Source organism: Antechinus flavipes, chromosome 5 (assembly GCF_016432865.1).
Source record: "Antechinus flavipes isolate AdamAnt ecotype Samford, QLD, Australia chromosome 5, AdamAnt_v2, whole genome shotgun sequence".
Taxonomy (NCBI): Eukaryota; Metazoa; Chordata; class Mammalia; order Dasyuromorphia; family Dasyuridae; genus Antechinus; species Antechinus flavipes.
In genome coordinates, this window is record NC_067402.1 from 2,566,569 (window position 1) to 2,854,926 (window position 288,358).

The 288,358-nt window shown below is 38.0% G+C and overlaps 1 long non-coding RNA gene across 1 annotated transcript; it reads left to right on the plus strand.

Moving 5' to 3' along the window:
• Nucleotides 1–7,881: 7,881 nt before the first annotated feature.
• On the plus strand, nucleotides 7,882–219,117 carry LOC127537873 (uncharacterized). Its single transcript, XR_007947630.1, has 4 exons — nucleotides 7,882–8,067; nucleotides 8,181–8,266; nucleotides 186,769–186,821; nucleotides 218,175–219,117. It is a non-coding gene; the product is annotated as an uncharacterized LOC127537873 (long non-coding RNA).
• The last annotated feature ends 69,241 nt before the right edge of the window (nucleotides 219,118–288,358 follow it).

Consider the following 288,358-nt stretch of genomic DNA (forward strand, 5'->3'; position numbering starts at 1 on the left):
CTCGACCTCAGTTTTCTCATCTGTAAATGGAGGGACTTGGATTACCTGTTCTCTGCAGTCCCTTCTTATTCTAGACCAATGATCCATTTAGTCGTGACTGCAAGTGGGCCCTAAACTTCCCATGGCCAATTATGGTCTTGGCTAATCTTCAAGAAGACTAGGAAATGATTCCCAAATTAGTCATATTAAATGTGTCCCCTCTTCCTCCTTCCTCCCATCCAGTTGCCAACCAGATGACATTTTCGTTGGGCACTATATTTATGTCCCTTTTTGATTTTAAGTTTTTTGCTATATAGTATTTTAAGTTTAATCAAAAGTCAACTTAGAAAGGCCATTCTGCCTAAGGGATATTTTTCCATTAAGTATTATGACATATTGGTGGCCTTGAGGGATTATTGGTTTTTGAAGAAATATTAACAGCTGGAAATTTGCATTTTAATACAGTTCTCCTCAGCTACTCAAGCAATTTTATTTTTAAGACCTGTGACAGGCTTCAAAGCTTTGGTTCTGAAGCAATCTCACCAAGTAGTCACTAACATAATTTTATTACAAATGACTAAGTTTCCTAATAGTTTTCTTTTTCCTGAAAAATCTAGTTGAGGATGCTGCTGAAATCAACACTCAAACTTTGTACTTCCTTCTAAAACTAGGTTTCTAAAATGGGGCAAACAAAAAGAAGCCATTTAAAACCCTGTTAACAAAAAATACATAATAGTATTAAGGAAGGAGAAAGATAATACCACATCTAATTTGGTTCTCTGATTATGTTTGAAAGTGAAGTGGATGCAAAACAACCCTTGAGACATCTGTATGAGTCCAACTCAGTGCTTCTCACTGGAACAATGATTCCAGTAGCAGCAGGAAAATGCACTGGGAAATTAGAAGAGACTCTCTCCCCTTGATCCTGCTGTCAAATGCATCCTCACAGCTCCTATTGAAATTAACTGGGGATTAACTGAGTCCAATATCCAGTGCCTTCTCTCTCAAAGGAAATGGTGACAGAACAATAGCTAGGACATCAGGCAAGGATGCTTTGGAGTCTAGAAATGCAGCAGGGGAATCAAGAAGATGTTAGGAAGAAAACCAGCTGCCTTGCTTAAGGTTTCATTGATAGCCAAGAGCTAACTCTAGGCATGGCAGAAAACCAAAACGAAGAGACAGTGGCTGTACACGTTTGGGACATGTATGTACCCTTGCATTTGTGGTTTGACATGTGGCAGGTGTGGGGGTTCCATAATGCCCTTCAGATTTACAATAACCTTCTAAGAGAAATACTAGAAGCATTATAATCATCTCCCATTTCACAGATGTGGAAACTGATTCTCAAAGAACTGGGATCACACAGTTAAGGAGTATCAAGGCTGAAATACAAAGCAAAGTCTAAGGTTGGGTCTGGAACTCTGTCCTCTCCTTCACAAAGCATCAGTTTTAGTTTCTACTCCTGGGCTTTTGACCAGGAGAATCTCCTATTATTCAAGATGACAAGGCCACATAAGACTTTTTCAAAAAGCCCAAGTAACAACCAACCAGAGAGATCCCATATTGGGGCTGTTTGAAGCAGGAACCTTTGCCAAGAATGTTGAGGCATCCAGCATTCAGGTGTTCTTCAGGTGGGAAGATGGGCAGAAACAGGACCAAGTTCACTCTGGAGGTAACCAACCAGGAGCTATAGAGCCCCTCCTGGCTTAGGTGGGAGAAGGTTTGAGCAGCACGCTAGCCTTGGTGCTGACCCACTTATCTGTGGGACATGAGCCTTCTCCAGGCCTCTGTTCCCAGATCTGCAATATGAGAAGTTGGACAAGAAGGCTGCTCTGGTTCCTTACAGCTTAAACTCTATGTGTCTCTATAAATTGCCTGCAGGTGATCAGATCTGCAGGTGAGCAGGACTTACAGAGAAGGGCAGGTCCTGCTGCTCTGGCTGGGCCTATCTTTTGAGGCCCCATATTCTTCCTGCTCCCTGTAGCTGGGGGCTCTAGCATCTTCTCTTGGGTGCTTACAGAGGGGACTTGAGCCTCAGGAGAGGGAAGGATGTGACCACTATCTCCACTGTTCTCTGCAAATATCCTGGCCACCTGTCCAGAAGCTTTCCAGCTGAATTTCTGGGTCTGACTTTCTATCCTTCCCCAGGTCCAGCACTGATGTCCCATGGGCCAGGAACGAGTTAATGCCTCATTACAGTCAGTTCCCCGATCCCAAGAGCTGCGTTGGCTGCCTTTGAATGCCGCGTCTGAACATTCTGCTTCAGCAGGTCCAGAATTCTTCTTTCCTCCAGCTCCCCCGCTATTGTGACGCTGCTGTTTCTGAATCATCGCTTAACTCGCATTGTCCTGAGCTATTGTGCACATGAGCCATTCACTTTCACCAAGCTGTCTGCCATTTAAAATAACTGCGGCTTCCGAGATCAGGTATCAATGTTTTCCTTTCTGCATTCACAAAAGTGCTATTACTTTGATGCCATTAAAAAACAGCAGAATAGGGAAGAAAAGGAAAGTATATGACAAAGAAGCTACCCCCTTGATCTTCCAGCTAACTGAACTTGCATCTCCTCCCCACTGAGAGAATCTTATCATGGAAAACAAGTTGTTCAGGAAAGTCGCTTAAAAGCAGGAACACAAAAACACAAAGCCCAGAGAGCAACACCTTCACTGTGGCCTATTTTGTAGTTATTATCGGAGCTTTCAGTGCTTGGTAAATATTTCTCTCTGTCCTGGAAACTTGGTGACTCAGGGCTTCCTGTGGACTCATGTGAAGTGATAAGGCCTAAGGCACAAACCGAACTCATGTGAGTAAAACTGGAACAGGGCCCTGTCTTAATGAATCCTCACTTAAGGGTCAATCACTCGACATGGTGGCCACCACGATGGCCGTACCACCTTATGGACACTCAGGGAGAGAGTTGGATAGACCAGCCTGCCCTTTGTGCTTCTCGGAGCCGCTTTCTGGTCCAAACTGTATCTGGCCCACTGACATTTGGCAGTTTGGCCTGTAGCCTGCTTAATGCCATCGGGTCTGTGGACTAAACGTGTGACTGTTCCTTCCAATGGTAAATGGCCCAAACTACTCCATCTGTATAACCCTTGTTTCTTTTGGAATAGGAGTTCACCAAGTGGATTTCTCCAACATTATAGAGACCTCCCTGTCTCCTCTCTCCCACATTCACATTTTGGTTGCCCCCTTGACATTCCTCATCTTTTCTAAATGACTATAACCCATCTTAATTTCCTAGAAAATAGTTCCCAGGAATTAGCCCAGGGCCTGACACATAGTGGGTGTTTATTAAATATTGATTTACCTTAATAAATGTCGATAAATTAAATAAATAATACTTTTGATATTGTTCTTTTTCAAGTTTTCTTATTAGTCGTACTATAGCTCCTACACTCATAACTTTTTAAGGTACTTAAAAAAACCTTTGTTTCAAATTCAGGGTTTTTAAAAGAATCGTCCAGCTCTCAAAGAGCATCTAGTCATCAATTCTAGGAGCAGCTTTTTGTTCATTCTCAATTTCCAAGATATCTGTATTGATGGACCAGCTCTATCGGTTGTTCATGCAACCTGTGATTATTCCTAGATCATGTTTTAATACCTTTCCCCCCATTTTCCTCTAGGCCTAATATCGACATTGAAGTTGTTGAGTATCACATTATTTTCTGAATTGATTTGGAGACTCATTACATTCTTCAGAGAATTTCTCACCTCCTGAAACTGAAGCTGGCTCATAAGTTTTCATTATGTACATGGTTGTCATATTGCAAATGGCGATAGTGAGCATCGCCTTACAGGGTGACTGAACTTCTCTGTACAGGAGGAAGCTAATGTGGCCAGGTCTTATATTTGCCTCCAAGTGGGGGACTTCTTAATATCTTTCCACTGTGCTCCAGTTCCCTTTTATCTCCTGCTTTTATTGATAGTGAGACTATCATGATGGACATTTAAAATTTTTTTTTATTTTCAAAACATATGCATAGAGAGTTTTGAAGACATCATATTCTTCTTAGGTCTCAGTTCACATGTCACTGGGTAAACTTTCATTTAAAATGACAACTCTTTAATATTTATAAACAGTCTAAAAACAGTGTGATTCTTAGCCTTCTCTTCAATGCTTTTGTCATCTGTCACTGCCCTTGAAAAAGCAAAAGGCTTTCAGGATCCTCTTAGACAACCATTAGAAATGAGATGGGATGCTTTCTAAATGATATCACCCGCCATCTTACAGTGATGCCATGATAAAGAGACATCATTGCAGATACTGTCACCCCAATGGTATCTTTGAGGTTTCCAGAGTTTCATTTAGGGCTAGTTGCTCCAATGTTAAATGGTTGTGATTTTTGTAGTTTCTGTATAGAATTTTTAATTTTTAAAAAATTATCCCTCACTGCTATCAGTATATTTGCCTTTAGTTTCAATTCTCTCCCATCTCCATCCACATCATGTATATGTATATATACTGCATATAACATAAATGTTTTTATTTATGATATATAAATGTGTTTATATAATATGGACAATTAAATAAAAACATTTATGTAAAAATACATGTGCACACATATATACATATGTATGTGTATATAAACATACTTTACAAAATGTGCATACAAAAACATATTTAAATATTCACATGCAAATAAACACATAAACATATATATATTTGATTTATATATATGAATACTAAATTAAAATCAATTGCACACTTATTTAGCCAACTCTAGGGATGAAACACACAGGCTGACTTTGAATTGATATATATATAAATTTTGATTTATGAAGTAATGTTGCCATTTGTCTAACAAAGCAGGACCAGGCCTCCTCAGCTTAGGTTTGGACCTAGGGATTGAGACAGATTTATATACATACATTAAAAACAATCAAATAAGGTTGGTTACTTTAAGGGGAATAACTAACCAGGACATAAAATTAGGCAATCTGATTTCTAAGTGGAGGAAAGTTTAGGGACTTGCCAAACTAGAAGGAGATATGAATAATTTTGAGTCCCTGCATTCAGAAAAAGACATCCCCCTTCCCTGCAGTTGTCTGTGGATAATCAAAGGAACAGTTGATCATATCTTAGTATGGAGCCAGTTTTCAGATAAGATATGTGATTTGCTTGAGATATACAAGTGTGGAAAAACTCATGGACTCCTCAGTCTTTGGGCATGACAGGGTTTCAGCATAGAGTCCTTAGTTAAACCTCTCTAACTGGCAAGTAGAAGTGAACCAGTTTCCCAGCCACACTGGGCTAGATTGAAACAACGTAATAAAGTTTGCTCCCAATTCCCACAATTGAATAAACTTTTCCCACAGGATAGGATTTGTACTAGAACCATAACTGAGTAGAAAGAGAATTGACCTGGCTCCAGAATTGAGTCACAAGATGAAGTCATTGTGATTCCTTCAATTCCCATAATTCAATATGTAAAATAAGTGTAATTAGACTCCTAGTGAGAATTTGAGAGAATCTCTTACTGATTTCTAAGGACTTTATAAATTCTTAATTCTTATTGCTCTGGGTAGCTCCTTCCCATTAACATTGTGAATCAGAGGGAGGAAGCATAGCTGTGTTTATCTTAGAGATGATGAGACTGAGGTTCCCAGAGGCTGACTGATCTCATGATCTCATGATATCAAAACAAGTGGGAATCAAACACAACGCTCATGGCTCTAGTGCCCCATTCATCATTGTTTCATTTAGCTCCCCAAATCCCCATTCCTCTCCTTCCATCAGGGTGCTGAAGACAGACCAATGTGTGTGAACTCATTTCCTGAATCGTGAGGCTTGTTGGGACTTCATTAATTTATTCAAATTGAGAGCATGGGACATAGAAGAGATTTTGCTTATTTCTCTGTGTAAGTGAGGCTTCTGTGGGGAAGTTTTGTAGGGTCACTTGGATAGCTCTCACTTTTTTCTTCCTCTTTTTCTTTCATCCTTTCTTCCTTCCCCTCTTTACATCTTTCCTTTTTTAGTCCTCTCCTTTTGATCTCCCTTTCCTTCCCTCCCTCTTTCTTCCTTTCCCCCTTCTCTCTTTCCCATCCCATAATTCTTAAAGGGCTCATCCATCCTCAGTCTCGTTGATATTCCAGAAGACCAGCAGCCCTTGCAATAACTCTCAGGGAAAGTTTCAGCTTAGCTCATGCATCCTCCCTTTAAACAACTCTTATTCCCTGGCAGTCATAATGCACCATGAATATTAAATTAAAATCAATTGCACACTTATTTAGCCAACTCTAGGGATGAAATACACAGGCTAACTTAGAATTGACATATATTTTCTTTTTAAAAAAAACAGCACTTACTTCCAAAGCATAGCGAGCTTTCTAGAACAGTTTGGCATTTTGCATTCTCACAATTTGTCTCTGAGGACAGGGAATCATGAGCTGTACAGATATGGAAAGCAAGGAACTCCATTCTGAACCGAGTTGAGCACGAATCTAGAGCTGGAAGGACCCTCATTCGGCCATCTCCTGTGACCTCCCTATCTTTGCAAATGAAATGCCGATCTCAGAAAGAAGCATCTTCTAGTTGAATATTCTGGCACCAGTGATAGGCTCTGTAAGCTCTAGCATCCTTATGGACACAGCCAATAACCTGCTGCTCCTACCAATGGTTAATTTTATGGAGGGAGCATTTTAGATTTCTGCCAAAAGACCTCATTTTTAAGTGATCTTTCCTTTGTATCCATGGCTCTCTTTGACTGCCCTCTTTAGCCAGTCCCTTGCTTAAGTTCCATTTCTTTCCATTAAAAGTCTCTACTACTTGGGATGTAGTCCTGCATAAGTTGGATCCATGATACCCTCTCTTTCTCTTTAAGAAATTCTAAAACATATATACCATGGCCAGTAGCCTTCCTTTTCCCTCCTTCTCTCCCCATTTCCTTGAGAAGAGGGCTGACCTTAGAAACACAATAAAAATCCTTCTTATGTCATAGATATGAATACCTACCAAAGCATTCTACTTAGATGATCTCCTATGATTCTCACAACAAACCTGGGAGGTAGGTTTTATTATTTTACAAATGAGGCAGACAGAGGTTACCTGACTTTTCCAGGATCACAGGTTAGTGTGTGGATAAGGCAGGATGCAGGTACATCACTCGATCCATTGCATCACCCCTCAGCTGTTTCACATCCTGGGGCTGCCCTGTGTCTCTTGGCAGTAATTTTACAGCAAATCCATGCTCGTAAGAAAGCCCCTGGCCTGAGCAGCATGGGCTCAGGAGATACACATGGAGGCCAATGGTTAGTCTTCCTTTAGATCCTAAAACAAAATGCTAGAAACAGCATTTGCTAGGATACAGGAGAAACCAAGTAAGGTAATGCCCAGGAGAAATAGCAATTAAAAATGAAGATGAAATGGATTTATAAAGATTCATCCGTGGGACTTTGGGCAAGACACTTCTCTTCCTCTGGGCTTTGGCTTCCTTGCGCGTGAAATGGAGGAAATAATTTCAGTTGGGAGGCTGGAGGTGCCACATCAAGGTGACTTTTGGTGCCACATAAACCTGACCTTGGGCTCTTCCCCTTCACTTGCTCTTGATCTTGTGACTTTATCCCTGGGGACAAAAAGCCATTTTTTCCACTTTCTACCTGTGGGACTTTGAGTCACTTCTTTCTCCTTACTGGCCCTGTTTTCTCCACTCTAAAATAAAGGTGTTAGAACATGTGGCCTTTCTTGTCCTGAAATCTGTGCTCTGTGATCAATATCTGAAGCTCAAGTTGCTAAACTGACAAGGTCAGGTGATTGATGAGCTTTCCCTGGTATCCAGCATCACCTAATGCTTGACTTGTAGTCATTATGATGCACAAGTTGCCATGGATTCCTCCAGAGACATTCCTGTTTCTGGGTCCAGCATTCTGTCCATTCTAGAACTCTTGAGCTGTCTCCCATCAGGGATCACTTCATTGCCTCATTATAAAGTGGGGCCCACAGCAGTTTCTCAGTTTCCATCATGCACTTTCCATCATGACTAAAGTCACTGCTGATAAATGAAATCAAATGACTAGAAGAACCAACTCTGGCTAAAGAAAACCTATAATAGTGGGCTGCCATTTTTCACAGTGTGCCTCAAGCCAGTGAGTATGAATGATTCATGGCACTCTTGAGTGTAGGACAGTTTCATTATGAAAAGTTGATTCAATTATCAATATCTTGCCTTCCTCTATTAAGAAAATCATATTTTACATAGATGACTTGGAGGAATGGTGTTATCCATGTTATTCTGCCAGTATGCTTGGAAACCTACACGTCCGCTCCATGGAGCTGATGGACTTTGTGAGTGACCTCTTCGAGGCAATAGCTTTTCTAAAGACTCATCCATGGATTGATTTACTGAAATCTAGACTGGGAGGGAAGGGGTTTTTAATAAAAGCCTGACTTTTGGGTATCTCCTTTAGGCACTGGAAGGTCGATCGATCTCATATCAGGGCTTCCTCTAGATGGTTTTTAAGATGAATGGATGTGGTTCTTGCTTCATTGCAAAGGCACTCCAAGAAGCATAATGACTACATGTAAATTATTTGCACCGGACACGTGGATGAACAACATCCATGATATGCCGTTAATGCTGGTTGTTTCCAATTTGTCTAAGTACATTAAAAATACATTATGTCATTATGCAAACATACAAATTAACATATTTTAATACATTCACCTAGTTTTTGTTTCTCATTTCAGAATCAAATTGATTACCAAGACCAATGCTTTATATAACCTTTATTCTTGAAATTGAATTTTGTATTGGGAGAAGTAGGAAATATTTAAATGAGAAAATTAGAATTCTTCCAAACAGGAAAGGATTGTTTGTTTTCCTAGTTAAGTGTGTTGTCATGCTTAAATGGCATTTTTCTGCTTTGTTGTTACCTCCAATTGTTTCTGAATTGGAAAATACCTGCCATGTCATTGACTTATTAAAAGTAATGGAACAAAATGAAACCATATTGCTCTTGCTTGTCTCAGCCCATTTCATTGTCAGAAAGACTTTCTGTTCTCTTTCCCTCTGTATCCATTGCTTTCCCCAGCCACTTTTTTTTTTCCTGCCATAGCATTCCCTAGACACAGAGCCCTCCTGCTCCTTCTCAGACTTCACTTCCAAGCTGGATTTCAGGTTTAACCCAAAGTCATGTAGTCTAATTACACCCTCTCACCTGCTGTGACATAAGTTCTATTTCCATACCTTTCCAAAGGGGATTGCAGGCAGTGTGTCTCTGGATGGATTTGACAGAATGAAAATCAGATAGTGAGCGTAGGCTCGAAATATGAGCTGCTGCTTCAGTGTGCTTTTCACAAAGAGCTACACAGTGCCTGGAGGGTTTGCCAGCCACATATCTGTTACTCTTTAACAGGATGGCAATATGAAGTGAGTCAGTGATTTAGGAAGATTTCCTGCTACATAAAAAGGTGCCTGCCCTGAACCTTTCACACACAATGGGGTCTGTTCTTTTGCTCTTATGTTTATATGCGTACCTTTAAAAAAATTAACTTGATCAGGGACAAGGTCAGGATCAGGGATATGGTGTTATCATATCTTAATCGTCCTATATAAGCAATGTCATCACTAAGCACACTCACTAGTGGTTAAGTGGTTGCCTCGACAGGTCCTTCTCTTTGTACTGGACATGACTATGAGCCCCAGATCCTGTCCTCAAGGAACTCACATTTTAATGGAAGAGACGACTGAGAGAAAGAGGGGGAATGAACATGTTGTCCAACCAATGACCTCATAAGGAAATGATCATTCATGTAGCCACTTGCCCAGGGTCTTTGAAGATAGAGATCTCTAATTTATCCACTACTGCTTCTCCATATGAAGAAAGTTGTTTGGATTTGACATGAATCTACAAACGTTAATTGAGTAAAAATGCCCATACTTATTCAGCAGTGACATAGAACCATGGTTTTCAGAAAGAGCCAGTTGGAACATTATTATTACATTAAGTTGACAAATTCATATTTCTCACCAGGGGAGTTTGGAGAAACAAAATAGGAGTTTGCTAACCTGAATTTGCATATGAAAATGAGTTAGAAGGTCTCCACTAAGGGCTTACTAGAAAACAGAAATCAGAAGAGGGAGGAGGGAATCAGTGAAAATTCAAGTGTAGGACAAGATGGCAAGAGCATAAAATATAGAGGCAGAGACCTGGGCTCCCAGTCTGGCCCTTCTACTCACTAGCTGGGGGTGTGATCAGGCCAAGGCATGAACTATCAAAGAAGCTCAGTTTTTTCATGTAAAAATGGAATGAATTGCACTTGTTCATTCTTTGTTTTTGATGAGAACCAATGCCATGGGCTAATGTCTTGACTTGGGCATGGATTGGATTTCAGTGAGCAGAGGTGCATAAAGTCATCAGTCTCACTTTCTCTTCCTGAATCATCAAAGTCTAGTGGCAGGACGAAAAGTCAAGATGACTAAAGATGGCCTGAGATGCGATGGATGACCTCAGCATCTTTGATACCTACCTAGGCTCTAAGCACTCCACATGCCTGCCTGCTTCAGCTGCCTTCATGGCTATTGGGACATGTTGTTCTCATCTACAAGGTCCTTTCCAGATTTCTAGATCTGAGCTCCTAATAAAGGTCAAGCTTTGGTGAATGAGAGAAAGATCATAAGTTCATAGGATCAGGGACAGCATAAGGAGAGGTCTAATATAGACCAATGAGGCATTTCATACATAAAGAAATGGGTTAGAAAGCTTAAGTGACTTGCTCAGAGTCTCATCTATTATCTAAGATTTAGATTCTGTTTTTTTAAATTTCAAGTCCAATGTTCTCTCTACTATATCACATTATTTTCTATGGGAGAAGGATGATCACAAATGTGGGATAATTAAGATGCTAGCTTGATTGGAAAAGAGATTCTAACTTATGTTGGGAAGAAATAACACTTATAGTATGTATACAAAGTAGATGGTTTTGAAACCAAAATTAAAAGTTTAAAATTAAGAGCTAAAAATTAAAAATATTGAAAGACAACCTTTGTCACTTAAAAGTTTGATCCCTCACACAACTTGGATGAACAATGGATAGAGAAAACAACCACCTGTGGTCTTAGATCCAGTCTCTGGTTTGACATCACTCCAAATCCTGCCATTTATCAACTTCAAAGTTTTTCCTTGTTTCACATAAATAATCAAATGAAGTGTGAAGTACTGATGTCCCTGCTTTTAAGGTCCTTTATGATTCTTGTCCAACCTACCTTATAAAATTAAATCCAATGTATTTTTCAATTAACAAGGATTTAGTCCTCTCTCCCTACACTGAGAAAAAAAAAAGAAAACAAAAACAAAACAACAAACAAGTTTGATCAAATAAAATAGTTTCTTATATTGATTATATCCCAAAATGTTAGTATTAATTTTTGTCAAAGATGTCAAATATTTATCCCCAGGCTATTTTCTAGCTCATAGCACTCTTGAGAGTGATCTGAACCAAATTAAACTGTAATTGGGAAATATTTAACACAATAGACAAAAATGCAAAAGAGTACAGATAATGTTAATATGTAGTTTTTCAAGTCAATATTGACCAATACTGACCTTCTTTATTAATCTTTATTTCTATTTAGATTTGACATCACTGGGTCTTCATGATGACTCTTTCATTTCTTTGTCCAGAGATAGGGGATATTCTTTATTATGAGTTCTCTGTAATCATGGGCAATCATCATGTTGATCTGAATTTTTAATTCTTTCAAAGTTATTTTTTTCCCTTCTACTCTTATCTCATACTGGTCCCTTTGTGTATGTAAGGCTTTAGTCAAAAAGTGCTTCTGTCTGTCCTGTTTTCTTCCAGTTCTCTTTCCTTACTACTTAACCTTCACTGAGTGGAACTCCTTTCTCTTCAAAAGTATTCTAAAGCTTGACAATGCTCTCCTTTGGACATATGTCAATCTCTCTTGTGTCATCATTATTTGTGTACACTATCTTTCTCTATACCACCATATCATCATGTAATAAGTTTGGGAGCAGAATCTGAGTCATTCCTATCTGCATATCCCTACCTGCATAGTGCCTAGGACATAGTAGGGATCTAACAAATGTCCATTGAATTAAATGGATTCTTCCACATACATTACGTGGCTGACTTAGATATAGCAGTTCTTTGATTTCAGTGGCAATAGCATCTTGGAACAATCCGAGGTGTGATTAAATCAAGAGAAGAAATTCACACTAATTCTTATGTCCATCTTTTAAAGTTCTACTCTCATTCTCTGTTTTTACCTCGTTACATTTTACATGAAAATGCTTTTTCTTACTCATGAAATGCTAACATTTTCCCTTATAAATGAGTGACTTCCAGAATTCAAACAACTAAGACCCAAACAGAAGCAAACTACTGTTCTGCATTCCAAAGCCAAGAATAAAAACCAGTGAATTTACTTTATTCCCCTTTACTTGTCTAAGAAAACCCCCAGACAGGATTGAACACAGTGCAGGTTACCATACTTCTTATAGTGAGTGATTCCATATCCCATCTGAACTAAATCTTAGCTTTGCTAGAAAAATACCAGATTATACACTTTCTAGGAAAGAACTGTGTACTTAAGTATATTTGAAGAAGGGCCTGCTGATTCAGGTGAGCGTGCAGGGTTAACCAAATGTTTTGCTTCAATACACTTATCTATATTAATCCTCCAATTATTTGAGAGCTGTTTTTTGGATTAATGTCATTGCTTCTATTTGATGGCTCTGCCTCCAGGTTCTAACTGTTTTGTGAAACATAATGCAGTTTAAGCTTGTTAGATCGATCAATTCCCACATCAGATAGTCATTAAAATTTACAAATAACGGTTCCTCTAGAGGAACACCATAAAGTGCTAGACAGGCATAACTCATGTTAATCTGTCATTTGGGTTTCTGAAAGTGTTAATTTTTGTAAAGATATTTGAAACAGAAAAATGATGCTGAAGAATATAGAAAAAGGTCACATGGTGAAAATTTGAGATAATTAATGAATTCTAGGTAATGACTTTCATGATGACTGAGGTAGGCATTGGAAAGTATCTAGTGACAAGTCTCTTGAGTATATCATTGAGTCCGTTTTTGGTTTCATATAGAACTCTCAATTCATGTGACAAATTTCTTGTGCAGAAATTAACCTCACGGATACATTTCTTTAATCTTGCTGAGTCGCCTAGGTGATTTGCCCAGGGTCACATAGCAACATGCTTATACCATGCCTGGAACATGAGGCATTTATTAAGTATTTATTGACTTATTGGCATGGATAGCATGATTAGAAGCAAGATCTCTCTGTCTCTTTATCTCTCTGCTATAATATAGTGTACATGCATTAAAATGCAATGGAGACTCATTAAACAATGTGAACACTATGCTAAAATCTAGCTTTTTTGATTTTTAGAATATTTTATTTTGTTTTTCTCAATTATACATACAAACATTTACAACATTGTTATAATTTTGAGTTCAAAATTCATTTTTTCCACCTCTTCTCCTTCCTTGAGAAAGCAAACTCTGATGTAAGTTATACATGTTCAGTCATGCAAAACTTATTTTCATATTAGCCACATTGCAAGAGACAATACAAACAAAATAAAATAATATAAACAAAGTAAAAGACAATCCCTTTGATCTGCATTCAGACTCTATCATTTCTTTCCCTGGAAGTACATAGCATTTTTTATCAAAAATTCTTTGAAGTTGTGTTGAATCATTGTAATGATCAGAATAACTAAATAACTCACAGCTAATTACCACACAAAATTACTGTTACTATGTACAATCATCTTCTATTTCTGCTTACTTCACTTTGCATCAATTCTTAACCATCTTCCCAGGTTTTTCTAATACCATTCTGGTTGTCATTGCTTATAGCAGAATAGTATTCTATTATAATCATACACTACCACTTATTTGGCCATTGCCCAGTTGATGGGTAACTCTTCAATTTCCAATTCTTTGCCCATAAAAAGAACTGCTATAAATAATTTTGACATATAGGATCTTTTCTCTTTTTGTTAATAACTTTGGTGTTCAGATCTAGAAGTGATATTGCTGGGTCAAAGATTATAACCTTTTATATTATATTATTATATGATTATATATAATCAAAGATTATGAAATTTTATAACCTTTTGGGTATAGTTCCAAATTGTTCTCCAAAATGGTTGGATCAGTGTGTTATCATTTCAATCTTCCCATATTCCCTTCAACATTTATCATTTTCCTTTTCTGTCATATTAGCCAATCTGATAGTGAGGTGGTACTTAGAGTTATGTTAATTTGCATGTCTCTAATCAATAGTGATTTAGAGTGATTTTATATGACTATAAATATCTTTGATTTTTCTGAAAATGCCTGTTCATGTCCTTTGATCATTTATGAATTGGGTAATGACTTATATTCTTATAAATTTGACTTTTTGAATTGGGTCTTTACAAATCAGCATAAGTACCTAGTAATAATTATACCCTTAGGCTGATGCCCAGAGTAAGTGAGTAGTCTTCTTCACTGTGTGCTGTTCCCACTACAACCTGTTGATCCAACAGAACTGACTGCAAATAGACAAAGTGTCACCACAATTCACAGCAGATCCTAAGGGATGAAGCCAAGACTTTCTGTCATTCCCAAAAGAAAGCTGAGACAATTCTAAATAGAATTCTTGGAAGCAGAACTACAGGAAGAGAAAAGACCGATGCTTAGGGATGGCACCGATTCTTAGCCCACTTGACCATGTAAAGTATAATGTAGAAAATCATCATCTGATGACCCTGAAGCAGCAGCAGATGCACCATGAAATTATTCAGTTTCATCAAAACTGAGATGAAAACCTCAGTTTTCATCCTAATTCCCAGTGGTCTGTTAGGGAGCAATCATTGAAAGGAAAGGAGAGCCCTGCACTGGCCTTAGGCAATAATGGTCCAGATCAATCAGAACTCCCAGACAATTGACCAAAACGTGTCAGGTGATGCTCTGCAAAGGAAGATCTTTGTTTAAATTGTTTAAGAAGGGCTGAAAATTCATTCCAAATTCTGAAACTGAATTCACCAGGTTTTACAGCTCCTTAATGAGAGGATGTAAAAAACAACAGTATGACTCAGAAATATGGCTCTCAGTGACTTTTCTAGGCACATTTTCCTATTATGGCAGCACAGAGATAGACCTGAGTAACAAACTACATGCATGTATGTGAATGGGTGAGTGGTGTGACAACTAACTATGTACAAATTATTACCCTCTTTACACTTAACTGTGCATCTACAAATACATAGATCATAATACAGGTAGATGTGACATAGGAGATAACCAAGTCCACTCACCTCATTTTATATTGGAGCAAACCAGCACCCACCGATGGAAAGTGATTAATTCTAGGGCTGTGGTACCCACCTGCTGTGGCTGCTAGTGATGGTGAGGGCTCTCAGGTAGCACTTGAAAGGCTTTCCAGAAGGTTTCCTATTTGTTCCTCTTAACAAACCTGAGAAGTAGATGCTCTTAATGCTCTTGTTTTTACAGATGAGAAGGTTAAGTCAGAGTTCAAGGAAGTGACCCAGCATCACAGCACTGTTGAGTCTGTGGAGGTGTTTCAACTCAGGTCTTCCTTACTCCCTGTCTGATGCTCTCCCCATTAAGTTGTTTCAAATCATTTAATACATGATTACTGATTGGTTGACTGATATAGGTAGCAAGTGGGCAGAGCCAGGATGCTTGTATTATCTGCTATTCTATGAAGTGTTTTTTTTCATGACTTTTCACCTTTGTTTGTCTAGATGACTGGGTGAAAAGGCACACACACACACACACACACACACACAGCACAACCAAATGCTGACTAACATGCTCAGGAGCAGAGCACAATTCACTAATCCACTGCTGGACTTTTGTGGATCTTTCTTAGCTTCAAACCATTTCTTGCCTTCAGTAGAAAACAAAAACAAAACTCCATCCTGTCAATGAATGCCCTTCAAGAGAAATACTTTTACATTTCATATCAAGGGTTGTGTTTGTTCCACGCTGTGGTACTGTGGCAGGTTAAGAAGTGACCTAGTATTAACCCTTCTGGCCCTCTCTGTCATTGGCAGCTGTTCAGCCCAAAGACTGAGTGTGAGGAAATGGCACAGTTCTAAATAACCAGTGTGGGATTGTGCTGCGTGTTCAATTTTCTCTACTGGGGAGTGCCAGGATGCTTTCATGATAAACTCTCAGTCTTCATTGGAAAACCATCAAAATAGGGGTTAGGACAGAAGATTGGAAAGACCCTGTAGGTTATTTCTCACAAAATGACCAATATGAGTAGCAATCCTCAGTCACCTTTTTAAAAAGCTTCCTTTTCTATGTAGTCTTCTTCAATCAGAAAGTAAGCTCCTTGAGGGCAAGGGCAGTCTTTCTATCTGCTTCTATTTGGGCTAGATTGTTTTTCCTTCCCTACTTATTTAAATTAAATTTAAAAAGATATCCATCCCCCCCCCAAAAAAAAAAAAAACTGGAACAATTAACTCTTTTGTCCCAAGTAGTTTTCATTTGTGATTTCTTGAAAGATGACACTGAAAAAAAAAAAAAACATTTTAATCAAGCTTATTAGGATTCAAAAGGAGATACTAGCCTTTGCCTTTAAAGTCAAATCACCCTGATTATTGGCCAGAGATAAATCCTAGCCTATTCCACACCTGGGCGTTGTTTGGGCGCTGATCACTCAGAATGTGTGTGGGTAGCAATTGTTTAGGTTCTGGCCCGGAACCCAGAAGGTCCTTCCCGGCCCAGTGAAGGTGGCCTTTATTCTTCCCCAGAGTTTAATTATTGAATGGGTGTCCCCTCAGACAAAATGAAATTTAAGATCTAGCTTAAAAAGGCCAAGGTTTCCCACTGTATCCTACTGTATTCCCCACTGATCCCTGGCAAGTCGCGATCTCTGCGCTGTCCTTGGTCCTCTTGGAGAAGGAGGGACAATCAGCAAGCACCAGTGCCCAGCACAGAACCTGCCCCGGAGTGAGTACTTAAGAAATGACTTGAATTAAAATTGGAGCTGTCCGAATCTTGACTGTTTGGGGCAACTGGTTATTTCGCAGAAAGTAAAGTGAAGATAGAATTGAAGGGAAATCTTACTTAGGCAGTGACAGGAAGTGGGGAGCCAAGAAACTGTCATGGGAAAGTAGGTCTCTTACTTCTACCCTCTACATAGGCCAGATACTATTTAACCCAGCCCCGTCCAAGAATCCTCCTCCCTCCTTCCTATCCCCTTAGTAGCTTATTTCTTTCTGAATTTAGAACACACACACACACACACACACACACACACACACACACACAATTTTCCTTTTTAAACCCATTCCACCACCTTCCTAGAATTCTGTCTACCAGTTGTTTTTTAAATGCTTGGTAAATTCATTTCTAAGTCCACCATGTCCATCTTTTTTTTCCTCCCCCCCTCTGGGAATTAATTTATGGCTTTCAGAATTTGGGTTAAGTCTTCTCTGTCTTATTCTATCAATCTGGAGTATTTTGTGTTTTTGTAAATATCCATTTTATTTAAATTGTGAGTTTTATTGACATATAATTGGGTAAAATTAATCTTAATGTATTTCTTCTTTGTTATGAATTACATTTTCATTTTTTGATGAAAATAATTTGATAATGATTTCCTTTTTAAAATCAAGTTACCTAATGGTTACCTATTTTACATTTTTATATGAATAACCTCCTACTTTAATCTATTAATCTAACTTTTTGCTTTCAGTTTCCTATATTTTCTTTGACTTTAAACATTTTTATTTTGGTGCTTAATTAGGGATATTTAATTTATTAATATTCTAGTTTTTAGTTGCATATCCACTTTGTTGATATATTCTTTCTTTTATGAAAATATAAATTTTCTCCTAATGTATTAGCTACATCTCCTAAAATCTAGTAAGATGTTTTCTTGTTGTCATTATCTTAAATCGGTGATTTCTATGATTTGCTCTTTGATACAATCATTATTTATTTTCCAATTAATCTAAGTCATTTTTTAAAATCCCATTTTCATTGCATTTTTATCTAAAAACATATATTAATATTTTTCCATGCCATTAGCTGTAAGGTGGGTTTTTTGTCCTAATATATAATCAGGAGTGATATCAATACACAATTGAGAAATATTCACACTACTTTTTATTTCCATTCAATAATTTCAAGAGATATATAATGTCTAAATTTTCCAAAATTCTAAACCAATTGTTCATTTCAGTTCTTTTTGCTTTTTGTTTAGATTAATGTAGGTATGAGAGGAGTAAACTGAGGTTTCTGACTATCATAGTTTTGCTTCCTATTCCTCCCTGTAACTCATTTTACTTTTCATTTAAAAATTAGATGCTATACCATTTGGTATGTACATGTTAAGTATTCACATTTTTCATTGTCTATATTACCTTTCACCAAAATGTATTTTCTCTGCTTATCTCTTTTTTAAAGAGTCTCTTTTTGATATTGCTTTGTTCAAGATCCTCATTGCTAATACTATATTTTTCTCCAGCCACTTATTTTAACTCCTGTATTTTTCTTGTTCAGTTTTTTTTTTTTTTTTGGAGGCAAAAGTTGGAAATAGATGGCCTCTGCTATTCCTTTTGGGACAGACATTCTGGGATTTGTCCAAGTTCGTGTCAACTGGTGGCAGAGTTAATATTTAAATTCAGTTTTCTGGACTTTTGCCCCCTTGCTGAAAGTAAGCTCAGCCTAGGCTTGAGAGGCCTTTAGCCCCTGGCATTCTCTTCCCTTGGTGACTTGGCATCTGTTCTTCCTATATCTTGTTTATTTTTCTCTACTGGCCTCAAGAGCTGCTCTCCCTACCTGGGTCACCTTCCTCAATATTTGTTGATATGACATTGTTTCTCAGGCAATCAAAGGGTCAGAGGCATTTTGGCCCTGAAGTCGGTGATCCTGTGTAGGTCACTTAATGCTTATCACCATCACTCTCCTCAACTGTAAAATAGAAATAATAATAGCACCTCCCTCTTAGGATCATTGTGAGGAAGATCAAATGGGAGAATAATTGTAAAGTGCTGGGCACAATATCTGCTGTATAAATGGAAATTTCTTCCCTTCCTTTCCCTTCTTTCCTTCCTCCTTTTTCTCTTTCCCTTCCTTCTTTCCCCTTTTCCCTTCCTTCTTTCCCCTTTTCCCTTCCTTTCCTCCTTTCCCTTTATCCTTTTCCCCTTTCTCTTTTTCCTTTCCCCTCCTTTCTCCTTTCCCTTCCCCTTTTTCCTCTTCTTTCCTCCTGTTCAATTCCTTGCCGAGGTGAAAGCCAGATCACTCCCTCTCTTGTATTCATTACCTATGTTGCCTAATTATCCCTGCTTCTCCACTTTCTCTCCTATAGCTTACACTCCTAGTGAGAGCTTCTTTTTGGGCAACCCACTTCTTCCAGGTGTCTCAAAAGCCCTTTCTGATTTCCCCAGGAAACTCCCTAATGCATCCTCATGGTGTGGTACTTCCCGAGACTTTGCTCTTTTCAGGACCTTCAGCCAACACACTCTGGATCAAGACTGCTCTCGAGAAGCCTCCTGACAAGGAGACCTTCAGCTCGAAGGCTTCCAGGGAAGGAATTCTCACACTGTCTAGAAATAGCCTGTTCTACTTTGGAACAATCTCTGAGGAATTCCGGCCCCCTTTTAAAAATCAAGTGTACCTATGCTTCTTGATGATTTCCACATGTGGAAGTTCCTGGTTCAATTCTCTGAAACCAGGCAGAATAAACCTAATCCTTCCACACATGACAACCTTCCAACATACATGGGACAGGGCTTCAGATGCGGTGAAGTCCCCTTTCCACATGTAGTATGGGAGGGCCATTTTGTAGTTGGGAAGTAGAATGGATATCTCTAGATTCTTCTACCCCTTTCCTTCATCAGGGGAAACTTTAATCCCTGCCAGGAAAGGAATAGGAAGCTGAGGCCAAAGACTGCTTTGTTCTCTCAGAAAATGGGGGTACCAGCATAGAATTTTTTTACACACACACACACACACACACACACACACACACACACACACACATTAAACTAAAACATGAGTTTTCAGGTCCAATCTAGTTTCTGATTGCTATTCATTATTAGGGAAAAGGGAGACTCAAGCTTTACCAGTATCACAATGGATACATGGAAAACTTAGCAAAGAAATCAATTTATTTTTAATTTTTTAACATATGAACTTAAGAAATAAAATAAAAATTTCCATGAGAAAGTAAAATTTATAAAAGGGAATTGCATCTGAAACCATAGATCTGAAACCCTCTCTCCAGACCAGAAATGAGACATTCACAGGACAATATCTACCAGACAATATAAATCAAAGGAATTCTCCCATTGGGAGTGAGGTAACTCAGTTCAAGAGATGGGATTCTGGATCTCACTCGAGTTCTACAAAGTCTCAGATGTCGTTAGCTAGGGAAGGGACACGATGGAGACTGCCAGTTGCTCTCCTGACAGAATCCTTTCCTTTAGAAATCTGAAGTAGGATTGGTCTCTTCCATCTTCCCTCTCAAAGCTGGAAGCCAGAAGCACTTGAAATAACTCAAAGCTTTGAAGATGACTGAAGTTCTTTCTCACAATCCTCTCACACAGGTAGGGGACATTTACCAATGGGCTTTAGGGCCATACTCACAGAGGAATAAGGCTTTCTGTCATTCAGCTCTGCCATTACGTGTCTGTGGGACTCTTTGAGCCTCAGTTTCCCTGTAGGTTACATAAGATAATATATTACACAAATTATGATGCAGGTTACTTCCATTCTTTTCCCCCTTGCTCAGTTGGCTCTTTTTAAAAAGTGTTTTATTTTTCCAAATACATGCAAAGATAATTTTCAACATTCATCTTTACAAAACCTCATGTTCCCAATTTTTCTCCCTTTCTTCCTCCCTCCCCAAGACAACAAGCAACCCGTTATAGATTAAATGTGTGAAATTCTTCTAAACTAATTTCTATATTTGCCATGCTGCAAACCCACAAAGCAATCAGATCCAAAGGGAAAAACAACAAAGAAAGGAAAGCAAACAATAAAAACAACAACAAAGAGGTGTAAATACTACAGTTTGATCCACATTCATTCTCCATCCATCTCTCTCTGGGTCCAGAGGACTCCACCCCAAGTCCAATGGAATTTCCTTGTACCATCTCATTGTTGAAAAGAACCAAATTCATCAGAATTGATAATTGTATAGTCTTCTTGTTACCGTGTATAATGATCTCCTGGTTCTTCTCAATTTCCTCATTATTAGTTCCTGCAAGTCTCTCCAGGTCTCTCTGAAATCATCCTGTTGGTTATTCTAAGAAATAACCTGATGCCTGAATAAAAAAATGCCTGAATAAGTTATGGTATATAATATTCATATATTACCATAACTTATTCAGGCTTTCCCCAACTGATGAGGATTGACTCAGTTTCCAGTTTTTTGCACTACAAAAAGAGCTGCCATGAACATTTTTGCACGTGGGTTCCTTTCCCTCCTTTAAGATCTCTTTGGGATATAGGTCCAGCAGAGACATTGCTGGATCAAAGGGGATGCGCAGTTTGATAGCCCTTTAGGCACAGTTTCTGTGTTCTTTTTTTGACCAGCTCAAAGTATTCCTAGTTCTAGCTCTGTTCTGGCTTCTTTCCTCTTTCTTCATAGTTGCAGAAATCACTGGAGGTGATGCTAGAATTCAGTGCAAATGTGAGCTCTCACCTTGGTGCCATGATGGTTTCAAAGAGCAGTGTGAAGTGACCTGATGGTGTTATGTTAAGAAAAGCCCATTTTGATTCTCTCCCTTCCCTGGCAACATCTTTAAAGCTTTTCTTTGCACCAAATGCCAAGCTCCTCTCCCCAGGGTGAAGGATTACACCATCAGCAACAGGCCATGAACATGATGCAGAGATGTATCTCCCCTTCCCCCCCTCACACAAGTGTGCATACAAATTCACACAAACACACATGGGTACCACCCACACACCCATACACACACAGACACTCCACTCTCCCCCCTCCACGTAAATACCTCTGGCTGTTTTTGCAGCTTTTCTTTATGGTTCCACGCAGCTTTACAATATGAAAGGAAAAGCAACATACTGTTTAAAATGTATTTTGGGGCTTCTGAAGGTCATAACTGAAGTGAGAATTTATTTTAGTTGGTTTGAGTTTCAATTCTGAATGCTTTCACTTGGCTGTGTAAAATCTTTCTCTCTTGCTGTTTTTAAAATTGCACCTGTACAGGGAAAGGTCTCATTTAATACAATATTACTTTATTTTTATATATAGTCTTTCTTTAAAACTGAATCCCATAAGACTTAGTGAGTTAAATAGTACTGCTCCACAGTGAAAATAAAAAAGGAAAGTAGAAGTGGGAGAAAAGAAAAGCAGTGACAGGCAGAGGGAAAGGGTCCATCCAAATGCAGTGACAGCAAGGCCGAGGGGCTTCCAATGGGTCATTCATGGGGCCACAGCTGAGAGAGAGGGTTTTCATCATTAGTTCAATTAGCATTTTAACTTCTGCCCAGGGGGTTTGGGAGGTCATTCCATGAAAATAGAGAATCCTCCTAAAAAAGTGGTAATTATTTTTTTTTTGGGGGGGGAGTAGGGCTAAGAATTCCTGAGGAATCTCTTTTGGGGAATCTTGATTTAAATGTTTGTCACTGACACCAAGGTCATCTAGAAAAGGAACAAATAAAGGAATTGGAGAGAAAGTAAAAAGGGAAAAGTTTTAGGTTCTTGAGGATACAAACTCCGCATCAGCTTTGGGCATTGTCTATATTCTACTAAAAAGTGAGCTTCTAGACATCGGGGATTGCCATTATATTTTCTGTCCTCGGTTCTGAGCACAATGCTTTGGATATAGTAAACATTTAATAAATCATTCATTGATTTTTTCATTCATTATTTATTGTATGTACCATGTGCAGTGGCCATACCCTGGAAAAGCACCTTGACAGACAGGCTAACCCAGGGTGAGGGTGACTGACTAGCTTCAGACCTGTTGGTGAGGTAGGGGGGATGTTTACTTCAAGTATGTGAGACTTGCCCTGGCAGAATGAGAGAACAGCAGCTTGTTCCATGGAGATGTCTGAAGCAGGTGCAATGGAGTGCTTACAGCTTGGTCAAACAGCATAGATGTCAAGGTTATCCACTGTATCCCAGACCATCCCAGGAATCTTGATTTGTGTCCTGCCACCTTATTTTCATTATTTAGGAAGAGACCATAAAGCTGACAACTTTTGGCAACTGTGCCTTATTTAAATCCAATTTATGCTCAAGTTAAGACATTCATCCCTTTATGTCATTGGTCTTTTTTTAAAATGTAGGATCAACTACAATAGCATTCATTTTATTGACACAGGATGCCCAACCACTTTGCATAATTCCCATTGGGTTGCAACCCATGAGAAAGGCAGAGTGAGAAACATTTACCTGGGTGAATTTATCTTTGTTGTTATCCAAGTTTCCCAAGTGATACTGCTGTTTTCTATTCTTGCTTTAGCAATCTGAAACCTAAGCCTCTTACCTGCATGTCCACCATTCTTGGGATCATTGAGCATCACTTTATACTTCTTGCCAAACAATGGACAAGTAAGAACAACAATCTAACAGATGGGATAAATGTTTTCCTAAAGTTTTTTTTTTTTGACCATCATAAGTATTCCTAAAAACTAATTAAATCATTTTAAATTAGTTAAAAAGTAAATACAATGTTATTTCTTAGCTGTAAGAGGGAAAAACCAAATTCCTCTACAGCAACCCAATCTGTGGTCATTAACACTTTTCTTAAAGACTTTTGGAGAGAAGAAACCTACCATTAAGAGGCCAAAACCTTGAAAGATTGATGGATTTTCCCAGGGAATACAGCAAATGGAAGTGTAATTAAGTCTTCTGATTCAAGTCCAGTGATTTTCAAGGAAAAAAAAAGTTACTCATAATCTAAAGGGTAAAGGGTCCTATGGAAATCTCAGGAAATTAGAATTAGAAACTTCAATATAAATACCCAATTTTGTTTGTCTTAATACTCATGGTCTACTTCCCACTGTGAATTAGCTGTGTATGGCCAACAGGAGTAACTTTTGTAATTAAAAACAGGCCACAGACCATGGCATGATGGGTGCAGACTAAGTTATTGGCTCAGTACGAACCATCATGCTGAGTCCTACTGCAGTGGATAGCTCCTGTGATTGTTCTCCTTCCATGATCAGACTATATCACTTGCGAAACACCCAATAGAATATTAGGTCTTTGAGAAGGAGCCTGGTTTCATTTTTATTTTCATATTCCCAGTACTTTGCACATAATAGAAATCTAATAAGTGCTTGTTAGATTGAACTAAATCTTTGTGTCTTTCCCACAACTTTGCCTTCATTAGATTGATTTCTTAAGACATCCTCTGAAAGCTGTGCCATTTCTGCTTGTTTTGGCCCCAAATCAGGAAATACTTTAATGCTCTATATTCATGATTTAACTTCTAGTATGGTTTGAGTCTATATTATTATTTAGGTATACTTTAAATTTTTTGTTTTGATATTATTCGTTTTTCTATTGTTTTCATTTTAAAACACATTTCCTCTTCCTGCACTTCATAAGCAATCCCCAATAATTCTTTGGAATTATAAGAAGATTGTGACTAAAATGTTCATACCCTTTTATCCAGAATTTTCAGTAGCAGTTTGATGTAAAAAAAAGTCAATGTTAGAAAAATCCTATAAAGATTTGAATACTTATAGCAGCATCTTCTTCTCCTTCTCCTTCTCCTTCTCCTTCTCCTTCTCCTTCTCCTCCTTCTCTTCCTCTTTCCTCATTCTCCTCCTCCTCCTCCTCCTCCTCCTCCTTCCCCTCCCCCCATCTCTCTCTCTTTTTTGGCAATAAGAATTGAAAACAACGTAAATGCATATCAGCCCATTGGAGGATGGTTAAACAAATCATGGTACTCAAATGCAATGGAATATTATTGTGTTATGATAAATGATAATATGAATTCAGAGCATTATGGGAAACTTGCAGAACCTGATCAAAAGTGAAGTGAGCAGAACCAGCAAAAAGAATATAGTCAATGATACCAAAAATGGAAATGGAAAGGGTACTAGTAACAAAGCAATCAAAATGATATCTTAAAAGTACACTGATCAATCTTGACTCATATAGAAAATTGAAGAACATTCCTCTGCTTCTCTTCAGAAAGGGAGATGAGTAGTGTAAGACTGTCTTTTGCAAGAGTCTAACTTTGTAGATCTTTTTTTTTTCCTACCTTCAAATTTTATTATATGATATGGATTATAAGAAAGAGCCCAGGGAAAGAGCATAGTAGGAAATGTCATGTGAAAAACAAATGTATTAATAAAATTTATCTGAAAGTAATTCAGAAATACCAATCAACATGTCAGCTGAATTTGACAAGATTCCCTACCCATAATCCACTTGTTCAATGCTCTCTCGTTCCCCTATACTATTTCCACCAGCTCCCATGGATTTAATTCTCTTTCCTGATGATTCTCATATATACCTGTCCTTCCCTGACGTCTCTGCTGATATCCTGTCTTATACCTCCAATTGCTATTTAGACATCTAGAACTAAATGTTGAGTTTATATCTACCTCAAACTCTGCAAGTCCAAAGCTGCACTCATACCCCTCTTCCCACCCCCCCCAAAAAAAAACCCTTCCCTACCCTACCTTCTTTCTTACCATTAAAGACAAAATTATCCTTCTAATATTTCCAGTTTGCCCAACCTTAGGTGTCATCCTCAGTTCCTGACACTCTCACACCACCTCTGGCTCTTCACCAGTATGGCCCCTTCTCTGATACTGACACTGTCCTGATATAGGCTCTAATCTCCTCATGCTTAGGATATCGCAATATTCTGCTGATGCATCTGCCTGCCTCATCCCTCCCTTCTCCAAACCATCCTCAATTGAACCATTGATAAGTCCAACAATATCACCACCACCTTCCCCATCTTCCGTAAACTCCGGGATCAAATACGAAATCTCGTGTTTGGTATTCAAAGTTCTTTATAATATTGCTCCTCTCCCTTTCCAGTCTTGTTATGCTTAATTCCTCACAACACACCCTTTAATCCAGTTGTACTTATCTCTGGGATGTTCCATGCCCATCTCTTGGGGCTGGGCTTTTTCTTTGACTATCCCACACATTTAGAATACTCTCCCTTTTCATCCCCGCCTGCTGACTTCCCTGGCTTTCTTAAATTTCAACTAAAATCCCACCTTTTAATGGAAGCTTTTCCCAATCCCTTTTAATTCTAGTGGCTTCCTGTCTATACCTAGTTTCATATGTTTGCATCTCATCTCTCCTATTAGATTGTGAAGTCCTTGAAGCTGGGATCCTAAATTTTGCCTCTTGTTGTATCCCTAGCACTTTACACAATGGCCTTGCTTATATTTGGCACTAATAAAAATTTCTAGACTGACTTCCTGATAAAAGGCTTTTAAAATATAGTATCATCTCTTCTCTATGGACAAGCATCATCATCATATGTAATCGGTGTTAGAATTACTTTTTATGCTCCAAACTATGAATTTTACTGGCTGGTATATTTTAAAAATCAGGGTATTAACTCAGGCTTCACTAAGAAAGTCCTTTGCAGTCTCACCCTGAGACTGGATGCTAAAGGAAACAAATCCAAAGCTTAAGAGATGCAATTAGGGCAATGGCAAGCTGGAGAAGTGGGAATAGGATGAGAGCATGTCATCAACATTCATATTTGTATCTAGGATATTGGAATCTCTGGGGTTGTTCAACGGTTCCCTCAGAGCTTGAGAATAATAGGATTAATAAAGCTGCAGACAGTGCTGGGTCAGCTGGCAATAGATCAATCCCTAAAGCAGAGCATATTAAAAGGATTATAGATTAACAATTAGATGGCTTTTTTATAAGCAAGAAGAGTTCCTCCAGCATGGCCGAAGGTTAACAGAGATGGGATGTCAATTTTTTTTTCTTCCAGTTTATAATCCACTCAGTGTCAAAGGTGACACTGGTAAAGGGATTCTGGGTATGATAAGGATTGACATTTTCCCGCAAAGCTAGGTTTTTAGAATCAGTTACTAAATTTTCCCAGGCAAGCTTTCATTTTGGTAGATGAAGAGCAGAAGTGAGATATGTTAATGAAGAGTAATAGCAATCTCTCAAAGCACAAAAGAAGATTTTTGTGTCAAAGCTCCAGGAAAGATGTCACAGGTAGCTTTTCAGATCTCCCACTCTGCTTCTCGCCTCCAAGCACTTGCCAGGTCAACCTAAATGAATTCTCTATTTCTGAGGATGAAAATCAATGCTCTGCATTACTAGCACCATGTACTATCGGAATTCCAGCTTGACACACACTTTCAGTTTATCAATAATATATTGCTGTCTGAGTGTCTGTCAGCTTTATTGTTTCCCACTGAAACATTGCCAAGTGGTTTTGTCAGACTGCTTTCGATTGCACCACATACAAAGGAAATGGACTGTGAGAAAAGAGCTCACATTTATGTGTGTGTGTGTGTGTGTGTGTGTGTGTGTGTGTGTGTATGAGAGAGAGAAGAATTTTGAAACCATTTTGCATTTTTCTTTTTGACAATTTTTTTTAAGTTCTAAGTTGTCTCCCTCTAGCCCTTACCCCCTCCTTGAGAAGGCAAGCACTTTGATTTCATTTTTACACGTAAAACCATGGAAAACATATTTTCCCATTAGCCATTTTGTGAAAAACAACAACAACAAAACTCCCCAGAATAACACATACAAACTAAAATTATAAAAAAGGAAAACAAAAAAAGCATATGCTTCAATCTTCACTCAGAGTTAATTAGGTATCTTTTTGGAAGTAGATAGCATTTTTCATCCTAAGTCCTTTAGAATTGTCATGAGTCATTTTCTTGATCAGAATAGCTGTCTTTCATAATTGATCATCCTTACAGTATTATTATTATTGTGTGGTGTTTTCCTGGATCTGCTCATATTGGATCAGTTAATGAAAATTTCCCCAGGTTTCCTGAAACCGTCTTGCTCATCAATTCTTATAGCACAATAATATTCCATCACAAAAATATACCACAACATCTTTAGCCATTCACAATTGATGGATATCCCCTCTATTTCCCATTTCTTGTTACCACTAAAAGAGCTGCTATAAATATTTTTGTACATATAGATCCTTTCCCTTTTCATTGATCTCTTTGGGATACAGACCTAGTAGTGGTCTTGTATGCACAATTTTATAGCCTTTTGGGTATAGTTTCCAATTGCTCTTCAGAATGGTTGAATCAGCTTACAACTCCACTATAGAGTACATTAGAATCCCAATTTTTCTATATTCCCTTCAACATGTCTTTTTTTTTTCTGTAATATTAGCCAGTCTTATAGTTATGAGATGTTATCTTAGAATTATTTTAATTTGCAATTATTTTAAATCGAAATTCTTTTTCTATTTCTTCCTGCTGGGTTTTGTAGCTAGTATAGGAATGCTGGTGATTCACATGTGTTTATTTTGCATTCTGAAACTTTGCTGAAGTTGTTAATTGTTTCAACTAGTTTTCTGGTTCATTCTCTAATGTTCTCTATGTACACCATCACACTGTCTGTGAAGAGGAATAGTTTTGTTTTCTCATTGCCTGTGCTTATTTCTCCAATTTCTTGTCTTATTATGGATGCCATTTCTAGGCAGTTTTGAATAATTGTGATGATAATATTCATCCTTTTTTTACTTCTAATCTTATTGGGAAGATAATGCTTGTTTAGATAGTTACTACTTACCATTTTAAGGAACACTCCATTTATTCTTATGCTTTCTTAATAGGAGTGAGTGTAATATTTTGTCAAAGACTTTTTCTGCATCTGTTGATATGGATATAACCAATTTTGCTGATAATTTTTCTTACTATTTCCTACTATTGCATAAACCCTGTACCTTTCTAGTACAAATCCTGCCCAGTCGTGGTGCTGATGACCTTGGAGTAGCCATCCGTAAGGCTGCCAAAACTAAGCTTTGTCTGAAAATTGAACATGGGCAGGACTGATGAGGGATACAGCCGGTGCTGTACCTACTAATCCTTGGTATGTATAGGGTATCCTTGCCCATTCCAAATATGAAGCCCAGGGAACATTTCCTTGACCTCTGTTGGGGGTGATTTAGGGTAATTTAATGAGATAGTGAATGAAAACCTTTTCGTAACTTACAAAGAGCTGCTGAAATCAAGTTTTTATTATGGGGAGAAACATTTAGATTGTGAGGGTAACTTTCTCTTAGAGATTTCCCCATATGCCTTCAGCATGCAATGTTTGCATGGCCCACTGAGCTCCACTCAATACACCTTAAGTGTAATTAAACGCCATGCACTAGTTTCTATGCACAATCGACCAATGTGTGAGGTACATTTCTCTTGTGTGCTTGATTGATTGCATCTGATTTTGGAAACCACATGGTCCAGGAAACAGAGGAGGCTCATGGTTCTAGATTCTCTATTTGCTTTTTCTCCTGATTACTAAAGATTTCATGATCTGACCTACTTTTACAATTCTACCATAGTAGGAAACATCTTGAGACCATCAATTGCAATGAGTTACTGAGTTTAATTAATGAGTTAATGTTTCAGAGCTGAAGGGAAGCACAGGGGAAAGAAGAGCTCTCTCTGACTACATCCCTGATAAATGTCCATCTTGGATATGTTTGAAGACCTTCAAGGAGGGGGATCTCCTTCCTTCTATTGAGCTGAAATCCCCTTTGTAGCAATCAAATGTATATTATATTTAATTTATATTAATGTGCATTATATTTAACATGTTAATATGCAATACAGATTCCATAAATATAATACTATATTAAATTATTATATTAATATTAAACCACACAACAAATACATTTACACATGCATGCATGTAACTAATATATACATATAGTACATATATGATATACATATAAGTGGAATAAGTACTAAGATTTTAAATAAATTTTTCAAAATTTTCATGCCTTACTTGTGGACAAAATGGTAATGAGAGGTTGACATTAGTGCTATCAAAACTAGTTAAATTGTTGGACTCAAGGAAGAGTTATAAATGATTCTATATTAACTAAGAAAAAAGGTACTTTTTCATGTGTCATACTATTGCATCTATTAATACTATGTAGATAAAAGTTTAGATCAAATGATCACAGTCCCTAAGGGTGGTGGTGGAGGAAAAACTCGTATGATACACGGCAGAGTCAGCATCTAAGGTCATCTAGAAAGATGAGGCTAGAACCATGTCCTAAATTTAATTAGATGAAGTTTGTCAGCAATAAACGTCATTACACACTTGAAAGAAAACAAATCAAGTTCACAAACAGCCTGGAAGACTGGGGAGGAATGCCTGGACAAGAAATTATTTGACAAATATCTGGAAGGGGCGTATTGGATTGCAAGCTCAATTTGAGGCAGGATGATGATGCAGCCAGTAAAGTGAATGAGATCAGAGTCTGTCAGGATCAATCAAGCAACCAAATGATCAAGCACTTATTATAGCCAGCTCACTATGCCAGATGCTGGCAAAACAAAAAGAGATAAAATACAGTCCTGCCCTCAAGGTGCTTAAAATTTAATGGGGGAACCAACATATTAACAAATATTTATCTAACAAGCTTTATAAGGATAACTAAGAAAAAATTAAGAGGGAAGAAATTGGGATTAGAGGTATGGGAAAGACTTCTTGTAAAAGATGAGGTTTGAATTGGCCCTTAAAGGAAGCCAGGGAAGTCAACAGGTAAAGTTGTGGAAAGGGAGGATTCCAGGTATGGGGGACAATCATAGAAAATGTCCATCGAGACATGGGACAGACTTGTCTGTCTTACAACCAGAAGGCTGGCTCCATTGGATTGAAGGTGACATGATAGGGAGGAAGATGTAAAAAGGCTGGAAAAATAGAGAATACAGTAATCCAACCAAAGGCCAGAGTGAACCACTGAAGTATACCGAGTAGGGGAATAATGACTCTGTCTCAGGAAAATCACTTTGGTGATGCAGTGGAGGATGGGTTGAAGTTGGGAGAGACTTGAGGCAAGCAGGCTCATTTGCAGATTATTGCAATGGTCCGGGTGTGAGGTCATGAGGATCTTCAATAGAGTGAGGGCAGTGACAGAGAAGAGAGGAGAGGATATATTTTAGACAGATTACAGAGGAATTGACAGATCTTGGCAATGCTTGGGATCTGGCAGGTGAGAGAAAGGCGTCCAGGATGATTATTAGCCTAGGAATCTCAGGGATGGGGAGAATGGGGGAGTCCTATACAGGACTGAGGGAGTTGGGAGGTGAGGAGGGTGTAGGGAAAAAGATACTGATTTCATTTTCTTTAACTTTAAATATCTACAATCCATTTCATTTGAAAGGCAATTAGAGATATAATATTGAAGGTCAACTGAGAGGCTGCTGCAGGATAGGTAGATTTTAGAATAATCAGCATAGAGATGGGCATTAAATCCGTAGGAATTGTTGAGATCCTCAAGTGAATTAGTCTACGAGGAGAAGAGTACCCAGAAGAGAATCCCCTGAGGAATCCCCTGCATTGTTTTCTGGATGAAGATCCAAAGGAGCATCTGGCAACATGAAGGTCTGAAACTCACTGTACTTCAGCCTAGTCCAAACTTCATTGGAGTATTGCATTGAATTTTTTGCTCCTCATTTTAAGATCAATCATCAGCTTTTGAGCATTCAGAAGGCAGCAACTAAGTGAATGAAGGTTCTTGAGATTGAACCCTATCCATACAGATGAGAACTGAGCATGCTTAGTCTGAAGGAAAGAAGATTGGCCTGGATTTGGGGGGTTCAATGTTCCACTCTGCAGGTGTTTGAAGATCTATCACATAGATTGTTCTGATTAGCCCCAGAGAACTGGAGTGAGTTGGTAGGAGCCTCAAAGGAGCAGATTGTGTCTCACTAGAAGTAAACATTTTCCTTAGAATTCTACTTTTCCCCAATGGAATGGCCCTCCTGGAGAGATGAGGAGATCAGCCATTTTGGAGATCTCCAAGCATGCCCTGGACAGTCACTTGTTAGATAATATGTCATCAAGGGGATCTCTTCTGTCCTCATCTCCTTCAGAAACACTGAGTGATCTCTCACTAACACATTACAGCTGATGGTCTTCAGATCATATCTAATATTTAGATTTTAAATATTAAAATCTAGGTCAGCTTCTTAAAGTCTTCAGTTAGAGGTTAGATTGATGACAAGGTTATATAACATACCTACAAGAAGAGATCACAGAATCTGTTAGAGATAAGGCATCTCTAATGCACCAGATCACGTCAGAAATTCTCCCCTGTATAATGGCCTAAGGAAAGAGACATTTGGGCAGCTTCAATATTCCTGATCTGTGTTTCCCAAACATTTGACAGATTGATCCTAGTCTATAATAAAATATTCCTGATCCACAAGTCAAAGTTCCTCAAATCCTTTATGGCAGCTACCAAACTCCTTTGTTCGACATTTACATGTTTCAATTTGACAATATTACTCTGCTTCCTTTCTGCCTCCTTCCTCCCTTTATGTTAGCTTCTTCCTTCCCCTGTGCTCCTAATCCAGGATAGAGAAAAAATGGAAGCCATAGTGGTCTGTAGGAAGTTGGGCTTGGAAACATTGTCCTGGGGAAATAAAAGACCGACGTATATAGATTTCCTTTTCATTTTCAGAGAATCTCAGTGAAATGTAGTGATTGCGCTCCACAAGCAAATAGCACTGACCAGAGTGAGTTTGTGTTAGAGCACTTCAGAAGGTCCTCGGTGCTTTTCAGAGCCTAAAGGTCATCACTATGGATACAGTGATGGTCCTGCCGGGTGTTGAAATGATATGATCAAAGTTTCTTGTTGCTGGAATGCCGGAGAGTAGGGCCTTCCTGGCATCCATTTTAAACTAGATTTTACTTGTAGTCATTTGCCAGACTGCTTAAAATCTCCTTAAAAATATGGGATAGAAGGAAAAGCAGTGACTGGGGAGCTAGCGGACCCAAGCTCAAGACCTGCCTTTGCAGCGTGCTCCTGTGGGATCTTGAAGAAATCACTTAAACTCAGTTTCCACATTTGCTCTAAGAGAGAGTAGGGCTTAAGGGGATTCAGTCTAGCAAAAAGGCTCTGGTCTCATTCTTGCATGAGCCTAGACTTTCCTGGTAGAGATAAGATGATAAGATTTGGCTTTTATGTGAGCGAGAATGTGGATAAGAATCACATGTGAGAAGAAATTTAGGGACGTCCCACAGAGGCACAAGGAAGCTTTTTAGTCCTTTGTAGGTATAAGATTCTGTTAAGGTAAGATATAAAACCCACTGGGAGTCATTAATTCAGCTCCCACTTTCTGGAATGGAAACTTACATCTCCTGTCATCAGAGTCAATGGGTGATACCCAAGTTGAAGACAGCAGCAAAGTGATGGGGCCCAAGTTCTATCTACAAAAAAAAAGAGTCTGTATCCATGTTGGGGCCCAAATTCTAGCCTCCTTTAGTGTATCCTACAGGAAGTACTTTGTAGCCAAGTGTGGAAGTGCACCCTTAAGAGAAAGAATAGAAGAGTGCTGGCCATTACCTGTTAGCCTCTTGAGCCGGAATTTTAGTATTGTTCTATCTCCCCTACCCTTAGCAGGTCCAGGAACCCAGTCCAGAAAAAACAAGACAAAACAAAACAAAAAACAAAGGATTACAAAGAGAAATTCTGAATTAGATACCAAAAGGAGGCTCAGGCTTTGGGGAGAAGTCACTTTTAACTATGGGGGGATGGAACTGAAATCATCCCATTATGGCCCTGATGTCTTTACTAAATGAGAACACTTTTAGTAGAATCAAACAATTAGAACTTAGGGTAACCAGGGCCCACATCATCTCTGAAGAGTTCAAAGGCAATAGTGTTAGAGACTTGGCCAAACCCTAAAGAATTTTTAGAAAAGCAAAAAGTTATCCTAGCACTCTGTGTCTGAATTAAAGTGACTGGAATCTCCAACAGAGTATTTCCAACACATCCTTGAAGAGGAAATATAGGACTCAATTGCAGCAGAGAAGGGAGATATTGAGAAGCATCAGTAGCTCTACATAGATTGTGGAAGTGGAGGAAAAAGGATGAAGGAAGACCCACAAGAAGGGGGGCAGGCTCTCCCACAATGTCCCTTCATGATACCTGTCTATCCAGAGAGACAATCAAATAATCTGTCGTTTTGATATCCTTGGGTCTGAATGAGATTGGGTTAATTAGTGTTAGATGTAATTGTAAAGTCAGGTAGAGCCCAACTTTTGCGGAGGAATTATACTGTGAAGAGAAGCTGCTTTTGAGGAGGTATGTGTTAGACATGAGAAACCAGCAGAATGCCTGATTTTGGCAATTGTGGGAGTTTCTGCTCTGATTTGGCCAATAGAATGGTACAAGACATCAGTTTTAATAGCTCCCACCTGAAATTTAGATTCTTCTTTCTGACTGAGTGCAAGAGGAGATTCTTTGCCTTAATCATTACCTAGCCATAATTGAATAGATGTGTTCACTCAAACTGATTCCTGTTGAAAATCTTAGCATAAAGAGGCCAAGGTCTCCCATTGCATCCAGGGCCATCTCCAGTCACCCTGATCTCTCTGTAGCCACCAGACTCTGGTGACTCTAGAGGGGAAGGTGACACAGGTGACTTTGCACAGTCTCCCTCACTTAAATCCAATTCACTTGCATGTCACGGCATCACCTCCTGATGTCATGATCCCCTTCAAGAATGAAGGACAAACAAGTCCAGATTGCATTGACAGGTGTCTCAGTTTCCTTGTTCATGCCCTTCATTTCTACTTCCCTGCCAGTCTCTCTAGTGAGAAGTCTTTAGCCTACTCAGCGAGCACCAAGGACTTCCATAGCTTCCACAGCCAGTAAATACTGTTGGTTTGCGTTCTGAGAAATTTACTCAAAAGATTCCAGATTTTTCTTGCTTTTGACCTCTGTCCACATACTCTTATATTCCATGGTTTGCTTCTAAGGTTTACTGCGTTCTATGGTTTCCTTGCTATTTTCCAAACATCTCTCGTTTCCATGTCTTTTATATGAGCTGTCCTCCATGATGGCAACATTCATCACTTTTGTATCTGCTCCTTAGTTTTCCTGACTTCCATCAACACTCAGCTAAAAATTCGCCTCCTATTAGAGGCTTTTTCTGCTTTAGCTGCTAATGGCTTCTTCTATCAGACTGTCTTCTATGTACCGTAAATATCTTGTATTTTCTAGTTGGTTATACATTGAATATACCTCAGTAGACTGTCAGCTCCTGGAGGGTAGGGACTATTTTCATTTTTATTTCCCCCAGCATTTATCTCAGTGCTTAAAACATAGTAAGAACTTAATAAATGCTTATTGACAATCGGATCACATCATTGTAGTCTTAAATGAGTTCCATGTCCGTGGAAGAGTACTTTTTTAGATCAGTTTAATTCTGTCTAAAAAAAACCCAAAATAATTTAGAATGAAGAATTAGATTGTTTACTGTCAATATGTATTATGTAACAGGAACAACATCATAGAATGTTGTTCTACCTCATAGAATGCTTCAGAGCAATTTCTATTTCCCTCTTTACTTACAAAAGTCAGTGTTTTTGAAGGATTGCTCCAATATATCCTTCACATTTTAACTTTAGTGATTGAAAAGTTTTGTATTTAGGTTTACAACATTTTGTTTGTAGAAGTCATGGTAGTTTTGTTGGGACCATATAATTTAGAAATTAGGTAACGCAACATACATTACATGGTAATATCCCTACAGGTTAGCTCAAAGGGGAGATAGCAACATCATGTATGTATTTATTCAGTTTAAACCTTAGTACTCAAACTAGGTCCATATGGATATTGGGAGAGGGCATTGAGGAAAAGCCTGGGAAAGTCAGAAGCAGATCTTGGAAAGCATTCAAGACTTGACTGGCCTACACTTTCTTTTAAAAACAGAGGTTCTACTGTTCGGTTCTGCAAACATATATTGTATCTAGGAAATACTGTTACCTATTCAACATGTAAAAGACTGCTTGCCATCTGGGGGAGGGGGTGAAGAGAGGGAGGGGAAAAATCGGAACAGAAGTGAGTGCAATGGATAATGCTGTAAAAAATTACCCTGGTATGGGTTCTGTCAATAAAAAAGTCATTTAAAAATAAATAAATAAATAAATAGAAAAGCAGAGGTTCTAGGAGGAAGTTGCCAATTAAAGGGAGAGGTCCTAGAGGCTGAGAATACTTTTGAGGTACCAGTCATGAGTAGAGGGATTGCAGACTGTTTTTTTTTTTTTTTTACCTTTCTTTTCCTCCTCTCCCTTTTTTCTTCCCCCCTTTCCTGTTTCCCCTTTTCCCATTTCCTCCCTTCTTCTTTTACCTCCCCTCCTTTAGAACTGTGATTTGCCATTGTGTCAGAATTATGAGTCTTTCAAAGTTTGTCATTTTAAAGAAATATTGTTGTTACTGTGCAAATCATTCTCCTAGTTCTGATAATCTCTCCTCTTCACTGTATTCCCTTCCTTTCCTCTCTTCTGAAATTGTTGATTGCTTCTTTGATTTGTTCTTTGATCTTTTCATTTTGGGGGAATAAGTAATTCAGGTTTAAATTATATTTTAATTTATGCATCAAAAACCCTTCATAGAATATAAATTTTATTGTGTTATGATCAGAAACAATGTATTTAACATTTCTGCTTTTCTGCATTTTGGTGTGAGATTTTTATCCCCTGATACCTGATCAATTTTTGTGACTATGCCATGCATAGGTCAGAATAGTATACATCTTTCTATTACCATTCAGTAATCATCAGATGTCTATTATATTTTACATTTACTAAAATTCTATTCATTTTCTTCTTTTTTTTAATTTTATGATAAGATTTATAATAGGTTTAAGAAAGTTGAATTGTGTTCCTATACTAGTATAGTTTAAATCTGTATTTTATCCCAGAACTTTGACTTTTCCTTTAAGAAGTAGGATGCTATGTCATTTGGTATATCTATGTTTAGTATTGATATCAATTCATTGTCTAGAGTATGATTTAACAAAATGTAGCTTCTATATTGATTTCTTTTAATTAGGTCTATTTTGTTTGCCTCATTTGAGCTCATGATTATAATCTCTGCTATATTAAAAAAAAGCAAAAACAAAAACTTCAGCTTAAACATAATAAATTTGGTTCCAGCTATTTATTTTAAATCTATGTGTATCTTTGTTTTCAGGTTCTTCTTGTAAGCAAATGATTATTACATTCTGGTTTCTAATAATCTCATTTACATGTGATTACCAATTGTATATATTACTCCATCCTATTCTCTTAGTTATCCTTTTCTTTTTTCACCCTATCCCCTTCTTATTTTGCTTCTAATCACAGCCTCCCTTAATATTTCTCACTCCCCCTTTTCCTCTTCTTTTATCTTCTTCGCCTCCAATTTTTTTGGCTGAATTCAATTTATATACTTAAGAATAATGAATTTATATCCTCAAGAACACAGTGAAGAATTTCTATATTCACTTTCCTCCTTGAACTAGTTCAGGTGACAGGTTCAAGTATTTCTTATTCTCTTTTATTGCCCCCTCCGTTTTATAAATTTTTCCTTGTGTGCCCATTTATAAAATAATTTAATCTCCTTTTCTCTTTCTTCCGTCTCTCTCATTACATTCTTCTTCCCTAGTTTTCCATTCTTGGTTTACAATTATCCAGACACACGAGAATCATACCCAGGCCCTCTGTTAATTAAATTCCAAAAGCCATAGTGATGATGAAGGTCTAAGAGAATTACATGCATGTTCTCCCAATAGAGAATATAAACAATTTAACCTTTTTTTAGTTTTTTATGATTTCCCCCTCATATTTGTCTTTTTATATTTTTTTTTCCTGACTCCTATGTTTAAATGCCAATTATTCCATTAAGCTCTGTTTCCCCCCCATCAAGAATGCTTAATAGTTGCATTAAAAATTGATTAAATATCCATTTTTCCCTCCTGTAGAAATATGCTCAGTTTCTCTGGAGAGGCTATTTTTAGCTATAATTTTAGTTCCTTTGCATTCAGGAATTTAATCTTCTAATCTTTGTTCCTTTATTATTGTGGCTGCTAAATCTCAGATGATCTTGATTGTAATGCCTCAGCATTTGATTTTCTTTCTGTATGATTATAGTATTTTTTTCCCTCACTTTGGAGCTCTGCATTTTGGGTATGACATTCCCGGCAATTTTAATTTCCATTCCCCTCCCCCCTTCAACTGATCAGTGTATTAATTTGTTCATTTTCTAATTTGCCCTTTAGTTCTGATGAAGTCCCGGATGAGGTGGGTGTTAGCAAAGAGAGCCTGAATCATTGTAAACAACCTGGAAGCCTCGCTATTCCTGAGGCAAGCAGAGAGGAGCACTGAGAGGATCTTCTCAGCCTTAAGTGAGCCTTTTGTTTTTAAGTAGCTTTTTTGTACAAATAGATTTTTGATTACAGCCCCACCTCAGGTGGAGGTCTCTGGTAACTGTATCCAATTAGAAAGCCTAGTTATGATGTCAAACCCCAAGGTTCTATTTTTAGATCCTCCTAACTCCTTTTTGGCATTAATTTACTTGCCTAAGGATCACAATAGCCAACTTCTCTGTGAATGGAGCCTACCAGTCAATAGTGTACTCCTTGTTATAGCTAACTCCTTTTGAGGGTGTCTGCTAGCTTCTCTTGGAATTTTAACCTTTAGCAATCTTTGCCCCTAGATTTTGAAGGTCTATGCCTATAAATTCTTTTGACACAACATTATCTGCCTGTAATCCCAATTTACTTTTGGGGTATCACCTCATTCCCATTTGGTGGTTCACCCCATTATTTTGGTAACTTGGTATGGGAAGAATCTGACTGCACTCTAAGATATCTTGAAGGCAGTTTTCCTGTATAATTTCCTCAAATGTGATATGTTTTTAGATAGTCCATTTTTTTTCTTAAATTGTCTCTTCTCTCTCTCTCTCTATATATATATCCCATGCCAGTTATTTTTCCTATGAGATATTTCACATTTTAAAAATTTTCTCCCCCAGCATTTGATTTATCATTTTTTGATATATTTTGGAATCAGTAAGTTCTGCTTGGTCAGTTCTATTTTTTAAGATAGTTATTTTCTTTAGTAATGTCTTATATCTCTTTTTCAAAACTGTTAATTCTCTTTTCATAACTTTCTTATATATCTCTCATTTATTTTTCCCTATTTTTCTTTACTACTCTTGTTTATGTATGTATTTTAAATCTTCTGAGTATTTGTGTTAATTATATGTCCAATTTGCTTTTTTTCTTTGAGGTTTTGTTTGTAGATGTTTTTAAATCATTGACTTCTTATGAGTTTGTGCCTTGAGTTTCCCAGTCACCATTATTAGCTTTTTATAATAGGATTCTTTTTTGGGGATGGATGGTGGTTCCTCAAACAAACGTGTTTGTTTTCTCATCCTTTCAGCTTGCTTAATTACTTTGAACTTTATATTAGAGGTAGGTTCTGCTTACTTCTTGAGAGTGACAGGGTTAGGATCAAAATGATGAGATAATATTCCAAAAGAATATTGATGTTATGGGCTGGTGTCATGGATTGTCTCAAAAAGAATGTGTGGCTTAGACCTTCTCCAAATTAAGGGACATTAAGGGTCAGTTTTCTAACAGGGAGCTAAATCCCTAACGGTTTTTAGCAAGGAAAAAGGGTTTTAGTAATTAGCTAGGGACCTAAGACATCATTAAGGAAGAAAAGGCCTTTAAAGCATGGCAAGTTCCTAATAAACGCTTGACTCCATAAAATGGCTAACCCTAAAAAAATAGGCTTTGCCTATTGTGGTGCTTAGCAAGCCTACTAACTCCAAAAAAAGAGTTACAAGGAAAGATGCCATGGAGGGGGATTACATTGATGACTGGCAGGCTAAATTCCAAGAAAAGTTAGTGGGCTTTTATAGGGAAAATAGAATCTTGAAGTTTACATAACTGCACTTTCTGATTGGATATAGTGATTGTGGAGTTATGTTGATTTTGTCAAAGCGAGATATTAGACTAGGAACAAAAGGCTCACTTAAGGCCTGGGATGATCCTATCAGTGCTCCTCCTTATTTGTTTCAGGAATAGCTAGGCTACCAGATCTAGGCCATTTAGGCTTTCTGTCAAGGCCCATCAGCTACCTAGGACTTCATCAGGAGTTGTCCAGCCTCAACTTCTCTTTTTATGATCTTTATGTTGTTTTCATAGCTCAGTCAGGTGTCTTAAACATTGGTGCTTCCAAGATGGTTTTATATGAGTAGTTTTTTTTTTCCCCACTATTACTTTGGTATGATGCAGGTTTGAGTCTATTGGATTGGTTATAGTTGAGTTTCAGCGAACTACTGCGGGACTTAGTTACTATTTGCCCATTGGGAAGTTTTGCAGATAAAGAAGGATCAATTCCTTGACTCCACTTTGGTGGTGTTTTCCTGCCCTAGATATTCCATTGAAGACTATGTGCAAAGTTCAAGGTTCAAACTGAGTCTCTCTTCTGCTCTTGCTCTCAGAAATACAGAACGAAGTTTTTAGAATTTGTTTCTTGCTTAATACATAGGAAAGGCTTCTTACAGCTATTCCTCTCTGCTGGAACTATGACCCGTGAGTGTCAGTTCATATCTCTTCCTGTTCCCAGGGCTTCTTTGGGGTCCTCTGGAATCTCCTTCTACCCTTGCACTTCCAGCCCTGATGGATCTTTCTGATGGAGCCTCCTTTCTTTCCCTACGTGCTGGAATGCTTCTCATTGTTGCCTCATCTGAAAATGGTGCAGACTGCTGTCTCTGTTCTGTGTTCCTGGCTAGCCCCTATCCATAGACGTCCCTGCATATCTTCCTAAGCTACTCTAGACTGGAAGAATGATTCTTTTTCTTGATTTTTCTGGTCAGAATTCAGTATAATATAATTTTTGGGTTGTATTGGAGGAAGTATATAGGTGACCACAAAGTACTCACTTTTATTTGCCATCTTGACACTGCCTTCCTGGAAATGATTTTCTGAACTATTCAACTCAAGGTCAATCTTTGTGGTATCTCCTAACTCACAATAGAAAGGCTAGTTATATGTACCCCCTGCTCTCTTTTCCTTCCTTCTTTCCTCCCTCTTTTTCTCTCTCCCTCTCTCTTCCTCTTTCTCTCTTTTCTTCCCTTCTTCTCTCCCTCCTTTCTTCCCCCTCTCTTTCTCTTTTCCCTTCTTCCCTTCCTCTTTCCCTCCCTTTCTTTCTTTTTCTCCCTCCTTACCTTCTCCCCTCTCTTCTCTCTTCTCTCTCTCTCTTTCCCCTCTTTCTCTCTTCCCCTCATCTTTCTCCTTATTTCCCTTTCCCTCTCTCCCTTCCTTCAGCTCACTTTCCCTCCCTCCCTCTCTCTTCTCTCCTTCCTTCTCTCCTTCCCTCCTTCCTTCCTTCTCTCTCTCTTCCTAGCTCTGTCTGTCTGTCTCTCTTTCTGTTCCTCTCCCTCTAATTTTTTTGCATTCTTTCCCCAGCTCAACTTGGCCTTTGTGTGCTTAATGCATGACTTGAAACCCCAATTTTGTTCAAAACTTACTTCAAATTATACTTTTTTACATACCTAGCCCCTCTATCTCTGTTTCTACCTACTTACCCCCTACCAAATCTTGTATGCACACAGTTGTTTTCATGTTATCCCCCCATTAAAATATGAGCCTTTTGAAGGTGCTGACCATATTTGACCTTTATTTACATCCCCAGTTCTCAGCAAAGGGCCTGATGTTTAGTAAATGCTTGATATATTTTTCTGATGCCTGGCATTTCTGATATGTTCTACAGAAGGGTCTCAAGGGTCAAAGAGATTTGGAGTAGAACAGCCTCACTAGGAGTCAGGACTTTCCCTCTTCTGACAGTCATTCCATCATAGGGGTATGAAAACTGGCTTCAAATGTTGGCAGAGTTATCATACAGAAGAGATATTACTTGGTTTGCTTAGTCCGTGGGAGAAAAGAGGAAGCAGTGGGTGTAGGGTCTAAAGAATCAAATTTAAACTCAAAGAAAAAGATGAATAATTAAAGCTATTCAAAAAGTAAATGAACTTAAAATAACATTTATTGAAGTTTCAAAAAAAAGTATTAGCTGTTTCAGAGTTGAATGAGTTTTCTTAGTTGAGATAGATTGCCTTTGTTGAAGTCTTAGGACTCCATCATCAATTGCCAAGTATACTGTGGAGGATACTGTTGTCCAATGAATCATATCTCCACTCTTTTCCATTTGATATTGTGTGATTATGTGTCTCCTGTCCTTCAACTCTCTCATGCCCTCCTATGATCTAAGAGAACCAAAACTAGCCTATCATAATGGTCAACCACCAGAGCTCAACCATTTTTGAGCAAACTTCTTTTCTTTACTTTCTCTTCAATACAGAAGACACCCACTCAACATCTTCTTCACAATGAACCTTTTTTTTTTTTTTTTTTTAAAACAACCCAATTATTCCTTCCCCCATATGAAGAGAGGATGATTGCATTCTGAAGCTGGCCTGGCATTTTGTGGTGGCTTCAAGGAAATCAGAAAGTGCCTCTAGAAGACTATAATATACCTCTTTCTAGTTCTGGTTTGTGTAACTTTCATGAAAATAAAAGATTGTAAACATTTGGTAGCCATAGGAGGAGAAAACTGTGGCTAGAAAAAAGGAGAGAGTTTAGTGTGGTCCCCATATTCAATTGAGAGAGATTTTTTAAATCTACCTGCCATATTAACATTTTATAAATCTTCTGACAAGGATTCATTCCATCCTTGATATTCCAGAACATATTGTCTGTCCTTCTCTTATCCAGGGTCTTCACTTTCTTCTCTTTCCCTTAGTCTTTTGCTCTTTGCATTTCCCTTAGGAGTGGTATGGAACTCTGCCTTCATGACCTGTGCATATGGCCTCCTAGAAGAAATCCCATCCAGCTGAGAGTGGAAGATAATAACTCAAGGTTCACTTGGCCATGTTGTGTTCACCTCCAAGAGTTGGGTAACCTATAGTCAGTTAGAGATTAGGAATTTCTCTGGCTTACCAATGGTGACAGTTGGAAAGTCCTCTCTTGCTACTCCCATCCCAAATGTGAAACAACAAAAGAAAGTAGGATTGTGCTCATGTTAGCTTACTTCCTGTCCCCAGGATGATGCTTCACTCATTTGTCTTCATTAGCCTGAAAGTTCTTTGATTCTGGGCCTGTTGGGAAGCTGGCTAGCCTAGGGGCTCTGCGGTAAGGAGTTACTGCCTTTCTCTATTTCTGAATGTGAGAATTAGGTTCTGGACTCCAGGATCCAGTTTCAATTAAATTACTGATTGTGTAACAGACCAGTTTTCTTAACTTGTCTGAGATTGTGGCTCTATCTGAAATTCATAAGAGTAAAAATAATGCTTGTAAAAACTGTATACTTTTAAAAATTCAGAACTGGGAAGATGCGAAATTGTATCATCAAATAGCAAACTGGTCCTGTTAGCCATATGATTGTCTGCTTCTTTTGGGAAGCAAATAGTACTAAGAGAGAGAATAATCTCCAGTAATTTCACAATGAATATGGTTGGGCTTGATTTTGGAGTGTAGTGCTTCCTAAGCATCCAAAAAATCAACATAGTCCAGGCAAGATTTGTATTGGGAAGCTGAGCAGTTCCCTCTTCATTTGCAGTAAGGCTTTGAAGGAAAGACTGGTAATGAAGTTTGAAGATAAAGGTGAAAGCAGAACATCCACATTCTCCTTGAAGCCCCAGAAACATTAGTCACTCCCCAATTCTCTCTCCCACCTCTCTTCCTGTGATATATAACTCAAAAACCCTTCATGAGACTGGAGATTTAAGTAAATGCAAATTTCCTTATTTGATTCATTGAATCTGCTAATTATTTCTTTTTCTGATCAGAAGAGGACCTTTGCAATTTTTACAAATATTCTGGGGACAGTTTGATATAGCAAAAAATGTAGGCTGGTTTGGGGAAGAATTTATTTATCAAATTGGCAATTAGGAAGATCATCAAAAGAACATACAGTAAGATATTATGTAGAAAACAATCCCATTGGATAAAGTTTGCCTTTTGTAAAAACCCAAATCATGCATCATGAGAAAGGTAAAAGACCTAAAAATTCTGGAGAAGAATATGTCTATGCAAAGGAGTTAACATCAGTCCAAGTACAATGGAGGCAACATATACTTTGACATAAAAAAAAAAATTCTCTCAAATCTTTTTGGCATAAAACTAGGATTATATGTCAAGAGCCTTGGCTTTCTCATGAAAACTGAGAATGAATGCCTGGGGTGAATCCAAAGAAAGAGATTTTATTTTCTGAAAATTTTCTTTCTGAAAAGGTAAAAAAAAAAAATCTTTGGTTCTTTTCAAATTAAAGTCATGGAATTTGCTAGTTTTAATAAATCTGTTACAAGAACATGTCTGCAGTTGAATAAATGAGTTTATCAAAGATAAAGTCGCATATGAACTCAACAGGAAACACTAGACACATTCCAACTCTACTGGGCCCAAGGACACTTTAGTGATGTTAAGACGTGTCTTTTAAAAAAGATTTCAGTCTCTTTATTGGGCAATATTTAAACCTTGTATAAACCAGACTGGGACATGATGATCAGTTGGTCACTTTGGCCATTTTTGGTACTGTTGGCTCCCTCTAATGATTGGTCAGGCTTAGTGCTATACCATCAGCTGAAGGCCCAAAGTGAAAACACTGATTCAAACAAGGCATGGGATTTGTTTAACTCTGCAAAGTAACTGTTCAGAACTATCTCAGGACTTCAGGACTTTGCTACTGAGCTCAGTTCATAGAGTAGGTGGGTCCAGAAAGAAATGGGCTCGGTCTTGAGTATATGTGGCAAAGGGATAAACAAAGAGATTTGAGTTCTTAGAGATCCTTTTTTACTCTTCTAAGGAGACTCTGGGAGTTCCTCTTAGTTGTGATTTTTCTTTTCTGCTGAGTTTCTGACAGGGTCTTGAATCTGTCTCTCCTCACTTCATCAGCCTATTCTTGGGTTCAGATCCAAACACTTCTCTTAATCGTTGTTTCAAAAAGGATGCTGTTATAATGTCAGTGAAAAAGAAAATGCTCCGGTCCTCCAAAGTTCAGAAGGCCCTCTTTTATCAGAGGATGGAAAGAAGATGTTGCCGGAGGCCAAGTTATAGGCTAAAGCTGAGGTGCTTTTCTTTCCCCTTCCCCAAGTGATTCTCTATCAGTGGCTTCCTAGGAGTTTTCCACCATTAGCTCCCAGCTACTTCAGTCTGAAGTCTGAACTGGCTCATTATTTTCTAGTTGATTCATAGGGTGTGACCAAGTTTCTTCAACCAATATGAAAACATTCATTATTCAACATATGTGAAGTTCGTCTCACAGCTTTCAAAAACTTCTAATTGATCAAGGACTTTTTCAACACTCAGTATAAAGCCTGTGATGGATTATATGGCAAGTTTTCTTACCTGGTTAAAGTAACTGAATAAAGCATATTGACATTTACTTTTTTTTGGGGGGGGGTGGGAAGAAAAGATGATTTGATTGATTAACTCAACTAGACTTCCCCTTTCATTTTCATGTCTAAGCCTTGTGTGCTTCCTTCCCATCCTGAGCTAAGAGGCATTGGAGCAGCACTTTCTCAGCAAGACTTCCATTTCCAGGATATCTGGAGAACTGCAATCAGCCTGTCCCTTCCTCTCCCCCTCCCCAGCCCTGGTTTCACGCCAAAGGAACGAGAGCAGTTATCAACTTCTACTTCAAGCTCTCCATTATGATGATGTCTCCCGGGGTAATAAAATATCTGTTCCCCAGGTTTACCTCTTTAATCCACCAGTCATGGACCTGTCCCACAAAACATAATTTCATCGAGCATTTCTTAGACAGTACTTCCAGAAATGTCATTACAGTGCCAGAGACTCCATATTGCCGGAGCCAAAGTGTCACTCCTAATAACAGGGTGTCGGAGGATGTAAAGTTGGGGGAAATAGCTCAGTGCAAGTGATGGACAAGCTACTCTGTCTGTAAATAACAGTGATTCCAGAAGCAGGAAGGGTGTTCAGCTGGGAAGATAATCTCAGCTGCAGGCTTACTGAGAAGCCTCTCAATGAGGGCAATCAGCAAGTGGATTGTAGGGTTGGGAAGGGCTCTGACAGAAGGGAGGCTGCCTTACATATTCCAGATTTTCTTCAAGGTTTCCAGGGCCCCCAATTTCACTTGTGTCGATGGTCGTTGTGAGACATGAAGGAGAAAAAATTAATCTCTAACAGGTAGTCAGGCTTCTGATTGGCTTCTCCAAACTCAACGGCTGGTCTTGGTAAAATGAGCATTTCAGATTCTTGATTTCAGAAAAATAGAGAAATCGAGTGCTGAGAGGGACCTTGGAGACTGGTTGCTTTAGTACCTGGAGAGGATCTAGTCTATGATAAGTTAGTCATCTTGAGTGATGTTTTTCATGTTACCATCTGACACTTTACATACAGTAACAGAAACATTGTTTAAGAAAAACAATGAGTCACTATGTCATTTTGACTAATATAAACACCAAATTAACTATAAAGGATGTATTGAAGGAAGACACTATCTGAATCCAGGGAAAGTACTGATAAATAGAAGTATTTAGACATTAATATTACACACACACACACTCACACACACCATATGTGTGAACAATATTAGCCATCTCTAGGGTGGGGAGGTGGAAGAAAAAGAAGATAGAAAAAGAAATGTACAGGACAACTTTGTTGGAGGGAGGACATAGCAAGTTGTACATGATAGATTTGTAGCTTCATGTGTATTAAAACAATATATTACTGTATATACAGTGTTCATGGTTCTGCTCATTTCACTTTTATTTCATACAAATCTTTCCATGTTTTTCTAAAAGCAGTGAACTTATCATTTCTTATAACACAGTATTCCATCATGATCATATAGCACATTTATTTAGTCATTCCCCAATTGACAAGCATTCCCACAATGTCTAATTCTTTGCCATAAAGAAAGCTATTATAGATATTTCAAAATATAGATTCTTTTCTTTTTCCTAATCACCTTTGGAAATAGTCCTAGTAGTGGTATTACTGAATCAAAAGATATAGCCAGTTTAATAGCTCTTTCAGAATTATTTCAGATTGTTTTTATTTCTTTTGATTTCTTCATTAGAAAACTGCCTGTTCATATCCTTTGACTATCCATTGAGGACTGACTAGTATTCTTATAGATTTGACAAAGTTCTTTATAAATTTAAAATATGAGCCTTTATTTGAGAAACTTTCTGTATAATCTGCCTCCCCTTACTTTTTGCTTTCTTTCTGATCTTGGCTACATTTGTTTTATTTGTTCAAAGCTTTCAAAATTTAATATGATTGAAATTATTCATTTTACACCTCACTAGGCTCTTCAGTTTATTCACAAATTGCTTACCTATCCATAAATCTGATGAGTATTATATTCCATATTCTTCAACTTTTCTTCTTTTTTCTCTTTTTTGAGAGGCAATTGGGGTAAAGTGACTTGCCTACAGTCAAACGGTTAGGAAGTGTTTAAGGCTGGATTTAAACTCATGTCCTCTTGACTCCAAGACTGATACTCAATCTATTGTGCCATTTAGCTGCCTCATTTATATTTATAAGAACAGACAAACTGGGATTGCAACCAAGAAAAACTTAACCAAAAAAGTTGAGTAATCCTGAATGGAGAAAAAAATGGCTATTTAACAAAGATTTTCAGATATTTGTGACAAAAAGATCAGAACTAAATGGGAAAAACATATATTAGATTCAAAACAAATATAAGAAAAATAGTAAAAGCTAATTATAAAGGAACTTATTAAAGTCAAACTAATTATTCCTTATATATGAAAATGTTATTGATATTCCTACAACTGATCATTACTAGGATAGTTTAAAGGAAATGTTGAAATCAAGTTGAGTATGATGGAGTGATTCTAAAAAGTAAAATTAGAAAGGAAAAGGTAAATGGAGCAATTTTCTCATATAAATGGGGTGTGAAAACAATTGAGGAATAGGAGAGGAAGCAGGTGGAGGAGTAATATTGTAACCTCACTCTTACTGGATTTGGGTTAAAGGAGGAATAACAAATACATCTTTAAAAGTATGAACATCTTCTAAACTTATAAAGAAATAAGGGAACTAGGGAATCAGACAAAGGGGAAACTCTTATATGGGTGTGTTATTAAGATTTAGGAGGGTGAGGTGAGAGGATAAGAGAGACTCTTAGAGGGGATAAATAGAGTAACTACATTTTCATAAATGGTACCATAGATAGTGAAGTAATATCAAGAGTGAATCTTATATGTACAAAATATTACAATACCAAAAAAGTAACAATTAGAGGAAATTTTATGTCTAAATGTTTACACCAATAAAAGAGAGAAAGAGCAGATCGATGAATGGGGTGTGTAATTTTAAAAATAGAAAAATCACAAACAAAAAGTCCCCAATTAGACACTAAATGGGAAGTTCTAAAATCAATATTGAGGTTAATAAATTGAGTATAAAAATTGAATTAATAAAATTAAAAGTTGGTTTTCTGAAAAAAAAAACAGAAATAGATACAACAGTAAAACAGATAAATCATTGGTTAATTTAATTTTTAAAAAGAAGAGAAAAACAAAAACACACAAAAAACTAGTATTAAAAATGAAAAGAATTAATATGCCACAAATACAGATAGAATTTAAAAATTATAAGTTGTTATTTTGCCCAATTATATGTCTTTAATTTTAACAATTGAAGTGAAATGGAAGAATATTTGTTTACAAAAATATAAATTACCTATATTAGCCAAAGAGGAAATAGAATACTTAAATATTATTTTTGAAAAAGAAACTCAACTAGAAGAATTGTATTTCCTAAGAAAACCAAACATATTCACCATGAATTTAAAGGTCAATTAATTCCAAAATTAAATCAGTAATTTGGAATACTAGCCCCCCAAAGGGGATCCTATTCCTTTTATGACATAAATGTGATATTGATATCTAAACCAGGAAGTATAAAAACAAAGTAAGAAAATTAAGGACCAATATCATTAATGAATTTGGATGCACAAATTCTAAATAAAATACTAGTTAAGAGATTACTACAATATATTTAAAAGATTATACATTATGTTCAAGTGGGATTTATATCACAAATGCAGGTGTAATTTAAAATAAGAAAAAATATTAGCATAATTGATATCAATAACTAAATTTTAAAAATCATAATTATATCAATAGATGCAGAAAAAAACCTTTTCTATAAAACACAACTCTTATTTTTACTAGAAACACTTAAAAGTGTAGGTAGAAATGGATTTTTCCTTAGATTGATAAAAAAAAAGCATTTATTAAAACCATCAGCAATTATGTAAAGGGGATAAGCTGGAAGTTTTTCAGTAGGATCAGGTATAAAACAAGAATGCCCACTGTCACCAATATTATTTAATATTGCATTGTTAATCCTAGCAGTAGCAATAAAAGAAGAAAAAAAAAAGAAAGAGAATGAATTAGAATATGTATATTTATATATTTGACTATTTTCTGCCATCCTGCTTTCTAGTTTTCCTAACAACTTTTTTTTTTTTTTTACTAATTAATGAATTCTTATTCCTCAAACTTGAATCTTTACCTGCCAAATACAAGATCACTACAGTATATTTATTTGCTGCAGTAAGCTGTATGCTTACTTTTGTTGCACTGATCTATCTTTCTATTTTTTAGTCAGTATGAAATAGTCTTGATAATTACATCTTTATAGTTTAATCTCTGGTACTGCTAAACTTCCTTCCTTTTTCTTTCATTATTTCCTTCAATATTCTTGGCTTTTTTTTCAAATGAAGTATATCTGCACATTTATTTTTTTCTCTCATTCTCTCTTTCCTTTCATCTTACCCATCCTCAAAAATGTTTTGTTATTGGTTGTTCCCTCCCCCAATATGCCCTTTCTTTTATCACCCTTCCCATTTCCCATATCTCATTTCCTTCCTACTTTCCTGTAGGGTAAGAAAGACTTCTATATCCATATTGAGTGCATATGTTATTTCCTCTTTGAACCAACTCTGATGAAAGTAAGGTTCAACTCACTCTCCCTTTCCTTTCCTTCTTCCTCTTCCTTGTAAAAGCTTTTTCTTGCCTCTTTTTATGGCTGATAATTTATATTATTTCACTTCTCCCTTTCTCTTTCTCCCAGTAAATTCTTCTCTCACCCCTTAATTTCACTTTTTTTTTTTTTTAGATATTAGAGGATTAACTTTTCTTAAACTTTTCCTTAATTAAGTCACTCAGAATCTTTCCTGACTTCCCATCACTTTCAGGATCAATGTATACATCTTCACTGATAGGAGATCAAAGCAAAACATGCCCAAACATACATACATACATACATACACACACACACACACGCACACATATATACATGAAAAAGATGGAGGAATAAAATAAATTGGTGGTATCAGACAGAAAACTCAGAAATAGAACCCCATGGTTCCAAGTAACCAGCGCTTAGTAAATCCACTCATTATATCCCCTGCCTGCTGAGTCCCTAGGAACTGATTACTATTAGATAAAAATAGGTTTGGATCCACTTCTCATCCTATCCATCAAAAAAAAAAAATCTCTGATTACATCCAAGTGCTAAACAACAACAACAAAAAAATCATTTAAAAAAATTGGAGAGAAATTTTATCAAATAATTAGAGGTAATTGAAGACAAAGTCAATAGATTTGATTATGCAGATATAAAATAATTTTGGACCATAAAAATCAAAATGAATAGAAATAGGGAAAAAATTTTTCATAAAAGTATCAGGTGGGAACTGATGCAGAATCTGTAGCCAGTAAAAGCCATTTCCCAGGATAACAATGTTAAAGAATGCAAACAAAAGATTAACATATATGATATGAAAATGTAACAAGAAAAAACACTCAAATTCACTAATAATTTAAGAAATTAACCCCTTAATTATCACATTTTATATAGAATGACACAGGTAGGAATAAGTTTAGTGACAAATGATTTTTTTCAGTCTGTCAATTGGTTTTTTTTCTTTCTAAGGGATGACTCTGAGAGATAAGAAAGCAGGAAACAGATCAAAATGTAGTTCTTTTCCAAAAGGTAGATCAATAAAATCTTTTTGTTGTTGTTTTAAAGCTCATTGTTCATCCTAGAGAAAGTGTCTTCAGTCACATGGTGGGGTAAGAGGCCAGAGGGAGCAGACAGGGTTTCTGAGAAGTTGAGGACTTGCTCAGGGTCACCTAGTCAGTACATGTTAGAGGCAGGACTTAAATCAGGATGTTTCTGGCTTCAAGGCTTGTTTTTTACCCACTGTACCTCACTGCTTCTTTCATGTCAAAAAAAGCACCAACTCATGGTGCTCCTGGTAGCCTCTGTGCAACATGAGCTCCAACCAGTTCTGCTGCTGCTACTGTTCAGCTGTTTCAGAAAGTTCCAACTCTTCATTATCTTATTTGGTGTTTAATTGGCAGATACCAGTGAGATTTGTCACTTCTTTCACCCTCTCATTTTTTAACACATAAAAACTGAGAAAAATAGGGTTAAGTGACTCGTCTAGGAAGTACCTGAAGCTGTATTTGACTTCAAAAAGATGAATCTTCCTGATCTTGCCTTGAGATGCTCTATCTGCCCTCTAGCTGCCTTTAGCCAGTTTTACTTCTAACCAAATGTAGTACTATAAACAATGCTAACTATAGAAAGACCTTTGAGAGATGAAGGCAGAATGAGAACTGGATTCACATTGAGTAGAAGGCCACAAAAGGGGGAAAAAGACAAAAAAAAAAGAAGAAGGAGGAGGAAACCAGTGTCAGATCACATAAGAACCTGTAAAGACCTGGGAAAGGACACAAATAAAGGTGTTATTTTGTTTTAGTTTTAATAGTACATTTAAGTTTCTCTTGTTACATGCTAAAGATTTTAGGGAAGATTTTCCTTTTAATTGATTTGATTGATATTTTTGTGCTGTTCTAAAATTTATACTTTCAAGTGAATGATCGTTATCACCATCATCATCATGAGAAGACACTAAGCTCCTTCCAAACATTACCAAAGTAGTCTGACAACCTACTCCTTTGAGAAGAAATGGGTCAATTCAAACCTACCCAGATCTGCTTTACTTTAAAAACAAAGGGAAAAAACAACAAAGGTTCTTCATTTTACCTTCTTTCCCTTTATCTTTTCTTTCTTTCATTGACAACACCTAGAAAGGGTCATCTACACTCATTGCCTCCATTTTCTCATTAGTCCTTCAGCGCTCAGTCTGTATCACATGGTCTCTGACTTCATCATTTGCCTGAAGACACTTTCTCTAGGATGAGCAATAAGCTTTATTAACAAGATTTTATTGCTATACCTTTTTGCAAAAGAGCTATATTGTTCTGTTTCTGCTTTCTTACCTCCCAGATAGTCATACCTTAGAAAGAATTTTAAAAATCTGCAAAACCAATTGACAGATTAAAAAAAAAGAATTTCTCTGTGATATTTCACATGTGAGGGCTCTTCATCTGAGTGCTGCACATGCTGCTGGCAGATCTGGGAGAGAGGGGAAAGACACAGAATACTTTCAGTCTAGCGAACAAGTGAGAAGACTACAGAACTTGAAAACAGAGTTAAGGGTAAGGCAGTAAAGATCATGAGAACAGATGGCTTCAGGACCCAATACATGTGCCATCTTTCTATCTCTAGAAACTACTCTCTATTACTGTACAGTTATCTTTGTATGTGTTGTATTCTCCTGGTAGAATGGAATGACCTTGAGCAAAATAATTGTTTCTGTTTTCCTATTGTTTGTCCAATATTAAGGACAGTGTCCTGAACACAATAGTTTTTGAAAAATGTGGGATGAAGTGACTTAAATTGGTGTCATCAATATGGGTAAAGACTAGCAGTCAACAAAGGCATTTAGAGAGTTCCCTATATATGTGTGGGGAAGAGAGGTCCTGGACAATAGATAGCCCTGTGCTTTTAAAGGCCTGGGTCCAGCAGAAGGAGATGAGTGTCAAATGAGCTGTCCAAGTAATGGTGACTCCAAGGGGAAAAAAATTGCCTTGGAATGGGTGTTTGGGGAAGGCTTCTGACTTATAAACTTGCACGTAACTGGCTTCCCCTCAAATCACTGGAAACCAGTGGGCAAAGCGTATCAGAGTCGCAGCTAACCTGCTGTCCTGGATGAAAGTAGGAACTGTGTGCAGAAGCCTTTGGGATAAAAAAAAACAAAACAAAACACTAAAAGTTGGCTCAGTGGAATGATCTGGAGTCAGGAAATCTGCATTGGATTCAGCTTTGCCTCTTACTAGCATCTGACCAGAGCTAAATCACACCTTTCTTCCTCAGCTTCCCTTTTCTGTAAAATGGGAATGACAGTTCTCCCATCCAGTGTTACCCATGGCCATCAGGTTGAACATAGCGCACCCCAGCCAGGGCCAGCCTTATAAATCTTGACCTGGAATGAACTGCTTGGACCATCTAGTCCAATTCCTTAATTATAAAGATGAGGAACCTGAGACCCATGGTGGGGGGTAATTGACTTGCTTAAGGTTGCATAGGAGATTTGAGCAGTGGTCTCCTGATTTTAGGACCAGGCTTCTCTCGTCTATTTTTAAGCTTTCTTTGTTTCTAAGATGGGTCTGTTTAGGCAAGAGTGAGTTTCTCACCTGTCCAGAGGCCAGAAAATGCTAGGTTGGGTTTCAGGAGCTGTCTCAGACTCCCTTGGATTTTTCCACATCAATGACAGTCTTTTAGAAAGCCAAAGACCTGCCTCTGTTGGGAGAAAATGCTATTACAGGGAAATCACTGTCTAGGAAATGGAGATGCTTTTTTATCATATTCCAAAGGATCAGAAGGAGAAGACAAGACAATCAATAAATGCATAAATTCTTTTTACACTTTAGAAATAAAAGGATTGTCTTTATTGTAATCTGTTTCTGGGCACTCCTACTGTGAAATTGGCCACAATACCCAGATTTAATGGAAATTTACTCACTTAAAGGATAAAGCTGTAAACAGAATAGAGCCTTCAGCTGGTCTCCTCCCTGTTGGTCTCCTGACAAGTGGAAACACCTGTGCTGGGAAACCCAGCTCAGTTTTTAACCCTTGTTATTCAGGAAGGATGTTTTGGCTTTCATCTTTCAATCTGCGACAGAGAATCAGGGCTTTTCATATCCATCTCATTAACCACTGATACGTTGGAGGAATTAGCATATCTGGGGCACAGATACCCTACATCCCCACCTCCACCACCCCATTCGTTGATACTTTGGAGCATAATAATATGAAGCATAAATGAAGTTCCTTGATGACCTTCTCTCTCAAAGGGAAATGCAGGTAGTTGCATAGTGGCAGGCTTTCAATTGCAAAGGTCAGCTCTCTCTTTTGGGGTTTTGAATGTCTGGTTGTCCCAGTTCGTTCTTTTGGGGAAAATAAAGGGGAATCTTTGCTTTAGGAAGATTTTTACTCGAACCATTTCTCTCCGGTCTGTCCCAACTTTGCTCAAGTTTCTCACATTCAGAACTTCTTTCCCTTGCTTACTGGGAAATCTTAAACTCTTACTCCATCTGTCTCAGACCCAGTTCAGAGAACATCAGCTGGCCCTTGGTGTTGGACCCCATTCACCTACCTGGGTTAACTTTATCTGCTTTCAAGTGAAATGTATTGTGTACAAAGTAATAGCAATATTGTGGGATGATCAGCTGTGAATGAATTTGCTGTTCTCAACAATACAATGATCCAAGACTACTGTGAAGGACTTTTGATGAAAAATGCTATCTCTACCCAGAGAAAGAACTGATTGTGCCTGAATAGATTGAAGGATCCTTTTTTTAAACTGTATTTCTTTATTTTAGGGGAGGAGGGATCTGTGTTTTCTTTCACATGATTTTTTTGAGATGAAAAAGCCATAGCATTTTATTTGTTGAACTCCACTAGATGGTTTTTCTTCTCTAATTGTATATTATTTCCCCCCTCAGTAGTATTTTATTTTTTTCAAATCCACATAAAGATAGCTTTCAACATTCATTTTTGTAAGATTTTATGATCCAAAATTTTCTCCCTCCCTCCCTCCCTCATCTCCTTGCTCCAGACAGCAAGCATTCTGGTATAGGTTAAACATGTACAATCCTTTAAAACATATTGCCATGCTCAATATATTTAGCATAACTTCACATTGCCTTTTTCAATGTGTGTGTGTGGGAGACTGGGAGGAAGAATGGAGAGAATCTAGAACTTCAGGTTTTAAAAACAAATGTTAAAAATTGTTTTACATGTAACTGGGGAAATAAAATATTAAAAAAAAACTTTTTTTCTGCTTTCATTTTTTTCTAACTCCTCAAATTGTGTCCCAGGAGGCAAGTTTCCATATTTGATTTTCCTAATTTCATTTCCTTCCTATGGTAGCTGGCATTCCAGATGTTTCCCACTTGTTTCAAAAATCTCCAGAACTCACTACTTTTTTCTGAATGCTTTCTTCTATGGTTCTTCTGGGACAGGGAATGATAAATAAAAATAGGACTTTCAGAGTCAAACCCTAAGTCTTGTTACAAATGCTACATTTGATTCAATGTAGTACCATAAATCCTGAATCGTGACTCCCTGGATCTGGTTTTGGAAGTAGCGAACTCCAGTTCAATTTTGATCTGCTGCTTAATGCTTCTGTCATTCTTAGTAAGATACAGCCATTTTTAAGCATCAGTTTCCTCTTCTGGAGGATGGGGAGATTGGAGTTAACTTCCCTTAAACCTAACTCCCTGCTTTTTTTTGTTGCATTTGTGCTTTTTATTTCCCATTTGCAAGAGAGGAAAGTAAAACTAAGACTTGACAAATTAGCTTAAAGTTAGATCCCTCAAAAGGTATAATTGGGGAAAGAATGGGCAGAAGAAAAATCCATCTCTGCCACACTAGAAACACCCATAATCTGGTCTCTTAGATTTATCTTCATTTGCAAGGTCACCTATTCTCCTTGTTAGCTAGCCATTCCTTCCTTCCCAGTCGTGGAAATAAAACCAATGCTGTTCTCTTCAGAGTGACAGATGTAAAATACCATCTAAAGGACTGAAAGGTTAGAGAAGGGGAACAGCAAGCTACATGTTTAATGGCATTTGGGTGGGAAATGTGCCATCTTCTCTTCCCCAAATCATGTCCATGCCATAGCAGTCTCATCACTTCTCAGAGTTCACGTCTTCAAAAATCTTAAGAATGGGTAAAACAGGAACTTTTTTTTGGGGGGTGTAAAATATATGAATTTTCTCTTCTGCATTCCTAGCTGATATCTGTATAATTATTGGTTTGGCTTCACAAGCTCTCAGGAATTCTATAAAGTGGGATTTTTCCCTGGGGAATTGTGACAGTGGTGTGGATTTTGACAGACATGCACTGAAGTGTTTCCGATGCAATATGACAGCCACAGCCGTGACAGTAATTGCGTCTTTTGTTGAAAAATGCCACGTAGAACATTTCAAATCGAATCTAAACCCCAGAATGGCTATTCATTTATTTTACTTTGCAACAGAACTCTGGAATATTAGCATTCATTTTGTCTTCCTCAGTTTCATAATTGACTATTTCGACTCCTCACACTGACCGCATTAGCAGACACAATCCGTTAACTAGACAGTGCAATCAAATCTGTCATTTTCATCCACAGCAGATAACACTTGGGCTGGTTAGCACCCAAGAGATCACACTTGGTGAATAAGGAAGTTATCTTTGTTCTAACTATAGGAAATTTACTCTGAAGAAATTAAGTGCCCCATAACCTCTCTGACTTCTCACTTTCAGGAAGTTATAGAGAGTTATTAATGACATCCATTTGCAGAAGTAGAAACGTGTCCAGGAATTGATCCAAGCTCCTTCCTCTCCTTACCAAAGAAGAACAGGTAAACTAAGTCTGGGCAGCTTCAGGCTTCCTTGAATTCTTATATTAACCTTCTTCCCAACATACTTATGTGTCTTATAAGTCACTGATGTTAAAAAGGCATCCAGCTCTTACTACATTATCACACCCCAGCAAAGAGTGAAAACTACACGGCATATGGCCATGACAAAGGTATCATGTAATATTCTTCTCTAACATGTAATCTTCTCCTGTTGGGGTTTCCTTGGGGTCTCTGGAGGCAGCCTTAGTTTCAGTTCAGTAATCACGCCAAATGCAGTCCAAATCCTTTGTTGTCTCTTTCCAAGTTTTGTCTCCTTTCCTGGGGCTCAGCTATTTTTCTGGAGGCCTTCTGGATCTTGGTTTCAGTGTTCTCCACAGGACAGCCTGCCACCACTTCTCTGTCTTCCTTAGTTCTCCTCGACTGTCTTCTCTGGCTTCTGAATCTCCCCGACTTCCAAGGGTTTGTGCTTGAGCCTCCAGCCACAACAAAGGTGGAAGATGGAATGAATCTGTCTCAGCCTCTGAGAGCTTCTGGTGCGCTTGTCCTTCTGGCCCTGAGAGCTTCTCCTTATATGCTCCACACTGAGTACACACCAATCATTATATCACTAGGAAACCATTATTTGTTGTAGGATTAAATCAGTGCTAAACTAGATTTAACCACTGTCTCCTCAGTTCCACTTAGTACCTTGTTTCAAGTTCTGGCCCAAAACATCTCCTTGAATCAATCATACTGATTCAACCATACATAGCATGGTTCATGCTAAATTAGATAACTATTGTCTCTATCAATTCCACTGACTTAGCACCTTATAAGAATCCTTTGTTTCAAGTTTCGAGTTCTGGCCCATAACAGTACAGAATTCTAAAATTCTTGACTTAATGTCCTGGAGATTTCTATGTCTGGGTAAAGGGAAGGTCTAATCATCAACTAAAAGAAATCTGTGGACATTTTCACTTTCTACCCTCTCAATATGCTCCACTTTCCCAGGATAGCAAAGGTACTTTATGTCAACTTCCTGTCTCTTTACGAAATCAGAGCTTTACTGCTGGATATGGATGGCTTATTTCTATGGATGGGTTATTTCTATCTCTTTCCAGTAAGTACTAGGATGGGGGAGGGGTTGGAAGGAAAGAGAGGATTCTGAAATCAGGAAGAAACACAGACATTCTGGTAGAAGGTCTATGACCCTTGTTAGCCCATGCTACAAAGTCATAGTCTTGTTCATGATTCCATAGGAGCTCATGACCAAGTGCTACATAATAGACATCTCTAAGCATAGCGATGATTTTTTTTTGGTAGAAACCAATGTAGAGATGGCTGACTCCACACTAATAATGTCCAAATGTTGCTTTTAAGAACAGATGTTATATCAAAAATAAACTTAACCATATGTGCTAATTGTGCTTTTAGTTTGCAATCTTAAGATATCTTAAGATATATTAACTTGCAAATAAAATCCATAGAATGGCAACAGAAATGAATAATAAACTACATTCCTTGTGGAAGACAGAATCTTGAGTTGGAAGACCTGTAGGATTTTAGGTCTGGAGATGCAAACATCTTGAATGCATCTAATTCAACCTACGACAGAAAAGAACCTTTTTTATACTGTCCCTAAAAATGGTTGTCCACTCTCTTCAGGTAGCTTCTTGAATGAATGAAGTCAACTTCATTTTTTGATAATTTTAATTTCAAGGAAGTTTTTCATCATTTCACATTTAATTAATGTGCAGGGTGAGGATAATCATCACACGTCACAGTTTAATTTTCACAAGCATTATCCCATTTCATCTTCACAGGTACCTTATGAAATATGTCTATTCAATAGATTAGAAAACTGATTCTCAGTGACAATATAACTAAAGAAAAAAAAAGTTCATTACTGGCAAAATTAGGGCTATAATCTCCAGAAGCACAGTTCATTGTTGTGTCTACTAGGATACTTTATTTATATGTGATTAAATATAACATTTATTCTTATTTTTAAAGTAAAAGTTAGCAATCAGGTACCTAATCAGAAAAATGATTCCCTATTATAAAATTTTCTCATGGGAAAATATAAATGTTATCCTATCATTTCAATTTATAATATGTTTGAAGGGAGCCATGGAAGTGAGAATTTAAGTTTAAATGCTTTGATATAAGAAGAATAATGCATTAAAATTGGGCTCTTAAAGCAAATATATACCAGTCTGCTGAGCAATGGCAGAGTCTGACAATAGGCAGAAACCATTTGGGATTCGTCAAGTGTAAGCATAAGTGACTGGCTGCCTGATAGAGCCCCTGAGAGAGAGCTTAGATTTGAGAGCAAAACCCAAAGGCCTTAATATTAATAATAACTAGCACTGATATAATGTTTTACCACTTGCCAAAGTGCTTTATATTTTAATTCATTTGATCCCTAGATTGTTAGAAGATTTACCCAGAGTCACATGGTGGCTGAGACTGGATTTGAACTCATGGCTTCCTGACTCTGTCCTGTGGATTACTTAGTTGGCTCCTTGGTCAAGAATCACATGAACTGAACCAATAGTATATTGATAAAGAAAACATTTAAAATGACCTAATTATGTAGGCTTATTTTTATAAACTGGGTAGTTTAAAGGTAACAATTCATGACTGGCTAATTTAGCAGAAATTACAGAAGAAAAAAAAAACCCCTGAGATTTTTTGATATATAAGGATCATTCTAAGAACCATCACTGCAGGATGCAAAAATGTATCATCTTTTAAAAACTTAGACACAGTCAGATCATAAGAATTTGGTATCTTACCAAACCAAATCTGCATGATTTCCAGACTACAGGGAATAAAGAGCTTCATCCTTTTAATTCTTAGAGTTGTCCTGTAATTTCAGTGAGACTGAAGAAAATGAATTTTTCTCCCAATTCTTGGATTCCATTATAACCAACCATTTCAGCTGCCTGTGCTTAGTCCCCAGACTTTTAAGCTTCAGTTCTGGACCAGTCTGTCAAACAAAGCTAAGCTGAAAGAGATTGTCAATGGTAAAAGTCCTATTAATGGCTCCTAAACATCAAGAACGGCACCAAATAGACTGAATTAGAGACCAGAAGCTCACTGGTCTTTACAAACTAACTGGACAAATTTCTATATAACTAATCTAAACCCTAAATCATTTTGAAGAGCACAACTGATAAACTACATTGGGATTAGGAAACTATTTCACATAACACTAGCACTCCTAATTTCCCAAACATAAAATTGACCTACAAAAAATTATGATCATTTTTTTAAAGCTATCCTCCAAATAAAATATTTATAGCAACCAAATCACAAAGATATAAAAATTCTTAAAATATGGAGATATAATAGAAGAATTCACTGAGCAGGGTGAAGTCTACACAAATCACTATCATCTTATCTACAGTTAGCATCATATAAACATGTATTCAGAACACAAGATGAGTTTGAATTCCAATACTTCCATTGGTTTTCAAAAGTCAATAATATTACACATTTGCTCAATAGTCTGAAAAATATATTTTCTTTAAAGCATAATAGTAGCTTAGTGAATGATCCTAGAATTGTTTCCATCTGAACTCTACTTAACATAAAGAGGAATGGCATGAAATAGTAATAAGCAGATTTAATAGTGATAAAATGTCAGAAGATTTACTTACATCCTGAAGTAAAAAGAAAAAAAAATCTTCAACATTTTGAGCAATTAACACTTTTACCATGCTAGCCAGTGTACCATTCTGGAACAATAGTGGGTGATGATGGATATTGAAAGTATTTAAATCAAAATCTATGCAATAGTAATAAAACTGAAAGCCAATTGCAGACCATTTCCTTGAGAAAAAAAAAGAGAATGAATAGATGTTCTCATATTAAAAACTTGTGAAATACTTCTGGAACAAATAGACATATCTTCATAGAACAAAGGCAGATAATAGATATAAGGGGTATAACTGACATTGGTTTTTGTGATTAAATTAATCCTATAAAGTAGCTAAGACTCAAGAGCATTAATAGCAGGGCCTTTATGACTAACATCCACATCAATCTACTCCCTAGCATGTCAACCAAAAAGCAGAGAACAAAGACCTGAATTATGAGGATGTTCAGAAAATAATATGACACTGCCCAAAATATAGAAAGAACATCTTGAAGGAGTTCAGATTTATTGACGAAAGCAGATTTTGTCTATCTGCAAAAATTTTGTAGTTAGGGTAAAAAAAAGATGAACTGGCCAGAGGTAAGTAAGTAACCTGCTAGCCCTTGTTTATAGAACTGGAAGAATTTATGATTGAGAGTGATTCAATTGGTTTTCTATAATAAATGTGGAAGTTGAAAAGTAGCTTAAAATTGGCAGAGGACATTGATTAAGGCTTTGGAAATCTCCACTTAACAAAACCTTAAGAACATTATTTATGATGAAACAGGTAATTAAAATAATGCTGATGGCTCCAATGAGTTTGAAACGGAGGAATACATTAAGACTGCAATCTCAAAATGCCATTTTTGATGTTGATGGTGTGAATCCAATACCCTGAAATGGTGACTCAAAATAAGTTTGTTAGAACCAGTATGAACAAACATTATTTTACAATATTTGGCAGAAAATGTAAAAACATTAAAGAGCACATGATACACTGGGGAAAGTTTGTCAAAATCTTTTTGGAACAAACATCTCAATGGAATGGTTAAGGTTAGGCAGAGAAGAGTACACCTCTTCATCTCTTTAATGTCACCAAAATTGGTTTGCCTTTAGTCAGAATCTATGAAATTACTAACATCCAAGAATAAAGTCAAAAGGTGCTCCATTAGTGACATGCACACGAACTCAACCAACAAAATGCTGACAAAGAAACACAATGAATGAAAAATGGTTGACCATGCGATGGAAGAATTTATGGTAATGCTTCATGATCAGGTCATTGACAGCAGAAATACAGAAAGTTTCTCCATAAGGAGCTTGGACTTAAGTATTTGATATACATGTTGTGGTGAAATTGTGGAAACTCTAACATCTCAGTACAGGCTGGCAAAATTTGCCATAAACTGGATTCTTAGAAGCACATAATTTGGAGGCTAGAATTTCATGCCACAATCTAATTATGTCATAAACTAAGAGAGATGAATCCCAGTATGTGAAAGAAAAACCCCCGTATACCTGAAGATGTGAACAAATCAACTCTGCTGGAAATGGAGCATCCTTTGGGATAGAACTCAACATTGAGCTAACACACTTCCATTGTTTTCAGCATCCCATTCCATAATAGTATTTAAATTATATACAATGGCAAGTTTTCAAAGTGAAGAGACCTCCTGGAAGAACTTCCAACTTTGAGGGAACAAAGCAAGGTGCATGCCATCCTTGCCATTTGGTATGGTGCTGTACTATGGTACAGTGTTGTCCCAATAGGACATTTAGTGAATCTTCAGAAAAGAAGCTAATATTCCTTAATCTTATTTAAATATAAAATCAATCATTTTTCCCCACCTACACAATAGCTCAATAATGACTAGTTTAAAAACAATTTTTATTGTGACCTTCTCCCCCAATATAAGAAGGATCAGACCACAAAGATAATGACAGCAACTACAAGAAGAGCATACCTCTACATAGGAATGAGGTAGGGCATGTAGCATGTCAGAGTATGTGGGTTTCAGATCTTTCAGATTGTCACTGACTAAGGGCAATGTAGAATTTAATTTTGAGTCTTTCTGCTTTTTTGAGCAGCCATCTCATCAGCTTTTGTAACCTCATTTTGGGCCTTGATGCTGCATATGTAAGTGGATCTACCTTGGAATTATGTAGGCTGGACCTCTTTAGCTTACAGTCTTACTTTTACTTCTCCCTTAGTTTGCTGCGCCAGAAAGCCTCAGAGCTGGGTCTTAAATAGTGGTCATCAAAGAAAGGGCCATGGGGTCTCTAAGCCCCAGTACAAAGTCTAAGAAGTCCTTATGATAACATTACTTGTCCTAGGTATTGCCTCATTAGAATAGAAGGCAAGTCTTTGCTGAGCCCTATTCATTTTTTTTGGGGGAGATGTCAGGCTTGAAGGTAGAGTGTAATGAGTGGGAATGTTTTGCAGATACACCAGACTGGAACCTTTCAAAGGCATCACTTTGCTCGAACAATTCTTGGAGCATCTCTTTTGGAATTTCCTTTTAAGCAGATTCCTTACATGTCATTGTCAGATAGGATATACTACTTGAGACATTCTCTCTCCCTCATTCTCGGGCTTAGAACAAGACACCTTGGGGTAGTGCATGTGAATTGAAGCTAATGAGGAAATAAATGTCCCTTAGACCACTGAAGGAAAGATAGCATTTAAAATTTAAAGTCACAGCCTTTTTAGCTCAATAAATAAATATATTTTCATCAGCATCATAGAAAATCATTGGAACTGGAATTATGGGAATACTGCTGTTGAATTTTATCCAGAAATACTGCAGATATTTTATCTAGGATCTCCAATACAGAGGGAATAATACTGATAGAATCCTAACACTGAAAAGAATCTGAGAGATCATCTTGTCCAATCATCTCATCACACAGATGAGGAAACTGAGACTTGGAAGGGAAGTGACCTTCAAAATCATCAAGGAGACAGAATTGGGGTTTGAATCTGGAACCTTGGAATCCAAACCCAAAGGTCCATTCCTGCTTCTTGAATAATCTGAGCCTTCACTGATTGTCATGAGAAAGACAGCCTTTACTGAAGTGAGAATGTGTTCTAAATCAGGTTTCTTGCACACTTTGTGAGATGTCACTGCACAAACTTTCCTGCTACTATTTATTCTACCTTTTCAATATATGTGTTATTTCTCTTCCCAAACTCCATTTTGATGCGTTAATATAAATAATATATAAATATAAATATAATATAAATAATAAATAACCATTTTAATGCAAATATAGGAATATGAGAATTTGAATGAGTACTTTTAGAGAATGGACTTAGCCCATATTTTCTCTGATATTCTGCAAATGCATCAGAAACCTGTGCTTTCATGTGAAGTCACTTCTCTTTATGTTTCTATAGTTGATTTTTGGAAGGGAGTGGGCCAGGAGATTGAGTACGTATGAAATCATCACATTTCCCAAGATGTCACCATGAAATTGGCACTTTCCCCTGAAAATTTCCATGAAATTACAAAAATTATTGCCTCTTTGTCTTTGCCTGTCTTACTTGAAAGGATGTGAGTGACAGAATTCTCCTCTATCTCACTCACTGGCCTAGACAATTATCCATGCATGTATTAATTAAGCATCTGGCTTAAAAGTGTCTATGGATGGTCTGAGAAAAGCAGGCAGGATGTCATGACCAGGGGCATGTCAATAGTTAGGAGTGGAAGACCATTCACAGACGGTATCTATTCAGAGCGAATTACCTGGATTGTGCTACTGTAATGCCTGCTTGCCGTTGTCACAAAAAGTGCTGATCACAGTTGCCATGTCAATCGTGTGTCCATCTGCACTGTCAGTCAGTGTGTAATCTTAGTGCCACAGGCTATCATATGATCTGAATGACACACGGATATTTTGGAAACCATTCCATTCTCTGCATCATTGCTCCCTTCCAAAAATGGAAACTTCACCACATGATACCCGGCCACCAGTGTGTTATTATTAGCTTCCCTTACAAGCTCATGATTCACAAGGCTAAAAAAAGGAAAATCTTTATAGGTAAAGAAAAATAAGCAAGACACAGGGATAGAGCCTCGGGGCATTGACAATGACCACCTTTAGTACCCATCTTTAACACTAGAGATATACAGTCTCAATGACGAAAATTCATAAGTTGGTTAAGCTTCTTTCAGATGCTGTCTATAAGAACGGGCTCTTTCTGCGGATCCCCTGGTGGTTACTCACAAATATTCTCCTTTACAATTTGTGAGGCCATTTTCCTTTTTATTTGTTTGTTTGCCATTGACTTCTAACCACACACAAATTCTCCCATGAATAAGCAATAAATCTCCCCTCCAACACTATCAGTGTTCGGATTCTGAAATACGTTGACTCAGGGTGAATTTCAGATAAGATTCTATTCATTCTGTGTTTCTAGTTCATGGACCTTCTTCCCATGTGGTACCTTCTTTATCATTTAAGGGTGTAGCAAAGCCCCCAATCCTCTCTCACTTGTCAATCTTTTGTGTTTACAGAAGCTACTAAAGCCAATGAGCTGGGTTTATTTAAATTATACAGGGCTGTTTCTAATAAGTTTCTAATAAGGCTTGGGAAGGAGGTGAGGTCTAGTTTAAAAAGCTTTGCCAGCCTTACAAAGAAAAAAAAATGTAGTGATCACTATATATGGATGTATCATCTATTCTGCATTTTTCATTTTATTTCTCAAAACACATCCTTCACTCCACCATCTTCCTACTCATCCAAATTTGACAACTTCAGCAAGATCCTTGACTTAGCATACCCATTCATCACACATATTCAATCAGTTGCCAAAACTTGTTCAATTCTTGACAGCATCTCGTGTATATGTCCCCTTCTGTTCACTCACACAGCACCCTTGCTCAGGTCCCCATCCCCTTCCTCTCAGTCTATTATAATAATCTTTCAATTGGTCTCACAGAGTCACATATTTCTGAGCTGTGATCCATTCAACTTACAAAATGGTGTTCTTAAAACATGAATGTGAGCATCCATTTCCCTGCTCAATCTAAGGGTTCTCTATTACTCTGAAGGTGAGATATACATTTCTCTGATTGGCATTTAAGGCTCTAAAAGCATGATACTTTCTTAACTTTTCAATCTTCTCATACTTTACTCTCCTTTATTTTATGACCCAGTAATTTTGTCCTGTTTGTCTGCTGTGTCTGAGATGCTCTGTCTCCTTAACTTTGCTCCTTTCTGCAGAAAGTTAATTGAGTCTTTCCTTTTAGGATGTTTTTCTTATTCTCCTCTGTATGTAATGTGCATATTTATGTAAGATTCTTTAAGGCAGAGACTGTTTTGTGTTGTGCTTTTCTTGGGTCCCCAGTGTCTAGTGGCTGGCATATAATTAGTACTTTATAAATATGTGTTAATTTATTCCTTGATTGAATTATCCACTATGCTACCTAATGATTTAAACTATCTTCTCATTAATCATCTCTGGGAGATATTCTCTCTTTCTCCTTTTCCTAATTGTGTGTATATATGTATGTATGTATGCCTGTGGACACACATGTGTGTGCTTTAACTGATATTTTAATTTTCCCCAGTTACATGTAAATCAATTTTTTATATTTGTTTTTAAAACTTTGAGTTCCAGATTCTTCCCCTTCCTCCTTGCCCCCCTCCCCCCATTGAAAAGGCACATATTTAAAACATTTCCATAAAAGTCATGGTGCAAAAGAAAATATAAATCCCCCCGCAAAAAACAAAACAAAACAAAACAAAAAAACCCTCAAGGAAAAGAAAGTTAAAAAAATATGCTTCAATCTGAATTCAGATAACTTTTTAGACAGCATTTTTCATCTTAAGTCCTTCAGAGTCATCTTGCATCATTGTATTGCTGAGAATAGCAAAATTATTCACAGCTCATTATCCCAGAATATTGCTATTACTTTGAACATTGCACATTTCACTTTGCTGGAGATCAAGGAAGACATTCAGGTTTTTCTGAGAACATCCTGCTTATTGTTTCCCATAGATCAGCAATCCATCATTATTTCATTCCACAATTTATTCATCCATTCCCATTTGGTGGGCATATCCTCAATTTCCAGTTCTTTTTCCTGAGAAAAGAACTGCTATTAATAGTTTGTACATATAGATCTTTTTCTTCTTATTTTTAAATTTCTTTTGAGATTCATGCAGTTATCTTGTTGCTAAATCAAAAGATATGCATGATTTGATAGCCTTTTGGACATAGTTCATATCTTTTGGTCATTTATCAGTTGGGGAATGACTCTTCTTTTTTACACAGTCGATTCAGTTTTCTATAAATTTGAGAAATGAGGCCTTCATCAGAGAAACTCAATTCAAAATTCTTTTCATAATGATGATAATTATTTTCCTCTAAGTTTTTTCTAATTATTTACTTTTTAATTACTTTAGTATTTTATCTTATTATTAAATTATTTTAATTTAAATATTTTTATTTATTATAATAAATATAATAAGCATATTTATATATAATGAATAAATAAATAATAAAAATGATAAAAATGATTTAATAAAAACATTAAATTATTTTAAATTACTTTTCTAATTATTATTTTCTCCTAGTTTATTCTATTCTATTTTTTCTTTTTATCCTGCCTCTCCTCAAAAATGTTTTGCTTCTGACCAGCTCTCCTCTGGGAGATATTCTCAGTGGTAATCATCTCTTTAAGAAACAAATCCCTGAAAATAATATAAATTTTACAGTCTTCATCTCCCATTATAGGATATTTCTCTCCTACACCCTGGCAGCGTTCTTTAGTAGAACCCCTTTCCAAAAATGAAATGAGGTTTTTCCTATTCACTAATCTCTTTCCATCCCCCTTTCATTTTAATGTTTCCCTTTGCCACCTGACTCATCTTTCTGTGGTTTCATATTTCTATATAAGGACGCTCATTCTTCAGACACTACAAGAATTATTGTCCCTTTATTATTTTTCCAGTGGCTTGAATACATTACAATTTCCTTCTAGCATCATCATCATTTTCTTGTTCCTTTTCTTCTTTGAGGTAATTGGGGTTAAGTAACTTGTTCGGATTCACACACCTAGTAAGCCTCTAGGTTTTGATTTGAACTCAATTCTCCTGACTCTAAAGCCATTGCTTTATCCACTGTGTTATCTAGTCATATCACCTCTATTTTCTTAGTTCCCTCCCTTTTTCATTTTTTTTTTTTTTAGCTCCACAAAACATAAAAACAGAATGCTGATTTATCCATAGGGGGGATATTGCAGAACATAGTCCACAATGTTTCAGGTCAACTCCTCCATTGTAAATGAAGGGAAACATCATTTTAAACACTTAGATGTGTTAAACACTTTAGATGTGCACTTCAGAATAAATACCAAAAATCACAAGAAATAAATAAAGGCTCTGTAGAGTCCCAAGAGTATGGGAACTCTGGAGGATTTTGATTTCATTCCTGGTTTTACATTTGTTCCCTTGTGAACTTTAAACTGTGTGTGTGTGTGTGTGTGTGTGTGTGTGTGTGTGTGTGTGTGTGTGGTGGGATGGGGGTTCTTTCCAATTTTTTCTTCTTTTGCAATTTTTCCCTCCTAGAGAATTTTTTTACTTCATTGCTTTTGCCTTCTTTTGTTGCTCTGTTTGTTTACTTCTCTTTAATTTCTGTTTTCTGGGGAGATGGCAAAGCAAAAACGGGTCTGTTTTTCTTTGAAGAAATGCTTCAAATGCCTCTTTTAATTGAACATCCATCTTTTTTCATAGATGATTAAGCTCAGTTAAGCTGGTTAGCAGTGTATGTCACCCTGGGTTGCATCTTAAGCTGCTTTGCTTTTTGAAATACATTATTTCATTTCACTCAGTGGTTTCTGGTAGTTACAGGATAGTCTTATATTATTTCAATTTCTCTTCCTGTTTATTTGACAATACACTGATCACTTGTAGAATGAGTTTTCTTTTTTGTAATTAAAATTGTTAAATTTAACTACCTCACAATATTTTCTCCCCTCTTATCTCTTTTCTCCCCATCCCTGTAGCCATCTCTAGATTTTTTAAATTGGCTTTTTCTGAATTCACATGATCTGAATAGATTTATCATGTTGTTTTTTTATTTCTATTTTTATTTTCTATATAAAATATATAGAATAAATAAATTCTATTTATTATTTTATTTCTATTTTAATTTTTTTGTCTTGTTGGGATTTTCTGGGAGATCTATCCTTAAGTTATCTCTCTCTCTATAAGCCATCCCTGAGATCAATTATTTCCTTGTGTAAAGGTTGTTTTCTCCTTTTGTTTTCCCTTCCATGTATCTGTACTTCCAAACAGTTTTAAATATATACATAGTGAAATTTCTTATCAAAGAATTATGTACTCTCTGCTGTATAGGCCATACATTATGTTTTTAGTCTTTCTTGAACTATTTAAGAATGTCTTTCCATGTTGCTATGCTCTTTTAAGAATCCATTGATCACTCTGCCTTTTCAGGGATTGATACATCTTCAGATTCTTTTTTCTAATTCTTCAGAGATGTTTGTACCTTTTTAAATGACTGGAATCTGTTTTCCTTTTAGTCATAAATATCTTCTCTGAAAAGTTTCTGACTCTTTCTTCCTTCTGGGATCTTCTCCAGAGGATCAGACCTCAAAACTTTCTCAGTCTCTTTCCAGAGAAAATTGATCTCAGCTATAAGCAAGTCTCCTTTCCTCTAGCTGTTATGCAATCTCATGTCATTCACAAAACAAGCTGACTCCCTCAGTTTCTCTGTTACTTAATTTTTTCACTGAGCACTAATGGAATGGATCAGGGACATAGTTGCTCTGGCCACGGCAAGTTTGCACTTTCTCTTATTTCTTCCTCAGTTTCACAGGATGAGAGGGACAGAGTTTCCAGCCGCTTGTTGCATCAGAATGATAGAATGAGGCCTTGGGTAGCAGGTCCATGTGTATATGTACATCGCGGCAGCTGCTGAAAGGGAATGCCATAGGATGAGCTTGAATGCCAGGTTTGCTGCTCGGCCAGAGTACAGGGGTTAGTGGGGAAGGAGGACTGCATAAATGTTCAAAGGATTAGGGATTAACTTTATCTACTATTAGTTTGTTAAATTGTTACCAAGTTAGATTTCATGATGTCTTATTTAGTGAGACAGCTGTAATTATTTTGCCTCTTATACATAATATTTCATAGAAGTCTGGAAGAAAACCATTGTGTTCCCCATTTTGCTGATCACATGACCCAAACCCCAGCAGAGAAGCACTTAGAAGAGAAGTGGCTTTTAATTTAAGATATTCCTGAATCTATTATCAATGACAGCAAATCCTACTGTTCAAAATTGGGAGTTATCCCCAAAGCATCAATATTTCTTCCTCATGTGCTTCCCTGACAGATATCTATGTATTCCCACTTGTCTTGAAAAACACTGAATGTATTGTTGGGGATATGTCCCACAGATTTATTACGACCATCACACGTCGATTATTCCTTAATTTGGTTTAAAATATGAACACATGTGATTTTTAAAAATAATTTTGACTTATTGCAATATAAATAGATACATTTAAGATTTATTAGCATCATTTTGAATGTCTAGTTTATATACATGGAAGCATGTGGTGTGGACTTTAGGGCTTAAATTTTGAATAATCAGCATATATCCCTTCTTTGGGAACCTAGATCTGCTTCTTCCACATCAGCTTGCTTGCAGGGATTCTGCAAAATCAATGATATTTTTGCTCTTTCTCAGTCACTACAGGAGTGAAGCAGGGTGTGTACTTGTTCCCGTGTTTTTTTTAGCATGATGTTTTCTTTCTTTCTTTTTTTATTTTATAATGACTTTTTATTGACAGAACCCATGCCAGGTAATTTTTTTATATTATCCCTTGCTCTCACTTCTGTTCCAATTTTCCCCCTCTCTCCCTTCACCCCCTCCCCCAGATGGCAAGCAGTCCTATACTTGTTAAATAGGTTACAGTATATCCTAGATACAATATATGTTTGCAGAACCGAACAGTTCTCTTGTTGCACAGGGAGAATTGGATTCAGAAGGTAGAAATAACCCGGGAAGAAAAACAAAAATGCAGTTTACATTCATTTCCCAGTGTTCTTTCTTTGGATGTAGCTGCTTCTGTCCGTCCTTGATCAATTGAAACTTGAGTTAGGTCTCTTTATCAAAGAGATCCACTTCCATCAGAATACATCCTCTGGGGCGGAGCCAAGATGGCGGAGCAGGCACAGACGACTCTCTAAACTCTTCTCATTCCCCTCATAACCAACTATTTAATCCAGCCTCAGAAATAGCTCTTCACTGCTTAAATTCATGAAGATTAGAAGCACTACAGTTTACCAGCCGAATTCAGGAAAGGTTTGATCTGAGGGGCCAGGAACAGACTAGCACAGGCAGCGAGAGGCTGGCGTCCTGAGCAGACCAGGGGCGGGGGTGATCTCTGTGGCTAGAGAAGTTATAGGAACCACTCTGCTATAGGCTACTTGACTACAAAGCAGTAAACGGCAGAGAAATCAAAGCCTAAAACAGAGGGACCTCTAAAAAAACGCCAGAACCTAATGAGATCTGGCTGTAACCCCTCAAACCCGGAAGTGATTCAGGCGGACTGTAAGCAGCCCCACAGCCACATCCGGCAGTTCGGGGCTTTTGCGGGGGCAGTTACTAATCTGTGTGGCAGCGGGGCATAACCTGGGCAGCCTCAAATCTGCAGAGTGGGGGGCTCGGCCTGGGGCAATAGAACTTCCCCAGCTGACTGCGCTTCCCGGGCAGACACTTCCGGTCCCTGAAAATCCTTGCACTGCTCAGCTGCTAATACTCATAGCCCCAGGGCGGGCTTTGGCTTGGGAAGTGAAACTCTCACTGCTCAGCGTCTAGCCCCAGGGCAGGCGTTATCTCACACAGCAGGGGTTCTTTGCAGGGCACTTTCCCAGCTCGGCCCTGCAGGCCTGAGTTACTTTCGGGTGGGGAACTCTTTCCCAGAGCACTCCAGTACCTCGCTGCTTTTTGTAGCGGGTCGGCAGGACAGCTACCCGTCCATACACCTATCACTGCTCTGCAGAGGAAGCTGGTAACCTCCTGGCACTAAAGGCAGACCCTACAGGCTTTAACAAAATGAGTAAAAAAAATTAAAAAAAAAAAATGATTGATAGTTTCTATACAGAAAGAGAACAGCTTTTCAACCCTGAAGAGACTAATAGCAGACAGTCTCCAGACAATTATTGGTCCCCAATACAAACGGCTTTCCTAGAAGAGACTATTCAAAACCTTAAAAGAGAACTAGAAGAGAAATGGGGAAAGGAAAGAGAAGTTATGCAAGAGAGTACAGAAAAGGCACATAACTCACTAAAAAAAAAAAAAAAATTGATAAAGTGGAAAAAGAAAACAACTTAATGAAATGTGAATTGGAAAAGGTAAAAAATTCCCAAGAAGTGCAGGGAAACAGAATTTATGAACTGGAAAAAGAAAATAACTCACTAAAAAAAAATTAGTGAAATGAAAAAAAAAAATCCATAGAGCAAAACAACTCAATTGGACATATATAAAAAGAAGTAAAAAAAGCTAATGAAGAAAAGAACTCACTAAAAATCAGAACTGAACAAATAGAAATGACTGATTCATTGAGACATCAAGAATCAGTCCAGCAAAACCAAAAAAATGAAAGATTGGAAAAAAAAATGTCAAATATTTACTTGGAAAAACAACAGACCTGGAAATTAGATCTAGGAGAGATAACTTGAGGATTATGGCCAAACTTCAGAATTTTCAGACTAAAGAAAAAATTTTACAAGCAGCCAGGAAAAAACAGTTCAAATATGGAGATGCCACAATAAGGGTCACACAAGTTCTGGCTGCCTCAACATTAAAGGATCGAAGGGCCTGGAATCAGATATTCCAAAAGGCAAAATAACTTGGAATGCAGCCAAGAATAAACTACCCAGCTAAGCTGAATTATTTTTTTCCATGAAAAAAGATGGACATTTAATGAAACAGAGGAATTCCATTTGTTTCTAAGGAAAAAAACCAGACTTAAACAAAAAATCTGATCTCCAACAACAGGATTCAAGAGAAGTAGAAAAAGGTAAAAGGAATTCTTGAGAACTGTATTTCTGTTGTGGATATACATAAAAAAACATATGTATAATTTGATTTTACCGATATAATATAAAAAAGGAAGTAGAAATCGAAAGGAGATAGTGTCAGAAAAAGGGAAAAGGGGAGATAAAAAGAGGTAAACTATATTCGACGATGAGGCAAAGGAAACATATCATATCTGAGGGAACTTAGAGAGGGGGAGGAACATTGTGTGAATCCTACTCTCATCAGAGTTGGCTCAAAGAGGAAATAGTTGACATATTTATTTTACAGAGATTATTCTTTCACTTCATTAAAAAGTGGGAGAGGAAAAGGGAAAAGGAAAAAGAGTAATAAGGGAAGGGTACAAGAAAGGGGAAGGGATTCAAAGTGAGGAGGAAAGGATACTAAAGAGGGAGAGCTGCATAACGCAAGTGGGACCAATAAATTTAATACTAGGGAAGAAGGGAAGGAGGGCAAGAAAAAGAAAAGTATAATTTGGGGATATTAGGATGGCAGGAAATACAGAATTAGTAATTTTAATTGTAAATGTGAATGGGATGAACTCTCCCATAAAGAGGAGATGAATAGCAGACTGAATTAAAAGTCAGAACCCTACAATATATTGTTTACAGAAAACACATTTTAAACAGGGAGATACATACAGAGTAAAGGTGAAAGGCTGCAGTAGAATCTGTTATGCTTCAGGTATAGTCAAAAAAGCAGGGGTAGCCATCCTTATCCTTATCTCAGATCAAGCAAAAGCAAAAATTGATCTAATTAAAAGAGATAAGGAAGGAAACTATATCTTGCTAAAGGGTACTATAGACAATGAAGCAATATCAGTATTAAACATATATGCGCCAAGTGGTATAGCATCTAACTTCCTAAAGGAGAAGTTAAGAGAGTTGCGAGAAGAAATAGACAGCAAAACTACAATAGTGGGAGATCTCAATCTTGCACTCTCAGATTTAGATAAATCAAATCACAAAATAAATAAGAAAGAAATATATGATAGATCTCTGGAGAAAACTGAATGGTGACAGAAAGGAGTATATTTTCTTCACAACAGTTCATAGAACCTACACAAAAATTGACCATATATTAGGACATAAAGACCTCAAAATTAAATGCAGGAAGGCAGAAATAGTAAATGCTTTCTTTTCAGATCACAATGCAATAAAAACTACATTCAACAAAAATTTAGGTGTAAATAGACCAAAAAGTAATTGGAAACTAAATAATCTCATCTTAAAGAATGATTGGGTGAAACAGCAAATTATAGACACAATTAATAATTTCACTCAAGATAATAACAATGGTGAGACATCATACCAAAATGTATGGGATGCAGCCAAAGTGGTAATAAGGAGAAATTTTATATCTGTAGAGGCTTACTTGAATAAAATAGAGAAAGAGAAGATCAATGAATTGCGCCTGCAACTTAAAAAGTTAGAAAAAGACCAAATTAAAAACCCCCAATCAATTACTAAACTTGAAATTCTAAAATTAAAAGGAGAAGTTAATAATATAGAAAGTTAAAAAAAAAACTATTGAACTAATAAAACTAAGAGTTGGTTTTATGAAAAAAAACAATAAAATTGATAAACCTTTGGTAAATCTGATTAGAAAAAGGAGAGAGGGAAATCAAATTAGTAGTCTTAAAAATGAAAAGGGAGAACTTTCCACCAATGAAAAAGAAATTAAAGAAATAATAAGGGTTACTTTGCCCAACTTTATGCCAATAAATTTGATAACCTAAGTGAAATGGATGACTACCTCCAAAAATATAAGCTTCCCAGATTATCAGAGGAGGAAGTAAATTGCTTAAATAGTCCCATTTCAGAAAAAGAAATAGAAGAAGCTATTGATCAACTCCCTAAAAAAAAGTCCCCGGGGACCAGATGGATTTACATGTGAATTCTACCAAATATTCAAAGAACAATTAGCCCCAATGCTATATAAGCTATTTGAAAAAATAGGGAATGAAGGAGTCCTACCAAATTCCTTTTATGACACAGACATGGTACTTATTCCTAAACCAGGTAGGTTGAAAACAGAGAAAGAAAATTATAGACCAATCTCCCTAATGAATATTGATGCTAAAATCTTAAATAAGATATTAGCAAAAAGACTCCAGAAAATCATCTCCAAGATAATACACCACAATCAAGTAGGATGTGTACCAGGAATGCAGGGCTGGTTCAATATTAGGAAAACTATCAGTATAATTGGCCATATTAATAATCAAATTAACAAAACCATATGATCATCTTGATAGATGCAGAAAAAGCATTTGATAAAATCCAACATCCATTCCTATTAAAAACTCTTGAGAGTATAGGAATAAATAGAGTTTTCCTTAAAATAATCAGGAGCATCTATTTAAAACCAGCAGTAAGCATCATATGTAATGGGGACAAACTGCAACCATTCCCAATAAGATCAGGAGTGAAACAAGGTTGCCCACTATCACTGTTACTATTTAATAGTGTATTAGAAATGCTAGCTTTGGCAATAAGAGTTGAGAAAGAGATTAAAGGAATAAGAATAGGCAATGAGGAAACCAAATTATCACTCTTTGCTGATGATATGATGGTATACTTAGAGAACCCCAGAGATCTACTAAAAAGTTGTTAGAAACAATTCACACCTTTAGCAAAGTTGCAGGATACAAAGTAAACCCACATAAGTCATCAGCATTCTTATACATCACTAACAAAATCCAACAGTTAGAGTTACAAAGAGAAATTCCATTTAAAGTAACTACTGATTGTATAAAATATTTAGGAATCTATCTGCCAAGGGAAAATCAGTAACTTTATGAGCAAAACTACAAAACACTTTCCACACAAATTAAGTCTGATCTAACCAACTGGAAAAATATTAAATGCTCTTGGATTGGGCGAGCAAGTATAATAAAGATGACCATACTACCTAAACTAATCTATTTACCAATCAGACTCCCAAAAAACTATTTTGATGACCTAGAAAAAATAACAACAAAGTTCATATGGAAAACCAAAAGGTCCAGAATTTCAAGGGAATTAATGAAAAAAAAATCAAATGAAGGTGGCCTAGCTGTACCAGATCTAAAATTATATTATAAAGCAGCAGATACTAAAACCATTTGGTATTGGCTACGAAATAGACTAGTTGATCAATGGAATAGGTTAGGTTCAAAGGACAAAACAGCCCATAACTTTAATAATCTAGTATTTGACAAACCCAAAGACCCTAGTTTTTGGGATAAGAACGCAGTATTTGACAAAAATTGCTGGGAAAATTGGAAATTAGTATGGCAGAAACTAGGCATTGACCCACTTAACACCATACACCAAGATAAGTTCAAAATGGTTCATGACCTAGGCATAAAGAATGAGACTATAAATAAATTGGAAGAGCATAGGATAGTTTACCTCTCAGACCTGTGGAAGAGGGAGGAATTTATGACCAAAGAAGAACTAGAAATCACTATTGATCACAATTTTTTTGTGATCAAAATAGAAAATTTTGATTATATGAAATTGAAAAGTTTTTGTACAAACAAAACAAATCCAGACAAGATTAGAAGGGAAACAATAAACTGGGAAAACATTTTTACACTCAAAGGTTCTGATAAAGACCTCATTTCCAAAATATATAGAGAACTGACTCTAATTGATAAGAAATCAAGCCATTCTCCAATTGATAAATGGTCAAAGGATATGAACAGACAATTCTCAGACGAAGAAATTAAAACTATTTATAGCCATATGAAAATATGCTCCAAATCATATTAATCAGAGAAATGAAAATTAAGACAACTCTGAGATACCACCACATACCTGTCAGATTGACTAGAATGACAGGGAAAGACAATGCGGAATGTTGGAGGGGATGTGGGAAAACTGATACATTGTTGGTGGAATTGTAAACAGATCCAGCCATTCTGGAGAGCAATTTGGAACTATGCTCAAAAAGTTATCAAACTATGCATACCCTTTGATCCAGCAGTGTTTCTACTGGGTTTATACCCCAAAGAGATACTAAAGAAGGGAAAGGGACCTGTATGTGCCAAAATGTTTGTGGCAGCCCTGTTTGTAGTGGCTAGAAGCTTGAAAATGAATGGATGCCCATCAATTGGAGAATGGCTGGGTAAATTGTGGTATATGAATGTTATGGAATATTTTTCTGTAAGAAATGACCAGCAGGATGAATACAGAGAGGCTTGGAGAAACTTACATGAATTGATGCTAAGTGAAATGAGCAGAACCAGGAGATCATTATACACTTCGACAACGATATTGTATGAGGATGTATTCTGATGGAAGTGGATTTCTTTGACAAAGAGGCCTAACTCAGTTTCAATTGATAAATGATGGACAGAAGCAGCTACATCCAAAGAAAGAACACTGGAAAATGAATGTAAACTGTTTGCATTTTGGTTTTTCCTCCTGGGTTATTTTTACTTTCTGAATCCAATTCTCCCTGTGCGACAAGAGAACTGTTTGGTTCTGTACACATATATTGTATCTAGGATATACTATAACATATTTAACATATAAAGGACTGCTTGCCATCTGGGGGAGGGGGTAAAGGGAGGGAGGGGAAAAATCAGACCAGAAGTGAGTGCAAGGGATAATGCTGTAAAAAATTACCCTGGCATAGGTTCAGTCAATAAAAAGTTTAAAAAAAAAAAAAAGAATACATCCTCATATAGTATTGTTGTTGGAGTATATAATAATCTCCTGGTTCTGCTCATTTCACTTAGCATCAGTTCATGTAAGTCTCTCCAACCCTGTTTTCATCCTGCTGGTCATTTTTTATAGAATAATAACATTCCATAACATTCATATACCACAATTTACCCAGCCATTCTCCAGTTGATGGGCATCCATTCAATTTCCAGTTTCTAGCCACTACAAACAGGGCTGCCACATTTTGGCACATACAGGTCCTTTTCCCTTCTTTAGTATTTCTTTGGGGTATAAGCCCAGTAGAAACACTGCTGGATCAAAGGGTATGCAACTTTTTGGGCATAATTCCAGATTGCTCTCCAGAATGGTTGGATTCGTTCACAACTCCACCAACAATGCATCAGTTCCCACATCCCCTCCAACATTCATCATTATTTTTTTCTGTCATCTTAGCCAACCTGACAGGTGTGTAGTGATATCTCAGAGTTGTCTTAATTTAGCATGATGTTTTCAATGAGAATGAAAATGGCAATGAGGTTAGCCATTGCGTTGATGGCAAATGATTGAAGTTGAATAGATTACAAGGCAAGACTAAATTGGAGGGAGAGTTGGTGCTTGATTTTTTGTTTTCAGATGATTTTGTGCTCATTGCAGTCTCTGAGGCTGAGATGCAACATGGTACAGATCAATTTTCTGCCACTTGTGTTAATTTTGGCTTAACAATTAATACCAAGAAAAAGGACGTTCTCTATCAGCCAGTATTGCATCATCCATACGTGGAACCATAAGTGTTAGCAAATGGAGAAATTTTGAATCCTATGTATGTTATATATTTAGACCTTATATCTTGGCTGTCTACTTTCCAGGGAAATACACAAAGACAACAAGTTTGATACACACCTTACAGAGCTAGCCCCAGTGTTAGGGAGGCTCTGAAGGACAGTGTGGGAGAGAAAAGGTATTATACTGACTTCCAAACCAAAGGTCTCCAGAGCTATTGTGCCGACCTCATTGTCGTGTGCTGGGAAATTTGGACAACATACCGGTGCCATGCGAGTGTGGGAATGACTCCCATTTAATTTGTGTTAGGAAGATTGTGACAATCAGCTGGCAGGGTAAATGTAGAGGGCCAAGTGTACTTGAAAGAAGTAATCTTACAACAAGGTGTTAACTCAGTGGAATTGAGATACTGATTCTCTAGTTTTCATGTACTTAGTACTTAGCATAGTTCTACAAGTTGACACCTATTCTACAAGATTGACACCTATGATGATGTATTGATAATAGAGTACATAAGAGCTAAGGGATCTGGGAAGGAAGAGAGACTGGGAGATAGAGAAGACAGAGGACTGGAGGACATAGACTGGAAGACAAAGACCCTCCTGGTGGCTCTCCTGCCTTCTGAATTCCTTTACTAAAACCAAGGCCCATTGGGAGGATCCCCAGAGAGCTAGCCAGAACATTACCGGTAAGGTGGCAAGCACCGAGCTGATCACATTGTTTAATCTGTAAATGTTGCCTTCAAGACTATTTTACAGAGAAGTTGCACAAGGCAAGTGCTCATCTGGTTCTCAGAAGCAGTAAGACCAGGACCCTTGGAAATATTTCTGTAGAACCTTGGAAATAATCATGGACATGGGAGACACACGGGCACAGGATAGCCCAACGTAGTGTATCCTCATCAAAGAAGGCTCTGTGCTCTAGGAGCCGAGCAGACTTGAGATGTTCAAATTTAGAGACAGCTTAACTTATGGTGTCCATCTGGACCGTTTGTGCCCAAGCCGAGGGAGAGCCTTCTGAGCTCACATACGCTGTACCTCAGCTCCAATATAGGACAATAAGCAGACCTGCCAGTGCAAAAGAAGGTTAGAGAGAGTGAGCGAGCCCTAAGAGGAAGTTCAGGAGACATTTGCCCAAACATTTTTACCAGAAGGCATCAGAGATTTTGTGAATGATTTTGTGAGATACCATGCTCCACATCAGTGAATATTAAATGCAAATTTCCTTATAAATCCTCGCTGGCTGCTATGTGATTTTAGAGCAGATTAAAGGACAAATATGAAGGTTTATTGACTTTTCTTGTTGTTTGTTTAATTGAGGAGTTATTTCGGTTGAATTGGACACAGAAGCAGAGGAAAAAGAGCAAATTCTCAAATTGCTTCCCTTTCTCTTGGCCTTCTTTGATCTGTCAATGAATTCTGTCCATTGGCCATCCTTGTCATCATGCAAGTGACTGGGACTTATGCGGTATTAAGAAAATGAGGTTGGAGAAGTTATTTGGAAAACAATGGATGAGTGAAAGATTTGCTTTTGTCTGTAAAATAAGGAGGTTTCATTTGATATTGAATGTCCATTATGGTTCTGATATTCTGTAGTAGTAGATCCCCAAGATCTTTGAATCCAGAACTTTAAAATTTCCTCAGAGATTGGAAATAAGCCAGAAGATTTCATCTAGAATTCACCAGTTGGGTAATTAATCTTGTAACTACAACTACAATATTCAATGTTAATGGTAAAGGAACTTTTGTCTCAGTTTAGAGCTTAGTTTAGTGTAGTATATTATAAAAAGATCTCTCTGTCTCTTTATGTCTCTTTCTCTGTTCTCTGTCTCTGTTTTTATCTGTCTCTATTTGTGTCTTTCTGTCTCTCTGTCTCTACTCTCTTTCTCTCTCTTTGTCTGTTTCTCTGTCTTTATCTCCCCTCCCCTCTTTTCCTTCTTTCCCTTCCCCTTTCTTCCTCTCTGTATCACCTCTGCCACTCAATGACTGTTTGACCTTAGGCAAATCACTTCAGATCTCTGAAAGTCAGTATCTTTGTAATATGTAACTTTAAGTTCCCAAGTTCTCATTTCAAAGAAGTGTCCTGAGATCTGAAGAAGAAAATATAATGTGGGAAGCTTTTTTTTTTTTTTTTTTGCTGAGGCAATTGGGATTAAGTGACTTGTCCAGAGTCACACAGCTAGGACATGTTAAATATCTAAAATTAGATTTGAATCTGGTCCTCCTGACTTCAGTGCTCTATCTACTGCACCACCTATCTGCCCGAGAAAACATAATGAAATAAACAATTAGGTTTCAGCTCATCTTTCTAGACGATTTTCACATTATTCCCTCACAAATTCTTTATGTTTCATTGCAACTGGTTTGTTTGCTATCATTTCTGCACATTACATTTCCTGAATCTGGGTCTTTCTTTGCATAGACCATGCCTTATTCCTAGAATCTTCCTTCTGTTTCTTGGAATTTGTAGCTCATTTCTAGCTTCAGCTCATGTCACTTCCTTTAGCCGACCTCTTCTAATACCACTAGGTATTCAAACAACTTTAAAAATAATGGTCTGTGGTCAATGACCATAATAAATTTTTTTGACCATAATAATTTGATAAACTCAAAAATCCAAGTTTTGGAGATCAAAACTCCTTCTTTGACAAAAACTGCTGGGAAACTAGAAAACAGTGTGGCACAAATTAGAGACCAACATTTCATATCCTATGCCGAGATAAGGTCAAAATTGACATAAGATTTAGACAAAAGAGTGATACATAAGCAAATTAGGAGACCGCAGCATAGTTTACCTATCAGATCTATGGAAAAGGGAAGATTTAGAATCAAGCAAGATAATAGAGTTAACAAATATAAATTGGGTAATTTTTGACAATAGCTTTTTATTTTTAAAATACATGCAAAAATAGTTTTCTACATTCACCTTTGTAAAACCTTATGTTTCAAATGTCTCTCCTTTCCTTTCCCTCATTCCCTTCCTCCTTTAGATAGTAAATAATCCAATATATATTAAACATGTGCAATTCTTCTAAACATTTCCACATTTCTCATGCTGCATAAGAAAAATCGGATCAAAAAGGAATGAGGAGAAAAAATCAAGCAAACAACAAAAAGGTGAAAATGCTATGTTGTGATCCACACTCAGTCCCCACAGTGCTCCCTCTGAGTGCAGATGGCTCTCTCCATCACAAGTCTGTTGGAACTGATCTGGATTACCTCATTGTTGAAGAGAGCCAAGTCCATCAGAATTGATCTTCAAATAATCTCTTGCCATGTACAATGATCTGGTCCTGCTCATTTCACTCAGCATCAGTTCCTGTAAGTCTCTCCAGGCCTCTCTGAGATCATCCTGCCGGTCATTTCTTACAGAACAATAATATTCCATAATAGTCATATAACATAACTTACTCAGCCATTCTCCAACTGATGGGCATTTACTCAGTTTCCAATTCCTTGCTACTATACAAAGGGCTGCTACAAACATTTTTGCACACGGGGATCCTTTTCCCTTTTTTATCATCTTTTTGACATACACACCCAGTAGTAACACTGCTAGATCAAAGGGTATGCAATTTGGTAGCTCTTTGGATATAGTTCCAAATTGTTCTCCAGAATTGTTGAATCAGTCCACAACTTCACCAATTCCGAATTAATGTCAGTTTTCCCCAAAGGGCACTCAAACTGGGTATACCATTAGACCTAATTCTACTCTGGTCTTTATCCCAAAAAGATTTTTTTAAAGGGAAAAGAATCTACTTGTACAAAATATATTTGTCCAAATTGTAGCAACTCTTTTTGTGATGGCTAAGGGTTAGAAACTGAGGAGATGCCCATTAGTGGGGAACAGCTGAACAAATTGTGTGGCACGTATGATTGTGCCACGTGGTTTCAGTAGAAGACTTGCATGAAGTGATACAGAGCAAAGTGACAGAACCAGAACAGTGTAAACAGTAACAGCAATGTTACACATTGAAGGATTTTGAATGACTTGGTCTCAGGAATACAATGATGCAAGACAATCCCAAAGGCCCAATGATGAACAATGCTAACTGCCTCCAGAGAAAGAACTAATGGTGTTTGACTATAGAATAAAACACTATTGTTCACTGAACTTTTTTGGGGATTCAAGGTTTTACAAAGGTGATAGTAGAATCTTTTATGTAGTTACACACGTATAACCTATGGCAGGTTTCTTGCTGTCTCAGGGAAGAGAGAGGGGAGGGGAAAAGGGATAAAATTCAGAATTTAAAATTCAAATAAAAACTGAATGTTAAAGTTCTTCTTACATATAATTGAGAGGAAATAAAATATTATTAAAAATAAATCATGAGATTTATTTGATATTTTTGATTTTCTGTTTCTTTAAAAAGCTACCCAAATTTTGTACCATCTCCACAGATTGTAAGGACTGTTTTATATTTCCCTTATCTGTATAGAGCCTGATACATGTTGATAATTTGTAATGCTCACTGGATTTAATTGACCATCTTTTGGATATACAGATATGTACCTACATATACATGGATGCTTGAATGTATATGTGACATAGAATCTATATCCCAAGCCCATTATGCAAATACATGTGTGTTTGTGTATATATGTATATGTACACATACTCATATCTATATGTGTATGTCAATCATGATTTTTTTTTTTTTAAGATTTGGGCTTAGTCTGGAGGACCTGGTTGAGAGAGGGTCCAAGGGCCCTGGGGAGGACCTGGTTGAGAGAGGGTCCAAGGGCCCCGTGGAGGAACTGGTTGAGAGAGGGTCCAAGAGCCCCGTGGAGGACCTGGTTGAGAGAGGGTCCAAGGGCCCTATGGAGGACCTGGTTGAGAGAGGGTCCAAGGGCCCTATGGAGGACCTGGTTGAGAGAGGGTCCAAGGGCCCCGTGGAGGACCTGGTTGAGAGAGGGTCCAAGGGCCCTATGGAGGACCTGGTTGAGAGAGGGTCCAAGGGCCCCGTGGAGGACCTGGTTGAGAGAGGGTCCAAGAGCCCTGTGGAGGACCTGGTTGAGAGAAGGTCCAAGAGCCCTGTGGAGTTCTTGGTTGAGAGAGGATCCAAGGGCCCCGTGGAGGACCTGGTTGAGAAAAGGTCCAAGGGCCCCGTGGAGGACCTGGTTGAGAGAGGGTCCAAGGGCTCAGTTCTTGCTCTGAGTTCTGAGGCTGAGCACCAAGGCAGGCTGTGCTTCTGATAAAGGGGAAGCTTGCCAAAGAAATGGCAAGAGAGCAAACTCTTTGTCCTTCCACGGGGCGCTTGGGGCTTCCGCCTCACTTGAGATGGCAGCCATCAGGGATGTGTGAGTGACACGGGGAGCTCCAGGGGCCCCCGCCAGCCCAGAACGATCCCCAAGGGCCGGAGCTTTTCGCCCTGCTCATTCAGGAAGTGGAGGCTTAGGGTTCAGAGCAGTGGAGAAAGCCGTGGTGGGGAAATGGGCGTCGGGCAGCTTCCCTGGAGACGCCGCTTCACGTGCCCCCACGAGGGGGGCTGTGTCAGGGAGCAGCGCGCCCGGCGAGCAAGGAAACGTATTTGTCAGGGCTTTTGAAACGGGCCCCGTGTTAACAGCTTTTGCACAGAAGTGCAAACGAGAAGCGCTGGCAGAAGCGTGATCCAAGGACACTCGGGCTTTGGGTCCTTCTGCGGGCCTGGAAGAGCCCCGGAGCATCCCTCCTCTCCCGACTTTGCCCGAAAACGTTTGCGTCTTGTGCGAAACTGCGGAGAGGCTGGGCTGACGCCCCTCCTCTCCCCCACTCCCGGCAGGATGTGGCAGATGAAAGCACTTTCTTCCACAATGAAAATATTGTGGCATTGACATGCTAATGCAGACCCAACCCAAAACGGGGCTGGAGTGCGCGCGCTCATTTGCATATCAACTGTACATCAGGGCTGCTTCGGAGGAAACAAAAGTGGGAGGGAGGAGCCCGGGCAGCCGGCTCACCTGCCGGCCTCATTTTCATGACAATGGCCGTCTGCTTCCCGGAGGAGGAGGCCCTGATTCTGGGTGGGGGAAAGGGAAGGGAAAGGCAGGCCGTTTTCACTTAAGCAGGTTGTTTTTCACCGAGCTATTAAGAAGAGATTGACAAATTGGGTCAGGGAGTGACTCTCTACTCCCAGCCGTCTAGGAGCAGGTAACGAGATCAGCTCATTGCTAGTCTGCCAGGGCGCTCTCCCCCGTGGAACTTGTCAGGCGGACTTGGCTCTTGAACCATCTCCGGGACCGCCGAGGACAGAGGCGGGCCCTGGGTCTGGGCCTCCCCCCGTCCTGGGCTGGACGAGGAGCCCCTGGAGCTGCCGGATCTTGCGTTCGGGGCCCACCCTTCTCTCCCCTGTTCAATCCCCCCATTTAGTGACAGCTCTCGGGGGAGGGTGGGAAAAGGGTTCTCTGAGGGCCTTGAGGCAGCCTTGGCTGGGGAAGAGGAAAGTCTGAGGAGGAGGGGGCAGGATGGGGGTGGGGGAACCCAAGTTGCCCTCTGACTTTGGGGGGATGCTTGAGAAACTGTCGTTGAAACTCTCCCAGGAGAGGCCTCCCTCAGGGAATCAAGATAAAGCGGTCTCTCTGTGTCATCTTGTGGGACTAGTCCAGGACCACGCCTACTTAGCTCAAATTTAACTAATCTCATTTAGCTGCAGATCTAGATTTCTGTGGACCCCACTGAGCTGAAGACTGGCTCAGGACCACTCCCAGTAAATGGTCCCATTGTACTGGAAATCTGGGTCTGGGGGCAGTAACCTCATTCAACTGAAACTTCAATCTCAAATCTCTTTTAAAAGAGCACCTTTGGGGCTCATTCCTTTGGAGAGGGCCAAAGCAGGACAGTGCCATGCCAGGAACCTCCCTCTCTCCTTGGCATAGCCGCCTGCGAGGACCCCCTGCCAGCTGAGAAGGCATTCTCTTCTCAGTGTCAGCCTCCATTTCCCTCTTTACCTCTGTCAGGATTTCTCTGCTAGGAACTTTACCTTGCCCCGAGGAAGTCAGAAGGCCGACTTCTCAGTTCCAACAGTGAACTTCTTTTTGCCAGTCTAACTTTTTGGGTCTGTAAATTCTTTCACAAAGGTCCCGGGCCGACGAGAAGGGCTCCCACAACTCTCTGCCTGCGCAGAACCTCTGACTGCTTGACATGGGGCTGATGTGGTGAAGTGTTTGAAGGAAAGCCACAGGGAAGAGGGAGGGGTCAGCTTGGTCTTTTTTTACACGAGCTCAGAGGACTGGACTGGGGTGGGGTGAGCTGCAGGGGAGCAAATTTAAACTACTTCATCTCTGGAAAACCTTGCTACGGATTGTCTGAGTCCAAAGTAGAAGGGATGACCTGGGAGTTGGAGGTGCTGACTCATTGCTTAGGGGAAGGAGGAATTTTGCTGAGGCTTGGCTCGGTCTAGAAGGCCCCTAAAGCCCCTTTTTAAGGCTGGCTATGTGCCAGGCTTTGTTTGTTCTAGGTGCTGGTCCTGCAAGTTTTCAGAACTCAGCTTGGGTCCTCTGGGAACCGAATATCAAAGGGAGATGTAAAGTGAGCTGGGAGTGAGGAGAAGGTAGAACAGAAGTGGACGTGAAGGGCTGGGACACTCTCTGAAACTGGGCTCCCAGGCAGGGAGGGTCCAGGGCCAGACTCTGTGGGGTGAGTGAGCTGCTTGTATGGGAGTGGGAAAATCCCAGAGTCCAGACTAGGGCTGGGGAGTGATTGCTAAACTTCCTGTGGCAATTTAAAGAGCATGGGCCCAGTCAGCTTCCACTTTCTAGGCCCAATCCTGGAAGCTCTCGCATTGGAAAGAGATAGCCGGGATATTTGTTCACATATTTAAAACCGCTTCTCTAAACTGAGGTGGCGGAGGGAGTGCCCTCCCCCTCCGTAGTAGAAATCATCCCTCGTAAACCTGTCCAAGCGTCTCATGGGCCCAAATTGTAGAGTTCAGCAGAGGCAGCCTCAGGATGCTCATCCCGAAGCGCTGACCATGTGCGGGGGTCCGTCTTCTGAGACCCCAATTCATTTCTTGGCTCAAGAGCAAGAGTCCCGTGGCTGTGCTGTGGGTTTGGGTTTGGGTTTGCTGGCAGAGAGCAAGGTTTCCTTCTTCCCTCTGGCCCCATCTGGGCCCATAGAGATAATCATAACACCTAGAAACAAGCATGATGGAAAATGTCCCCACAAACAACCACTTGGAGATTGATAGTGCAGGTACTAAGTCCCCATTTTAGAGCTGAAAACCGTGAGTCTCACAGAAGGTCCTGCTTCTTGGGAGGATCAGCTCCAGGATTCAAACCATGCTTCTCCCTCCAGGACTGGCACAAGACCAATTCCACTGGAGCTCTGCCAGCCTGGCAAAGTTTAGGGCACTTGGCACTTATCATTATCGTTATTATTATCAAACAATATTGATTCAGAAGTGCCTTGGGCACCCGATGCTGCAACCCCCCATTTTATACATGAAAAATCCGAGCCCCAGAAATAGTCATATAACCAAGGTCACTGAGGGGGGAACGGGGTCACCGAGCCAGAACCGAGCTTGCCCCTTCCTCCTCCCAAGTCTGGCCTCTTTCCCCGGGCTCTAAGAGCACCCCTGGGGCCCAAACAGCTGATGCTGCTGACCACCTCCTGCTTCTGGCCGCCCTCCCGGCCTCTGGCTGCAAAGTATCAGGATGGTTTGCTGTGCCAGCAGCTGCTTGTCAGGAGAGCATCTCACCTTTGGCAGTTCCTGGTTGTGTGGCCTTTACCTTCCATGTTCTATACAATGACAAAGGTGGGGATGCCCTGGGAGGGGGGCTCCCAGGTCCCTTTATTTTTCATTTCCTGTGTGGGGTTTCTCTCTGCACAATAGCGCCCAAGATTGAAGGTTCATCCTCTCCTGCAGGGGCTGGAGTCTCAAGTGGCAAAGAGCATCTTTCTTACTGAGGCAGGACAAGGAGATGGCTGTCTAGCCCAAGACCATTTTCCAGATGAGAAAATCAGATTGCAGAGTGGGCGGAAGGGTTACTCCAGATTACTGGGCAACCTCGTGCCTCAGAGGGGCCAGTTGTCCTCATGCCCAGGCTGGGGCTCCTTTATACTTTCTGGCAACAGCAAGATTTCCCAGACAGCTGGTAGGAGCCACAGTTGGACGGTCTTGTCCCGTGGCAGGACTCTCTCACCAGCCCCCAGTCCCGAGTCTCCGGGCACAGAACCTACCTGATCTGCTCACGTGGCGTGCCCCTTTATGGGGCCGAGTCTCCGTGCTGTTTGAAAAGAACAATTGCCAGGTTCTTGTGGCTCTCAGCACCTAAATCACCCCCTTTCACTCCAGGGAAGATGAGGTGAAAGCGCTGCGTGGCCCAGGCAGTACAGGGGATCTCGAGTTTGTGGGCTGGAGTCTCACCTCTGGTGCCCCTCTCTGGCCTCCTGCTGCTTCAGCTGGGGACTGGCTGGCGGGCTCTCGGTGCCCCCGGGCTTTTGTTCCCACTCTGGTTTGAGAGGAGCTTCCTGAGGAACCCCCTCAGAGGCCTCCTGTCACCCACCTCCCTTGTCCTCATGGTGTCGAGGAGGGGGGCGCGTTTCCGTGGCACCCGGCCCTTCTTACAGGCTCCTGCCACACAACAAATCCTGCCAGTTTGCATTTCCCTATATATCTTCAGCTGTCTTTTTGTTTTGAAATGTGGATGAAAATCATGATGAATAATCTCTTCTGTCTGTGGGGGGAGATCAGGGCGGCCTGGGCGCCTTTACCATTTGCCAAGTTCACATTCTTGAATTATCAGTGTTGCAGATTGGGCTCGGAGTGTGAGTGTGTGTGAGTGAGTGTGTGTGTGTGAGTGTGTGTATGTGTGTGTGTGTGCATGCATGTGTGTGCAAACATGTACGTGTGTGTGCATGTGTATGTATGTGCATGTATGTGTGTGCAAACGTGTACGTGTGTGCTCGTGCCCACGTGTGGAAATCTCCCAGCAGACAGCCACAGCCAGGTGCCTCTTGGCTTCCCGGGAGTGGGGACAAGCTCGCACGATGCTGGAGCTCCGTTCTTCGTGTCTCTGATCATTCATTTGGAAGAAGAGCTTCCACGCTCACGTGGCCGTCTTTGGGAAGGACTTAAGGTTTGCCTAATACAACAAAACTTATTGTCTTAATATTAAAAAGACATTACTAAGGTACTTTCCTCCAGTTTTTAATTTCTCAGATATCCGCTAATGGTTGCCCTGCCACCGAAGGATGAAACTAAAGGAGGAAATAACATTTTAAACACTTAAACTAGAGCAGCCGAGGCTTTCTTAATTGAAACTCTGCTTTTTAAGGCCCATGCTTTGTGCGCTTATATTTATTACCTTTTCAAATGTGTTGTCATCGCATAGAAATAAAACCCAGGATAGGAGGAAAGTCTTCCTACGCAGGAGAGGTTACAAAGCAGAGCCGGCGTGGATTTAGGATTTTGTTAGCACTTCCCACCCACAGTGATGTGGAAAGAGGGGACCCCCCCTTTCCCTCTTCTTCCTCCCCTTCTCTCTCTCCTGGGGGTCATCAAGCAGATGCCAAGGAGGATGTAGACAGGAGGATTCTTTGGGGCTTGATTAGGTGCCTCTGTGGTGCGCCGGGCTTGGCCAGTCCCGGGAGCACGCGTCCAACCTCTTGACTCTATTAAGACTCGGGCGCTATAGATGCCAACCAGACGTCCTCTGAAGCCTCTCCTTCCAGCCCCCTCAGGGCTGCTGCTGTACGGCCCTCTCTCTGACTCCACATGGGCGAGATGGCGACACGAAGCCAGTAACTGATTTCCCGGGGAACAGAAGCGGCAGCTATGGGTTTTAGGGATGAGCTCTTCTCTTCTTTAGCTGTTAGCGTTGCCCATTAGAAGCACTCTTCTTTTGTCAGGCTCCGAAGGGCCCCCAAAGAGCAGGGGAGCCGCGGAGCGGGAGGGGGACGGCGGCTTATGGAGATGGCTTCGGGACTCTGGGATTCTGGGAGCAGCTTTGCTGCAGCCGCTGGGGCTCCTGAAGGTCTCGGGCCTCCCAGTAGCACGGATCAAATATAGCCTTATGGATAAGACCTGGGCCCATTTGGGAATTCCGATGCATGGACGCAGGCGAATGCGCAGCTGGTGAGTGGGGTCTTGGAGCTACTCTGTGAGTCTCCGTGGAAGGGGTTGCATTCATAGGACTGAGCTGACGATATATAAAAAAGCTCCGCCGAGGTTAACGGGAACCCGCCGCTGTTACCGTCGCCTCTCCCTGTGAATCAGGGACGCTCAGTGATCCCACGCCAAGATAACGGCACCCAGTGCCCACTCTCTGAGTGATAGCATAGCTGAGGACTGGACAAGCGCGCGGTCTGCTCTTCCTTGGGGACGGTGAGGTTCGCTGCTCCCCCCCAGGGCTCCCGCATGCAGCCGGTCACACTTCTTTGTGTGGTTTGAGTCCTTTCCCTCTTTCCTATCACTCCTCCCCTCACGCACTGGGAGCCTCTTTCTGTCTCTCCGGGGATTCGGGGGTCTTCTGGTCTACAGGTGGGCTTTCCAGTCCTCGTTCCCTTCCTCTTCCTCATGACCAGGACACCCCCTTTTCCAGCCCCTCCCTTCCAGAGTTCTCTCTACACATTTTCTGCCTTTTGCTAATGTGCCATAGATTTTCCATGGCCTCCCTGAGTTTTTTCTCATCCTTCAGCATCCGGGACCTGGGATACGATCCCCAAACAGCCTTTTAAAGTCCTCACAGTCCATCGTCTCCTTTAGCTCCCCAGGGACTAGCTTTCTGCCGCCTTTTGGGCACTTTCTCTCTTTTGCATTATCTGCTACTCCCGTTAACTCCCTCCTGGCCGGCTTATCGGGAACCAGGTACCATGGAGCCTTGGGTGCCAACCCAGCGGACACAGCAGCCACATAAGCTGCCCAGAGGTCTGTGTGCCCATGGGGGTTGGAACCTTTGAGATAGAGCTGGTCAGTCTTTTCCTAGGATGGTAGGGAGCCACTTAGGCCTTTCTTTCACCCCAGGGCTTAGCAAAGGGGCCAGCACAGAGTAAGTTCTTGATAAACTCCTTGATGACTTGACTGTTATCAACAAAACACTAGTTAAATATTTGCTAGAGGTGGCACTTATGTCTAAGAGAAATACGGAAGAGGCAAACTGAGGCCGGAGTCGGAGATCTGTGACTGTGAGAGAGGGAAAAGCATTCAGCGTTTGGGGGAAAAGGAGGCAGTTTGAATCTTGCTCTCTGACCCTGCAACCTTAGGCAAATAATGGGATCCACGCATGTCTCCCTGATGTCCTCCACACAGCCTGTCAAATCCAGTTTCCTCTGAGATTCTGTGATCCCGAGGATCCACGTCTGGGTTCTTTCTGCTACATTGCCCTGCCTCTGTTTCCCATAGATGTATTTTGGTATGGTGGTGGCTTGGCCCAGCCTTCTTGCAGGCCCTCTTCTTAGTGATCCCAGAATGGCGTGCCTGCACCAAAGAACTGCCAGCATGACACCCTCACACCAAAGAAGGCACTGGCACAGGGCTGCCCAGCATGGGATCCTCACACCAAAGAAGGCACTGGCACAGGGCTGCCCAGCATGGGATCCTCACACCAAAGAAGGCACTGGCACAGGGCTGCCCAGCATGGGATCCTCACACCAAAGAAGGCACTGGCATAGGGCTGCCCAGCATGGCACCCTCACACCAAAGAAGGCACTGGCACAGGGCTGCCCAGCATGGCACCCTCACACCAAAGAAGGCATTGGCACAGGGCTGCCCAGCATGGGACCCTCACACCAAATACAGTGCTGGCACAGGGCTGCCCAGCATGGCACCCTCACACCAAAGAAGGCACTGGCACAGGGCTGCCCAGCATGGCCCACACACCAAATACAGAGCTGGCACAGGGCCGCCCAGCATGGTGTGCCTGCATCAATGAGCAAAAGCAAAGTCTCAGCAGCTCAAAAGAGCAGAAAGCTGCACAGATCTGGGCCATCTCCATTCCCAGCGCTCCCACGGACCACTTGTGTCCGAGCTGGGGCAGAGCCTTCCGAGCTCATGATGGTGTGGCCGGCCATGGTGGGCACTCTGGCCCTTCAGTCCAACATCAGGGCGCCATTTTGGTCCTCCTGCAGAATGGACAAAAACCAATTGTATCTATTGATGAACTCCCAAAGGGGGAAGTTTGAAAAGTAAGCTCCATTTTTAGGAATAAAAGAGAAAAGAAGGAAGGGAACAAGGAAGGAAGGGAGAGAAGATCAGGGAGGAAGGAGGAAAGGAGGATTTAAAGAGGGGAGGAAAGAAAGGAAGCCCAAGGAAGGAGGCGCTGGGCAGTGCTGCCCTGATATTTCTCATTTAATCCTCACAACAGCCTGGGAGGGAGGTGCTCATGCTGTCATTTTACGGGTGAGCAGGGTCACTCAGTTAGGAAATGACTGAGGCTGAATTTGAATTCAGGGCTTCATGGTTCCAGGCCCAGTGCTCTGTCCATTGTGCCTGGCATCTCATAGAATCATATGGCTTTATAATGGATATAATCATATAGATTAGAATGAAAAATTATCTTGTTCTTGTTCAGGATCTCATTTTTTAATGCATGAGGAACATGTGGATTAGTATTCAGAAAAGTTGTGCCCAAGGTGTCACAGGAAGCAAATACTAGAGCTCAAATTCACCCTGAGTCTCAAGGAGGAAGGGGAGGAGCCGTACCTTGCCATCCATCTTCAACATCTCCTTTGAGCCTCATTACATGGAGCCAGGTTGTGCAATGGGTAGAGCTCTAACATAGCAGGAAGATCTGAGTGTGACTGCCTCAGACACAAGCTGAATTACCCTTCTGCCTCAGTTTCCTTATTTGAAAAATGGGGATAATAATAGTCCCTGTTTCTCAGGATTGAGAATGCCGTGGATGCCATGAGAGGATGCTTTGAAACCTTAAAGCCTTACATAAATCCCAGCTTTTATTAGTTTTTCTTGACCTAAGAGGCAGTAGGTGGCCCAGTACATGGATTGTAGGCTTGGATTCAAGAAATCCTGACTTCAGAACTGGCCTCGGACACTTAGGAGTACCTCACCTGCTTGCCTCAGTTCCTCATCTGCACAGTGGATGGGAGAAGGAATTGGCCAGCCACTCCAGGACCTTTGCCAACCATCCCCTCCCCCAAATGGAGGCGCCTATGGATAGAAACAGCAAATCCCACCCCAGTGGCAGTGGATTTCACAAACAAGGATCAGTGGCCCGGGCTAAAGGGCCTGGGAAGAAGAGTGGGTTCCCTTGGGTCTCACCGGCTGGAGGAATCTGTCCTGGCTCTTGTTCGCATGTCTGGTGGGGACGGGGAGGGCCAACTGCTAGGAAGATGAAGTCAGGGGCCCAACAGGAAGGTCTGGGGTCCCTCTTGATCCCCCGGGTCAGTTTTACCTCTGGCCTTCTCGGTTTCCCAATCGTTGACTCTTGGGACATAAAAGACATTCATTCTCGCCCCCAGACGGTGGATGTGAAATGAACAAGATTGATTCTCTATCATATTTTATTGATCCTTTCTTACAGATGGAAGGAGTTTCAGGGCCTCTGGGTGAATGACATCTTCCTCTGCTGGCATTTTCATGTTCTTGGAACAAATTTGGAGACACCCACTCGAGCCTTTGTGCCCCGTGACAGCCGAAGCTGCTCAATCTGGGGCAGAAATATCAAAATGATGATTTGCCAATTTCTACTGGCTGGGAGGGAGGGGAGATAAGGAGCTGAGGCACCTTAGGGCCTTTCTCTTCGGTCTCTGGGCTCTTCTGCCGGACAGACCGCGGAGCCGCCGGCCTTCGCCATCTTGCCTCCCTTGCAAAGTGGCCAGAGATGCCAAAGCAGGCTGATCTCACTCTTCTCCCTGTGAAGTGTGGGCCCGGGGAGCAGCTCCTGTGGGAAGGGGCTGTCCGGAGCTCCGAGCCAAGCGTCGAGGGGTGTCTCCCGCCAGTCCAGCTGAGGAGGGAGGCCCCGGCCTTTCTGTTCAGCACCCAGAGAGCATCTTTCATTGTTTTGCTTTTTTGGGGGGAGAGGAGATGGGGGGCCAAAAAAAGAGGAAGAAAAGTGCAGTTATTGAACTCAGCATGGGAGACAATCTGAGAGCGGATCTTCATCAATCAGATTAACTACTTTCTGAGATGAAAGCAGACGAGACGCAGTGTGAGGCCGTGCAGATATTTATCACAAGCCATATTAATAACCACTTCCAGCCTCCTCCTGACAGTTTCATCTTAGCTTCCATGTTTAACATTTGAGCATCATATGTTTTTGTCAGGATGAAGCTACTAAGAGCATCAATTAATTAATTCCTCTGAAGTGTGGCCTGGAAAGGTAATAAAGTGACATCCCCTAAGGCCAGGACCAGGGAAGGGAAGCAATGGGTTGCAGAGAAACAATTTGTTACTCTGAAAAGAAATTCGAAGCCAAAAAATTAAAAAGGCAAATAAAAATTTGGGGATGAAGTCATTAAAATAAGGATGCACTGGGTTTATTTTCATAAACCGCCAGTCTTGCATATCTGTATGTATGTGGTCATGAATGGGCTCGTTCCCAACCGCCAAATCCGGGCCGTGGGGCCGCCGACTCTCCACGCCCGCCCGTGCAGGAGGAGCTCACACACGCACAACTGCATGAGGGAGAAACAAATGCATCCTTTATTTCTTGCCTTCCAGAAGCAGGAAGAAGCAGGGCGAGGTGGACTTTAGGTTATTAATATCACCTTCCCTGCTGCCACTGAGAAAATTAATGTTCTGCTTTAGAAGCTGGCCCATGGTAATGAACTCTCCCCATGAGGCCCCACAGAGGGTGCAGATGGAGTATGACGGTGTTCCTGCCAGATGTTCCTTCCATGCATCCTGCAGTCTCTTCTGCCACCTCCACTTCCCAAAGAGCACATCCGCGTTCCGAGCTGGGCGGCCCTCATTAGGCTGATTGGATGTCAGAGGCTGGCAAACCTGGGCAAAGGAGGTGTTTCTTGGCAGAGTGTGAGGCGAGGCCCCGAACGACAAATGCGTAACCATGACGATCACAATGTGACGGGCCATCTTCCTCATGATAAACCCAGGAAGCAGCTTGTGCAGGGATGATTGTCCCCATTTTATAGGTAGAGTAACTGAGGCTCAGAGGGGAAGAATGGTTTACTAACTATTATACACCAAAGCTGAGAGATTGGGAAAAGAAAGAGATGGAAAGCTGGCTGGTTAGAACTGAGCCTTCAGTAATTGGATGATGAAAATGATCTGCCTAGGGAACTTTATGGGGACAGAGAGAAGTTAACAGCTGAGTAACAGCCCCTTTCTTTGGCAGACACATCTAAAATCAGGTCTGTTATGGTGGTCCACTCAGAGGTGTGTGTGTGTGTGTGTGTGTGTGTGTGTGTGTGTTTGTGTGTGTGTTTGTGTGTGTATACATGTGTGTGTGCATGTGTATGCACACGTGTGTGTGTCCTGGACCTCAGATGCCCAGATTGGGGTCATGGCCAGACCATCTTGATAGTCCTAAATCATCCTCCTCCTAAGTGGCTCCAACTTTTTGGTGGCATGGGAACGTTTATACTCCCTGGAAGTGAAGTGGATCAATAGTCTATAGATGAGTTCTTTACTGGGAGGCCCTTGTGATGAGGGTGGAGAATAATACAGCCAAATGCCCTAAACCAGTGGAGGGAATTTATTTCAAGGCAACCTCTTTCTGGGCTGATCTTACACAAAGGAGAGAAGGGAAACCTAGGGCTCAAGACAAGTGATACAGGTGAAATTCTTTCCTTTTAAAAATATATTTATTTATTTCATAAAACATTGCTCAATCACATTAAACATTTTGAACATTCATTTTTTAAATCTTGCGTTTCAAATTCTCTTCTTCCTTCTCTTCCTCCCCCCTCTTTTACCCCTTGAGAAACCAAGCAGCAAGATATCAGTGATACATAGGAAGTCATGCTATTCATTACAGCAATATATCCCAAGGATCATACATTATGACCAGAAATTATTTGTACAAGGAGTGCAGGGTTGCTTCTATATTAGGAAAGCTATCAGCATAATTGACCATATCAGTTACAAAACCCACAGAAATCATGTGATTATTTCCATAGATGCAGAGAAAGCCTTTGACAAAATATAGCACCCATTCTAATTAAAAACACTGGAGAGAATAGGAATAAATGGAGCATAACTTAAAATGATAAGTAATATTTATCTAAAACCATCAGTAAGTATTATCTGTAATAGGGATAAGCTAGAAACTTTCTTAGTATGAACAGGGGTGAAGCAAGGATGCCCCTATGATTTAATATTGTATTAGAAATGTTAGTTTTAGCAGTAAGAGAAGAAAAAGAAATTAAAGGAATTAGAATGAGTAATGAGGAAACAAAACAATCACTCTTTGCAGATGGCATAATGTTATAACTTTAGCAAAGTTGCAGAATATAAAATAAACCCATATAAATCATCAGCATTTCCATAAGTTAACAATAACAGCCATCAGCAAAAGATAAAAGAAATTTCATTAAAATCACCGCAGACAATATAAAATCATCTTGGAAGTTTATCTGTCAAGATAAACTTAAGAATTACATGAACATAATTATGAAATACTTTTCACACAAATCAAGTTAAATCTAAGCAATTAGAAAAAAATATACCAAGACAATATAAAAATGTCAATATATTTGTTCAGTATCATAGTGAACTGCTTTAACACTATTTTATAGAGTTAGAAAAAAGAAACAAAATTTATCTGAAAGAACAAAAGTTCAAAGATTATCAAGCAAATCAAAAAATGCAAAAGAAGGTGATCTAGCCATACCAGATCTCAAACACTATTATAAAGTAACAATTATAAAAACAATCTTATCCTGTCTAAAAACCATAGTGATAGATGAGTGGAGTAGATTATATACAAATCATAATAAATGATTACTATAATCTAATATATGGTAAACCCAAAGATCCAAGCTGTTAGAACAAAAACCCATTATTTAACAAAAATTGCTGGGAAAACTAGAAAACTGTATGGCAGAAACTAGGTGTAGATAAACGTTTCATCCATGCAATAAGATAAGATCAAATTGAGTAAGTAATTTACACATAAAGGAGGTGATAACACAAGCAAATTAAGAAAATAGGGAATAGTTTATCCGTCAGATTTATGGATAAGGGAAGAATTTAGGACCAAAGCAGATACAGAGAGCATCACAAAATATAAAATAGATAATTTTGATTATATAAAGTTAAAAACCAAATGCAACCAAACAAAAGCAATGCAACCAAAAATTATAAGGAAAACAAAAAAAATGCAAAAAATGTCTCTGATAAAAGCCATTTCTCAAATATGTAGGAAATTATGATTAAATTATTAAATTAATAATACAAGTCATTTCCCAATGGATAAATGGTCAAATTCTATAAACAGGCAGTTTTCAGGTAAAGAAGTCAAAGCTGTCCATAGTCATATGAAACAGATGCTCTAAATCATTATAGAGCAGAAAAATGCAAAAATAGCAGAATTGTTAATATGACAAAAGAAGGAAAAGTTTGGATGTTGGAAGCCATGTGGGAAAATTGAGATACTAATGCACTGTTGGCGTAGGTGTGAACTGATCCTATTCTTCTGGAGAACAATTCCAAAGTATGACCAGGTAACTAAACTGTGTATACCCTTTGATCTAGCAATACCACTGAAAGGTCTGTATCTCAAAGAGAGCCTGAAAAAGGGAAAAGGACTCACATGTACCAAAATAACAGCTCTCTTTGTAGTGACTAAGAATTAGAAATCAAAGAGATGCCCATCAATTTGGGAATGGCTAAACAAGCCATGGGATGTGGTAGTAAGAGAACATTATGGTGCTATAAGAACTTAGAGGCAAGATGATTTGAGAAAAACCTGGAAAGACTTACATGAATTGATATATAGTGAAGTGAGCTGAACCAGGAGAACATTTTACACAGTAATAGCAATATTATGTGATGATTAACTATGATAGACTTAGCTCTTCTCAGCAATGCAATGATCCAAGACAATTCAAAAAATCGCATGACGAAAAAGCCTATCCACATCTAGAGAAATGTGGATTGAAGTATACTATTTTCACATTTTTATTTTTTCCTTCTCATGGTTTCCATTTGGGCAGTTTCTTCTTCCTCGAATGTGAAAATATGTTTAACATGATAGCATATGTGTAACCTATATCAGATTGCTGGCTGCCTTGGGAAGGGCAAAGGAGAGAAGAGAGGGGCAAAAATTTGGAATTCAAATCTTCTAAAATGAATGTTGAACTTTATATTTAATTGGAAAAAATACTATCAAGTGGAAAAAAATCTCAGAAAACATGTTTTCATATTGGTCATGTTGCAAATGCGCACACACACACACACACACACACACACACACTATACAAACAAGAAAAAATGAAGAAAGTGAAAAAAGTATGCTTCAATTTACACTGAATTGATCAGTTCTCTCTCTGGATATGTATGAAGTTTTCCATCATGGGTCTTTGGAATTGTCTTGGACTGTATTGATCAGAATACATAAGTCTTTCATATTGGTCCTCACTACAATATTATCATAATTATATACAATTTTCTCCTCACTCTTCTCATTTCCCTCAATTCATATATCTTCCTTTTTTTTTTTCTGATGCATTTCTTATTACACAATAGCATTCCATCACAATCACGTACCACAACTTGTTTAACCATTCCCCACTTGATGGGTATCTCCTCAATTTCCACTTTTTTGCCACTACACAAATGAGCTACTATAAATATGCTTTTTGGTCCAAATAGGTTCCTTTTATTTCTTCTGATTTTTTACTTTTTCTGATCTCCACATAGGAACTTGCTTTGTGTGCTTTTAAGTAAATGTATTTGACATTCAAATAATGTGACCAGCTCATCTAGATCAAGAGGTATAGCCAGTTTGATAATCTTTTGGACATAGTTATACATCGTTGTACTGAATAGTAGGAGCATTTCACAACTTTACCAGTGCTGTTGAATTATTTTGGTCAGGTCCAACTCTTCATGACCCCATTTCTTTCTTTCTTTCCTTTCCCTTTCTCTTTCCCTTCCTCTCTTCTCCTTTCACTTTTCCTTTCCTTTTTCCTTTCCTACTGTAAAGAGTTGGACATTTCCTTCTCTAGCTCATTTTACAGATGAGGAAACAGTAAACAGGATGCCCAGGCTCACATGACTAGGAAGTGTCTGAGGAAGCATGTAAAAGCTTACCCCCTTTTAAGGAAGCTCAGTTCACTGTGTGTTAGGAAAATTTTGTTTGTTTGTGTTGTTTTTCCTGAAACCCAGCCAAATTTGACTTCCTTAGCATTCCTAGATTTGTTCCCTGCTATCAAATAGAACAAGTCGATCATCTCCAAAATGGAACTTTAAAATCAGCTCTCAGGCTCCTGTTCTCTTCAGGACCTAAAAAGCTCCTGTAATTGGCCCATATACGACATAATCTTAAAAATATTCACTATCCTTCTTGCCCTGTGGTTTGTCACTGTGTTTCTAGAATGGACCAGAATGATCCAGTTGTGGAGTTGGACCAAACACAAGCCTCTAGGTATTTAGTTTCTTATGAGAGTGACATTACACAAAGATGAGGTAAAAGTTGACTGATGCCTGCTTTTTACGTGTCTTTGATGATCTAATTGCAAGGGTCAAATAGGCTGTTGAAAATCATCTAACATGCTCATCATTCCATCAATTACCGAGAAGAGTTTCAGTCCCAATATACCCTTACACAGACTTCCAGCCTTAATTATGGCAGCCACATGTGTAACTAAAGAACCTCTGATGATCACTCTTGGCTCCAAACCTTCATGGGAAGCAAGGCATCCTCATTTGGGGGGCCATAATTAGACTGCCATCTGGTTTACGTACTTGTGGTCGAGGGCTCTGCTGACAGAGAAGGGCTGGGGACGAACTGCTCCAAGATGCAATTGAATTGCCTGAATTAAAATATGTTTAATTGTGGGTAAAAATTATGTGAGACAGAATCTATTTCTTCTAAGAGAATTGTCATTATCTAATGTGATTCACATACAACTACATCTATGGATTTGTTTTTTTTTTAAAGAGAAGAGATAATATTTGGAACAGCTTGTGGAATAAGGATTTTATTTGTAATGGTTTTATCCTACCTAAAATGAAATTATTATTGAAAGATGATACTAGCCTCTGAAGTTCAAATGATGTTGATGTTAAGCAGATAGTGTATCAATTACTCAGCTTGAACTGATTCTAGTAACTTTCCAAGGTCAGGGGAAGAAGAACTGTCGCCTTGATGTAACTCATAGAGACCCTTTCACAATTATTCATGATGAAGATGAGCTTTTTAGTTTAGCCATGTTTGCTTTCCTAGGCACTTCCAAGACCTTATGGGTATAGGTTTAGCCCAGAGTACTTTGAATCATTCAGGACGTCTGATCCTGTGAAATTCTAACCTTGACCTTTTCAAAAAAATCCTCTCTAGGGGATCCACTCAGTTTGTTGGACGGCTTCTGGGACCCCTTAAAAGTGGATTCAGTCTACCTCCTCCTTTCTTCCTTTCTTTTCTTTCCATTTAATGCTTTCTTTTTCATCCCTTTTACTCTCTCCATCTCCACTCCAGCAATAAATAGCTTTCCATCAGTTTCTAATTGCAATCTTAAATGAAAGCAAAAACAAAAAGCCAGAACAACAACTATACCTCCCAGGCAAAGTTTTCCCTTGAGACTGCCATTAATTCCATTTCCTGGACAGGTTTTATTTGGAAATAGGAAAGCGGTTTGGGGCCTTGTCTCTTTGCCGAGTGTAAGTAGTGAGTCCTTTGCAAGAAAAGAAAAGGCAGGGAAGATGCTGCTCCTTCATAAAGACTGGGAAAGGGAATTCTCCAGCATTTCTGCCATGGTGCAGTGAAGAAAGGTTAATGGCTGCTCTTGAAAGGGAGAACAAAAGCAGGTGGGGAAGAAAGCTACCTGGGACAATTTAGTGCTTGTTCTCCTTCCTTTGCTGTAATCTCAGACTAGGCAGCCGGTCTCAACATTGCCTGGTTCAGCAAGGCTAGCCTCGTTCAAAACGAGATTTGCTTGTTTCAAAGGAGATTTCCTTGTCTTGCTCTTTACTTTCTGTAATTGAGGCCACCAGAGGCACACAGCTGATCTTTCACATTAAGGAACGTGAATGTTCTACCTGAGGCCATGGAATGTCCAAAGACCTGGGACTTTCTGTGTGAAGGAGGGCATGTTGCAAGTAGGGAGGGCTCACCTCATGGATTAAGACCCTGGAGGAATGGAGCAGATTGCTTTTGTGATGGGGAACCTGGGGCCCTGTGACCTAGCTGCGAAAGACCCTCTTGTCACTTTGTTGTGCTGGCGCTTGCACACAGAAGGTCTTTCCTTACTCCGCCTTTAACAGGCTGAGCGCAGTAGGCAGCATCCCCTAGCCAGAGTGGGGTGGAGGTGGGAAGGATTTCTCTTGCCTAATCATAGTTCCTGGACATTATGTAAGCAGGTATTGTGCGCAACTGAACTTCTAGCTCAAGTAAAATATTTAGAGAGAACCTCATATAGCTGGATGATTATCAGGGATCCCCTGATTGACTTCATCTGGGCCCAAGCTGGGTGAACTCCTGCCATTCCAAAAGCAGGACAGCGCTTTCTCTAACAAACAGAAAAAGCCAGAGACACTACATGGTAGAGCAAGAAAGGACCTCACAGGCATTTACTTCAGTCCACAAGCAGGAATGAAGCAAGGACAGTGAAAAGAAGCAGTGAGATCTCGGGGCCTCCTTGGAAAGAAGGTTTTAGGCCCTTAACCTCTGTTACTTCAGGACATTCCAGCTCTGCTGAAGTTGGGCCACCTTTGTCACTGCAGCCCTGCTTCCCATCTCCATGTTTTCTGTTATCTCCTTGGTTATTGAACCTTAGATCAGAACACTGAGCTTCCTGGGTCTCCCTTGGTCCTTGAGGCCTCTGGGCTTTCTGGCACTGGAGATCTGCTTAGGGTGAGCTGGAACCGGCTTAAACCAGCTCCCCAGTCAGGTGGTCAGTTTTCTATGTGGGAATTTACGCCTCTGAAATTGGTAAATGCTGCAAGTTCAGGTTTGAGCTATTGTCTGGTTGGTTGTCTGCCTCCCTGGATCCCACCGTCTGACCACGCTCCGAGGAAGTTCCTGCAGCTCACTTTCCGGGGACGTTTTCTCCCTCACCCGAATGGAAGCCCCTTTCGTGGAACATTTGTTTCTTTCCCCCCATTTCTGACTTCCATTTCTTGGCATCTAGCACAGGTTCTGTCTGTATTGAACTGATCTATGTTTATTGAATGCTAAGCCTGGGGAGCAGTCTAACATAATAAGATGGATGTGTAGGGAAGAATGGCAGCTGGGTGGCTCCAGTGGAAGCTTTGCCTAATTAGAGCACAATCACAATGGTCCAAGGGAGACCTAACAAGGGCCTGAACTAATTTGGTGATCAGGTGACAGAAGAGATGGAGACGGGTGTGAGAAATGCTGTGCAGCCATAGTCACAATTAGGGAATGAGCTCTAGCCACTGACTTGCTTTGGGGGAGGAGGAAAAAGGGGGAGACTGGAAACTTTGGTATCCTTCTTGTTTTCTTCCTCCCATTCTCATCATTCTCTATCTCTGTCTCTGTCTCTCCTTCCCTTCCTCCCTTTGCTTTGTATATTTATTTCTGCCCTTAATGCTCTTTTATCATCCATACCTGCTGTATAGAATAATAATTACCATGACGTATACTTGTAACCTGGGGCAACTGTCATTATTTCAACACTTTAATCAGTACTGACTTTCTGGGTGTGACCATCCCTCCTCAGTTACAGATTGCAGCCCTTTCCTTCTTCATCTTTGAGAAGTTGTTTCATGAGTGCCTGAACATGATAAAAAATCCTGCCTTCATCAGTTCTAATCATAAGTTTTCCTGGATTTAGCTTGGCTAATTCTTGTGATCACAGTCCATTGTCATACCTACACAGCATTTATTTCATGTTAGTAAGACCCAAAGAGTGCCCCTAGAAGGGCCTTCAGGCGTCCAGGATCACTCAGTCCCAGGATGGAGAATCAGTGGCAAAATAATACATACAAATAGTCTGATTTCGTGCACATCCTCTTATCTGGGCTTTACAAAAAGTACATGAGGGAGCCTTTTCTCCACTTTTATTCTGTTTTGTTGATGGGGACGCTGAAGCTCAAAGATTCTAATTGACTTGCTCAGGAGCAATCAGGTAATATGGTACGAGTAGGATTTCATTTCAAGCCTAGTAGCTTCTCTTCTAAGCCGCACTCTTTTTGTGAGGTAGCTACCGAACAATTATATAAACAAACCAAATAAAAACGTTTCCACAAAACCCTTATCATTACAAAAACCGCAAGAACAACGTTGCTGTGGCATTCAATGAATTTTCCTGATTGGCTCTGTACAGTGCTAACTTCATTATTTTTGCATGTTTTGCCCACTTGTTTTCTTCATTTTCTCTCTGTAACATCCCTGGGGAAGAAAAAATAAATCATTTTACCTGGTAATCTGTTTGAGGGGGGTTGGGAAGTGACAACCACATTAGAAGGAAAGGTTTGCTTCGGAGGAAACAAAGAACAGACTTGGGTAAGTTGTATTTTCATGATATTTTGAATTCATACAAACTGGAGGATTATTTATGACTTGGTATCATCCCAGCTTACACAGTTTTCTGTGCAATTTCCAGCTTGTTCTTCCTGAACCCTTGAAGCTAAGGACCAGAATCAGAGCTTCTTCCTTCATTTTATTTAAAAAAAAAAAGGTCCTTTTTTTTTCTTTATTTTAGTCAAGCAGAAGGAACCCCAAATGCACATGAGTGAGATGTTTAAAAATTCTGAATTAAAGCTTTCACTTTATGATCAGAAACCTTTGCAGTTCCAGGCTTTTTGCCCCTCTCTCTGTCCCCATCCCTGAGCCCTGTGAGACTAACTGGAAGAGAAGCACTCTACCCCTGAGCTCGGTCGATTTGACAAATGATTTGAGCAGAAAGGATGATGGCCTGCATTGGCTTAGGGAGTCCTAGAGGTGGAATTCTCTTCTTGCCTCCTTCATCCTGTCTGGTTTTAAAGGCAGAGGCCCAAAATGAAGGATTGGGGATTCATGCCACAGGAGGAATTGTTTCAAGAATTGGGGTTGCTGTGGCCTGGAGGAGAGAAGATGTAAGGGGTAGTATGATTGCTGCTGTTCAGTCATTTTAGTCTCTTCTGACTCTTTGTGACTCCATTTGGGGTTTTGTTGACAGAAATGCAGCAGTGGTTGCCCATTTCCCTCTCCTCATGTTACAGAGGAGGAAACTGAGGCAAACAGAGTGAGGTGTCTTGCCTGAGGTCTCCCAGCCAGTAAGTATCTAAAGCTGGATTTGAACTCAAGAAGATGAGTTTTACTGACTTGAGACTTGGCATTTTATCCACTGTGTCCCCCTCACTGGAGGGTTTTGGGTGAAAGCAAGGTAACCTTTGTTGTTATTGGAAGGACAATCCTTGCAGCTACAAGACAGAGAGGTTACAATGCTGAATTTGACACTGTTTTATTGTTGCCTTAAACACTAGCTGTGTGGTCTGGGCAAGTTACTTTGATACTCTCTGACTCAATTTTCTTATTTGTAAAAAGTGGTTAATAGCAGAACCCAACTTTCAGGACTGCTGTAAGGATCCAATGAGAAAGCACGCACAATTCTGTGAAAATTTATGTTGCTCTATAGAAGAGCAATTATTATTACAATTAATTATTAATCTATTTTTAAAATATATTTTAATTTGGTTTGGACTAGATAACCAGGGGCCCTTCTAGATCTGAAAATATATCTGTGATGTCAAATCAGATATTATTAATTGTTTGTAAATCTTAACACACTATTGTCATTCTCCTTTACTGCACACAGCATGTGGATCTGGTGAATTTACGGGTCGCCCTTCCCCCAAATTCTCTCCTGTCCAAAATCTTCCATGAAACTACTGTTTGTTGTTGTAGCCATTGCTATCTCAGAACTCATCCTGAAAGATCTCAAGCTGGGCAATATTCCTTTCTCAGCTGTGAAATTTGTGTCATTTTGTATTTATAAATCCCCCTGGCTCTTTAAACAATAAATTCTCAAAGATATGTGGAAGCAATCTATATCTGTAATATATGGATATGTGTGTATCTGTGGCTATATACACATATATATAATATGTATATATATATATGTGTATATATATATATATATATCTGTGGATTTATACACACACACACACACACACACACACACACATATACATAATATATATCTGTAGATTTTTAGAGTCCATAGCTAGACAGCATAAAGGAAAGCTATTTATGTATATTCATTTTTCTTTCCATTTATTAATCTGTTTGTTTAATTAATTAAGTTGGTTAATTAGAGCTGTGCCTTGTTGTCTTCTGAGGAAAGTCATACTTTGAATATCAAACTACAGCTTTCCCTTTTTTAAAAAGGCTTTCACTGATATTTTCTGTTTTCTATGTCACCAAAGTGTCCTTCCTTCTCTTCTCCTTCCCAGAGAACCATCCCATGTGACAATTCCTAATTTTTTTGGGGGGGGGAGGAGGAGGAAAAGAGAAAAAACAAACAAACAAACAACTGATCATACACTGAGAAAATCCAACAATAGGTGGGATAGGTCACCCCTTGAGGTTTCTACCTGTAGGAGGGAGGTTGGGCTACACATTCAACTCCCTTCCTGTGATTGGAACTGTTCTATATAATGCTGTTACATTTGTTTTTGATTTTGGAGTGTGTGGTTGTTTTCATTTGATATGGCTGCAGTTGCTGCCTTGGTCCTGCTGACTTTATTCTGCATTGGTTCCTAGAGACCTTTCCATGTTTATCCATAGTCAGAGTGCAGTAAGAGTCCATTCATGGACTAAGATTGGCTTATACTTTCCCCAATTAATGAACATCTATTCTTTCAATTTTGAGCAATCATAAAAAGTACAGATATTATTCTCTAAGGTGGATGCAGACATTTTTCTTATTGATGGATTCCTTAAGGCACAAATTCAGTAACAGTCTGATTCAAAGAAAAGGAAAATTTTAGTCAGGTTTTTGCATAATTCCAAATTGCTTTCCAAAATCTATGGACCATTTCCCAGCTCCACCAACAATATATTAATGTTCATGTCTTTCCACAAGTTTCCCAAGGTGGATGGTGGGACTTGAGGGTCATTTCCCCAATTTTCAGGGTATGGGAGGAATCTTCAGGGTAATTCTTAGTGATTTGGATCGTTTGTTTTTTCATGTAGTTGTAAATATTTTGCAATTCTTTTGAGAATTGTTTGCTCACATCCTTTGATTATTTGACTATCAGAGAATGATTATTGGTCAATATATTTATTCATTATTTCTACATTTGGATACCAAATCTTTACCAGAGAAATTTGATACAAAGTCATTTTTTCCCCCACTTGACCATTTCCCTTCTTCTCCTGCATGCATTCATATTGTCCATGCAGAAGGTTTTCAGGTCTAAGTTGTCCTTTTCTTTTCTAAACAGAATTTTGTTGTTCCTTCATGAACAATTATGTTCCTTCAGTTATTTTACATTCATATTTTCCCCCTTTTAACAAGAGACTCTGTTCCCACTGGCTCTTTCTCTTCTTGTTTGATATTTTTCTTCTCCTTTCCTTCAAGTCTGGTTGTTAATTTTTAAATTAAATGTTTGTGCCATTTCCCAAAAAAAGAATTTCTCCCATTCTTTTCTCTGGACCTCATTCTCAAATTTATGACTTCTCTCATTATCTGATTTCTTCTTTTCTCTTTGTTGTTTATACCATCAGATGTTTCGAGGTATCTATTCTGAGCTATCTCCCCTATGAACTTTCTGCCACTATCTTAAAGACTTCCCCATGGATTCCCCTTTTCCACTTGATCTCATTTCCAGAATAGTACCAACTACTACAGATGTTAGAGAGGACACTGATCCCTTCTCCATCATGTCCTTGATTATTCAGCTCACCATTGATCTTTAGTTCCATCTTACTGACTTTATTTTGATTGCCCAGAAATCTCCTCCCTGTGTACATGCTGTCTCACTCAGTTGCCAGTTTCCCAGACTACTCCAAAACAAGTCGATTTTTTGTACACTAAATCCCCCAGTGTAAGGTTCTCATCTTCTGTCTCTCTTCACTCATAGGAGTATTTGTCAGTCTTATTTGTCCTCTTATCTCCAAAGTAGGGCCTCCTTCCTTTCCCCTGCTTTTCAATCTTTTATCTCCCTCCTCTTTATCTCTCTTGTAGGCTCTTCTCTTTTGAAGACCACAGAGGTCATCTTCCCCTCATCGCTAGCCTCTGATATAATCCAGCAGATCATTTTCTCCTTTTTCTCCCCTTCCATGTTGTAATGCAGTCCCCCCAAAGAAGCACTCGCTTGAAGGTGGAATATCACCAGATTTTATCCATAATACCCACTGTCTGTCTCTTCACTGTCACCTCTGCCAGATTTCTACCTTTACCCCATCTTCTTGGATACATTTAGAAAATGGCTTACTAGTTTCTCTGCTGTCACTCTGTTACTGTTTGCTGATGCATTTGTTTTCTCCAACTGCATTTATCTTGTTTAGAGTGTTCAAGAGGCAAGTAATGTCTCTACTTCTGCTTTTCTTTCTAAAAGTGTTTCAGATGCTTAGGAATTTCATATCCATCTATTGTCCTGAATGATTAAGGACAGGTTTGCAGAATAGATCAACCACTTATTCCATTTCCTCCTCCTTTTTCTTTTCTTTTCTTTTTTTTTATTATAGCTTTTTATTTACAAAACATATGCATGGGTAATTTTTCAACATTGACCCCTGAAAAACCTGTTCCAACTTTTCTCTTCCTTTCTCTCACCCCCTCCCCTAGATGGCAGACAGTTCAATACATGTTAAATATGTTAAAGTATATGTTAAATACAATATATGTATAACATTTATACAGTTATCTTGCTGCACAAGAAAAATTGGATTTAGAAAGTAAAAAAAAAAAAACAAAAAACAAAAAACAAAAAACAAAAACCAAACCAAACCCAAGAACTTGTACTACATTATTTGAATAGCCTTTCCTTTTTCTTTGAAAGTCTTTCTTCTAATGAGTTGTGGAAATTCTTGTTTCTGAATTATATTGTTAAATTTAACTGTAAAGTGTCTTTGAGTTTTCATCCTTTTTTGTTTGTTGTGTGGAGGTGATTTGTAAATTATTTTTAATACAATCTCATTCATTTTGTTTAGAAATTGTGGGCAGTTGTATTACTGTGTTCATTATGGTGTTAAGAATTTTTGTCCCGTCATATTCTGGGAAACCTTTGATCCTTGAGATATCTTTGCATTTCCTATTTTTGAGTCAAATAAGGTTTGCATAAAAAGAGCATATTTTGTTTTAATGTTAGGCTCTCTTCCTGCTCACTGTTTTTATGTCTCTTCAGATTGTCCTTCCAGATGGATTTTATCATTTGTTTTTACCCTGCTAAGGTAATCCTTTGCTAGTTTGATTGGTATTAATAGATTGACAATTAAGTAAGTTGATATATTATTATTTTTACTGTATTGGCTTGGTCTACTTAATTAGTATTTCTCCAATTACTTAAATCTGCCTTCATTTGCATTTAGAGTATTTTGTAGTTGCATTTATATCTTTTCTGTATTTATCATGGTAGGTAGACTCCCAAGAATTATACATATTCTTTAGTTATTTTAGATGGATTATTTCTTTATTAGATTATTACATGTAGAGTATCTTTTTCAGTGCCATTGCTCTATGTTCATAGGGATACTTGGGTGGGTATATATGACCTATCTAGGCCTATCACTAATTGAGAAGTATGCCAGTCTTGTATTTCAGGGATCTATGAATTTATCAGCACAAGCTTTCCTTTGACTAATACAACTCTTGAGTCAGTACAGGGTAGTTAAGAGTCTCCTTGGCTTGACAACTTATCCCATGGATGGCCAGCCTGGAGACAGACCTGGAAAAGGCTGGCTCTTGCACCGAGGGCAAACAGCCCCAGATCTCAGCTCAGATTCTTTCCAGTTGAGACTGTTCTCAATTTACGACTCCAGAATGGTTAATAGTAGCCAAAAGCTCTAGATTATGACTCTGGTCAGGTATCATCTGGAGATTTGTGGTCAATTCTGATTGTCACAGCTTGGATGGGACAGCAAAAAGTTGAAGGTGTCCAAAAGATAATCAGATTGATGGGGGAAGGATTAGAATTGATGTTCTATGAAGATGAATTGAAGCAAGTCAGTATGAGAGGCAATATATCCTAGTGGATTACATACTGGACTTGGATTATAGAAGGACCGAGTTCGAATTACACACCAGACCACATTAGCTTTATGAATCTTGAAAACTGTTCTTCTTCATTCAGCCTGTTCACACATTGGGGAAATGATAATAATAAAAGCATTTCCTTTCTGGGTTGTTTTAGGAGGCTCACCTGAAATGACATTCAGAAAGTGAAGTACAAACTTCAAAATACTCTAGAAAAGGCAGCTAGAGAGCAGTTGCCTGGGGATTTGATAACTGGGTCAGATCTTTGAAAGGCTATCACTTGGGAGAGGCTGGACTTGCTTGAACTTTTTTGCCTTAATCCCAGAGGGAAGAATGAGAAGCAATGGCTGGGAATTGAGAGAGAGACAGATCAAAAAAAAAAAAAAATGCAGCTCTCTAACAATTTGAGGTACTTACACTAGAACGGGTTGCCTCAAGAAGTGATGAGTTTCCCCTCAAAAGAGCACTTCAAATAAAAGACTAACTGACCCTATTTCATGCTTGTTAGGGTATGTACTGGCCTAGACATCCACTGAGACTCCTTTGAACTTTGGGGTATGTGTAAAGAAGGGGGAGGGTGGGAATAAGTGAATTTCTACAGTGATATGCAGGTTGTATCCATGTAGTGCATGTTCAGTTTCTCCCCAGGTGATGTTAAATTAAAAAAAAAAAAAAAAAAAAAGCATTTTCATAGTCAGCAACCAAGGCTGTCTCTTCTCCCAGCTAATGTTCACTGTGCAGATTGCTAAAAACTGCCTGTGCTCTATTCCCATTGCTGGAAAATCACAACAATGGAATCCAACCCAACATACTCAGAGCTTTAGAAAAGATGATTGAGAGAGATAGCAAAAAAGAAAAAAAAATAACCAGTGATTTGCATGTGAATAGGATTTAGACAAATGTGAATGAAAAAGCTACATTATTATGGAGCCACAGGAGTGGGGTGGGGTGGGGAGGTGGTGCTAAAACTTCCAAATACTTGAAAAAGACCCCAGAGACTGGCACATTTTTGGGTGATGCTTCAAAGTCAGTGAGAAGAAATGAATCCTGAAATATCTCTGGAAATGGAAAGTCCATCACTGAACTGGGAGCATGGGCATTTTAGCTAGCTCAACGCCATCATTGGGTAGTTTGCTCCATTTCACTGAAAATAGAGCCCCTGCTTGGTCTGGGAGACTCATCTTGATGGCTTTCCTGGATAATGAACCCCTGTTGCTAGTCTTTGATTGTTCTCACTGTATCCTGGGTTCAGGATATATTATATATATGACTTTGCTTTCCATATATATATATATATGACTTCGCTTTCCCAAACTGGATCCAATTATAGTCTTTAAAAGTCTCTAAGAGGGTTTAATGACTTTGAATGACAGTAAGTACATCCAAATTATTTTGGAAAACATTTCTGGGCTTTAGAGAGAAATTGTGATTGACGGGTGAAAATAAGAAATATTCTAGCTCTCTGTTTCATAGAATGTTAGAGCTGGGGACAACCATCTCATAGTGTAACACCTGGATTTTCTTAAGGAAAAAAAGAGGTCCGGGAAGGGGAAAAGGTTCTCCCACAATTCTGGATTCATGATTTGAAGCCAGGTCTTTCTTTCTCTGCTGTGCTATGTAGAACCACCCTCAGTGATGTTCAATGTACAATGTTTTGCCTTGATATACACTGACTGTGCTGGCAGGCAAGTAATTCTGATGACTTTGATTTAGCCTTTGGCCCCATTTTGTCCTCCCTCCAGGCTGTCTGTTTTGAAGCTGCACATTTCTGTATCAGAGGTTTTGAGACTAAAGACTTTTTGGAGCTTCTGTGCTTGGAAGTTTCGAATTTTCAAGAACAGATAAATAAAACAGGGAGTGCAAACTGAGAGCCCCTAGCTATACACTCGCTCTGTCTCTTTGTCCTTCTCTCCCTTTTCCATGGCTGGGTGTGTGTGTATGTATGTGTGTGTGTGTATTCAGATCAGGCATTCATAGCAGTTGAGTATCCCCTCCTTTCCAGCAGGCTATCACAAGAAGATTGGCTTTGAGAAGACCAGGCCAAGGGGGCAGCTGTGATCCACTCACTGTTTTTGGTGACGGCTTTAAAATTTCTCTACATATGTTCTTACAGATGTGTGGGGAAAGCTCAGAGCTGAGGTGACATTAATCAGCATCTTTAGGGGAAAAAAATCCTCATGAACACTCACTAGTTTATTTCAGTTAAGTCATGGCAATGTTGCAATACCCCATCTTTCTTCGTCCTCCCTACAGTGCACATTTAAGGGTAAGTTGGAATGGAATTAATCTATAGATTCATTAGGAAAATTTGGCTCATATTTTGTTAGTTATTGCAGTTCCTGATAACTCCTAATAGGACAATCAGCAACGGTTCCGTTGCATGTTGATTTCTGAAGGTAAAAGTACAGGATACACCCGATTGTTCTTTAGTTGATCATTTCAGGCCATAAGAATTTGTGCATTTTTGCTTTTAGTGGTATTTCTTACTTCTTGATACTTCTGCTTCCCTTAGTCTAGTTTCCCTTTCATCTGATTCTGACCATTTTACTTAAATTCAGTTCACTTTGACTTAGTTTACATGACAGCAGACAAATGTTTTTAACAAGAAATGAAGCAGCAATTTGGAAAGTGACCTTTATTTTCTTGAGGTAAAAGTAAATTTTAGCTTCTTTCTGGACTCTGGAGGTGTTCCAGCAGATGTGTCTAATTCGGAGAGTTTGGAGGGGAGGATCTCATCAGTCTCTCCCTGTCTCCTTTAAAGTTTGGTGAGTGGGAGAGTCTAGGAAGTACTGAATTTGCCATCAAGGATCTGGTTTGAACCAGGGAAGTACCGGCAAAATAGGTAGAAATTACAAAGCATTTGACTTGATATCCACAAAACAGCAGTGCAACCTTTTATTTATTTATTTATTTTTGTCACACAGAAAATGGGCAGCTTTCAGGGGGATCACTTTTTCTTTTAAGGGAAGTGCTCAAACTGAGTCATTATGGTCACTTGCCAGTTTTTTTTTTTCCTGTTGTAGACTATGAGTTTTTTATTTTATTTTAATTTAATGGTCTATCATTTCCCCAATTTCATGTAAAAATGATTTTCAACATTCATTTTTGTAAGATTTTGAGTTCTGATTTTTTTTCTCCTTTACCTTCCCTCCCCAAGACAACAAGCAAGGTTGTTGATGCACATACATTATACATGCACAGTCAATTTCTAATATATTTCCATATGAATCATGTTGGAAAAGAAAAAATCAGAATAGAAGGGAAAAATCATGAGAAAGCAAAACAAAACAACAACAAAAAGGTAAAAATAATATGCTTCAATCCTCATTCAATCTCCAAAGTTCTCTTTCTGCATGTGGATGGCATTTTCTATCCAAAGTCTATTGGATCACTGTATTGCTGAGAAGAATCAAGTCTATCACATTTGTTATCACATAATCTTGCTGTTACTGTGTACAATGTTTCCTGGTTCAGCTAGCTTCACTCAGCATCAGTTCATATAAGTCTTTCCAAGCTTCTCTGAAATCAACCCGTTAATCATTTCTTATAGAACAATAATATTCTATTACATTCATATACCATAACGTATTCAGCCATTCTTCACCTGATGGACATCCACTCAGTTTCTTTGCCCCTATAAAAAGAGGTACTACAAACAATTTTGTACACATGGGTCCTTTTCCATCTTTGAATGATCCCTTTGGGATCTGGACCCAGTAGTTGTACTATTGGTTCAAAGGATATGCAAAATTGAATGGCCCTTTGGATAAAATTCCAAATTGTTCTCTAGAATGGCTGGATCAGCTCTATTGATGTTTCAGTTTTTCCACATCCCATCTACCATTTATCATTATCTTTTCCTGTTATCTCACCCATGATAAGTGTGAGGTAGCACCTCAGAGTTGTTTTAACTCTTGATCTCATGTTTGTGATCTAGGAAAAATCACTTAAATTCTCTGGGATGTAGTTTACTAGCCTGGAAAACTGGGGGGAAGGTTATAACTCTAAGATCCTTTCTAGCTCTGCCTTTAAGATCTTATAATATTTTCCACTGAGATGAGATTTTTTGATGGATTCATGTTTGTGTACCAGATATGATGCCTTGGTGGGTAATCAGCCAGGTTACAAATAGTCAAGCAATAGAGGAAAGGACAAAACACAGAAGACCCAATAATAAAATATGCCTTGGAAGATCTAATCTCCTTTCTGCCTAAGCCTCAACCATTTTAATGAAAAATGGGCACAGCATGCTATATTAAACCATTCCATTAGAGGACATTCAGGTATTAATCAGGATTTACAAAGCTGATGTATTCCATTGCTCATTGATTTCAGAGTTTGGGCTTTTGATGGAAAAGTGCTAATGTGTGAGCTCTGTATTCAGGTAGTGGCTCATTTTTATCCTTTGATAGATTTCATTTAAAATCATTTTCGGGCATAAATCACTCAGTGCTTCTACAAGCTTTTACTCTTCCCCACTGACCTGAGCAAGAGTTTGATCTACATCTTTGTGTGTTCCACATCATTTCCTTCTGGAGATTACGAGGCCAGGTTCAGGAGCCAGTGAGGTCGAAGGTCAAGTGATCTTCATGGGGAGACTGCCAAATTCCATCCAGCAATGACTTCAACTTCCTATTATGCCTTCATCAGTATTTGACAAATTCCCTCCAGAGCGCTATAAATTAATGTGAGTTATTTTAATTAAGGCTATATAGTACTTCACAAAAGGAATACTAACACACAGGGCTTCTGAAAACCATCAATTCTCAAAGTAATAGAGTAAAGTGGCAAGTCTTCCCCCTCCCACTTGTCTGGGGGATGCCAACTCTGGGGGTGGAAAAACTGGGCACAAATCATCATCCAGCAGCCACAATACATTTGGGAGGAATTCCAAATGAGTCTTTTATTCTCGACATTTCTATTCTTAAAAAAAAAATAAACGTCTTTGTATTTTTAAATTAAACACATAGAAGTCATATACAGACATATATCAAGGATAAATGATTCTTTAAAATTTTAACAATGAAGTTTTTGTCTGAAGTTATTTTCTACCAGCATTCTTTCAGAGGAATTATCCCCAATGTGATTTGCTTAGTCAAATATATCACATTACTTTCTAGGAAATAATGTTTCCTTCTCTGATAGTACTTTGTTAGTTATGTCAGGCAATGGATAAACACGAAATAAATGCTTACTAGATGCCGGGAACTTTGTGAAATCCAGGGAAAATAGAAAAGGACAAGAATTGTTCCTGCTCTGTGTTCCTAACCTCCCAGAGAAGACATTTGAATAAATGGGTCATCATGAATAAATAGTAACATACAAAATGCTTTTGGAGTAGATTGAAGGAGAAGGCACTAGTAGCTCAATGGAGGAGCAAAAACCTCTTGAAGAAGTGGAAAAACCAGGAATGAAGGCAGGAGTGAAGCCAGAAGTGAAGGCAAGAGTGCCAAGAGAAGGAGTGAAGAGGAAGAGCGTTTCAGACAGGACAGACATTGAAGCAAAAGGGGAGGACAGGGGAGTTGGAGTGTCATTTGTGAGGAATATCAAGTGGGCACTTATGGCACCACCAAGAGTATGTAGAGGGTAGGTGAGGGTCAGTGCTATATATATATAGGATATATAGGTCAGAGATTCACTTTCCTAGTAATTGTAAATGAACCCATGTAAAAGCATAAGATAATTCAAGAACAGGGGGGTCAGGGTAGAGCTTTGGGGATTACCTGAAGTTAATTGACCTGCTTTGGATAAAGAGCCTGTAAAAGAGGATGAGAAAGATAGAATAGACAGATTGGAAGAAAATCAAAGGAAAGAGAGTCACAGAATCCCAGAGAAAAGAGAATATTCAGGAGGAGAAGGTGATCTCCAGTGTTACAGCCACATAATCACAAATTGAGAAAAAGTCAGTAGATTTGACAATTTCTAGATGACTGATAATTCTGGAGAATAGTTTCAGTGACAGGGTAGATTGCAGAGAACTTAGAAGATAGTGAGAAGGGAGGGAATTGGGACACTGAATAGAAATGGTGTTTTTTTTTTTTTTCCAATGAGTTTTGATGAAGAGCTATTGGACAATAATGGAGGATATCTTGAAGGTTTTAAATTGGGATTGATATGGATGCTGGCAGCTTTGAAGGAACCAGTAGATGGGGAAAAGATGGAAGATTATAAAGAAGGTGGGTGAAAGAGAGGGGGTAATCCACAGGTGAAGATGAGATGGGATGGGATTGTGAAGTCTGGGCTAGCTCCCTGGAGGCCTCAGGAACAGCCGGAGTCAGGATAAGCAAAAGTCCTGGTCTTTTGGGGGAGGAGTGAAGGAGATGGACAAAACTACCAGGAGTTTTTCCAAGGATCTAGAGTCCAGAATCTCCACACTTTTTCTCCTCTCAGTCCTGCGGCCAAATGAAGTTCTATCACCTCTCTCCTTCCACTCCCTAATCCTTACCTACAATTTTGGCATTGAGCCAGCATTAACTGTGAGAAGAGCAATTCAAAACATATGTTAATAGCGTTATTGTCCAATGGGTAATTAGCCTTAAGTGCTTGGTTTTCTGATTCAATCACACCTTTTAAGACTTTCAGCCCTTTACATGGGATGAAAGGTATGTTGTAGGGCTTAACTGGCAAGGAAAAGGGCCATTTCTTCCTTATGTATTGAAATGGTAGCAGAGAAGGAGGGTGGGCAGAAATGACATCAGGAGGATGTGAGATGAAAGAGAAGAGAGAACGTTTGCTGAGGTGCTCAAAAAAATTAGAGTGTGTTTGTATGTGTGTGAGTTTGTGTGTATATATTTGTGAAGGATAGCATGAGATTCTCACTAAAGTGGGGTGAGTCATCAAACACTTGAAGAGAAATGGAAAGATTTGCAACAGTCACTGTGTGGAGAGACATTGGTGGGGAGTTAAAGAATTGTGTGGCTACAATGAGAGCCCATCTCATCATGGGAATATATTTATCCTGGATCTAGTGAGCACAGGCTCATGAGTTTTTCCAGGAGTCAATGAATAGGAATAGAAGAGGAAGTGATTGAGAGGAATCTCAAATTGGGATTAGCTAAGGTGGGACATACAACTGGGCAAAAACCAAGAGAACTCAGAGCAAAGGAATTGAGTGTGCTCACCTTCTGGTTAAGATTGGAAAAAGAAAAGAGTGAGTTCAGTGCTGAGATAAAGTCCTGGGATGGAAATAAGTTTGGAGGGCATTGGAGGAATGAAGACCCAGGATGAAGAAGTAAGTTAGGACTGGTAAGGCATTGACATGGCTCAAGAACATTCTAGATTAAGTAAATTCACAAGTTAGGACTTCTTGGCACACTTTTAAATGAAAAAAAAAAAACTTACTTTGGAGTAAAGATCCCTTTCACCTTTACCAATTTAGAAAGGGAATCAACATCTATTTATTATAATTTAGTTATTTATTTGTGTTTCTTAATCAGAGGGCTACAAATAAAGGCTATTGATTTCATTTAACTTGTATAAGGTTTTTACCTCATACTGAAATGCTGAGGTATTTCATGGGAATCTCATGTATTTCACAGGAAGTTGCTAGGTTGAAGATTCAATAACTGTGACTCATGTGTTTCCTTTGCTTCAGTTATACTTTGTCATTTTCATCGGTGGTGGTGGTGTCTTAAAAAGAATGATTGAGTAAAAGTTTTGCATAATCATAATTGTGAAGCTCCTAGGAGTAAGCTAAAAGCCCAGCAACAAGGGAATGGCTGACTAAATCATGGTACATTAATGTAATGGATTATTGCAATCTGATTGAGATAAACAAGGAAGAGAAATACAAAGAAACTGAGGAAATAATGCAAAGGGGAAAAAACCCAACCAGAGACTGGTTTGCATGCAACTGCAATCATATGACTTCAAGAGAGAGAGGAAGGATGAGCAAATCATGTCCAGGGAGAGAGGGAGGGCCAGAAAAGTGTCTGTTGAACTTTGTGCATGCAATTCATTTATTTGGATTAAGAAGTTACTGAACAAGTTTTGTTGTTTGTATTGATTTTTCATGGTTCTAATAAGACATTTAATTTTTTAAAAGATCCAATGAGTTATGACAGTAACTATTTACAAGTCATCTAATAATGATTCACAAAGCATCTCTCCTAGTTCTCATTATAAAATGACACCCAACAGATATTTAAGCAGTTAAAAGGAATTTGACTTTGATTATGATTCCATTTAAATTAATACAACTACTTAAAGATGAAATTGTATTTTACTTGAAATCAATGCTTATTAATTCTGCAGGTAGCTTGCACAGTAATTCCATTGACAATACCTAGCACAATATCCACTTAAAATCCACAAAATCCAAATTTGTGTTGAAATCACAAATGTGGCTGTGCCAAGAATCTAGTCATGGAACAGATGTTGAGGGATTCTTCAAGGTCCTGAATTGTCCATAGCTATATGCTGAAGAAATAGCCACATTTTCCTTTCTCTAATCAATCTTTGAAAAGTAATCTGCATTGGTGATGCCATTGGTAAAATGCTGATCAGAATGGGTAGGAGCAACTTTGACTAAGTATTTTTCATTGAAATTTTCTCTAATCAGCTTTCTATAGGCATAGACAATTATTTAGTCCAAACGGTTTCCCCCTGTTGATATGACACCCTATAGAGACAGATTGTTCAAGGTAAGATGGACATAAACGTTGAAATCATAGCATCTTATCCACTTAGAGGGGAAAGGGACTTTATATATGTCACAAAACCTAACTTGATTATATTATGGAGGAGGATATCAAAGCTTTGGGAGAAGAAGGGATCTGTCCTATAATATCACCACCAAAAGAAGGTGAAAATACTATGCTTTGATTCATATTCAATCCCCATAATTTTTTCTCTGAATGCAGATAGCTCTCTCCATTGCAAATTTATTGAAATTGCCTTGAATAATCTCCTTGTTGAAAAGAGCCAAGTTTCTCACAGTTGATCATCACATAATCTTATTGCTACTGTGTACAATGATCTCTTGGTTCTACTCAGTTCACTTAGTGTCAGTTCATGGAAGTCTCTCCAGACTTTTCTGAAATCAGTCTGCTGATCATTTCTTATAAAAAATAACATTCCATAATGTACATATACCATAACTTATTCAGCCATTCTACTAGATTTTGCAGAATATTCATTCTTAAGGAGGCTGACATTAATTATTCATGCCCAACTGATGGGCATCCACTCACTTTCTAGTTCCTTGACACTGTAAGAAGGGCTGTCTCAGACATTTTTGCACATGTGGATCCCTTTCCCTTTTTTATGATCTTTCGGATACATATCCAAAGATACTGTTAGATCAAAGGGGGTATACTGTTTGATTGCTCTTTGGTCATAATTTCAAATGCTGTCTGGAACGGTTGGATCAGTTCACAACTCCACCAACAATATATTAGTGTCCCAGTTTACCACACCCCCTCCAATCTTTATCATTATCTTTTCTGTCATCTTAGTTAATCTAACAGGTGTGAAGTGGTACCTCAGACTTGTCTTAATTTGCATTTCTCTAATCAATAGTGATTTAGAACATTTTTCATATGACTAAAACTAGTTTCAATTTCTTCCTCTGAAAATTGTCTTTTATATCTTTTGACCATTTGTCAACTGGAGAATGACTTGTCAAATAATCTCTGAATTGCCAAATCTGATCATTCTTTTCTCAGTTCTCAACTCTTGATCTGCCACATCTGGTACTGTCACCCAGTCCTCCCTTCTTTGTTTTCCTTGCTTTTTTTTTATGTGACTCCTCTTCCTCTCCCCTTCTCTCTCCTCTTCTGCTTTCCTTTCTTTATATCCTTTGCACTTAGCACATTCCTGTGCATTTTGTAAGCAAATGATAAATCTTCCCCTTATTTCCTTTCTTCTCTCCCCTTCTTTCCCTCCCTTCTTTCCTCTTTTCCTTCCTTCTTCTTTTCTTTCCTTCCTCCCTCCCTTCTTCCATTTTTCCTTCTTTCCTTCCTTCTTCCCTTCCTCCCTCCCATCTATCAACCTAATTTTCCATTTTTATCTTCTTTACTCCCTCAGAAAAAGAGAGCTATATGCTAGGGAATCAGAATTGGGCCATTGCTATTAGATTTTGTAGAACATTCATTCTTAAGGAGGCAAACATATTAATTGATGTCCATTCTCCAATAAATTGCAGGGATAGACATTGTATCCTTGCAAGTGACAAATTTTAACCATCATCTGAATACCTAGACAGATTATACTTCCTAGCTAGAATTATGTAGCACGAGTTTGGTATTTTTAATAAATGAACAGAAGACACAAAGAAAATCCCTGAAAATTTAGCTCATTGTTGATTTTTTTTATGATAAGCATGATGCCAACTAGATAAATCAGTTTAGCAATAGTAACTTTTTTCTTTTTGAGGAATTTCCTGGAGTCATTCATATAATTTATGTAGATATAAGCAGTTCAATCTAGTGGTTTTTAGATTGGGGATAATTGAACTAAGTGAAAGTTTCATCTTCTTAAATCAAAAAGAGATTATCCAAATCCCTGGGTAGAGAGATGAAGACAGAATTGGACAAATGAAGGAGAGCAAATGGGAAAGGAATTCCCCATTTCCATTTCCCCATTACCCATTTTAGGAAAAGACCTCAATTTGATTCCTAAAATGTCCACATGTACCCCAGATTAATTGTCACTCAGTTTTGTAGAATTTTGTACCAGTGTCAGTGATGTTCACGTGTGAGATTAATAATAACTGAGCACTGACCTCTATATAGGATTTTAGGGTTTGTGAAGCACTTTCAGTATGTTATCTCTTATGTTTCTCACAAAAACCCTGTGAGAGAAGTGTCATTAATATTCCCATTTTACAGATAGGGAAAATTAAGCAAAGTGATTACCCGGAGACATAAGTGTCTGAAGTAGAATTCAAACTCAGTTCTTTCTGTGTCTGTGTACAGTGCTTTTCTGTTAATCTGTCTATCTGCTTGTATTAAACTCTGCATCCCACAGGCTCTGCCATTAGGGCATGAATGTTTTTGGTGCTCACCTGGGGAAAAAGTTTTGAGCTCAAGTTCAAAAAAAAAAATTGTCAGGGGACAGGTCGGTGCTTAAATGTTACTCTATGATAAATTTGTTGGGATGTATCTTATGAAGCTTAACAGCAAATCATTGGAAATGAGAAGCATTTGGTAGTAAAGGGTTATTCCTGTTCACGAAAGCCTGAAAATTCAAAGTCTAACCACTGACATTCACATTGAGTGAAAATCAAGCCATCAGCACTGAAAGGCTAAATCCGGAATAAGAAGACGACTTTCCTGATTTTTTTTTTCTGAAACTCTATCGATGTGGGCTAAGTGTGAGAGGCAAGACGGTACAGTGGAAATTGGGTTCAAACCTTGGATGTTTGCTACTTATATTACTTTGGGCATAGCATGGGGGTTCTCTGGTCTCAGTTTTCTCACTTGTAAAATGAGCATATTTGGTTTAGTGGCCTTTGAGGGTCCTTTCAACTCTACATATGTGATCTCCCTCTGCCCGCAAGTACACAATAGTTGCAGTTTGACTGATACGCAATCTACAGGGATTGGTGAGTATCCATAACCTGGTTTTAACGCCAGGACGTGCTCCTGTTCTGAGAAGTCAGAGAATGTTGACCCACGTCATGTGCACAGGAAATGTTATGTGAGTGTGATATAAGAATTGGGGACAGCAGCCCAGAATCCTCCTGGAAATGGCTCTCTCAGGGATGTTGCCTCTTCAAGTGTCTGCTTGAAAAACTGGAAATGACCTAGTCAAAAATCAATTAGTTGCCATCCCCCTTGAATTGGTGAGCCCTCAGCCTCTCTGCAGTGAGTGCCCCATTTTAGAAAAGTGGAAACGCTCTGCAATTATTTCTAGGATACAATCTTCTACTCTCCAAGCGTGTGTGTGCGTGCATACACACACACACACACACACACCCATACACACGTGCACATACACACTCCTTCTTCTAACTGAACACAAGAGACCAAAGACCTTAAAATGGAATATGGCACAGCTGAAGCATGTTCAGAAATAGCAGGAATGCTGTCCCCAGGTGCTGAATTGATTCAATCTCTTTATCTGGGGAAGAAATTGGACTCAGAGATATGAGCAACATTTTCTCACACTGAACTGATTACTGTTATAATCCTGACAATGATTGATTCTGAGTAATTATCCTGGAAGCAGAATTAGATTAAAAAACAATATTCCAGATTAGAGAGAACTCTGGTCCATTTTTGTAATTAGCTCCTTTTAAAGTCTGAGATGCTATCATGGCAGAGGGACTGAAAATGGCATTCTTTTATGCAGATCGTGTGTTGTGGCTTTGGAAGGATACACAAAGAAAACATAAGGGCTTATTAATAAAATGAACTAACTTGTGGACAAACTTAGGGTGTGGTTTAGTGGAAGGAGATCCGTAATGGACAGAATTCTCTGTAATGGACAGAAATCTCTGTAACGGACAGGATTCTCTGTAACGGACAGGATTCTCTGTAATGGACAGAATTCTCTCTCAGGGCTGCCAACATGACCATCGCACAGCCTTCGGCCCACCCCGGCCTCCTTGGACTGCATTGCTCACCATGGTGAATGGAAAGTGTTGACTGTGATGATCCCTAAGGCCCTTTTCTGTGTCTTTCATGCTTTCACTCTTCTATTCTATAGTGGCTGATAGAAATGCACTTAACAGCAATGACAATGATCTGATGACCGTGGTAGTGATAGTAGTAGTACTAGTTATAGTAATAAGATTTATGTATCACTTGAAACATATTAATTCACTTGATCTCACAACAATCTTGTGGGGTGCTGGTATCACTAAGGTGATGAACTATGGGAATTAGAAATGTATATAAACGTCAATAATTCAAGCTATGTCATTTCTTCAGGGTGGCATTTCCTTCTATTCCTTAGTAAATGTTTAGTGAATTTGTTGAGGTGGAGACAGGTAAATCATTTACCTTCCAGGGTGGTGACTATCAAATGCAATATTTGTAAAACATTTAGCACAGTACATGCATTAATAATTGCATTTCATGGGCTAAGGAGACAAATGGAATTCTAGAATGTGATACACAAATTAGAAGATGGCGAAAATCATTCCCTCATGGATGATATATTTTGTGTGACTTGATGGTCAGATCAAGAAAATCTTTCATTTATTTTTACTTCTGATGTTTGATTGATTCATGGAATAGGTCTTGAAGAAAAAGATTGGATGGGTTGATGAGGAACTTGTCCTTGATAAGGACTACAAGAGTTAAAGCATAGAGACTACAGATGACAGAATGATGATGAGGCACTGAAACTATTTCAGTTTGAAGGGAACAGAAGACATATAACAAGGAATGTTCTGGGATAAGGGTAAAAAGGGAAATTGGAGACATTGTAGATGTCTCTGACCCGCTCTGGCTGTGTGTCTGTCATCCAGGGTCTGATTCATTAAAATTATTTTCCCCCAATAATAGATGTTATTTTGGTAAAGCAGTCATGTGATTCCCTAAATCTGAATTCAACTTCTGTTGAATTTATCATGTAGAGTGATTCAAGATTCATTCAGTCCTAAGCAACAGTTTATGTTCTAGTACCACATAGTGAATAGGAGAATAAAATTCTTCTGCCCTGATGAAATCCATTACACTCATAAAGGAAGGGAGAAGATGCATCTGAACAAAGCATCTAGTGGTCTTGTGCCAAATTAGACTTAGGATCTATGTGTAGGTTAGCTAGTAGTGTTGCTTTAGCTACATCCTTGGATGTAGCTATCTTGGAATGGGTTACTTGCCTTGCTGTTATTATCCTCACATATCTGGCAATCGTTGTGATCTTTTCATCACCTTTGACTTAGAGTTAAAGCAGATCTGAAGATTTTTAAGAGTCCAGAGGCCAGAGGCCAGGAGGAGTGTCAGAGGGGAAAGGGATAGGAAGGAAATAAGTAGCCAGGACTCAGTCAGAATCCCCGATTGCTTCCTTTTCATATAATTCAGTGAGTCTTGTAGATAGTCACAAATTCATGTTGTTCTTCCTCTTAGACTTTTTACCATAAATGACCTCACAGCGTTACTATTGCCAATGGCCCATTTTGTTCCCTGCTGATTGGATTTCCAATTTATAGAAAATTGCCATTCATAAATAAATTCAGTTATCTGCAAGCTTTATGTGCTACTGTCCAAGAATAGATATTCATTAACATCCTTCAGCACATAATTATATTCACTAATTATCACTAGGACTATTTTAATACATTTCTAGGCAGCCTTGTCCTTCTCTTCTGAAAAAAAAAATAAAGGAGACAGACAGCCCTTGACAATGTGTGGGTTCACTGGTATATAGAACTGTTCATCTTATGAGTAATAAAGTCTGAAGAATTCATTGCTTTTTTATCCCCTTTACTTAATAAAGGTTACAGAGACATGAGAGGTGTGGAATTAATGGGAAGATTCCGATGCTGCATGTTCTGATGCTGACTTCCTCTCCCATCATCCTAAGTGAGGATGGGTTTGGTGGATAGTTTGAGGGGGGCTCCTGAAATACTGCCATTAGCTTTTTTTCTTCCTATTTGCCCAGTGAGCCAAGAGGGAAGTCCCTGAAGGACTTAGCCTTTTCTCTCATTTGCCTGCAGTTAGATGAATTTTCAGTACTTCCAAATAACAAATCAGAGAGGGACTTAGCTCTGCCTTGATTGGTTAAAGAAGTCCTCAAATTAAGAGACTAATAGATCCTTAAGATTAACCCAACAGTAACTTCATTTGGAATGCCATAGGGATTGAATTAATAACGAGCATTTATGGAGCATTTTAAAATGTGTCCAACACAGTACACATTATAGCGATGTCATTTCATCCTCAAAACAACCCTGGGGGTACTTGTTATTATCATCTTGATTTTATAGGGAGGGTAATGGAAATTGAGAGAGCTTCTGGATTTAGCCAGCCTCATACAGCCTGTGTCTGAGGCGTGACTCACACTCAGAGCTTTAAGCCAGAAAGCTTTCTGGATTAAAGTGCAGTATTCTCTCCACTGCACACAGTCTAGCCACCATTCTTCCTACCACTTCACAGAAACAAATTAATTCAATTCAATCCAACACATACATTTTAAGTATCTTATGTAAAAGACACTATCCTGGGACAGGGAATTCTAAACTAAAACCTTGGAAATTTTTTCCACTCCAGGTTCTTTTTTATTATTAAATTTTATTTTTAATTTATGGAATAAAACAAGCATTTCCATAACATAGGACAATGAAAAAAAGATTATTCCACATGAAACTGCAAATATACTATGCACATGTTATTCCTTTCAAATATATAACAAAATTATCATGTACACTTCTTTTTCTCCACCCCCTCCTGAGATGGCTACTATTAGACACTGAGAAAAATATCTATGTATATTATATATCTATATCTATTATATATGTAAAATTGTTCTACACATACTTTGATTTATCAGTTCTTTTTCTGGATGCAGATAACTTCTTTCTTAATGTATTCCTTATAGTTAATTTGGCTGTTTATAATAGTCAAAATAACATTCATTCAAAATCATTCTTAAAATAATATTGTTGTTACTGTATACAATGTTCTCTTGGGTCTGTTCTTTTTCTCACTCCATTATCTCATGTATAATGTGTGAAAGTCAAAAAGAATAATATTTATAATTAACACAGGAAAAGCAATTTTTAATTACAAGTGATATCCCAAAACTGAATTAGCTGCTTAAGTCCAGCAGCAAGAAATAGAAAGACATTTCATTTAAAATAACTGTAGACAATACAAAAGCCTTATAAGTCTGCCTGCCAAGATAAACTCAAGAACCATATGAACAGAACTATAAAACCACACAAATAAAATCATATCTAAAGAATTGGAAAAATATCAGTTGCTCATGAGTAAATCAAGTCAAATATGATAGGAATGATAATTCTGTCTAAATTAATCTATTTATTCACTGCCATAACAATCAAATCATCAACAATCTATTTTATGGAGCTAGAAAAAATAATACAATTCACCTGGAAGAAAAAAAGATCAAGAATATTGAGGGACTCATTGGAAAAAATGTGAAAGAAAATGGTCTAGGCGTACCAAATCTCACACTGTATTATAAAATGATAATTATCAAAACCATTTAGTACTGGCTAAGAAATGGAGCGGTGGATCAGTGGAATAAATTCCATTATCGTAAAAGATCAAAGTAATCTAGTATATGACAGATTCCAAGATCTAAGATTTTAGAACAAAACTTCTGGATAGTATGATAAAAATTAGTTATAGATCAACATCTCACATTGTATACCAAGATAAGGACAAATGGAGCACATGATTTACATTTAAAACAATGTACCATAATCAAATTAATAGAATATGGAATAGTTTACCTGTCAGATTTATAGATAAGGGAAGAATTTAGGATCCAAGAGAATGTAGAGAGGATTCCAAACTGTAAAATAAAATAATATTGATCATATCAAACTAAAGGGATTTTACACAAACAAAATAAATGCATTGGTGGTAGAATTGTGAACTAATCCAATCATTCTGGAGAACATTTTGGAACTATGGCCAAAGAGCTATAAAACTGTACGTATCTTTTGATCCAGTGATACTTCTTTTAGATTTATATCCCAAAGACATCCAAAAAGTGGAAAAAGGACATATTTGTAAAAAAACATATTTATAGTAGCTTTTTTTTTTTTTGTAATGGATAAGAATTGGAAATAGAAGGATTACCCATAAGTTGGTGAATTACTGAACAAATTGTGATGTTTGATTGTGGAGGATGTTATTGTGCTATAAGAAATGACAAGCAATATGATTTCAGAAAACCTGGGAAGACTTACATGAATTTATGCATAATGAAGTGAACAGAACCAGGAGAATGTTGTACACAGTAAGAACAATATTATTTGATGAAGAACTGTGACTTAGCTATTCTCAGTAATATAATGATCCAAGAAAATCCCAAAGGACTTATGATGAAGGATAGTATCTGCCTCCAGAGGAAAAAATACATAACTATCAAATACAGAAGCATGCTATTTTTCACTTTCATTTTTTGTTCATGTTTTCAGCCCCAAATGACTAATATGAAAATGATTTACCTAATTGCACATGTATAAACTATATCTGATTACTTTTCATCTCAGGAAGGGGTTGGAGGGAGGAAAACATCAAATTTGGAACTCAAAATTTTAAATAAAGTATTTCTTTAAAAGTCTAAGTAGTTCCCCCTTGATGGAGGTCCTCAGTCAAAGGCTGAAGAGTCACTTTTTGAATGTGTTATAGAAGGGATTATAATTCAGAGGTTGCATTACATAGTTTCTGAAAGTCATGATAGTCAGTCACCAAGCTTCTATTAAATATATACTCTGTTGAAATGTTTAATGACAATGTCTTGGAAGTCTCTTAGATACTTGATGTCACCAGTAATTCTACCTAAATCGTCTTTTCTTTTGGATAAATATACATAATCCTCAATTTCTCTCCATTTGGTTATTCTCTTCCTGGAACATACTAGGTTATCTATTACTTTCCTCCATATGATACTCAGGACTATTATCAGTTGGTCCTCATCAGTCTAAAGGATATTTTTTACTCTGTCATGTGTTTTTCAAGGGAATATAGGATAGTTTTAGTTTTGTTGATGATTGCTTTAACTCACATTTTTATGGAAATCCATTCAAATCTACAGATAATTTTCAAAGGAAACAGTATGTAGTCACAAGTTTCTCATTCTGTCCCTAGAATTTTTTTTTTTTTTGGGAAAATAAACATTGAACTTTACATGCATCCTTTTTTAATTTTCAAAACATATGCATGGATAATTTTTCAACATTAATCCTTTCATAGCCTTGTGTTTCAGATTTTCCCCTCTTTCCTCCTACCCTCTCCCCTAGATGGCAAGCAATCCAATATATGTTATACGTGTTAAAATATACGTTAAATCCAATATGTGTAAACATAATTATATAATTCTCTTGCTACACAAGAAAAATCAGATCAAAAAGAAAAGTAAAAGAGTAAGAAAACAAAATGCAAGCGAACAACAACAAAAAGAGTGAGTATGTTATGTTGGATCCACACTCTGTTCCCACAGTCCTGTCTCTGGGTGTAGATGGCTCTCTTCATCACGAGATCTTTGGAACTGATATCACTCATCTCATTGTTGGAAGAGTCATGTTCATCAGAATTGATCATCATATAATATTGATGTTGCTGTTTTACATGCATCTTTAATTGGGTTAATGGTCTCCCATTTTTTTGTAGACGGTTGAGATGTTTTGTGATCACAGCTTTGCTATCTAACAGGACAGTTGTCTCCTCTAATTTCAAGTCATTTGCAGAATCTACAATCTTGAGTTTCATCTTCAGGAGTCTTTGCTATAAATGTTAAAGAGCTCTTTCCCAAGGATAAATCCTGGGTGCACCCCATTACAGAGAAACCTCCCTACAAAGTGATCTTAATCTGTTAATAACAAACCTTTGGTCTCTGGAAATTCTATCAATTTCATATCCTCCTAATCTTAATATGGCAGCATTCTTACCACACACACACACACACACACACACACACACACACACACAACTTGAGTTATTTTGTTAAAGGTTTTTAAAGGAATTCTACGTGGACTTGAGCTCTCATTCCCCAGTGAATGTCCTTAAGATGAAAAGTTTTAGAGAAGGTGCTGACTGGAATAGGAGAAAGAATTTCTTCTTCGAAGAGTTCTGTATTAGATCGATAAAGTCACAGTGAGGGCCCCAATTCTTATTCTTATTGGGCACACCTTTGTGCAATGGGATATCATTAGCCTGATAATGCCTTTCCTTCATGAAGCCGTGTGGGTTTTTAGTGATCACTGCTTTGCTTTCTATTTCTCCAGTAATAGAATTCAAACTCAGTGGTCTATGTTTAAGAGACTCCATCCTTATTTTTTGGATAATTTGGTCATTTGATTTACTGTGGTTCTGGAAAGTATTCCTCTCCCTCCCCCAACCATCCATAGTTTTTCACAGTCTGTATTCAGCAGTCATGGCTGGTATTCATTCGCTGTTCTAGGAAGTGCTTTGTCCAGCCCTGAGGACTTGACCTCTTCGAGGACAGAAAGCAATTGCCTGGTTGTCTCTGCTCTCTGCTCTCATCTTATGCTCCTTCTATTTGCAACCATGATTTTCTTCCATCCTTCCCAATTCAAAGAACATTTTTCCCTGAAAAGGAAAAGAGAAATTAAATAAGACCTTTAGAGACCCAGCACTTGCTCTTTGGGAATTCATTTGCCGTTATAGGGGTCCCCAGATTGAGTGTCCGTGGCTTCTCTTTATTCTTAGCCTGCTTGGTAAGTTGATTAAAAAGGATGGAGAGAGGGCAGTGCTCCAGAGTTCTAGATCTTTCTCATTGCCCACAATTTGCTAACATTGCAAAAGTCAGATACTATTTATCAGTTTTGAATTTTCAGCAGCAAAAGTGTCATTAATTTTAATGAAAAAAATACTGTTCTGCCATGGATGGAGCTGACCTTTTGAAATCCTTGGACCAAATGTGCTGTGTAACTATAAAGCATTATTATTGTTATTTGGAAATGAACTAGAATGCTTTATCCTTTTATAATACTGTAAGGGGCCGAATATATGAATATTTGGATTATTTTTTTGCCTCCGTGTACTATCTAGCGAAATATTCATTTTGAGAGAGCTTCTTGCATTGGCACTTTCCCTGGAATGATGGGAATATGAAATCAACCTGCACACACAACAATCCACACTCTCTTAAGCAGGCAGCTAAAAAGAATTATTTGTCCAGTGCTATTGATTTATTTACTTCTATTGCTTTCAATAATACCTAAAGCTGGATCATTTGTTATTAATAGGTCCAAGCCTACTACTACCTTGGATTCCTTTAAACAGCCCCGCTCTCCTCTTGCTTCAATTTATCTTGATTACTAACCAGAGTCACATCCCTAGTTTCCAAAGAGCCTGGGCTGGCCTGCCTGAAATCTGGGCAACTAGCTGCAGAAATGCTTTTGTTTGGAAGCCAGAAAGAGGTCTGCCCGCTCACCTCTTGTGCCTGGATAATGTTTGTTTCCATCAAGCCATTTTAGTTATCTCCAAATACAAAAGGCGAGAGCTTTTTCTCAGCTTCAAAGGTAGCCTTGTACCTGAGCGCTGTTCAAAGGAAGCTCGGCATGCGTCTCCATCCCTCCCTTGCCGCAGCCATTTCGAATACACTTAGGTGTACCATCCATCCTCATTACATACTGCTCGTCCATATGGGCAGACAATTCAGAACAATCAGCTGAGCCCATCCCCAGGCTGGATTGAAAAGATCCTGGCTATGTTCAGCACCACTGCCTTCCTTTGCAGAGCTCCCAATTAGCACCATCTTTTTCAAATGATCAGAGACTTCATATTTGATTTCTCCGGTGCTCATTTATGCCCAAGCCACTTAATAGTTATTAAGGTTGAGAGTGGGGGCTAGGAAGGGGAAATTTAGTCTTGGGGCAGTGCAGGGATGCAGCATTGGAAGGTATTGAATTTCCTATGAAAATAAACAAACCCCAAAGCTAATTTATTAAACTCGGCATCGTTGTCATAAACAGAAATCTATAAAACCCAAGCATTTTCATCATAGAGCTAGTGTCCCGTATGCAATATGCCCCAGCCCCACCCCAGATGGGTCCAAGGATAGTACACAAATTGCCACATTGACCTGGGTGGAGGTTGTATTTCCCCCCTTCATCTTACTGAGGTACAACCTTACTGTATACTATAAATAATGTATTTTAGTATGCACCTCAAAGAACACAATACAATTATTGAGTGCATGGGGAAAAAAAAAGAAACTAAGTGGAGACCACATCGCTCTTCTGATACATTTGAGAATTTTGCAGACCTTTCTATTTGTGTATATACATATATGAGTGAAGGATTCATTAAGTTCTTACTGTGTGCAAAGAACCATACTAACCTTTGGCAGCTTGACAGGCCAGCCCTTCGGGAATAGATAAGACAACACACAGGTCAGGTGTCTGCTGCAAGTCAGATAGAAATGGCCCATGGTCCTTAGGGTGCAGTAGCAAAACGGAATGCTGCTTCTCCAATATACTTGCCATTGTTACAGTGATATCAATATCAGTTTTTGATATTGAACCATTTAAAGGTACCAAGAATTTTGGTGACAATCTTTCTTTTAAGATTCTTTAATAGCTGTGTCTGCAGCAACTGTAGGAGCAATTATCAGGCTGAATCACTAGAGGGATTATTTCTCAGGCTGTAACTATGCTTACTTAGTTGGAAGCATTTCTGTTCTTAGGTTTTGGGGTGATGGGTTCTGGGCTGTCTCTAAAAGCTCCAGGGAGATGGTGGTCAAAGTGGTTTGATTACCTCAACACATGATTTTTCCTCCTCCCCTTCCTCTCTAGCTCTTGCTCTCTCTTTGCCTCTCCCTCTCTCTCCCTTTCTCTGTGCCTTGCTACTTGAATTAGGTAGAATAGGTTGGTGTCTCTCTCTCTCTCTATATATATATATCTATATCTATATCTATATATATCTATATATATAGTGTGTGTGTGTATGTGTGTGTTGCTGTTTCTGAGTCTTTTCAGTCTGTGCTTGACTTTTTGTGACCCCATTTGGGATTTTCTTGATAAAGATAATGAAGTGAATGGCCATTTCCTTCTCCAGCTGATTTTACAGATGAGAAAATTGAGATAAACTGAGTGACTTGCCCAGGGCCACACAGCCAGTAAGCATCTGAGGCCAGATTTTTATTTTTATGAAAATGAGTCCTTCTGATTCCAGATTCAATTGAGCTGTCTAGTTGCCTCTTACAATTTTTCTAAAGAAACACAGATTATCTTTGAAAAAATAAAGTTGATTTCAATGTTTATACATTTTTTCACTACTCTAAATACTATACTAATAAGTACACCAAATATGGTTTTGAAGTTGGTAATTGTAACATATAGGAATGAAGTTTCTAATTAATTTCCAAGCTTGTGGCCTTTTTCATTTTTTAGTCTTAGACTCCATATTCTAACATCATTTGCCCTGACCCCTTGGCCACTTTTGCATTGAATTTATTGCGTATTCCAATGTAATTTGATTTGTTTTGAGTTTTCTTTCTCAGATTCTTGAATGGCAAGATGTCTTTCTACTTTGGGAGGAGATTCCATAATTGAACTTTGTTTACTGGAGTAATTATTGCTAAGCTACCGTTGTCCTTATTCAATGAGGAGACCTCAGAGTAAGTCTGTGAGTGTATTTGTAGGGAAGGTAATTATGATAGTGGAAGTCTTTGAAGCTATAGTTGAAAGAAATGGGTGGGGGAAAGGGTTAGCCTTGAGAAAAAGGGCCTAGATGGTAGCCATCTTTACATTTTTGAAGGACTTCATATGGACTAAGACCAGATCTGTTTGTTTTTTGTTTGTTTGTTTTTGTTTTGCCTAAATAATAAATCAATAATAATGGGTAGAAACAGTACAAAGGACTTTCTCATTTCTAAAATAAGTAGATTGAAATAAATTATCTCTGAATGCTTTTCTTCTAAGATCATGATCCTTTGCAACTGTCCAATTATTTGTTCTATAAGTTTGAAATAGCATAAAGCAATTCTACTTAAAAGAGAACATGCACCTGTTTTGCTAGAGCTTTCTTTCTTGTAAACTTCCCAACTTTACTCTGCTTTTTTCTTTTTCTTCTTTTTATGGTGACTCTGACTGTTTTTTTCTTCTTCAAGGAAATCATCATTGATTTCATTTGTAAAGGATTTTTGAAAAGGAAAAAAAAAGAGATGCCCAGGGATGTGTTTGCTTTCCCCATTTACTAATATTAGTATTCCTTTGAACACTTTGATGGATTTCACCTTTTTCTTTGTCAGTTTCAAACAAAGGCATCCTTTGAAGAAATATGTTTCTCCCACATCTTTTCTTCCCAACAAATGAGTCTTTGCATTTTCTTTATAGTGTTTACGCTTGTTAGTGAATGCTGGTTTGGGGAAGAAGAATGTGTCTGTTCATGTAGTTGTGCCCTTGGAGAAACAGGCTGCCATGATAGTTCCATGCTCACCACCACATGCTCTCATATAGTGGCTAGGTCAGCAGGGACAGAACCCAGCTAAGATCTAGTTCTTCCTCAAAGAAGCAAAATAGTGCAAGGGACTTAAAACTCCCAGGTGTTCATTTGGTTTCTGACACTTGCTAGCTGTGGCATATTGGGCAGCTCCTTTATCCTATTTTTCCTCAGTTTTTTCATTTATATAATTGGGACAATCATCCCTCTTCTAGCCACATCATAGTTTTGATCTGAATTCAGCAATTTATATACCTAAATGGACCACCTCATTGGCTATTATTATTGTCTGCCCTCTGCCATAGGTTACGTGAGAGAATATGGATGCCAAATGGTACCCAATTTCTAGGTTCAAGGATGATTGGCTACACACTGCTGCCAAAGTAATCTTCCTCATATCCTATTCTCCTCAGGATACTCACATCCTCAGAAACTTTCAACAGCTTCTTAATATCAATTAAGCAAACTCTAAATTCCTTGAAGGACATTCAAAGCTATATCCTGGCTCCTAGTCATTTTAAGAACCTTATATCCTAACACTACATTGTGCTCTGGCCAAAGTATTAGACTATGAGCTCCTGGAGTTCAGAAACTTGTCTTTTATCTTTTTTAAATACCCTGATTGCTTAGCACTGAAACAGCAGCTGCAACAGCAGCAACAACAACAGTAGTAACAGTAATAATAAAAACACCAGCAACAACAACACAAACACCAGCAATAGCACCAATAGCAACAGCAATAACAACAACAGTAACAACAGTATCAATAACAGCAACAACAAAAACAGCAACAGCAACAACAGTAGAAACAACAGCAACCACAACCACAGCAACAACAGTAACAGTAACATCTCAGTCAGATTTCTTCCCTCTCTAGAACTCAAACTCATAAATAGAAGTACTCCATCTATTCCATCTCTGAATTAAATGAATTCTAATGATTTATCAGATATTCCCTATATCTAGAATAGCCTTCTCGACCACCATCTCCACCCACTGTGATGTTACGTATTCTTTAAATTCTAACTCAAATGCCTTCTTCATGAGGCTCTCTTTGCTCTTGATAATATTCAATTATATTTTCTCTCTCTGAACCTCTATAGCATTTTGTCTTTTATATTTGTTCCAAGACTTTGTACTTTTATCTATGTGATTGGTTCCTAGATACTCCCCATTCCCCATATACCCACCTTACTAGATGTATACATGAATTATTGTGGGTAGAAAAAAATGAATCATAATGGAAAATTTTGATGTTGACCCTCTCACCAGATTCAGAGTTGAAAAGGACCATAGATATTAACTACTCCAAACATAAGACAGTTTAAATGATTTGAATTTAATTTATAATCATTTAAGTTTAAATGATTTAAACAAGATAACTCCCAAATAACAAATGGCAGAGCCCAAATTGAAAACTAAGTCATGAGTATTGACATTCAGAGCTCTTTCTACTGTGTCACACATATTTCTTGATAATCTTGGAGGAGTCTTAGAGGAGGGATACCTTATCATGCTCTGGTTTGTGTTACAGACATTAGATACAATCTGACTTGATTCCTGTATTAGATTGTAAGTTCTCTGAGGATGGAGGCTTTTAAATTTATTTTTGTAACTCTCTTAGTGACTATACAGTGCTTTGCATAAAGGTAGTATTTTCTTTCTCTTAAAAAAAAGTTAATGATGACTTGGATTTCATCTGACCTCTGCCCATGCATCTTGCGACATGTGGAGAGAGTAGAAACATATGTGAGGTCCAAATATTGTGACATTTACATCTCATCATCTTCAATTCAAATATTAAAAAAAATATTAAGGATACACCATTGCCAAAATATTGTATTGAGTAAAGACATAAATTAAAATAGTCTTTACTGATAGGGCATTGAGGATGATGACAAATGAAGAGACTAAATCTGTGCATGCAAAATGTATTTTTTTTTGGGCAGCCATAAAACTGTGATAACAAGAAAGTTTCTCTCTAGGAGTTAGCCATTGAGCTAAGATTCAGGATAGCAATGAGACTGAGAGCATTTTGACATTTTTATTTTTTGAGATGCTATTTTTTTTTCAGGGCACAGGTTTTCTATAAAAGTTTCTTTCTTATTTTTTTTTAATTCATAGTTTTGAAGTCTAACCCTAAAAATCTAATTCTTACTCTGTGAGACCTGACTTTATTAAGATAATGTACTCATAGATGGTAAAATCTAAGTCTTAATTTTAGAAGTTAATTTCTGGTTTGCTATTGATTTTTGTATTAAAAAGGAAAGTGCAATGTGTAAATGGGCAGATTTTATCAAGATGAAGTGGCCTCATGGGGCTGAATTACAAATCATATAATGGTCATAAATGATCACTTTTTAAGGGGAAAAAGTCATTTGAAAAATGACAGGACTTGGAACAAAGATAGGAAAATTTAAAAGAAAGAGACTGCCATTGTCCCTGTCTGCAGTATATTATTGCCATAAAACCTTCCTCATATAGTCTGCAAAGGAAGATGAAGAGACTTTACAAATCAGTGCTATTGTCCCAAAATGGATTCTTGATCTGGCCCTCTACTTTCTGAGAAAAGCAGCTCAGGCCTCTGCTAAAGATGAGGACATAATAGCTCAAGTCATCCCTAAAATAGCAGGGATGACGTCCACCTTCAGTACCTTCCCCTACCTATCTACTCTCCATAGCCCTGCCGCCATTTAGATCAGGTTATTTCCTTGCTCTGTGAGCTCAGTTGCTCCTTTAGGTTTTATTTCGTTTTTATTTCATTTGTTTGTTTGATGAGGCAATTGGGGTTAAGGGTCACACAATAAGAAGTGTTCAAAGGCTGGATTTGAATTCATGCCCTCCTGACTCCAGGACTAAGTGCTCTAGCCATGGCACCATCTAGCTGCCCTCCCCTCTGTATTTTAATTGATTCAAACACTGTAATTTCTTCCTCCAGGTCATCTATAATATGGTCCTAATCACTCTCTTTAGTCCTGTGCCCATCCTTTCTTCAAACAAACTACTTTGCACCTAGTTGTCTTCCCACACCAGGAAGCTCATTGCCTTTTGGCCTGTACTAATGACCAGCATTAGTCAGAGAGAATGCTCTCTCAGTCTATCTTGAGAGACCTGACTTTAATGACCACCAACTTGGGAGTATGTCTTCCTTCTCTGAATTCTCATGTCATTTTTATTTAGCCTTTTGAAGTTTCGTGGAAAGTAAACTGATCTTGGAATCAAGTGCCTTGGATTCACAATCCAGCTTGAATTTTTCCTAGATACCTAGTCACTCCATGTATAAACTCTTCAACATTGTCATGATTTAGCTTCTTCATCTATCAAGTAAGGAAAAGAACATGTTTATTGAGTACTCAAATAATTGTTATGAGCCAAGATCATTACAAACTTCATAGCTCTATGGAGACAAATGAGAGTTGGGAGTCCTGTTACTACTACTACTCCCTGGGCATTTATCACTGACTGCTTACTAGGAATGAAATGGAATGGAATATGCACTTATTAAGCCCCTACTGTATTGCACACTGTGCTAAGTACTTTATAAATGTGATCATATGCCTTACTGCCCTAAGTAAACTGGAAGCTTTTTAAAGCTCAATTACATCTCATACAAATCTACATTTCCTCTAATTTGGACCTCTGGTTTCATGGGTATAGAGATCCTAGTACCATGCAGATCTGCCTCTTCTCTGCATTTTTAATGAAACAAAAATATTTTCCCAGGAGTTGATGTTTAGGATAAGTAAATGGACAATAAGCAAATAGCGAGGTGCCCTTAATGAATTCAAGTCACCTGGCCTACATGAACTATGTCTTTGGGTCCAGTGTTTAGAAGATCCTGGGAAAGGCAAGAGGTAATATAAGATTGGAGAAGGGCAAATATTGTCTGAACCTAAAAAAGGAAAGAAAAAGAATTAAGACCTCAAACTTTAGACTAGTATGTTTGATTTTGATTCCTAGGAATACTCTTAACTTAGATCATAAAAAAACCTGGATGGTAACTATCTAGATAAGTAAGCAGTGAAAGTGAGCTGGTTTTCACAACATAGCATTTCCACGCTTTCTGTTATTGTTTGCTTGCATTTTTGTTGTTCTTAGGTTTTTTTTTTTAAACTTCTTTCTAGATCTGATGTCTCTTGTTCAACAAGATAACTGTATGAATATGTATACAAATATTGTATTTAACATATACTTTAACATATTTAACATGTATTGGACTACCGGTCATTTAGGGGAGGGGGTGGGGGGAAGGAGGGAAAAAGTGGGGACAGAAGGTTTTGCAAGGGTCAATGCTGAAAAATTACCCATGGATATGTTTTGTCAATAAAAAGCTATAAAATAATAATTTTTAAAAAGTGGAGATAAAAAAATAAGCTGGTTTCAAAAAGAACAGGTCATAGCTTATCTTCTTTTCTTTTCTAACAGAATTCTAACCTAGATGACAGGATGCTGTGAAGACTATTTATCTATATTTTAACAAAGCTTTTGATCTATCTATCTATCTATATCTTATGTTTAGATAAATCAGGGACAGATGGGAATTAGATAGTATACAAGGGAATGGATTCAAGACTGTCTGAATGGCTGGCTTCAACAAGTAGCTTCTACTACCTCAGTGTCAATGTGATAGCAGGTCTCCAGGTGAGCATCTCAAAGATTTACTCTTAGCCTTTTGGCATTTCATCCCCTTCCCAACAAAAAGCAAAAAAAAAAAAAAAAAAAAAAAAAAAAAAAACACATTTCATAATGATTTGGGTAAGGTAGACTCATTAAATTTTGAGGATACAAAGTTGAGAGGAAGATATAAAGATGACCATGAATGACACAATTTGAATCTGTAGGATCTTTATATGCTAGAACATCTGGGCTTAGTCCAATGAGAGGAAATTCAGTAGGGACAGAAATACAATTAAAGTCTTAAACTTGGAAGTAAAAACCAACTTCCATAGCTATGAAAAAATAAAGCATGGGTAGAGAGAGCAGCTGTTCTGAAAAATGGTCTGAGGGTTTTAGAAAAATACAAGCTCAATATGTGGAAACCACAAATGCTAAATGAAATCTTGGGCTATTGAGGACCTAGCTTCTGGGAAAATGGAGATGCCAGCCCCACTCTACTCTGCTCAGCAAATCTCATCTGTTTATTGTGCTGTTTAAGAAGGCCATCACCAAACTGGAGAATGTTCAGGGGAGGGCAATTGGGCTGGTGATATACAAGAACCAAGGAAGAAACTAGTTGTGTTTAGCCTAGGAAAAAAAGAAAACTAGGCATGGAGGTTATGATAGTTGCCTTCAAGTAGTATTGCCTTCAAGTTGCCTTAGGAAGGCTGACTGCCACATGGAAGAAAATGAGATTTGCTTCATTTAGTCAAAGAGAGTAGAACTGGTCCCTGTAGTTGGCCATGGAATAGAGTCCAATGGAGGCATGATGTCAAGGAGAAAAACAACAGCAGCAGCAGCAGCAGCAGCAGCAGCAGCAGTAGCAGCAGCAGGAGCAGCAACAAAAAGCTAAGACACGTGAGACAAAATTTGGACATTTAGGACTGTCCAAAATTGAAGTGAGTTAGAAGAAGTTCGAGGAAGTAATGGTTTCCATCTCTTCAGAGCGCCTTAAGCAGAGGCTGGGCTGGTATTGTTGGGAACGTTGTACCGGGGAATCCTTTTGTGCATGGCTTATGCTCAGAGGCCACATCTGTGGTTCTGCTATTGCTGTGTTAGTTAGCAGAGTTAGCTGTGAGATAGTTCATCGATTTGCACAGAGGCAGGGGCAGGATTCCAAGATGGCCTCTGCATGACTCATTCTCTCTCTGTGTACTTCCAGAAGTTCCTTCCATTTGGGTGCTTTGCAATAAAGGGGTTTTCAGTGGGTGGGGTCCTCCACTCTGATGAAATCACCATCCCTGTGCACATTTATGCAAGAGAAAGGGTTAAGGCTGGATATGCTACTCCACTGAGACTTGTTACCACACTATCCACATGTGTCAACCATGAGACCTGTATTTGTTAGGACTGGCCACAAAGCTAATGTCCAATGGATGGTGGTGACACAGGCTGAGGGGTCCCATTCTATCTGCTCAACTGGACTTACAGAAACATGATCTCTAGAAATCATTTCAAGCACAAGTGATTCTTTTCATTTGGGCTATGGAAAGAAGGAGAGGAAGAAAGCCTTAAGCACCTACTATGTGCCAGATACTATGCTAATCATTTATACATATTACCTCATTTGATCTTCATGACCACTTGAGATGTGAATGCTATTATTTTTACTGTTGAGGAAACTGATGCAAACAAAAGATGGGTGGCCAAGTTTTACTGCTGGTAAATATCTGAGGCTGGGTTTGAACTCAGTCCTTTTTGACTCCAGATGCAGATTTCAGGCCACTTGATTCACCTAAGCTACAAAATGAATTTTTTTTAGGGAAAATACTTGTTTGTGGAAAGATCTGAGCTCCCATCTCACTTTGCTACTTCTTCATGCTCCATCTCAGCTTCTGGAGTTCTGTAACTCCAGGGGATTCTCATGTTCTCTGCTCCAGGTATTTTATCAAACAAGTCTAAGTGAAGGTCAATATGAATTTGAATTCTTTCTTTCCTTGCTAATCCAAGGGGCTGACAGGGCTGTCTTGGGTATATACCACATGGTTTTTGAGACATGACATGACAATGTTCTCATCATTCTGTTCTTTGGCAGCTAGCTCTTGTATTAGAGTCTTGGAGTCAGGAAGATCTGATTTTGAAACTTGCCCTAGACAAACAGTTACAAACAGTGACTGATCCTGGATAAATCACTTACCTTGCCTGTGCCTCAGTTTACCTATCTGTAAAAAGTGAGACTAAATGGTCTCCAGGCTCCCATCTGCCACGATCCAGGATCCTTATGATGCTATGATCCAAGAATCTGCTTTGGTGTCATGTTTTTGGACCCGGAGTTTTGTATAATGAGTGACTGACTGCATCTTTATGAAAATGAGAGTAGTTCCTTTCCCGGCTCCTGGTAAAATCCTAGACTTTCCTAGCGATTACTCAGTGCAGTCTAGCTAACTTGAAGTGAATTTTGGATGACATGCTACTGATATCTTACTAGGAGAACAAGGTTTGCCCCAAGGCTGGCGTGTGGTGATGGTGAAAAGCTGAAGACAGAAGAAATCCAATTTTATCCGTAGCCCTGTGTGGCAGGGGAAGGATTATACTCCAGCTGATGCCTCCAACCAAATATACTTTTGCTGAGAAATGGTCCAGTAGGTTTGTGGTTCCAGCCCATCCTGTGGTCAAAGCATCTTTGACATTCTTGCTGATTTGGGGAATACCTGGGAAAAGTCACTGTTGGGCAAAGGCCGGGCATCAGTGAAATGAGGACAATTAATACTTGTCTGGCCAAGCAGCAGTGGGGATTAATGAGGTGTTTGTAAAAAGCTTAAAGAGGCAAAGGCTCCCAGGGCTGAAAGTCCCAGAGCTGGTTAAATCAATTTGAGAATGATATTTTCAGCAAAAATCTCTATCATTGGAATATTATTGCTTCATATCAAGAGATAATTAAAATATCCAGCATCTTCATTACAGAATGGCTTGATAGGAATCATAAATCTCTTAATTAACTGATTCAGGGGAGGTAAGGCCAAGTTTTCAAATTAGCCTTAAGGACCAAGTAGCCCAGAAGCTCTTCTGGGGCCATGATGGAGAAGGCTTGTGTGAAGATTAATAGAAGCACGTGGAAGTCTCATCAGACAATGGCTAGTTGATATGTGGAGTTTCTGTTGTGGGGGATGAAGGAGTACAAAGAGCTTAGAGACAAAAGAGTAAGGGATAAATCTGGCTCTGAGATTTGTCAGTGGCATGGGTCAGAGAGGTGGAGCCGGGGGGAACCTCAGAATCTAGCAGATGGCCAAATGACTCACCCAACGTCCCACAAGTGATAAGTAGGAACATGATTCAAATCTAGGCTTTTACTTCCCCCTTTGTGTTATTGTGTTTGTTAAGCCTTTTAATTTTTGAGCCTCACTTGCTTCACCTGTAAAATGGGAACAATGAATGCCTAAACTATTCACCAAGTCATTGGGGCTTCGATATTTTGTAAAACTAAAAAGTGTCATGTATGTGTCAACTCTGGTTAAATTACTCAACATCACACAAGTGTTTATTAACTTCAGATCTGGAATAAAAGCAGGAAAAGGTTTCTGAATATCTGAGTAATGGGCCTAATTCTTGGTTCTTCCTCTCACTGCCTTTTCACTTCTTCCTCTACATGGGCATGTCCCAGAAGTGACAGGATGCCTTTGACATGGTCAGGGCCTCTCACGTTCTCCAAGAGGAGACAGATTTATGGACAGACTTCCTGAGTTTCTTCAGCTGTTACCCAGCCTTCATTCATGCATTCTTTTTAGTTTGGCTTTGTATCTTCAGGGAAGAGGAAAGAGAAGCATGTATACAAGTAGCAGTTCAAGTCTGACTGTACAGATAAAGGCAAGGTTGGAAGGGGGTGGGAGTGGGGCTTGGCAAAGGGACATTCAAACACTGTCCCATCACAAAATGAAAGAAGGTTTGGTCAATGATTCAAGGGATCTCTAGACAATGCAAAAGTTTAAGGAGACTGGAACATGAAAAAGTATACACGATATCAAAATACTGTTCTTTTCCAACTTTACACAAATTCTGTGAACTTTACTCTTCTTGCCTCAAGTAAAGTTTACAATCCTATCTTAGGAGAAGGTTTTTGTTTGCTTACTTGCTTTTTTGATATCTTTGAAGGCACAGATACAACTATGGACTACTGAGTCATATACCACTAAGTAAAAGGTATATTATTTTCTACCTCTTTTTAGTTTTCTCCAGAGGTTTATGGTATCTAACTTTTCTAAAATTCTATTCCTCTCCTTACTTTCTTTCTTGTTAATTTTTTAGTTAGATTTGTCTGGTTCTGAGAGGGGAAGATTGCGTTTTATTCCATTAGAATAGTTTTGCTATTTCCTCCTGTAACTTATTTAACAACTTAAAAAAGTGAATGCCATACCATTTGGTACATATATGTTTGGTATTGATATTACTTCATTTTCTATATCTTTTAGAAAGATTTGGTTTCTTTCCTTATTTCTTTTGATTAGATCTATTTTTTGTTGTTGTTGTTGTTTTTGCTTTTTTTCTGACATCATGATTGATATCCTAATCCTGGCACTTTATTCATCGTGTTACCTACTTGCATATTCATTATAATATGTTTAAAGATAGTCATGACTCTTCCAAGTTGTTGCAACATATACTCCCATGTAGTTCAGCTCTTCTGAGAAAGATGGCGGAGAAAGATTCCCATTAGCCAAATTAAAAGTTTGGAGATGTTAAGGAGACATCTTGTCAAAGCAGGGCTCCCGTGAGAAGAGACCCATTTCCCACACCAGTCAGAAAGAGGCCTGAGAGCATAGAATGAGTCTTTCTTTTTCCTGAAGGTCAGACATGGGTCTAACTTGTTTGGTTAGATATCTTTGAAGATCTTTCTCAGTTTCTTTGAAACTGTATTTTTTATCCTCAAATTTCAGTCACACCAAAGCTTTAGTGACCTTATGGTTCAGTAATTTGAGGGCTAGGTAGAAAAGACCTATAGCACATAACATACATAATAACAAGTATGCTTCCAGAGCCATCAAGCAATTAATAAGCCAACGAATATTTATCAATAAATTAGTGAGCATTCATGAAGTACATACTATGTTTCAGTCTTTGTGCTGGTAATACACTGACAAAAGTGAGAGTCATTGCCCTCAAGGATCTTCCATTCTGTTGCAGGGGAGATAAAAAAATACAGGCCAACTTTAGGAGGCCTTTCGTAGTTGGTATAAATAAAGCCACAAGAAGGTTGGGCTTAATTTATTTTAATTTTTTCTTTTTAAAATTTTGAGTTGATTTTTCTCCCTCCTTTCTACACTCCTCCACCCACTAAGAAGACAAGCAACACAATATCAATAATACATGTGAAATCATGCAAAATATATTTTCATATTAGCCATATTACAAAAAAAAATAGAGTGAGAAAATGATACTTTATTTTGCACTCAGAGTTAATCTGTTCTGTCTCTGGAGGGGGATAGGATTTTTCAACATGAGTCCTTTGGAATTATCTTGAATCGTTGTTTTTATCAGAGTAGCCAAGCCTCTGTAGTAGTGCTCTATGGTCAATTTTTTTTTTTTTTTTTTTTTTATTGTTTGATCATTTTTTCCAGACTATTTCTTGAATTTAAACTTTACATTAAAGTTGGGTTCTAGTTACCTGGGGGTGGAGAGACACTGTAGCAAGTTTTTGGCTTTTTTGTGCTGTCACAGAACCACTTATAGGAAATGAGTCGCCAATCGGTGTCAGTTGCACCATGTGCCAATAAGGGGTTCCCTGGAATCTCTTTCTGACCAGTTGTCTGACTCTCTTAATATCTCTGGGCTGAAAGTTCCCCAAGCTGCTATCACTGCTGTTGCTGTTGCCTTCCAGGGTCCACTACAGGTCACCCCCCTGTGTTTCTGTGTCCAGCCCACTGTCACAGATCTTTTCTGTGCATCTTCTAAGTTATATCAGGCTGAAAAATTCCCTTTCTCGCCTTTTGTTGGCTCTACCACTCTCAAATTTGATTTGAGGCATTATTTTAATGTTGTTTGGAGGGGAAGGTTGGAAGATTAGTTGGGTCTCATCCTATATTCTACAATCTTGGCTCTATCTCTCTTGAGTAGAATTTTGAATAAAACTAGGGAATTGCAGAGGTGGCAATGAGGACAAAGTGCATTTTAGGTTTGGGGACAGCAATCCTGCATAAAGACTTGCCTTTGGTCAGCGTAGCTTAAAGACCAGCATGACTGAAAGGACAAGACTGTGGAAATGAATTATGTGTGAGGAAATAAATTATGTGTGAAAAGCTTGGATGGCTTTGATGTAAGAAGTGGGAAGAGTGAGTGGTAAAAGGGAATCCATCACCTAAAAAGGATATTTGTACTCTGGAGAAGAAAGACACACACACACTCTCTCTCACTCTCTCTTTCTCTCTCTCTCCCTTTTAAAATATATGTTGGAATATTACTTTCAAAACTGTAAATTGTATAAAGTATTTGCCTTCTTCTTTCCCATCCATTGATTCCTCTGAGAGGAAAAGGGAAAGAAAGAGGGAGAGACAGAGAAGCAGTTCAACAAAATTAATGAAGATATCAGTAAAGTCTGACAGAATACATATTGTTCTGCATCCATAGTTTTCCACTCCTGAAGGAAAGGTAGAGGGTGAATTTTCTCATCTTTTCTTTGGAATGGTAGTTCAGTATTCTTTTTAAAAAATGTCTTTTATTACCTTTTGCTTCTTAATTGCCTAATTTGCACTTGTATATTTCCCCTTTCACTCACTGAGCCAGCTTTTACAACAAGAATTTATTTTAAAAAAGAGAAAGATAGTGGCAGCTAGGTGGGGCAGTGGATAGACTACCAGCCCTGAAGTCAGAAGGACCTGAGTTCAAATTTGGCCTCACACACTTAATACTTCCCAGCTGAGTGACTTTGGCAAGTCACTTAATCCCAATTGCCTCAGGAAAAAAAAAGGGAGATAAAAACAATCTGCAAAATCTCACATTTAAATAATCTGATATCACATACAATACTGTATTCCTGTGCCCTCTACAATCCAATCTCTAAAAAGGAACAAAGCAAGATATCTACTCATATATCTTTTTTGGGGGATATTTTAGGGGTCTTTTTGATTAATGTAAATCCACATTATTTAGGGGTCTTTTTGACTGATGTAAATCCACATTATTTAGTTTGGATTGGCTTGTGTGTGTGTTTTTTTCCTATTCTTTTTATTTACATTGTTGTTGTGATTGTGTGTATTATTTTCCTGATTCTATTTTCCTTTACTTTTTATCACTTCATATAAATCTTTACATATTGCTTCACATTCACCATCTTTATTGTTTCTTTTAGTACAGTTATAATCTATTAATTTCATGTGTCACAATTTGTTTATCCAATTCTACAAATAAAACAATCTCTGGATCAAAGATAAAGGACATCTTGGCCAATTGGTTTGCATAATTCCAAAGTTATTTCCAAAATATTTGTACCCACTCCTAGTTCCACCAACAATATTTTACTATGCTGATCTTTTTATAACCTTTCCACCATTATTTATTCCTTTCTTCTGTCAATTTTGTCAATTTGCTTGGTGGGAGGCAAAACCTCAGGCTTGTTGTGATTTGCATTTTTCTCATTATTGGCAATTTGGGACCTTCTCTATTGTGGATGTTAAATCAGTTGAAATTCTTTTTTTTTTTTTTTTTTTTTTGAGAACTCCTTGTTCGTATTCTGTGTCTATTTCTCTATTAAAAAATGGAAGACGATGGCTTGATATTCCTAATGACTATTCACTATTTTTAGAAAGATCCTTCCCAAATAAGCAAGAAAACTAAATGTCTCTCTCTGAAAAAGAAAGAAAGAATTCAATAGCCTTTAAGAGCATGTAACATTTACCATCATGAATCATACCTCAATATTTAGCTCATAATTATCTCTTTTAGGGTAAATAATTCCTCAATCATCTAGGATTTTTTTCCTCCAAAAACAGCAGTGCTCTTGTAATCGGGAGATAATTAGATTTGATTCTAACGTCCAATTCTTATCAGTTGATTATATGGCCAGTAGAAAGTCATCTTGTCTCTTTGAAACTCAGTTTCCTCATTTGCTGAGCATATAATTGAGATAATTATGCTTGTACATTGAACTAGCAGAAGCCAGCCAGAGAGTATTTAGGGTGCTCTGCAAACTTGACATACTTTCTACATTCCAATTATTGGTGTTCTTGTTAAATTATTATCATTTATTATTAAAGGAACTGCTTTCTGAGCGATCAGTCATTTATTTATTTTTCCAGGCAGATGGGAGAATTTCAGCTGAACTGTTGTAGATTGGCAGCAGACAAAATGGCTACACCATCACAACCCATTAGAAGGAATAGTCTGAGGAGTCCCCTTCCCCCAAGAGTGTGAGCACAGTCAGGGATCCAGCCAGCTGTTGCATACCTATGTTGCACACAGTTACCACCACCATCCCCCCCCCCACCTCAGTTTCCTAGCATGATTATGATTCAGATATTTGGAGGACACACAAAGAGAGAAAGGGCCAAGGGTTCTGGCTACACCTGTGATTGTGGACAAGACATTGGAGCTTTTTGAGCCTCTGATTTCTCACCTGAAAAAAAGAGAGACTCCTTAGGAAACATATCACAAAGTTCCTTTGGGGGGGGGACCCATAAACGGTAAAGAATTTTCATAAAGTGAGTCAGTATTTATTTATATGTGTGAGATTCAGGAATAGGAGACTCCACCGACTCATAAAGGTTTTACCGTTTATTTGGATCCACAAGGAAGATTTATGAATAATACATTTACCAGAAAGTTCCTGATATTAAAACAGAACTTTTCTTCCTGGTGGTCATCTCTTTCAAATAATATCACAAAAATTTCAAGTTGTTTTTTTTTTTTTTTTTTAATCATCCAGATACAGCGAGTTACAGTCCCAACAAACAATTGCCATCCTTGAAGTCAATGAATAGGTAACTTTATTTCTTAGAGTGACGTTGGGCCTCTGTTCTTGGCCTTTGCTCTATGTTTTTATTGGCTTGGGTAAAAGCACAGCTGGTACACTTGCCAGATTACAGATGACACAACACTGAGAAGAGCTAGTGATGACAATAAGATCAAAGATTCTCATCTGGGATGAGCGGCACAAGAACTGTCTTTAAGGGACTGAAATGTCACATGGAAGATTTACACAATGTTCCTGCCAAGGGGAGCATTCGAAGGGATGGGCATAAGTTTTAATGTCAGGGAAAAAAATAATAAGACAACATTGAAAGCCAAAAGAACCACTTGGACAATCTGAGCTATTCCAAAGTTGAGGGGCTGTCTCCTGTAGGAGACAGAATGGTAGTGCAGCTCCCATGAGGCATTGTTGATGATCAGGGGTGACTGAGATAATTCCTGGTCAGTTACTCTTTACACTTTTGCTACCTAGACTCTTTCCTGTTCTAAGCTGCTGTGACTGCATGTTCTGTAACAGACCCAGGCAACATCTAGCATTCCAAGATTGAAAATATGATCACAGGAATTATTCCTTTTGCACTGCCATAGCTTTGTGTTCCCTTCTCCTTTCCATATCATTTTGTATGTGATCCCTAGTCCTTCTAGAGGGAGAGTTACATTCTCTGGACCCAAGGTGATCCTTTTATCATAAAGTTAAGCATTTGTCCAAGACCAGGATTACAGAGTGGCTTTCACTGTGGGATTCTCCATTTGGTTTGACACAAAAATATTCCTAATTTTTGTTTTCTATAATATAACAGAAACAGACTTTATGAAAACTCATTGCCTACTAAGACAAAGATCATTACCCATAATGCCAATGGAAACTCTGAGCAATCTAGAACACTGCTCTGAAGGTGATGGAATTCTAGGTCTAACTAACCTACAATAGTACATGGAGAAAGTATTATTTCAAACACTACTCTTCTCGCTGTAAGACCATTTATTCTTTCAGCAGAATTAGAGAATTGCTGGTCAGTGCATGTCCTCTTTATCCTCACATCATTCTACAAAGTCTCATGTCAGTGTTAAGATGGCCCTGCGCTTTAGAAACCCAGTGGTGACCCAATATCTGGGAAGTCCCACTATGGTGGAATATTGTCGCGTTTCATTCTGTGATGTACTCTGCGTGTATTTTTCTGAGGGCAGACCTAGATCAATTCAGAGAGAATTAACCAAGATATGATGATTTATTTTTTTGGAACAGTAATTCATTAAACTGTGTACTAGAGCATGAAAGGTGTGTGGCCAGAGTCAATAGCAAGGATAGTTGCTCCTGTCAAATCAGGGATCCTTGAAATACTAGTATCTGTTATCTTCATAAGAGTCCTTCAACATTCACTTTAAAAGTTCTCCAATTTCTTTTAACTCTTTTTTCCCCCTCCATTTTCCCTCCAAGTAATCATAACAAATAGAATTAGAACTAATATTGATGAAAGTCAGTGACCACAGAATTTGGACCTGGAAAATGGCTGAAAATATCTAATGCAATTCATACATTCTATAGGTAAGAGAGTGATATCCTTAGAAAAATGACTTGTCCAGACACGAAAACAGAAATGACTTGTAGAAGAGGGATCATTTTAGCCAAGTTTCTCTCATTTAAAATTTAGTGCTCCTAATACCATACTGGACTGTCTTTGACACACTGAACATGTAGGAGAAAGCTGAAATCTTTCCTTTGGAGCTCCAGTACAAGGCATGTGAGCAGCTTAGTGAAGCAACAAAACATGGTAAAGGAGAGATGTAAAGCCTGGTCAGGCTCTGATGGAGGTAGTCCAGAACCCTAAGCCTGAGAACTCTGGGAACAGTGATTCTTTCAGATTAGTGCCCTTAGCCCTCATTCTGAAGATCAGCTGTTAGGAAGATGTAGAATACCTCCCTCTCTCCCTTTCTTCCTCCCTTTCCTCCCGCCTTCCCTCACTTTCCTCCCTCCTTCCCCTTCCCTCCCCCTTTTTCTCTTTCCCTCCCCCCTTTTCTCCCTCCTTTCTTTTCTCCCTCCCTCCCTCTCTCCTTCCTTTTCTCCTTTTCTTCCTCTTCCCTTCCTCCCTCCTTCCCTCTTTCCCTTCCTTCCTTCCTTCCTTCCTGCCTTCCTGCCTGCCTGCCTGCCTGCCTGCCTGCCTGCCTGCCTTCCCTGATTTTGCTAAGTACTTTGGACAAAAATACAGAAATGAAAGAGTCTTCAAAAATTGATATTTGATTAGCAAAAACATTTATATAACAAGTATATATAGAATTAAAAAAAAAAAACAAAACACAAGTTCATTCAGGAAAGAGGGATATGGGTGTGAACAGTTGAAGAATCAGGAAATGCTCTAGGTAGAAAGAAAACATGAACTGGCTTTTGCAGAATGAAGAGATACTAAGGGGTGGTGATCAGGAGGCAATATTTTAGTTATGAAGGTTGATTAGGCAAAGGTGCAGAAACAAGTCATGGTGTTAGGAGAAAATGAGCCAAAATCAGTGCGACTATACTGTGGAGTATGGGAGAAAGGAGGTAATAACAAAGGTGGAAAAATAGCTTGGGGCCAAATCAATTGGGATTTAAATGAAAAACTGGGAGTTCACATTTTCACTAGCGACAATAGGGAGCCCCTAGATTTTGAGTAGCAGATATTGTAGGAATAGGAAGGTTCCAATCCCATTGCCCTCTGCTCTCATCAGATTTCCTTCTGGTTATTGTGTTCAGTTTAGAATGAGCTGAAGAGTATTCAGAGATAGCTATTTAAGTGAAAGGCCTTGATGCTATGCCATGTAAAGGTTAAAGAAATGGTTCCTTAAGTATCTGAGATAATGATATCTTCTAGCTTGGAGAAAAGGGTAAGAGAAGGCTGGCTAGTAGCTGTGTTCAGGCATTTAAAAGCCTCACAAGCTGAGCGGAACTCATACTTGTTCTATATACACAAGAGGACATAAGTAGTAACAGTGGGTCATTGTTATAAATGGGAAAATTTAGACTTGATGTCAGGGGAAAAAAAAAAAAACAAAACTAATGGGCTGTCCTCAGAGAGTATGAGTTCATGTTCCTTGAAGCTGTTTAAACAAAGGCTGGATGACCACTTTTTGACTTTGTTATACTGGAATTCTTTTCATGTATGGATTACACTATAGAAGTGCTGTTTAATTAAAATAGAAATCAATCCCTATGGCTCACAGATGGACTTTAAAAATGTAGAGTTTTTATTATCTATGTTTTTATTATTATGTATTTTTATCATGTACTCAAGTTCAAAAAATAGTTTAAAATCAATTATCTATGTATATATTTTTATTTATTTTGTTAATTATTTTCCAATTACATTTTCCAGTTTGGGCTATACTGGGAGATTCGGGAGCAGGTAGACTTCAAGTTTAACAATTCTGGATTAGGTGATTGCTGAAGTCACTTCTAACTCTCCAGTTCTATAATCTGTGACTCTGTGAGTGGGTGAAGAACATGACCAGAATTGTGATTAAGTAAAGTCCCTTTGGAAGCCATGTGGAAAAAAGCAAGAGCCTGGGCTCCTGGATGATTACTTGGAACCTGTCCTGGTATCACACTTGAGAGTTGGAATTAGGAGTCTGAATTAGGAGCAAGGTTGTATGAATGGAGAAAATCAGTTATATATAATGTGTTACATATGGAAATGGCATCCTTTAGCAGCTGTCTGAATACAATATGTAGCATTATAATGTATTAAGTATGTTATGCTACATTATATCATATTACAATTGGTGAGAAAGGCTGAGAAGTCAGTGTTAACACTGTAGCCACAAACCTGAGAAATTGTGTTTTGGGTAAGCTGAGTCAAAGATCCTGGTGATCTGAAATTCAGCACTGAAACTGGAGCCTCTTCTTCCCTTCTCTCTGTTCCTGACCCCCATGGCCTTCTCTCTCAGCCCCAGGCTTCATAAAATAACTATTTTATGACTCTATACAATACAATGGAAATACAATCTTAGAATATTGAAATTAAATTCATTGAGAATGGTGAAATTTTATTTCAAGCACTGATGCCCTCCTAAGACTCAGCAAGTCTTAGAGTTATCACAGAAATTTAAAGACCCTTATTAGGGAGTCCAAGTCCTGTTGTCCCAAGGCCAAAATCTTTTGGCTATTTATGATGGACTCTGTCATCTGAGAACCATCCTGGCCAAATCCAGAGCGACTCATCCCACATTGCTCATCAGGGACTGATGCAGTTTTGCCCCAGAAACTCTTGAAGGTTACTTACTAAGTTATTGCAGAATTATTGTGGAGTTGAAATATACCTCCATAGATAGAGATCAGAACCTTTTGAGTGAGGATTTAGGAAACAACTCAGATGTAATGATAATTGCCTTCAAAATTATTGTCTGATAATTTGCAGAAGACACACACAGGGTCCCTGGGAGGGGTAGCACTCCCCTACTCCCAGACCATTTGTTTTACCTTCTCCCTACCTCTTATAGCCATCTTCCAGGGAAGGAATCCTTGTGATTCTAACCATTCTAACCAATCATTCTAACCAACTAATAACTACCTACCTATCGTACACAAGTTAGGTAAGCTGGACTAACTGCAAGGTGCCCTGAGGAAAAGCTAGAAGGCAGCATTGTCAGGCAATTCAAGTTCCTACTGTCATCCTGACCACATGTCCACTCAGACCTCAGATCTTGATGATATAGGCCAGAAATCTGAGCCCATATGCATATTAAAAAACCTCATATCACCATCCTAGTGACTCTAGCCATCCTTCTGGGAAGCGATCCCTTTGGAGAGACAGCCTGGTCATGGACACAGTTTCTGAAGACTCTCAATGTAATGTTTGCACAACAAGACTAAATAGTTGAGCATCATAGATTGGTTTGATTTTGTCAGTGGAAATGGCATTAAAGAAGGGCCATTCCCACTTGCTTTGCCACTGTGCTCCCAGGCCCACTGACCCTTTTTATTTGAACTATGATTGAAGCCTTTCCTATGTCACACTTTCCTCATTCCAATGTGAGCTCCTTGAGAGCAGGGACTGGCACTTCTCTACTGACATTCCCATTGCTTGGCACTGCGCCTTACATGTAGGAAGGTACTTAATAAATATATAATCCATTATCCATTCATTTATAATTTTAACTGAAATACCAGAATTTAAAGATCTACAAATGCAGTATCAAAGCTCTGGGGAAAAAAAAAAACAACAGAGTTTGTGGGTGCCAATGGGATAAGGCTGGGTGGGATATATTTTTCTTTTTTCGTTTGGACTTTCACTTGGCAAATTCTGTAGCTGGTGTTTGCAATCTTGATTTATGAAGCTTGATGCTCAAAGTGTGGCCGTCCTTTAAGTATTACAAGCCTGAAAGCAACTTGTTGTTTTCTAGCATCAATTGAAGGATATGGTTTTCTTCCCCTATCATTTATGGAGTACACTTCTTAAAGTGCTTTTCCACACATTGTTGAAATTAAGTGTATATGAAAGTGAATGAGAAGAGTCGATTCCATTTGCCAAGGACACAGGCTGCCCTGAAGTGTTCAGAAAGACTCCTGTCACATCTGTAAGGAAGGAATTCTTATGGCAGTTTTGAGATTTTTAAGTTCACATGGATATTACTTCCTTTTATCCTTCTAGGCTTGGCTAACTGAACAGCAGTATGCCTGGAGAGAAAATTCAGCTTTTATAAAATAATATTGACCAGGTAGAAGGATTCCAGATACAGTGAAGAAATCATATTCCACAAACTCAAGTGTTCTTTCCTCAGAACTCTGTCAGGGTTTAAATTCTTTGGAGTTTGGCCAAGCTGGTCTAGGAAGGCAAGGGACTTTTAATACCAGAAGAAATTATTAAGAAGAAAAAGCATAAGCTATAAAAGAAGCCTAAACAAGATAAAACTACTGTATTCACTAGTGCTTTCTTGTGTCTAAGCCAGAGTAGATTCATTTAGGTATCTTTTAAAAGATACCTTTCAAAATCAAAAGATTTTCATTGAGAATTTCACTGAGAAATGTTCAGTCAGAAGCTGGAGAAATTGCAGAAGCATTCTTACTCAGGTTCACTTTGGTGGCTCATGTTCCTCCCATGTCACCCATATTCTGATTCTGTGATACTCTAAGAAGCCCCTGGGGACACTCAGAGCTGGAATACAGGCCAGCCTATCAGGAAGTTATTGCCTTTGCAGAGGGTACCAATCTGTAAAGGAAAGCTAACACCCTCGTTGACAAAGTCTTGGTCCCAAGGGCTTTATTAGGTGAACATATTGGACTGAGTCTAGTCAAACAAAATTCACCAGAGATAAATATAAAGTGTTGCATTTTGGTTCAATACATCCACTTCACACATGGGACAGGGAGGAGGAATTAAGGCATATTCAGACGCTGATAAAGTAAAAAAAAAAAAAAAAAATTGGGAGGATTATAGTGGACTCAAATGAGATTATGAATTAACAAATCATATGTTCCTTGCCTTAGAGTTGGAACAGACCAGGTAGATGGCTCTTAAGTCTGCTAGTCCAAAACTATAATGTTATAAATGAGGAACGATGAGACCCAGAGAAAGAGACTCTGCCCTTTTGACAAGAGACACATAGATTTTGTGACAGGATTTGGCTTTGAACTGAGGTCCACTGACTCCAAATCCTATACTCTCACCATTATACTCTGTTGTCTCTGATGGCACTGTGCTACTCAGGCACTGGAAATCTCCAAACCTGTTCTCTCATGGGCTGGTGGCCCAAGCATAGCAAAAGATCTGCCGATTCCTCTTTGAATTCTTCAGGCCATGTCGGCCATGCTGTGCTCGATTCCTAGTGCTACCAGATAGCATCCAGAGCCTGGTAAACATCTTGGTCAGGGGTCTTGTATTGAGGCAGCATTCTAAGAATCTATCTGCTTTCAGAAATTTGGAAATTGTAGTCCAGAGAAGGAAAATCTTGCTACTATGTGGGATCCAGAAAGGCAATGGAAAGCCACTGAAGGGCTTGTTATCTAGTGAAAGAGATTCCACTGTATCTCCAAGCCAAACTGAATAAGGTAGCACTTGATAAATGCTCACTGAGTGGCATTGGAGCTCAATCTCTGATCTTGGGAATCATTGAATGGAGCTGATCACAGAACCCACTAGCACTGATGAGCTCACCAAGAGAGCATCTGAGAGATGGGTGACTAGCATCTCCTTGGCAACCTATGCTGACCTGACAGAGGCTGCCTCATGAAGCAGACAATTTCTCTCTAAGAGACATTAAGCCTACATTTGTCTTTTGTTCCAGATTCTACACTCAGATCACACAGAACAATTCTAATCTTTCATTGAGAGATTTTAAAAATTTGAAGTCAATTACTATTTGTTATTGTTCAGTAATTTCAGGTGTGTCTGTCTCTTTGTGACCTTCTTTGAGGTTTCCTTGACAAAGATATTGGGGTGGTTTTCCAGTGGCAAGAAAGAACAGGATTTTTTTTTTTTTTTTGTTGTTGTTGCTCTTCCCCTTTCTCATGCCCCATCCTCTTTTCTCCAGGCTAAATGGTCCCAATTCTTTCTTTCAAACACTTTTTATGTGATATAGATTCATGACCTTTACCCCCTCATTATTCTCTTCTCAACCTTCTCCAGCTTATCAATGTCCTTCTTGAACAGAGACTCTCAGGGTTGAACACAATACTACAGATGGGATGGAAAAAGAATACCATATATGGGAAACCGCCATCTTTTTGCAGGTACATTATGTTTCCATTAATACAAGCCGATTTAATGGCAGCATTTCTGGATGCCACATCATGCTTCTTTCTTTTCTGCCTGCTATCCACACTGAAAATCCAAATTCACATCTGAAGGCTTATTCTACCTGTCCCTTGAAGTGAATTTCTCCTGAAAACCATGTTCAGTAAGGCAGAAAAATAGTCAGATTCCTCCTCTCCAGTTAATCCTTGGTTATTTAAATCAATGCACTCCAGGGCATTGAAGAGGATGACACTGAAATTTCAAACAATATCTTTCACTTTCCTCTCTTATGTCTAGCTCTTCTCTCTTATTCTTTTTTCTTATAACTTCTTTATCCCTTAATCTTTCTCTTCTGTTCATCCCTTTATGCCTTTTTTCTTTTTTTCTCTCTTATTCCTCTTTCTCATTCTTTCCTTTCTGTTTTTCTTTTTCTCTCTCCCACATTTTCTTTTCCCCTGTAACTGATTAATTTCTTAGGATCCAGTTTCTCAGATCACACACTGGATTGGGCAAATGATATTTAGTTTTGCAGTGGGAGCCAGTTACTATTTCAAATCTCGGATGCTATGATTTTGTATGGGAGAGCAGCAGCAACATGGATCAAGCCTGCCACCGGAACAGTAAAATAAATATTTTTATTAAAATGCTTTAAATGGTTGGGGAGTCATACATTGAAATAATGCCATAAAAAGGGCACTTAGAGGAGATAAATTTGACGGAGATTTTCAGAGTTCTGTTCTACACAATCCCAGCATGGGAGAGAGGGAATACTGAGATGGAATTCTCAGTCATGTTTTAATCCTAAATAGCTATAATAAAGGAAGTGCGCAATATGGAAATCTCATCACTTAAGGAAGGGCACTTGAGGCTGCTTGAGCTGCAGTGATATAGTTCAGTCTCTGCATTTGGCAGTACCCTGATCCCAATGAATGCTACAGGCTGTTGAAGGAAAGAGCAGCCATTTCCCTGTCTCCTCAATACATATAAATAATGAGTTGGCAGAGTTCATGGTCTGCCCCTATTGTATCTATCAGGTGGGGGGGGGCAGTGCAGAGGAAAGTTGGAATCCCTGCAGAGTAGGGAGGAGGCATTTTGCTAAAGGAAAGAAGACTTTTAAAAATAACCTCATGGGACCTGAGTTCAAATCTGGTCTCAGACACTTAACACTTTCTAGCTGTGTGACCCTGGGCAAGTCACTTAAACCCAATTGCCTCAGCAGAAAAAAAAAAAAAAAAAGAAAGAAAAGAAAAAAAAAAGAAAAATTATCTTATATATCATTTTCCTAAGAAATTAGTCTAAAGAATGCTTTTGAATATAAGATATTTTGATGGAATTATACATGTTTGGGCAGGAGATCAACAGCATAGAAGGATTGGTGGATGAGGATATGTAGAAAAAAAAATTAGGCCCATTTTCTTGCCCAAAAATCGCTCATCCTGAGTATATATGCTATATATTACCATCTCCAACAACAACAACAACAACAAATCCAACCCAACAAAAACAACTCCTTGGAAAAGATTGAAAAGACAATAATAATATTTTTGGGGTAAAACATGTGAATAATGAACTGATTATTTCTCATTTTATTTTTTTTTAAGGTTGAGAAATTGCTTTACATGTTTAATTAGATTTGTGGGAGATGCTACTGCCCCTTTTTATTGATGATAAAACTGAGAATTTGGGTGATTGAGAGAGGATTTGAATCTATGATTCTCTGCTTCTTTGGTTAGTGTTCTGTTCAACATACCATGCTGCTTCTCTGACTTGCTGCTACCAACTGATATCTTTCTCAAAAGAGTGGGAGTTTGGGAATTGTACTGTAGTACTCCCTCAGCGTTCACTACTACCACTTCATTGCAATGACAAAGCAATTGATTGTTATTTCCCCTGAACTTCTTAGAACCAACATTCCGGCCTGTCAAATTAAAGCATTCTGGGATCTTTATCCCTTTATTCAACATGTAAATTACTTTTCATAGATGATAACTTTGTCATCAGTGTTTTTACCCAAATTAATGATTAAAACAATAAGAACTATTAAGCTATTGATCAATTACAGATCCCTGAGATCTTTCCTTTTTTAATGGTGACAACCAAAACTTTAAAATTTTATTATTTTTCTAAATAATTATTGCTTGAAAATTTTGAGTTCCAAATTCTTTCCCTCTTCCCATTTCTTCCCACACTCACTGAGAAGACAAGCAACATAATACCAATTATACATATGACATCATGCAAAACAAATTTCCATGTTAGCTATATTTTGGCTAAGAAAAAAGAAAATAATATCAATTTGAACTCAGAATTCCTTACTTCTCTCTCTCAGAGGGGAGAGCATTTTTTCATTATGAGTCCTTTGGAACTGTATTGGATCAAAGTAGCCAAGTCTTTCCTAGTTAATCATCAAGACAATATTGCTGTCACTGTGCACAATGATCTCTCGATTTTTTCTCACTTCATTTTACATGTACTCATATATATCTTGCCAGGTTCTTCCAAAATCTCTTCATCATTTCTTATAGGATAATAGTACTACATATGACTTTATATATCTACAACTTGTTTAGACATTCTCCAAATGATGAGCATCTCCTTGCTATCCAATTATTTGTCATTACAAAAAAATAAACATTATGATTTTTTTTTTGCATATATAGATCTTTTTTTCTTTTTATTTGGGAGACAGATCTGGTATTGGTATTGTTTAGTCAAAGGGTATGCCCTTTGGACATATTTCCAAATTATTCTTCAGAATCATTGATGTAATGTTCTGGTTAGCTTTCTAGAGGTCTTGGGAGGAGCCTTCATTTCAGCAGAGTAATCACCAAGAGAATAGCTAGGTGATAAAGTCCTAAAGTCTTTATTGTCTCCTTCACAGTCTGTCTCCTTGCCTGGGACTTGGCTAGCTTTCTGGAAGCCTTTCAGACAGGCCTTGGTCTCAGTGGAGGAAGCAGGAGGACAGGCCAGCCACCAGGAGGCTGATGAAGATGGAATGTCTCTCTGAGTCGGAGGGCTTGAGCTCCAGCTTCTAGTCCTCTGTCTTCTCTAAGTCTGTCTCTGAGTGTGTCTCTAGGTCTGACTCTGACCTCTTAAATACTTCATTACAATTAAATCCATTCATTATACTGAGTATAAGCCAATCATTGTATCACTAGGGCACCACCATTATTTGTTGTAAGATTAATTCAATCATATTAAACTAGAGAAGTATTAATCACCATGCTAAACTAGATAACCATTGTCTTATCAGTTCCATTGAGTTAACACCTTGTTGTAAGAATCCTTGTTTCGAGTACACTTCTCCAGAATTCTGGCCCATTACAGGTTGAACAGCTCAGTACTCTACCAGCAGTTCTCCTAATTATTGCTCTGATTTCCTCTTTATTGGTTGTAAGTTCACACTTTTCATTTTTGATATTGGTAATTGGTTTTTTTTTTCTTTCCTTTTTCTACTCAAATTAATCAAAAGTTTCTCTCTTTTGTTGGCTTTTGCATAATAGTTTTATTTTTTATTTTTTAAGAGTTAGTTACTCTTAGTTTTATTTTATGTATTAGTTCAATAATTTTCTTGCTTTCCATTTTATTACTTTCTTTTTTGATTTTCAGAATTTCTATTTTGATATTTAATTGAAGGGTTTTTAATTTTTTTTCTATCTTTTTAGTTGCATGCCCAATTCATTGATCTCCTCTTTCTTTATTTTATTCATATAAGCATAGATATATAAAATTTTCCCCAAGAACTGCTTTTGGCTACATTCCATAAGTTTTGATATGTTGTCTCATTATCGTCATTTTTTGGATGAAATGATTGTTTCTATGATTTATTATTTGACCTACACATTCTTCAGGATTTGATTATTTGATTTCTAATTAATTTTTGGTTTATCTTTCCATGCCCTTTCTATCAAGCTGCTTATTCTATTTTCATAATTTTCTGGCATTATTCTGATTGATTTTTCCCAATTTTCCTTTCCCACACATCTTTAACTTTTCCAGGAATTCTTTTAAGTTTGGGGTCAATGAATGTTTTTCTTCTTCTGAGTTTATGTTTTGTTCCTTTCCTTGCTACTGTAGTGAATTATTATGGCTTTTTTTTGTTTGTTTGTTTGTTTGCTCATTTCCCCAGCCTATTTCTTGATTTGAATTTCATGTTAAAATTGGTGTCTGCAGTTGATGTAATAAACATAGACAAATAGCTGGATTACATTTAAAACTATATAAAATGGCAGTCAGTACAACAATTAGGTACTGAGTGAGAAATAGAGTCATGGGTCAGTGGAATAAGTTAGGTACATAAGACATAATACTCAATGACTATAGTAATCTATCATTTGTAAATTTGAAAACTCCAGTTTCTGGGATAAGAGCTCACTATTGGACAAAAAAATGACAGAAAAAATGGAAAATATTATGGCAGAAACTAGGTATTGACCAACACCATCTCACTAAAATAAGGTTGAAATGGCTTCAGGATTTATTCATGAAGGATGATGTTACAAACAAAGTAATAGATCAAGAAATAGCCTACTTGTCAGATCTTTGGAGAAGAGAGGAATTAATGGTCAAAGAAGAACTAGAAAACATTATGAAATGCAAAATGTATAATTTTGATTACATTAAATTGAAAAGTTTTTGCACAAACAAAATCAATGCAGCCAAGATTAAGGAAAACTGGAAAACTAACATATTGGTGGGGGTTAGGAACTGATCCAGTCACTCTGGAGAGCAATTTGGAGCTATGCCCAAAGGGCTATCAAATTATGCATACCCTTTGATCCAGCATATCAGTACTGAGTCTGTATCCCAAAGAGATCAAAGGAGAGGAAAAAGGATACACATATGCAAAAATGTTTGTGGCAGCTCTTTTTGTGTTTGGAAGGAGTTGGAATTTGAGGGGATGCCCATCAATTGGGGAATGACTACATCAGTTATGTATAATGTATAATGAAATATTATTACTGTACAAGAAATGATGAACAAGCTGTTTTCAAAAAACCTGGAAAGACTTACATGCATTGATATTGAGTGAATTGAGTGAGAAGAAACTTCTAATAGACTTGGACTGGAAAGTGCCACTCATATCCAGAGAGAAACTTACAGAGACTTTATATGAATCAAAGAATAGTATCTTCACTTTTTTGTTTATTTGTTTCTTTCCTTTTTCTTTCTCATGATTTTTCCCTTTTGGTTTGATTTTTCTTGTACACCATAGCAAATATAGAAATATGAAAGAGACAGGAGAAGAGAGAGGAGAGAAGAAGGAGAAGGAGGAGAGAGAATTAGAAATATATTTTAATCTGGTTGTGCAGAATTTTGAATACTAAGGATGGAAGTATGCATTTTATTCTACTGTCAAAGAGAAGGCATTTTAGGTTATTCTTGTACATAGGAGTGATATGATCATATCTATGCTTTTGTACTCTCGGTATTGTCATGGCTATTTGAAGGTTAAATAGGAAAGGTGAAAGGCGAGATTGAAGAATGTGATTTTGAAGGCTATTGAAATACTTGAGGTAGACAAAGGATGATGACCTAAACCAGGTTGGTGATTTTAAGAAGGTGATAGGAGAAATGTTGAAGTGAAAATGACAATATGGATAACTGATTATATAGAGGATGGTTAGAGGGAGGAAAGAATCATTGACTTCTGGGGTTGATATCATAGAAGACAGTCATACTGTCTTACACAACAATGGTTAGTATCAGTATAAAGTCAGAATATGAGTTTTTGTGAGCCCAGGAAGTTTTCTATATACCTTTATATTATGTTCTTTTATTATGAAGGCAATCTGAAGGCAGTGGATCTGTGAATTCAATGGAAATGATGCTGATTTTATTACACTGGATGTGTGAATAGAATGAGTAAATCAGAATCTTGCCCATAGAAACAGAGTTAAGTTCAGCCTTCTAATTACAATGTCCAAATATCCAAACTCCCGCTGATTCTATGTTCCTACATGTTTTCCCACACATTTTCTTTGCACAGCTATTGAGTCATCCATGAAATCCAAGGGGTTAGAATTCGTTTTCCTTGCTGCTGGCACAGAACATTTAAGTTCTATTGTTGGGCAGCCTCATCATGTTGCCTTATTCATTCCAGAGGCTTGCTGGTATGTTTTGAAGATCTAACTTTTATACCAGCCAGCTTGATACTAAAATATTCTTTGTGTCTTGGATGGCTTTAATTTGGCCTTCAAAATGGCTGTTTTCATATTTCTCTTGTAGATTCAAGAAAACTGCTCACTAAACTTGACCATTTACAAATTTCCAAATCATTTAAATAAGTATAAGCCATAAGAGGAATGATTTTGAATTATTTCATTTTTTCAAAGAGTTTTCTTTCCCTGTCTTGAGAGATCAGAATTCCTATTGGATTCTATTGTCAGCTGGCAACTGAAGAATGGCTTAATCCATGTTTGGTGACTAATTTATAGTTTTATTCATTTTGAATGAGTAAGAACCGCCTGGTTATGAAATCTATGGTGAATATAAAAGGAGCCTTGAAGAAGAATCCTGCAAGAGGATAAGCCATGGCTGGATTAGAATCTGCTCCTTATCCAAGGCCACATACTCACAACAGACAAACAGACTGGAACCATCAATGTGTCACAGAATCCTTTAGAGGTCATTCAATGCAACCTATAGATAAATAAGAAGGAGCTACCATCCACCCTTTGCCTGATGATTTCAAGGAACAGGATCGTTCAATTCATAGAATATTCTACTTATTCTATTTGTTGTATTCTAAATATTAGTAGATACTTTTCCTACTTTCAAACTTAAATTTGTATCTTTACTACTTTTCGACTGTTCCAATTTCTGCCCTCTAGGAACATGTAGAACATGCCACAAAAGTCATCCACGACATCTTAAGTCATCACCAGACATTGTGATTCTGTGATTCTGTCTTGCCATTGGACAGTGATGATTCTGGAGGACAGAGTAAAACCAATAACTTTGTGCAATTCTGCTTCACTTAAATCCTATTTATACATGAATCAAAAGAATATGTCAAATATCTCTTTTAAGTTATTATTTTTAAAAATAAACAAACAGCTATCATATTCCCTCCGAGTCTTCTCTAGGCTAAAAAGTCACCATTTCCACAATAGTTTTTACTATGTCATGGACTCAAGGCCCTATACAACTAAATTACTCTCAATTATATCTTTTCTAGTCTATGAATTTCTTTCCTAAAATATGATAACTAGACCTGAATGCATTAAGTTGGATAGATGTGTTTTGACCAGGACAAATTACAACAGGACTACCTGCAATTGAAGAAATCTGGCAAAACTATTCCTAAATAGAAATATATATATATAAAATCATAATTAACCAGTGCAATAGCAAAAACAACAAAAGTCATATTATTTCAATAAATGCACAAAAAACTGTGACAAAAACCAAAATCCATTACTATTAAAAACACTAGAAAATATAGAAGTAAATGGAATTTTATTAACACAAGTAGTATCTATCTAAAACCAAGAGGAGATAAATGAGAAAGCTTTCCAACAAGATCAGATGTGAAGACTTACTTAGAAAACCCTACAGAATCAACTGCAAAAAAGGACTATTTGAAACAACTTCAGCAAAGTTGTAGTAAAATCTGCACAAAATCACAGTACACCTTATCTTTAACTCTCTCTCTCTCTCTCTCTCTCTCTCTCTCTCTCTCTCTCTCTCTCTCTCTCCACACACACACACACACACACACACACACACACACACACACACATATACACAGCATGAAGAGATAGAAAGAGAAATTCCATTTAAAATAACTGGAGTAATTTAAAATACATGGAAATATACCTTCCAAGAATTACCTCAGACATGTGTGAACACAATTACAAAACACTCTTCTCACAAATACAGATCTAAATAATTAGAGAATTATTAAATACTTACAGGTAGATTGAAATAATATAATTAAAATTATAATGTTACTAAGATTAATTTATTCTGTGGTGTGATCACCGCGCTAGCACCCAGGACACCCCAGAATCAGCCGGAGTCAGGATAAGCAAAAGTCCTTAGTCTTTATTCTTGGTCCTTAGATGCAGGATTGAACAAGATGAAAGGAAAATCTCTGCAACCGCCTTCTCCCTCATCTACCGCCAAGAGTGACCCTGGTTAGTCTTAATCTACCCCCTAGTCCCTCCTACAATCCTTTGTATACACCAATCATTGAGCCAGAACAAGATAGTGGGGAGGACCATTTTCCAAGCATATGCCCATAGAGTATTGTCCAATCGGTAATTAGCCTCAAGTGCTTTGCAGTCCTGACCTCAGTGCATCGACTCAATAGTTTCAGCCCTCTACACTGTGGTATTCTGTGATATACCAATCAAAAGATAAAGGATTTAAAAATATATTGTTGTTCAGTCATTTCAGTCATGTGTGTTTCTTTGTGACCCCATATTCCATACCCACCTTGTCAAAGATCCTAGAAAGATAGGCCATTTCCTTCATTTTGTGGGTGAGAACCCAAGACAAACAGGGTTAAGTTACTTGCCCAGGGTCACACTAGTAGTTAATGTCTGAGGTCAGATTTGAAATTAAAAAGATGTCTTCCTGTCTGTAAGTCCACCACTTTTTCTACTGCACCATTTAGCTGCCCAATTATTTTGTAGAGCTAGACAAAATAATGAAATTCTTTTGGATTAACAAGTCAAAATTATGAAGAGAATCAATTTTAAAAATGGAAAGGAATGAAATCTAGAAATATCAAATATCAAACTATACTACAAAGCTGTAATGCTCCAAACAATTTGTACTGGAAATGTCAATCGGTGGACCAGATTTGGTACAGAATAAGAACAAATGACCGCAGTAGCCCAGTGCTTGATAAATCCAAAGGCCCAAACTATTGAGATAAGTACAAAACAATTAAACAAAACAATTGAAAAACTGTAAATTGTCTGGCAGAAACTGGGCATAGATCAACATCTCACACCATTTATCAAGGTTAGCTCAAAATAGGTTCATAATTTAGATACAAAGAATGAAATCATAAGCAAATTAATGGAGATGGAAAAAATTAATTGCCTGCCATATCTGTGGAGAGGGAAAGAGTCCATGATCAAATAAAAGCTAGAGGCTTGTAGGAGAGGAAATTGATCATATTGATTACATAAAATTAAAAAAAAGTTTTTCAAAAACAAAATCAATGTAGCTAAAATTAGAAAAGCAGGAGAAAAGTATGCATCAAATTTCTTTTACTAATACACATCATTTATTATTTTAAGAGTATTGTTTTTGCTTCTCTTTATGGGGACTGTTTTTTACATCATCATATTTCACAATAAAACCAAATCTAGTTAACAAGTTTTTATGCCTCCCCCAAAAAGTGAATGAAAGGCTCATGATAATGTGATTGCCACTTGCAGGAAAGCACCAAATAACCATCATGAGTACATATGATCCCATCATGATGAACTCTATGAGGTCAAAAAAATTAGTGACAACCTGGATACCTTTATCACAAACATCTTGAAATAGGATGAATTTGTAATTCTGGGTAACCTTAATGTCAGAGTAGGCAGAGATTAGCAGACACGGCAGTAGTTCTTGGGAGAAGTGGCAATAGTCACTTATCATGGAAAACGGGCATCTAATGACCTTCTCCTCACCAATTCTTTCTTCTATTCTCAATACAATAAGCTTCACGGATGCACCCTTGCAGCAAACACTGACATTTGATATGCTATGTCATTATAAGGAGAACAGCCAGATAGAATGTAAGAATAATGAAACAAGGACAATTAACTGGCTCAATGGATAGAGCACTGACCCTGGAGTCAGGAGGACCTAAGTTCAAATTGAGCCTTAGATAATTAATACTTCCTAGCTGTGTGATCCTGTACAAGTCATTTAACCCCAACTGCCACATACAAAAAAGAATGATGCAATGTTCATGGATGCCTCCGATGTGCATCTCTATGAGGAAAAGGAAATCAGTCATACTGTGACCATCACACAGGGATCTCTATCTTAATTGTTGCAAGCAAGATTCTAATCATGGTCCTCTTCAGTTTGCTGATCCTACACTTAGTAAATGGTCATTTGTCTCAGAATCAGTGTGGCTTCAGAAAGCCAGTTCAGAAAGGCCAACAATGGTCTACATGGTGTTTGCCGTTCTGTAACTCCAAGATTAATGCCAGAGCACAACAGTGGTCTATATACAGATTTGAACTCTGAACTTTAATGTTATTTATTGCTCTTAAATATGATCTGATCATTCTCTGATACAATATAAATTTGATTTCAAACATATTATAGACTTTCTCCCCATATCTTTTCCTTTAACTGTAATAAACTTTGACAATTAATTAAAAAAAAGAATAATAATATACTAGGCAGTTAACAATCTTTAAGTGGTATCTTCCTTTTTGTTTATTTGCTGTTTTATATGAAAATCTCCAATAATTATAGCGTGGACAATTTTCTTAGCCTGTTCCCAACCCATCTCTCTGCCCCTCCTTTGCAGGCTTCCCACACCTTGAGATGCTCTGGCATCTCTGGTTACTCAGTTCAATTTCTAGAAATGTTATATCAGCAAAATGGCAATAAATGCTTGTGGATTTTCCCCAGCATTAATGAGGAAAGAACTGGAATGCTCAAAAAAAATCTGCCTCTAGTTGTCCTGGTGTTTCCTTGATTAGAAGAAGAGAAAGCTTTAAATGGAAACCAAAGACAGGCATGGAAAGTTGGAAATAAACAACCCCCAGTGCTTTTCCCTTTCTCTCATCATTCCTTGCAGTTAATAAAAGCATAATCTATTTGTACCTGCCTTTTGCCTTAGGAGACAGTAGAGGGTAATGACAATATTTTACTATCTATTTTCACATTATAAGCTGTTGTTTCCAAAGAAAGCTACAGCCCATGTATGTGATCCCATTATTGTTCTCGGGGGATGGCAGTCACCATGGCGATTGTAATTACACAGCTTCATTAACTTTCTACATTCTACCTGTTATGGGGGGGGGGGAAGATGCACATTAAGAAAATTTGCATATGCAGGAAATGAATGTCATTTGTGAGGAGCTAATGTCATTAAACATTTCAGCAGCTCTGATCTCCAGTGGAATCTCCTTTTCATTTTGTTTTATCCTAGACCAAACCTGAACTGTTTCCCGAGCTCTGTAAGTGATTGTTCCCTATCCACATATTGCTGAGAACACATGTGTGGAATGGGGGCTAATCTGATTTAGCCTTAAAGGGTCATTGACACAGGAGTCATCAGAGAACAGAAGCAGCTACTTTATGTACTGCCTTCTTAATTCAACTTTGTTCCTTAAGGACAGGTCCTGTGCATTTTTCATCTTTGTATTTCCAGGCTTTGCCATCTAGTAAATGCTCAATATTAAACTGAACCCAGTTGAAGTGAATGATTGTAGCCTTGGTGTTAGTGGGGCGAGAAAGAAGTCTGCATGTGTGTATTCATTTCCAAATGTTTGATGGAACCAGTGACCCACATTTTAAGTAATTGGCTTTGTTAAATAAGCATTTTTCAACCGCTGTTGCCCAATTTTACCCCTAATTTCTCATTTAAATGGAAAAATAAATAACTCCCCATCTAATGATTAACAAATAAATTAGGGAACAAAATTAGAGGCCCAGGAAGGCAGGATGCCGATGTTTTAAGATCTTGAGTTTAAAAAGGCCTTGGAGATCATCAGCGCACTCATTTAGCCTATACACTATCTGGTCACAGTGAGATGAAGTGACTTGACCAATGTCATATAGACAAATCAATCCCTGAGCTGTTTACCAGGATTCACATGCTGCTCCCCTTGTCAAAAATGCTCAGTTCCTACACTGATCAAATATCAATCCACTCATCCTTGCTTTGGGGAGGGCAGTGTTCAGTCTTTCACAAACCTACCTTTCTAGTCTAGGGTAATTTCATTTCTCTTCTCTCAAGCCCCAGTTTTAACCAAACCAGGCTATTATCTGGTAGCCAGGTAAGCACTACAGTAGATTAAGTGGCTAGACTGACATCAGAAGACTCATCTTCCTGAGTTCAAATCTGGACATGTATTAACCATGTGACTCTGGACATATCACTTAATATTTTTTGCCTCACTTTCCTTATCTGTAAAATGAATTGGAGAAGAAAGTGGCAAGTCACTTAAGTATCTTTGACAAGAAAACTCCAATGGGGTCTCAAAGAATTAGACATGACTAAATAACAGTATCAAAGATGGAGCTCTTCCCTGTACCTGATTGCCATCTCTCAGCACTGGGCCTTGTCAAAGTTATCTTTCATGTCTGGAATGCCCTTTCTCCTCTCCTCTCACTTTTATAATTTTTTATTTTCCTTCTTGATTCAGTTCAGATTCCTTATCTTTCAGGAAGCTTTCCATAATTCTCCCTAAACCAACCAAGCTTTCTTTTTTATGGTTCTTGTCTTTCTTGTTGTATATACTTACTGGTTTACTTCATATATTCTCTACTTTAACCCAAGTAGAGTGGATTCTCCTTGAGGGGAAGGGCTGATATACTCTTGCTTTGTATTCTTATCCTTAGTGGCAACTCATTCCTAGAGTCATTCTATCTGAAATTATTAAAAATATGAGTTGTGAATAATAATAATGATGATGATATAAGAATTATGGTGGTTTGTGAATATATATGGTAGAAGAGAATATATTCTCTCCATCTTTTTCGATTTCTGAGACCCATTCTACTATGGTACTTAATATATTGTAAGTTCTTAGTATACTTCCATTGTCTCAAATTGGCACTGTAATGCGCTCAGATAACTAAGAGATATGGGGAAGCCAGTGTGTCCACTTAAGAAATTGAGGTCACATGATATCCATAACATACTTAAAGAAATTGAGCCATGAAAAAGGGCTGACCCTGACAGCTGCTCTAATGCCTGGTGCAGAATACAGGAGGTGACTCTGGCACTGCAGAACACAGCCTTCTTCCCTGCATGACTTAGCTAATGCTGTCTTGATTGGCTCAGGATGTTATACGAAATCACTGCCTCTCTATTTTCTGAAAGGGGGAAAGGCTTCTCTCAATTGACTCAATGAATTGGAGAGAATTGCATGGGCAATCTCACTTTATTACTTTTAGTAGTACAGGGCACAGAGTCACTAAAAAAAGAAAAAGAAAAAAAGGGGGGGGGAGTATTCTTTGAAACTGGTATCCCACTGTCCAGTGAAAGGCACTCATTCAGCATTTCTCAATGTCTTTTGGTAATCTTTTCTGCTATGATGAGCTGGATAATACTTTTTTCTTTTTTCAAATTTTAGTATATATTCTATTTCATTACTTCCTAGTTGCATATTAAAAAATTTAACAGTCACTAAAAATATATATTCCAAAGTCTTTCTCATTTCTTTTCCTCCACCCTCCTTGAGAAGACAATCAATATTAGTTAAATATGTGAAATAATACAGAACATATTTCCATATTACCCTGGTTACAAAAGAAAACATGGACAAAAAAATAAGAAAAATAAAGATAATTTAAAAATTATGCTTTAGTATTCATTGAGAGGTCATCAGTTTTCTCTCTGCAGGTAGATAGCATTTTTCTTTGTGGGTCCCTTTTTTGTATCATTGCTTTGACCAGAGTAGCTAAGTCTCTTCTCAAGAAAATGGAGCCATGTAATGATGAGAGCTTCTGTCCTCATCCACTTGCCCTAACATGTTTGGTGAGTTTTGTCTCCATTCTGAACTACGGCCTTCCTTTATCCAGTTGTCAAATGGATATCAAACTACTCAGAAAATTATAGCTAATTAGCTATTCAGGGGATGGTTTCAAACCCTGGACAAAGCCTCCTCCTCTGCCTTATTAATATTAATCATGTGGTCAAAGAAATTTCAAGACTCCTAAAAGCAGCAGCTCCCATCAGCCCAATTGCATCCAGGAAAAAAAAATAACAAATGACTTTTTCACTCTTCATTACAGCTTCTTGTTGCCCTCTAGTCCTGATTTTTGAAGTTAAAGCTAAAAACCAGATTGAGAGAAGCAAGGGAATTATCAGTATGGGGCAGTCTCAAAGGCCCAATTAATAGCAGCTATGTCAGATTTTTTTTTTTTTTTCTGAGGGTGAGGAAGGAATTTTCAGGGAAACTCCATTTTAATCATCCTCAGCTCTACCCAAGTATTTGTAAACGTTGACAAGAAAGCCATTTCTGCTTAATGTTAATGTTTTAATTAAATATCTAGAAGCCAGCTCTCTTCTGTTGGTATGAGGGCCTTACATTTTGGTGGATAAATGCTTTTTCTGAAATATTTCATAGAAACTCACGCCAACAGGCTATCAGAATGGAGGGCCTTATGCTTAGACGTTAGGGATCAAGAACACCTCAGTGATTGGGAAACCCTCATCCAAGCCCAGGATGTTTTAATTTCTCCAATTCCAAGCTGACAAGCTGGTCTTCCCACATGCTTGAAGGGTGCTGGGCAGATCTTTCTCTCAATACAATTTGTCATGTACATGAGGAAAAGAAATCCCTTGATCCCCTCCCAGTTCTGATAATCTACTGAACTACATGAATAAGTCTTTTAGAAATGAAATAGAAACTGAGAAGCAGTTAACTACCTCTTGAAAGTGGAAACAGTGTAGACCAAAAGAAATGCTGAAGTGATATTGGTTTCAAGCACAAGCAAAGGGCTCAAGAAGGATAAATTTGAATAGTGTGCTCTAGTCTTTGGCAATCCAGGAATGAATCCAATTCATGTTTGATAATAAGAGATTTAATAGCATTTGTGTTACGAGGAGTGTAATTTCTAAGATTACAATGAGTCCTATGGTTAGCCAGTATCCAAACTGGATTTGGGGAATAACTCTCAGAAAACAACGATGTAGCTTTCTGGTGAGTATCCTAGTTTCTGGTAAGGGCAAATTGGGCTTCGGTGACATATACTCCCTCTGTATTTAGGACTCCAGAGTGAGTCTTAAAATATGTTCCAGACTAACTGCTAAGATATGTGAGATTTTAATGGGCTCTGTCTGAAAGGAGATGATTTATCTTATTATTGGCCACTATTCTTTTTTGTTAATCATTTGTCTTAGACATTTTTTTTGGACATTTGGGGGGATTTCTCTGGGCATATTGCAAAAAGATGAATTGGCCATGTGCACTAGAGAAATTTCCCATTCCACAAACCAATCTTAAAGACTGGTGTCTATGACCACATTCCAGATGAGGCCATGTGCCTAAGATCCTTGGCCTTTCCACATTTAGGGATGCTTTGGAGAAACAAGTGACGTTATCTTACTGGGGATCGGCATATAATGCAGAAATGTAATGCCTACAGACAGTATAAAACTCAGTTTCGAGTATGTTTGTGGTATTGTGCCAGCAGCATTTCTGTAATCAAGGAAAGAGAGCATATATCATGGAGTCTTTTCTATTTATAGAGTAGCATGGGGAAGTCACTTACTTTTTATGGATGTAGTCCTTTAATAAAATCCTAATAAACATTTTATGTACTTTTTATTTCAGTAAACTATTCAGCCATGCCTTCTAAAATATACATGCACAAAGCTAGCCATTTCCCTGCTGGGGCGATATTTGCAAGTTATTGGTTAAATAGAGAAAATATTAACTAGCATTCATTTCTCACCATCACCACATCTCATAGTTGACCTCAGAGCTAATCTAGATAATCTAACTTGACCTGGAATAAGAGTTCCCTTTGCAAAATTCCTAACAAGTGTTAATTTATCTGTTCTTACAATGAAGTAGGAATCTGTTATTGCTCAAAGCATACCATTTCACTTTTGAACAATTGGACATTATTGAATTTTTTTTCTTATGCTGGTCCTGAATGTATTGATAATAGCAATTATGAATGCTGGGACCAATTACATTTTAATTTAAAGCCCCTGTGCTCATTTCAGCCCTTTTAATACTTGGAAATAGTTATCCAACTCTTAATTATTTTGTTTTTCTTACTGTCAGCCAGCAGTTGTTAAATACCTACTATGTGCAGATGTTGTACTAAGCATTTCAGTTCTTTCTACCATTTCTCACAAGCTATGTTTTAAATCTTGTCATTAATCTATTCCCTATCTAGGACAGCCTCCAATTTAGTAATATCTCTCCTAGGACAGAGAATAGAGGGATTCTCTTTCTTTCCAGGAAACAGATATGTTTTCTTATACAGACTCAAATCATATCAGCATTTTTGCTTGCCTTATCATACTGATGGCTCATCTGAAGCTTATAGTCCACTAACATCTCCAGATCATTGTTAGGAAAAACAAGAGCAAAAACCCACTCTCTGGTTAAGCTTCCCTCCCTCAACTTCATTACTATCAATATGATTTTGGAAACCAAGTTTCAGAATAGACACATATGCTATTACATGCTTAGTTATTTTGGTCTGCCCAATGCTATGACAATGAGATTTTTTTTTCAAATAATAACTCTGTCATTAATTGTTTTAGTTATTATCAATATTCAAAATTTTTATGATTTGATCCAAATAATCTATTATGATATTTTAATAATGAAAGTTCCAAACACAAATATCTAGGATGCTGTTCTGGATTCTCATGCTTTAAATTGAAATCACCATTAACAAGTACAATTTAGTCTTCAAATAATTCCATACTAAGTTAATAGCATCATCACCTTGACCACAATTTCCTATCTTGCCCAGATAATGATAATAAGAGGCTTTACAAAAGGCCTTGTAAATATTTAAATCTCTCTCTATTGCTAGAATTATTTAATGTACCATTAGAGTACTTTAGTAAGCCAAAAAGTGCAATTAGTCTGACATGAACTGATCGTGATGAAGCTGCTTGGGCTCTATATAATCACTCCTACTCCTCCTCCTCCTCCTTTTCCTCCTTCTCCTCCTCCTTCCTCTCCTTTTGAAGATGATTAGGGAAAAAGAAAAAGAACCTAGATGTTCTAATATATCTATAGCATCTTTCTTTGTAGTGAGAAAGAGCTGAAAATTGTGGGGATTTCCTTCCAATTGGGGAAAGGCTGAATAACTTTTAGTCTGTGATTGTGATGGAAGACTACTATGCTGTAAGAAATGATAAACTTGATGATCTTAGAAAAAACATGGATAGACTTGCATGGAATAATGAAAAATCAAAATGAGCAGAAAGAAAAGAACATTGTATACAGCAATAGCAATATTGTTTTAAGAAGAATTTTGAGTGAATAAGTCATTTTGACTATTTAAAATACCCAAATTAACTCCAAAAGAACACATGAAGGAAGACAATATCTGCATCCAGTGAAAGAACTGATAATTAGAAGTATGTATTGAATGATTTTGTTTATATATCTCTGCATTATATACATATTTGTGTCTAACAGTAGCCATCTCTAGGGCAAGAGAGAGAATAAAAGGAAGAAAAGAAATTTACATAACTTTATTATAGACTTAAAAGGAATTGAGGTTGTATATAAAAGATTTTTCAGTTTCACGTACAAGCATCTTTTAAAAATTCTATACTGTGTTATGAAATTGATTGTTCTATTCCATAAATTAAAAATTAAATAAAACAATAATGCATTCTAGAATCTGTCCAATAATTAAAATCAACCTTCTAGGACTGTAGTTTTCAAACTGCAGAGAATTTTTCGTTTTCTATTCCTATAGTTTCTTTACTATTCTCTAAGCAATCTTCTACAATGGTAGAATATTTGTTACATTTCAGTATTCTAGCATGAAGTTTGTCTGATCTTGATGACTAGATCTCATTATCAGATACCTACTATTCTCTTATTATTTCTTTTCTTATCTTGAGCATTAATTTCATATTAGTAAAGTATGTGTGCTTAATCTTTTCCCATTGAAAGATTATGCCTCTTGCAAATAAGATAGAAACAAAATAAGAATTCTAAAGGTTTTTTTTTTTTCCTCTCTGGTTCTGTTGGTATTGTGCAAAAATTCTGATCAACCTTCCCAATCTTTATTTTATTTTATGTGTTTCTCTTCCTCAATATAACTTAGCATAAACAAAACATTCCAAATTCAAATTTGATGTAGTCTCAGTTGATCATTGATACCAGGAAGATATTTTGTCATCTTCTCTGTGTGCTCTGTGCTATATTTTGAGTTTGACATCTGATTTCTGTTTCTATTTACTTTTACTCAATCTCTTTTTTTTTTGTATTTATATATTTTCTAAAATATATTCTTGTAAAGGTCAAGGATTGCATCATTCATTGTGTTTATATTTTTAGTGTCTAGAACAGTGCGTGAAACTTATTTTATGCTTTTTGACTGACTGACTCTTCCCTCCTCTGATTTCATGGATATAACATCACAATATACAATGCTATTAAATATCTCCTTTTCCTTTTCCTTTTCTTATTCTCTTTTGTTCTCTGAATTTTTTCAGACATGGTCAGATGGTTCAACAATCACTTTATAAGCTTGATATTTTAGGATGTAATTCCATTGTGGCTAGTGGTGATCTCACTGAAGGCAACTCTATGTTTTACTCATAAACAATTTTAGAAGGAAAAAAAATGGAAGCATAGTTTTAATAGTAGATAATTCTCTTCACTATCATCTGTTATTTGTATTTGGTTTCTTTGGCATGGATTATACCCTTCTCTTGCCCCCAGTATAGCTCATGAATAAAATAATACTCCCTTTCATTAACCTTGATACTTATCACCAACCTCAACTCAACACTAGATTTAGTGCTATGGACAATTCTGCTTGTGCTTTGCCAGTGTTTTATTTTCATCTTCACTAACTTGCCACTTTATTTTATCATTTCTTCTCTTTTAATCCTTTCTTTTCAGAGTTCAGAGAAGATTTATTCAGTTCTTTTTTATTCTGTTCTCATTTTAAATCATTTTGTGGAGGTATCTCCCTATTTTCTTGTATCCTTCATATTTCCTTATGTTAATATATAGGAATATAACCAGTCAGAATTAGAGGACTTGTAGAAGCAGACAAACAGGGTTTTCTTCATGCTCTGGGAAGGCTTTGTGATTATCATGAATGTTTAGAAATAGCTTCTCCTTTCACATTGTGAAGAGTTTTAAGAGAATTAACTCTGCTATAATAAATTCAAGAACTCACCTTTAGGTTTCAGATGTTTTGCTCTGCAGTGGGAAAACCAATCAGTTATATAAGTAAATGTATTGATAAATAGTCTAATTTGAATATTTTTGCTTATACTAAGCTTCTCCTCACAACTCCTTCTAAAAGTCTGTCTGGGGTTATTTAAAAATGGAATTGCTGAATTCAATTCTTTAGTGCATTCTTAATATACAGCACTACTCTACCCTTTTGCCCACTGTCATGGGCTAAAGTATAAACCCCTAAACTATAGTCTCAGATACCACCATTTTATTCAGCTCTTTGTTTCTCTAATCTTTTTTTTTTAATTGAATCCCCCCACCTTCTTTTTGGTTCTCATGATGGTTCTCTTGGCAAAGCCAAGACATAGAATTGATTAACTGCTATAACATATGAGATATTAGACTCTAGACATAAAAATATAATGAGATTCACTTCTGTAATTTGGTCAGCAATTATATCAATCTCATTGATCCATTTTTTTTTCAGATTCTTCTTCCTTCCTGCTATTGAAAATGTTATTGCATTTTTAACCCTCTATCTACTTTTGGTATTTCATAGATCACTGATAAGCTCCAGAAACCTTCAGGTCTCAGAAGTCCACTTTACTTCAGAAACTAAAAGGGACTTCATTGGGTTCTCTTTAGCCATACAATCTTCTTAGTTGGTATGAAATATATAGCAGGGTACATGGCAGCATTCCCCTTGTTACTGATATACAGGTACATTACTTTCTTCCTTTTGACACTGGGTTCTCTTTATTATAATTCAATTTGAAAAAAAAACACACAGAACACAATAATATTGATCCTTGCATCTTGCTTCACATTATAACTCTTCTTCAGAGCTTCCTTTCTGTATCTCTAGATACTAGATTTTGTGTTATGTTTACTCTCTGCCCTAAGTGGTACATGACTTCTATTGGGTTTCCATTTATATTAAACTCTCCTTTCCTTCACTCTTATCTAAACACACAGTACTTGCTCTAAATATGTTTTCTTCTTTTACTACCAGTCCTCTTATTCTTTCTCACATACTTATAGAACGAACCCTAGCTTCCTACTTGCTTCAGAAGCCATAGACCATATTTTGTGATATACCTAATCACATCTGAATTCCTAACTCCTACTGTCATCAAAACATCTCAACATAATAATCCTTATAAGGAATCATTTGAAATCTAGAAGAGTTAAATATTTCCCCTATTTTTTTGCATAATATCCATAAGTATTCTCTTCTTTTTATTGCAATAATTTTATTTATTTTTAATACACATTGCTTTATGAACCATGTTGGGAAGAGAAAAATCAGAGCAAAAGGGAAAAACCATGGGAGAGATTAAAAAATAAATAAAAAAGAAGTGAACATAGCGTGTGTTGATTTATTTTTGGTCTCCTTAATTTTTTTCTGGATGCAGATGGAATTTTCTGTACAAAGTCTATTGGGATTGCTTTGGATCACTGAACTAGTGAGAAGAACCAAGATTTTCATCACACAATCTTGCTGTTATTGTGTATAATGTATTCCTGGTTCTGTTTGTTTTGTTCACATCAGTTCATGTAAATCTTTCCAGGCCTTTCTATAATCAGCTTGTTCATCATTTTTAAAAGAACAATAATATTCTATTACCTTCATATACTACAATTTGTTCAGTCATTGTCCAATTTATGGACATCCACTCCTTTTCCAATTCTTTGCTAACACAAAAAGAGCTGCTAGAAACATTTTTGTACGTGTGGGTCCTTTTCCCTCTTTCATGATTTCCTTGGGAATACAGACCCAGTAATGGTACTGCTGAATCAAAGGGTATGCACAGTTTTATGGCCCTTTGGGCATAATTCCATATTGTTCTCCAGAATGGGTGGATTATTTCACAACTCCACCAAACAATGCATCAGTGTCCCAGTTTTTCCACAGCCCCTCCAATATTTATCATTATCTTTTCTTCTCATCTTAACCAATCTGAGATATGCAAGGTGGTACCTCAGAGGTGTTTTAATTTGTATTTATCTAATCAATAGTCATTTAGAGCATTTTTTCATATAATTATAAATGACTTTAATTTTATCATCTGAAAATTATCTGTTCATATCCTTTGACCATTTATCAATTGGGGAATGAAATATATTCTTGTAAACTTGACACAATTCTATATATATTTTAGAAATCAAATCTTTATAAGAAATATTATCTGCAAAATATTTTTTCCTAGATTTATATTTCCCTTTTAATCTTGGTCTGTTGGTTTTGTTTGTACGAAGCCTTTTTAAATTTCATGTAACAAAGTTTTCATTTTGCCTGTTATAAAGTTGTTTAGTTCTTCTTTAATCATAAATTTCTCCCCTCTCCAAAGATCTGATATATCAATTATTTCTTGTTCTCCCAATTTATGATATCATCCTTTATGCCCAAAGCATGTATCCATTTTGACCTTATTTTGGTATGCGGTGTGAGATGTAGGTCTATGCCGAGTTTCTGACATATTATATTCCAGTTTTCCCAGCAATTTTGTTAGTGAGTTCTTATTCCAGAAACTTGATTTCTTGATCAAATACTAGATTGTTATAGGCCTTGATTATTGTGTCCTGTATATATAATTTATTCCAGTGATCCACTACTCTATTTCTTAGCCAGCACCAAACGTTTTTGATGATTGCTGTTTTATAACACAGTTTTAGGTTTGGTACTGTTGTTAAGCTATTATCCTTTGTATTTTTTTTTTTTCATTAGTTCCCTTTATATTCTTCACCTTTTGCTTTTCAAAATGAATTTTGCTATTTTTTCTAGTTCCATGATATAATATTTTGAAAGTTTTATTGGTATGGCACAGAATAAGTAGAGCAGTTTAGGCAGAACTGTCATTTTTATTATATTAGCTTGGCTTAGCCATGAACAACTGATATTTTTCCAATTGTTCAGATCTGACTTTATTTTTGCGAGAAATGTTTTATAATTGTGTTTATATAGTTTTTGGCAGGTAGAATGCCAAGTATTTTATTTTGTCTACAATAATTTTAAATGGAATTTTACTTTCTATCTCTTGCTGACAGGCAAGTAATATATAGAGATTCTGATGATTTATGGAGGTTTCTTTTCTATTCTGCAACTTTGCTAAAGCTAAAATACATGATTAAGGACAGAGTGGAAAGAGAGAAGAAAATTATATATAGAGAAGAAAATAGAATGGAGGGGAAAAAAGAGTTGGTAACCACAACTGTTAATGTGAATGTGTTGCATAAAACAGAAGCACATAAGAAAAGGTATTGCATTATTTTAAAACTGTCTCTTTTGGATCTATTTTCCAGGTTGGCCATTTGAGATATTGCACATTTTCTCCTATTTTTTCATTCTTTTTAGTTTAATTTATTCTTGCTGTCTCACAAAGTTAACTTCCATTTGTCCTGTTCTACTTTTTAATCAGTGATTTTCTTCGGTTATCTTTTGTATCTCTTTTCCCATTTTTAAGTACTGGTTTCCTCCAGGCATGTTCCCCTTTCTTTTCCAAACTGCTGACTCTCTCTTGCATACCTCTCATTTCTTTTCTCAATTTTTCTTCTCCTTCTCTTATTTTGCTTTTGAAGTCTTTCATCAGCATTTCCAAGAAGCCTCTTTGGGTATGACACTAATTTATCTCACTCTTTGAGATTTCTTCTGTAGACATTCTGTCCTCCTCTGAGTTTGTGTTCTGGTCTTCTCTGTCACCATAATAGCTTTCTGTGGTCAAGGTTCTTTTCTGTTGCATGCTCATTTTCTTTCTTTTTCTTTTGGTATTTTTTTTTTCTTTTTAACTGTTCTTGAGATAAAAGTTGTGTTGTCCCAAGCTTCCTGTGCAGCTCTGACGTTGGCTTTGAACACAGGGCCCCTTATATTTGTTGGGGGTGGTTTGGCTGTTCTTGCCAGGAAACAGCCTAGTTTTCCAGAGTTTGCCCTCTGAACTGGTACTGAGGGCTGGACCAACTGATTTGCTCCTCTGTTGAACCAACACTAAGGGTCTTAGTTGCTGATTTGCTGTAAAAAAGACCCTCTTACTGACTTTCCCAGAGTTTATCTAACCTGAACTGAGCATCCTTTTCCCCTCAGTGAGACTGACCTTTCTTGAAGTTTTTTAGTCTATCTTGAGCTGGAGTGATTTCATTCCAGGAGACTCTGTTCAGAGATTTGGTTTCATGTGGTTTTTGAAGGAAACTGGGAGAGCTCAAGCAGCTTCCTGACTTTCCTCTACCATCTTGACTCCACACCCAAAACTTCTATTCATAAGTAAAAAACTATCCATTAGTTTATTCATAAATGTGTATTATCTTACCACTTGGACTCATTGAAATAGACCATCTTGGATTGGTATGCCATTCAATCTCTAAGTGAATTTGAATCAACTTGCCATTTTTACTTTATCGGTTCCAACCCAACCATGCATGTTAGATAACTCTCTGGTATTAATCATTTTTTATTTCTGTTAAGATTGTTTTATAGTTGTCTTTAGATAGGTCTTGTGTGTGACTTGATGTGTTAATGCACAAGTATTTGATGCATTTAGTTCTCATTGTAAATTGTCTTTCTCTATTAATTTTTTTTCTGGTTTCTCTTAGTGATCTATGGGAATACTAATGACTTTGTGGGTTTATTTTTTATTCTGCTATCTTGCGTAAAGCCATTTATTAGGTCAATTAATTTTATGTTGAAACTCTTCGGATTTCTAAATGTACCGTCATATTACATGAAGATAGACATATTTAACCCCTTCTTTTCTGATTATTATTACCCTAATTTATTGGGGCTTTTTGAACATTGAGAGACACTACTCAAGTTTAAAGCTAGGATTTCTAAAACTATGTTAAATAGGTAGCAGGGGAAGGGAAAATTCTTTCATTTCTTTTATAATCTAGATTTAGTGTTGGAAGCTTGGACCTCATATTCATAGGATATCATCTTATTAAGACCTCAAAGAGACCCTAGGGATCATTTCATCTAATATTTTCATTTAAGAAATGAGAAGAATGAGACCCCAAAAGATCCACTGATTTTTTTGAAGGTCATGAAAATAGACCATCATTTAGGGCAGGTTTTAAATAGCCCATTGATTCAAATCTAGCATTGATTTCCACCATGCCATATGACTTCTCTATTATTTTTAATGTTAACATATGGAGCCTTGTTCAAAGCCTCTGATTTTTAATAGAATACTGTGTTTTTAATGTTTTTAATTGATGTGATTTATTGGAGTCATTAATTTATTAATATCTTTTTCTTTTCATTTTGATCCAATTCAACAATCTTAATTTAGAAAAATCACTTTGGGGAGGTGGAACCAAGATGGCAGAGTAAAGGCAGGAACTTATCTAACTTCTCCTCTACACCTCTAAGTAATGACTAAGCAAATTTTACAGTGTCAGAACAACTGAAAACTGAAAAGATAGAACATAACATTTTCTTGCTGAAGACAACTTAGAAAGTCAGCAGAAAAGGTCAGTGACACTAAAGTGGGAATCTAGTGTGCAGTACTGATGCAGACTGTGCCAGTGCAGCCCCCAGCCCCTGTCCCACCCCCATATCAGCAAAGCAAGAATGGGTCTAGGAACTCTGAATCAAAGGCAGTTCCTGGGGTTTCTAGGCCACAGACACAAAAGACAACCTGGAAAGTTGGCAGAAAATGGTTTGTCCTTAGGGTGAGAGTCCCTCGGGAAACCAACAAACCAAGATGTGGGCATTGGTAGTGGTGGCAGCTTTGAAAGCTCAGCTCAGAACAGTTTTTTTTTTTTTTTTTATTAGCACAGAGGAAGAACTCTGTTGCTTTAGCAGACTAGATCTTAGAGTTACATTCGGTCAAGGACACTCCTATCATTTCTAGGGCAGAAAAGAAGGCTTGTAGGTAGGTCCCTAGGAGGATCTTGGAAAACAGCTGCACAAAGCTGTAGAAACTTAGGACAGTGTACCCTCTATCTAGAAACCGAGCCCTACTTTAACAAAGAGTTTTAATAGCCTAGGAAAATGAGCAGCCAACAGAAAAAGTTTCTGACCACAGAAAATTGCTATGATGACAAGGAAGATCAAAACACATATTCAGAAAAAAAAAAAGATACCTTTTTTTTTTTTTTAAATTTTGCTGAGACATTTGGAGTTAAGTGACTTGCCAAGGGTCATACAGCTAGAAAGTATTAAGTGTCTGAGATGAGATTTGAACTGACTTCAGGGCTGGTGCCCTATCCATTGTATCACCTAGCTGTCCCTGAAAAATCCCTTTGTTGACTGACTGGAAGATGGATTATAGTAGAGAGGCATTTGAGGCAGGCTGACCCAACAGCAGACCAATGCAAAAATGTAAGTGGATGGTGATGATGGTCTATATTATACTACTAACAGTGTCAGAGGAGATAAGAGGACATATTTGAAAGCTGTTGTAAAAGTAAAATTGATAGGCTTTGGCAGCAGATTGAATATGTAGTTTAAAGACAGTGAAGACTCTAGGATAATTGCCAGATTGCTAACCTGGGGGAAGGATAAGATGATGTTTCTCTCTATAGTAATAGAGTAGGTAGTAGAGAAGGTTTAGGGAAAAGATAATGAGTTCTGTTTTGAACATTTTGCGTTTAAGATGTCTATTGGACATCCATTTTTGAGACATATGAAAGATTCTTAGAGATGTGTGACGGAAGTCAGCAGAGATTTTGAGGGAGATAGGAAGATTTCAATATTATTGGCAAAAATTTGGTTATTAAATCCATGGATGCTAATGAGATCCCAAGTGAAGCAGTGTAGAAGAAGAAAAGGAGAGGGTCCAGGACAGAGCCCTGAGAGACATGAATTTAGGGCTATCAGAGCATATGATTTAAATGAGAATCAAAGAAAGGAGATAGAAAAAGGAATGTTCAGACAAGGAGGATAATAGAGAAAGAGTAACGAGGAAAAAAGAGTGATCATCATTGTTCTAAGATGCAGGGAGGATAAGGAGAATGAAGATTTAGAAAGGCATTGAGTCATAGGAAGAGGGCAATGGAGGGAGCACAGTAGTGTATGGCCTCTATATTTTCTGTAAAAGATGAGTTGAGAAATTGGAGGGTATGGGAGCCATGGAAAGCTTGAAGAGGGAGGAGGTGGTTTGGAAGAGTCAGATAGAAGAATTTGGGGAGAGTGGGATAATGAAATCATAAGATCATAAGAGAATTATAGTAGGCTTCTCCAGCAACAATGAGGGTTCGTTGATATTGTGTAGTATATATCTGTATTGGACTGAATCAATAGAGTTGCATGATTCTCTCCATCTTGATAAAATGGCACTTTTGTGAAATTGTAGGCAGTGAATGGTAAGAGTGATTCAAGGTTTAAGCTTGATGAGATGTAGTTAGTCATATGATAAGGGGAGGAAGGATACAAGAGAGGAGGATAGTGTGGAGGTGAATTGATTTTCTAAGTGTTCAAGTTGAGGAGAAGAACTACTGTGGAAGCAGTAGTTAGTGTAGGGGAGATGGCCTAGGAGAGAATTGAGATGTCAAGAGATTGGAGAACAAGGATAGGATTGGGGGATCTTAAAAAGAGGAGACAATAAAGAACTGTCATTAATAACTTCAATTTTCTCAGGAAGGAAAAAGGAAAGGTTGTCAGCTGAGAAAGAGTGGAGGGAAATGTTGGTAGGCTTGTGAAAAGGAGATTTGAAATAGCTTCTACCACTGCCTGGCCTCTTTCTGAAGATGATTGGGGGAAAAGGAAAAGAACCAAATATCAGATATTATAGTATCTCTTTTTGTGGTGACAAAGAACTGGAAATTTCAGGGATACTTATCAATTGGGGAAGGGCTAAACAAGTTGTGATAAATGCTTGTGATGAAATACTACTGTGCTATAAGAAATGATGCGCTCAATGACTTTAGAAAAACGTGGAAAGACTTACATGAAATAATGAAGAACAAAATGGGCAGAACAAAGAGATCATTACATACAGTAACAGTAATATTGGTTTTTTTATTTTATTTTTAGCTTATAAAATAAACAGGCATTTTCATAGAATAAAACAATAAAAAACATGATTGCACATAAAACTACAAATCTACCATGTACAAGTTGCTACTCCTTTCAAATATACCACAAATTTTTCATGTAACTTTTCTTTTTTCTTCCTATTACCCTAGTTTGGCTACCATTAGATACATTAATAATATTACATTAAGAATTATTTTGAGTACTGTTATTTTGACCACTATAAATGCCCAAATTAACAATAAAGGACATATGAAGAAAAACACTCTCTACCTCCAGAGAGAGCTCTGATAAACAGAAGTATGTAAAGAATAATTATATCTATCTATCTATCTATGTATCTAACTATCTATCTATCCATCTATTAGACACCTATTTGTGTCTAATGGGAGGAAAAAGAAATTTACATAATTTTGTGGTATATTTGAAAGGAATAGTAAGTTGTGCATAATAGATTTGCAGTTTCATGTGCAATCATCTTTTTATCATACTATATTATAGAATGCTTCTTTTATTCCATGCTTATTTTTTATCCATAATTTATTCCATTTTCCATAATATTTTCCATATTTCCATAATAAATTCCATAAAAAGATTTAAAAAATAAAAATTAAGAAGAAATGGTTTCTATGGGGAGTGAGATCGGTAATCAGCAAAGTAAAAATGAAAGAGGATTGAAAAATTACAATGGGTTAAGTTGAAATCGTTGCTAGTCTTAGATAAAGAAGTTTCAGTTGAATTGTTGAGACCATAGGTTGTGATGGGGGAAAAAAAATGAGCAGGAGATGAGTAAGTGGAGGCAGTGAATGCTTCAAATATCCCTTGCACGTGCTTGCTACTCCCACTTTATCCAGGGCTATGACACTGGAGACAATCCCCTTCCTTGGGAAGGGCTTCCACCATGTCTCTATTCATCCTCCTCCTTCCAAGTCCACCTCATCTACTTCATGAAGTTCTTCCAGATTTTCCCAACCCATAGTATCCTTCTCATCTTCTGTTCACCGATAGAACTTGCTATTGTCAGCTCCTCTCTCTTGGTACTCATCAAATGATATTATTTGGAAGCAATTACTTTGTCCCATATTGTTTTCACAGTCATACTGCAAGGCTCCTGAGGACAGGAAGTATATTCATTGTATTTTTCACTCCTCCCCAGGCCTTAGCATGGGGCAAATATTCCTAAAGTATTCCTAGATGGCCTCTGACCTCATTGAGAGCCCTTAATTCCTCAATGAGCGCTCTCGAGTTGGAACTGGGAAAGACATTGTGAAGCATTTGGTCCAATCCTGTTATTTTACAAGGGAGGAAATGGGGAACAGTAATGTTTGTGACATGCCCAAGGTCCCCCAAGTCAGACCCCAGAGGGGAGGCTTCAGTCCGTGACTATCTGACTCACCTGTCCCTACTTCACAGACACAAGATAGCATCTGACTCAATGAGAAGTCTGTGCAAACTCAAAAGCTAAATGCATTTAAATTGCTCTTGTGCACTTTGTCCTGTTGGAGGAGAACTTGGGGTGCTCAGGGACTGACAAGACCCTCATGAATTTCTGAGCTCCACGGAGGAAGCCCACATTTCCCCTTCCTCCTCCTTTGTGAATCAAGATTTGAAAATGGCTCCCTCAAGGTGGAGCTCACTAATCCCCCAAATGAAGTGCCATCCTGGCTGCACCTGATCACAAAGAACTCACGGTTGCTAAATATTTTTAGAAAAAGATGGGTTCTTCAAGCTCTCACCTCCCTTGCTCGTAATTATGATGATCTTAAATTGGATGAAACAAATACTTAATTAGGATTTAGAAGATGAGAGCTCCAGCCCAGGGGGCCCTTTCTCGTCCATTCTTTGCCTATTTTTACCCCGTGCTTCTTTAGAGCCTGACATGTCATATTTAAGTATGTGTTTGCCATTCCCCTGTGAGACTGCCCTGGATACATCATGTGTTGGGAGTGCCAGGGGGCTCTGAGAAGAATGGGCAGGCCATTGATCAGGTAGGAAGAGCCGGCTGATTCCACGCCCTGTGAGCTCAGTTTCTGTCGGATTCTGCAACTCGGGTACTTAGCTAAAGTCAGAGTGAATTATGGGCCCGCTGGCAGCATTGGCAGTGCCTCTTCCCAAGTCTGGGAATGTTTATCATGCTGTTAACATTTTAATGCAGGCTCTGATATTTAGATTTCCTCACACTGCATTAATAGCATCATTTAGTTTAGCCTTGCACTGGAAATGAGTCTGTCTTGTCAGATGCTTAAACTCTTGCAGAGTGGCCTTGAACATGGCTGAGAAGTGCCATGGGCCGGCCTTGCCCGATCTCAGATCCCATTCCTTCTAAGTAGGAGAAACAGATTAGTGCCATTTATAGATGAGCAGCTCTGGGATTAGTGGAGAAGGCAATTTGTCTTTGTATAAGGGGACTGGCCAGTAATTCTTAATTTCCTTTGGAAAGAACGAGAGAAAATGGGCAAACAACTCAGCAGATCTTTAGAACCATCTCTGCCCATAGGGTCATGGAGCACTACAGTAAGTAGAGGGAGCTGAACAAGACAGGGCTCAGTGGGGACACCAGTCGCTTCAGGATGAGCGCGTCTCTTGATGGAGTGCTCAGCTCTTTTTGTCGTGCACGTTTTCCTAGGTTGCTATGGCCACACAGTATTTTCACCTGGTACCTGACCGCCGGTACTGGGCCTTTCCGCCTTGGCCATTGGCTCCTCAGTGCACAGAGCCGTCAGCTCATCAACAGGCTTAGGATGGAAGCTTTTCTTTGGCAAGAGCCGCTTGCCCTGAGTCCCCCCCTCGCTTACTGGCCCTTCACCCAAATGATAAAGCCTTGAAAGCGAGTCTCAGTAGAGTGCCCAGGGCTGGGCAGCAGTAAGATGGAGCCGGTTCTTTTAGCTCCCTTTGCATGTTGGCCATACGGAAGACCCCAGATGGTCCCTTGCATCCGCTATCCATGACTTGACCTTAATAATTCAAAAGGCACTTCTACCTTGTAGACAAAATAGAACTCTATAAAGTCCTTATAGGTCCTGCGGATGGGGAAGGGTGGGCACATGGGGCTAATGCCCAGCCTGCGTGCCATCCGCTCACTTCCACTGGGGTCACATGTCCAAGTACGTGGCACACACAGCAGGCTCTACCATTTTGATTGCAATGATTATATAGATGCAAATAAACAAAACATGGCATTCAACAAAACATCAGTTGAACCTGGCTTGTGCCCAAGCCCATCCGTTGTATTCTTGAGCCAATTTTATTTAGTTCACTTGACAGCACGCAAAACACTTTTCTGTCAGAGGGACGAGTGGCTTCTCCGAAAGTCCCCCAGCGAGTGAGCGGAGCCCTGGGCACACCTCTGGGCTCTGCTGGGCATTGCTGACTTCACCAGCTGGCACTGAAGAACGCAGATGTCTTCCTCTATGGGAAAACCCACCAAGCCAATGAATCCCAGCAAGAGCTGCAACTCTGCAGGTTCTGACACAGACGGATCCTAGCAAAGTCCCCACGCACAAATACATACACATCCATGTATACATGCGTGTTTGTGTGTCGCAGCAAATGTATCTGTATGCTTGTGTGTGCATATGCTTAAGTACATATGTTCTGCATGTTATGGACCTTTTACATATTTATGGTAGTTATCTATGTGCACACACGCATACATACACACATTTCTATTTGTTGTTAAGTCATTTCAGCCATGTCTGACTCTTTGTGACCCCACTGGGGATTTTCGTGGCAAAGATACCAACTGTTGGCCATTTCCTTTTCCAGCTCATTTGACAGATTAGGAAACTGAGGCAAGCAGGATGAATGAAGTGACTTGCCATAGCTACTAAATGTCAGGACTTATACTCTGTGCCCAAAGGTGCTTCCTAGCTGCCCATCTATATCCCCCCTCAAGCAGCTTCCCCAGGTCCTCAGTCTCCTTACCTCCCTCCCTTTTAGATTCACACAGTGGCCTGTGTCACTTTTGCACATAATTTGTATATTTCCATGATGAAGAATTCTTAATTCTAAGAATTAATCTGACTGTAACCTCATTCCTCTGTCTCTCCCTCCCTGTCTCTCTCTCTCTCTCTCTCTCTCCCCCCACCTCTGTCTCTCTCTCCACCTCTGTCTCTCCTTTTCCCTCCTTTGCCCCACTCTCTTCTCTCTCTCTTCCTTTCTCTTTCTTCTCACTTTCTCATGTTTTCTCTCTCTCCTCTCTCTTTCTTCCTTCTCTCTCTCCTCTCTCTTTCTTCCTTCTCTCTCTCTTTCACTTTTCTTCCTATCCCCCTCCTCTTCCCTCCCCTCCCTCCTTTTCCTTCTTCTTCTTTCTTTATTTCTCCCTCTCCTTCCCTCTCCCTCTCTGTCTCTCTCTTCTCTCTCTCTCCCCCCCCCACCTCTGTCTCTCTCTCCACCTCTGTCTCTCCTTTTCCCTCCTTTGCCCCACTCTCTTCTCTCTCTCTTCCTTTCTCTTTCTTCTCACTTTCTCATGTTTTCTCTCCCTCCTCTTTCTTTCTTCCTTCTCTCTCTCTTTCACTTTTCTTCCTATCCCCCTCTTCTTCCCTCCCCTCCCTCCTTTTCCTTCTTCTTCTTTCTTTATTTCTCCCTCTCCTTCCCTCTCCCTCTCTGTCTCTCTCCTTCTATCCTCCTCAACTACTTCCAGAACTTTTCTTTGTCTATTCTATGACTTCTGATAACTCCATTCCTTTACTCTGAAAAAGGATCTGACCTAATATTTTCCTGCCTCCAAGTCAGGAGCAGTCAGAAATAGAGGGTGTGGGTATACCGAAGTCGTTATTGTGAAACTTTTGTGGCAGCAAAATCTGGAGAGAGCTGGGGTGCTCATCAGTTCAGGAATGGCAAAGTAAGCTGAGCTATGTGAGATGTGAAAAATGTGAAAATGTCAGAGAAATTCTGGCTCAGAAGGCTGGTGTGAACCAATAAAAACTCAAATGATCAGGAACTGAAACACTGTTTACAATGCCAATGGAACAATTTCCAGTGGAAATAATGCAAACCCCTGAATTGAATATGACATCATTATAACAATTACACTTTATGCTGCAGAAAGGTTGAGAGAAATAATTCCTCTCCTTTCACACAGAGGTGGAGCCTGCAGGTAAAGGATTCTGCATATGCTTTAAAGGTAGAATTGATCAGCTATCTCTCCCCATCCCCTCCCCCCCATCTTTGTTATAAGGAAAGACTTGTTTGTGCTAGATGGGGGCAGAGATGTATTTGAAAGTGAATATAATGTAAAAACAAAGGACAATTAACTTTATAGCCTCTTTATCATCTTTCTGTCCATCCGTCATCTATCTATCCACCTCTCTTTGAAGGTCTAGCTTGTGGGAGAGTAATAAAATATGTCATACATAGTCCAGAAGACGGATGGAAGTCAAGGGTAATCTTGTTTCTATTGTAGAGAAGAATCCCCTCCCCAACCCTACTGCAATTAGAACTATTTAATAAAAAGACAGAGAGGTAATGATTTTCCCATTATTGCAAGTTTTCTGGCAGAGACTGGATCATCTTTTACCTAAAATTTTGTTGACGGGATTGGCGCAGTAGTCCTAAGGTGGGCCGAGTGCCCTCAAGCATCCTATTCCCTGATAAGAGTCTCATCCTAAGTTGTAAACACGAGACAAGTTGAAAGTATCTGTGAAACTTCCCAGAGTCTGTACAACTCTTCCCCAAACTGTTTATTCACATATTTCTATCTGCACAGAAATGAAATACATTTACACTGTAGACAGCGCAAGCCATGAGCAGGATTTCCTCCAATAGGAAATTCTGGTTTACTGTCATAACTAAAGTCAACATTTCCATGGTGGATATAGAAAGGTCATAAAATGCTGTTGATGAAGCTTGTATTGTCTTTCTGTTGCTAAAAGTCATAATGAAAGAAACATGCAGGCAGATGTTTAATATAAAATATCCTTTTCATTTCAGAACAAACGCCATATGGAACACGTGGCCATTTTATTTGATGGCCTGAATTTAAAAAAAAAAAACAAAACAAAACAAACAAGCAAGCCAAAGCAGTTCTGAGCAAATCAGTCCTGGCTTTTATTTATGTCCAGCCCTGCTCCCATGAATGCCCAAGATCCCTCAGGTGAACAAGCTCCCACGATGTCCAAGTTACCCGCCAGATAACCATGTTCTCCTAGATACCCAAGGTCACCCAGACAACCAAGCTCCCCTGGATGCCTAGGCAGAACGTCACTAGCATGGAGGGACCACCAAGTGCCTTTCCTTTCACTCACCAAGCCACCTCAAACTGCTTTTTTCAGGATTTCATCCTGTTCAAGAATATGTTGATGAGAAGTAGGGACAAAGAGAAGGGGGAAACATTCTAACTTATCTCATTCGTACAATTATCTGTTTTTCATGTGGATCTTCATTTTCTGAAATAAAAGGAGGCAGTTGTTGCAGTGCCTGCTGGAATCCAAAAGTATTATAAATGACATTGATTGTGCTAATTGCTCAGATCGCGGCTGAAGAAAGAAATTGAGCTCAACAAATCCATTTTGTTCCTTTTGGTCATATTTATAGGAATACAAGCAGTTACCTGATCAAAAGAAGACAATCTGATGAATAGATCTTTTGTATTCGGATGGTGAATTTTTTAGTATGACTTTATTGAAACTTTATGATATTACAAAAGATGCTACATTGATCAAAGAAAAACAAACTATTTAAAAACAGTAAAAAAAAAAAAAGGCAAGCTTTCTTTTCCTTCACAAATAAAATCAGAGATCATTCTGTTGCATAGAACTTGCAAAAAAGACATTTTGACAGGAAATAAACTTATTCACGAGGATCAGGCTGCCTTCATATCTATTGGGCAGAAAGTTCAGTAAAATTAAGACGGGCTAAGGTGTACATGGTTCGTGGGTAATTCCTGTAGCTGTGCTTGGTTAGTCAGCATGTTAAGCCTCCTTTCTAATTTTCACCCCTTTGAGATTAAATAAAAACATAACACAAAGGCCCAGAAATGGAGAGTCGGATGATAGCTCAGGTGATATTTAGATCAACCTTTTAATTAGACTGATGTGGGAGCTAAGTTCCAGTGAAGTTGTGCACTTTGCTCTCTGTCACTCAGCATTGCCATCCATGGGCAGTGCTACTTCTCATGTTTTAGTGAAATGATTTCTACAACAGGCAGATTGCTTTACCTGCATTAAGGAAGTGAATTCAAATCCAGTCTCAAATAGCTCCTGGCTCTGTGAGCCTGGGCAAGTCATTTCATCTCTGTCTGCTTTAATGTCCTCATCTAAACTGGGGATAATCATAGCTCCTCCTCCCCATGGTTGTGAACATCAAATGATGGATTCATAAAGTGCTTGTAAAGCCTGGTACATTGTAGGTACTTAACGAATGCTTGTTCTCTTTCTCTTTTCCCCTTCTAGGGCTGGTGCTCCTGTAATAACTCATATCATAAATCTGCCATTGGGAGATAAAGGTAAGCCCAGCCTCTGGTCCTGCTAATATTTCTGAAGGTGCTACTGTGGCTCTTGAATTTTGCCTTTTTTTTTTTTTAATCTTTCTGTCTTATTATAAACCTGCTCTGTCTTTGTCTTTTCCATTCACAAATGTCATTGTTGAAAGATTTTTATCCTCCTCTCCCTAATCAAATCACCATTGGAAAGATGTTTGTTTCAAGGATCCCCATGACTAATAGATTAATCTCCTTATGGTGGCCATTCTGGTGATGGATAGACTTCTCCCTTTAGAGTTTACGTGGTCCTTGAATGGCAGATATGGGCTCGCTCTTCCTGAATTTGTGCTGTGCCATAGCGAAGAATTAAGTGCTTTGTCATTGTTATATTTTCTGTTAGAAATTCTTCATGAACTACGCCGAATAAATTGCTGCCAGTGTATCTGCATTCACCTTCAAGTGATATTAATTATTAAAATTAATAAGAATTAATAATATTAACTTCCCTGGTAATTGTTTTGTACAGCATATATAGATAGATTTTTCAATATTTAACCATTTTAAAAAGGTATGCTGCCCTTGCTGAGAAGGTAATTGTATTGAGTATCTTTATGATAATATATGTAAAGGACATTTGTAAACTATCAGATTGCTTTCTGATTCTTTTGGGATACTCCTGGAGTCCTAAAGAGCAAACATCCATGGGGCCATCTGAAATCTATGCTTTTAGCCTGGACAGCCTCTGCCTCAGACCTAAGTACTGGCTGCTCCGTGCCATTGGCCACTTCTTTATTGGGTTCATGGATACAGTCTCCCTGATGTGTCCAAGAGGACACAGATTGTAACCTGCCCACACTTGGCCATCCTGAGTACTTCCCAACCAAGCAGTCCCCGGATAGAGATAGCTAACCAAATCATTCATGACACTCCTTGAGATATCTTGCCATTCACTGCATGAATAGTAGAAGTTTGAGTTGTCTATTGGTTATTTCTCACTCATGATGTCCCTTTTCCTCTTCTCCCCCCCAATAATCGATTTCCACAAGGATCCCCTTTCTGCTTCTCCTGGACCATTCTTTCTGTATAATACACTGCTACTTGTCACCACAACCCTTTGCCCTGTGAGTCATAGTCCATTTTCTTCAGAGATTAGGTGTTTGATTTGTGTGTGTGTGGGTATATGATTTAAGGCCATATCCACCATAGGAAACATATGGACACTGAAAAGGTGGCCCTGGTTTTTAGTAAGAAGTTTATTATCCTTACAAGTGATACTGAATCCCCAAGGAAATCCTGCCTATTCTTCTCTTCTGGGACAAATCCATGGCCCAAGGACTGACTCTGGGATGAATCCATTACCCGAGTGCAATGACTCTCTAAAATGGCATATGCTTTGAGAGTTAGGATATCTGGATTCTCCCCACCACTTTTATCAGAATCTGAAGCACAAATATTTTTATTGAAGCTCCTCACTCCCATGTTGATCGTATCCTGAACTCTTGAATTTGAATGGACTACAATAATGACAGTTCCAAATGTTTCAGGAACAAATACCTTCAGCACAGTTCTCTTTAGAAACAGGAAGTGCTAGAAAACTTCCTTATCCATAGGGAATCCCTCTTCCATTTAGACTCTGTTTACCACAACTTTCATGAGACTGGAAATGGCCCTGACTTCTCCCTTCCCCTTACATGAATACAGAAGCTATTCAGGGCTACAACAGAAGTGGGAATTGCTCAGGGGGAATGGACTTCAAGGACTGGAGAGGTATTTAAGTCTATTTTTTCTTGACCTCTTACTCAATATTCTTCCAATCTCATAATTTCATATTGGAAATCTAGGTGGTAGAAGAGAGTAAGATTTCAGCTCTCTGATGTTTGAGGGGACAGTGGGAAAGGCTGTCATTAGACTCTGAAGAAGTACACAATCCAAGCTTTGCTAATTCACAGAAGCATTGTTATAGGTATTTGATATTTTAATTTTATGCTTATAGATTTCAGGAGGAGAGTGTCATATTCAAGAGGAAATCCATTACTGAGAAAAATGCGGCATTCAAGTGTTTTGAAAGGTTATATATCATACAGTTTCTGGTTCATACAGTCTTTTGATTAACCACCCTTGGCATTAAAACAACCACCCAGATAGGCCAAATGATCAGAAACAGCTGCTGTAAATATTATTTCTGAGGCGAAGACAGTAATACACCCTGGAGTGACAAGTGATCAGTTATTTGTTTTGTTAAAATGCAAAAGGGCAAATGCAGAAGGTCCGACTGGTGGGCTCCATTTGGGGTGAAGCTGTCATTAGATGGGAACTGTTCTCATTCAGAAATCCATGAGAATTGAAGAGAGACCCTTTGCATGTGTTTATGAGATCTTTCAGATTTGCCTGGAAATTATTTAAAACAGTACTTTGTAACTTAATTTTAGGAATCAGTTATTTTAATATTTTCAAAGTATGAAGATCAGTTTTTGGTTAAGTGACTTCTAAATTCTAAGAAATATTTCTCCAAAATGATTGAACAGAAAGGCATGGGCTTGTCTCTCAGGGATCCTGTCAGGGAGGAGACGCTGAAGGGCATGTCAGCGTCAGTGATCTTGGCTCAGTTGGGTTGTAACGGACCATCCGTTTCCTCTGGTAAATCCAGGAGCATCTAAGGAGCACTGTTCCTCAGCCACCAGCTTTCATGTTATGTGTCATCTTGGATCAGAGCTACACCGCCAGCCTCCCTCTGCTTCAGATCAGAGTGGCTCCATTTGCCTAGCACTTGGAGATTTATGGTGTCGTCATTCCTCAGCCTCGCTACCAGAGGTCCAGCACTGTAACCATGGTTGCCGTTCTTTACAAATTAAAAAACCCACAAAACAAAACAGCCATTTAGAAGGGAAGTGACTGATCTACAGTGATGCTGCTCATACACACAAGAGGCAAGATAAAAATTCAGGTCTTTAAACTTTAATCCTTAGTTCCTTATATAATCATACACTTCCACCTCCCAAACATGCTGGTGGGAGTGCTGTCTCTGATACAATTGAGAGTTCTGTACATTTTTGCAGGGAGTTGCAAATTCTACAAAGCATTTGAAATACAGATTACTTGAAAAAGGACATTTCTTTGAATTTTAACATTTTAGTTTTCCCAATTACATGTAAACACAATTTATAACCTTTACTTTTTTTAAAACAACTTTGAGTTCCAAATTCTTTCCGACCCTCCCTGTCCTCCTCTTTCATTGGGAAGACAAACAATTTGATATGTTATACACATGCAGTCATGCAAAACATATTTGCCTATTGGCTATGTTGTAAAAGAAAGCACAAACACACACACACACACACAAGAAAAAGAGAATAAAATAACAGTCTGTTTTGATCTATATTCAGATTCCATCAGTTTGAGAAAGAACATTTCTATAAACCTGATATAAGTAATTAGGATAATCAGTCAGTCCATTGGAGAACTAGATTGTGAAGAGAAGGATTTACGTTAGATGAAAGGAAAACCATTTTTGATCATGTAAATGGCTAAAGTTGACCTCTAGGGCTCGCAAATCTCTTTTCTTGGAGTTCTTCGAAAATAATCTCTTTCCAAATAATTCTCAAGAGCATTATAATCTTTTGTGCTGAAACTCCTTTCAGGCCTTTCTTGGTGGGGCCTGATCTCATGCACATGGCACTGATATTCTGATTGCTTCTGGCCTTTAGACATTGCTATCATGTCCCCCATTGGCAGTGTTCTTTTGTCTTCTTAAAGATTCTTCTTTGTTGGTTTATTTAAGAGATTTTTTATGAGTGGGAAAGTGGAGAGAGAAGAAATCTTGAGTCCTCCTTCCCACCTCTAGCAATCTAGGCTAGATGCTCAGCTTCACAGGTCTCATTCTGCCCATGTGCAAAATAGAGAGAGGACCTATTCTTATCATTAGCTATGGAGGTCTATTGTGAGCAAAGTCAACTTTAGCTGGATCTGTAAGATTGAATCATATAATGTATATTCTCTTTCTCCCATTAGCTTTCTTCCTACTGGCCTGAAGCCTCTGTTTAGCTAAATGTATGAAAGGACTTTCTTCCCATATGTAACCAGGGCATATATTTTCCCTTTTTGAAAATTGCTAGATAGCTTCCTTCAGGAAGCCTTTTTTGATTTGAAGCTGTTCTATATCAAAATGTAAATCTTCAATGGATTCCTAACATGCGCTTATCAGCACACCCATTTTTTGTTTTGTTTTGGTTTCTCCCTTCCCCTTTCATATTTCTCAGGGTAATTACGGTATGGATCTTGTGTTAATTTTACTTTGCCTATAACATCTATCTCAGATCTCTCCTAGTGACTTGCCTTTATGTCATTTCCATTCTGATATCCCAGTGTCACTTCCAAATCTTTTTTCTCCTTTAAAAGCTTATGAAATTGAAAGCCAAGATGGCAGAGTGAGAAACACATAATTGAGCTCTTCAAAGTTCCTCACTCAACAACTTTGAAATAATGCCTTTAATTGAATTGTGGAGTGGCTGGCAGAGAAAAGGTCAGAATGAGACATTCTTCTGGCCCAAGACATCATGGAAAGTTAGAAAAAGAAACCTATGACATCGGAGAGGAGGCTGGCTTAGAGTCCAGAGTCCACGTGGATGAAATGTCAGGGATGGTGTGTGTGTGTGTGTGTGTGTGTGTGTGTGTGTGTGTGTGTAGTGGAGACAGAAACAGCAGCAGTTTCAGGAGCTGGCTCCTAGCCAGAAATATTAAGGGGACCTGGAAACTGGTAAGAAAGAGATGACGGAGTCTCTCTGTGTTAGCACTGGACACAGGACCAGAAGCTGTTTGACAGCTCCATGGTTCAAGGGAAGACAGGAACATTTTGGGGCAAGAAAGAGTGGAAGCTCTAAGAGATTGGGGACCTTAAGAATCAGTGTCATTTCAGATCCCAAGGATGGAAGGTCTCTGAGGAGCATTATTACAACCTGAAAAAGATCAAAGACCCTTCCTGTGTAAAAATGATCAGAATGCAGAACAAGAGAATGGTGACTGCACCTGTTCCTGGCGCACTGAAAACATCCATAACAACCTCGAAATTAGCTCTGAAAACAGTAATGCAAAAAAAAAAAAAAAAAAAAAAAAGGATGAAGCTTGTGACATAGCACCTCCATACTCCATGCTGGGATCAGAACTCAACATTAACACAAAATTCCAAATAAAGAAACAGGGTGGAAAAATGAGCACCCCCCAAAAAAGAACTTGATAATAAAAATTCCTCATTTGTAATAAGGAAGATCAAGGCACAAATTCAGAAGAAGACAACAAATTCAAAAATTTGCAAGCAAAGCCTCAAAGAAAAATAAAAAAAATGGGCAGAAGTCCAAGAAGCATTACTGGAAATGATTACAAATTATTTTCAAAGTGAAATAAGAGTAGTAGAAGAAAAAATAGGTAAATAAATGAAAACAAAGGAAGTAATTTATGAAAAATAAAATTAACAGCAACACAAATATACTAAAGAAAATAATATCTAAAAAACAGAATTGAGCACATTAAAAAAGAGATAAAAAAGCTTCTCAAAGAAAATAATTCCTTAAAAACTAGAATTAGATATGAGGAAACAAATGATTCCATGAAACATCAAAAACCAATCAAAGTCAGAAGAATAAAAAAATAGAAGAAAGCATGAAATATTTCATCTAAAAAAGTAAATCACTTGGGAAATAAATGAAAGATAATTTAATAATTTATTGGATTATTTGAAAACCACGATTAAAAAAAAAGCCTAGAAATTTTATTTCAGGAAATTATCAACAAAAGATGCCCTGATATCCCCAAACCACAGAGCAAAATAGAAATTTAAAGATTTATTGAGCTCCCAATAAGAGATTCTAAAATTGAAAACTTCCAGAAATATTAAAGCCAAATTCTAGAATTATCAGGTCCAAAAGAAAATCCTTCAAGAAACAAAAAAGAAACCATTCACAAGCCATGAACCCACAGTCACTATCACACAAGATTTAGCAGCTTCCAAGTAAAAGGTACAGTAAAAGTTTGGAAACTGATATACCAGAAGGCAAAAGATATGGGATTGTAAGCAAAAATAACCTACCTAGAAAATTAAGTGTAATCCTTCAAGGGAAATTCTGAGTTGAAAATTTGTCTTTCAAATACAAGACTCAAAAGAAATGTAAAAATAAAAACAAGAAAGAGATGTAAAAAGTTGTGGGGACCGAATTAACACCCTGGATACTTGAGAATCAGCCAGAGTCAGGATAAGCCTTGGTCTTTATTCTTGGCCAAAATGAGAGGAATGGACACAGGAATCTCTACACCTCTCCTCTTCCTTTCTCACAGCCAAAAGTCACTCTCCCTTATCTTACTCCACTCTCTAATCCCCTCTCACAATTCTCAGTATACACCAACAGATCAAGGCAGCACAGGATAGTGGGAAGGGCCATTTTCCAAGCATATGCTAATAGAGTATTGTCCAATAAGTAATTAGTCTTAAGTGCTCAGCTGTCCAAGTGCATCTGCTTAGTTTCAGCCCATTACAAAAAGTGCCTCAATATGGTTAACTATTTATTTTTCTATATGGGAAGATGATACATGTATCTTCTATGAACTTTATCAATTAGGGAAGACAAAGAATAGGAAAAATATGTAAAAGAAGCACACGAGAAGAGCTTTTCAGCAGAGGAGAAAATGATGGAGGGAGGTGGGTAACACTAGAACTAAAACTCTCTTTCTCTGTCTTTCTGACTCTCTCTTTCTCTCTCTCTGTCTCTCTTTCCTTTATTGGTATTGGAAAACTATCTTATCCAATAGGGACGTAGTAGAAGAAGGGGAAAAAAAGAAAGGACAAGTGATAAAAAGGAGGAGAGATAAAGGAAGGAAGTGGTCAGAAGTCACATAAACTTTAGAGGAGGAATAGGATAAAGAGAAAGAAGGATAAACTGAAGAAAAAAGGTTGGAAAGAAATATATAAGAAATAGTCATAACTGTGAGTATGAATGGGAGGATCTCACCTATAAAATGGAAGTATGTGGCAGAAATTATTAGAAACCAGAATTCAACAATATGTTACTTATAAGAAACATACTTGAAGCAAAAGTCACATATAGAGATAAAATAAAGGTCTGGAGCAGAATCTGTTGTTTCAGCTGAAATAAAGATCGAAGTAGCAAGCATGATATCAAACCAAGTAAAATTAGATCTACTTAAAAAGAATAAGCAGGGAAACTTCATCTTGCCAAAAGGAAATGTAGAAAATGAAGAAATAGCAATATTAAACATATATACAATAAATGGCAGAGCATCCAAATTATTGAGAGATTAGCTAAATGAATTATAGGAGGAAATAGACAATGAAACACTATTCCTAAGGGACCTTAACTTTTCCCTTTCATAGCTAAGTAAATCTTACCCTAAAATAAACTAAAAAGAAGTCAATGATAGCAGAAGAATCTTAAAAATGTTACATGTGATAAACTGCTAGAGAAAAGTGAATGAGAATGGAAAAGAGTATACCTTTTTCTCAGCTACTCACGTATCATGGCATAAAGACTCACTATCAAAAGCAGAAAAAGAGAAATATTAAATCCATCTTTTGGGACTATAGTGCAATAAAAATTACATTTAATAAGTGCCTATGAAAGCACAAATTAAAAGCTAATTGAAAACTAAATAAACTAATCTTAAAGAATGAGAAAATCAAAGAATAAATCATTGAAAAAAAATTTCATTAAAGAGAATGATAACAATGAGACAAATCCCAAAATTTGCAGGGTGCAGCCAAAGCACTACTTAGAAGAAAATGTGTATCTCTAAATTTGTTTTTCATTTGCACGTGATCCTTCATGATCCTATTTGGGATTTTCTTGGCAAAGATAGTGGAACAGTTTGCCATTTTCTTCTCTAGACTTAGACTCCAGACTTGGAAATATGTACTATGGTACCACCTAGCCGTCCAAACAATCAATAACCACATAAAAATACTTTAAACCATTACTGGTTAGAGAAATGGAAATTAAAGCAATTCTGAAATGCCACCTCACAAATTGACTAAAAGTCAGAAAAGGGAAATGACATGCTGAAGGGGATGCATTCTGGAGAATGAAGGGAATAATTCTGGAGAATGATTTAGAACTATTCCCCAAGGGCTATAAAAGTGAGTATACTCTTTGTCCCAATAATACTGATGTGGGAATTTAATTACCCTTTAACTCACATATCCTGGTCCCTTTGAATTCCAATAGAAGATCCGGACCTGTCCCAGTCCCACCAGGATCTGAGCCAACTTTGGGGCTACACCCAAAAGCCCCTGGAGCTAAATCTCCCATTATAAAAGGGAGATGCTGGGACCCCCTCTTTGCAGAGATCCCAAACATGCTCTCTGTCCACTGGACCCTCTGTCTGGTGCCCTCCTTATCTCTACCTTCACCTATCTCCTTACTTCCAAAGCCAGTAATAAATCTCTTTTTTCAATCTAGCTCTCGGGCTAATAAATGCCTTTATTGGGGACTTGCGCCACTACTAGACCTCATTTACCTCAGTATCCTTGCGCCGAATCCAAAGGGGTTTCGAGGGAGCTTTGCTTGACTTCCTGTACCCCAAATCTGCCTCTAGACCTCAACTAAACCCTAATTTCATTTAGATACCCCAAATCCAATCCTCAACAATACAACAACTAAGTCTTTATCCCAAACAAATCAGTAAAAAAGAAAAAGGCCTTATTTGTACAAAAATATTTATAACAGCTTTTTCTTTGTGCTGGCAAAGATATAAGATTGTGATGGAATATTATTGTGGTAAAGGAAATGATCAGCAGGATGGTTTCAGAAAAATCTCAGAAGATTTCTATGACCTGATGCAATCGGGAGAATATTGTCCCCAGTAACAGCAACGGTGTAATAATGACCAACCATAAAGACTTAGCCATTCTGATCAAGACAGTGGTCCTGGACAATTTCCGAAGACCCATTATGAAAAACGCTGTCCATTTCCAGAGAGAGTACTTACTAATGATGAAATGTAGATTGCAGCATACTTTAAAAGAAAACAGTCTTTATTTTACTAATTTTATTTGTTTTCTTTTATGACATGACCTCACATGTATAATCAAAATCAAAGTGCTTGCCTTTTCAATCAGAGACAAGAATGGGAGGGATGAAGAGAATTTGGATTTCAAAAGTTTAAAATGAATGTTAAAATTACATGTAATTAGTAAATAATGAAATAAAGACAATTAAAAATAAAAATAAATAATCTCCCAAATTCAAAAGCTTCTAAAATACATATTTCTGTCAGTGTCACTCCACCAACACAGATCAGAAGTCAAACATGCATGCAAGGGCGCAACTGGTCCATCAGCAAAATCACAACCATCCATGAACTATGTGAAGGAAATGGTTTGTAGCAAACACTGTTAAGTCTGAGCCCTTGATCTTATTGATCATTTTCTATCTACTCTGTATATGTATGATGCTGGAAAAATTACTTTACTCTCTTTACCTCAGTTTCCTTATCTGTAATACAAGCTGGAGAAGATAACAGCAAACCAGTCTGGCATTTTAGCAAAAAAACAAAAAAAAACAAAAAACAAAAAACAAACCAAAAAATAACCCAAACCCAACAGGGATCATGAAGAGTTGAACACAACTGAAAAACGACTAAACAATAGCCACTGTGGGTACCCTGGATATACCTAGTTATTTATGTATTGTTTCCTTTATTAGCCTAAAAGCTCTTCAAGGGATTAGGCCATTTGTCTTTTCCTGTACTCCCAGAGGGAAGCACAGTTTCTAGCACATTGTAAGAACTCCATAAATGTTTGTTGATTTTCTGAGATAATTCAAACTTTCCCCACTTTAGCCCCAGACTCCTGCAAAACAACTAAAACAGCAACAACCCAAAGGTGCCTCAGTTGTCAGCTTACTTTAAATTGCTTCGGTTGGAAACTTATCCCTTGGGAGCCACCTTGGACTTTATACTCTGAGCCTCTAAATACTTCAGTTGACTGACACTTGGGTCTCATTATTCTGCCTGATCCGCACCTTTTCAAGGTTCCCTGGACTTCCAGAGGTGTGTAAACCGTGGTCTCAATCAGAATCCTGAGACCACAAGGAAATGCCTGAGGATGAACTAGTGGCCACACCTAAGTCTCTTAAGCCAGGCTGTTCTGAGGGTTTGAGATCCATTTTCTTGTTGCCCAAGGTAAAATCTCACAAGATTGTGCCCTTACCCACATCACACCTGGAATTAAAAGCTTTTCATAGCTCTTTTCTTACTTCAACTATTCCTCGATTTGATTCTCTTTTCAGGTAGCCAATTGCAGTGTCCTATGCTGACAAGAATATATCATTAGACTAGACTCTCCCCTCATTTCTGCATATCCTGGGTACATTAATTGTCCTAGACTTCCACCTTCCTAATTGTTCAAATTATAAACTTAACCATTGATAAAAATGAGCAACCAAATCAATATTCCAAAGAATACAGTCTTATATAAAACATAAACACTATACTCAAACAATCAAATGAATTACCAGACAAATGGGAAGCAAGCAAACCAAAGCAATATTTGCTCAATCTCCCCTGGCAACAAAATCAGCCCAGAGATCTCATACTATTAGCCCTGTTTCCTTCCTTCTAGACTATGTAGTTTGTATTCTGCTCTTTAGGCTTGGCTGGTCTTTATAAAGATCTTCAGATTTCCTTGTAATCACTACATTTATTCTTTCTCAGAGTGCCAGGCCATTCCATTTCATTGACACAACTGAATTTATTCAGCTATTCTCCAATCACTGAATAAAAAAGTTGTTTCTAATTCTTTTCTATTAAAATATAAACAGCTACAAATAAATGAGATCGTTATTTTCTTATTCTTTTTAATTTTAAGACAATGAATGACAGATGGATCACTTTACAAATATCATTAATATTGTGGAACTGTCTCTCAACAATCCATTTCTCTCTCTCTCTCTCCCTCTGTATGTGTGTGTGTATGTCTCTCTCTCTCTCTCTCTCTCTCTCTCTCTCTCTCTCTCTCTGTCTTGCTCGCTGTTGCTCTGTGTGTCTCTTCCTCTCTCTCTGTTTTGCCATCTCTGTCTCTCTATCTCTGATTCTGTCTCTCTCTCTTTTTCTCTTTTCCCTCTATCTTATTTACCAGAAGTAAGGTAATATTAAGGGTGTTAGAGTGTATTATTTTAAAACTTCTATGCCGTTTTCATGATACTCTTCTACACAAAACCTTTCAATGCCTCTTCATTGCTAAATGGATAAGATTTGCATTCATCTGCCTGGAAATCCAAGTCCTCTAAGGTCTGGTCTGATCTGTTTCCTTTCCACTTAAATCTCTAATCCTTTCCCTACCTCCGCACAAATCCCTCCTCCAACTAAGCCATTCTGCTTTCTGTCTCTTTAATAGACTACACTTGCTGCCTTTCATAGTATTCATTGCCTGGCTGTCTCTGCCTATCAAACTTTTTGACATTCAAAGTCCTGTTGACTCTGTTCCAGCCAAATCAAGGAGCTTTTCTTCAGTGCTTCCTATTGTGTCAGGCTCTATCTGACTCTTGCTTGTCATTTCCTACCTACGTTCCTTTGCACAGGCACTCCAGTGTCTGAAATGCATTTCTGCATCACCTTTACATCATAGCTTCCCCTGCTTTCTGGGAAGCTTTTCTGCCACTTACAGGAACACTTTCCTATCTGCTCAGGATTCAGCATTCCTGCCTTCCTTAACTGACTGTGTTCTCCCATCACCTTTTCCACCACAGTGATGTCTCTTTTATAGCAGATTTACCATTTTCTTTTGTAGTGCTGAGCTCAGTTCTAGGCGTCTACATGGCATGTCACAAATAAGTGGAAGGGGGTGGAAGTGAACCCAACACAATCCTGCCAACCAGTGATGATCAGAACCTTTGATGTACTTCTCATACTTGTTCCTGCCTTCTCTCCTCACGTGTTGTATTCTCTTTGATCTCTGTTTGCCTGCATGGTTTATCTCTCTTTCCCGATCATAAGTTTCTGGTGGGCAAGAGACAGGTCTCACTTATCTTTGTATTTCCCCAGGCATCTGGCATATGTAACCATGGCTTAATAAATGTTTCTTGAGTGAATGATCAAATGAGTAGAGAGAAGAATTGAGGCTTGTGGAGCTCCTTAATTAAAAGCTGAGCCCTCTGCTTTCTCTTTTAGATATTCAACTATGAGATAAACTTCTTTCATTAAAAAGTTATTTTGAGAAATCTCGGAAAATCTTTAAATAGAATGCTCAAGCCTGAGTTGGTTTAAAGCTCAGGAAGAGTCTCAAGTCAAATTTCTCATGTGATTGCCAACCAATTCAGTTTTTCTGGAGAAAATGAACACACATAGATGTCAGAGAGCTCACGTAATCAAGCGAAACTTCCAGCCCCTGTGGGCAAAATAAGCATTGGAAATAATTAAGCTCTTAAATTTGAACTTTTGAAAATTAGATTGGGAGAGTAATTGGCCATTTTTTTTATTTGGATGATTTTGCTTATCTTTCTTTCCTTAGCTCCTGTCAGTAACAGAAGTTATGGTAGTTGCATTCTTACTCTGTAGGAGTCGAATTCCTACACTGATAGCTTCTTGTGGTATGGACATGATCTCAGATGCTCAAGGATGGGAATACATGGGAGCTGTTGGAAAATATGGGAGTCACCTGACAGTGGCTGCTGGAGATCCAACCCAGACCGGCAGAATGGATCTCCTCATGTGAGAAGATGATACAAGGGAGACTGAGAGGCTATTGCTGTTCTCTGACCTCCCTGACTGAGAGGCTATTGCGTTGTCTGACCTCTCTCCTCTTCCCTTTGCTTCCAATTTATCTCACTCCCAGTCCTTCAATACCTGTGTCAGCAAAAGCTGCCCTGCAACTCCTTCAGATGCTGTGATCCACAGCTGTGGCTCTCGGAGAATTGACCTGTCCCTTAACACTCAAGGGCTAAGGCAGCAGAACACAGACTCTAACAGATACTACAAATTTGGCAAAGTCTTCAAGTGTGGGACTGGTGGAAGATTGTAACTGCCACCAAAGGAGCCAACTTGGTAAATGAGGAGAGACTCAGCGCCAGGAAGGTTGACCCCATTGGACATGAAAAATTTGGAAATCCAGAAAGGAGAAAATGTTAATACAAAGTGGCCCTTAGCCTTGAAGGTTCTTATATTTACTTCTTTAGCAATGCCAGAAAAAGGCAAATGAAGTCCTAAGAAGCACAACCATCTTTCAAAATCCAGTTTATTATTAGAAGTCCAAATTGAGACTTATATCCAATAATTAACTGGAAGTATTAGTCTAGGAATTTAGTCGTACTCACATAAACATGAACATTCTCAGTACAAAGGACAAAAGAATATATGGAAAGGTGGCTGGAAGGCTCCCCTCATAGGGCTGAATATCTGAGCAGAAGAATTTTCTATTCTTAATCATTAAAAGAATCAGTAAATATAATATCTTTCCATCTTTACCTTTATTGATACATACTGGTTTTGAAACCTGATTGCTGAGTAATAAACACGCCCTCGGGACCTTCCTTGGTCTAACACATATTTATGCTATAGTGTATCTATGTTCTGTCTAATCAGATCAGTTGATAGCACAGTGACTGAATCCTGGAATCAGAAAAACTCCTATTCCTGATTTCAAATCTGCCTAACTTGCTCTATGACCCTATTACCCCCCCCCCCCCCAGTTCCTCATGTATAAAGTGAACCAGAATAGGAAATAACAATCCCACTTCAGGATTTCTGCCAAGAAGATCCCAAATAGAGTCACAAAGTTGGACACAACTGAAAAAATGGTTGAAGAATAATCTATGCAATGTTTTCTTCTGTTATGCTATGTTGTGTTACTTTACTATGTCAGCATAAAATAAGGACTCATGTATATATAGAGTTAAACAAAACCATTTTACACAAGACCAAGAGGATGTCTCATTTGACACCCCCAGCCCACACATCCTTGGTGAAGAGGGAATCACACTGCACATCCCTCCTTGAATCAATGCTGCTTGTCACATTTTTGGTCAAAGTCTTTTGTTAGTGTTATTTTCATTTGTATTCTTGGAATGATTGCGACTATTGCTTTCTTCGTTTAGTTTTATTTTTTTATCTTGTATCAGTTCTTTCTAGTCTTTTTATGAAAGGACTTTAAATTCCTCATAATTTCTCATTCCTTATGGCACAATAATGTTCTATTATGTACAATTTGTACAGCCATTCCTGGGAAATAGATATCTACATTTTTTCCTAGTTATTTCGAAACAGCAAAAATAATAAGTAAAAATAGATTGTACAAACATAGCACTTTAAGGTTGGCAAAGTACTTTGCGTTCATTATCATTGGTGGTTGTGCTTTGTTCCCAAAGAGGATAGAAATGACATCACAATTTTAGAGTCAGGTTAAGGTGGATCTGACTGTGACTGATCTGACAAATAGAAGTTCATAAGGCTTTGCCACAGGTCAGACCCAAATTGTCCTTTGAACATTTCGAGTGGCTTCTCTAACTTCGCACATGTTGCATTTCTTCTGAGTTAATTTAATTCTGTTTTACTCATAATGCATAACCCTTCTCTGATGAGGGCCTGATGGGCTGGGCGGTCCTGTGCCAGCATCTCCCATGTCATACAATCAGCTCTACAAGGAGAGTGTGCTTGTATCACTTTTTCTGACCACCTTGTGAGCACTTGCCATGAGTGAGTTCCCCATAAAACCAAATTTTTGGCCACTGTATGTTTGGAGTTTGAACAATGTGGCCAATCCAAAAGAGTTGGGCTTTCTGCAGTGGAACTGGAATATTCATCCTGCCAGGATGAGGTAAAATATCAGACACATTTCTTCAGATAGCAACCCTCTGAAGTAAGTGAGATCATTATTCTCACTTTTCAGATAAATAAACAGAGGCTTCTGGAGGTACATGACTACCCCAAGATCACACAGCTGGCAAGTGTCTTAGATTGATTTTTTTTTTAACTCAGGTCTTCATGGCTTAGTTTTCTATTGTGACTGGCATCTTAGAAATATGAATTATTGAAGTGAATATTTTGGTGTGGCAGAAATTTTTAAAATGTAGTTTACTTTCTGGGTTATATTACTTTTGTAATAACATGACTCCGACCAAACTACTTTCCAATTATTCCAGCAGTTTTTGTCAAATAGGGGTTTTGATATTCATGGTTGGTATCTGGTTAGACACAGTGCTACAAGCCAAGGGATATGATATTTATGCATCTTTCCATTCTAGTTATATTGTGAAAGAAAATTAGAACAAAAGGAGAAAACATGAGAAAGAAAAAAACAAACAAAAAAGGTGAAAATAGTGTGTTTTGGTTGATATTTAATCTCCATTGTTCTCTCACTGTATGCCATTTTCTAACCCAAGTCTCTTGGAATTGTGAAAACTACTTCTTTATCATTTAAGATCTGGTAATTCTAGGGTTTCTTTCATTTCTGTCTTTTATAATGCCCCATAATCCTTCATTTTTGCTAACTCAGAGCAAATGATATTGTCATTTTGTATCATTCCATGAAATAAACATTTGATAGTTTGATCAGTATAATAATTATATCAATAAATACAGGAAGGAAAAACAAAAAAAAATTCCCAATATAGTATTGATGTTCAAGACCTACTAATTATAGCCATGGAAAAGTTCATCTTTAGTGTGATAAAAGAGTATTTAGGTGTGTATATCTTTTAAAGTAACCTATATAGTATCCTAGAATATGAAATTTAAACATTTATACACGTATACACAGGTAAATAAGTGTTCGTGCATAACTTAAATCTAAATATGTACACAAAGCAACAACAGCAGCAAAAGACATCCTTATTTGCAATGGAGTAACACTGGAAGTCTTCCGAAAATATTCTTGGATAAAGCAATTCTACTCATATCCTCCACCATTATTTGGCATGCTTTGGATCGCTATGTTCACTGTTTGTAATCTAATGCAGTATCTGTTTAACAAACTACTAACTGAAGAAGCTAAGGCAACAAAATAAGAAAAAAAGACAATAAATACCACTAAGAATGATGCAAACATATACTATTTGAAGATATGATTTGTTTCCTTAAAAATCCCGGGAGAATCAGCAAGAGAACTAATTGAGATGACTAATATAAATGGAAGAATTAAGATACAAAATAAACCCATACATTTATTTAACATTTCTATGTAACTCTAAGAAAATCAGGAAAAAATAAGAGAAATTTCACTCAAAATCATCCCCAAAATGTTTTATATATCTATCAACTTTACAAATTCACAAAATAAGTCATATAAATAGGACTATCCAGAAACTCAACAAAAATAAAGTAAAAAACAGAATTAAAGATATCTCTTCTTGATTAGGCCATGTACATATAATAATATTAATAATAAAATATTATTTAGATTTAGCAAGAAATAGAAAATTTCCTCTGGAGACTGTTGCAACTACATGTCATTATCTCATTGTAATAATTCTCTTTAAAATAATAATTATTTTATGATGTGTTCTATGACATATTTATGAACTGTTATTTCATTTGTTTCAGTTTTATGAATTCTATTTGTTTTGTCTTACATGATAATTCATTTCTGATTTGAATTTTATAACAAAACAAAGCAGTTAAGCACAACCAAGTATTATGGAAATCATGTCTGAAGTAGGTGTAACCTACTATGTATGGTCAGGTCCTTTCTAACTCTCTGCCAAAGGAAGGAAACTCAATTTGATTATTCACCTCCCCTCACAATCAGTATTATTCACTACATTTCATTTGAGCTTTGCCATCTATCAGGGTTTTTTTCATTTACATTATTTTTTGTTGCTTGTTTGTTGTTACATTATTATAATGATTATCTATAACAGTTTCCATCCTGTTTGCTTCACTCTGATTCTGTGTGGTCATACACATATATAACTTTTCCATATTTCTCTTTTAGCTTAAATTGATTATTATTTTGTACCTATAATAGTCCTCCATATTATGAATGTGCCGCTATTTGTTTACCTTTTTCTCCAGTGTTGGACATCCAATCTAGTTTTACATCCTAATTCTTTTATTACTTATGTTTTCATTATTTAATTTTCCTTTAGTTATGTACATTTTATTCTTTTCTCTCCCTATTGACTAACATTTTATAGTATCATTATTTGTAACATTTACATTTATTACTTTTATAAATTTTGGTAAAATAGTATTATAGTAAACATAATGCATTATAATAAGAGTTTAATAATGCAATATATACTATAATAAAATATTTTACCATATTATTTGTACTATACCACATGATCACTTTTTAATAAATGAACAATTTGATGCTGAGAAATGTGTCAATACTTTAATATTCCCACCTATTAAAGTATAAAGTCATTTATACCTTGTTTTGTTATTTTAATCCAAATGATTACTTTAGGTCAATTTTTAGGTCAACAAATAAAGGCACTGTAAAAATAACTTGTGCAGTGGATATTGTATTGTATCTAGAGTCAGGAAAACTTGAATTCAGCACTGATTTTATTTTATTTTATTTTATTTTTTAATAACTTTTTATTGACAGAACCCATGCCAGGGTAATTTTTTACAGCATTATCCCTTGCACTCACTTCTGTTCCGATTTTCCCCCTCCCTCCCTCCACCCCATCCCCGAGATGGCAAGCAGTCCTTTACATGTTAAATAGGTTACAGTATATCCTAGATACAATATATGTGTCAGCACTGATTTTAGACACTAGCTGTGTGATCTTGGGCAAGTCACCTAACCCTATTTGCCTCAATTTTCTCATCTGTAAAATGATTCAGAGAAGGAACTACTGAACAACGCTCAAACCAAATGAGTCAAATAAAAATTTGTTTGGGAGGTATTTGATCCCTCTTTACTGGAAGTTCTTAGTCAGACATCAAATGACTAATTGCTGAGTATGAGTTATAGTGGGCCTGTTACTTTCACATGGCTACTTCCTACAGACTCTTGCCATTTGGAGGTTGTGAGAGAGGTGACACATCATTAAAATCTTGATGTAACCCACGTACATCACTAAGATCATCATGTTTAGAAGGACTGACAAAAGTGCCTTGAACGCATGCATACATGTATTATAGCAATGCATTTATAGTTTGCACATATATACAGGAAATTAAGCGGTGCAGTAAATAGAGAATTGGTCCTGGAGTTAGGAGGACCTGAATTCAAATCTGGACTCAGACTCTTACTAGCTGTGTGGCCTTGGACAAGCCACATCACCCTGTTTGCCTCAGTTCTTCATTTGTGAAATGAATTAGAGAAGGAAATGGTATTTTTGCCATTTTGCCAAGAAAAATGAGGTCACAAAGAATCAGACACAACTAATTGACTAAACTACAAAAGGAATGTATATACACCCCATGAATACATATTTATGTACACACACACACACACACACCACACACACACACACATGTATTTACATTGCATGCAGACACAGTTTTGCACATATATAAATATATACATAACATGCCTCTTATACTTATCAAATTACTGTATGTTTGCAATTGAATACTCTCAGATTCCATTTTCATGTACAACTGTATTTGTGAGGAAAAAAACCTCCCTGGCTTGTGGGAAATATCAGCATTATAATTCAATTGAAACAGTGTGTTTTTCTACCAAATACTGTAAAAAAAATATTCTTTCACTTGAGTCTTTTAGCGTGTGGTCGCCTTGGGATCTTGGATTGATTTGTTGCAGTCCATTCAGAGAACATTTTGCTACTCTCTTGCCATCCCTCATGCCCGTCCCATGCACACACACCCTGCACTTTCATCCAGATTGGGGGGGTTATTAAGAACTTCCTTTTCCCAAGGCATCTGAGCACCTGCTCTGCATCATCTAGTCTTAAATGTTAGCCTGGGACACGGATATATGAAGTGACATTTTCAAGATCACCCACCTAGAGACAAGGCCTGAACTCAGATCTTCCTGGCCTGGAGGCAGAGTACTAACTAGCAAGTCCTCCATTAACTAGTAAGCCCCCTATTAACTAGCAAGTGTTGGAATCTTTACAAATTGTTAAGTCATTAGAGTTGATAGAGACAATAATTACCTAATTTAGTATGATTGATCTGATCTTATAAGGAGATATTATGGGCCAGAAGAAACAAGGTACTAAGTGGAACTGAGAAACAATGCTTGTGTTCACACCTGTACTCATTGGAGTTCACATGTTTGAGAGATTTCAGGGTTTAGTATGAGATATCCGAATTCACACCTCTCTTAACCCCTCCCTCAGAGGGGAGGGGTAAACCTTTGGGAGATGATATATAAGAAGTGGACTCAGTTGGGAATTCAGCTGAATTTAGATTGAGAGGGAAGTGTCAAGTGAGTTCAGCCAGAAGCCCTCTCTCCGAGGGAAGAAAGATTCATTACAGCTTCCACCTCGGTGCTGGCTGGGCCTGAAGGACAAAGGTTTGGATTTGGAGACATTTGGAGGGAGCTCTTGGAACCAAGCAGAGAGATAGGCCTCTAAGCTAACTGGGCTGCTTTGGAGGAAGCAATAAAAGATCTGAACTTTTATCAGCTGGCTGTATTTGGGTGATTATTACTTTTAACTGAAACTAAGGCCAGAAAACCTCTCCAAGAAACCTGCTCCAGAGAGAACCATTATTATTATAAAGAAGAACAAGAACTCCACAAGCAAGTCCTCCATTCTGTCTCTCCCTCCCCAGCTCCCTTAATCAGCAATATATGGGCATAATAATTTAGGCCTGACAAGTCATAGGACAGAACAAAGAAGACAAAAGAAAAGTAATTTTGCCCAACTTTATAGACATGAATAAGGCCCCTATGTCCGTGGAAGAGAATGAGACCTGTCTGCTCTGCTCTGATCTTTTCTTGTTCACTCACCTTCTACTTCTAGTCATTATTCCTAGTTGGGTCTTGTTATCTCAAAAATAGATCCTCCCACTTAGTTCTTCAGCTATGTTAAAACAATGAGTGAATCTCCCCACAGACTTTTCCTCTCCAGGATTTGCATCCTTAGCTTCCTAGGCTGAGGGTCCCCCCATCTCAGCCATGAAGCAAAGTAGGAGGCTCTCTTTGGCCATCATTTCCTCTCTGCTCTTCCTTCCATTTTTGGCGAGGACCACTTCTGAGGTCTGATTCATATCTAAGGTAATTCCATTTGTTGGAGCATTTTCTGAAACTTTTGCCCACAAACTCGTCTCCCTTTCCATAGTCCAAGGGCAGGACGCATATTTTTCCTTCAGCTTCTCTGCATCCTGAATGAGCCACAATCCCCGCTTATGTTTTGACAAAACTCTTTTGCTCCCTCATCTCCAACTCAGTATTAAATACAAGCAGTGTCATTTCTGGGCTTATTTTTATGATGACTGAAATATGTGTCACTTCACTTTTAAGGCGATTTATTTCACCTCATTATGTCCTGTAATGGCATCTGTTTCAGTACAGCATGACAAGATAAACTATAAATCATGAATATTTCCTGGATTCTAATCTGAAACTCTGAGATATCAAGAATGGTTCATTGGTTTGAATTTTTCCATCCTCCAAAGGCTAGGAAAGTGGGTGCCAAGCAGCTGTCTACACCTTCCCTTACAGTGACAGATTCAAGCAAAATCAACCTTTTTTCCCAAAGGGAAATCACTTTGTCTTTTAAAGGTGGCCTCGTGAAATCCAAATTAAGGAGGAGTCATCTCTCAAAGCAAGGTTAATAGTGTTGGATGGAAATATGTGCATGTAGAAGAAAGGAGGGGATGCATTGAAAGGGGGTGTGCGGAGGGAGAGAGTCCATACTGTCACCAGGAGGAAGACTGGTGCCAAATACGCTCATTCCACCATTTGCAGCAGCTGGGATGCTGGAAATGCCACCTGGATGGCCTGACAGGTGCTGTAATAGGGTTAGGAAAATCCTGCTTTTCCGACCAGAGAGAGCACTCCCATTTTAAATATGTTGTCTTCTAATTGCTTTCACCCTTTAATCAGTGGCACAGAAAATGCCCAGAGGCTCAGAGTCTGTAAGAACCAGGTGGCTCCGACATTCCGAAGAATCCCATGCCCTGAGTCTATCCACAGCAGCATCTCGACACCAGGGACAGATTCTGGAATGACCTGGATCCTTGGAGCATTTGAATGTGCAGTTCTGACACATAGCAGGCATTTAAATGATTGTTGACTTAGAGAACTGCAGGTGGTTGCCTTATATGAAAAGCAGAAGCCAAAGCTAATGATATGTCATGGGAAGAGGGAGCAAGAAGAGGTAAGGAGAAGGAAAAACAAACAAACAAACCTGGAGAACATCTTCTCTTTTCATGTTAGGACTTGATGGGTTCTGCGGCCTTTGGCAAACCAACATTATCCCAGATCTTGATCCCCAGAGAAAAATGTACCGGGAAGCAATGAGAATTGGGTTTGTTATTGGAGAAGCTGGATGGATGGTCCACTCCAGTGGGGGTGAGATCTGGGTGTGTTCAATCAAAAGAAGTCCCTGTCCATCTACCCTGGGGCGATGAGCAAAACACTTTTCATATCATCCATCACTTTGGAAAGGCAAATTAATTATGATGACAGTGATAGATCTAAGATCACACAATAGATTATGAAAGATAACAAATTTGAAGTTTGGTCTAATTGGCAATAATGTAATTCATGAAAAATCAGCATTAGGTTAAGAAGCTGGAGAGGAATTCAGGTTACTGACTGATTCAGCCTTCACTTGTTAATTCATGAAATGATACCCGGTGAATGATTCCCTGTCTGGCCCTGTAACTGTTCTAACTGCTGCGCAGTACAGAGATACAGGTAATCGGAGTAACTGACAATGCTGCCCCCGATTTTGAGCTTGCAATCAAGGAGGAGAAATTAGGATTCATATTAATAACTGCCATCTGGGAGCGGCAGGTTGAGTGTTGTGAGTGACCTTGTGGACACTCTTCCTGTCAATTGTACCATCATTCGCTGATCTCTAGCCATGGGATATTAACATGGTAGCAGGGACCATGAGATGTGAGCTATAGGTCTGCTCTGAGATAAAGGAACCTTCAGATTGCCTCTCTGACTAATGAAGATTGAAATCAAAAGACCACCTTCTCCAGGAAGCCTTCCCCTGTCTCTCAATTTCAGTGTCTCCCGTCTCTTAATTCTTTCCTATTTTCCGTAGATTGTGCATGCATAGAACATATCTTCACATACACACAAACATGTGCACACATATATTTACACACATATGTATGTCTCTACATATCTGTAGAGACATACATATGTGTGTAGAAATATATATATATATATACTATGTACAGATATATCTGCATCTCATCTCCTCCATTAGAGTATGAGCTCCTCCAGAGCAGGGCCAAGGTTTTACCTGTTTTTGTATCCTCAGCGCTTTCCTGACAGATAAGAAGTGCTTTGTAATGCTTATTGACTGACAGGCCACAGATAGCAGGAAAGTTTCATTAATTAGCAGGGTGCTTTATCTCATGTAGTTTATGCATAAAGTATTTAGAGAATTCTGTCTGAGTTCCCAATGGTCCTATGCAAGAATGCTGTGAACTCTTGCGTTCCAGTGTAAATTATATGTTTAAAGGCTGAATATCAAATGCTTTAATCCTTAAAACAATTTTGACCAAAGAGGAGAGTACTAAAACTGAAAGGGCCCCAACCATTGGTCAGAAACTTCATCGTTTTTGCTGTAAGTGGAGGCACCTCAGTTGGGCGTCATTATTCTAGTGATATTTTCCTTTGTTGTGTTTTAAGGGCTAAGTATCTTAAGCATAAGCTATCCTTAGCAATCAGGGCTTTCTTTTAAGATCAGGGCTGCTGATATTTTCCTTTGTTATATGTTAAGGGCTAGGTTTCTTAACCATAAGTTATCCTTAGCAATCAGGGCTTTCTTTTAAAGATCAGGGCTGCTGATATTTTCCTTTGTTATATTTTAAGGGCTAGGTCTCTTAAGCATAAGTTATCCTGAGCAATCAGGGCTTTCTTTTAAGATCAGGGCTGCTGATATTTTCCTTTGTTATATGTTAAGGGCTAGGTTTCTTAAGCATAAGCTATCCTTAGCAATCAGGGCTTTCTTTTAAGATCAGGGCTGCTGATATTTTCCTTTGTTATATTTTAAGGGCTAGGTCTCTTAAGCATAAGTTATCCTGAGCAATCAGGGCTTTCTTTTAAGATCAGGGCTGCTGATATTTTCCTTTGTTATATGTTAAGGGCTAGGTCTCTTAAGCATAAGTTATCCTGAGCAATCAGGGCTTTCTTTTAAGATCAGGGCTGATGATATTTTTCTTTGTTATATGTTAAGGGCTAGGTCTCTTAACCATAAGTTATCCTTAGCAATCAGGGCTTTCTTTTAAAGATCAGGGCTGATGATATTTTTCTTTGTTATATTTGAAGGGCTAAGTCTCTTAAGTATAAGCGATCCTTAGCAATCAGGGCTTTCTTTTAAGATCAAGGCTGATGATATTTTCCTTTGTTATATTTTAAGGGCTAGGTCTCTTAAGCATAAGCTATCCTTAGCAATCAGGGCTTTCTTTTAAGATCAGGGCTGCTGATATTTTCCTTTGTTATATGTTAAGGGCTAGGTCTCTTAAGCATAAGTTATCCTGAGCAATCAGGGCTTTCTTTTAAGATCAGGGCTGCTGATATTTTCCTTTGTTATATGTTAAGGGCTAGGTATCTTAAGCATAAGTTATCCTGAGCAATCAGGGCTTTCTTTTAAGATCAGGGCTGATGATATTTTTCTTTGTTATATGTTAAGGGCTAGGTCTCTTAACCATAAGTTAACCTTAGCAATCAGGGCTTTCTTTTAAAGATCAGGGCTGATGATATTTTTCTTTGTTATATTTGAAGGGCTAAGTCTCTTAAGTATAAGCGATCCTTAGCAATCAGGGCTTTCTTTTTAAGATCAAGGCTGATGATATTTTCCTTTGTTATATTTTAAGGGCTAGGTCTCTTAAGCATAAGCTATCCTGAGCAATCAGGGCTTTCTTTTAAGATCAGGGCTACTGATATTTTCCTTTGTTATATTTTAAGGGCTAGATCTCTTAACCATAAGTTATCCTTAGCAATCAGGGCTTTCTTTTGAAGATCAGGGCTGATGATATTTTTCTTTGTTATATTTGAAGGGCTAAGTCTCTTAAGTATAAGCGATTCTTAGCAATCAGGGCTTTCTTTTTAAGATCAAGGCTGATGATATTTTCCTTTGTTATATTTTAAGGGCTAGGTCTCTTAAGCATAAGCTATCCTGAGCAATCAGGGCTTTCTTTTAAGATCAGGGCTGCTGATATTTTCCTTTGTTATATGTTAAGGGCTAGGTATCTTAAGCATAAGTTATCCTGAGCAATCAGGGCTTTCTTTTAAGATCAGGGCTGATGATATTTTTCTTTGTTATATGTTAAGGGCTAGGTCTCTTAACCATAAGTTAACCTTAGCAATCAGGGCTTTCTTTTAAAGATCAGGGCTGATGATATTTTTCTTTGTTATATTTGAAGGGCTAAGTCTCTTAAGCATAAGCTATCCTTAGCAATCAGGGCTTTCTTTTTAAGATCAAGGCTGATGATATTTTCCTTTGTTATATTTTAAGGGCTAGGTCTCTTAAGCATAAGCTATCCTTAGCAATCAGGGCTTTCTTTTAAGATCAGGGCTACTGATATTTTCCTTTGTTATATTTTAAGGGCTAGATCTCTTAAGCATAAGCTATCATTAGCAATCAGGGCTTTCTTTTAAGATCAGGGCTACTGATATTTTCCTTTGTTATATTTTAAGGGCTAGGTCTCTTAAGCATAAGCTACCCTTAGCAATCAGGACTTTCTTTTAAATATCAAGGCTGATATCTTTGTAGCCTTCAAAACTCATCAAAAGAAGTACAGTGTGCTATTCTAAACCAACAATGGTGGGGCCCACCATCTCATGATGACTCATGTAATTTTTGGGTACCTGCTTCCTGTGAAATACAGAGTAGCAAATGTAGAAGAAAGAAATAGCACAATGATAGAATTTACAAACATCACATGAATGAATTAAAAAAAAAAAGTGACAGTTCTTATCCTTTGTTCTTTTAGAGGAAGATAGGTATAAGGGAGGGTAGTGGAGAAGGAGGGACATGTAGAGAGTTTTAGAAATGGTCATTGAAGTAATAAAGTATTGGTTGGAGGGCCCGTGAAAGGAATTTTGGCTTTCAATTGAATATTGTTTCCAGAGGTAACATGGCAAAGGGAGACATAAAAGAGAGGATTTGTAAATGCACCACCACCTGGCATGGAAATGGGCAGAGGAAGGTGTGGTAGGATGGAGTGTCGGTTGTAAAGCAGGAAGAAATTCTCTCCAGCCTGGGTCCAGGGTCCCAGGAGTGGAAATTTAAATACTGGATATTCCACATCCAGCTCACAAAATGACAGGAAACAGTTTAGATCAATGAATTAAGCATGACTTCCAAGAAAGGAGTGACCTTAATGACCAGTTATGGAGGACTTCATGGAGACAAGTGTGAGTTGGATTTGAGGGTGAGAATTATGAACCGAGAAACTAGTCTAAGGAATAATGTGGAAACAAGCTTGGCATATTCCCAGTGTACTAAAGATTTTATATTGGGCAGGTAAGTGAGATAACGGGAGTCTGAAAACAGGGTGTCAATTTGGACTTCATCCTGATGGAAGGAGGAACCTGATGAAAATGTTCTAGGAGAATTACGAATTGAAATGGCTTGCTTTGTTTTCACCAGGAAATCTGTTACATTTCTCAGGACATGATTGTGGATAGCTGGGTTTATGGTTTGAAGATCCACACGAGAATGATAGCAGAAGTGATATGAAATAGTGATACAAAGCAGTGATATTAAAAAGGGAAAAGGACCTACAAGTGAAAAAAATTGTGTAACAGCTCTTTTAATGGTGGTAAAGAATTGGAACTTGAAAGGATGTCCATCTATTTGGGAATGCTGAACACTTTGTGGTATATGAGAGTAATGGAATACTATTGTGTTATAAGAAATACCCACTATGCATTTCTATATATTTTTATATTTATATTTCTATGCCCACGCAGAGAAAGAACTATGGAATCTGAATGCAGTTTGAAGCAAATTATTTTCACTTTTTGAATTTTTTTTCCTTTCTCAGGGTTTTCCCCCTTTTCTTAGGATTCTTCTTTTTTTAACATGACTAAATACATTTAACATGATTGCACATATATAACACCCCCCCCCCAAAAAAAAAAAAAAAAAAAAAAAAAGAAGTGATAGCATTAATGACAGATTAGAAGTGAGGGATGATAGAGAAGAAGGAGCTAAAAACAAAAAAACTCTCTGGCTCCCAGCTAGAGAGGTGCAGACATGATGATCCCCTTGGCAAGGACAGTGGACTGCTCTCATCAAGGTGATCACTTCTTTTCTGAAACTGCCCAGTTTGAGGGTTTAGTGTCAGAGAAATCTCTGAATTAGAGAAGAGTCCTAGAAATTCAAGGTCTCGGGGTCTTTCAGGAGAAATTCTCACACAGACCACACCTGTGGTACCTCCCTCTAGGCAGTTTCTGCAAAGGTCAGTATCAATGGTACTCTGGCAAGTCTATTTCTATGTCAATGTACTAAGAAAGACATCTATGCAAATGAACCTCAGATCTGATTCTTTTGTAAAAGCTCCAAATTACCATTTGAATAAATCTGGATTTTTTTCAAGCGATAGATTTAAGGGTAGTTTGCCAGCAGTGGTCATACATCCTGGGCTAGCCCAGACACTTCCCAGTTAAAATATTCATCTTTTTGTTCCTTAAACTACCAAAGTTCCAGAAAATTTCAACAGTTGAGTAAATTGAAGTCCAAAGCATCAAAATGAGAATGCTGCAATAAAAATGTATTTAGATCACAAAAGCAGGAGAGACAAAGCAGGTGGAGAACTTAAGTACTTGTACAGAGTCCACATGTGGGACAGCTCAGAAGTGCCAAGGGAACAGCCTGAATCAGTAGGAGCCCATAGACAATGAGAAGTTAGTGTGGTCGGTCAAACTCTCTTTGGAACTTCACCCTAGCTGAGTCCTCCACTGTTTCCTTCATTGCCTCATAGGTTTTCCAAATTAGAAAAGAACTTGAGCGAACCCAAAGTCCAGTTTTCTCAAGTTCCAGATACCAAGGAGACACTGACTGAGAGAGCCAGTCATCATCGTGAAGCACCCAGACAATGGTTGACCTGTAGGAAGCCATGTAAAGGGAAATGTCTTTTTACACTTAGTGATTGTCAAATATAATACTGGACTCTATTAATGAGCAGAATGTGGAGAAATGAATGATTACAGGAGAAAACAAAATTTTCATCTAATTCAAGGGATAACTTTTCTTATTTCTCTTGACCTTGTTTCCATTTTATTTTAAATAGTGCTTTATTTTTCCAAAAATATGTAAAGATAGTTTCTAACATTCATTTTTGTAAGGCTTTGTATAACAAAATTTTTTTTCTCCTTCTCTTACCTCCTTCCTCCCAAGATAGCAAGCAATCTGTTATAGGTTTAATATGTGCTATCCTTTTAAACATGTAAGGAATAACTTTCTAACAACTGACTCTTTTAAATAATGGAGAGAGATTCCTTTTTATCTAATTGAAAATGTTCATCTTTCAGGGAGCTTTGTGATATTTCTCACTTCCAGCACCCATGAAAGGCCAGTCTAGCTATGTTCCTCTAAGTCAAGAGGTTGTACTTTGGTTCTACTCTGCTCTGCACTCGGTGCTTCCTTTAAGGCTTTCCTGGGCCTCCTTAATTCTTGTGCCTTCCCTCCATGCATTGGTTCCTATTTTTTATGTCTGCATCCTGTTCTTAGTTGTTTCCAGCTGTCTCTCCGATTAGATTGTGGGCTTCCTGATGTTTTCCCTTGTTTTGTACCTCCCAGCACTTGCCCAGTGCCTAGCAATCAATCACCCAATCAATCAATGGTAGACCCTTAATCAATGTTTATTGACTGACTCCAGCTTCCCCTTTGGGCTATCATTGTTTGCTTCCTACTGCTACTGTGGCTGCTCTTTTAACCCTGGTTTGCTGGCCCAGTGTCTCCATGTCTAGTTTTAGTCACTTTAGTAGCCTCAGAGGCAAACAAAATATCTACTCAGGCATCTCAGGAAATGTCCTGATTTTCCCTTTTCTATCTGGAAGTCTCTGCTTTTCTTCCATTTCCATTTATAGCTTGATACCAATTACTTCCTATTGAGTATTTTGGGCAGAAGAAAATGCTCATATCTTTTTGTGATTTTTTAAAATCATTTGCTCAGAGCCTTTGGGACTCCTGTCATCACCTCCTGGTCACTAATACCAGCCCCTGGAAATTCCCTTGAGAATTGTGTTGGTTGTTGGTGCAATTTTTTTAGTACAAACTTGTTATTTCATCATTTTAAAGACTTCCATGAGGGAGAACTTCCTAGCAATGAAGATCATCAACTTCTCTTCAATTTATCTTTGTAGAGTGTTCTGGGGGTATTTAGCAGTTTGTCCAGGGTCACTCAGCCTGGATGTGTCAGAAACAGGATTAAAGTGTCAGCCAATTTGATTTTAATTGTAGCTTTCTATTGACTACTCCATTCTGTCTGAAGCCTCCAAGAAGCATTAGAGACTCTGAGGTGTGTGTGTGTGTGTGTGTGTGTGACAGAGAGAGAGAGAAAGAGAGAGAGAGAGAGAAGAAGAAGAAGAAGAAGAGAGAGAGAAGTAGAGAGAAACACACATGCAGAAGAGAGAAATGCAGAGAGAGAAGAAAAAGAAGAAGAGACGCAGAGAGAGAAGAGAGATAGAGAAGAGACAGAGAGAAAAAGAAGAAGAGAGAAAGAAAAAGAAGAGAACAGAGAGAAGAGACACAGAGAGAGAGAGAAAAAGAGGAAGAAAAAGAAGAAGAAAGAGAGTGAGAGTGAGGGAGAGAAGAGAGAGAGAGAGAGAAGAGAGGAGAGAGGAGAGAGAGCGCAAGCGCTGGTGACCACTGCTGGTATCACAATAACCATTTTTCCTTTTCTGTTCTGTGTAAGAGAAATGGCCACAAATGAACATCAGATGAATAACCTATAGTAAGAAATCTGGCAGAAAGATTGTCTTTAGTAATGAGATAGAAGGAGGAACATTTGTTTTGATCTTATTTCCCCTAATGCATATACAAACTGGAAAATCCATTTTCAAGGTCATAGGATTTTTTCCCCCAAAATTTTCAAGTCAGAGAGCTGATTGTCGATGCTAATCCCTGGGTACTTGATGAATTTCAGGCGCAGTCCGTTACTCGGTGAAATAAGACGCCTTGATCTCCAGGACAGGGCCCCATGTTCAATGGCTTTCAAGCAGTGACAACTCTGTGTGAGTTTTAAAAGATCTTGTACTGAGAAATAGGATTGGAGCTTTTGCCTGGTGAAATCACATTTAAAGTTCAGGGGGAAATTTTTTAAATGCAAATAACTCAGATCTGCAGGCCCCTCTAGAATCACAGAATTCTCTTTCCTCATAATATCCCGCATAAGCAGTCTCATGAATAAGAGGCTTCTGGGATTTAATTCTGGCCTTTGAACCCTAATGGGAGCTAGGCCAATGGGAGCTAGAGTCAGGCCTTCCCATTTCTCCCCTCTCCTGTTCCTCAGGCAAGAGTCAATAGCTGCTAGAGATGGAGAGAGTACTGATGATTTACCTTAGCCTCCCCCTTCCAAATGAGAATACTCATGCCAACACAGGGAAAATTCATGAGCTTGGGGCAATAATTTACTTAGGCTCGATTTCCTTATCTCTGAAAGGGGCACATTCATGCGTGCACTGACTACATCAATAAAGTTATGAGTAGTTTGAAGCTTAAAGCATGATCCAAATATAAGTTATGCATAAGGCTAACATTAATAGGAAAAAAGGAGGGCCGTGGAGAATGCTGATTGCCTAGCTCCTGACACGGACAGTTCATAAGAGTTATCTCATTAATATATCATTTTGGGGATAAACCCTGTAGGTATATAATGGCCTGAGCCCAGCACTGCATAGAAGAGAAGACGGGGCTGGATAACAGCTGGAATTTAATTGCACAATATTTTTAATTATTCCAAATTTCTCCCTGAATAAATAAAAACACCATTTTAAAAACTCTGATACTGTCCCAGGAATGAAAATGATGGATCCTGCTCTGTCTGAAGAAATAAAAATGCCAGTGACATGAAGAGCAATGAAGAGACACGTGTGCGTGTGTGTGTGTGTGTGTGTGTGTGTGTGTGAGAGAGAGAGAGAGAGAAAGAAAGAAAAAAGAGAGAAAGAGAGAGAGAGAATGAGAGAGAGAGAGAGAGACAAAGAAAGAGAGAGAGTGAGAGAGAGAGAGAGAGTGAGAGAGAAAGTGAAAGAGAGAGAGAGAGAGAGTGAGAGTGAGAGAGAGAGAGAAAATGAAAAAGAGAGAGAGAGCAAGAGAGAGAAAGGTACAAAGAGAAGGGAGAGAAAGAGGAAGTAAGGGAATGAATGAAAAAGCCACCGACTCCAAGGAAATGCAAGCAGTTGGATTATTCCACTATAGAAACAGATATACTTCACCAGAGACCCAAGTGGTCCCTCCTCATGACACAGAGCAGATGTAACTTTGGATGACTCGGCTTTGACTATGGATGCAATGATTCATCAGATATTGATCATGGAACGGTGTGAGCATATTTGAACACATTTCTCACTAGACTACACTAGACTACACATGGTATGTACAGAAACTCCTAAAATCCATTTATCTCTTTTGGATGTGGAGGAAGAGTCTACCCTGGTGAAATAATGTATCCTTGAAGCATTTGTGTAATAATAGAATAACAACAACAATAATGATAATGATAACAAAAGTAGCCATCATTATATTGATGATGATGATGGTGGTGATGATCAATTTTATCAGCACTTTACTAGCACTTCATTTTTTTATTTTATTTTTACTTTTTTTTATTAAAACTTTTTATTTTTCAAACATATACATAGATATTTCTGCAACATCAGCCCTTACAAAACCTTGTGTTCCAGTACCGCTCTCCCTTTTCTCACCCCTCCTCCCTGGATGGCAAGTTGTCCAATATATGTTAAACATGGTAGAAATATATGTTAAATCCAATCTATATAAACATATTTATACAATTATCTTGCTGTACAAAAAAATCAAATCAAAAAAGAAAATGATGAAGAAAATAAAATGCAAGGAAACAACCACAGAAAGAGTAAAAATGTTACATTGTGAACCACACTTAGTTCCCATAGTCCTCTTTTTGGGTGTAAATGGCTCTTTTACTCACAAGACCATTTGAATTGTTCTGAATCATCTCATTGTTGAAGAAAGCCACATAGATCAGAATTGATCATGGTATAATATTAGCACTTTATTTTTAAATACTTACTTTTATTCTCATAAATTGGTAAATATATATTTTTTTATCCCCATTTTTCAGATGAAGAAACTGAGACAGTCAAGTCACTGGTGATTCACCAGTTTTACACAGGTAATGTCAGAGATGAAATTTGCAGTTAGATCTTCCGGACTCCAGAACTGAGACCCTATCTGCTGTCTCTGCATATGTCTCTGTGAAAAATCTCTGTGTGTATTGCTGCCTCCCCACAAAGATGTGTCCACAGGAGAACTCGGCTGCTTGGACTTGTTTGTAAATTAGTCTCCTTCAGTGGAAGATGGTTCTCTGGGACCTTTTCACAAGTGACTTTATGTCACAGTCCCTTGTAAGAGCTTAAGAACTCGTCAGGAAGGGAGATGACAGATTTTCTGAAATGGACATGACAAAAGGGTAAATTTCACCATTTGTCACATGTTGAAGGAGAGAACTCAGAAAAAATATGAAGTCACGTATATTGAGAAATCATGATTCTGGGCAGTGTTTAAAGGTACCTTTCTAAATGAGCATCAATCATCACAACGGGACAAGTTCGTGTCAGTGTAAGTTGAAATGAGCATGGCCCATGGAAGAAAGCCGCAGGACGGAGGCAGCGGAGGGCTGCATGTGCGTGTGCATGTTGTGTTTGTGGGCTTGGCAGTCGGGATTATCAATAACTGCAATGCACAGGAATCTGCGACTTGGGGCAGCAGGAGCAGGGAACCTGCTGCCTCCTGCCCCTGTTTCCTGTCGGGCTCCCTCGCAGAAGTAAAGCCATAGACATGTTGACCCTGGCAGAAGCATTCTGCTGGTGACAAGATCGGGACTGGGGGACAAAGGGCTGCAGAGGCTGTCTGACCTCTGAAGCTCTCGGGGTCTTCTTTCGAGAGCTCCATCTGTGGGGTGAGGTTGGTTTGGGTCTGTCCTCATGATGGCCCATCTTGTGGTGTCACCCGGTGCTCACCACTACCCCGGCCCCTGTAAGTATTTAATAAATTCCAAGGACTCACTAGCTGACTCACTGCTGTGCCCCCCATTAAGTAAAGCTGTGGACGCCAGTGGGGTCCCCCCCAGGATCCCTGCACAAGGATCTCCCAAGTAGCATTCCCAGAGTTTTTTCTCCTTTCTCCCATTTGTGGGAAGCCAGAGGACCCTGGCTAATGCTCCATCTTCCTTGACTGAATCCCCAAGCCCCCACCTGATTCTCCTGTGAGGAACAACAACAACAAGAGAGCAGCAGGTTGGGGCAAGGTTTGGCCTGTGGCTTCCAGGCCCAGTCTAACCTGTCTACGTGGAGACTGGGGATATGGCTCACACAGAGACTGGGGACGAGGACTGTCCCTCCTGGAACTTCTGGGGTTTTTTGGACATTCTCCTTTTCTCTCTGCCCTCCCTGTCTGGGATTCCCGGACCTTTAGGGTGGGTGCCTTTGTTCTGGGGGAAAAGTTTCCGTGAAGGTCCTTGTTTCCCTCCTGATAGAGATGGCCTGGCTCCTCCTATCCCCTCAGTGCTGACATGGGAACTGTGCCATTGAGCAGGCAGCCTAGCAATGGCCCCCGTGGTTTTATCTATGGCTGCACCGGTTCCAGCACAGCCCACCCTCCTTTGTGAAGCTCCACGCACAAGATCCGGCCTCTTGGACACGGCCGAGTGAAAGGAGAATCCATCCTTCCTCATGGGCCAGCCAGGACACAGCACAGGCAGGGGGCACAGGATTGTCCCGAGGCTCCCTGAGCTCTCCAGGGGCCGCTGCCGGGCACTGGATCTTTGGCCCTGGAGGCCGCCAGCCTCTCCAAAGACATCAGCTTGACAGGCCCACTAATCCTTTGTGCTCAGGAACCCCGAGTGGCCAGAAAGGCTTTTTCATTGTGCTCTATTTAAGGAGCGGCCTCTGTCCTGCAGGGTTCATGTACCAGAGAATGGAACTGCTATTCTCTAGCGGGGAAATAGCCACTTATTCCTCCAATCGTTCCGCTTGCCTAGGGAGTAAGCTTCTGGTGGGGATTATGATTGCATTCTGACACACCTCATCCTCAACCCACCTGGAGAAGCCGGATGCCGGGAGTGGGGCTGTGCGTTCTAAGGCAGGGCTCCTGCAGGGGGATGAGACTCCCGGGTCTGTGGGCAGCACTGGCGCTGTCCCTCTCCCCCCACAAGAGACGATGTCAGCTCCTCGTTTCTTTAAGGGAAGGACCAACTCAGCTTTGGCTTTGGGGATGTAGCCTCCGGGCTTTTAACAGACACTTTCAGTTGGAGCTAAATGTGTGTGAATGGAAGAAAAATCCACTTTATAATTAAATAAATTGCGATGTATGTAATCTATACAATAAGGCCTGTTTTCCAGGCCCAGTGGCCTTTCACTTCCCTGCATGAGATCTCTGTCTAAAAGGCACTAATAGAGACGTTCGAATGTTGAAAGGAAAAGTGAGGGAAATCAACATCTAAAAAGGGGAAAGTCCTGGGTAGTAAAAGGTCTTTGTTCTGCGGAGTGTTCTCCCACAGAGGAACAGGATTTTCTTTTAGCTTTTCTATTTGACTCCCTGGCTGCTGAAATACAATAATCAAAGATCCTTACCGCCTTCCATCCTCAACGCTCTCATACAGGAAATCTTTTTATTTAGTATGAAATGAAATGGTATTCTCGCCCCCCAATCAGGCAATGAAAGTTTGAACATTTGCCAGTTAAAAATATCTATTTTATTATGATGTACCAAGGAGCTGCTGCTTGGCTACTGCGGTAATTAGAGAAGATATTTAATTAGTTTTTCATGGTGTGTGTGTGAGCGCTATCTTATAGCATCCTGAGCTGCTGAGAAGTTTATCTTGCTTTCTCAAAGACAACACTGCCCTGGTGGTGGAAGGCTCAAATTAAATAGAGAGATTTTGGAAATGTTGAATGCTCAGACTGTCCATGACCTCTCTTGGAGGACGAGGGAGGCTAGATAGCATCTCTCTCAGGAATGGCGCCTGTGATCTCATAGGGGCAACTCGGTAAACTCATCAATAGCAATACTATAGGCAGGACAGATCATTGCTTTTCTCCAGCCTTGGGAATACTCATGGGTGGCTCGGTGAAAACAAAGAAATAGCAATGAAAGCCCTTGGAAATTAATGTCTGGTGAGTTCATCTGGTGGTCCTGCTTCTGTTTCCAGTCTAGAGAGACGAGAGAGGGACATTTTAGCTGGGTATTTTTCTTAGGAATACATTTTCTTTTCTTTTTTTTTTTTGTTTTGCATTGTTTTAATTTTTCTCAATTATATATAATCAAAAAATTCAACATTTGTTTTGTTTTTTAATTTTGAGTTTCAAATTCTTTTGCTCCTTTCTGTCCCCAGCTTGAGATGGCAAACATTTTGTATAGATTGCACATGTGCAGTTATCCAAAATGTTTCCTTATTAGGCATGTTGCAAAAGAACACACAAACAAAATACCCCAAGAATAAAGAAGAAAGTAATATCTATCTATCTAGGATTCAATCTGCATTTAGAACCCATCAGTTCTTTCTATGGAAGTAGATAGCATTTTCTCTCATGAGTGCTTTGGAATTATTTTGGATAATTATATTTCTGAGATTATCTAAGTAAGTAATTCACAACTGAGCATCATACAATATTACTCTTATTGTGTACAATACTGTCCAGGTTGTGATCATTTTACTTTATATCAGTTCACGTAATCTTCCAAGTTTTTTCTGAACACATTTTACTTGCCATTTCTTATAGCACAATCGTCATTAGCATGTACCACAACTGGTTTGCTTATTCCCTAAATGGTAGTCATCCCCTCAATTTCCATTTCCCTACCATTACAAAAAAAAAGCTGCTTTAAATTTTTTATACATATAGGTTCTTTTCCTTTTTCTTTGCTCTCTTTGGGATATAGACCTAGAAGCGGTATTACTGGATCAAAGGATATGCACAGTTTTATAGTCCTTTGGGCGTAGTTCCAAATTGCTTTCTAGAATAGTTGTATTAGTTCACAACTCCACTAACAATCTATTATCATCCTTATTTGTGAATCAGTTTTTATTGGAGGCATTCTAACTGCAAATAAGTTAATAGTAATTGACCTACCCATTTTTCTAAAGAAATTCACTATATGTCTTCCTTTCCTGAGAGGAATTAACAATTTCTCTTTAATATCCCCTGTTACTAACCCTCTCCTTGTTTTGAGAGATGATTATTCACTTCAATTCCAGCAATACATTGATTAAACATATCCTATATATAGCCCACATCTGGGCTCTGGGGAATTCACATAATTTGTAAACCATATAGGGTATTTTCTCATGAAGATGAGTAAAGAGGCAACAAACTTCCTGAAGCTTGCCATAGAAATGGGCATTAGGAAATCCTTATTCTGCCCTTTCACCACCTTTTCATTTGTTTGATCTTCTTCTTTTGTGTCTATCCTCAAAAAAATAATACTTTTAACTCTCCTACCCTTATCCTTTCAGTCCTTTTCTAAGGAAGCTATCCATCAATTTCCAGTCATCTGTCCTAACCTGTAAACAATTGAGTAATGTAGTGGACAGACCACCTGAATCAGGAAAACTCTTCCTGCGGACCTCAACAGAGATCTGGGGCCATCTGAGAAGGAAAAACAAACTTCTAGATTGAGGGGCAGAGGGGAAGGAATAGAATCTAGTGTCTTCTCACTTTGCATTCTGGCTTTATTTTCCTACTAATAGCTTTCCATGATGTGGTAAGGCAGAGATTGTTCCTGAAATAGCCTGATATTGGGGTGATGGAGGGGTGCTACCATCATAGCCAACCTAATGGTAGTTGGAGGTAGAAAAGATTAGATTTTGGAGATAAAAGGAAGTGGATCGGTTTCACTCTATTCCATTTGAGCTTCAATGAAAGAAACTTTGCAGTCATAGAACATAGCTGTCATCTCTGGCAGCTTAATTTTATTGCTTTAAAACTTTATGGTTAGTATAATCTGTGGGCTGAATCATGCTATAAATACATATGGTCAAAAACATAAAATATCTAATAATAACCAGCATGTCCTGTGCTGACCCAAGGGTCTGCATCTGCTTAATAGGTGACTTTTCCCTGCCCTTGCATTTTAGTCCTAATGGACTCAAGTAAATCGGGGGTAAAATTGCTGAAGTGTCTCAAATGTAAATGAGAAAAAACAGTAAAAATCAATTATTGTCCATATTTGGGCCATTCAGAGTCTAGGTGTGTGAATTAAAGCAGCCTCTCGCTAGCATGTACATTTCTAAAGGCAATGAGCAGAAAGCTGTTCTTCATCCCATTTCAGGAAAGTCCATCATGCTGCTGTCCACTTCCCTTTTTATTACTCCTTAGGAGAAGGCTCTTGATTGGAATGATGGGACAACTCAGCCAGCTTATCACTCATTTTATTTTATTTTTTACAAATGCCATAAAGATGAACCTATTATTGAAAAACCTACATTAAGTTTAATGTAGTCAGTTTTTTAAAAAATGGTACCTATCTCCTTTACTTTCATCTCTGTGTCGCAGTCCCTTGGGGAAAGAGGCCATGAAAAACAAACCAAAGCAAAACAGCACCAAAGGTTTCCCTTAATAATGTCAGTGTGAGTAGGGTATCCAGGAAGTGTGAAAATCAGGGTATTTGAGACTGTACTCAAAGGCACAAGGTTCTCTGTTTCTAAGTCTTGGCCAGTGTTATATGTCAATCCATCAGATTTGCATTTTCTGGAAAAAAGGATTAAAAAAAAATTCTAATACCTTCCTGATATGAAAGTTCTTCCCCACCCACATACCTTTAACAGCAGTCACTTCCTAAGGGCACATTATTGCCAGGGATTGGAGAACAACAATCTCCCCAAACTGAACATTGTGGGTGATGTAAATGAAGTGGAAGGGTGTGGGGTGACTGCAAGAAGGCTGCCACATTATGCCAGAAGTGACTTGTCTAAAAAGTTTCGATAAACGACATCTCTAGGGCAGATGTGCCTGAAAAAGGAGATGGCAGAAGGAAGACTAACAGAGGAGCTGCCCAGATGTGGGACCCACCATTTAATGAAAACCCAGAAGAAAGGCTTTCAGGGGTCAGATAGATATTCTGTAGAAGACTTCTGCACTCTTCCTGCACAAACATCACCCTGGAAGTTACATGGGTTCCATCAGGTTCTGATGACTCCAAGATGAAGATGGTGGTCCCTTGCTCAGGCTTACTGGGTGGCAAGGCTGCAGTGGGAATCTCTCTCTGGTCACTGATCTGCCTTCTTGCCTCTCCTTGTTCTCAGAGTTGACTGTTAGGAGAAAGAACCTACAAAGAACACGAAAGAGATTATTTTTACTAATCTTAAAATCAAGTTGTGATCATCCTGATGTAGTCAGGGAACAAACATCCAAGGGCTGGTTGGCCATTCAGTGGGATATCCCAGATCTTTGATTTTCTCCAATGCCACTTGAATTGTTTATGTTTTAGCTACTATTTTATTATTTAGCCACCAAGAGGGGCCACCAAAGAAAGGAAAGGGGACGTAGTGGGATGAGAAGCTGCCCAATTATGAGATAGCTCACTTGAAACCTGTTGGAGGTTCAAAGTACACCAACCATGAAAGTTTCCAATTGCCCATCAATTAAGTTTCTCCATGCTCTCCCTGTCCAACATGCTGATAGATAATCAATGGAGTCTCAGCAGCCCTGTTCTCTGCTGAGTTAATCAGAGGCTCAAGGTGGATTATATTTATAAACAGTGGAGTAGCAAGAACAAATCCCTATTTTTTATTTAGAGTGTCATGTTTCATCCATTAGCATTACCACAGCAGAGAAATTGAAAAACTATTTAGGGAAAAACCAAATCTGATGGAAATTCACAGAGACAACTTCCTGACTTCAAAAATTATCAGCTTCTCCATAGATGTAGGTGAATTAATTTGAATCAAACAACTGACAGCCTTGCTTAAATTCACCAAAAGAATCCCATTGACTTTCCCCAGAGATGATGTGTGAGTTCAGGCCTGGTGCTGATTTGCCTTTTGGGGCTGTTTTTTGTGCAGTCACACACTATAGGACACCAGCTCTGCCTTCGGCAGGGCTGAGTTACCCGGATGCTGGGTGCATCCAAAGCTTTTCCCACATTGACTCTTTTCATCCTAGCCTGGATTTAAGTACTGTTACCTTCTCCAAATCCTTCCCTTTATGGATGGGTTATCTGTGGCCCTCAGAAACAACATGCCCAGGATCAGTGAGGTAGGACGTGTGAGAGCTGGGACGTGACTCCATTCTCGGCGCATCTGATGTTGACTCACACCATCCATTTCCTTCCTTTTGCCATATTTGATGCTGATTACTGACCAGATGAGCAGAAAATGGTTCAGTGATTAGAGTTCTGGATCTAGAACCAGGAATATTCTTCTTCCCGATTTGAAATCTGGCTTCACACACTTGCTAGCTTTCCCCTATTTGCCTCAGGTTGCTCAGCTGTAAAATGAACAGGAGAAGAAAATGGTAAACGATTCAAGAATTTCTGCCAAGAAAACCCCAAATGGAGTCATGTAGCATTAAGCACGACTGAAAAACAAGTGCGCCTGAGAAAGTGGGTCCCACTGTCTCACGCTTGTAAGCCCTTTCTCCTCTTCTTCTTCCCTGGTTGGTGCAAACATGGGTACATCCTGTCCCTTCAAAGTCCTCACTGACTTTTCCCATAAAATACTTTACCTGGGCCAGGCTGGTGCTTCTTCCTTGGACACTGCTCCTGACTGACCTTTCACTGTTGGTCTTTGTGTTGCAGGGGTCACGCCTTCCCAGAAGGACGTGGCTTTGACCTGAGATGGAGGAAAAGGCTTGGTGGGGCTCAGTACCTCCTAGAGCTTGGGTTTGCAAGGTTGCCACACATCGCGTGTGCATAATCCATCCTTTGGTATGGCACTTCTCTTCATCGAAGTGACCTGTGGGCTCCAGATATTGAAATGATAGCTCCTGTACCTGTCCTTGGGGGATTGTTTGGCTCCCATTTTCTTCCCCTCTTTCCTGTCATTGATTTGTAGGAAAACCCGGTCTATTGGGGATTGGAGAAGGCTGATCTGCTGAAGGAGATGAAAAAAAGTGAGCACTTCACAGAGTCACTGCTCTTAATGTCCTTCTGGCTGCCTTGGGATCATACCTGAGTTTTCCATCTGTCCCAGCACTACAATGGTGAACTAAACAGATGTGAGGGAGCAGGTGTAATAGGAGAGTATTGAACACATAATAGGTATTAATGAAGTGCTTGCAAATGGCTTAACTTCCCTAGAGCCTCTCCACCTTATCTGTGTGCTTACTCTGCCTAACTTCCAGATCCACCTACTCCCACTCCATCTTACTGTTTGGAAGTTGCCCATTCCATCTATTGAGCCTGCCTTTTGGATGTGTTCTCTTGGTGCTTTCAATGGACACATGTAGTTACCTTCTTGTTAATGGGAGCCAGTCTTGTCCAACTCCTCATAACCCCTAAGCCTTAGCACACCATGCCCTACTGTTCTCCAGTACTTTTTCCCAAAGTTTGTGCAAATTCATGCTAGTTGCTTTTATGACACCATTTATCCATCTTTTGCCTTCAGTCTTTCTTAACAGTCTTTCTCAATGAATCCTATCTTCTTCTTATGTGGTCATTTTAAAAAAACGAATAATCCAATGAATAATCAGAGTGAATATTCTTTAAGTATTAATTGATTTGATCTTCATGCTGTCCAAGAAACTCTCAAAAATCCTTTCCAGCACAATTTGATTTCTTCATTTAATTCTTCAGTCTCAGCTTTTCTTATAGCCCAACTCTCACAGCCATATATTGTTACTGGAAAAAAAAAAAACAAAAAAAACAAAAACAAAACATAGTTTTGACTATACAGACTTTTGTCTGCAAGACAATGTCTTTGCTTTTTAGTATGTTGTCTGATTTGCCCTAGCTTTCCTTCCAAGGGGTAATTATCTTTTAAATATATAGATCTTGCCTCCCGGATTCTTATACAGTATTGATCTTTACAGTATTGGACTTTTACTTTTGTCGTTAGACAGACACATCAACAACAGCTGTTTCCTTTCAGTTCTATTCCAACCACTTCACTTTTTCTGGAGCTGTGTATAGTTATCCACTGTTCTTCCCCAGTAACATGCTGGACACCTTCTAACCCGAGGGACTCATCTTCTGATATCATATCTTCCACCATGACAAGGGAATGATCCACTAGGAGAATCTCCCCCATACTTAGTCCAATTGTTTGTATATAGTAAACACTTTATAAATACTGGATAATGGATTCCTAACCACTTCTCAGCCATGTTGTAAATCATGGTGGACCCTAAATTTGGCAAAAATCTTCTCCTGTGTTTTGAGAGAATTCCATTTGATAATAGACTGGATGAGAAAACCATTGGAACTGCTTCCAAGAATGAGTTTCTATGATTCTGTCCCTTGGGGTACAATAAAATCAATCTTAAATGTTGCCTTTACAAGTCAGACACTCAGACATTTTACCATTATATTAAGAGAATGTAATAGTAATTTTGGAAGGTGTAATTATGGGAATATATATTATCACTATTTTATATTTGAGGAAACTGAGGCAGATGGAGGTAAGTCTTTCTGACTCCAGGGCAACTACTCTATCCACTGGTCCACCTAGCTTCCACTAAAAGTGCTTTTCCCATAGATATATAGCTTATCAGAGGCTATTATATGGAAGAAGTACAGAACTTTTTTTTTTATTTTTATCCCTACTGGGAATAATTAAAGCAAAAGATGAAGGTTGCAAGAAAGAAGAACTTGCCTTGCTAGGAGGAAGCATCTTGCTAATTATTCATACCATCCCACTATGGAATGGTTTTCCCTATGTTATTGTGGAATGCCTTTTCCTAGAGCTCTGTGTCAAAGGGTATTTGCTTTTGTAGCTAATGCTGGAGTAGATGGCCTCCCTCTAGCCCTCTGGAGTTCAGTGAGCAGTGTTTGTGAATTTTGAAGATCTTGAAAGAAGAGAAAAAAGACATCCAGGCATTTGGCAAATCCTCTTGGGAAGAGTTATTAGAAAATATAGCCAAGTATAACCCAAGAAGAGATGGAATGGAGGGGTGATGACAAAAATCAGGGGATGAACACCAAAGGTTTCCCATAAATTCCTGGAAGTAATTAACTTTCTTTAACTTTTTTTTTTTTTTAAATTAAGAAGTTCTGCGAGACTTAAGAGTCTAGGTAGCTTTGCTTCTTCCTCTTGGGAACCAGACAACTTTGGGACTTGGAGAAAGCCACAAATGAGACCACCATTATCCAGCGGGAAGATGGCCCCTGTTTCTGTGGTGCTCCAACATGATGTTGTAGAATTCTTCACCCAATGATCTTGCTTACCTTGAATGTTTCCCCCCTTTTTTCTCTGTACCCAGAATAGTCAATGTTTGTTGTTCAAAACTCAAAGGGACACTGAGCCCTCTGCCAGTAGGCAGGAATGGCGAAAGCAAAGCAGATAGCAAGTTTAATTCTGTTTAATTCTGTGATTCTCATGAAGCATTCCACCCTGGTACTTTAAAGCTTAGATTTAATTGATTTCAAAGGATGCATAAGAGGGAAGTGACTTTCTGAGTCAGATTACTCACTCACATACACAAACACACACTCTTACATACTCACATATGTGTGCTTGCTGAATAATAATATAACATTTTAATAATATTTATGTCTCTATTTTTGATAAAGATGAACATTGACTATAAACTGCTTACTGGCTCACTTCTGAACAAGCCTAGATGCTTTTGGTACAGAGTAACACCCTTGTCCCAAGTGACTAAGTGGTTGGAAAAGGTCAAAAAGTGTCTGAATCTTTGTTTTCTGGAGGATAAAACCTTATTTTTATATTCTTTTTTCATTTCCTTTATACTCATGAAGTTTTAGTCTCATTTCTGTCTTTGTCATTTTCTGTCTGTCTCCCTCTCCCTGTTTCTGTGTGTCTGTCTGTCTTTGTGTGACTGTCTCTGTATGTCTCTCTCTCCTTTTCTCTATCTGTCTGTCTGTCTGTTTCTCTCCCGCCACCAGAAACGCACTTACACAGAAGTAGGCACCTGGCTTCCACGTAAACATCCTTGGTAATGGAGAGGAAAAGACAAAAGGCAGGACTCTGCCTTTTGGAATGGTCCCCTCTCCTTTTGGACATCTCTTGTCACATTTGAGTGTGAGCAGGGGATCGCAGAATAGACTTTGAAGAGACCACAAAGGATGGGGTGTTTGGGATAGAGAGAGAGGTAGCCATGTAGCCTGGAGGGAGGGTGATAGCAAAAGAATGCCAAGGGATGTGAGTGACATGGGCAATAGAGAGAAGAGGGGCCACCCAGAACTTCCTTCACATGTAATGTGTGTTCAGGGAAATGATTCTTGCTATTTGGTTACATGTTGAGGTCCCTCCTTTTCCTGAGCTTAGGTCTAAGCATAAAGGGAAGAGTACAAGAAGGAGGGGAGAGAGCAATCCCTGCTGCTCCCTTGCTTTCCTTGGTTTGAAGGAAAAAGACAAGTAAAGAAAAAAAATATTTTGAACCCTCCCTAATCTTTCTCTGAGAATTGACAGTGAAACACCCCATTTAATGTCATATTGGGGCTTAGCCATACCTCGGGCTGGTCACCAGAGAGCCCATCATAGCCCACCTTCAAGAATAGCGCCGGTGAGCCATGTGCTGCCTCCTGCTCTTAGCAGACTGAGTTGGCCAGGGTCAAAGTCTTAAAGGAAATGGACCAGCATTTGCTCTATAATTAATAGACCATTTAAAGTCCGTTAGAAATGAAAGGAACCTTTGGAGTGATGGAGAAGTACAGGTTATAATTATGTGCTTTCAATAAATACTTGAAAGCTTTAAAACCTTCTTCTGGAAGCCACAATCTCTGGGAAATCTTGCTTTTACACTTCCCACTCTGTTTATCATTTTACCAAGCCTCCTGTGCATCAAAGAAATGTTGCTTCCCCCCTCCCCACATCCCCAAATGGGAATGGAACTTTAAGTGTGCATTAAATCATCTCTAACTCAGAGCTGACAGGGAGAACAACATCTCACAGAGAGATAATTTAATTCTCAATATTAAGATCATACATTGTATGGACTTTAGAGCCAACATTGCTCTTCTATCTTTGTCTATAGCAAATTTAATGCTCACATTTCCATTTTTACATCCTCTGGGATATTAAATGACCTCCTTCATTCATGAAGGGACCGATTAAGAAAGGTTTCTACCATCTTGAGATAATATGGGCATAGTAGAAGATCTTTACTTATAACTTTCTGAACAAATATATACATATATGTACATATATGTATGCATATATTCACAAATATACGTAGATATATGGATCTCTATCATTTTAACTCTACATTTGACAATTAAAATCTTTCTTTGTAAAACTTAGATCTTTATCATTTTTCTGTTGGCTCAAATAGAATATTGTGAAACACACAGACACAATTTTGTCCTTGTGGAAATACAGTTAAGGTACAATGATGACAGATGCTGAAAATCCCTTCACTGAGAAACTTTTGAGCAACTTCTCTGTGAGCTTATCAAATCTATAAGTAAAGAACAAAAGTTCTTTTAATGGTTGACTTGAAGTGTAATTTCTGTTGTTTTTTTCCTATATTTGGGTGTTTGCCTTGAGAACCATTCCCACTGGCCAGCAGCTGAGCTGCTTTGTGGACAATAAGACCCACTCAGTAGATTCCTTTACAATTGTCAGTGTTTTATACATACATATAAACACGCATACATTTTTGTATATGTGTATTGTGTGCATGTATATATATGTGTGTGTGTGTGTGTGTGTGTGTGTGTGTGTATATATATATATATATATATACACACACACATAAAATCTGATTTTGAAACTGTTATATAATTTTGGAGAGCCCCATTTGCCCAAAGTCACCTTTGGTATTTTATTTTAATTAAACTGCTTAGGAAAAAGAAGTAATACGTCAGCCCAGAATGTGAATGTACCTTCTATCCTCCCATGTGGCTTCTCAGCTGAACAAAGCTGCAGTGCAATGCGAATTTGACAGAAGCTCCAAATCCATGATGTCTTTCTTCAAATGGCTCCAAATGGTTCCTGTGCTTCAAAGTAAAGTGAACACTTTGCAGACAGTTTTTTTTTTTTGTTCTTTTCTTTTCAAAAAGAATAAGTTCTATCCAGGCAGTCCAGCTCTAATGCATCATCCACTTACAGGAACAGACTTTGCACTAAAGCAAGGCTCTGCCCAGCCATTCAGCAAAATCCAGTGACTCTTGAGCCCTTTCTCCCTTTCCAACATTTTTATATATTATTTTCCTTCTCACATCCTGTGCTATAATTGTATTGTCTTTTCTGTGCTTCACACATACAGTGTTCTACCTTCTCTCTCTCTGTATCATTAGACAGACTAACCTCTATACTTGGAATATGCTCCTTCCTTTTCTCCACCTTTTGGAATCTCTGCTTTCCCTAATCACTGTAGTGCTACCTTTTCCAGGAGGCCTTCCCTGGTCCTGATGACTGGTAGCGTCCCCAGTTCCCAATTGGATCATTCAGTTGTTATGTGGTTGTTTCTAATTCTCCATGACCCCATTTGCAGTTTTCTTGGCAAATACTAAATGGTTTTCCATTTCTTCTCCAGTTCATATCTGTGTAAGAGCCAAAGTTGGCAAGAACTTGGGAAAGGTGAGACCTTTGTCTTTCTGGCTTCTCCCTTCAGGAAAGGAGACAAGCTTCAGGTTCTTTTCAGAAAAGAAACTTGAAAGGAAAACAGTACTCCTTGAAGAGGAGCTGGTACCATGATCACATCTTTATCCCCTGCTTTAGCCCATTGGAGGGTCTGATCTGGGTTTCTCTCTCTCCCTTGTGGTTGATTTGAAGGATCTCACTGCCAGTGGGAAAACAAACTCATTTTGTGTTTGTCTAGCATGTACTCATCCTATAACTACTCTGATTTTGGTTTACATATCAGGTTAAGTAAATGGACTTATTTTACTATGTGTTGTACATGGTTGTTGTTGCTCAGTCATTTCCAGTTGTATCTGACTATCTGGGATTCCACTTGAGTTTTTCTTGGTGAAGATACTATAGTGGTTGCCATTTCCTTCTCTAGTCATGTATGGTATTTTTGTATAAACTGGTATTTTGTAGCTAGAATTTCTAGAGTGCTTTAAGATGTGAAAAGAGCTTCTTAAATATTATTTCATTTCACCCTCACAAGAACCCTGAAAGATAATTTTGTTATATATATTATACATATGAAGAAAACAGGTTAAATGAGTTGCCCTGGGTCACACACCTAATAAGTATCTGAAGGCAGATTTAATCAATCAATTAATATTCATTAAGCACACATTATGTGCTAATTACTGAAAGTACAAAAAAAAGGAGGAGGGAAAGATAGTCCTTGCTTATAGCTCACAATCTAACAACACACAAACACCCATGTTCAAATAAGCTACCTACAGGATAAATAGGAAATAAGAAAGGGGAGGCGCTATAAGTAATTGTGATTGAAGAAGGCCTTCTACAGGAATGGTAGTTGGGATTTCAAAGAAGTCAGGGATATTAAGAGATGATGTTCAAGACAGAGAGAGCATTCCAGGAATTTAATTCACGACTCCAGGACCAACTCTGTTCACTCACCAGCTACCAAGGTAGAAAAATAACGAGGCCCTAGATATCATTAATAATAAGAAGAAATCTAGCATTTCCATATTTCTTTACAGTATTCAAAGTTGCTTAGTGGCATGTGTATGTATGTGTAAGAACTCATTTCTTCTGGTTTAGGACATTGCTTTCCTATTCAAGGAGAGTAATCAAGAGCCTGGCTTGAAATAGAAAATTATATATTTTATACTATTTCAGGAGAGAGATGATAGATATAATTCTATCTTAGAGGCACCCCTTTCTGAGGAAAGGAGAGTTGCTAGCCTCATGGTCCTAGTCTCTTGGTCCTGTCTTGTCAGAAATCAAAGCATCTGTTGGAGAAGGATGAGAGAAGGAAAATCTGCAGATGTTTCTTCACGAAAACCCCAAATCCTCATCTAGACAGAAAAATTTGGACACAGAATTTATATAGTGCCCTCTTTCTCTCTCTCTCTCTCTCAATCTCTCTCTTTCTGTCTCTCTCTTTCTCAATATTTGGTTGTTTATTTTCCAGTCTTTTTCTCTGTCTCTGTTTCTCTCTGTCTCTGTCTTTCTCTCTCTCTTTCTCTTCTTCATTTCTCTCTCTCTCTCTCTCTCTCTCTCTCTCTCTCAATCTCTCTCTTTCTGTCTCTCTCTTTCTCAATATTTGGTTGTTTATTTTTCAGTCTTTTTCTCTGTCTCTGTTTCTCTCTGTCTCTGTCTTTCTCTCTCTCTTTCTCTTCTTCATTTCTCTCTCTCTCTCTTTCTCTCTCTCTCTCTCACACACATACACACACACATTCACACTCTGATGATGGGAATGGGCCCCAAAAGAGAACTAGCCCCATAGTGGGAAGTAATCACTTAGAAGGACTCCAGGGAAGGTGTGTTTCTCTTGAGTAAAAGGGAAGTGCAGCCTATCCCAGATAGTGTCTGGGAAAGCCATTGGGATACTCAACCACAGCACAGATCAGCAACTGAGGCCTCTTAGTTCTGGTTGAACAAGTAAACTGTGAGGCTTGGAGAAGACAAATTACTGGCTCTGGAACACTGGCAAAACAGGCATGACTAGGTCAGGCCATTCCAGTGTAGTAAGGAAGTCACAAGCACTTGAGACCCTGGTATTTAAAGCCAGTGACCAAGCCCCCCAGCCTCCAACACAAGAACCTTAAGATAGTACCTTCTTTACCCTAGAAGCAGAGCTCAACTTTAAAAAATGAGCAACCCACCCAAAAAAAAAAAAATCTTGACCATAGAAAGATAAAATGGTGACAGGAAAGATTCAAAACACAAAATCAGAAGAGAGCAAAAATGCCCAAATTCCTACATTTGAAACCTCAAAGGGGACTATGAATTGGTTTCAAGTTCAAAAATTCCTCTGGGAAGAGCTCAAAAAATATTTTAAAAAATAAGTAAGAGAGGCAGAAAGAATTGTGAAAAGAAATAGTCATGTAGGAGAGCCAACAGCTTGGAAAAGGAAATATAAAAATTGACTGAAGAAAACAACTTCTTAAAAAAAAAAGAATTGGTCAGATAGAGAGAAAATCCACTGGAGAAAACAAGTACTTTAAAAGTACAATTTGTCAAATGGAAAAGGAAATACAAAAAGACTAAGCAAAGAAAATGATTTATTTAAAATTAGAATTGAATAAGTGGAATTGAATGACTCAACAAGACATCAAGAATGACTCAATAGAATCAAAAGAAAAAAAGAAAATGTAAAATACCTCATTGGAAAAACAACTGACCTGGAATATTGACCCAGGAAAGATAGTTTGAGAGTTATTGGATTACTTGAAAACCATGACCATAAAAACCTGGTCAGCGACATTTAAGAAATTATCAAGGAAATTTGTCCTGATATCCTTGAACTAGAGGGTTTAAAAAAAAAAAAAACAGTCATTGAAATAATTTACCAATCACCTTCTGAAAGAGATTCTGAAATGAAAAAAAAAAAAAGCAAAGGAGCTTGGAATAACCAAGAATCAACTAGCCAAACTGAGCGTAATCATTCAGGGGAGAAGATGGATATTCAATGAAATAGGTGACTTTCTAACTATACTGATGAAAAGACCAAGGCTGAAAAGAAAATTTGATCTTTAAAAACAAGACTCAAGAGAAGCATGAAAAAGGTAAACAGGGAGGAGCAAAAACAAACAAACAAAACATGTTATTATTCAATAAGATTAACTTATTTACATCCTTAAGTGGGAAAATACTTGTAACTCTTGAGAACTATATCTCTATTAGAGTAATTAGAAGTATACATAGACAGAAGGTATAGGAATAAGGTGATTTAGATGTGATGAAATTAAAAAAAAAAGGATTAAAAAAAGATTATATTGGGAGAAGAGGAAAGGCAGAGGCAGAACGGGGTAAATTATGTCTCAGGAACAGACACCATTATAATATTAAGGAAAGGAGGGAAGGAGTGAGCATTGTTTGAATCTTAGTCTCATAAAATTTGTCTCCAAGAGGGAATAACAACACTCACATGAATATAGAAATGTATCTTGTCTTATAGGGGAAAAAAAAGGAGGGGAAAGGAGAAAGAAAAAGGAAGGTGGTTGATAAAAGGGAGGGAAAAAGTAGGAAAAATGGAAAGAAAAAGGAGGGCTGGCATAAAGAAGGGCATATTTAGGGAGATGGTAGAAACAAAACAGGTAAAGAGGGACAGGATGAGAGGAGAGAGAAAAGTTTTTAAAAGGGAAAAATAAGATGGAGGCAAAAACAGTAATCACAACTTTGAATGGGATAAACTCTGATAAAATAAAATTGGATAGCAAAGTGGATCCTACAATATGTTGTTTACAAGAATACATTTGAAGTAGAAAGATACACATAGAGCAAAGATAAAAAGCTAAAGTTGATTATATTATACTTTACATGCTGATTTCAGAAAAGCCTGGAAAGCGTTATATGAACTGATGTTAAGTAAAGTGAGCAGAACCAGGAGAACCATTATGCACAGTGATAACAAGATTATGTGATAGTTAACTATGATGTACTTGACTCTTTTCAATAATGAGGTGGTTCAAGGCAATTTCAATAGGTTTAAAGTACCATCTGCATTCAGAAGAAGAAGAATGGAGACTGGATGTAGGTGAAAACATAGCATTTTTATCTTATTTGTTGCTTTTAATTGCTTGTTTTTCCCCTTGTTTTTCTCATTTTTGTTTGATTGTTTTTGTGCAGCATGACAAATATGAATATATGTTTAGAAAAATTGCCATGTTTAATCTACATTGGATTGCTTGCTACCTTATGGAGGATGGAGGGAAAGAAAGGGAGAAAAATTCATAACACAAGTTTTTGCAGAGTTGAATGTTAAATACTATATTTGCATGTATTTGGAAAAAGTACTATTAAAAAGAATATATTGTGCTTCAGCTGAAGTTAAAAAAAAAAGCAGGACTAAAAATTCTGATCTCAGACAAAGTAAAAGCAGAAATAGACCTAATGAACAGAGATAAGGAAGAAAACTACATCTTGCTAAAAAGGTACCATAAACAATGAAGTGATTTCAATAGTCAACATATATGTACCAAGTGGAATAGCATCCAAAATCTTGGAGAAGAAATTGACAGCAAAACCGTATGTGTATGGAGCCTCAACATCTCCCTTTCAGAAACAGATAACTTTAATCACAAGATAAACAAGAGCTTAAGGAGATAAATAGAATTTTAGAAAACTTAAATATGATACATTTCTGAGAAAATTGAAAGAGCATAAAAAGAAATATACCTTTTTTTAGTGGTACATAGCACCTAGGCAAAAATTGATGATATATTAGTAGATACAAAGTTCACAATCAAATGCAAAAGGGGAGAAATATTAAATCCATTCTTTTTAGATCATAATGTAAAAAATGCATGAAATAAATGGCCATGGAAAGATAGACTTAAAAATAATTGGAACCTAAGTAATATGATCCTGAAAAATGAGTCACACAACAAATCATAGAAATAATCGTTTTATCAGAGAATGACAGTAATGGGACAACATAACCAAATTAAAGAGCTGTAGCAATTCTTAGAAGAAATTTTATATTTCTAAATGCTTATATGAATAAAATAGAAAAAAAAGAGATCAATGAATTGGGCATGCAAATAAAAAATCCTAAATAAAATACCAAATTAGAAATTCTGAAAACCATAAAAAAGCTTAACAAAATTGAATGTAAAAGCAAACAAACAAAACAAACTATTATACTAATAAATTAAACTTGGAGTTTTATGGAGGAAAAAACAGAATAAAATAGATAAGCCTCTGGTTAATTTGATTTATTTATTTAAAGAGAAAAGGAATATCAAATTATCACTATCAAAAATGAAAATGGTGAATTTACCACTAAATATTGAGAAAACTAAAAGAATAAATAGGGACTATATTTCCCCACTATACGCTAATAAATCTGACAACTTAAGTGAAATGAATGACTATATACAAAAAATATAAACAGAAATGAAAATAAAATACTTAATCCCATTTTAGGAGAACAAATTGAACAAGCCAGCAGTGAATTTTCTATGAAAAAAATCTCCAGGACCAGATGGATTTACAAGTGAATTTTATCAAACTTTAAAGAACAACTAATTTCAATACTGTATAAGCTTTTTGAAAAAATAAGAGTACTACAAAATTCCTCTTGTGACACAAATGTGGTGCTGATAGCTAAATCAGGAAGAGCCAAAACAGAGAAAGAAAATTATAGACCAATTACCCTGATGAATATTGATACAAACATTTAAAATAAAATATTAGCAAATAGATTAAGACAATTTATTATGAGGATAATACACTATGACCAGGTGCAATTAATAGCCGGAATAAAGGGCTGGTTCAATATAAGAAAAACTATCAGCATAATGGACCATATCAATAACAAAACCAACAAATATCATATCATTATCTCAACAGATGCAGAAAAAGCTCTTTACAAAATACAGCACCCTTTTCTATTAAAACACATTAGAGAGCATAAGAATGAAGGGAGCATGTCTTTAAAATGATACACAGTATTTATCTAAAACTATCAACCAAAAGTATCTGCAATAGAGAGATGACAAAAATCTTCCCAATAAGTTCAAGGGTGAAATTCCACTATTAATCAACATAGAAAAAAAGTGTTAGCTTTAGCAATAAGACAAGTAATCGAAGGGATTAGAATAGATAATAAACAAATAAAAGTAGCCAATTTTTTGCAGGTGATATGATGATGTACTTTGAGAATCCTAGAAAATCAACAAAAAAGCTACTTGAAATAAATAACAACTTTAGCAAAGTTGTATGATACAAAATAAACTCACATAAATCATAGGCATTTCTACATATTACCAACAAAGTTCAACACCAAGATATAGAAAGAGAAATTCCATTCAAAATAAGTGGTAGAAAAGATTCTAGGAAGATGGCAGAGTAGGTCAAAAAACTGGAAGCTCTCCAGTTCTCTCTTATGAAATAGTGACTCACAGTGAAAATAGAGTGGTTAAAAATAAACAAGAGCAACAGCGAAGTGGCTCAGTGGATAGAGCACCAGATCTGAAGTCAGGAAGACCTGAGTTCAAATCAGGCCTCAGACACTTAATACTTCCTAGTTGTGTGACCCTGGGCAAGTCACTTAACCCCAATTGCCTCAGCAAAAATAAATAAATAAATAAAATAATAATAATAAACAAGATTATGAGAGAACAGTGGTCCTGGCATCAGGGGAGATTGGAGGAACCTCTGGTAATCGTGAATGCCAAGTTCAGCTGCACAGCTGAGATGGGGCCCTGGGCAAGAAGGAACCAGCACATATCTAGTGATCTCAGAAGCAGTGAGGCAGGGACACTGCAGGTCTGGGCACTTACTTGAGGGTGAAGCTCTTGGTTTTGGGTTCCAAGTCAGAGGGAAGAACTGAAGGAAGACATGGGGCTAGAGGCATCATCCCCGATACCCCAGAAATAGAAGTGATTACACTAACAAACACATTTAAGAAAATGATAAACAGCAGGCAAAGGAGGAAAAAATACCAACCATAGAAAGGTACTGTGAAAAGAGGGAAGACAGAAATTTCTCTTTGGAAGAGAATACTGAAATAAAAACAAAACAAAACAAAACAAAACAAAACAAAAAAACATCCCTTCCATCCCCAAATAATAGATCAAGTGCTCTTGCCCAGAAAGAATTCATAGAAGAGGTGTAAAAAAGAATTTAAAAATCATATGAGAGACTGAGGCAAAATTAAAACAACAACCATAAAAATAAACAATACAAGAAAAATAACAAATTATGCAAAAAGCAAACCCACTAGAAAAGGAGATTCTCAAGGAATCTCAAGGAAGAAAATGACTCCTTAAAAAGTGGAATCGACCAAGGGGAAGCCAGCAAAGTTATAAGGGACCAAGAAATAATAAAACAACATATAAAGAATGAAAAAATAGAAAAGATGTGAGGATTCTCATAAGAAAAACAACAGATCTAGAGAACAGATCAAGAAGAGAAAATATATGAATAATTGGATTACTTGAAAACTATGATAAAAAATGAATCTTGATACAATAATAACAGAAATAACTTTTAAAAAATTGGCCTCAAGTATTAGCATGTAAGGAAAGTGGACATGTAAAAAAATCCACTAATAATTATCTGAAAGATACTATATGAAAAATCTATATGAACATTACAGTTAAATTCTGTGACCTCCAGATGAAGGAAAAAATATTATGAGCAACAAGAAAAACAAAACAAAACAAAACAAATTCAAATACAGTGAAGCAACAATTAGAATCACTCAAGACCTAGCAGCAGTTACATTAAAAGACTGCAAGTGTTGGGACACTATATATCAAGGAGAAAAAGGGTTGTGGCCAACACATATACGCAGCAAAGTCAACCATAATTCTGAATTAAAAAAAAAAAGATTTAATTAATTACCAGATTTTCAGGATTTTGTTTCAAAACCTTCCCTAGCACTGAACTTAGAAACATTTGACATATAAGATCCAAGAAAAATGTAACATAAACATAAAAGACTAATTACAAGGAGCTCAATGAGGATAAACTGTTTATGTTTTATATATGGAAATGTAAAGCATATGTCTAAGATTGTAATTTTTAATTGGGTTTTTCAAAAGAAAGATTGGGATAGAGTTGAGTATGATGAGATTTTAACAATCTAAACCATGTAGGAAAAGGTAAAAAAGAGTAATTATGTTATATGAATGAGGTATGAGAGCAAGAAATGACACAGAGCAATTAGATGATTGAGGAGGTATGATAGTTGTGGAATCCTACTTGATAATGGATTAAAGAGGGAGAAATATATATCTAGAAGAGTACAAAATGTTTCCAAATTTATAAAGAAATGAGGGGGAGGGAATAGGATGTGGAGGTATAAAAAGCTAGGTAGATTAAAGGAAACAGGATAAAAAGGAAGTGAAGGAATGGTGGCGAGGACAAGGGAGGCATCCTTAGAGGCAGCATAGTTTAAGTGATAGACAAAATAATATTTAGAAGTAAAGCAGAGGAGTCACTAAGGACAGAAAATAAGAAATCTACACAAACATAGTAACGATCAACAATAGAATTTATTCGGAAAAAGCAAAGGTAGTAATCATTGATGTCAGACAAAGTTAAAGCTAAAATAGATTTTAAACAAAAGAGAAAAATAGGGAAACCGTGCTGTATGTCAACTATATTAATATTGTTTTATATTATTTAAAATAATTAGATAATACTAGGTTGGAATGTTGCTGTAGTATAGGGAATGATGAATTAGTGGATTTAGAAAAAAATGGGAAAGACTTGAACTTATGAAGGATAATGTTATCCACCTTCATAGAAACAGAGAATAAACAGCAGTAGTACTGTCTTATATACTGTCTTATATAGGTGTATATGAGGGTATATATGTACATATGTATATGTATATATCAGTATATATGTATGTGTATATATGTATATATATATATACACACACACACACACACACATATATATATATCTCCATAGTTAATTGTAGCCTTATTGAAGGAGATGGGAGGGGATGAAAGGGATAAAAAAAAATAAGTAAAAAGTGCACAGCAGAGAACAAAAGATTACCTATAAGGAAGCAAAAAGATGGACAGCTCAGAATATAATGTGTATTATTTTTTATATAGGCTGTTTTTTGAAATGGAAATCTATTGTCTTATATTTTGAGTTCTTTTTTATGTTCTGTAATGCACATGTCAATGTTATTTTTCTGTTTTTTTTCTTTTTTCTATTTTTTCTTTTCTTTGTTGTTCTGTTTTGTGTTCAAGTTTTTAAAAAAATAAATTTGAAAAAATTAAATAAAGTAATTGTAGATAATATAAAATATTTGGGAGTCTACCTGCCAAGACAAACTCAGGAACTATAAGACCACAACTACAAAACATTTTCACAAAAATAAAGTCAGATTTATATAATTAGGAAAAAAATATTAATTGCTTCTTTGCCGGCCAAGTTAACATAATAAAAATAAAATTGTAAATTAATTTACTTATTTAGTGCCATTCCAATCAAACTATCAAAACTTTATTTAATTCACTTATTATAGAGCTAAAATAATATTAAAATTCATATGGAAGAATAAAAGGTCAAGAATTTCAAGGAAATTAATGAAAAAAAATTCAAAGGAAGATAGCCTAACTGTACCAGATCTAAAATAATATTATAAAGCAGCAATCATCAAAACTATTTGGTATTGGCTAAAAAACAGAGCAGTGAGTCAGATACAACAGAATAAGAATATAATACTCTACTGTTTTTTTTTTTTTTTGTTGTTTTTTTTTTTGTTGTTGTTTTTTTTTTGTTGTTGTTTTTTTAAACACAAAGCCTTCTGCTTCTGGTTGAAGAACTCATTATTTGACAAAAATTGTTGGGAAAATTGGAAAATAGTATGGTAGAGGCTAATCATAGACCAACATTTCAGACAGTTTACCAAAATAAAGTAAAATGGAGACATAATTTAGACATAAAGGATGATATCAAATAAATTGGGAGAGCAAGAAATCATTTGCCTGTCAGATCTATGGAGAAGGGAAAAATTAGTGACCAAACAAGAGAATATTATGAAAATACAAAAGGAATAATTTTGATTACATTAAATTAAAAAGATTTTGCACAAGGAAAACCAATGCAACCTAGGTCAGAAGTAAAACAAAAAGCTGGGAAACAATTTTTTAACCAGTGTTTCTGATAAAGGCCTCGTTTCTTAAATACATAGAAAACTGAATTAAATTTACAAGTCATTACCCAATTGACAAATGATCAAAGTCTATGGACAATTTTCAGATGAAGAAATTAAAGCTATTGATAGTCATATGAAAAAAAAATGCTTGAAATTACTATTGATTAGAGAAATGTAAATTAAAATAGCTTTAAGATACCATCTCATTACTATCAGATTGGCTAATATGATAGAATCTTCTTGCTTAAATTTTTTTCATCCCAAGCTCAGTTATGAATGAAGTTCTCATAAAAATTAGTATGCATATCATACTGTGTAGAAAGCTTAAAACTATCTGGGCTATGAATAAGGTAAGAATTTACAACCTAATAAGAGGAAGAGATGAACACAGAAGCAAAATGGATTATTTTGATTACATTGAAATAAAAAAAAATATTTCATAGACAAATATATATATAGTCAAGATTAGAGGGAAAGTAAGAACCTGGTTGTGGGGGAGGAATTATAGCACATTTCTCTAATTAAAGTCTCTTCTCAACTATAAAGGGAATTGAGTCAAATTCTTATACATATATATATGTATAAATTACATATATGAGTATATATATACACACACACACACACACATGTCTCATTTTCAATTTTCCTGTGGATCCTAACCCTGAATAATTCAGAAAGAAAATTAAAACTAAATTATGTCTCTGGCAATAATATCAATGGTAGTCAATGAACAAGAGCCCAGAATCCTTGATAACTTTGCTGCAGCTGGGCTCATATTCATTGGGAGTTGTTTGAATTACACACTTCTCACCAGGGAAAAAGGTCAATAAAGCTGTTGGAATGGTTTTCTAGGGACTCTTATAATGATTGAAGACTCCTCTCCCTACAAGACCCATAACTGTATGCCTGCCTATAGCCATGGGTGCTATTTTTGCCTCTTTAGAATGTGATTTTCTTGAGGGCTGGGATTGTTTTATCTTTGCCTTTGTATTCTCAGAGCCTAACAATGCCTGGCACAAAAAAAATCTATCTAATAAATGCTTGTTAAATGACTCTGTGACAGACAAGCCTGCTAAGCCTATAGAAGCATAAATATTTCCCTCTATACCATACCTCTCCCACTTCCTACCTTGGGTCAATTGTTCAAATTTTCTTTATAGGTGTTCTTGAAGGCAAATGTTTAAATCTTCTGTGCCCACAAAGTGTTGAGATTAGAGGAAAGACTGGGAAATATATTCCTAATTAAAGAGAAGAACAGAGTTGTATTTGGGAAATGATTAACTGGTAATAAGGAAAGAACAGACTGATTATTAGCCCTTCAATTCTTGTCAGTCTTGAGGGATTCTTTTCAGTGGCCTAATTAAATGGAATCGGCAGCCCTCTCACATCCCCAGATGCTGCCCAGGCCTCGTGATCAGCCCAGAGGTGCTTTCTTGCCTTCCCAGCTTTAATCAAGGGGTTTGCATATGTACCACACCTCCTGTGATTAGTTTTCTGTCATGATTAGTGCCTGTAACTAAACAGTTTATAAAAATAAATGTCACCAGTAAGACAGATTGACTTTTGCAGTTTATTATCAGTCTTGGAGTTTGGCAATAAGGAAAGCCAGAAGCCCATACTCTGAAAGTCAGAGAGGCTGAGTGAGCTCTTCTCCCTCCTGCACCTCTCTGAAGCTTGTGCTAGCTTGTTGACATGGCTCTTTGCAAGATCATGTGTTTGTGGCTGTGTTTGTGGGTGTCCCTGTCATGAACAGTACCTCTTCTGAATCATTCTTTCCAGAAACCTTGATTTCCTTCTTCACCCATCTAGCTGGAAGCCTTTCCATAGTCCCTGATTCCCCTTGGTTATTGGCACTACATCCTATGAAAACACATCTGAAAGTGCATTACAGTGTATAGAGAACATCAATTCCTTTAGTAACTAGAAGCAACTAACCTTAGTGTCGTTATAATAATTAATTAAAATAAAAAGCTATCCCTTCCCCTTCCTCCCCCCACACAAATCCATAACCCTACAATCATGGAGAGAAGCTCTGCCCAGCCCCCTTCCTCCAAAGGCATTCCTCTGCCATTAATTCTGTGGTCCATGTCACCTCCCCAACTCAACAGATTGGTCATGAAGAGTGGATTTTATGGTATTTACTCCCATGTGGAGGGTTTTGTCTCAATCATGAAAAGTGGGTAGATGTGGAGTTCAACTTTGAATTTGGGTCAGGAGTACTTTCCAGTCAAGGGCAAGAACTTGCATGTCATACCCATTTCTGTTTATCTCTCTTAGAGAGTTAACATTGCTGCATACAGTGGAAGAAGAACTGATTTTGGTGCCAAACTAGCCCTAGCTTCAAATCTTTGTTGTGTTACTTCATTTCCCTGAATCTCAGTTATCCCACCTATAAAGTAGATCAACAATTTTTCTTTCTTTCTTTTTTAATCAACCACATCAGGCTGTGGTGAAGTTCCAGTGAGATGATATCTGAAAAGGACTTTGCAAATCTGAGCACGGCATGAAGCCAACTGTTATTTTTCTATCCCCATTACTAGGCAAAGAGTGGGTGCTAAAGAAAGTTTTCTTGCCTTGAATGTCATTTTCAAATATCTGAAGGTTGGTCATGACAGGTTATGATCCTCATCACCAAATAGAAGAGAAATCATGGTAGACCAGAATGAATATGAGAGACCTTAGCCTTGATAAGCTATGCCATAGCATGGAGGATCATGGGATGCTCTTGACTTTGTTGAATGCAATGTTGTGACAGAAGCAGTGGTGGTGGTAAGTAGTTAAATGTGTGCTAAAATTCCAAATAGGATTGCCATATACCTGTTTCTCTTCTATGGAATGGTCCTGATAGTGTTGACTTATTCCTTGAACCATTTGAGGTGATTTCTTAATCAATAGCATGCTAAAGATACAACACATTGAAGCAGTGCTTTTACCCTTTCATCATAAAGCCTTCAAAATGCTTTCCTGGGAAGTTCTTGTTGGAAGAAGATGTCAAGGAACTTCAAACAGGAGAGAAAGCTTCTTCTGAAGATAGACTTGGAGATCTGTCAAGGGACCTATGTGTTATTGCAAGTTCCAGCACTAATCCAATTTCTAGGACTCAATTTCTTCCTCTCTAAAGTAAGGGAGTTGGAAAAAGTCATATTTAGTATCCTTTTCAGCTCTGAATTGTATGATTCTTTGATCATGAATCCATGAAACAAAGCAGAATGCTCCTCAGGTCTGTGTGACATTTTGCTATTCTGACGGTGAGTGAGAGAAAATAGTGAAAATAGGGCCAAGTAGTCTAAGAATCACTAAGTCTTTAGAACACATGATAATGGCGGATCGGTATCCTAAATATGAAGATCATGTCTAGTGAACTCAATAAACAGGCAAATGGAACAAAAGCCCCTAAGTTTTCACTGGAGAAGTAAAGAAAGGGACTAGCAAAGCTGATCTCTCCTGCATCTGAGAGCAACAGGAGAGAGCATTTTCTGGAATATTAGTGTAATTCATATGACAATATTTATGAGCTATTCCTGCAAAAAGACCAGTATAAAGACAATTAAAGATATGCACAAACATTGCTCTAAAATAAATTCTATGAAGAACCTGGCAAGATCCTGCAAATTCAACATAAGCCCTGACCCTAGGAGATTTCAGTACAAGGATGAAAACAGGTTAGGCTTAGGGGGTAAAATAATGTTGAAAAATGTGAATAACTAATACATAATAAGAGAGGCCCAATACTTGTAGACCACAGGGCAGCCTCATATCTATACATCATGAATACTTTTTAGGAAAAAAATACACATATACATCATGGTGAACCATACTCTGCCCACTGTTTTAAGTCAGGATGCTTTGTTGTTAGAGTAAAGAGGAATATATATACCATATCACACAGAAAAGGAATGATTAAAAGCTAAGGTGAGAAAGAACAACTACAATATGACTTATTTAAATAAATTACTGATAAGAAAAATGGATTAGGACTCCAAGGAGTCGTTGACATAATAATTTCCTATAGAAGTTATTCAATATAAATCATTTTAACAGGGGATAAAATAGAGCCTCAAAATACCTTAGCAAACATTTGAGTTATTTGGTGAGTGGAGAGCTTTGGTAGCCAAGGGCAACACATACTTGATATTTAAATGCATTTGTGAAATCTTATATGGTAAAGATGACAGAATTGTCTCATAAAAGCAAAGAAAGTATGGGACACTGATGCTAACTTAAAAAATACTTGATATACTCTCCAAATGAGTCAAGTTACTCTGATACCATAATCATTTGATACTGGAGGGAGAATAACAGAGAAGAAAGATGAAAAAATCACTAAGGATCATCGAGAACTCATTTCACTATCAATGTTGGAAAAGCCACCATGATTGCACTTCATCATTGTGGTCTCATATATGTTTATAGATCAAGCAGAAATGACATCAGAGAGAAAAAGCAACAGGATTTTCCCAAGGATATATATAGCTGTGTGTGTATGTGTGTATGTGTATGTGTGTGTGTGTGTGTGTGTGTGTGTCCATAACAAAGACAGGAGGAAAAGCCTGGGGCTTCTAGTGCATTCCTGTTATGAAAAGCTCTAGCATCTCACTAATCCATATGCACTTCTACATATGCCCTTTGCTTTGATGATGAAGTGACTCCTGTGGTGATCCCATCATCCAATCAAACCGTTTCATCATTTAAATAAACTTTATATTTAGGGGGATCAACTATTGACCATGTTACCTATGCTCGTATTGGATTGGAATTGGAATAGCACAATTGTGAGGGTAATGAGGTAGTGGGGAAGAAATGACCAAAAAAATCTCATTACCTATTAACATCCAAAATAACAGTGACTTGTAGAGATCAAGAGCACATTAACTACTACCAATGTCTATGCCAATTTTCCATTATAACGTAAAATAGACAATAAATATATGTGTATATAATATATACATTATACATACAACAGGCATGCAAATGCATCACATGTTATATACATGTACATTGCATATATGGACATATATTAATGCATGTATATTTCTATATACATGCATGGAGAGGCAGACATAGCTATCCCTTTATTGCTCTCTAGATAAAGGAATTAGTAGCAAATAGTTTTTTGGTAGTTGTTTGTTAATAGGCAATATTCTAAAACCAGCCATATTTTTACCATCAATGATTGACTGTAAGTTGTACAAAATAACGCTACACTTATTGTTTAATTCTGAAAAAAAAGCTTTTGGATTAAGAGAACAAAATGTTGCCTTAAGGCCTTTCTGCCAACAAGTTATCTCTCATGAATACAATCCCATTAGACTAGATTTCCTTGAAATAATCAAGAGAACTGTTTAGGAATCTTTTGATCATTAATATCTAGTGTGGCATAAAAGAGGCAGTCATCTGTTTGTTAAAGTACTCCCTGTTGTGATAGACATGAAGTTTTCTAGAGAGGGTAAAACTTTCCAGATGCTCCAATTTACAGACAGTATTGTGCTAGTCACATCAAGCCCTAGAACAGTTAAAGACATATAACTGCTTAGAACCTGTTCTCCAATCCACAGGGAAGAAGAAAGCATGTCTATCAGACAGTTAGACAGCCAGTTTATAAATCTCATTTTGGATGTGTGCTGTATTGATATCTCATATGGACCATGAGTTAGATCTAAAGTTGAATGAGAAGAGTCAGTTTCATTGTTTTTGAAAAGTAGAAAATAAAAAAAAATTGATGCCAATTTTCTCCCAGAAAGAAAGGATGATCTCTTAAGTATTATTCTCCTGATAATGTATTTTTCTGAGTCATAGAACACACAGAACAAACATAGAGTTTGAAAAGCTAAAAATGAAATTCGGTCATTGAATGGAGTATGATGGTATCTATGAGTATGGTGGCCATAAGATCATGGTATAGTTCTTCTGCCAAGGCAAGAACGGATCAGCTTGGGAGGGGTCTTAAGCTGTTAAAAATATTAGGCATCATATTTTTTCCCAACATGGGATGAGCGGAAGTTGATGCGAGATGAAGACTGGAGGACCCAGAGAGCCTTTTCAAGCTTTTGCAAGAGAGGAGAAAGCTGAGAGAGAGAGAGAGAGAAAGAGAGAGAGAGAGAGAGAGAGAGAGAGAGAGAGAGAGAGAGAGAGAGAGAGAGAGAGAATATGGACTGTGACTTTGGCAGCTTTTCTTCTTAAGGCTGAGTGAAAGCTAATGGCTAATGGAGAAGACATCAAATAACAAGATGATGACATTAGTTTAGGTTAGGAGAACATTGGGGAAAGGAAAACAAGAGAAATGGTCACACCTGTTCTTTTGATAAGATGTGCAATTATAAGTCATTCATATATTTTATATCTGGTCTTCTAAGGACAGAATTATGATGAATGGGGTGGGAGTAGGTTTAGATCTGCTCCACCAGATTACAAAACTAATGTGGTCACCTCCAGGATTAGACAATTATAGCAAAACAAAATAAATGACCCCACTGATGTAATAAATGTCAAAGATGAGTGATGCACAGCCCAGGGAGAGCATGAAGGAGAAGTCCTGAACATCCCATTGCCTCTATTGGTATCTTCACAACATCACAAGAATTGGATTGAAATCTCTGGGGTATTGGACAGACCTTAGGAAATAGACAAGTATTACACAGGACAGACACAAATTCATTGTGATCTCCATCATTGGAAACAATATCCAAAGAGATGAATTTGTAATTCTCTTTGACTATCTGCCCAAATGTATGTTCCTGTTTTGCCTCTTTAGAACGTAATTTTCTTGAGGGCTGGGATAGTTTTATCTTTGTCTTTGTATTCTCAATGCCTAACAATGCCTGGTAGCTTCTTAATAAATGCTTGTTGAATGATTCTGTGACAGATGAGTTGTGTCTCTGTAGGATGAGCAAACTGGGGAATAGATTTCTTCTTTTTGTCACTTAATCGAAACTCTTTGAAAGAATCTAAGCCAAGAATCTGTCTCGACCTCCCATGTAACTGAGCAAAATAATGTCCTCTGCTCAGACATTGTGCAGATGCTCTCAGATTTATTGCTTTCTTTGAATTGGTAGTTAAAATAAATTATTCATAATTTAAATTTCCACCAGGTTCTCTGCAAAGCAGCTTTTGAGGACATGCTAGAGTCAGCAGGAAAGTTGGGCTATTCATTCAGAAGCAGGAACCCATACTCATATCATCGCTGCTCTTCATTAATGTTCCACTTAGTGATGAGAACAAGGCTTCACAGTTCAGCACCCCTATCACCAGTAGATCATATCATCTCAAAGAGAAGATTGCTTAAGAGAGAAAATGCCCTTTGGCAGGCTATAGGTTTTCTTCCTTTTTCTTTTTCTTTTTTTGCAAATAGGGACAATCTGCACTCCTAAAGTTGCTGCCTTTGGGAGGTTCTATGATTTATTCTGTATGAGTAAAAATGGAAATGAGGTCGATTTTTCAGTTCAGTTTGACAAGGAGAGGAGAAACCCCCCAGCTTTCTTCAAGTCAAGCTCTTCTCAGTCTAAATAGCTTGAATTAATGGTTATGCACCAAGATTTTCTATCTACATCATATATATTAATGAACACACCTACCAACATAGCTACAAACATATATAGGCAGACACACAGTTATGGGTCTTGTAAGGAGAGTGATCTTCAATCATCACAAGGGTCCCTGGGAAACCATTCAAGCAGCTTTATTGATTTTACCCTGGTTGGCAGTGTTTAACTCAAACAACTCCCAATGAACATGAGCCCAGCTGCAGAAAAGTTATCAAAGATTCTGGGCTCTTGTTCATTGACTACCACTGATACTATTGCCAGAGACACAACTTGGCTTTATCTTTCTTTCTGAATTATTCAGGGTTAGGAATCATAGTAAAGTTGCAAATGAGACTTGGAACAGATAATTCAGGGAAAAGAAAATGCTGCTTGTTGATGTATGCATGAACACCTCTCTCTTTTCTTTCCTCTAGTTCTATTTTCAAAGAAAAAAAATCATCCTGTGATTTTTAGATACAATTATATAAAATTATCATTTTAGATACACTCTGTCCGAATCAGTTCTTATTCATGCAACATTATTTCAAATACAAGCATTCTTCTACTTGGAAAAATGTCCAAATTAACATAGTTCCTATCTTCCTCTCAGCCAGAACATTGTTCTGAAGAGCCTTCCTTTAGGGGAGCTTTGGTGTCCCAAGGAAAGTTTGCGATTCCCACTGGCCTGATGGAATGGCCAGTGAGACCAAAGTGAGACCCTGCTCAAACTGATCACCTCAGCAGCAATGCATATAGTAGCACAAAGGTGAGTTCTCAGTGGAACTAAGCAGTTCCAATCAAACAACAGTGATATAGCTAATGATCCAGATTTAAAAAAAAAAAAAACAAAAAAACTTGTTACTTATTTATTAACATTCTCTTCTTGCTTTCTCCCTTTTCCCCATTCATTGAGAAATCAAAAATATGATAATGATTTTATGTATATAAAATCATGAAAAAATTTTCCTATTAGCCATTATAAAAAAGTAAATAAAAATGTTTAAAAGTGGAATAAAGGATACTTCAATCTGCACTCAGAAGCCATTACTTCCCTCTCACTGAAGGTAGATAGCATTTTTCATGATTGGCCCTTTGGAATGGTCTGGGGTCATTGTTTTGATCAAAGTAGCTAAGTCTTTCAGTTCTATCATTACTGTGTACAGTGTTCTTCTGGTTCTGCTCACTTCATTTTCCATAAGTTCATACAAATGTTCTGAGGTTTCTCTGGATTATTATTTCAGAGAGCACAAGAGTATCCCATCACAATTATAGTACACAGCTTTCCCCCAATTGATGGACATCCACTTAATTTCTAATTTTTTGCCACTACAAACAGAACTGTTATAAATATTTTGTACATATTAGTCATTTCCCTTTTTCTTTTGTCTTTGATTTCTTTGATATATAATTGTATTGTCGCTGGGCCAAATGCTAAGTATAATTTTGTAGCCCTTTAGACATAGTTCCAAATTGCTCTACAGAATGGTTGGTTCACTTCACAAATCCACACAACAGTTACTTAATGCCTTTACTTTACTATATCTCTTCAATCATTCCCTATTTCCCCTTTCTGTCATGTTATCAAATCTGATAGGCGTGAGGTGGTAGCTCAGAGTTATTTTAATTTTAATTTTTCTAATCAATAATGATTCAGAATAATTTTATATTACTACAGGTTTTGCTTTAATTTTATCTTTTGAAACCTTTTTGCATATGATTTGATCATTTACAGATTGGGAAGCGACTCAATTTTGTATATATTTGTGAAAGAAAGCCTTTATTAGAGAAACTTGCTGTAATTACCACCGCTCAATCCACAGTTTTCTCCTTTCCTTCTAATTTTGACTGCATTGTTTTTTATTTGTACAAACTTTTTTTTTATTAATTTCATGTAATCAGAATGATCCATTTTATTTTCTGTGATCCTCTCTGTCTCTTATTTGCTCACAAATTCTTCCCCTATACATAACCCAGCTAGTTCTATGCTTACCATCCAGATAATATACACACACATTCCTTTATGAGAACTTGAGTTATAGCTCCAGCTTTCAGATAGGAGTGGAGGCAGGAGTAATTTAAGCAATTTCTGGGCCTGAAAGTCCTAAAAATAGAAAGAAAAGTGTGTTCTTCTACCACCAGTTTCCACAAGGTCTCTCAAGGGAGCCCCGACTCATTGGCTCCTGATACAGGTTCTCCTCTTCCCTTTCCATGAAGACCTGAATGTTCAGTCTCATTGTCAGTCCAGCCCAGCTCCTGCCCTGGATTGCTGGCCATGCTGTAGCAGAGTACAAAGTGTCCTGGATGAGACATTCAAAAACTGGAGTTTGAGCCCAATTCTGCTACTTACCTGCTGGGATCTCCTGAGCAAATACCTTGAGCTCTCCAAGCCTCAGTTTCCTGATATGTGACAAGCAGTTGTAAAGCTTGCAGTCCCCTTCACACAGCTGAAGAAGGCAGCATGTGAGGCTTATTAGGCTACAGAGACGGAAGGAAGAAGAGTACTAGTTTTGCCTTATCAGTCTGATGTGTATTGAAATGTCATGAGCACATAAGGCCTTTCTTTCCTTGCACCTCATTGGTTCTCTGAGCCCAAGAAGCTTAGTTGTATCTATTTAGCTTCTACTCCTGGGTCAGCACAATCCCACCTCAATGAAAAAGAGGAAATTAGAAACCCAGACTGTGGCCAAGTGCAATCTAACCTCCAGGCCTCTCAAATCATAAATACAGTTTTCTTTTAAAAATTTGAAAGCTTTTAAGCTATTTGGCCAAATTTCTTAGCGTTGGGGACCGAGACAGGGTTTTGCACTGAAATCTCTCCAATCTAGGCTTTTACCATTCTTCCCTGTTCTCTCTTGGGCAGGAAATCTTTCCATTAACAAAGGAGGCTTATTTTGGAAGCAAAAACCAATACCAAGTGAGGAGGAGAGCAATGGGATATACAGTTGCCACACTCCTCCCTGACCTTATTATATTCTCCAGCTGCTTCCCTGATCTCCACCACAACATGAATGTGAAAGAAATAAGAAACTGAGCATGAGCAAGCCCACTTCTGCCAGTTTATTTTGGGCAAGCATGCATCAAGACATAGCCTGAAAGATGGGTGCACAAATGCCATCCGTTTCAGATTGCCTTCGGAGCTCTTCATCAAGATGGCTTGATTTGCTTCAGCCCCTGGCATCTGTCCTGGAGCACAGGGCAGGAGCCATGGGGAAGTGCTACCCAGCTGGGCACAGCCTTCTAGCTTGCTTTAGTAATGAAAACTAAGCAGTCCTTTCCTGGTATTTCAACCCAGGAGGCACACATTGCCTAAAGGCATTAAAGTAGCTGTGAGGGGAAGTCATGAAGGAGGATGGTGCAATTTAAATTTGAGTTTAAATGGAGAAGTAGAAGTGATCCTAAGATCTCTAGGAGCTCTGGGGTGGTGGGGTAACTCCAGGCTGCTTTGCCGGGAAGGGTACCCTGGCTACCCCAATTTCAGCTATTGGGTTCTTTCCATTCTATGGCATTGCCTTATTCTTAGGGTAGAAAACAAATGGAACAATAGAGAGACATGACAGGGAGAGTTCTGGCTTTGGACTCAGATGGCGGAGATTCCAATTCTGACATTGCCTTTCCAGCTTTATGACCTGTCCCAGCTGGTTTTACTCCAGGGGGCACTTATTTCTAGATATTGTTCTTTATGGGAAGCAATCTGATCCATCATTTAGGAAACGGGGGAATGAGACAGGAATATTTGTGAGAAAGTATGCTAAAAGTAGACAGGGGAAACTGAGAGCTTGAAATTGCACATGGCACAAAGCTGAGTGATCACACTCACACTTGAGTGTTATTCAATCATGGTTAATCATGTCCATCTCTCTGTGACCCCATTTGAGTTTTCTTGGACAAAATACTAGAGTGGTGTCTCATTTCTTTCTCCAATCCATTTAATAGATGAGGAAACTGAGACAAACAGTGTCAAGTGAATTGTCCAGGATTACAGAGTTAGGAAGTGTCTGAGGCCAGATTTGAAGTCAGGAAGATGAGTTTTTCTGCTTCCAGGATGATGCCTAGAAAAAGGCTCTGATAGAGGGATTCCCAACTTCAGCCTGGATCTCTATGGAATCTGACCTTCTGGTCCTTGGGACTGCCCTGCCTCTATGTACACCCCCTCAATAAAGCCAGATGGCTTTGCTGTCTTGTTTTGTGCTCTTGCACTGGAATTCTGGGATCTCCAACCTTAGAGATAAACTTGTATTAAGAACACAGTGAGAGGGAGTTCCTTGAAGAGGAGAATTCTTTGCTTCTGTCCTTGTATCCCCAACACCAAGAACCAAATGGCCCACAGCATGCGCTGAAGCGATGCTTATGGGGGGACGACTGAGGATCTGGGGTTCGTGATGCTTCTGGGGAGCCACAAAATGTGACTGACCCACCTATGGGCGACATTCGCTTCAGGGCTGGGAGTTTGTGTCATGGCAAAGGGAGGCCAGCTAGAGATGGATCGTCATGACAACTTGAGGTACCTCCAGGAAGTGCTGGGGCAGAAGGGAAGCTTTAGGCCTCTCAGGAATGAGAGAGCTCTGGCTAGCAGGTAAATGAGCCAATTACACTCTCTTAATCTCTGCCCAATTATGCTGAACATGTTGGGGTATGTTGTGGATCTCAGTTGATAATTGTCCTTGGGTATTTAATTTGATGGATTAAGGAAGTTTTCTGTGTCTCCCACTTGAGATTCCTTCTGAAGAGGATTTGTTATCCCAGGGATTATGACTTAGCATGCCTGGAGTGCTGATAGAGGGCTCCGAGACCAAGGTAATGACGTTGTTTGTGGCGGGAGGGTGTGGGAGTCGATCAGGGGCTGAGTGTTTTTGCATTGTTCGGGTTTGCTGAGGCTTCGGAGAAAGAAACAAAACACAAAACTGGACAAAAAACATCTCACATCCTATTTAGGAGGGACAAGAGTAGTTTGCTATGAACATCTCTGGGGGAAAGCTGGATAGAATCAGGGAAGCTTCTCCAGGGCTTGTGTCTGGTAGGGCTATATTGCATCTGAATGATTGTTTTAAGTCTGCCTTCTTGTCCATAGCACAGACTAGCAATTGCCTGATCATTTGGAGGGCAAAAGTGACTGCAAATGTCTCTCTCTGCCTTTGTCTGCCTGTCTCTCCCTCTCACGTGTCTCTAACTCTGTCTCTGAGTCTCTCCCTCTCCTTTTCAGGGACTACCATTTTGCCTGAGAGAGTTGCTAACGAGATTCCATTGGAATGCCAAGTTTAGAAACAGCAGCTCCTGCTGGAGCCTTCCAGCACAGACAGGATCTGACCCCATTATTATTATTTCAAAGGGAAAGGCTAGAGCCATCCTGGGCTCTCCTTGGTAGCCAGTGACCTGGTCATTCAAGGTACTATCATTTTCCTCCCCCATAATCTCAGAGACCTCCAGTCACTCTGGACATCTTGCTAGCCTCCTCCTGGCCCCTGGCCTTTATTCCATTCTGGTATATCCTGTTCCTAAGATCATTCCCCCTCTTACTGGATTTTTTTGGAGAAGTGCTCGATGGATGTCTTATCTCCAGACCACTTGGCTCCAGAAGAATATCACTTTATGGTCTTCTCCAGGGACCACAGGCAGCCATTCTCCTGGGCCACCTGAATTCTTCTGACTTCCAGTTGGTTTGGGTTACATTCTTTTAGGTTTTGTGTATATTTTTATATCATTCTTGTTTTCTCTCTGTCAGGTCATAAGTATCCCATAGTTCTCTAGATTTCTAACATTTGTCCTTTTATTTTATTATTATTATCATTTTTTACCCAGCCTAATATCTGACTTCATTAATGTGCTATGAGTCAAAGAAGCGGCTGCTAGGCCCGTGCCTACCTCTGTCCTCAGGGCTTCTTTTAAAACTCCGTGGGCCTGGCCTTCTGGTGCTCTCAGTCACAAGCCCCCTTCATCACCAATTCTTCATTTTCTATGAGCTGGTAGCCTTAATTAGCTCTTAAAAGGTATTTATTAAAGAGCTTTAGGGAGATGAATTTATAAAAGAACATTTCCCCTAAAATTCCCTCTATCCCACCATGGGCCCTGAAAGAACTGTGTTGGTAAGTCATGTGATCAGAGAACCCTGAGCCCCTGGTTATTACTCTTTTCCCCTTTTCCCCTCGGAGGGACATCATGAAGGTGCCCTTGGCTGAAACTCTATTGGGCTCAGAGACAGGATCTTCCCGAGATGAGAACTTCTTCCCCAAGGGTCACAAGTCACAGGTACCATCTCTGGGCTGCTACCTATTCCCCCCTCTGTCTACAAGTGTTGTCTCCATCGGCAGCCACTACCTTTGTGGGCACACTGCTGGTGCCTCTGTTCCCTTGGGTGCTGGCATTTCTGTTCTATGTCCTCCATTCACCCAGTGGCTTGGGCACACCCTTTTGGGAAAGCTTATTCAGCTAAAACCAGAACAAATCACCACAGCAACAGCAAAAGATCCCTGGACTTCTCCCTCTCTGGGAGAGAGGGCAGCCAGTATTTTCTTCATTCAGTCCTGCCACACATGAAAAAAAGAAAAAAACCAAACAAGATTGACAAGGCTCCAGTTCTCTCTTCTGTTTGCAGGTGCAGTTTGGGCTTAAGAACCATAGTCCCCTTACTTCTACCTCTGCAGTCTCCGAATAATATCTATTATCACATGAGACCAACTCAATGGCCCCAGGTCTGGAAAAAGGCAGATAAAAGCTGCAGGTGCCCTGTCGAACCCTCCAGGAGAGGCAAAATCTCTTCTGCTCCCTAAAATTATACTCACTAACCATCCTCACAAATAAGCACACATAAAACATATACTCTATGTTCTGCTTATTTATAATATAGTGAGCGTATAATTGTCATGTATACCATATATAGTATAATATACATATATTGTGCTTATGTAATATCTTTTAAATATACAAATATATTTATATGCTTGCACATATAAACATACTTACATGTACATACAAGTCTTCCTTTTTCAACTCATTGGGATTTTTTCTCCCTTTGTTTCAAGAATTTCATTCTAAAGAGCTCTTTCCCTGCCCCATCCATACTCCTGGAATTACTTTTCCAGTAACTTATTATTTAATAGATCTGGTGAACTTTTGGAAATCTGCTCTCAGCTAAATAGATTACATACCATGCTATTTGAGGTTTTTCTCTCTCTCCTTGTCACAAATTCTAATATTAAATGATCATTTCTCTGCAATGTTCCCTTCAATCCCACACTATTTTCATGCCAACTACTCCCTCAATATTGGCAAGAATGTGAACAATAAGTAGCATTTCAATGATCAACACAACCCCGGAAGAAGGAAATACATGATAAGTTAGCATAAGTTTGGGAGTTTCTAGGAGGAAGTGAAGCCCTAATTTGTCTCAGAGATGGCATATATTTAGAAGCCTTATAGGAGATAAAACCGAAAAGGATATTTGGGACCAAATCATGAATGATTTGTCAGAGTCAGAGCAATTAATTTGAGCTGATTTGGATTGTTAATAGAAGAGCAATTCAAGGGTTTCAATCAGAAACAAATTCAGGTATCTTCATGAAGGAACTTACTGACAGCTCTTTCTGTAGTGGAATAAGGGAGACTCTTGGCCAGAAAAACAATGGTGAGGGCCTTCCAGTAATAGTAAAATTATAAATTTGAAGTAGAAAGAACATCTTAGGTCATGCATGAGAAACTGAGGGCAATTCAGCAAATCACTTGCTGAAGGGGATGTAGAAACTTTGTGCAGCAGAGTCCTGATTTTATCTACTTTTTCTCCAAATCCAGTGTGATTTCCTGTATTCTACTTTCCCCCCTCTAGAATATGATGAAGGCTTTGATGATGGTGGTAGAAATTGAATGCACTGGAAGATAATGAATTGTAGGATGAGATCCAGTAGAGAAGTTCCCTTGTATTATATTCTCTCTGCATCATCTAAAAAGATGATCAGTCTCCCTTCTTCCTCTCTTCACCCCCTTCTCTTAAAGTTGAAGATTTAAAGTCCAAGTGAGATGTTCTTCACAGCTGTGATGGATTGTATTGTAGCACTATCTTCCCCTCCCATTGAAATCAGCTCCCAAGCTTCCCTTTGTTAGATCCCTTAGCCAGTGTCTGTTTCTTCTTATGTCCCACAAGCACCTCCTTTCCTTGGCTCCTGCAGAGTTCACACAAATAGTGGCTCATCCTGTTTTCATTGCCCAGCAATTCTATTAACCTCAATTGTTCCCATTTATATCATCCTCTGTCCCCATGGGAAGCCTTCCATTTATGTTAGCAATATTAGCATAATCATACACAGAGGGCTTTTCATTTTTCCATCAACTTTGCAGAGGTATTGGCTTAAGGTATTTTTTTTTTTTTTTGCCAAACTGTCCATTGTATCCTTTTAAAAAAGAGTTTAGGTAGCATAATATACATCTTTAATTTAAAAGAGGATAATCACCAGGAAAATGGCTTTCTATTTCTGTAGAACCCCTTCAATTTACTTAGCCTCAAAGAGCAGTAGGAAGTTCCTCCTACATTTACAGCCATAACATTGTTACTCTATTTAGAGGATGTGAAAAAAGCAGGACACTGAGCCAAGATTTCTCACCATCTTGCAGCCATACTTGTTAATCAGTTCTGTGATTTCACCAGTGTAAAGCACTAAAAGTGAGGGACTCCCAGCAATGCAGCTTCGAGTTGCCAGAAGGGCATTGTGGTGCACTCTTTGCCATCCTCCCCCCTTTCTTCTCTGTGTGTGCAGCTGGAAGCCAGCATTTGAGATGCATAGCTTAGCTTCAAGAGCTCAGCTTTATTGGTGATGGCTTATAGACTCATGATAATAATGCTTTGTCAGGAGTGGGACAAATGGGCATCAGACTGTAGGTTCCAGACAAGTAGAGCCCCAGGCTTTTTTTTTTTTTTTTTTAAGATGCCTATTATTCTCTTCCCTAAATGTTTTTTACCCTTCTATGCAGGGATAAACTTGTTAATAGTAAAAGGAAACATTCATGTGTGGAACCAAAATTCATTCATTTGTATAATTCACGCACCTCAAAGAAACTGCCTTTAAAATACAGACATCCCTGGGAGTTGTAAGTCAGATCAAGTTGAGCTAACAAGCATTTATACAAGGAACTGTCCTTGGTGCTGAAAATTCAAATTAATTATTAGAATTAAGATTTATATAAGACATATGTATATATATAAGTAATATATATATAATATAAAATTATATGAGAAATTTTAAAAAATGGTCCTTTCCCTCAAGGAGTTTCCACACTAATTATAGTATTCTGAGTATGCAAGGAAATTCAAAAAGGGAGGGGAGTGCTCTTTTGAGGGTATGAAGAAAGTTCCTACACTCAGCATGCAGTGTGCAGTGGCCTAAGCATTTTCTTAAAATAGAGGTTTTAGGAGGAACAAACCAGTCAGAGAAAGAGTTCAAGGGTGCTTCCAGTTTGAGGAGTCCCAGGGAAGAGAGAATTTTCAGGTAAACTGGTTTCTGTGGCATAATAGCCCAGAAAAAGAAAAAAAAAGCCCATAAAATCATGAGTGCAGCCTTGATGTTATTAATTTCTTGTTTACAATCAGATTATCAGGGGATAGTGAGATGTTCTCTGAAAGATCAAGGGAAGTTAAATTTGGATAAAGAGAATGGTAGAGGAATTGGAAAAGAGAACTAATATTTTAATGCCATCAACAGAATTTGTTTATAAATTTCATATCTAAAGATGGGCATAGTCCCTCTCCTCTCAACCAAGGAGGACAAACTCAGTTTAGGTTGTCTTTTTGTCCTTTCCAAAAAAAATTTTTTGAAGATCTAATAAAATTAATTACAGCATCTAACTCCACTCCTAAGATTGAATGGCTATACTGATCATTTGCACAGATGAACATGTTTGCATGAAGACTAGGAATAGAAAAATGGCTGAATAATTAAAAAAATGGTCAGAGGTTGGTCATTTATTCTAGTTGTCTGCTTCCATTTCTATTTCTTGGTTTCCTTTTTTCAGTGGATCATTATTCCACAAGATATATATTTACTTAAAAAAAAACCTTCAATGATTTTAGATGGTAATCATGTTTTTCTCCATTTCAAATAAGAGAACAGATGCACATTTTAGCTATCCCACCCAAATTACAGGTTACAAACCAAAAATAGTTCTCTTAATATGTATGTGTTGTCTTTTATTGTCATTTTCCCCCTATAAGTTTGTGACTGACAGTTGTTATAAATAGGTAGGTTGATTATGGGTGTCTGTTTCATTTAAACCAAAGGATTCCTATGGTTTAAGAAAAAGTAAGGGACTCCTATATGCAGATTTTTAGCAGAACTACTGACTTCTGGATCTCGAAGAGAACTCAGCATTCAATTAGTTTATCCCACCACTATCACAATTTTTTCCATAGTATCCTCTATTATTGTTCATTGAACTTAAAGACCTGGAGTGGGATGGAACCCACCATCTCCTAAGGCAGCCTATTTCCTGAATTGCACATTAGGATAGCTCAAATTGTTATTAAGATTTTCCTTATATCAGTTGAACACATTTTAACATAACTATTAGTCCTATTTTAGTTCTCAGGAAGTCTTCAAGAACAGCCATTTATTGGATGTGATATATAGAGTCAAGATGATGTCATAGCCAGAAAGCTGGTCTCAGAGTCAGTACTGAATTCTGCATCACTTCTCACACCTAGAGGCTCTGTCGCCCTAGTCAAAACATTTAATCTCACAGTTGCCCCAGCAGTTCTCTGAGGGTTTATGTTACAGGGCAGCTATGGATTTCTATTCACAGAGAGAGTTTGCCATCTCAATTGCCCATATCAGTGAAATCACACACCTGGCTTATTTATTTCTTCCTGTTGACCTTGGAGAAATCTGTCTTCCAGGGCCAAAATAAGTAAACCAATTGCTGTTTCACATATCTCAAATAGCAGAAGACTGCCACTATATCCTACAGTCCTTGCCTTTTCTTCCCAAGGTTAAACATCTGTATTCGCTTCCACCAATCCTTATATAATGTCAATTCAAGGCATTTCCTCTCCCGGTTGTCCTTCTTTGGATTTTCCAGCTCATCAATTTCCTTTCAAAATGTGATGCTCAAACTCTACTCCAGACATGGTCTTACCTTGATGTCCAGAATTTTCCTATAGATGTGGACAAGCTTCAGAGGCAGGAGCAGCATCTACTCAAGTCTAGGCATTTTGTTATTTTTTTTTCCTTTTTGGAAGGAAACATCCAAATACTGTCATTGTCCACATTTGGTTCTAAGTGTCATTTCACTTGTGATTGGAGTTTTTTTTTTTTTTTTTTTTGGTAGCATGAAGAACAAGGAAAACTAAAGCTAAGAAATTGGATGTAATTTTTCCCTATTATGTTCAAATATAAAATTGATCTTGGATCCAAATATAAAATTATCATGTATGTATTAAATGAAAATTTGGTTGACTATATAGAACGACTGAGAAACTTGAATCTGTGTCAGCTTTTTTTGGACTTTCACATATTGGAGAAGATAGCTAAGGAGGATGAAGACAGAAATATCCATCAGATCTGACAATTAAAAACATATTATAACTTTGGAGAAAATCATTTCATTTGAATTATTAGGTCACAAGCCAAACTGTGAAGCATTAAGGAGATAGTAGGAAAGAAAATGGACATATAGAGTGTAAAGCTTTTTCGTGTCAAAATTTACCTGAAAGTAGGAGGAAAGATATGGAAAACAGCTGGAGGGGATAGTAGACTATAATGAAGTTTTTTGTTTGCTTGTTTTGGGAGTAGGGACATAAGGCTTTTTGGAGACATTAGGGAAAACACCTTTGGAGATTGAAAATTCAAAAGAGAGGCACTTGAGTGAGGGGGCAACTTTCTGGAAGAAGAGAAAAGGGAAGAAAGCAAGGAAACATCTTGATTGATTGGCCTTGGCAAGGAGAAGGCACATTTTGATATCAGAAACTGGAGGAAATAATTTCATGGTATTTTGAAGGATCTATATAGTTGCTGGGACTAATGAGATCAAGCAGCTCATTGAGTGTCAGAGGATATGGTAGATTAGTTGAACTTATACTAATGCTTTTGACCTGGTGAACTGTTTAAAATAGGCTCGTGTGAGGCTGTATCTATAGCAAGGCAATTGAACGTTAGAAAAAATAAGCTGGTTTGGCCAGTTCTAACTTCTCTCCATGTAGATTTACATGTGCCATGAGTCCCAAACATGGCAGAAGACTGGAGCCTAGAGCTCTAGAATCCTTCTGGCTAAAAGCTCTGGCTTTGAACTTGCCTCCTAAATGTGAGCTAAGGCCCTGGGGTAAACTCCTTTAGTTCCTTGCCCCTCCAAGGGGCTTCCCTGGAAATACACTTCTGAAAGTGACTTCCAGCATTAGGTCCAGCACCCTATGACCAAAACAGGTACGTGCTTCCCTATGTCGTCTTCTTACCCAGATATTCTTCTCTATGAACAAGTTTTTCCAATTGGCTGCTTATGATGTGCTGGGGCTTTGCCATGCATGAGAAAGAATTCCTCAGCATCCAGCCCTGTGTCAATCAGGGGGCCAGGTTTCACAGAACATAATGGGATGTGTTGATTGAATGCTTCAAAAAAGTAAAGGCAAAAGACTGGATTGTCAAGATCAAAAACCCAAGAAAGAATATTATCTTCTTAAGGCTCTTTATTTGTTTGCTTAATTCAAATGTCAATATTTATTTATTTTAAAAAATTAATATTTTTTATTAAAACTTTTTAATTTTCAAAAGATATGCTTTGAGTTGAAATCTAATGAACTGAGATGAGGGTAGTGCTGTTGTGCCCTAAACCAAAGAGGTTTGAGTTCTAGATTTCCTTTTAAAAGAAAATATATTTATTAGGAAAAAAATTAAATAAGTGAATGAAGGGATACCATTCTTATTTTATAATAATATTTTAATTTTCCTCCATTATAGGCTAAAACAATTTTTAATTTTTTAAAATGTTTTGAATTAAAAATTCTATCATTCCATTCTTCCCCACTTCCTGAGATGACTATCTATCTGTTATAGATTATTTGGACAGTATTTATTCTTTCTCTGGAGGCAGATAACATGTTTCTTTATGAGTTCTTTGGGATGTTATTGGATCATTATAGTGCTGAGAATAGTTAAGTCATTCCCAGGATGCTATTGTACATATTATACAATATTGATATACACAATGTTGTGTATAAGTTCCTCTGGTTCTGCACATTTCACTTCATGCTAGTTCATGTATGTCTTTCTAGATTTTTCTTAAATCATCCTGTGTGTCATTCCTTATAACACAATAATACTCCCTCAAAGTCATACACAACTTGGTCAGCTCCCAATTGATAGGCGTGCCCTCAATTTTCAATTTTAGCCACTACAAAAAGATCTGCTATAAATATTTTTGGAGCAGTAAGTCCTCCCCACTTCCCTTTTTTGATGAACTTGGGATATAGACATAGTAGTGAGATTGCTGGATCAAAGGGTATGCACAGTTGTATAGCCTTTTGGACATAGTTCCAAAAACTCTAGAATGGCTGGAGAGTTCACCTATGGTGAATTAGTGTCTCAATTTTCATATATCTCCCCCGACATTGTCATCCTTTTTAAAAACCATATTAGCCTATTTGATTGGTATCAGGTGGTATATCAGAGTTGTTTAAATATGCATTTATCTAATCCATAATGATTTAAAACATATTTTGTGATTCTGGATAGTTTTGATTTCTTTCTTTGGAAATTGTCTGTATCCTTTGGCTATTTATCAACTGGAAAGTTGATTCTTATCTTATTCTTATAAATTTGACTCAGTTCTCCATGTATTTGGGAAATGAGACCTTTATTAGAGATACTTATTACAATCTTTCCTCTCCCTCCCCTCAGTTCTCTGCTTTTCTTTTAATTTTGGTTTAAATGACTGAATTTTAAATTTTAAATAATCAAAATTATCAATTTTATATTTTGTGATGTTCTCTATTTCTTGTTTGGTCCTAAATTCAAGGGCTGACATTCTTCTGCTCCCTACTATTAGAATGTTTGAAGTAGGGCAATGAAGAATTGTTATAGTTCCATGTAACAATCTAGGCATCTCACCACGATAGAATCAATTCGATTTATAAATTAGTGAGAGAAGAATCTATTTAAAATATTATGTCTAGTATTTATTTTTCACTGCCTTTGTGGGCCCAGACCAAGAATTAGAAGCCCTGAGGTTCACTTCTGGATTCATCACTTTTTAGTTATGGGAGACAATAGTAAAAATGATGATCTGTGATTACCTTTTGACTAGCCAAAGGCTTCAAAGAGATCGTGTGTGCATTTTGTAACTTTCATATATTCCATAAACAAAAAGGTGTCCTTTTTTGTGTGACTAAATTGTGTAATATGCACAAGATACTGATTGATGCACAGCAACTTGAGTCAAAATCCAACTCAGTATTTGTTTCTTCAGCACCTTTCATCTCTCTGCTTAATAAAACATGACACTTTTGGTCACCAATTAACTTACTTGATTTTACACCCACAAGGTGGGCTCCTTTACACTTCATTTTCCTCACACACACACAGAGTGTCATTATTCAATGAGCCATTTGCATGTCTAATAGAGCTCATATTTCTCAGAAGAAGTGTGGTTTTCCAGCATAAAACAGAAAGTGCAAACTTGGTTTGTAATTCTCAATTCAGATTTTGGAGCAGAAGTTTCTCCAAGTCCTTAGACTAGCATTTTGACCTTCCTGGCCTCAATTTCTCCATCTGTAAAGTGAAGAAGTTGAACTTCATATTCCCCAGGGCCCTAATCTATGATTCCAAGATGTTATCTTAGTAGTGATCCATATTTTTTTTCCTGAATGTTGTTCAAATTCTGATTTTTTTCATGCAAATAAGCCATTTTCTTTCATGAGCTGAATAGAAATCCCTGCTAACCCATCTGTTTCAGCTGTACCAGCTTGCATCTTAATGAGGCATTATTATTTACTGTCCTTGTTCCTGCACATTTTCCATTGTTTGTCCTGTCTTAGTAATGCTGCTATGAAAGGATCAGAATTAACTTTGACTTTTTGTGTGGAATTGAACTAGATCTTGGCAAGAAATACCAACAGTGGTACCCAGGAGACTAAGTTGAGACCAGAGAAGAGGGAGATGGGAGGGCTCTCTTGGCTCTCAGGCTATCTTTCCTTTGTGCTTTGGACAAGTCCTTAATTTACATGCAGCTATATGTTCTCCATTTACCATGATAAGCCAGCTTGATTAAGGGAATAGAGACTTTTCAAAACAACCTTGGTTCTCATGAAGGCAACATTGTCATTTTTGGATCCCTACGATGGCACTAATTGAACAGACCCAGAAAAGTACTAGCAGATCCTTGTATTTGCTTAGAGTATTGAAATCTCAGTTCCCTGGAAGCCTGAAGAATATTTTTTTTCTGTTTGGATGTTGCCATGAAAAAAGCATCTTCTTAAATTGTCAGTACAGCAAAGTGATATGAATGAGCAAGTAAATCTCTGGAAGATATCCAGAGGGATCCGGGCTTGGCCCTATGCTGTAGAGCATTATTTGCCATGACTTCAGTGGCGACACAGAGACTATTCACACAAGTTCACAAATAGCCCGGAGTTAGCATGGCCAATAAACTGCATAACAAAATGAAGAGCCACAAAATTCTTGACTGACTAGAGCAATAGACTGAGCTGAATAACAACATTCAACAGAAATAAATGTCGTATCCAGAACTTAGATTCACAAAATAAACTTCACAACTAAAAATATGGCATAGGCCTAATTCTCCAGCAGTTTGGTCTAAAAAAAATGTTCTGGAAGATATGATAATTGATTTGGAGGACTTGAAATATTACCAAGCCAAAATAGGATTTGATTTCTTCTGTGGTCCTAGGAAACATAAGTAGGAGAAGTGGAAGGGCATTGGAAAAGAGGCCAACTGATGCTTGAAGTAAGGAAAGCATGTTCACAATTAGACTACCCAAGAATAGTGTGGAATGACTTGAGAAGTCATGGCTTTCTTTTCCTGAATGTGTCAAAGAGGGACTTATTGGGGAAGAAAAATATGGATTAGTCTCCGTGGCTGTGGGTGTTATTTCCTCTTCTGCAATTTTGTGATATAATAAGCAAGATGAAACTTAACTAGAATTAAAAAAAAGTCTTATGCTTCAAAATTCAGTGATGCAATTATAAAACAGGATGGGTTCATCTAGAAAAGACCTGGGGGTTTAATGGATGGAAAGCCTAATATGGTTAGTTCTTTGAAATATCAATAAGGCAAATAATGATATGAAGCTTTATTTAGAAGGGGAATACCTTCCAGGACAAACCATGAGAGAACCATTTCATTCTGTCCTGGTGAAAACTCATCTCCAAACCACATATTGAATTGGAATTTTATTTTTTTATTTTAAAAGGGCACTTTTAAGTGGAAGAATAATATGAAGGGAACAGCCAAGATATTGAAGGGCCTCAAGTTCATGACATGTGAATTAGTTGAAAGAAATAGGGATTTTTAGTGTGGAGAAGGTGACAAGACTGGGGTAAGTTAAAGCAGTCATTGTTTTCAAGCATTTAAAGAACTGTCCCATACAAAAGGAATTAGACATATGTTCCTTGGCCTCCAGAAACAGAACCTGGAACAATGGGGGCATGTTGAAGAAAAGCATTTAAATTTAAGAAAAAAAAATCCTAAGAAGTCGAATAATGCAAAAGAAGAATTGGCTTGTTCTGTAAATGGTAGAGCAGAATTCCAGAGCTGGCAGGCCCTTCTGAGGTCAAGCACATTGCTTTTTTATAGAGGAGTTAAATGCTTACTAAAGGCATTGGGTGACTTCTCCATTGTAACAGAGACAATGATTAGAATAGGATTTGAATTGGAGTCCTCTGGAGTGAAGTCACTGGAGTTTACTGAGTAAGAGGAAATCTTGTCTGAAGGTAAACAAAATATGCATGTGAATTTGCAGCAATCATCATGTATGATATATATAATATAATATTAATATAATAATATAATAACTCCTGTATCCCAAGTCTCTAAAGAAAATCTCCTTTGTCTACAAGCCCCACTCTCCTGGCTGTGCAGCCAGACTGGAACCTTCAGAGCAGTTTTCCTTGAGGTAGCATCCCTCTGTGACCTGCCCCTCAAACTTTACTTAGATTTTCTCATCTTATAACAGTTCAGAGGAGAATTCAGCACACTTATTAGTAATGATGGCCATGTCTGATGGGGCAGAGGATGCATAAATAAGACTGTGTTCAGCATGAGAAAATGATGGCTTTTAGAGCTTGCAAGCCAGCCACGGCCGGCATTTCTAGATGTGGTGTTTCCAGTTTTTAAATTTGGTGTCTTCTGCAGGAATCAGTTGTGGCCCTGCCTACTAAATCATCAGCCAGTTTATTTTTCTGAACACTTGAGAGAACCAAGAGATTCTTTTGTTATAGCCACGTTGCAACCCTGTGACCGGGGGAATGGCTTTTCTGCTAATTGGCACGAATGCTTACTTTCCTGCTAGTAAGTCAGTGCTGCTCACAATTCCTCTCCGATAATATGGCCAAGAGAGCCACACTTTCATCTATTAATGCCATCTCTTGTGTGCCTGAAAAATTTGCCAGAACTGATTAGAGCAGATATTAAATGATAATTGGACATTTAGTGCTCGTCAAACAGAAAGTGACAGATGGGGCACTAATTAAATTATAGTTCTGACATTATTCACAATGGTTTATGAATCTTCAGTGCTGACCTTCATGCATCTCTTCTTCCCATTTGGGTAGAAGGAGGGAGGGAAGAGGTGCAAGGTTGATGAGAAAGAAGAAAAACTACTCCTTAAAACATCAAGAAAAATAAGCAAATATTAAAATGCTCATTTTAAAAACCAGTCCATCAAAACCTCACATTGATCTGTGGCAAAGGGATTAGATAGTCAAGAAACAACTCCCAATATATGGTTAATGGTAGGGGAAGAAGAGATCATGTTCATCTGAGGCATCTACAAAGACAGATAATGGGTAACCTTCTATCTGGGAAAAGGGTTAAGGACCTTTTTCTCATTTGAATAAAAAAATACCATCTGATTTCAGAAATGAGGACACTGCCTTTTATTAAAGTCTTTTTTGCTTGTTAACTCAAGCTTGCATTACCAGCTATCTTCACCAGCTAAATGAAGAAGCTTTTCTGAGAAGGGGGTAAAGAAAGAAAGAAAAAGAATCCAAATAGCTAAGCCATGGTTGCTGAACCAGAACAGCATTTGCTTTTTCAATTAAAAGGAAAAACACAGTGTTGATTACTTTCTAAGTTTAATTTCCACAAATTTGCTGCTGTTTTAATTTCTGTCCAAAAGAAGAACAAGAAAAGTTTGAAAGACAGATCCCTATCTATCCTCAAGTGTTGATAATGGGCCCTTTACAACTTCTACTATATATAACAGTGATCATTTCATACGAAAGATATAATGTGACAACAATACCAGTTAACCATCGTTCCCTTGGCACCTTCCCTACAGTAGGCATGCATGCTTTTTATTATTTTCCAAAAGACTAAATCCACACTCCTTGATTTCCTCAGAATTTTGAGTGTTGAAGGAGCTTACTTGGTTTATAAGGCACATGTCTGATTGGGTCCCCATCTTCTGTTCTAGTGAAAACAGAATTCTGATATGTTCATGACTTTAATTGGATAGTAGGGGAAGACTTTCATTGGTTAATACTTGGCTATACAACTATTTAAGTCTTTTGCAGTCCTATATGTTCATGTTTCTTATTGAAAGCTCAATCGCTAAAATCATGGCGTTAAGATTTTTTTGGTGTGTTTGTAAGTCATAGTTCGAAAAGTATGTTTTTCCTGTTGAAAAATTTTCCAGAGTATTCCTCCATTAAACTGGCATGGAATGCAAATCAGTAACAGAGAACTTTACAGGATTTAGTCTTTTTTTGTCTTTTTCATTTATTTTGACTTGTGAATCCATTCACCATATTTTAACATGAGTTGTCAGTGTGATTGGGAATACAAAACCCTATCTCACCAGATAAAACATTGTAAAAATCACAGCCCTTTCAAAGAATCCAGTTCAGCAAAATTATTTAAATGAAGAATTAGGAGAGGTCTTTGACTTCAACTGATTCAGATCCCCATGCACTTTGGGAATCTCCTTTCCACAATGCCTAAATTATGGCCAGCCAGCTGGAACATTTTTAGAGACAGAAAGCTCTATATTTCGTTGAGTCAGTTCATCTAATTTTTTTTGTAGTGATTTTTGGTGAATGTGCTACTTTATATTGAGCTTATCTATTTCCTTGAACTTTCCATATGTTGATTATACTTTGACTGTCTGGAATATATAGCACCAATGTGCTCTTTTAAATAAGAATGATTTTGTAGGAACTTAAAACAGGAGCTTTTAGGAACCTTAGGGTTTATATAATCTAACTTCCCCTCACCATTTTACCTTTAAGGACAATGACACCCACAGAGGTTGACTCATCTCAAGTGCTAACTCCTATTGGACTCTTTTCCTGATCCATTAGTGGGCAACATTTTCTGTGAGAGTAAATTTCTATTTATTTATCATCTTATACATCCCTCCCTCAATAAGGTGACCTTTAAAAAGAGATTTTTTTGATTTTGTTTTTTATGTCTCTAGTGCCTAAAACTGCATCTTGTACTAAGATAGTTCTTAAGTAATTGGTGAACTGAAGTACAAAATCTTGCAGCAGAAACGTGACTTCCATTGCAAAAGATTAAGAAAAAGTGAAATTCTATGAATGCTTTTATGAGAACCTTACAATCAAATCAGTAGGAGCTAGCCACAAGCAAGGATTATGAAAAATATGGGGGAATATATCTCAAGGTTACAAAAGGAAAGATTTTATTATCCCTGTATATATATATATATATATATATATATATATATATGTATATATATATATATATATATATATATATATATATATATGAAGAATGACAATAATGGCATAGTGCCTACTACATTCTAGCCCCTGTCCTTCACAAACATTTTATTGATTCTCACAATAACCTCAGAACCTGGGTGCTAACATTATCTCAATTTTACAAGTGATGAAACTGAGGCAGGCAGAGAATAAATCACTTGCCTGACACCTGCAGTTGGATTTGAACCCAGGTTTTCCCTATTCCCTGCTCTATCCCCTGTGCCAGCTAGCTTTTGTCATAGTCTCTACATTTCTTAGTGGATCAAATTATTAAAATATTAAGAAATGAATTATTAACACACCAAAAACATCGATCGCATCTCAGAAAAGAAATAGCTGGTTCCTGGAATGAGCGCCATTTTTACACTCTGCTCTTAGGGTACAGTCAAATCATCAACAGGGCTGAGAAAAGCTTCTGCATCAATAGTGATAAGAATCTAAGCAGACACAATGAGAGTCCACACTGAACTGGAATATCTCCCGCCTACACGTTTATTATAACGTTAACTCTTTAAAGTGGGAAAAATACAGAAGTGCGCACACCACTTCTGATCACCATTTCTTAGGGAATCTGGATCCAGGCCTCCTTTGTGTTTCCATAGGATCACGGATTATTTTTATGGAGAGTTCTAGAAGACCATAACCCAAGAAATGACTCGGAAGAAGTAGGCATTGCACTAAAATCTTCGTATTAGAGGTCAAACATTTATTCATTTATCAAAGTACTTCAAAAAGTAATTGATAAAATCCTACATCTTCCTGTGACTCATTCTTCAGGAGCAGAAAACTTGATTATTCCCTTAAAACTTGATTTCTGAATCAATACAATTTCACCTTGCTATTTTTAAATGATATTTGCTGATTCCTAATTATCCCAATTCCCCCTGGTTTTCCATCTGTGGATATTTGTTGTTTTAATAAGAACAAAAGATGGGCAGTATTTCTAGCTCATGGTATGTCCCTAGTTTTTGTCCAGTACCAAAATTTCCAGCATTTTATTGAATAATGGGATTTAAAATTAGGATAGGATTTAGAGATCACCAAGCCCAACTCCTTCATTTGTGGCGGAGACACCTGAAGTGTGGAGCTTTGTCAAAGATGATAGGATAATTCTAAGGCTAGCCCTAGAACTTCTGATTCCCAGGTCAGAAGGTCTTTTCAGCTGGCCAAAATGCGTATTCTGTGCCCATACACATTCTCAGTAAATTATTGAATTGGACAGACTAAAGTCCAGAGCCCTGTAGCACACATTTAGTCTGAAAGAGATCTGTTAATCAACCCTATTCAGATTAGGCAGTTTAACTGGCTAAGCACACTATCCGTGAGCCCACATCTTGTCCACAAGGATGTCTGAGAGGCTCTGTCAGTTCCATCACCAAAATCCAGATTTACTTCTTCTATAGCCTCCCTTTGATCTGCCAGTTCAGTCACCCTGTAAAAAAAAGAAAGGAGATTAGTTTGTCAGGGCTTGTTCCTAGTAAAGTTATCACCCTGACTCTTCAGCCTTACCCCTTCTTTTTCTAAGTACTCACAAGCCACCTGCTTAATCCAGTCTTGAATTTGAGGGGATTAGCGTTAGCTCACCGGTAGTAGTGTCTGGAATTTTCCTTTTTGAGAATTAGTGCATTTGTCCATCTTCAGTCAACATTCTTATTTCTCAGGACTCCATCCTATTAGTGAGCCTTTTCATCCCTTTGGAAAGAAGTGAATGAACTAATTCCTGTCTTTTAAAAATTGTATCCACTATCACTCAAGTTGCCAATGTTCATGTCATCCTGGGTTCCTCTCCCCCCTTTCACATTCCCATTTTTGAGTCATATCCATTTTGTTTCTGTATGATCTTTTGCATCTGATTCCTTTTCTCTCTGCTGTGGTAACAGTAAATTAAGTTTAGGTATTCATCCTATCTCCACCATCCATGCAAATTTCTTTTCTTTCATTTTCTCTTTCTGTAATCTCTTTTCTATGCAGTTACCAAATAGTTATTTCTAAAATCAGGTCCTCCTCTCCTCAAGAAGTTCCAGTGCTCTTCTCATCTCTAATTTAAAAATATAAATACATTTGTTTGGTCTTTAAATTCCTCCATAATCTGACCCAAATACATTTCCAAATTATTCTCCCATTAGTCACACTCAAACATGGTGTAGTCTAATCAGACTGATCAACTGATATTTCTGTATAAAAATGATTCTATCTCTCTACTCCACCCCTTCACATAGGAATTATCATCCTTGTCTCAGACACTTTCCCTTAATGTGTCTGAATATTACCTTCCTTTAAGGATCATATCAAATGTATCCTATGACAAGAGCCTTTCCTCATTCCCTTCTTCACTCTTAGTGTGATCCACCCCCAGAACTCCTCTTCCATTTATTTTGGGACATCCTATTTTGAAGGAGTTTGGTGTTTTAAGCCCTGAACTGCTGAACAAAAGCCCTTGGTCATTCTGCCTTTTGAAGTCAGACCTCTTACTATTCTTCCTCTCTCCAGATCGAGGAGTCTACATTCTCATAACTACTTGTAGCTAGTCAGCAAAACTTCCAAAAGCTGCTAGGTATTTGGGCATCTAGGTAGTGCAATAGGTAGAGCACTGAGTCTGGAGTCAGAAAAACTTAACTAGTTCCTAGCTGGGTGACTTTGGGTAAGTTACTTAATGTAGTTTATTTCACTTTACCATTCCTGTAAAATGAGCTGCAAAAGAAAATGGTGAGCCACTCCAGTATCTTTGCCAAGAAAACCCCAAATGGGGTCACAGAGTTGATTGAAATGGCTGAACAATAGTTGGAATAATCTCAAATTGTAACACAATGAATGACTTATCTCATTTCCTTTCTTCCTTGATAACCTGATGGAGAGTCAAATATGAGCATATGGATAGATAGACTTCTTATGAGTTCAAAATCACAATGGCCCTTTATAAGTTGTTGTTTTGTGTTTTTTTTTTTTTTTTTTTTTTTTTGCATACTAGACTAAGTCCAAATAAAAGGTAGCATTTCAGTAGACAGTGATGGAGAGGGTGCTACACCAGGTAAATGGCATGAGTTGAAAGGAAAAAAAATTAAAAAGGGTTGAAGGGCACTGGAGGCTTCGAGAGTATTTGATATTAAATGTGATATTGAGCAACTGGTGAAGCAAGGGAGTGTGAAGAAAGAATGAAAAGATCTATTTGGACTCAGTGTGGTAGGGTTTTGAATACTAGTATCAGAGTATACCCCAAATAAATAAAATTATGTTTTCCTGAAATTGATTTATTTGTTGTAGGTAATTTCAAATAATAATTAAGTTAAAAGTCTAGTATATAAGAATCTCTTACCTGGAAAGTATTTACCAAAAACAATATGTTTGGAATATTTCCAATAATTAATTAAGAAGAAAGGGTTTGGTCCGAAATTTGACAGATAATAGTGACTTTGGAGGGATCAGCAAATGATTTTGATCCGTATCCTCAAATAATCTATTGCAATGAGAAAATATTCAATTCTATTTAATTTAATTTAAGAAATATTTATTAACTCGAGGATGGATTAATTAATCAGCTAATTAATGAATTTGAGGGATTGAACATGGCCACAGTGATGTTGATGCTAGATTCTCTGGGCTTTCAGGAGAAGGTCATTTACCAGGCTACTCATATCATAGCAAACTTTCAGACTCAATAACTCTCACAGTCAGACTCCTAAGCATGTACACATGCATACATATGTGCATGTCTTTGTATTTTGTGGGAGGAGGATGGGAAGAATGAAATACCAAATCCTGGAGGTGAAGTATCAGGCATTGTATTAGCCTTGGAGATTTTAAAAACTTGAAGTTGTGCCCTGAAGAACACTTTATACTTTAGCAAGGTATCTGAACAAGGAGCAGTTTATCAGCAGGACAAGATAAATATTGAACAGTTTAAGAAGTAATGGGGACAGGGATTCAGACAATGCACATTCTGATCATTTAAGAAAGGAGAAAGAAGTCTTTCCTGGTGGAATTGAAATGGATTTCAAGAAGAAAAGACATGAAGGGCTCTGAAAGGGAGAGACAAGAAGACAAGACATGATAAGCAAGGGGAGCTGATAAGGGATATAGGAATGCATGGGCTTGGGAGGTTTTAAGAGACCAGAGGAGCACTGTGAGCCCAACTTCAGTACTCCACAGAATGCTTCAACTGGGACTAACATGAAAAGCAAAGCAAAATAAAATGGAGGATTCTGTGGATCGGCACTGCCCTTTATTTGCCTGCATTAAAAAAAAAAAAAATCACCATGACAATGATATTCACTTAGCTCAAGGGAGGAGCAGGGGCTAAACTTGTCTTCCTCTTTTAAATTCAAGAAATCTCAACAGGCAAGATGAGAAATAATAAACAGGTTCTCAGTCAACCACAACCATTTTCTTCATGATGCTTCTTTATACAAACGACATAGTTTAAGTGCTGGACACAGTTACAGCTCTATTAGCTTGAGATTATAGTTCTCCATAGTTTACTCCTGAGATTTGGAAGATAAAAGCCACTCTGGCAGAGTAGAAAGCCCAATAAAGAAAGTGGGCAATGTTGGAATTTGAGTATATCACAGTGAAAAGGAGAAAAGAATCACAAATTTAATAACCTGAGATTTCAAAACAGTCCCAACATTGGAACACACAAGTCTACTTTTTTCCTAAAAAGAGTATTATTTAACAAGTCATTAGTAGATTGGGAAAATTCAATGAACTCACAACTCAATCCCATCCACAAAATTCCAAAAAAAGTGTGAGCATGTATTCCCAAAGTTTCCATGCTATACTATGACTTAACTGCATCAAACATTTTCACTGACTCAGCAACCAAGACTGTCTCCTCTTCCTTGTCTCTCTTCTTTTCAGAATCAGGTCAGACCTCACCTTCACCAAATACTTTCTCTCTCACCTCTTCCCCACCTCTGCAAGTGCCCTTCATTCTGAGATTACTTTTCTTATATCTCTCTTTTCTATATGCATGTATATGTATATACATATGCATGCATATATGTATACTTTAGAAATTAATCTAGTACCAGGAACATATTAGGCACTTAATAAATGCTTTTGTCTGACCAACTGTGTATTCCTGGGACTAACGTGATGGCCAATGTTTCCAGCAGTTTTCTAACACATCTTTACTGTGATCTATTCCATATCAATAAAGTACAAGCTTTGTAAGACCCCCCACTCGACTGGGAAGCTTTTAAAAAGGTCATAACATTTAAGACTTAGTGAACTTTGTCAGCAGATGATTGGTCATAAAACAATAAGGAATTTTGCTTTTTAATTGATTATGGAATGATTTTTTTTTCACTTGGCATAGGGCCATCAGGAAAGATGGGCCTCTAACATGTTGAAGAGTTTGATACCCACCCATACCAGTGGAACTTAAGATACTGGAAACGATTAAAGAAAGGACATTTAATACCCCAAATGGCTAGTCTGGATAACATTGCCATCATTTCACAGATGTGGCATCCATTGAACTTGTCTTGGGGGAATGAAGGAGAAGAAATTGTGATTTGAAAATCTTGTGGGAGTAATGAGTTGATGGCATGTTTAATAGAGCATTGGAAAGATGAAGTACTTTGTCCAATGCAAATGACTTTGGCAGTATTTTAAAATAACGAGCCCCCTCTGATCCTTGCAGAGTCAAATATTATGTTTTTAAGTACATTTAAGAGTTAGAGTACAATCATTGGACCCTTGGATAGCTACATAATTTTAATAATTATTCATAAACACACAGATTAAACATAAAAATTTCCTTTAAAAATGAAGGGGAAAACTCAGAGGGATTTGCCAAAGTCACTTTGTAGTTTAAAAAAAAATCCAATTGTCAGTGTGGTTGTGCCAGACCACAGTATGGCTCCCTAGAACCTGCCTTTGTCAGTTAGCCAGTCATTTACATAACTTTTAAAAAGTAGATCAGCATAGCACAGCAGGCCAACAGTGGCACATCATTACCCATGAGCTGCAATAAGGTCAAACAACCATACTTATTAAAGAATAATTTAGGATCTCTTGAGAAGAATAAGAATCACTGTGCTGGGATTGGCTTGGGGCCCTTAACACTTTATTTCCCTTTGTTATTCTACAATTAGCATTCTCTTAACTGTGACCTAAGATGCAGCCATTGGAGACAGTTACTGTATTAATAGCTACCCACACAACCATCCCTCTGTGCAAAACATCACATTCGGCTGACAACTTCAAGTGTTTCCCCATCAGCTCTCCATTCCAGAGATGTTCTATGGCTAATTACCTTCTAGTCTCTCTTGTTTGTTTAACTTTGATGGTCAAGAATTACACTGTGAATCAGATCCCAGAGGCCTGACATTTCTTGGATCCTTTTTCTTTCTTGCAATGTAAGTCGACGAATGGAATCATGCATTCTTAAATTGTGGTCTTTAAGAGCATGATCTAGGCAAAATCAGAAATATGAGCTGTCCTTCAGTCCATGTGATTCTTCTTCCCAGAGGGGCTGATTCCCCATCATTCTATTCCTCCCAGGAATCAGAAATGAGGGGCTACTATCATGGACTGATGGGCAACTCACTAAAGCACAAGATTTTAGGTTAAGTGAAGGATTCCCTGATCTGATAGCCCCTAATTGATCAGACAAGAGTTCCCAGGGAGAAAACAAGTAGCAATCTGATTTGATGGTTTAAAGTCAACTCCTCCACTACTATGGGCTTTACAAATTTCTATAGAGAGCTCTATTTAGCTTTTTTCCTCTTCTTTCCAGCTAGTTCTTTTGGCCGTTGGTGCAGTGGGGTGAAAGGATTCTTCCTCAATCTTCCATTGCGCTTTATTTATAACTAATGTTAACTTAGGATGCCAGAGACCATGTTCTGTGACTGAATTTATAATAAAATGGTTCTTCTAAAGGGCATTGCTTTATCTAACCCAATTCTCCTTGCTAAAAGTCACTGAATAAAATGCATTTATCAGTGATGGAAAGGGCCCTAGCACAAACCAATGACATCATTCAGTGACCTGGGGGTGACCTCCACCAGAGCTGCTCATAACTCCATATTCTCAATCCAATGTGATTTTGTGCCTTGTCGGGTCCATCCAGCAGACCCAACCCAGGTTCAGTGTCACATGATAAGAAAGACATGGGTCAGGTGGGATGCAAGAGAGCAATCTCTTTATTTGTTGGAGGGACATGATTTTTATAGAGCAAAATCACAATAGTGTATAAACAGCTGGGGAAGTTATGTTCCTTGTTCCTTCTGGCTGCACACACACTTTTAAGCCAATTTCTTGCTTTTCTCAGTCATGAGGTCTGCACATGCATTAAATTCTGAGGCTCATGGAGAGCTGGGCTTAGGTGATGAATGAGCATGTTCTCCAGGCTTCCCTGAAGTTCTGGCCTGGACTAGAATTCACACCACACCTCCACCGCTACAGGTCCTCATCCTTGCACAAAGCTTCCTTTAGAGAATAGAACATCTCTGAAACTGGCCACCTCTTTGGCCCTGTTCTTGTTGCACATCATCTTTTTTTGTCCTGTGTGCTTTTGATGACACCTTTAATAAGACATTACTATCATCATATTCTGTAGCCTGGTCGTTCTCACAATACATTTTCCAATTACTTTTGAGTGATGATTGACTTTACACAATTTTAATCAAACAAATGGCTGCCAAATTGGGGTTTGACTGATTCTAGGGGCCCTCTCCTGGAGAAGACTTACTTATGCTTTCTAAGGAGGGTGGAAAGGCTTTCTAGTAAAAAATCCCCAATATTTTCTTTTTTCTATCATTTAATGATTAATCTTACTGTTATGTAAGATTTCCCACTACTTAAGTTTGTTTACACATTGCTACAACTTCTTTAGCTAAGTAATTTGAAGGGTGTTATGATATATGATATATATGTTGGGATATATGGTCCACATCCCAAATTAAACAAGGGGGTGAGATCAGAGATTGGACCCCCCAAAAAAACAAACATTTTTCTTTCCTGAAATAGAATGATTATACTATTTCATAAAGAAAATAGGATTATGAATTTATAGCTATAAGAAACCTTAGAACTTATCCATTCTTTCTATTTTCTCCATTTTTCATGTAAGCTAATAGAGACATGGGGAAATGACTCAACCAAGAACACACAGGTAAAAAGGAACAGAGTTGAGATTCATATATCAGTCCACAAATTCCAGATAAATGAATGTATAAACTTATAAACAAATAGTCAAGCATTTCTTAAGTGCTTGGTGTGTGCCAAACGATGTGATGAATTCTAAAAATGCAAATATCAAAGTTCAAATGTCTCTACCCTCAAAGCACTTAGATTCGACTAATGAGAGCCAAAACATGTAGGACAGTAAGAGTAAAGGAAGAGAATTGCACCTAGGGGATCACTGGACTGCTGTCTCTTTCCACAGGTCACCTATGACATACTCTTTTCAAAAGTAATCGCATATTGATTTGATTACTGTATTCAAAGTAGGATGTGGAAAGTGGGGGAGTAAAGTTTGTAAGCTGGATAGTCTGAGTGGATGCTTTGATGAGATGGAAGAATGGCCTGGTCTGTCGAAGAATTAAGAATGGCCCAAGTGAGTTTGCAGCTGAGATCTAACATTTTTCATAATTCCCCCTGCCCCCTGCCATTTTTTTCTCCACTGAAAATTCTGACTAATTCTTTTCAGAGCAAAACACACAGCCAAGAATCTGTTAGATAACTTTACTCTAGTGCCTGTCATCATTGGGCAAGAGTGAAGAAGCTATATGAGTATAATATGCCTTCTTGAACACATTAAAGTGACTTTAGGGGCCAGATATGCATGGCTTTCTATGAGTGTCACTGGGCATCCTGCCAAAGCATAAATAGAAAAGATGTTCTATAACAGTAGTTCTCATACTGTGGTCCTCAGACCCTAGAGAGAGCATTAAATTATTGCAAGGGGTACCGAAAACCATATGTGCACCAAGCACTGTCATTTTGATTTTTATTTAGCTCTGACAAAATATGCAGTGTGACTTTGTATAATAAACAACCAAGTAGATTTTCTGTTTTTTAAAAGGTTTAATTGAAAAATTTTTGTTTTGACATATTGTGCAAAACCTAGTAGAGTCAGGATTATCACCCAGAAATATAATCTTCCTAAACAGTGAAGCAAAACATCTTTGAATAATGTCAACTGAATTCTTCCTATTTATCATTCGAGAAATCAGACACATATCTTGGTCTGTTTATAGGTTGCGTGTGGTTTCTTAATCCCCTATTAATATTTACTTTATTGCCATTCAGTAACATTGACTTTATTATTAAATGTGAGCTCCTTGGTCCATGTCTAACAAGTAGGCATATTGAAGAAGGAAGGGAATGATATCAATACCCAATTTCTTATAAATGAAACTGACAAGCAGAAGGAAGTTGTTGGTTAATTGAAAAAAAAAAAAAAACAAAAAAAAACAGTTCACAGGTTGTCCTTAGAAAGACAAATAATAGAAATGATGGGTTGGCTCCATTTTTTTTAATCTAAAATTAACAAGATACAAAATTTTTTGGTTACTTAGGCTTTTTGTGTTGTATTGTTTATAAAATTCCTGAAAAAGAAAGTAGGTAGCAGAGTGGATAAAGTGATCTTCATGAATTCAAATCTGGTCTCAGAGACTTACCAGAATTGTGACTCTGGACAAGTCATTTTACCCTGTTTGCCTCAGTTTCCTCATCTGCAAAATGAATTGGAGAAGGAACTGTCAAACTATTCCAGTATCTCTGCCAAAAAAAAAAAAAAAAACTAAACAGATATAACGCAAAAAAAAAAAAAAAAAAAATGACTGAACAGCTATAATGATAAGTGGCTATCAGAAATGATGACAGTAAATATATTAAAGAATATGGCTTGCAAGATAAAATAAAATAAACCCAAAGAGTTGAAATATATAGAATCCTCAGGACTAAAGTTTTTAAATTCTTTAAGAAGAAAATCAGGAAGCACTGAACAGAGCAAGCCTTGAATATTAATACACACACACACACACACACACACACACACACACACACCCCTAACTTGATTCTATCCCACTTAATTATATCCTAACAGAGAGTCAATGAGTGGTTATCATTCATTTTTAAATTAGACATTTATGTATAACTTTGAATTGTTAAAGAGGAAAGATGAAAGTAATGACATTTAGAAGAAGGAATAAAAATTAAAGTTGTGGAAAGTAATAAAAAATCAACATTACTTATTGGTAAATCATACATGGAAACATTGGGAAATTGATAAAAAAATAGATATGCATGTGTACTATCATAGTCTCCATCTAGTTTTTACTGATTGAAATCAATATCACAAAAGAGGAAACTAAAGGAACTTAGAAAGTAGGTTAGTCAATAAATGCTTGATTTGCGAAGTGATGGTATATCACAGGCAAAGGCAGTGCTTGTTTCAAATACAAAAGCATTCCTAAACACCTTCATAGGAGAATTACAGAAGCAGAATTGTAAGGGAAACAGGGAAGATAGTAGAGGTGAAAAACCTGTTTACCAAATGCTTGGAGCAATACCTGGTAGAACAATATCACTTCAAGAAATTTTACAGATGAAATTTGAATATGGATAACAGATAAAAAAGCCAGATATCTGTCAAAAATGGATAGCTATTTTCTCTATCCAAGGCAGTGAGCAAACCATATTCAGATATTACTTCAGGCTCCAATATGCTGCCTGATGAGATAGACATGACACTATAGAAAAACAAATGGAAAACACAGTCTAAGTAAGCAGACCAAGTCAACTCAGAGAAAATCTAGAGATTATAATTTGGTGGGCCTTAAGAGATCTATAGAACTGTTGTGAGGATAAAATGAGATAATAATCATAAATTACTTAGCACTATTCTTAGCACATAGTAGGCATTCAATAAATGTTTGCTCCTTTTCTCACCTGTGACTGGGAGAACTTACTTTCCTTGGGAAGCCTTATTCAGAAGGATTTGAGAGATCAATCCTAAGGGAATTTGGATTTCTAGATTCTCATTTTAAGTTAATAGAGAGCAGCAAGAATATATTTCTCTAATAGCTTAAATATCTGAACAAAAGAGATTTGAAAAGAAAAGAAAAGAAGTAATGGTAGAAAGAAGAATTGTTCTTGTATATTCATGAGTTTTGATAGCGATGAAAATAGCTACAGGATGAGAGAAAAATAGCATTTGGCACACCCAGACATTCATTTACAGGAATAAAATCCAAGAAAGGTCCAGTAATAAGAACAATGTCCCTAGATGACTAATAACAACAAACCAGTTGGTGACTAATGGGTAAATCGTCATATGCACAGTAAGAAATCTGAATCCATTCGGTAACATAGAGGTTTGGTGAGATGAAAACTGACAGGAATAAGACTCTGAAAAGACATTCAAAGGAATCAAAATAGGCAAAAAGCAATGAGGAATATGTACTATTGTATATAAATGTGCAGAATTCCAGGAAACAGACTACCAGAAAAAAGTGGGCCACACAGTTTGAAGAAGGATGGAGAAATGTGGTGGAGTTTTTTTTTTAGATGTAAACCACAGGAGGCAGAAACAGATGTGATATTGCCAAGAGGATGTTGCCTCCATTTTGCACACAGATCTTCCTGACTCCATATCAAGATAGCTGTTCACCATGCCTTTAATAAAGCTAATAAACAAAAATGCTGGCTTTTTCAATGTTTTTGAGTAGAGGAAGAGAATCGAGGTAGAAACAAATCTGTTGTCTGGAGCAGAAAGAATGATGATAACCAAAGACAATAAAAGAGGAAAGCCTTTGAACTCTTATTTTGCTCTTGTTTCTCTGGAAATAATAAACAGGACATTGCTGAAAGGAAATAATAGCCAAGAAAAATAATTAAAAAGGGAAAAGGAACATGGCTTTAATTGTTGATTGAAGTCAACATTTTTATTTATTTATTTATCTTTTGGTGCTTTAGTAAATATAGGGCCTATGTGGTAACAGTGCTACTGTCAGTGATATTTGAGAGATAGAAGAGACAGAGTCCCTTGTGATATTATGGAAGGGTGAAGATTGTTCCCACTCCTCAACAGTGGAAGACAATGGGATCTACAAGAGAATGAAATCTGTTCCCTTAAATGGATTTGAGATCTCATGGATTCCTGCTCCCTCCAATCACAGCCCTTGTTCCATAACTCTGGTTCTCCCCTAAATATATCACAGAAAGTCATCCTAATGCTCTGCTGACTTTGTCTTCCCATTTCATTGTAGGCTCCTGGTTTTCAGCCTGTTCTCTTTGGTGCTTGCCATGGGACCCATCTACCTTCTCTTACTATCCTATATTCCTTATTGTCATTTCCTTCTGTTCTTTGCTTCTGTCCTCTCACCCTTTTCTAGAGCCTTAGCTATCTGCTTGCTCACCTCATCTTCCAACTCAAAGTATTTTCTCTAAGATAACCAATAGTCTCTTCATCATTCTAATGACCTTCTATCAAAACCACATCTTAAAAAAACAATCTCTTTGCCATACTTGCTATATACTTTAATGCATTCTTCTCCTTTTGAACACGCTGCCTTTTTTAGGTTTTTGTGACTGCTCTTTTTTGATTCTCCTATGTATTTAGCCACTCCATCATCCTTATCATGTCCCTATCTTAATCAAAAGTGGTCCTTATCACATTTCCCAATATTGATATCACAATACAGAAAATAATCCTTTGAAAATAAACCATTTGCACATATATTTCTCAAGTTTCAACTTCTCTACAGCTTACCTAATTCATTCTTACTCCTTCCCTTTAAACTCCTTTACAATAGGCATTAAAGAAACATGTAACTAGCCTAAATAACTGATTTCTGAGGTCCACGGCAGACTAATTGTTAAATGCTGACTTGCATTTCTCTGGCAAGCCTTCAATCAAAAGTGTGATGAACCGGAGTCAGAATAACACCTTCTTAGAAAGGAGTGTGTATTTTCTTCATTGTTCTGTATTCACTGCATTTCTTAATTAATTTTTTCCAAGTCACAACTGATAATATTTTCAATTTGTTCAGCAAGAGGAATTCATCTGATCAGTTTCTTGGAAAATTAGAAGGAATTCAGGAGTGAAGAACTCTTGCAGTGTCTGAATGAACAATGGAAAATCATATTGCTTTAGGAATAGGCATCAAGGGAAGGAGCTGTGATTGTTAGAGTAGCCTCCATTTTTGCAACTGAATTACAGGGAAGCAAAAAAAAGTTCTTCAGAAAATGTCTGCTGTAATACTCTGGGCTGCAGAGTGGTGGGAGGTGATTCGTGCCTCAGCATGAGCAAATCAATCCCATCCCAGTCCCTCCTTGCCTCTGTTAAAACTTTCTCTCTTTCCATGCAGGTTGGTGCCATTCTCAGTCACCGGGGTCTGGAGGAAAATCCTTGTTTTTATTCATTTCCCCCTCACACTTCCTGTCCTCATCCATCCATCAATCAGTGAAATAGTCTTGCTGCTACCACTCTACCACATCTTATCCCTCTTCTTCCCTGTCTCTCACATCACTCAACCACTGGTCAGGCAGAGAACCTTTGAATTGGAAGTGACCCCAGAGGCCAGTGTATCCACTATATAACTGAAAAAGAAGCCCTAACTGAAGGAGAGGTATCCAGCCTTTATTGGAAGCCTTCCAGGGGGAATCTCTGCACTCTTGATCCCCATTGAAATTTTGGCTGGTGTCAATTGTTAGGAAGCTTTTCCTTGTATCCAGTCTGAATTATTCTCCTTTCATCAACTTCCATCCATGATATCTTATTATGTCCTTTGCAAACAAATAAACAGAGCTTAATCCTGCCTCAAGTTTCCACTCATTTCCCACCTGCTGCATTTGGCTTCTCCATCATGTCCTCAAGAAACTCCTCATTGAGAAACCTTATTTACTGTTTCTTTGTCTCTATCTCTGACATTCTTTCTGTTTCTCTGTCTCTATGTCTCTCTCTGTGTTCCTATCTCTTTCTGTCTTTCTGACCCTCTGTCTCTATCTATTTCTCTCTCTCTCTCTGTTTTTCTCTCTTTCATGTGCAGGTGTATAATGTAGATAGTAGGTATTTAAGTATGTATGTATTACTCCTGTATCCTTTTTCCATCCCGTGAAATTTCTTTGGAAATGTTTAAACAAATCCATAATTCCCTTATTTTTCCAAATTCATTACACACTATTGCCTTCACAGACCCTGTGGCTCAGTCACTCTGACCTCTGGATCCCTTACAAACATCAGTATATCTCTCAGCTGCCCTGTTCCTATTTCTCTGGGTGGGGTTCTTTCCTCACCTATACTTCTTGGAAACTTTAATTTCTCTTGAAATTTTATTTAAAGCCATCTGTCATAGAAAACCCCTAAATCTTAACTCTTAGTGCTGATATCTGGAGAAACTTATTGTATTTACTATGTATTTTTCTTTTGCCTGGCACTTGACCCAATGTTTGGCAACAGTAGTCAATCAATAGGTGCTTGTTGATTGACCAGTTGTCTCAACTTCCTTCCCTACTCTTTAATAGTCTTAGCTATGTCTTCCAGATTCCTTCTTGTTCCAGTATTTATCTGGCCAAGTCTTAAAAGTAGGAAGTAGTTCATTATAATAAGTTTTGGGAGATTCATGCTGCTAACTTGAATGCTTGTCTCAAGAAGACAACAACCTTCATTGTCATCAGATTGATCAATAGATACTTCAGTTCTACTTGGTGTAGTTTCCAATTATTATGACTACTCTTGCTTATTTCCTCTGTCCTTTACTGCTAGATGTTCCTTGTAACAGAAGAGGCAGCGAGGGGACCCATACATGGAGCCCTGATTATAGAATCAGAGCAAGTCAAATCTAGCTTTAGACATTTACTATGTATTTTTGGAAAACTCTTTTAACCAATGTTTGCCTTGATTTCCTCAACTGTAAGGTGAGAATAATAATAGCAAGAGTTATTGTGACAATCAAATAAGCTATTTGTAAAATAATTAGTTCGGCACCTAGTACCTAGTGGTTGCTATATAAATGGTAGCCATCATTAAAAGTTGTAGTGATGGTAATACTAGTAGTGATAGTATTAGTAATAGTAATTGTGGTGGTAATAATAGTAGTAGTGTGGCAGTGATACTAACAGTAGTTGTTGTGATGTTGGTAGTAGTAGTACTAGATTAGCTGTGTTTGCTATAATTTCCTTGTAAGACAAAGAACTGCTTTTTCTTCAGAGCATCTAGATCAAAGAAATATGGATGTGGATCTGAATGTGACTGTATAGTTTACCTTCAAAGAATTATAACTACTTCCTCCCTGAAATATAGGAATGAAAAGACTGCTAGCTGATTCATTCTTTCTCTTTCCCTATATCGTTGCCAAAGTCGCTTCACTTGGCAACTATTTCTTTGTGGATTGGCCAAATGACCTTGAAGACCTCTTGAAGCTGTAGCATATCCTATGGGCTCAGGACTAATGATCTTTACAAAATTGATGCTAAAATATCACGGGCAACATTTTTTTATTTAGTTTTTTAATCATCCCAGAATCAAACTGAGTGTTTTATCATCTCTCTCACTCTCTGATCCAATCAGATACTAGAAGGTCCATTACTGAATGCATTGCTGAAATCTAATTCTGTTCTGTCTAAAATAGTCACTTGATGGACTCATTTAGTTATTGTGCCCCAAAAAGAGGCACAATGAATCTGTCATGCTCTTATCATGATGATATTGTGCTGTCTTAGTGATCACTGCTTTATAGGAATAGATGCTGAACTACCTGGCTGGTAAATTGCCCACTGATTTCTCTTCCTTTTTTGTTAAATGGGGGAGGGAGCACAGGAGTGGACTTGGTTCACCAAATGAAAAATGAGAATCATAAATGGGCTGGAATGTTCTGTGAACCTTAAAGTGTAAAATGAATAGTCTCTCTTAGTCTTCTAACTTTTTCAAAAATATTTTCCCAAATCATATCTCAATGATTTTCAGTCTGCTCCATTCTTAAACAAACAAACAAAAATGCCAGTTTAGTCCTATTCTTGTCTCTGCCTCACAGCTCTCTTCCCACCCAGCCTCTAGTCTCTGGTTCGCGGCCTTCTACTTTTACCAGCCCTTAAAACTTTCCTATCACCTAACTTGACCACAGTACAATTTCTGACCATGAATTCATCACCAAGGAGAACAAACAAAGTCTTTAGCCATGGCTGCCTTAAGGGAAGGCATCATCTCCCAGAAACCCTAGTCATTTCCCCCATGATACAATCTCCCAAAGAAATCCAATTTCTCTAATGAGCTGAGGCTCACATTAAAGTCATACTCCTGGGAACTGAATTACAGAAAATGTCTCCCCTGGGTTTATTCCAGCTTAGTTCTGAATCAGGCTTTCTTTCCCAAGGTCTAAGCTGTTACTGGACTGCCAGCCCTTCTCTGGAAAGGGGGATCCTGAGAGCAGACTCCTCTGAGGTGATTTTTCCTTTTTGCTTATCCCTTCTAAGGATTGTCTCTCTGCCCTCAGCTCCCTCTTCTCTGGTAGCCCAGAAGACCTACAAGACATTTACACTTGGTTCTTTTTCCATCTTCCCTTTTCTCTGAGCATTTTCTCCCCATTCATTGACTGTTCCTCCATTTAATCTTTTTTGAATTCTAGTGGCCACGAGAAGGTCTGGATCCGGTCGTAGGGCAGCCAGTCTTCCATCCTCTGCTGCTGTTGGGTCTGATGTGGCTCCTTCTTTACCACATTCTGCATGATGCAATTTTCTTTCCTCCACTGCTTGATCTGGGGCCATCAAAGCCCAGGAGCTTTCTATCTCCTTCTCATCCTCAGGTCCGGTGGCTAGGCAATCTTTCTCAAGCATTTCTAATTCAAAAGGGAAAATTTCTTGGTTCATTTATCTACCTTGAGATTATAAAACCTCGCTTAAAAGATAACAAAACTGTCTTAGTGAGTTTCTAATTCTCCCTGAAGGACAAAATGAGTTAGAGACAGACTGTTTGTGGGCTCGTCTAGCTCCGTACTGCTGGCATGTTGCTCATTGGTTAAGACACTCCCCAACTGCACATGCGTGCTTAAATGTCCACTTCTGTGGTATATGTGCACAACTCTAATACAGATACAGACACAAATTATCTATACATATATGTATATACATATATGCATTTATGCACATATGTTTGAACATATGGGTATATATACATATATGCATATTTACCTATACCATGTCTATAGGTACCTGCACACAAACACTATATATAGGCACCTATGGACATGGTTGAATATATGAGTATATATGTATATTTATCTATACCATGTTTATATGCACCTGTACACAGACACTATATATATATAGTATGTATGTATGTGTGTGTGTATAATATGTATATATATACATATACACACATATCATGCACACACTGAACTACCTATGCAATAGGCAAATGCAATTTTTGTATATACACACATAGATTGCACATATGCATTTCACATGCATCTATATGGGTATACATTGTTAAAGGAATAGACATCCTAGCAAAAGAGCCAGGCAGGCTCTGAGACAGGGAGACACAAAGGGTCAGTTGCTGAGCATCTCTGGGTCCCTTGTCACTCTCTTGCCTCAAAGTTGCAGAGCAGATGATGTTCTGTGTTGATAAAAGGAGTTTGCTCCCTTCAAAAATCCCAGGCCATGGGCCCAGATCTGGAGGCTGATCAGCTTGCCCTTTTTCCTTTTTCCATTCCACAAAATCACTGATATGCCCCTTCCAGAGTATTGTTGAACTTCCTCTTGCCTTTCTGCTCACCCAGGGAGGTAGGGGTTGCTGTTAGCTCCTTTTACAGGTGAAAAAAAAGAGGCACAATTCCAACATAAGAAAGTCTCTGAATCCAGATTTAAACTTAATTCTTCCTGTTTCCAGGCCCAGAGGACCCTGTGCCACAGGGCTTCCTCAGGCAGCTTGGATCTTTGTTGTAAGGCTGAAAAGTGATACCAGTGGTATAATAAGGATTATAGAATACTGGCCATTCTTGCTGTTCTAGAGACTATTGAATGCTTTCTTTCTCTTTCTTAATTATCAACATTTCATGTGACTTTGTTATTCTGCCTCTGGGACTATGTTCTCCACTGTCCCATATCTCAGGAATTCTCTGACTTACACACGATCCCCTTAAGTTATAGTGGCTGAAAAGTGCATTTTCCCCCCATCTAATCTGGTCGGGATTCTCTTTCAGCATGGCCAGGCTCATTGCCAAATGCCAGATATAATGTTAATCACCAGCCTTGAGATATTTCTAGCTAGGATGAGTGGGCCAAAATTGGTGCTCCTCCATCAGTGTTTTTGAAAGTGAGGGTCAAAAACATCATATATAAAGATAAGATCAAAATGAAAACATGATTTAGACATAAAGGGTGATATAAGGAAATAAATTAGGAGAGTAGGGAATAGTTTGCCTGCCAGATTTATGGATGAGGGAAAAATTCAGGTCCAAAAAAAGATATAGAGATCATAAAGAAATATAAAATAAATAATTTTGATCATATAGAGTTAAAATAGTTTTTACATAAACCAAACCAATGCAACCAAAAGCAGAAAAATCGATTCTTTTAAAAATAAAAATATCTCTAATAAAGGCCTCATTTCTCAAATATATAGAGAACTAAGTCAAATTGATAAAAACCTTAGTCACCAATTGCTAATGATGAAAGGATACAAACAAGCAATTTTTAGACAAAGAAATCAAAATTATCCAGTCATATAAAAATGCTTTAAATCACTATTAATTACAGAATTGCACATTAAAACAACTCTGAGGTACCATCTTACACCTATCAGATTGGTTAATATGAAACAAAAGAAAAATGATAAATGGTGGACAAGATATGGGAAAACTAGTACACTTGTATAGTGTTGCTGGAGTTGTGAACTATAAGCTGAAGAGCAGTATAGAACTATGTCCAAGGGCTGTTAAACTATGCATAATTCTAATCCATCAATAGTACTAATAGATTTGTATCTTTTTAAGATGGAAGAGATAAGATAAAAAAGAAAAAGGAAATATAACACATATATCATATATTTATATTATATTATATTAATATGTC